Consider the following 236,551-nt stretch of genomic DNA (forward strand, 5'->3'; position numbering starts at 1 on the left):
CCTTCAAGGGATATTTGAAGTTATTGGTGAATTCACATGCAATCTATAGACACTGGCATGTACATGCACATACAAAAGACACATGTCGCAGGCACACCTATAATACACGCACTCACATACAAAGGCACATCAACACACCAATACACATGTACACAGGTGCCACAAAATGTGCCTACAAACACACACACATCGACAATACACATGTATACACACATTTGAAAACACAAATAAATGGGGAAACCCTCCAGCTGACATGTAACATATGTGTTATATGTGAATAATAAAAACCTTTTCTCCCTTCTGGTGACTGAAATTCCTACTTAGAACTTCATTCCTTTTGCTGGAAGCTCTGGGCCCTAAGGAAATGCAAATGACTCTTAGAGGGGTCACCCTGAAACTGTTTTGTGTCACTGACATCCTTCCTCAAATGGAACGAGAACAAGCTTGGCCAGATCCCAGGATCAGAGAAAATTGGAAAGGACTTTAGAGTCACCCAATCTGACCTTCTCATTTTACAAAAGTGGAAACTGAAGCCTCAAGGGGCTTAGTTAGGGTCATACAAGTAGTAAGTGGCCAGGCTGCTTTGGCAGACTCTTCAAGAAGCCAACATCACCTCTGATGGATACAAAGCAATATACACACATACATCATGATATACAGAACTCCATTCTCACACACACACACACACACACACACACACACACACACGTTTATGGCACAGGAAACAGAAGGACCTTCAGGAAGACATGAGCCCAAATCTAGTTTCAGGCATCCTCTGTGTGTGGCAATTCAAGTGGTTAATTAACCTCTCAGCCTTAGCTTTCTCATCTGTAAATTGGTATGACAATAGTACTCAGGGTTGTCATGAAGAACAAATGAGATATAAAGGGCTAGCTGTTATAATTGTTATTATACCTTTCTAGTCATACATGCAGCACACATCTGAAAGTCAAAGGTCATCAATTAAAGGACAGGGAGTCAGGATTCAATAACCCCAAACATCAGATAATCGCAAAAGCAATTCCCTTTGGCTTTGGAGTACGCAACAGGCTTATCAATACGGCACCCGGGAGGTTGCTGGGGACAGAGAGAAGAATGTCGAATTTGAACCTTCAGGACCTGGGTTCAAACTCCAGCTCTGCCCCTTTCCTAGTACAGGTTAATTAACATAGAGAAGGCACTAGTAGTAGGAGGGGACCAGGAACGGCTTTCTGTGCAGGGTTGAGATTTGAGCCAAGTCTGGAAAGAAGCCAGGAGATGAAGATCAGGAGAGAGAGAATTCTAGGGATGAGGGAAGAGCCAGTGAAAAGGCCAAGGTCAAGAGAGAGGGAGGGAGAAAGAGAGAGGGAGAGAAAGGAGATAAGGAGGGAGGGAGAGGAGGGAGGGAGAGAGAGGGAGAGAGAGAAAGGCAGAGGGGGGAGATAAAGAGGAAGGGGAAGAAAAAGGGAAAGGGAAAGAGGGAGAGAAAGAGAGGGAGGAAGAGAAAAAGAGAAGGAAGAAAGGAGGAAAAGGGAAAGGAGGGAGAAAGAGGGAAGGAGAGAGAAAGAGGGAGAAAGGGAGAGAGAGATAGGCAAAGAGAAAGAGACAGAGACAGAGACAGAGAGAAAGTGTGTCCTGTCCATGAAGCAACAAGGAGACCAGTGTGCATGGTTGCAAGATACAGAGGAGAGGCGAGTGTGAGCAGCCTGCAAAGGGAGGAAGCCTCCAGGCTGTGATGGGCGAACGAAAGTAGGTGCCACTCTCAGCTCAAGTAACTGAGGTTCTGAGAACTACAGTGACTTGCCCAGGGTCACTCAAACAAATGCCTGAAGAATCTGACCCCAAGCCCAGCTCTCTCTACTTCTGTGCTCCTCTAAGATCTGAGTTGGAGAGCAAAGATCTCAGAGGCCCAGGATCATGGACTTTCTTACACCACACACAGACAACACATACAGAGGGTCATTGTCTATGGATGATGAGAAGTTGTTGGTAATGGATGATCTCAAGATCGCTGGGGTCCTAGAAGGGCAGGGAGGCTCAGTGGAAGGGCAGCAACCCAGAGTCTGAGATCCTGGGTTCAGATCCCACATCTATCATTTATAATCTGGTTGTCTTTGGGCAAGTCCCTTCATCTACTTGGATCTGTTTCCTCACCTGGAAAATGATGAGATGGAATTGAACAAGATAATCTCGGAGCTCCCTTCTGGCTCTGGAGTCAGAAGCCCAGGAACCTAAGATGGGGCTCTCTCATTGACTTGTTCTCTCACTTCCTCATCCTCTTCCTCATCCTCCACTCCTCGGAAAAATGCTGAGAACAGAGTGTGCTCTCTCGTTCATTCTCTCTCTCTCTCTCTCTCTCTCTCTCTCTCTCTCTCTCTCTCTCTCTCTCTCTCTCTCTCTCAGACAAAGGACTCTCTGACTGCACACGAGATCCAGATGCACTCTGCGGGGCAAAGGCCTCCATAAACCCCACCTCCAAATGCCAACTGGGATCACCCCAGATGGTAGGGGAGAGTCACCAACTCCCCTGCGGGGCCAGAGCTGACAGCTCTACCTGAGAACTCGGGTTTCCCTATGCCCTCCCCCCCCCCATTAGCTGCTGAATGTACTCCCCTACACACCTGAGAAGCTCAGAGTTCTGGGACTGTAGGACCTCAGAGAAGTTACTCTACATCCCCCCTCATTGGTTCTTTTTACCCATTTTCATTGCTTCTTAATTTTATATCATCTTTATTTCCAAATATATCTCCTAGCTGCTCTCTCTAAAGACAGCAAAGAGCCATCCCTTGTAACAAAGAATAAAAAAAGAGAGGGGAAAAAACAGCTCAGTCAGCAAAATTAACCAACGCTGTCAGTACTCGGTATCCCAAAAGTCTTAGCTCAAAACTGCACTGATTTTGGGGACACCCTGCTTATGCAGTTTCACACCCATGGTTCCTACCTCTAGAGACAAGGGAGGGGAGTGCATTTTCTCTTCTCTTTATCAGGGTCAAACTTGGTCATTATAATTACACAATGTTGAGTTTAGGGGGAGTTTTATATTTTTGTAATCATTGCAGACAATCAATAAACATCTATTAAGCCCCTGCTATGTGCCAGACCCTGTGCTAGGTGCTAGAGATACAAAAAGTGGCAAAAGACAGTCCCCACCCTCAAGGAGTTTACAACATTCAAACAAACAGAGGAGGCAAATTGTACACAGAATAAATAGGAAATGATCAACAGAAAGAAGGCCCTGGAATTAAGGGGGGGTTGAGAAAAGCTTCTTTGCAGAGGTGGGATTTTATCTGGGAGGCCAGAGAGGTCCATAGGTGGAGCTGAAGAGAGAGATTTGCATATATAATGAACTCTTAGGATCACAGACTCATAGGTTTAGATTTGAAAGGGACTTTTGAGGTCATTGAGTCTAGGCCCCCTATTTTACAGAGTAGAAAACTGGCACAGAATGCTTAATTAACTTACCCAGGGTCTCCAAGCTAGTCCAATCTGAGATTGGACTTGAACCCAAGACTTTCTGACTCTAAGGCATGAAATTTGTGCCCAAGTCCACACTGGTCTCCTTAGACTCCTTCGCTCCAAGGACCCTTGCATCTCTAGGATTCAGTGTCTATATCTACTTCATCCATTGACCCAGGCCCAGTGTTGTGCCCTAACTTCTTCACTCCAAGGGCTTGCCCCTACATATGGGCTCCACATCCCCAGCCACAGGCAGGTCCATCCACCCAGCACCCAGTGGAAAGTCTGATCTGGAGCTGTGGGACAGGCCAGAGGATGTCTGAGAGAAGTAGCAAGTTCTGGTTCAGGTTTCTCTCACTTTGACCTTTGACAAGTCAGAGAGGGCTTTTATTATCTCTCCTGGGATCCCCAGCTATTGAGATGAGTGTGCTCAGAGATTTATAAACAGCACATTACCAGGCCTCAATCTTATCAATGGAACAAGTCATACCAATAAACCACTCACTGCAGAAACAAAATGGTGCCTGGGTGATAATCTGTGTTGTGTCTGTCTCCCTCTCTGTTTCTCTGTCTCTATCTCTCTTTCACCCCATGTTCTTCTCTGGATCTCTCTCTCCCTCTCTGTCTCTTTCCCCATCTCTGTCTATCTCTCTCTCTGTCTCTACCACCTCTCATCATCATGCCTGCTCCACCCTGCACCCCCCCCCATTTCTCTTTTTCCCTCTCTCCTCTACCTCCTCTAACAAAATCTGGGTAGGTGTCACAATAGGTCATCAGTTGCAGATCCCTGCAGAGGTATAAACTAGGCAGCTGGCAATTTAGGAGAGATTCTGTCTTTATCCCTACCCCAGTTCTGCTCTCCTTACCAATTTCATTCACTTGTTTGTTTATTCATTCATTCATGCCCTCCTTTCTTCATCAGATGGATTTATTCAGTTCTTCCTGAGAACTCAGTGAAGGACAGGAAGATATTCAAGATATGCCCCCACCCCCTTTCTACCTTCAATGAGTTTACAATCCTGTAGTGGCAACAGGAACTGTCTGAAAATAACTACAGTGCAAATTAGATTGTGATAAGGGAATAAGGGGACAAAGTGCTATGAGATCAGAGGAGGAAGAAATTCCATCCAGCTGGAGGCACCAGAAAGAGATCCTAGACCCATAGATTTTTTTAGATTTTTTTTTTATTCTTTTAAATTCATTAACTTTTAACATTATTTTCATTTTAAATTTTGAGTTCCAAGTTCTCTCTCCCCCCCCATTCCTCCCCCACCCACTGAAAAAACAAACAAAATATCAATTAATTATATATATGAACTTATGCAAAATATATTTCCATATTAAACATATCACAAAAATAAATGAAAAAATAAGAAAATTAGACTTCAATTAATTGAATTAGACTTCAGAGCTCATCTGTTCTCCCCCTAGAATCATGAAGAGTTAGATACAACTCAACAACAAACACGATTCTCTCTCTGTTTGAGAAATGAAACCTTTATCAGAGAAATTTGCTGTAAAAATTTTTGATACTACTTCACTGTCTATGCTCCCTTTCTGCCAAATGTAGTTTCCCTGATTCTCTCTTTCAATCAGGTCTAATTTTGTTTTGCTTTATCTGAGATTGCTACCCCTGCCTTTTTTACTTCAGCTGAAGCATAATAAACTGTCTTCTAGCCATTTATTTTAACTCTGTGTGTGTCTTTCTATTGTAAATCTGTCTCTTGTTTAAAAAACATATTATTAGATTCTGGTTTCCAATCCATTCTGTTACTGTTTTCCATTTTATGAGTGAGTTCCTCCCATTCGCAGTTATAATTACTACAAATTTCCCTTCATTCTATTTTCTTCTGTTTATCCTTCTCCCTCTTTGTATTCTGTCCCTCCTCTAAAATCTGTTTTGCATCTAAGTACTGTCTCCCTTAATCCTCCCTCGCTTTTTTATCTTATTCTCCCCTTTGATATCTCTTATTCCCTTCCCCTCTTGTGTCCCAATTGGATAAGATAAATTTCTATGCCAAACTGAGTATATATGTGTGTAGGTATGTGTTATGTGTGTGCATATGCATATGTGTGTGCCTGTATGTGTATGGGTGTGTGTTGTGTATGTATATATTGTTGACCTGAAAACTTGGTTAAGAAAAGGCAACAGGCTAAATGCATACATTTTATGATTTAATTAATTAATTAATCAATTCCCCATAAAGAAAACAGTTACATAGCGCTATGGAGTCAGAGGTGACTCTGACTATCTAGTACAGAAATCATCTGTCTTAAGTACATTTTGCCATGAGAAAGAAACTCTCCTAATTAAGCAAATCATAAATTCAGTAAGACAGGACAATTAACAAAGCAATGTTAGTCAGGCCTTGGGATTTCAGGCTGGGTAAGCATATGTCTCGGTGATAAGGAAAGAAATCCCACCACTACTAAGTGGGAGGCTTCCTGCCCTAAACAGATAACTGACGTAGGAAAGGGTAAACAATGTTCAATAGAAATTACGACCTAAGATGTCTATATTTTCTTTACCATTAATATGCCATAACATAGTATGTGTCTATAGATAATAAGATACAAAGGAAAGTCCCATTATTCAAGATAGTGTCTTAGGTTAAAGGTCTCCTTAAGGAGTGTAGAGTCGGTCTTGGCTGGCTTTTGCTGACATAGGAAGAGGCACTCTCTGAGTTTGCTTCAGAGAGAACAAAGAGACCACTCCAAAATTTTATATTAAACATTATCAATATGTATGTATTCTTCCCTCTTTGAACCAGTTCTGATGAGAGTGAGGATCAAGCACTGCTCACTCACCCCCATTTTCTCCTTCACTAAAAAAGATCTTCTTAGGAAGTCTCTTTTATGTGAGATTTCTTCCACTCCACCTCTCCCTTCCCCCTCCCCCCAGTGCATCCCTCATTCTCACCCCTTCTTTTTTTTTGAAGGAGTGGAGATCATCCTACCTGACTCACTTATAACTGATTCACCCTCATACCCTCTGTCTTAGTAGACTCTTTCTAACTGCCTTAATAATGATAAAGTTCTTAGGAATTACATATGTCACTTTCCCACATAGGAATATAAACAGTTGGACTTTATGGATTTTTTTCTTTCATGTTTACCTTCATATGCTTCCTTAGAGTCCTCTATTGGAATGTCAAATTTTCTATTCAGCTCTGGCTTTTTCATCAGGAATGCTTGAAAGTCCTCTTTTGCATTAAGTTTCCATTTTTCCTCCTGAAGGATTATACTCAGTTTTGCTGGATAGCTTGTGCTTAGTTGTAATCCTAACTCCTACTCCAAGCCCTGTACTCCTTTGCTGTGGAACCTGCTAAATCTTGGGTGATCCTGACTGTGGCTCCACAGTATTTGAACTGCTTCTTTCTGACTGCTTGAAATATTTTCTCCTTGGCCTAGGAGCTCTGGAATTTGGCTATAATATTCCTGGAAGTTTTCATTTTGAGATATCTTTAAAGGGGTCATCAGTGGATTTCATTTTCATGATTTCTTGCATCACCCTCATTTCTTTTCCCAATTTTTCCTCTGCCAGTTTAATTTCTTCCTTTAACTCTTCCAAGAATTCTTATTGAGTCTGGATTCAATTAGCATTTTTGTCTTTGAGGCTTTGCTTTTACCTCTTTTCACATTGTTATCTTCTGAGTTGGTGTCTTGGTCTTCTCTGCCATTACAGTAGCTTTTTATGGCCAAGTTCTTTTTTTGGTGTTGTTGCATACTCATTTTTCTCCCCGTTTCTTGACTTTGAATTTCTTGTTAAAGTTGGGTTCTATTCATCTGGGAGGCACTCTGTAAGCTTCAGGCTTTACCATGCTGCTATTTTCAGAGCTAGTTCTAGAGGTCTGTAAGTTTTAGGTGCTTCCAAGGTGAGTGATCTTGGGAGACATATGGTCCCTACTTTCTTTGTCTGCACTCTGGTCTGTACCCAGGAAGGGCCCCTGCTTCCCCTGTAGCCACAAACACTAGCATTCCTCTTGGCCCTAGAACTGTGACCAGGGCCTGTGCTCCCTTATGACCAATCACCAGTGCTCCTCTCTGCCCTGTAACCACAACCCAGAACAGAATATGGACAATAGATTTGCCACTTGGCACCAGCCGCACCAGTGTCAGAAATAGGTCTCCTGTAATTTCTTACTAATGAGTTGTCCAACTTTCTTACCACCTCTGGGTTGAGAGCTCCCAAAGCTGCTGTTATCACTGCTGCTGCCACCACCAATGTTGTGGTCACCTCCAAGGCCTGCCATAGGCACTGCCTCCATCTAGACTTAGCTTCCACTCTGGTGTGACAGGCCTCTCCTGCTGGCCTCTTAGTCATCTTCAACTGGAAAAATGTCTCACTCTGACCTCTTGTTGGCTCTGCCCCTCAAAAATTGGTTTGAAGTGTTATTTTAAAGTTATTTGGAGGGGATGTTGGAAAAGTTCAGCTGGGTTGCTGCTCCACCATCTTGGCTCCACCTCTGAAGACCATCTTTTAACTGAAACACCAGAGATTTAAACAATCAATTGGTCAATTAGCATTAGTGCCCACTGAAGATATAAAGAAAGGCAAAAGACAATCCCAGCTCTCCAAGAGTTCGTAGTCCCATGGATAAACAAAATGGGAAAAAAATTGTGTACATAGAAGATACAAGCAGGGGATGGGAAGATAGCTTCAGAGGGAGGGTGTTGAGGTGGGGGTAAGGAGGATGAGTGAGTGGAGTGAGATAAATAGGAAAAGTATTGTGGTCATGAGAAAGTCAAAGTAGTGCCATGGGCCAATAAGAAACAATAAATACACTAGTGTGGCTAGATTATAAAATATGTCAGGAGTAGGCAACCTGTGGCCTTAAGGTCACATGTGACCTTCTAGTTCCTTAAGTGTGGCCCTTTGACTGAATCTAAATTTTATGGAACAAATCCTTCTATTTTTTATTAATTCATTTTTGTTCATCTTTTATATTTTTATTTTTAAAACGAATTTGTTAAAATATCAAAGAATAAAAAAGGTTTCAAGGAGATAATTTTCCAGGCTGACTGGTGCAATTAGAATATTAGTAAGCCATAAGGGCTAAACTGACAGCTGTTATGTTCATGATTTAGTTCTAACTTCTCCCACTATTGGTGCCACTACAGCATGAGGCTGATTGACAAGAGTTTGAGGGGGGTCGAGTACACAAACTGTTATCAGCTTTTGACAACAGAGCACTGTTTCTCTTTGAAGTGGAATTTGTGTATAGTTGCACAGGTTGACAATATTTTTTAATTCTGTCTGCTTAATAGCCCTTCATGTCAAGAGAACGCTGAAGGAAGAAAACTGATTTTTTTAATGAGTAATGAGAATTGCAATATTATCTTGTCTCTGCTAATAATAAGATGATTTGCTTGCTTTATTATATTGCAATATCAACATTAAAGAAATTCAATGCTTATCAGCATTATAACACTCATAAGGACCACAAATATTTTAAATTAGAGGAAGAGGTGTAAAAGGTTGTATTGTAGAAATTAAAAGATGAAAAGCAAAGACAATTCTTTCAAGCAGCAATAAAACCTGGAAATAATGCCACTGAAGCAACTTATAAAGTAGCTTACATCCTCGGGGGGAAAAAAGGGAAGCCTTTCAGTGGTTTAGAAATTGCGAAAGAATGCATTATCAAAGCTGTAGGATGCTTAGACCCTGATAACATTTCAAAGTACAAACTGCCTCTTTCAAGGAGAACCGTAACTGACTGGCACCATGAATTAACCTTCAACTTAGCAGAACAACTTCATGCAATACTTCAAAAGGAAAATATATATTACTCAATCACTTTGATTGAATCAGCTGATACTACTGACTTGGTGCATGTTTTATACTTCATTTGGATGGTTACAGAAGAGTTTCTTTGTTACAGAGTTACTCACTTTGGGCACTCTTGCGAACAGAACATGGGCAATAGATATGTTAGACATCTTTCAAGACAAATGTCATGAAGTTGTACTGAACTTGGTCCATTTAGTGAGTGTATAAACTGACGGTATACCTTCCTTGGCAGGAAAACGTGAAGGGTTTATTGGACAGATTTAAGAAAGCATTAACAAATCCGGATATCTCTGTTCTTTTCATTGTGTCTTGCATCAGCAAAATCTCTGTGCTAAAGCTACCATTTTAAGTGACATTTGCAACAAGTTGTAAGTATTGTTAACTATATGCATGCAGACGCAATGCAGTATTGTCAATTTCATAACATGTTAACGTTGAATGATGAGGTATTGAGTATAGATTTCCCCTTTCATTCTAAAGTGTGTTGGCTATTGTAGAGACAAGTGTTAGGCAAAATTTTATCTATGTGAGAACAGGTGATTAAATTTTATGAAAAACAGAATCAGGAAAGTGAATTATTGAAAGAAGATTCTTTAGGAATGCTGCATTTCTGTGTGATATGTCAAATCAAAATTACTTGAATATTTCTTTGCAAGGTAAAACTAAGTCTATATATGATATATGGCAAAAAAAAATATTCAAGCATTTCAGAAAAAGCTGTCTTTTTTCAAAGCACTTCTTCAAAAGGAAATTTTGGATGAACATTTTCCCCAGTTAGCAAAGGTCATTGATGAACAGGATGATATATGTGAATCATTTGAAGAATATACAGCTATTAAAGCCTATTTATTGGAGAATACAATGAAAGTTTCACTGACTTTGAGAATCAAGTTACCATTTCAGCCTCATCTAGTTGATATCACCAAGATACCTAAAGAACTACAGATGGAATTGATTGAGCTCTCAGTAGATGACATTTTAAAGTCAGTTTGATACTAAGAAAGATCCAATTGAAATGTGGGAAAATACGGTAGAATGCCCACACCTTCAGCAACACGCCCAAAAAATGCTTTCTTGCTTTTCAGCCTCTTCTTGTTGTGAATCTACATTCTCCCACCTAACCCAAGCCAAGACACCTTTAAGGTCACAAATGACTGATACCCATCTAGAGGGTCAGCTGAAACTTTGGACCTCCGTGCTGCAACCAAACATTCAAATGCTTTCCAACAAAAAGCAGACACAACAAAGTCAATAAAAGGTCAGTTAACTTTAAAATAAACAAATAGTTTTCATTTTTTGACATTATTAAATATATATTAAGTACATGGTTAGATTTTTACAAAATAATGTACATTTTTAAGTATATCTAATTGAAGTTTCTTGAATGTAGTCTTATTTGATCACAGCTAAATATTAAGGCAGTCTTCCAACTTGAAAAGCTTCCCCACCCCCTGGAATTTATGTTGGGGAGCAAAGTATAGGAAAGGTAGGAAGAGGCCAGACTATGAAGCAGTTTGAACACTAAACAGAGGATTTGGGATTTGTTCCTGGAGGTGATAGGGAGCCACTGGAGTTTATGGAGTAAGAGAGTGACAATGGTCAGAGCTGAGCTTTAAGAAAATCTCTTTGGTAGCTGAATGGCAAATGAATTGGAGTGGGAAGAAATTTGAGGTGGGCAGACCCAACTAGCAGGCTATTGCAGTAATCCAAACATGAGGTGATGAGGGCTTGCACAAGAGAGGGAGCAATGTCAGAGGAAAGAGGGAGATGTATTCAAGAGATTCTGCATAAGTGATGTACCTTGACCTGCGGCAGATGGCCTGTGTCCCCACGTGGCTCGGTGACAGTGGTGAAAAAGAAAGACACACAGGCAGGTGGGAGAAGATAGGGCAACTCCATTTATTGATCCAAGGGTCAGGGTATTTAAAGACGGAAACTACAAGTCTACATGACAATCTACTCATCTCCCATCCTACTAATTTGGCCAGTCTTATTGTCTTAAAGAATGTTAGCCTAAAAGGCATCTATTTTATATATCCCTTGTATTCTGTAGTTCTCTTGTTTATCTCATGGAGACAGCAACATCGGCGGGGGGGGGGGGGGGGAGGGGGGGGAGGTGCCTAGAGAGCCATTCTGGATGATAATGAGCACAGTCTCAAAGAACAGGTTTCCCGAAGTTCTATCCTGAACTTGCCAACAGCACTCCATCCTAGCCCTCAACATTGACCACAGATTGGAATGAGAGGAGGGATAACTGGGAGGGTGGTGAAATTCTGTGGCAATAAGGAAATTTGGACTAGAGAAGAGATTGAAGGGGTAAGACAATATGTTCTGTTTTGGACATGTGAGTTTGAAATGCCTACAGGACATCTAGTTCCAGGTGTCTAAAAGATCATTAGTAACATATGTCTGTAGCCCAGGAGAGAGAGCTAGATCTATAGATCTGAGAATCACCGGCATAGAGATGATCATTGACCCCATGGGAGCTGATGAGATCACAAAGGGAGATCTCAAAGAGGGAAATGAGAAGAAGATCTAGGATAAAACCTATGGGGACACCAATTGTTAGGGGTCCTGACCTGAATGGAGATTCAAGAGACTGAGAAGGAGTAATCAGATATGTAGGAGGAAAACCAGGAGAGACTGGGATCCTGACAATCTAGAGAGAAGATAGTATCAAAGGCTTCAGAGAAGTCAAGAGGGATGAGGACTGGAAAAGAAGAATAAACAAGCATTTATTAAGCTTGTATAGTAAATGAGTTCAAGCATCTGTGAATAAATACTCCAAAGAAAGAGATAGAGATTCATGTCAATCCAATAAGCAGTGTCTACTATAGATTAGGCACGGTACTAGGCACAGGGGATGCAAAGACAAAAATAAAATAGCCCCTACCCTAAAGAACCTTACATTCTACTGGAAAGAAACAACATGCATACAGATAAGCAGATCGACATCTGTAAACACATCAAGTATTGAACTGAATACAGTGAAATGAAATTCAGTAGAGATAAATGTGAAGTCTTGTGCCTGAGTGCAAAAAGACAATCCACAAGCACAAGTAGAGGGGAGCCACAGTTAGACAGCAGTTGGTCAGAAAAGAATCTGGGGATTCTAGTGGACTGAAAGCTTAGCCGTCTGATAGAGCAGCCAAAAAGAAGAAGAAGAAGAACTAATGCCAATTTGGGCTACATTAATAATAGCTAACATTTCTGTAGTATTGTAAGATTCGTAAAGAGACTTTCACGTGTCACGTTATTTGATCCTCACAACAACCCTAGGAGGTAAGTGTTATTATTGTGCTCACTTTAGAGATAGGCAAACTGAGGCTGAGAGAGGTTGACTGACCAAGGATCTATATGCGTGTGTGTATACATATGTGTGTATATTTACATACACATATATACATATATATATATATATATATGCCTGGATTCGAACTCAGGGCTTCCTCTGCTCTATGTCCATTGCTCTACCCACTGCTCCACATAGCTGTCCATTAAGAGGAGCAGAGTCTAACAGTACTTGTATTTTGTCTTAAAGGTCATTGGGATCTTCTGAAGCTTTTGGGGCAGGGGAACAACAGGTTCAGACCTGCGACTTGGGGAGATTATTGTGACAGCGGTATGAAAAATGGATCTGGAGGTGGGGGGAGGGTGTAATGGAGGGAGGAGCCCAGTGAGGCTCTTGCTGTGATCCGGGTGAAAGAGGTGATTGGAGCCTGGTACATGTTTAGACGTAGAAGCAACAATAGGGCACAGGAGTGTATTCTTGGTATGAGGAACACGTAAGCAAAGCCTCAGAAGTGGGAAAACACGGCATTTCTAGGAAGACAATGTGTTGCCCAGGTTACCGGGAGCACAAAGAGTGTGAAGGAGCAGACTGAGTCAAGTCTGGGAAAGTGGGCTGGAACCAAACTATGCAGGACCTTGAAAGCCAGCCTACCTACGAAAGCTTGTGGGAAACTGACATTTCTCCTGCAGTTTCCATGCCTGCCGCACCCAGTCGGGGACCCGGTCCTGTAGCCCCCATCAGAGAATCCCAGAACCGGAAGGGACCTCAGTGGCAGATGATCCCCCAGGTTCCATCTGAGAATCTCCAGTGAGGGGTAACTCATTGCCTGCCTTGACAGTCCTTTCAATCCGGCAGAGCTCTTACTGTCAGGGAAGGGTTTCTTCACAAGCCTAAATCTGCCTCTGCAGCTTCCCTCCCATCGTTCCTCATTCTGATCTCTGAGACCAGCAGAACAAAGTTCATGTCTCTTCCATATTCAAGCCTAGGTCCCAGATCTCCTTCCCAAGCCAGGGCTTTTTCTACCCCATCTCTACTTCCATTCCACCCCATCACCCCCTCCCAAGGGGAAAAAAAGAAGCAAAACGGACAGGTTTGAATGTTACCTTCACTCTCTTTTTCGAAGGTGGAGGGGACCATGAGTGCGGAAAATTCCGTATAAATGTTGACTTTGATGAATGTTCATTAGTTTGGCTAAACTAGTTTATTTTTTTCTTTGTTTTTAATGCATTGGTATACTGAGAGGGGATAGAGAAGGGCAAAAGTGGGAAAGTAATGTGATATAAAAAATAAAGCACTCATTTTTTTAAATGGTAGCTAACCTTGATATATAACACTTTAATATCACAAAGTGTTTTACAAATGTCACCTCTTTTTATCTTCCCAACAATTCTGGAAGGTAGATACTATTATTTTCCACATTGTACAGTTGAGGAAAATGAGACACAGAGCAGTTAAATGACTTGCCCAGGGTCACACAACTAATAAGGATCTGAGGTCACATTTGAACTCAGGTCTTCATGATTCCAGGTCCAGTGCTCTATGTCCTGCACAACCTAGCTGCCTTTCATTTTTAAAAGAATGTTATCTTTAGGATTCTAAATGTTTTATTCTTGCCTTTTGTCATTTTCTGATGTCACAACACATCTGTGCACATACACACATGTGCTCGCACACATGGACATGCATTGGAGAATGGGCAGGCGGTAAAACAAGGGAGGGGCTAATTCTATCAAACCAACAATGATACTATGTAGATTACGGGATTTTGAGAAGTAACTGGCCTTAGAAACCTCCTGGTCCACCCCCTTCAGTGCCCAGAGGAGGAAAGTGAGAGAAAGGAAGCAGCATGCCTGGTCACACAGTGAGCTACGGGCAGACATGGAAATGAAACCCAGATCTCCTATATACAAACTCTGGCCCCAACTGCCAAGAGCCTAGCTCCAAACTGGCTGAGGTGGCTATGGACCAGATATCCAGGAAGGCTTCACAGAGGGGGGGCAGGCTTGAGATAGACCTTCCAAAAGGAAAGGCTGAATCCAGGCAGAGACAGTGGGGCAGTCCCTCAAGGCAAGAACAAGAGAAGAAAGGAATCTGGGATGGAACAGGGATGAAATGAGCAAGGCAGGGCAGAGAGGGAAGAGCAGACATTAAGGAAAGCAACCTGGATAAATCAGGGCTTGGCAGCTGCCAGTGGCTGCCCATAGGGAGCCCGGCACTAACACCCAGCCAGTGTTTGGAAAGAGGATTTTCTATAGTCCCAGTACCAGACCAAAGAAGTCAATGACTTTTCCAGGCTCCTACTAGCATCTCAGCCCAGTGGCCAGGATCCAAACCTTGTCAGACGTGTTCCCTGTGACTGACACATCATGTAGGCAGTGACCAGAGCCCAGACAGTGCCAGAGTACTGGGGACCTCCTGCACACCTACCCATGTGCCCCTGAAGAAAGCAAACCTGGAGAAAAAAAAAAACCTCTCGCCTGCTACTGGGGATGCCCATCCCCCTCATCCATAGTCCTCTGGTTGGCCAGGACAACTTGTTCCCTTCACAGTAGCCTCCTCCTAGGTCTACCCATTCCCTACAATGCCCTGGGCCCCAAAACTCTCCCATTCCCGCTGCTATCCTGCCCTGGGTGCCCACTCTAGCGCAGCTGTTCAGTGGGAAAGGGTCTAATAATCGAGGTCATACTTAATCAATTAATATTCCTGCTCCAAGCACTGGGCTAAGCATTGAGTCTACAAAGACCAGTGACCTCCTGAAAAGCTAACAATGGCCACCCCTATACTTCAGTGTCACAGGAGACAATTCCCATTAAAAGGCATTCTGCTCCAGTGGTTGAATTTCAAGCATTAGCCTTAGCATTTACTAAGTAGCTACTTACTATGTGCCAGGCAAAGACAAAAATGTAACATAGTCCTTGCCCTCTGGGACCTTCCATCCTACTGGGAATTAATTGTGGTTCCTGCTTTGCTCTGGAAGAAGACCAATGGCGGGCAAATTGGATTTAAGTGAGTTACAACCTATACAAGTTTATTGTTAGGGAGCATCAAGGAGGGCTTCCTATAAGGAGGTGGCAGCTGAGCTGAATCTCAAAGGTCAGGCTTTCTAGAGACCTGGGGAGGAAGGTACGGGGAATGATTTATGCAAATGTCATAGCTGGAGATGAGCTGAAGGGCGTACTGGGAAGTTAGGGGAAAGAGGTTACTAAACAAATACTTTTACGCTTTCTTCACTTGTGGTCGGACCAGTCTCATGAAGATTAGCTTGGCAGTTGTGTGGAGAATGGATTAGGGAGAGGAGAAGCTGAGTAGGAGAATTTAACTCTTAATTTAACGGCCTTCAGTCGGGGCAAGTGATGATGAGGACGTGAGCTTGGGAGGCCATGTAAGTGAAGGGAATGAGGTAGAGTCGAGCCAATACCATCCAGATGGAGATGATGAAACTTGCTCGCCGCAGACCAGAGGTGGGAAAAGTCGAGGCTGACTCAGAATCACAGATTACACACCTGGGTCATAGGATCAAGAAGGGGAAGGGACTTCAGAGGTTATCTGTAGACCAACTCCCTTGTTTTACAAAAAAGGAAACTGAGGCCATAAAAAGGTCAGTGATTCACCCAAGGTCACACAGGTAGTATCAGAAGTGGGATCTGAACCCAGATCCCAAGACACTATCTCTTGGCTCTGGGCATTTTCTCTGGCTGTCCCTCATCTCTTTTTCCTCATCTGTGCCTCTGGCTTCCCTAGCTCTCAAGTCCAAACTAAAATCCCATGTTCTAGAGGAAGCATGTTCCAACTCCCCTCGGTTCTAATGCCTTCCCTCTATTATTTTCTATTTGTCCTGCATCGATCTCATTTGTCCGTTTTTGCTTGTTGCCTCCCCCATTAGATGATGAGCTACTTGAGAGAAGGGACTGTCTTTTTTGCCTTTGTATGCCTAGAGCCCTGCACAGTGCCTGGTATATAGTAGGTGCTAAATTAGTGGTTGAGGATTGACTTTGACTGCTCAATGGCTGCATCCTGATTGTGAGACCAAGCCCAAAGAAGGAAATGTCCCCTTCTTCTCCTCCTATCTCCCTCCATTTCATTCAAGGATTGACATTTGGGATTTATCTTTCCTCCAGTTGAGTCAGGCAGCTCTCCAGAATCAGGCATTCTATGACCCATTTTCATACTCTGGGTATTGCAGAGGTGGTGCTAAGCTCCAGGGAGGAGCCACCCAGGGGTGAGAACTAGGGTCACACCTTTCTCTGATGCAGGTAGCACCCTGCCTCTTACCAGTGTTGCTATTTGCCTCTTTAGAAGTTGCTTGAGGAGAGGCAGGTGGGGGAGACCAGGTTGAGGCAGAGTCCTGAGGTCCACTCCACAGCTGGGGAAAATGAGGATCAAGGACCAAGGAACTGTGCTGAATCTGGGATTGTGCCTAGAGAATCCCCATAGAACACAGAGTAGGTGCTTAATAAATGCCTGTTGACTGAGTGACTAAGTGTCAAAGTCAGGAAGTGAACCCAGATCTCTCCTAAGCAGGTCTAGAGCTCTTTCCGTTCTGACTTCCTGAAATGCTCCAGCTGCTGAATAAACGGATAGATGGATGAATGGATGAATGATATGTTTCCAGGAAGAAGGAAGTAGAAGTGGAGTTAGAGGGGCACCAAAGGTGGAAAGAAAACCCTGCCTCCTTTCTTTTGCTACAGGACAGCAGGGTGTTAAGAAGTATCTGCTTCCTTGCAGCCTCCAGGGAGCCAGAGAGTAAAGCAGGGTGTTGGTAGACCAAGCAGGCCCTATCATGCCCAAGCTCTCTGATTGGGCTCTGAGCTCACAAAGGAGTATTTGGGCCAACGCCCCTCAGATCCATCCCTGCGTTTCAGGTTGAGAAAGCCAATGTAGAAACCAGAGCTCTCTCAATCATGAAATCTTCCCAAGGATATTAGAAATCCACGAATATGCAAAGAGGATGGGATTGCCTCAGCATGGGGAATTCCCAGCATGGGGAATCCCTTCAATGAGTCCATAACTTAGTAAAGAAGTCTTAGGGAGTGGCTGAGTCTTGGACAGGTGGATCAGCTTTCCCAAAGGCAGAGCTAAGTGTCAGATTCACCCTTTGAAACTGGGTCTCCTGAACATCAAGTCCAATGAGGCAGCATGTTGCTCGAAGCACTGAACCTGGAGTCAGAAAGACCTGAGTTTGAATCCTGTCTCAGACACTTTCTGGGCACATGACTTAACTTCTGTCTGCCTCAGTTTCTGAATCTGTAAAATGGTGGTAGCAATAGCATCTGCTTCCCAGGTTTGTTGTGAGAATTAAATGAGATAATGTTTATAAAAATAAATTAATAAGAAATTTAGAAAGCACTTTGCAAGCATTAAAGTGCTATATGAATGCTAGCTATTGTTAGGATGCTACACGCTTAACGTTGGGCAAATCAAGTCCTCTTGGAGCCTCAGTTTGCTCATCTGTATAATGAGTTCAGACTTAATGACTTCTACGTTCTCTTCCAACACTAAATAATCAACTTTTTCTTTTTTGGTCCAAACCTGTGACTTCACTAGTGTAAGTAACTCCCAGTGAGAAGACACCCTCCCTTAATGGTGCCGATCAGCAACTCACCTATCACTTAAGCACACAGACATCCATCAAGGGCATTAAGAGGTTAAGTGGTTTACTCTGGATGGACCAACCTGTAGGTCAGAAGCAACTTAAACCCGGGTCCTCCTGCTTCCAAAGCTAATTCTCCATCCACTGTGCCATGCTGTTTTTGATGGTCATTAAATCAAGAGTGGTATTTATCATTAATGTTAATAATAGTTATAAACAATAAGGTTAAAATAAATAATGCCAGCTTCTCATCTCCCTGGGGCAGCTCTAGCCCCACAAGATAGACAATGTGATGCGGTGGTATGATCCAGACTCTGATACTTAAGTCCCCTTACACTTCTTAGTTCTTCAATCTATTACCTTAATTTAGCCTCCCAACAACCTTGTGGGGTGCACAGGGCAAGTGCTTAACCTCTGTGGGCCTCAGTTTCTCTGTCTGTAAAATGATGAGATGGGACTAGAGTGCCTTTCCACTCTATAAACCTGTGACTCTGTTACTGATCCCAGTAACAGATATGATCAATGAGGTCCATAGGAGTAAAATAACACACCCAGGGTGTGACAGCCACAGAGCCATCCCTAGGAGATGGTAAGTAAGGTAACCCCCTGGGCCAAGAGCTTTACATACCATATCCTCTACCTCCAGGCTGCCGGGCAGTGCCAGAGGAAGCAGGAGGTGATTCTAACAGCTGATAGATAAGGTTCACAAACACACTATCACTTAACATGCTCACCCTCCCTGGAATAACAGACTCACAGAGTGTCCAGGGTGAGAAGCATCTTAGTCAGTCAACAAGCCTGTATTAATCATTTCACTGTGGACCAGATACTATCCTGAACTTGAGGGACACAAAGAAAGTCAAAAACATTCCCTGCTCTCAAAGAGCTCATAGGCTAAGGTGGGAAACATAGGAATAGGCACACCCAAGAGTGTAGATGGGCACTTATCTTAGAGGGGAAGGCATTAGCACTGGGGTGAGAGGGGATTGGGAATCTAAGGGATTCTAAGAGGCAGAGGTGAGGGGAAGATCATTCCAGATGTGGGACAGCCAAGATCAAGACAGAGAGAGGAAAAGGAGCATCCTGAGTGAGGAATGCCACATAAGCTAGTGTCACACTGTAGAGTCCATGGGGTGGGGGGTGTATCTGACGAGAAAAGTAGGAGGGGTCCAGGTTATGAATATCAAATGTGGGACTTTACATGTCATCCTAGTCGAGACCTGGAGGTGCTGGAATTTATTGAATGGGACGGGGCAGACCTATGCATGAGGAAAATCACCTCATTAGCTGAGTGGAGGATAGAACCAAAGTAAGGACGGGCTTGCAGTAATAGAAGGCTATTGCTACAGCCCAGGGGAGAGGCAATAAGAGCTTAAAATAAGGTGGCTGACATGTGAATGTGGAAAACAGCATGTGAATGAGATGTGTTGAGGACATACAAGTGACAAGAGTTGGCAGATGATTGGATATGAAGGATGAGGAAATAAAGCTAATAAGTATACGATTAAAGAAAATTTGCAAAGCTCTTTACAAATACTATCTCCCTTTATTCTTACAACCAACCTGGGAGCTAGATGCTATGATCAGCCCCATTTTACAGTTGAGGAAACTGAGGCAGACAGAGGTTAAGTTAATTGTCCCAGAGCACACAGTTAGTAAGTGCCTGAGGCTGGATTTGAACTCAGGTCTTCCTGACTCCAAGTCCAAGGCTCTTTTCACCTAGCTGCCTCCAGGATAATGAAAAAACAATTAAGGAGACAGCAATCAACAATATCAAACGTTGCCAACGGGTCAAGGAGAATGAGGATTGAGAAAAAGCCATTGGACTTGGCAAGTAAGAGATGAGCATAGTTGGTGGAATGGTAAGATTGGAAGCCAGATAACAAAGAGTTAAGAGAGGTAAAAAGTGGAGCTATCCGTTAAAGACAAACCTTCTCAACCCTGGGTCACACATAGTATCTGGGAGATAAGATTTTGAACTCAGATTTTCTTGACTTCAGGTCCAGCATTTGACCCATGGTGACACCTAGCTACCTGGGTGACTAGAAGGACAGTAGCATCCTCGATAGTAATAGGAACGTTGGAAGGTTGGAGTATTGGGGGGAGGAGGGAGAGAGAAGTTCTTTACTGGACGCGAGGAGTTTGAGACGCCTGGACTTTTCGGTCTAAGGACCCCTTTACGTTCTTTAAATTATTGAAAACCCCAAGTCCTTTTGTTTATGTGATAGCTATCAAATGTTTAATATTACAAGAGATAAAAATTCAAAATACTTATTCATTTTTAAATAATAATAAGCCTATTACATAGTAACATCAATAATATCTTTTATTAAAAATAATTATATTTTCCAAATCCAAAAATATTTAGTAAGAAGGATACTATTACTTAATATGTTTTTGAGATTCTTTTAAATGTTGGGTTTATTAAAAGACAGTTGCATTCTCCTGTGTTCTTCTGTATTCAGTCTGTTATGTTAATGCTGATTTGGTTGAAGGCCATGAAGAAAATCTGGCACCATAGAGATGTCGCTGAAAAAGGTGAAAGCGTTTTAGCAACCACATAGGATCTTGGTATTATCATGAAAATGGTTCCTACTTCAGGGACCCTCAGGGGTCCTCAGACACCCTCTAAGAACTGCTGGGGCCACAGATAGATGGCTGTACCTGGCATCACAAAGACAAGTTCAAGGCCTCAGTGAGCTGGGCAGTCCCCCAAGGTAACTCTCTCAGTCTCTCAGTAATTAGGCTGAAGCGTTGGAGAGCACTCATTAAACAAATGAAATTACCCTCCCCAAGAGGCTGAAGTACCAGATATTATTGGCATGTTACTACATTGCTGGTTGGTTAATACATTCTTGCTTGCAGGGGGATCCTGCATGCCTTCAGGGTACAGAGAGACACCATTACCTCCTGTTCTCTCTGGTTAGCTCCTGGGGTGGCCTGGCTTAGCCTGACATTCCATCAGCTCCTGCCACAGTCCCCTTGTCTCACACCCTGAAAGGATACCAGCCTGAGGCCAAACCCCTAGGGAAGTTAATAACCCTCCAGAGCTCATCCTCAATGATTAATGACCTCCCACCTGCCAAATCCTCCCCCTCCCAGTGATTCTGAACCCCTTAATCCCCGATTCCTTCAACCCAACCCTCCCCCCTCAATATCCCACTCTAAAGCTACCCTCCCTTTCCCTGTGCTTCCTGGAATGCTTGTTCCATAGGCAACACATTTTTTTTTTCATCTTAAATCTTTTCCTCTCTTACTCCTTCCATCTTCCAGCTCTCACTGAGACCTGGTTTCTTGCTAACGATACAGTCTTCCTGACCACACTTTCCAGTTCAAATTGCACTGGGGAAAGAAATTGAAAAGAGGGAGCCTGTTCCTAAGGCGATGTGCACACATTTGAATAGGGCAGGTTTTCTCCTACTCGTCAGATTGCTCCTTCTCAGAGTCCTTTGTTATAAGGGTCCCCAAGGCTCTGTCCCGGGCCTTCTCTTCTCTCTCCAGTCTACACTGCTTCACTTATTGATCTCATTAGCTCCCATGGATTGAATCAGGAGTGAGGAATCATCAGCCTCGAGCTACCTGTGGCCTTCTAGGTCCTCAAGTGTGACCCTTTAGGGTATGTGGCCTCGAGGCCCTGGATTAAATGATCACCTCTATGCTGAAGATTCTCAAATTTATTTGTCCAGCTCTCTGCTCCCTTGCACTCTCACATCTCCACCTATTGATCATGTCCAAAACAGAACTCATTATCTTTCCCCCAAGCCCCTCTCCTATCCAACCTTCTTATCACTCTTGAGGACAACCCATCCTCACAGTCACCCAGGCTCAGGACATAGTTGTCCTCCTCAGTTCCTCACTCTCCCTCACCTTCTAATCTGTTGCCAAATTTTGTTGGTTTCACCTTCTTAAAATCTCTCCCATATTCCTCCTTTTCTCCTCCGACATTGTCCCCAGACTGCTCTCATCACCTTGTTTCTGGACGATCACAATGGCTGGGGGGGGTGGTGGTGTCTCCCTGCCACACATCTCTCCCTACTCCAATTCATCCTCCACTCAGCTGTCAAAGGGACCTTCCTCAATCACATGTCTGACCATATCACCCCTCCTATTCCAGGATCAAATATAAAAACTTCCTTTGACTTTTAAAGCCTCTCATAATCTGCCTCCTTCCTCACCAACACCCTTCCAGTCTTTTTATATCTTACATTCCCCTCCCTATATTCTATGATCCAGTGACTTAAACCCTTTTGCTATTCCTAAAAACAAGACTCCATCTGCAGACTCCAGGCATTTGCACTGACTGTGCCCCCTGCCAGAAATGCTCTACCTCCTCATCTCTACCTCCTGGCTTCCCTAGCTACTTTCAACCCACCTAAAATCCCACCTTCTGCAGGAAGGCTTTCCCAACCCACCTTAATTCTCATACCTTCTCTCTATTGATTGTTTCCTGTTTCTCCTGTCTCTAGCTTATCTGTACATAGTGACTTACCTGTTGTCTCCCCACCTAGGCTGTGAGCTGTTTGTGGGCAGGGACCATATGTGCTGCCTTTCTTTGTACCCCAGAGCCTGGCACAGAGTAGGCACTAAATGTTTGCTGTCTGTCTAACTGGATCCCTTATTTGATCCAAACATTCTGGCTGACATTTTACATAATTGGAATTAGGTTAAAAAGTCATTAAAATTTCTATACCTTTCAATCCAGCGATCTCCAAAGAGGTAGAAGACAGAGAAAAATATCACATGTACACCAAAGTATTCAGGAAGAAGCCCTTTTTTGTAGTACCCAAAAACTAGAAACAAAGTGAGTTCCCCATCAGTTGGCAAATGACAACAAATTGTGGCATTAAAATTTAATGTAATATTATTACAGCAACATATGGAACAAAAGAAAGGAGGAATCCAGAGAAACCCACCAAGACTCCTAAGAACTGATGCATTCTCCAAGATGTCAACATGCAGAATAACTTCAATAAAGCAAATGAAAAGAATGCTGAAATGAAGTCAAAAACTAAGAAATTGCAATAACCAGTTATGGTCCCAGAGGAAGAAATAAGGAAAAATTTATGAGCTTTCAGCTAGGGAACACCAAAGGGCTTAGAGTGCTGCCCCTGGGGTCAAGAAGACCTGAGTTCAAATACAGTCTCAGACACTTATTTAGTTGTGTGACCCTGAGCAAGTCACTTCATCCCTGTCTGTCTCAGTTTCCCCATCTGTAAAATGAGGGAAATAATAGCGCCTACCTCCCAGGGTTTTCATGTGAATAAATATGTGCAATAGTGATAACAATATTTGTAATTATGTTGTGTGTTCATCCTTCGTTGCCGAAGAAGACCATGTCATCAGAGAAATAATAACATGACTTGCACTTGACTTTGTTTTGAGTGAGGGAGGGCTGCGCAGGTCACCAGCCTCACTTCTCCTCCAGAGCCATCTGAATCCAGTGACCAGATATTCATTAGGATGAATGGAGATGACCCAGGATGAGGCACTTGGGGTTAAGTGACTTGCTCAAGGTCACACAGCTAGTGAGTGTCGAGTGTCTGAGGTGAGATTTGAACTCAGGTCTTCCTGACTCCTGCACTGGTGCTCTATCCACTGCACCACCTAGCTGCCCCTTGTAATTATGTTACAAATATGTATAATAATCTTACAAATAAATCTTTGTAATAATATTTGCAAAGCATTTTATAAACCTTAATGTACTATGTATTGCTATGGTTATTAGAGAGGTGAGGAACTATGGGTGTAGTTCCTAGCAGACAAGTCACAAGTTGGGTGATTTTGCTTTGAGGAACAACTCATTTGGAGGTGAGGACCAGTGGCATTTCAAGAAATGATTGTGATGTAAAAAGAAAAGACTTGAGGAAACTGATTAATGTTATTGTTTTTCTTTAAAAAAAGAAGGAAAGTCTCCCAGGAGGATGGTCCAAGTAGTTGAATGTGGCCATTCAAGTAGTTTAGCTGGGCAGGCTTTGGGGTTTCCCCAGGAGGAGTCCTACTTCCTGGAGTGTGAGTCAAAAATGGCCTTCAGAGCTAAGAGAGTCTTGGGTTGGATCCAGGGCTGAGCTCACCTGCGTAGGACAGGTATTTGCTTTCATGACTCTAGGCAGTCCCTTCATTCCTCCCATGCAGTCACCATTAAAGAACCTCTTCAGTCACTTCAGACTTTGTCCCCCTCTAGCACACTAGCAGGCATTCACATCTTTTTTTTGGCTGTACTAAAAATAGCTTTTATTTATGAATCTTTTTTAAAATTTGTGGAATAAAATAAGCATTTCCATGACATAAGGCAATAAAAAAGATGATTGCACATGAAATTACAAAGCTGCTATGCACAACTTGCTAGTCCTTTCAAATATGTAACAAAATTAACATGTAAATTTCTCTTTTTCTTTCCTCCTCCCACCTCCCCCTTCTCCCCAGTCCTAGGGACGGCTACCATTAGAGGCATATATATATATATATTTGTAAAATTATTCTATCCATACTTCCATTTATCAGCTCTTTCTTTGGATGCAGATAGCATCTCTTCACATGTCCTTTATAGTTCATTTGGGTATTTATAATAATCAAAATTACTTATTCACTCAAAATTGATCTTAAAACAATATCGCTGTTACTGTGAACAACCTTCCCTTGATTCTGCTCATTTCACCCTTCACTATTTCATGCAAGTCTTTCCTTGTTTATCCTGATATCATCAAGCTCATCATTTTTTATAGCACAGTAATGTTCCATCACAATCACAGACCACAACTTGTTCAACCATTCCCCAATGGATGGCTATACTTGTTTTATTTGTACAAACACTTTTTAATTTAATGAAATCGAACTTATCCATTTTATACCTAACTTTGTGCTCGCTCGCTCGCTCTCCCCCCCCTTTTTTCTCTCTACCCCTCTCTTGTTTCTTCATAAATTCTTTGCCCATCCATAATCTGATAGGTAACATGTCCCATGTTCTTATTTTCTTGTAAAAAATCTCTCTTTTTATGTATCCATTTTGACTTTTCTTGGTAAATGGTGTAAGATATTGGTCCAATCCCGTTTCTGCCAGACTACTTTCCAGTTTCTCCAACAATTTTTACCAAAAAATGAATTCTTACCCCAAAATCTTAAGTTTTTACACTAGTCAAATACAAGGTTATTATGTTTATTTTATAAAATGTATGTCTACTCTGTTCCATGGATCTACCTTTCTGTTTCTCAGTCAGTAACAGATAGTTATGAGAATTACTGTCTTATAATATAGTTTAAGATCTGGCACTGCTAAACCTCCTTCCTTTACATTTTTTTTTCCATTGTTTCCTTTGATATTCTTGACTTTTTGTTTTTTCAAATGAATTTTGTTATTATTTTTTCTAATGCTGCAACAAAAATTTTGGGTAATTTAATTGGGATGGCACAGAATATATAAATTAGTTTGGGTAAAATTGTCATTTTTACTCATTCACATTTCAGTGTAAATGAGTCCACAGGTTCACAGACTGAGCTGAAAGGCCCTACAGTGCAGCTGTCTCCTTTTACAGAGAGGAAATTGAGGCCAAGGAGCTCATGGGGTCATAGATGTAGAATTGAAGGGCACCTCAGAGGCTCTCTACCCACCCCCTCCTCATTTCACAGAGGGTGAAACTGAGGCCCAGAGAGTAGAACTGTCTTACCCAAAGTCACACAGGTAGGAAGTGGCAGGATTGGAATTTGAACCCAGGACCTGCTCCATGCTTCATCTCAGATCCTTTCCTGAGAACAGGTTTGCTGAGGGGAAAGGGAAAGGATTTAAAGGACAGACAGTAGGGATTACTGTTGTTCTGCTTGGCCCCAGAGGGCAGAAGTAGGAGCCTGAGGAGGAAGTGAGACCAACTTGGGTTTGTTATAAGGGGGGGGGGGGGGGGGGAATGCCATAAGGGTTGTCTAGAAGAGAAATGGGCTTTCTTTGGAAGGAGTGAGCTCCCTGTCCAGTCAGGGGCTGGGGGATCATATGTCAGGGAAGGAAGTGGTGATTCCTTTTGGGATATGACCTGGACTTCTATGGGGCTGAATCATGGCATTGTTATCACAAAACGCTAATGTTGGGAAGATACTCAGCAGCCAACCCTTCTCCAAAAGAAAGGTCCCTTCCAGCTCTCAGATACTGCCATTCTGGGAAGTGGGGGGGGGGGGGCACTGTGTGCCTAGGAGGAGGGGGCTTCCACCAGGGAGGCAGAGAGAGAGAAGACCCCCTTAGTGGCTGACTCCAGAATTCCAGACAGGGATCCATACATGTCCTTACATCTCTCTATCCACCGTTCCCAGGAGGTCTTAGAGAAGGGTGGGGAGGAAAGAGACACCTCCAACTCCCTGTTCACCTGGTGGGGTAGGAAGAAGATGGTCACCTCTCACTGCTGGTCAGTCCCTGGGTTTTCACCCCTTTTCCACCTCCATCAAATACATGGGATTAATCCTCTCCTTCTGGTCTAGTATACCTAAAGTTCCGTCTCCCCTCCCCAAAACATTTGAGCTAAGCTGACCTTCCAAAGACTCCTCCATAGAATCCAGAGGTTCCTATGAGTTTTGGGGTCCAGGAGAATAGTTCATTTATTGGTGAAATCTTGGACCTAGCATGAGGAGGGAATTCAGAGGCCATTTCATGCAACCCCCTTCTTTTACAAATGGGGAAACTGAGGTAGGGAGAAGTAAAGGAATAGGCAGTGTCATCGGTGGGATTCGTATCCAAATCCTTTGACTCTGGAGGCAGTGCCCCTAAGAACAGGCCCAAGGTCAGCATTGGGGTGATTCAGACTCTTCTCCCCAGTTATTTATCTCCCTCCCCCTCCCCAGCCCAGTCAATTACTGGACTCAGGGCATTAATCTGTGTGCACAGGTCACTGTTAGCTGGCTGCTCACAGAGCCCTCTCCTAGAGCCTCTGGGAATCATGGTACATGAGGGGAATATCACGGCCAGTATGTCAGCAATGGGGCCTCCTCTATGGATGAAGGGGAAACCGGGAAGTCATCCTTATTGTGGTTGCTCCCTGCCCATCCCTCCATGCTACTCTGATAACCCCAGATCACCCAGAGATCTCCCGGAGGCTCCCCCAGAGAGGCAGAGACAAGAGCCTGCCTGCAGCACACCCTGCTTCCAGATAGACAGTAGGGGGAGGTCTCCTGACCCCTCTTAGTCTTTGTCACTTTAAACCAGACATCTGAGCATCTCTATTTGTATGACAAATCAGGACAGATACATGAGTGAGACCTTGTTCACCTTTGTGGGCCATGTGGGAGAGAGCAGGGAACTTGTGATTGTGTTATTTTGTGTGATTGTGTGTTTTGTGTAATTGAGTCTTGTGTGATTCTTCATCTTGTGTGGTTGTTATCTTGTGTGGTTGTATTGTGCTGTATGACTGTTCTTGTGTAATTGTGTCTTGTGTGATTGTGTGACTGTGTCTTGTGATTGTGTTTCTTGTGTGATTGTGTAGTTGTGTTGTCTTGTCTGATTGTCTCTGTATTAAGAAAGTTCGGATTCGCTCCTGTAAATGACGCTCTCGGACTCAATCAAAACGAAAGTAAAAAGCTTTAATTACACAAGGCACGGTACAGACAGTTTAGGACAGCAGAAGGAGCAGAGGGCAAATATAATGATTATTAATACAAGGGCTATAATTACAATAGATAGATAGAGGAAGAGAATACATCACCAATTCAAGGGAATCTCCAATAACTCAATCGGCTGGGAGCCCTGTCGCAGCCAGAACAACTTGAATTGTGTAAAGATGGTCCCGCGCGAAGCGTCCTCCCACGGGTGAGGCTCATCGGCTGGGAGCCCCATTGCAGCCGGAACAAATTGTGTAAAGATGGTCCCGCGCGAAGCGTCCTCCCACGGGTGAGGCTCAACGGGACTTGGTGGTCCAAGCTTTTTATAGGGTTCGCAAAAAAAGAAGGCTCTCAGCCAGGGCAGTTACATACAGAGTTTTAGCCCACTTCCCTAGCATATGCAGCTTGTGTGTCTGGGTCTAATTCTGGCTTTTTAATTGCTGACATGTTCAAAAACCTTGAAGCTCAGCACATTTTATCACTGTCAAGTGCTTATGCTCAAGGAAGGGGCCACCTTCCCTTGAACATAAGCAGTTTCAGGAGTGGCGAGTTCCTGTTTTTATTGCCAAGAACGTACAAGGTTTAAAGAATGGTCAGGTCCTGAGACTAAACGTTCAATAGCTCAGGCCTATTAAATTTGAATGATATTACAATTTTAATAAGAAAATCTAATTTCTTATTCAGTCTCCTGTGTGATTGTGTTGTCCTATGTGATTCTGTGTCTTATGTGATTGTATTGTCCTATGTGACTGCGTTCTTGTGTGATTGTGTGTCTTATATGATTGTGTTGTCTTGTGTGATTGTGTCATGCTGTGTGACTGTGTTCTTGTATTATTGTGTGTCTCATATGATTGTGTTGTCTTGTGTGATCATGTGGTTATGTTGTCCCATGTGATTGTGTTGTCTCATGTGCCTGTGTTGTCTTGTGATTGTGTTGTTTTATATGGTTGTGTTCTCTTATGTGATAGTATTGTCTTACAAGAGCATCATGGGTCACAGAACCCTAGACAGAACCAGAAGGATCCTCAGTAGCCATGTAGTCCAACTCCCTCATTTTACAGTAGAGAAAACTGAGGCCCAGAGAGATGAAGGAACTTGATCAAGGTCACATAGGCAGTTGCTACAGAGCCAAGATTTGAACCAAGGCCCTCTGTCTCCAAAGTCAACAGGCTTTCCAGGGTATCATCATATTTCCTATGTGTGGTTGTGGGTGTGTGTGTGACTGAGACTGAACTGTGCTACGTGTGACATTGTGTATATATGTGCTGCCTTGCTAGTGTTGTAAGGCACATGTATGTGAGAGCACTGTGTGCACATACATGAGTCTGTTTGCATGTGTTCATTCTGCACATGGTATTGACTCAGTGTATGTGGGGGGAGGGGTGTGCACATGTTTGGCATCATGAATACTGCTTGACTCTGTGTCGAGAAGACCTACATTCACATCTGGTCTTTGACACTCACAGATATTCCAGGATTTGGCTCCATCGGGTAGGGAAATGGAGAAGGAATAGGTAGTATTACCAGGACCTGTGACCTAATCAGTGCAGTTGATATGGGGGCAGGTGAGACTGGTAACTGTTGAAAAAGGCAGGAAGGCAGGAAGACAGGAAGGCAGGAAGGCAGGAAGGGAGGAAGGCAGGAAGGGAGGAAGGCAGGAAGGCAGGAAGGAAGGAAGGAAGGAAGGAAGGAAGGAAGGAAGGAAGGAAGGAAGGAAGGAAGGAAGGAAGGAAGGAAGGAAGGAAGGAAAAAAGAGAGAAAGAAAAGAGAGTTGGGAATAGAGGAGAGAAGCAGCCCCAAGCATGATCCAGGGCGGGTCACTGACTGGCTGGAAGGTCTCAGGAGGTCACAGGATCATAGATTCAGAACTGGAAGGAATCTTAGAGGCCATCAAGCTCAACTCACCTCATTTTACAGAAGAGAAAAGTGAGACACAGAGAGAGGAAATTACTTGCCCAGGAATATCCAGGTAGTAAATGGTAGAAGCAGAATTTGAACCCAGGTCCTTGGACAGCAGAACTAGGGCTCTTTCCGCCGCACCATGCTTTCCCCTCCCATGGGGTCATGCCACAGGAGGATCAGCTGAAATAACTGAGGAGAGTCAGATAGAGAAAAAAGAGAAAAGCCTCAGGGTAGACATTCTAGCTGCCTATTTCAAGTGTTTGAAGGCCAGTCTTATGGAAGAGATTGATTCTTTTTGGGGGGAGGGGAGAGTTGGGTGAAAGGCCATTCCTTTGAGGACCTAGAGCATAAAACTGGCATCAATGGATAGAAACAGATTCCAAATCAACTGGAAGAAAACTTCCCAACCATGGTAGCTGTAGTTCTGGCTGCTTTGAGCGAGTGAGCTCCCCATCACTGGAATTCTTCAAGCAAAGGTTGGATAGCCACTGCTATAGAAGGAGATGCCCTAGAAGGGGTACCTGCAATCCACAGGGGATTGGACAGGATAAACTCTAGGATCCCTCCAATTCTGAAATTCTGTGATTGTGTCTTAAGAACTGTTTGTCTCTTTCCCAGCTACCGGCACCAACCCTTGAACATAATAGGTATTTAATAAATGTTTGTAAATTGAATTTTACACATAAGCTTCAAAGCTTGTTGGCACCCATTGGCAGCTCCACCTGCCTGCTGATTGCCTCTCTGACTCACTGCCCATTCATTATTTATTCATCACTTCATCCTGAGGTTTCCCGAAAGCACTGAAGGATGATTGCTCCATTTACACCCTAAGGACTTATTTTTCTGTGACACCCCCTTCTCCATTTCTTCATTTTCTGGCCTCATATACTTACGATCTCAGTGACCCTGGACAAGTCACTTAACCCCATTTGCCTCAGTTTCCTCACCTGGAGAAATGAGCTGGAGAAATAAATGGCCAACTCCTCCAGTGTCCTTGCCAAGAGAACCTCAAATGGGGTCATGAAGAGTAAAGACTCAACCGCAGCACCAACCTTTCTGATCCCCTTTAATGCTAGTACCTGCTATCTCTTCCTTCTCCAGCTCATTTAGCAGACAAGGAAACTGAGGCTAGTTAAGCTTCTGAGGCTAGATTCGAGCTCAGGTCTTCCTGATTCCAGGCCCCACACTTTGTGCACTATGGTGCCACCTTGATGCCTAAACGTCAGTAGCCAAAACTGTCGATAAAACAAGGATAATAATAGCACCTCCCTCTCAGGGCTGTTGTAAGAATGAAATGAGATGATATTCGTAAAGCTCATCACAAACCTTCTATCAGGATGATAATTCAGTTACTCCTTTATTTTATGATTCTATGACTCTGATCTTATACTTCCATGATTCTAAGATTACCTATGTTCCTACTTCTTTCCAGGGTGCCAGCCTGTAGCTCTGCCCTGGGGCGTCAGTCCCTCATGGAGGGAGGGGACAGAACTTAGTTGGGGCCTTGGAACACAACTGGGTCCCTGTTCACCAGAAGTTCTCCCAGGGAGCCCTCCCAGTAGCTAAGAACTCTCCGCTGTTTGTAACCTCTGACAGAAGTGAGGTACTTCCTAAAAGAAGGGGCCAAGGAGATTAACCATTGGCCATGGGACTGGGCTGGTTCCAGGTGAAATTCAAAAATTAACCTGGACTGTCTTGTTTTTTCTATTTAATTTTTACCAGCTGTAACTCTTTCCCAGCATTGTGTTCTGCCTCTTTGAGGCTACATGAGGTTTCCCACCCGCCCTCCTTCTCTTACCTTAATAAATTTTACCTGTTCCTCAAGGACTTAGTCCAAGTCAAATACCACATCCTCCTCCAGGAAGTCTTCTCAGACCATGATGATTTTTCCCTTTTCTGAACAAAGATTTACAGATATCAGGACTGCAGGGGGTGTTGAACATGCTATACTCCTGCCCCCTCATTTGACAGATGAGGAAAGTGAGACCCATGGATAAAGCTGATTATCTAGAGAGAGGTAGAGCTAGGAACTGCTCCTATATCCTAAATATCCCTACTTCTGAGCAAAGGAAGGGAAAGAAGGAAGGAAGGAAGGAAGGAAGGAAGGAAGGAAGGAAGGAAGGAAGGAAGGAAGGAAGGAAGGAAGGAAGAGAGGGAGGATAGACTTGATCATTTTGACCCTCATCCTCAGGGGTTCCCAATCCCAAAGCATCCCTGGCCAGCCTCTGGCTGCAGCCCAGAGAGATTATATTCACATAGGTCCAGATCCAGTCCTCTTGGCTCCAGGTTCTCCCCAATCGCACCACATGACTTGGGGAGAGGCTGGAGCCCCCCCAGAGCCACAGGAGGTGTGGGTGAGTCAGCCCACACCCAGTGGAAAGAGGGAGAGCTACCAGCAGCCACTTCTTGGAATTAGGTGTTCTAACTGAGCTATCACCGTGGTCCTTGGTTTCCCCACAGGGCCATTAGCAGTACCTAAAGGTACATCTTGTTTAAGTGCTTATCTTTGTGTCTTTGCAGTGGCCTGGAGTGAGCCCCACTCCGAGCCTCAGAATCCCTGTCTTCCTTCCAGATACCAGCCAGGCATCAGCTCCTGCCTGAAACCTTTCCTGATCCCTCAATTGCTCGGGCCCTTCCCCAAATCACCTTGGGTTTATGTTGTTACTACCTGTAGTAGAGATGTACATATTGTCTCCCAGCTTAAGAAGAAATTTCTTCTTTGAGGACAGTGATTGTCTTTATTTTTCTTTGTAGCCACAGTGCCTACCAAAATATGGGCACTTAATAAATGCTAATTGAATGAAATCTGAGCACAGCTACACATGAATTCCTGGTGAAATGTAAGTTCCTTGAGGGTAAAGACAATTTCCAAGTGACTGGAACATCATAGGTGCTTAATGAAAAGTAACTAGGAAGACAGAATTCTGGGCCTGGAGTCAGGCAGATCTAAGTTCAAATCCCTCCTCAGACTCATGAGTTGTGTGACCCTGGGCAAGTCACTTCACTTCTGTCTGCCTCAGTTTCCAAGTGTAAAATGGGATTGATAATAATGCCTACCTCAAAGGATTATTGTGAAGGTCAAATGAGAGAATATTTGGGTTTGTTTTTTTTTAAACATGCTTGCCTGGCACTTAGTAGGTACTCCATGGAATGCTAGTTCCCTTTCCCTTCTCTTTCCCGTAATGATTCCCTGGTATATGCAAGCAAAACTGTGAGAGGCCATGAGCTGTATCCCAAAAAGCTTTCAGTCTGAGTCACAGAATCCAGCCCTAAGAAGGTCCTTCTGAACTTGGCTCTGCTGGTGGCCCAGCTGGAGTACTGCGTTTAGTTCTAGGTGCCACATTTTAGGAAGGCTATGGATAAACTTGGGACGATACAGAGAACAGAGGAACCTTGAAGAATTCTTATGAGACTTATGGAATAACGGCTCTAATGCCATGTAAATGGTCAGTATGTACTATTATCTTATTATCATGATGAATAACAACAGCTTGTTAATGTCCTCAAAGCACCTTTATCATGAGATCATGAGCTGGAAGTCATCTCAGAACTCATCTAAATCCAACCCCTTCATTTTGCAGATGGAGAAATTGAAGCCCAAGAAGGTGACTTGCCCAAGGTCATACTTATAGACATTTGAAACTCACAACAATCCTAAGTGATAGACACTGGACGTATTATTATCTCCATTTTACAAAGGAGGAAACTGAGATCAATGGCTTGCTCAGGGTCACATAGCTAGTGTCTGAGGGCAAATTTGAACTCAGGCAACCCCTGACTGAAACTTCAGTAGTCCATCTACTGCACCATACTACCCTTAAGGTTATGTGTATTCCTGTGCTGTGAAGGCATGTGTATCTGTGCACACAGTGTATGTGGAGGTATAAACAGATCTGCCATTCTGGAAAACATGCCAGGGACCTGATTTGTCTGTAGCCCTAAGTGGCGTGTATTGTGTGCTCCCCCACATAGGGGAGCCCAGCCAGTCCCTCCAGGAGGCCCCACCCTGAGCTGTCCCTGATGCCCAGAGTTCTCAGTGCCCTGGGGGATCCTACATCAAGGATCACTCCCTGGCAACCCTCCACTCTTACTGGGGGAGGTGGGGCTAAAGCTTCCAGAAAACAGGGCACAGAGAGTCCAGGGCCACTGAGAACCACTCTCCCTTCACATGATTTTATGGTTATGGGGTTAATATTTGGCTCTGGGCCATCCCTGCTCTAAAAACTGAACAGAAAAAAGACAGGGGAAAGAGTGGAGGGTGGGCGAGGAGACTGAAATAAAGAGCCATTTCCCCTTCAGCAAACCAGGCTAGATGGGGAAAAGGTGTCTGGGACCAGGAGCTTGAGAAAAGTCTCTCTTACTTAGAGGCTTAGAATGAAAAAAAAAATAGCTCCCTTGAGTTAAGGCATTGTCTCCTAAGGGACACTCTGTAAAACATTAAGCTAGTCACACACCCACTAATCCATTAGCACTGATTACTTTACCTGCCCATAGGGTGACTGTAGGAAGGGGGATGGGAGCTGTTCAGCAGTATGGGGAGTGGAGGGGAACAAAAGAGGGGCAGTGGGCAGAGAGGCCAAAGACCAATTTTCATGAATCCTACAATACATCTGGAAGAGGCTTGGAGATCATCTGGGCCAACCTCTGTTCCCACTTCACAGAGGAGGAAACTTGGGCCAAGAGAGGGGAAAGGTAGTGACAAAGTCAAGACTAGAATCCAGCTCTCTAGAGCCCCCACCCCAACACATCTGGCTTCAGTTCTCAAACAGACTCATCATGCAATGTCCTGGCTTCCTTCAAGTCCCAGATAAAATCCTACCTTCTACAGGAAACCTTTCCTAATCCCCATTAATTCTAATGCCTTCCCTATGTCAATTACCTCACATTTATCCTGTATATAAAGCTTATCTGAATATAGTTGTTAGACTGGGAGCTCTGTGAGAATAGGGACTGTTTTTTGCCTTTCTTTTTATCCCCAACACTTGGCATGGTGCCTGGCACATAGTAGGCATTTAATAAATGTTGATTGACTGTCTCTTCAAGGTATCCATGTTTGGGTCTTATCTCCTGCTAGCTGGTTAGTTCCATTAGCGCAGAGAGTGAGTCTTAGCTAAACATCTGAATTTTAAGTGGGAGTTTCAGAAGACATAGTACTTTAACCCAAGGAACACTTCCTTCTAAGGCAAGTGTTCTCCTCCAGGACCCAGTGGCACTCTGCCCAAATCCTGGGTGGGACCTTGGTAAGAGTCAAATACCACTTGATCTGGCTCTCTCTAACACACCGTACAGCAGGCAATATCATTTATTGTAGTTATCTGTGTTAATATAAACTACAAGGCAAGCACCACTCTTTATCTAAATTTTGATTCTCCCCCAGCACCAAGGACAGCGCTTTGCACCTATTCAAGGGTGCGGCTGCCTGACTAGTTAATTGTTATTTTTTGGAGCACACTTCCGATTTCAGTGGTGTATGGCACTTTTGGTAAGGAAACTCCCTCCATTACGGTCAATCAGCTGCTCTTCTGCAGCTGAGCTTTAGAGAAGGACCTGGGGACACGCAGTTGGGATATGTCAGAGATAGGACTGGAACCCAGGTCTTTCTGAGTCTCAGACCGGCTCTTTAGCCTCTGGGCCATAGCCTCACTCTAATGTTGTCACTGCTGCTATTACAACATTAATAATCATACCTGATGTTTGTATTTACATATTTACATTTCATCTCCAAGGTTTACAAAGTAATTTCTATTATGGAGAACCAGGAGAAAGGCAGTGGTGAAGCAGGACAGAGTGGCAGGATCAGCTCAGCCCTACACCAACTTCCCTCAAGCTCTATGTTGAGGAAAGGGCTTCTTAACCCCTTGTTGTATCATAGACCGCTCTGGCGGTCCGAAGAAGCAGATGAACTCCTCAGGATCATGTTGTTAAATACAGAACATAAAATATGGAGGATGACAAAAGAAACCTACTAGGTTAAAATACAGTTATCAAAATATTTTTAAAAACAAATTAATAGAGCCCAGGTTATAATAGAGCCTTGGCATAGAAGAAAAAGAGGTTGGATTTGGAGACAGAAGACCTGGGCTTCTGCAGCTACTAAACTATGTGGCCTGGGCAAGTTCCTCCTCCTCTCTGGACTTGATTTCCTCCTCTACAAAATGAGGGGCTGGACTCAATGACTCCAGGCTCCCATCCAGCTCTCAATCTCCACCTCCCAGGCCTCCTTTGCTGGCAGAGCCATCCCTTCCTCTCAAAGCTCCCACTTCAAACTGGAGCTGCCCATGGATCCCTGTCTAACCAGTGTGCCTAATGGCTTCTTAAACTCCCTCATTTACAGCCTCCCTCTCTTCCAAAGGGCTAAAGAAAGATAAGTTCTCTGAGCCTTGGTTTCTCCTCTGCTGGTTGGTGGTTGGTGTCCTTCGTTTCCGAAGAGGACCAAAATGACATCACTATCTTAGAGTGAAGTTACAGTGCGTCCAACTTCAGAAGGCTCTACCACAGGTGGGGCACAAATAGTTCATGTGAACCTCTGGGGTGGATTCTCTAAATTTGTGCATCTCAATTTTTTTTTGAGCTACTTCAATTAAGCTTTGCTCATAGAGCACAGCACCATTTCTGATGTAGGCACACCATGCTGAGCAGTTCTGTGCCAGGTGTTTCCCATGTCACACAATAAATTTCAAAGTTCTTCAGAGAGACCTTGAGAGTGTCCTTGTATCACTTCTTCTGACCACTATGTGATCGCCTGCCCTGTAGGAGTTCTCCATAAAATAGTCTTTTTGGCAAGTATACATTTGGCATTCAAACAATGTGGCCAACCCATTGGAGCAGTACTCTGTCCAGTAGAGTCTGAATGCTTGGCAGTTTAGTTTGAGCAAGGATCTCAGTGTCTGGTCCCTTATCCTGCCAGGTGATCTTCAGAATCTTCCTAAGACAGTTCAAATGGAAGCAATTCAGTTTCCTGACATGGCTCTAGTACACTGTCCAGGTTTCAAAGACATACAACAATGAGGTCAGCACAACAGCTCCGTAGACCTTCAGTTTGGTAGTTAGTCTAAAACCTCTTCCCTCCCTAAAACCTCTTCTTTCAGAGCTTCGCAAACACTAAGGTAGCTCTCTAGGTCCTCAAGTGTGGCCCTTTGACTGAATCCAAACTTCACAGAACAAATACTCTTAATAAAAGGATTTGTTCTGTTAAGACTTGCACTCAAGGACCTAGAAGGCCACATGGGGCCTTGAGGCCACAGGTTCCCTATCCCATGGTCCCTCAGGTCCCTCTTAGCTCTAAATCCTATATGTGATCTGATATGGAGAATACAAGGAAATTGATCATGCAATCAATGAGTATTATTAAGCACCTACTATGTGAGAGAATGAAACAGTCCCTGACCTCAAGGAGCTTACAATCTACTAAGAGACAATATGCACACATCATGGGAGAACAGGTCAAACAATAGAAAGATACAGAGTCCAAAATTAAATAGGTCCTGCCCTCAAAGACCTTACAGTCCAATAAGAGATAATATAAACACACTATCGGAGAGCAAGTCAGACAATGGAGGGAACTCTTATAGGAAGCTACAACATCCATAGAATTACAGGGGTCTAGAAGGGATTTTAGGACCCTTTCTTATTTTTAATATAATTTATTTATTTTTAGTTTTCAACATTCACTTCCATAAGATTTAGAGTTTTAAATTTTCTCCCCCTCCCTTCCCGGTTCCCTCCCCAAGACAGCATGTAATCTGATACAGGCTCTACTTATACATTCATATTAAATATTTTCACATTAATCATGAAGTAAAGAAGTATTAGAACTAATGGGAGGAACCACAAGAAAGAAGAAACAAAACAAAACAACAAAAGAAAAGAAGAGCAAATAGCATGTGTCCATTTACATTCAGGCTCCACAGGTCTTTCTCTGGATGTGGATGCACTTTCCATCATGAGTCTTTTGAAGTTGTCTTAAATCCTTGCTTTGCTGAGAAGAGCTGAGTCTATCCAAGTGAGTCATCACCCAATGTATCTGTGACTGTGTACAAAGTTCTCCTGGTTCTGCTCCTTTCACTCAGCATCAGTTCAGATAAGTCCTTCCAGGTCTCTCTGAAGTCTTCCTGTTCATCATTTCTTATAGCACAACAGTATTCCATTACATTCATATACCATAACTTGTTCATCCATTCCCCCAACTGATACATATCTCCCCCAATTTCCAATTCTTTGCCACCACAAAAAGAGCTGCTATAAATATTTTTATACATGGGAGGACCCTTTCTTTTCACAGATAAGAAACTGAGGCCCAGAGAAGGGAAACAGCTTGCTTAGAGATACACAGGTGATATAGTCAGTAAAAGTAGGATTCAGATCAGGGTTCTTTGAGTCTCAATTTCATGCTCCTCCTCCTGGAGCACTTGGTCTCCTTATTTGCGAAGGTCAGTCCTGCAGGCTACCCCACTGCTGCCCCACTGCTGACTTCCTGATATACACCCACCTCATACAGGAGCCAGTCTGCTGACCATGCCTTAGCAAGAGTCTCCTCATCCAAAATCCAGCCTGTGACCAGCCCCCAATTCTCCACAAGCAGAGCTGGAGGCCAGTCCTCCCCACTGTATCAGATCAGAGTAGCAGAACATCCCTGCTCTAGGGGGTCTGTCAACCCTTATCCACAAACCTCCAGGCTCCAGAGGATCCAAGATAAGCAGAGGAGCAACTTGGGAGAGAAAGAGGAGAGAGAGACTTGAGGAAAAGCTCAGCCACATAGTCAAGCAAGAAAAAGATCAAAACGATCCAGATAACAGAACAATAGGAAATCTGTTAGTGGTAAGAAAGAGTTCCTTCTGGAGAGTGATCCTTACAGCTTAGGGCTGAAGGTGGGGATGGACAAAAGTTCAAAGGTTCAATCCCAATCAGAAGGCTATGGAAACCAAAATGAGCTCCGATCAAATTGCACACCTTCTTGGGGAGGGAGCAGGAGAGAGAAGGGGAGAAAATTTGGAACTCAAAATCTTATGGAAGTGAATGTTGAAAACTAAAAGTAAATTAATTAATTTTTAAAAAATTTAAAAAATAAAAATGAGCTCCTGGCTAGGGACTTCGAAGGCCGTCTAGTTAACTTTTATTCTCCAAATAAAGAAACTGACTAGCCCCGGGTCACACAGGTAGCAGAACTGAGACTCCACCCATGTCCAGCATAATTTTTCTTGATGCTTCCCTCTCATGTCCATGTGTTTACCCAGCTTGCCTGATAAGGTGACTGTGAGGATCAAAGGATGGAAGGCCAGGAAAATTATGACAAGTTCTAGTATGTAAATGGAGATCTCAAAGAGACCTTTGGCATCCATTAATCACATGATCACAGTTACCCTTAGACAGGGAAAGTGATTCACCAGGCAGGGTCCTATATATGAAGTACTAGAAGGGACCTTCAAGTCCACCCAGTCATTACATAATCATCGTCATCATCATGGTCATCACTTGTTACGTTGTTGTCGCTGTCATTGTTGCTAGAATGGATTCCTCAATCTCAGCTAGACTGGAAGCACACCCTGGGTTGCAGGGTCTGAAACCAGCACCCAGCAGTATGGAAGCCTAGACTAGCTCCATTTTTCCTGCCTGATGATACTCCACTTCCAGAGTTTCACCATACTGGTGCTGGATTTAGTGCAGACACTTGACTGGCTTAGTTTCCTGCAGCTCAGAACTCCCAAACTCAAGTGATCCACCTGCCTCAGTGTCCCTAGTAGCTTGAATTCCAGATGGGCACTACCATGACCAGTCAACCTCATCATTTTACATCTTACACTTTACATTTTACATTTTACAAGAAATGAAATCACTTGCCAGCATCACATAGCTAGAAAAAGGCAGAATCGAGATTCAAACCCAGAACTTGTATATTTGATCTTGGAGATGATAAGGGGCCACTGGAATTTATTAAATAAGAGGGATGGGGTCAGGCCTGAATTTTTGAAAAACCAATTCTGCCTTCTGAAGTGATTCAACTAGGTGACGGTGTATATGTATATGTGTGAATAGATATGTATATGCAGTATAGACAGACAGACAGACAGACAGACAGACAGACAGACAGACAGACAGACAGATAGATAGATAGATAGATAGATAGATAGATAGACAGATAGATAGATAGATAGATAGACAGACAGATAGATAGATAGAAGGATGGATTGATGGACAGATGGAGAGACAGAGAGACTCCAGTGATGGCTCAGTGGATAGAAGTCAGGTCTAGAATCAGGAAGGTCTAAGTTAGAATCCTATCAGATATTTAGAAGCTTTGTAACTTTGGAAAGTCACTTAAATGTCTGTTTGCCTCAGTTTCCTCATCTGCAAAATAAGTATAATAATGTCTATCTCACAGGGTGGTTGTGAGGAGAGCCTGGTCCTAGAGTGTTGGAGATGCCAGCTGTCTCCAAGCTGGCCACAGCACTGGACTCCTTCAGATCACACATAGAAAACCTGGAGCATCTGTGACCTGAACCATGGCACATTTCCCATTGGTCACCTGAATAGCACCTGAGCTGAATCAGTGAAGGAGCAGAGCCCAGTGGGAAGGTGCCCCAGTAGCCTTGGAAGCTGGCATTAGAAGGAATAAACAAGAAAAGTAAAAGACAAGACCTGCCCACAAAGAACTTACATTCTTTTTTTCTCTGAGTTTTTTTACTCCACTTCATAGTATTTTGCTTTTTCCAATTACATGGAAAGATAGTTTTCAACATTCACTTTTATAAGACTTTGAGTTCCAATTTTTTTTCTCCCTTCCACCCTTCCCTCTCTCTTCCTCAAGATGGTGTGCAATCTGATACTGTTGTGTTTGTCCTTCATTCTCGAACAGGACCATGACATCAAGATGATGACACGACTTGCAGTTGACTTTGATTTGAGTGAGGGAGGGCTGTGCAAGGTCACCAGTCTCATTTTCTCCTCTAGAGCCATGTGAGTCCAGTGGCCTGATATTCATAAGAATGACTGGAGATGACTCAGGATGCCATGGGACATCCTGGCCCTTTCAGGCTAAGGTCTTATCACATTCTCACTTTGAGTAAGATACACCCATTCAATGAATTGACTTCTTTAAGTAATTACTCAAGGGATGACCCCCTTAATAATAAAAAAATCAAACTGGGAGGAAGGGGAAGACCCTCAGGGTTCCTCCTGGGTAAAAGAGAAACAATTATTATTTAGAAAATAAAACTATACTAGTGAGGAAGAATCAGCTTTCTCCTCTCAGAGCCAGACAAATCTAATAATAAAATACATTCAGAAAGAATTCAAGTAGATGAATAGAATCTTACAAAAGTCAGATATATAACAGACCCCTGAACATAGAAAGAAGTATACTTTTCTCTCAACTGTACACAGCACCTTCACAAAAGGTGACCATGTATCATGGCATAAAAACTTAAAAATCAAAAGCAGAAATATTAAATACATCCTTCTCAGACCATAATGCAATAAAAATTACATCTAATAAACAGCTGTAGAAACAATAAATAAAATAAATCTGATATAGTTTATACATGTACAATCATATTAAACATATTTCCACATTAGTCATGTTGTGAAGGCAGAATCAGAATAAGAGGGGAAAAAACACAAGAAAGAAAAAACAAAGCAAAAGAGAAAAATTAGTCTGCTTCAATTTGCATTCAGGCTCCATCATTGTTTCTTTGGATGTGGATAGCATTTTCCATCATGAGTCTTTTGGAATTGTCTTGGATCATCGTATAGTTGAGAAGAGCTAAGTCTATCAGGGTTGACCATCACGCATTGTTGCTGGTACCGTGTATGGTGTTCTCATGGTTCTGCACACTTCACTCTGCATCAGTTCATGTAAGTCTTTCCAAGTTTTTCTGAAGTCTGCCTAAAGAATTTACATTCTAATGAGAAAAGACACACTCAAAAGAGAAATGAAAAGGTGAGGCAAATGGGGCTGAGATAGCTAGCACAGTCATGTGGTTTTGAAGTCCAAAAGCCAGGAAGAGGACTGAGAAGGGAACGAAGACCTGCCTGGAAATTTCCACAAAATGGAGGGCCCAGAAGAAACTCACAAGAGGAAGAAGGGATCAGGTCTCCAGGAAGGATGTTCCAGGATAAGAAGGGCCCAGATGCTGAGGAAACTTCCAAAATGAGAGTGAAAGAGATGGGATTTTGAAGTCTGTAAGCCAGGAATCATCTATAAAAAATACCCCAGAGAATCTTTTGCTGCTAATTAGAGCTTAAAAAAGAATAAAAAGAAAAGTCACTTCTACTAGCTGGTGAGAAGAGCAGGACTGTGGACCAAACAAGCAGCTTTAGCTTGACCCAATACTCCAATGGCCTTACTCCAAAAATCTGTCAAAATGAAGATAAATCCATGACAAGTCTCCACAAATAGAACTCAAAGGCTGCCCCCTCCTCCTGGAGGTAGTGTCCACATCAACTACACCCAAACTCTGAGCACTGCTGCCTTAATCATCCATTTAAAGTGATAGTTTGGAGCCCCCATGAGTGTGTGTCTCTTTACACTGAGCAAAGAGAGAAGGAAGGTAGCACGAATTCAAAGCAAAGACACTGAAAAAAGTACAGTGTAAAAACTCTAAGATAAATCAGCTCTCAAAGGCAATTGGTATCTATCCCCAAACTTCTGCCTCCCCCACACAAATCCAGGGAGCCCTAGCCTTGACTCTCAGGAAATCCATTGGTCTCCCAAAACTGCCAGAGAGGGCATATTGGTCCACTCACAGAAAGAGGAATCCTAGGAAAATTCACCACACAGTAGCAGGTCTGGCTCCTCAACTGAGCAAAGAAAGAGCAGTGCAGAGATCCTAGCCTACTTCACTTAAGAGAAACAGCAGCAGCATCCTGAGGTCTTTTGGGGTGGTGTCTTAAGCAGGGAGAGCCCTCAATGCTGCAGACACTTCTGGGGTGAATCTTTCTGCATCTATGTCATCTACCCCTCAGCCTCCCTGGGGAGATGCCTCAACCTCTTAAATTGTGTGTACCAGAAGGATGAGGAAACAAGGAGAAGTATGTGCTCGGTGATGTCACCACAAAACAAAGGCCAGACCCAGGCTTCTGGTGGGTTAATGAATGAAAACTCATTTGTGAAGCACTTATTATGTGCCAAACATTGGGGATACAATGAACAAAGTGACAGCCCCTGCTCTCAAGGAGCTTCATTCTAATTGGAGGAAACAGCATACATAGAAGCGATCTGCAAAGTCAAGTCAATAAGTCTTTGTTAATTTACCATATGCAGGTGCCATGTTAAATTCTAGAAACACAAATATAAGCAGAAAGACGATCCCTGCCCTGAAGAGCTAATCAGGAGGACAACTCTTGAAAGGAGCTAGCAGGGGAGTATGGAATGGTCCAGAGCAGAGTGAGAAGACGAGTTGAGGAAGGCTTGTCTGGGCACCTCCTCAAAATGGGGGAGGAAGTCAAAGAAGGGGCCATAGGGGCTAAAGGATCTTCTGGGAAAAGGGCCAAGGTAGCCCAAAGCTAATTTCTCCAATGAGGAAGGCATACTTGGTCTCAGGCATTGTGAGAACATAGGGTCCATGTACAGATACATGTTCTCTGAAGGGAGCAAAGAATCATATGGTCTCCTGAAGGTGAAAAGGCCCTTCACTGCTATCTTCATCCCCTCACTTTACTAGTGGAGAAGCTAAGACCTGTGAGAGCCTTCATGGAAGGGAAGGTCTTTCCAGTGCCCTCAGATATTACCACCCATGCAGCTGAGTCCATCCAGCCAAGTAGACAGATTACTGGACTTGGAGTCAAGAAGATCTAGGCTCAAATACTATCTCAAATCCTTCCTAGCTGTGTGAACCCTCTGGGCCTTGGGATGTTCATCTGTGGAATGAGGGAGTTAAGACTTAATGGCTCTAAGGGTCCTTCCCAGTGTGAAGGGACACATGATCCTCCTGTATACAGAGAGCAGGCTTGCAGTTCTCTCCTGGAAGATTCTCTAGGCCTCCATCTGGAAAATGACCACCCTCAGTCATCCTCATGAGCCCCAAGTGCCATGATGTGGTGCTGTTAAGGCATACCACTAGGTGGCACTAAAGGACAGGGAACGCAGGCCAAGCTGCCCTCAACAACAGCCTGTTATTTAACATACCCATAGACATCTGTCCAAGGCATGCAAAGGTTGGATCAAGCTGCACAAAGAGCTCAGGAGACCTGGATTTGAGTGCTGGTTCTGTGATTCTGTGACCTGGGGCAAGTCTCTTCTCTCTAGGTCTCAGTTTTCTCTTTTGTAAAATGAAAGATGGGGGGTGAGGGGGAGAGAATGGAAAATGACCTCTTGAGGTCCCTTCCAGCTCTTGATCCTAGGAAGCTTGTACTAATCCCCTTACAGGGGGAAGAAACCACTTTCACTTTAACAAACATTGACTAGACACCTGCTGTGTGCTAGGGGCTTTAGGAATGGAAGCTATCACTATGGAGTACTCTAGAAATGGGAAATGTCATCCCCTGGTGAGTGAATATTGGAGACTGGGGACAGTGACTGCAAAGAGAGGGTGGAGTGACATCAAACATCGGGAGGGTCAGGTTCAGTTCTAGATGACACATTTTTCAGTTCTAGGTGACAGACTTTCCAGTTCTAGGTGACACACTTTCCAGTTCTAGGTGGCACATTTTTCAGTTCTAGGTGACACATTTTAGAAAGGATACAAGCTGGAGAGCATCCAAGGAGGACAACCCAAGATGATGAAGACCCTTGAGTTCACTCCATATGAGGATCCACGAAAGGGGCTGGTAAGGTTTAGTCAGGAGAAGACTTTGGTGCCTCTATTAAGTATTTGAAAGACTGTCAAATGGAAGAGCCATGTTATGCTGAGCCACAGAGGGCAGAACCAGCAACACTGTGGGGAACTAGAAAGGAGATAGTTCAGGTCAGATGTCAGGGAGAACTTCCTAGCCATGAGAGCTGTCAAAGTGGAATGGGTTCCCAACAGGAGTAGTAACTTCCTTGTCACTCTAGGTCTTCAAGAACCTCAGCAGACTCAGGCCTGGGTTGTAACGAGCTACCTCTCTTTCAGGTCCCCTGATTCAGTGATTATCAGCTCTCAAATGAAGGTAGGCAAGGGTCTCCACCCCCTCCCCTTCACCCTGGCTGGTTCTGAGGGGAAGGATCACAGTTCCTCTTTCTGGGCCTACAAAGACAGGAGGACTTGGGGCTACTGGATTCTAATGCCAGGTCTACCACTGGCCTTTGTGACTTTGGACATGGCACAGAGAAATTAACCAGGGCTTGGGAGTCAGAGGACCAAGGTTCACATCGTGCCTCTCTGATACTTACTCTCCATGTGACCTTGGGCAACTCACTTAATCTCCCTAGGCCTCAGTTTCCTCATCTGTAAAATGGGGGGATGGAGGTGGTTTCTGAGGTACCCTCCACCTCTAGTGCAGTCTTGGCATTAAGAGGGTCTGAATTCAAGTCCTGACTGTCCATATAATAATAACTGACATTTATTTAACATTTCAGAGAGCACTCTCTCATGTGAGTCCCACAACCACACTGTGAGGTAAGTGCTACAGGTAGTAAAATCTCCATTTTAGAGATGAGAAACTGAGGTTCAGAGAGGTCAATTCTCAGCACACTGGCTATTCTAGAACAATAAAATCCTAGATCCTGACCCCTCCACTCAAAATATGAGCGTTCTCTGAACTCTGAATCTCTCAAATCCCTTCCAGATCCGCCATCAGATTCATCTATCTCCACCTGGGGAGAGAAAACACCTTCTACTGGGGTAGCATTATAGGAACCCAAATCTCGGTCCCAACCCAGCCCTTGCCTTCTCCCCAGATTGGTATTCCCCACCCAATTCAATTCACAGAGGGAAGAGCCAAGAGCCAGCACCATAGTCTAAAGAAGGCTTAAGCAAATATACAGTGGTGTGGCCTGGGAGGGGACCTCTGAGCACAGGTACAGTCCTCTGTGCCTCAGTCTTCCTGGGAAAGGAAATTGTATTCCATGGTGTTGTTATGAGGAAACTAAAATGAAAGGTCTCAAAGACCAGACAGCGACCAGAAAGTCTCTAAGACCCCTTAGGAGAGACCTTCAAACAGACAGCAGAATATCAAAACTGGGGGGGGGAGGGCCTTAGAACAGGGGAAGTCGGGGCTGGGAGGGGCCTGAGAACAAGGGATGTCAGAACTGGTAGAGAGCTTAGAACAGGGAATGCCAGAGCTGAGAGGGACCTTAGAACAGGGAATGTCAGAGTTGGGAGGGACCTTAGAACAGGGATTGTCAGGGCTATGAGGGAGCTTAGAACACGGAATGTCAGAGCTGAGCTTAGAATAGGGAATGTCAGAGCTGAGAAGGAGCTTAGAACAGGGAATGTCAGAGCTGGGAGGGAGCTTAGAACAGGGGATGTCAGAGCTGGGAGAGACCTTAGAACAGGGGATGTCAGAGCTCAGAGGGGTCTTAGAACAGATAACACAGAATTTCAGCATTAAAACTAGAAGGGACCTTGGGCCATAGAACAGACTGCCAGGGCAAAATGGTGTGCTAGAAGGGACCTTAGCTGAAATGCCCCATTTTCCAGGGCTGGCACACCTGTGTAAGGTCACAGGGACCCTCTGGAGGCAAGCACCCCCAGTTATTGCTTCTTCTTGGAAGGCTGCCAGCTGGCTAAGCCAGGTCCCTATGTGACTGGAGGGGAAGGCAGGCCTCAGGTAGGCCCATCCCCCAGCCCTGGAACTGTCTGCACCACTGTTCGCTGTCCTGTGGCCCCTGCATTATTCTCCTTGGTTAATATTCTGCCTCCTCTCCTACAACTATTAAAGATTATGCATCCATGTGGGGCCCCTCACACTGGAGAAGTACTTTCATGTTGCCATGGTGATGATGTGACATCACTGCCCTGGGAGGTGTTGCCTTGACAACCAGTGATGTCACTTCACAGGAGCTGGTTGCCAGGGTAACCACCTCCGTGGCTGGGGGGATGGCCAAGGAGGGGAGGAGGAGTGGAGGTGGGAGTGGGAGAGACAGATGGGGAAGAAGAGAAAAGGAAAGTGTAGGGGTGGGCAAAAGAGAAGAGAAGGGGGGCTGGGAGAAGGCTGCCTCAGATTTAGCAAGGGGTTGACATTTCTGCTGCCACCTGTCCTCTCCCTGAGCCCCTGGGGGCTTCACCCCCTCTGTCTCTTCCCCACCAGAACAGAACAACTGAAGTATTGGCTCCCTGCTCCAGCAGACTGGTGATCAGGAAGAGAATTGGGGGAGGAAGGGGGCCCAGCTACCACAGAACACAGTCATGCACACCTTACCTGGAAAATCCACCCCCACACAAATCCATCTTTCCTCCATGCTCAAGGAAGCCTAAAATTTCACCATTAGCCATCGCCCACTTCACAGTCCATACTCAAAATGCAGATGCCCCTGGAAAAAGATGCACCGAGTTCCTGATACTTTGGCGTGACTCACTACCACTCTGCCAATAATTCCCTCACCCCTTGGAGGGACCATTCAGCCTTGTGTCAACAATGTCCCCACCTGTAAAATACAAAGGGGAGCACAGCTGGCCCAGACGATCCCCAGACCTTTTCTAGCTCAGACTCCACATTTTCTTATACTTCCTTCTACTTCTAGTGCATGGTTTCAGTTTTGTCTGGCTCTGGCAGCTTATGCTCCTTTCAGCCCTAACATTGGATGTCATGTCCTTTCTACCTTCTCATCATCTCTCTTATATATGGGTTCCCTTCTCTTCCCTCCCACAGCCACCATCCTTCCACTCATCACTGCTCACCCATGTTGTTTCAATAGCCTCCTAACTGCCTTCCTCACTCCAAACCATTCTCCACTCAACAGGCACAGTCTAACCATGTTATCTCCATATAACCTTCAGTAACTCTCTATTAGCTCCAGAATTAAAGAGAAAATCCTTTCTTTGGAATGTAAAACCCATCCCAACCTGGCCCCTTCTCTTACACATCCCTCCCCCCTTTACAGTACAATGACATTGACTTCCTTGCCACTTGTTGCACGTGACCCATAGCTCCTAACTCTCTAGCTTTGCACTGACTGTCCCCTAATCCTGGAATGATCTCTCTTCTGGCTTCCCTGACTGCCTCCAGGACTCTGCTCAAATCATACTTTCCTAAGAGGCTGCTCCTGGTCCCATCTGACTCTCCTTCCCTCTGAGAGCATCCTCCATTTACAATGAATATACCTAGTATGGGCAGCTATTTAATTGTCCCCCACTGGAAGGCAGACTCCTTGAGGGAAGTCAGGGACTGGTTTTGCTTTTCTTTGTATCCCAGGACTTAGCACAATACCTGGCAGAGGGAAATAGCTTTTAGAAAGTTCATAAAATAACTGGCCTCTCCCAGCTCTGAACTTCTCTAAGCTCCCTTCCAGCCCTGACATTCCATGTTCTAAAGCTATCTGCTTGATACTTGCTTTTTTAGGCTCCAGCAATTTTGCTACAGAAAGAAAGACACAAAGAAAATGTTTTGTGACCAAATGATTGAAATGTGAGGATGGACAAGGGGCTCTGTGACGAGCTGACAAATTTAGCTCAGAAGTAGGCCATGCTGACATCCCCACCCCCACTGCAGAATTATTTCTGTATTTACTGGCAATAAGGTCACCCACACATCATGGCAACACCCTTTTATTAACGTACAAAAAGAACACACACATACGCACACTCACACACACATACACACAAACCTTCACTGGTGAAAGCAGTGAGACCCTTGTGATGCAGCTTCCCCTACCCTGTACCCATTGGTCCTCTTATCTTCCCTGCCCATTAAATCATTCCATGTCTTACAATTTCATTTCTAAATTTCAGTGACATTCTGTCCATTTGATAGGAGATGAGGGGAGCTGGGCAGGAAGTCAGATGCCCTTTGTCCTGAGATTCTGGCAGGGGCACCTAGGAAGCCCAGCCTTGGCTAATGGAGCCTGGACTGCTTTGGATGTCCTGGATTCCTAGAGATCAGTCATCAGTCTTGTCCAACCGCTCTTATTCCCCCAGAGGAAGCAGGATCAGAGAGGGAGAGCTACCTGCCCAAGGTCACCCAGCCAGTCAATGGCAGAGCCTCCACTCAAACCCAAGTCTTCTGATCCTGTTCATGTACTTTCTACTAAGCTCCTGTCTTGGAAGCAGAGAAAAAAACAATATGGAGACCATGGGGGGAAATCATAAAATCTTTGAGTTGGAAGAGCCCTTAGAGCCCAACCCTCAGGGGTTGGAAAGACATAAAAAATGCTTGTTAATTGACATTCAAAAAAAAAAAGAAAGAAATAAAACCAAGAGTTGACTACAGGCTCTCTGAAGTCCCTTACTTTGCTCTTAACCTTGGATTCTAAGTCCCTCCACCTCTCTGTAACTCAGTTTCCTCCTCTGTCATCTGAAGTCTGAAGACTAGATGATCAAATGAGATACTTGTTAAAAAAAAAAAAAGCACTTAGCCCAGTGCTTGGCATGTAGTAGGTATTATATAAATGCTTATTCTCTCTAAGACTCTTAGCTGTAAACCCTACAAACCTACAATTTCTGGTTATTCCATGATGTCCCAAATGTGGTCACAAAACCAGCAAATCCCATTCCAAAAGGTGCAGCCATAACATAAATAAATGGCATGTGAGAAAAGGACATTATCTCCTGAGAATGGCCAGGATCGCTCTGGGAGACAGACCTTCAGTGACTGCATAACAATGCTTCTCCCTACCTGGAGTTCTCTGCTTGTCTATGTCTTCATCCAGGGTTCCCCACATGAGCTAACTGGGGCCTAGAGAAGTGGACTTGCTCAAGATCACACTGGCAGTATCAGAGGTTAGATTCAAACTCAGGCCCCTCTCCTGGGGGCAGTTAGGTGGTGCAGTGGATAGAGCACCAGTGCAGGAGTCAGGAGGATCTGAGTTCAAATCTCACCTCAGACACTTGACCACTCACCAGCTGTGTGACCTTGGGCAAGTTACTTAACCCGTCCTGGGTCATGTCCAGTCATCCTGAGGAATATCTGGTCACTGGATTCAGATGGCTCTGGAGGAGAAGTGAGGCTGGTGACCTGCACAGCCCTACCTCACTCAAAACAAAGTCAAGTGCAAGTCATATCATTATTTCTGTGATGGTATGGTCTTCTTCGGCAACAAAGGACAAGCACACACACTATAATCTTATGCCTCTATCTCTGCCCAAGGAGAATAAATCTAATCCCTTTCTTGGCTTTCAGACCCTGATCTTTCCCATGGTTACATTTCCTGTATGTTACCCATGCACCCCCGCAAAAAAGGACAGGAAAAAACAGAAAAGTTATTCAAAATAACTACAGGATGTATAAAGTGCTTGGGAATCTATCTACCAATACACACATGGAAACTACATGACTGTGACTATAAAAGTCTTTACAAAAATACAAACCTAAATAAATGGAGAAATGCTTATTGTTCATGGATAGGTCCTGCCAATGAAATAAAAATAACAGTACTACCTAAGTTAATGTACTGATTGAATGCCATACCAACCTCTCCCTGGCTGTCCTACTTCTTAATACTCCTTTGCCTCACCTTCCTCATCCTTTCAATCAGATGAGCCTCAAAGTTCTGCTCTCCACCCTCTTCTCTCCTCTCTCTACAGTCTCTCCCTTGGAAATCCTATTCTTTCACAGCTCAGATAATTGATGGCTCCCAGATTTCTAAGCTCCAGACCTGATCTCCACCTAAATGTCCTAGGGGCCCCTGAAATCCAACACATTCTAAATAGAAGTTAGCATCTTTCTCCCAAATCCTTCTCTTCCTTCTGGCTTCACTCCCTTCAACAGCAGCACCAAACACATCTGTAAAAAGTGAAGGCAGGGGATCTCTCAGTGTCTGACTCTCTCCTTTCCCTCACTTTCTATCAGTTAACAAATCCGATGGACTCTACCCTTACAATCTCTCAAACATCTGTATCCTTTTGTAAAAAAACTGCATTTCAATCAATTATCTATAGCTTTTGCATCATTATCATTTCCAAATGAATATCTTTTCCCCCTCCCCTACCCAGTGAGGCATCTTATGTGACAGATGATTTAAAAAGAGAAAGGGGGGGGGGGTGGAAACGGTTAAGCAAAACTAATCAACTTATCAATGCAGCTGCTAGTATTTGCAGTGTTCCCCACCCATAGTTTCCCACCTCTGCAAAAAAGGGAGGTGACTTCAGTTTGTCATTTCCGCTGTAGGGGCAAATTTGGTCCTTACCATCAGACAGTTTTCTGTTTCATTTGAGGGTTGGTGGGTTTGGGTTCCACTTGTCCCATGGGTCCTCTTACTTTGTTCTGTAAGAGTTCATAGGTGTTTTTCATGTTTTTCTGAATTCTTCGTATTTACTGTCTTAGAGGACAATAATATTCCATTTCTAACCCCTCTTTTCTGTTCCCACTGCTACTATCCTGCTATAAACCCATTACCTTCCATAAATTATTGTCACAGTCTCCTAACCTGTGTCCAAACCTTTGTTCTCTTCCCCTTCCAATCCACTCTTGACACACACTGACAGCAAACTTTCCTTATGCCTAGATCTGATGGTCACTCCCCTGTTCAAGATGTCTATTGAGGAAAGTTCAAACTCCTTGGTAAAATATTCAAGGTCCTCCAAAAGTCTTAATCAATAAACATTTACTAAATGCCTATTATGTGTTATGCACTGTGCTAAGTGTTGAAAGTATAAAAAAAAAGGGGGGGGACAAGCAAGAATAACTTTAAAAAGGCAGTCCCTGCCCTCAAAGAGCTCACAATCTAACAGGGGACACAAGAAAGAGGAAGAGGGAGAGGGAGAGGGAGAGGGAGAGGAAGAGGGAGAGGAAGAGGGAGAGAGGGAGAGGGAGAGAGAGAGGGGGGGGAGGAGAGGGAGAGAGAGAGAGAGAGAGAGAGAGAGAGAGAGAGAGAGAGAGAGAGAGAGAGAGACTGGGCTCTGTATACAAGAAAAATAGGAAATAATTAAAACAAGGAAGGACCAGAATTAAGGGGGTGTTGGGGAAGGTTTCCTATAGCTGGTGGAATTTCAGTTGGGACTTAAAGGAAGCCAGGGAGGTCAGTAAGTGGCATTGAGGAGAGAGAGGATTCCAGGCATGGGAGTCAGAGAGAATGCACAGAGCCAAGACGGAGGATGTGGTTTGTGGGACAGCCAAGAAGCTGGTGTCTCTGCATCGAAGAGTATATGTTATGGAGTAAGGTATAAGAAGACGAGGAAGACAGGAGGAAAAGGTTATAAAGGGCTCTGAATGTCTTCTGTATTTGTTCCTGGAGTTTATTAAGTACAAGGGTGATATGATTAGACCCTGGTGCTTTAGGAACTTTAGGAAAATCAATGGCCAAATGGAGGGTGGATGATAGTACAGAGACCTGAGGCAGGCAGACCCATGAGCACCTATTGAAGAAGTCTAGAGGTGAAGTAATGAGGGTCTGCACGAGGGTGGGAGCAACAGGAGAAAAGATGCTGCAAAGGTGAAATCAACAGGAACAGCTTGGATATGGGAGGTTAAGAAACAGTGAGGTGTCCAGGATGACTCCTGAGTTGTGAACTTGAGGGACTGGGAAGAGGGTGCTGTCCTGCATGGTAACAGGGAAGGTAAGAGTGGGGGAGGTTTCAGGGAAAAATAATGAGTTCCATTTTGGATATCTTAAGTTTAAGATGTCTACTGATCATCTAATTCACAATGTCTGAGAGGAGGTTAAAGATGCAAGATTGGAGGTCAGCAGAGAGACTGGGGCAGGACAGGGAGGTTTGAAAATCATCAGCATAGAGATGGTCATTAGATGCATGGCAGCTGAGGAAAGCACCAAATGATTTAGTATAGAGGTAGAAAAGAAGAGGGCCCAGTACAGAGCGCGATGGGAGGAGGATCCAGCAAAGAAGACAGGAGTGGTCAGAGAGGGCAGAGAAGAGGAGGCACGGACATCCTGAAAACTTAGAGAGAATAGAGTATCAAGCAGAGGAGACTAATGGCAGGGACAAAGGCTGCAGAGAGGTCAAGGAGAATGGGAATGGAGGGAAGGTCATTGGATTTAGCGACTAAGAGATCACTGGTAACTTTGGAGAGAGCAGTTTGGAGGAAATACACAGATCAGAAACCAAATCATCGGGATCTTCTTAGGAGAGAGTGGGAGGAGAGAAAGCGGGGGCACCAATTGCAGATGACCTTCTCAAGGAGGTAAGCTACAAAAAGGAAGAGAATAGGAAGATGGAAGGACCAAGGGAGATTTTTTTCAGTATAGGAGAGACATGGACATGTTTCCAGGGAGTAGAGAATGAGAAGAGAAAGGGAGGGAGAAATTGAAAATAAGTGAGAGTGGGGATGACAGAGAGAAGGGGCAATGTATTGGAGAAGAAGGGATAGAATGGGGTCACCTGAGCAGGTAAAGGGGTCAGCCTTGGTAAGGAGGAAGGCCACTTCATCACATGAGATGGGAAGGATGATCGGGGCAGAAGAAATCTGAGCGTTAGGTGATGAGGAGGAAAGAGGAAGCTCATGACAAATGGTTTCAATGTCTCCTGTAAAATAGGAGGTTTTCAGCTAAGGTTGGGAGGAAAATCTGGCAGTACCCTACCTTTTCACTAATATGTGATCTAACTGCCCTCCACACTGTAATAATAATTATACACCACCTACTGTGTGCTGGGCACTGCGCTAAAAACACTTTACAAATATGATCTCATTTATTCCTCACAACAACCCTGGGAGGTGGGAGGGTTATTATCCCCATTTTACAGATGAGGAAATTGAAGCAAACAGAGCTTTAAGTGGCTTGCCCAGGGTCACACAGCAAGGAAGACAGAATCTGAACTCAAGTCTTTCTATCTCCAGGCCCAGCACTCGATTCGTTGCATCACTGCAAACTTCCCATTCCCATTCCCTTTAGATGCCCCTCACTCCTCCTCTCCCTCTTCCCCTGTTGAATGTGTGCCCATCCTTCAAATGAGGTCACTTCTTCCATGAAGCCTTCCCTGATCTAACATCTGATAGTGGTCTTTTCTCATTGGATCCTAGATTTAGAGCTGGAAAGGACCTTAGAGGTCATCAAATCCACCTCCTTTTCTTCACCGATGAGGAAACTCTGAGAGATTAATTGACTCTCCCAGGGCTGCATAGAGAGTAAAGGTCCAAGACAAGATTTGAACTGAGGTCTTCCTGACTTCATTCATGTTGTATTAGTTGCGTACATAGCAAACATATACAACTTTAAACAGTAAGTTCCCTACCAGCAGGGAATAAATACATTTTCTTGAAACTTGGACCTCTCTGGGCAGCTGGGTGGGACAGCAAATACAGTCAGGCCTGGAGTCAAAAAGACGCATCTTCCTGAGTTCAAATCCAGGCTCAGACACTTGGTAGCTTGTAGGACTCTGGACAAATCATTTAACCCTGTTTGCCTCAGTTTTTTCATCTATAAAATGAGCTGAAGGAAATGGCAAAACACTCCAGTATCTTTGCCAAGAAAATCCCAAATAGGGTCACAAAGCGTCAGATACAATTGAAAAAACTGACCAAAATGGACCTCTCTAGGATGAAGCCTGGTGTCCGGGATACAGATGGGATTTGACATATGGTTAATTCTACTAGATTTGTGATTTAGTGTAGGAAACTTCTGCTGAAGCAACAACTTTCCCAGTGAGGATGATCCCTGGTTTGGCCAATCCTTGCCCAGGGTTGCAAAGTCAGTTTGGGTCAGTAACTGAACTTAACCACAGGTCCTCCTGACTCCAAGGACTGACTGCTAACTACTACACTGTACTGCCTCTTAATTTAATCACATAATTAAATTATGAGACCACATGTTGTAGCAGAGAGATTGCCTCGTCCAGGAAGGCCTATCTGGGTTTAAGTTCAGTCTCTGTCTGATACCACTGAGCTGTGTGACCCTGGGCAAGTTACCAATTCTCACTTCCCTGTCTGCAGGTTGCATTTGGGAGGGGCTGACTAAGAGGGGTTCTTAACCACATAAACCTAAGCAGATGAAGTTATAAATGTAGTTCTTATCTCTATGGAATAGACTGTACATTACCAAAATCTAAGGCAAACTGAGACCTGTTAGAGACCTTAGCTTGAAAAGGCCAAGGTCTCCCACTGCATCCGGGCCATCTCCAGTCGTCCTGTTCCGTACCTGGCCACTGGACCCAGATGGCTTTGGAAGACAAAGTGAGGCTGATGACTTTGCACAGCCCTGCCTCACTGAAATCCTTTTCATTTGCATATCTTGGCTTCACCTCCCTGATGTCACCATCCTCTTCGAAAACAAAGGACAAGCAGCAGCAGCAGCATTACCAGCAGAAAATTTAATATGAAAACTTAACTTTCTCTATTTTTCCTCCAAAATGTCCAGTTCATGTGACCAGCCTTTATGGATCCCATCAATATATTTTCAACCCAAATGTGTCCTACGAATAAATTCACTTGGGAAATGCTGGTTGAATGTGTCCTTTAAGCTCAGCTCAAATCCCAACTTCTCCAGAAAGCCTCCCCTGATTCCAGACCACACCAATCATTTCCTGTTCATTAAAATTCTAGCATCTTAATTTGGAGTTTTGAAATCACCAACCCAAACCTTCTCCTTCAAAAGATAGGTGACTTGCTCAAGAACACATAGGTAGTATAGGACAGGGATGGGGTTTGAACCCAGGCCCTCTTGACTCCAAAACCAGGGCTCTCCACACTCATTATGCCCTTGACATATAAACAAGAGTGAGCCTTCATATATATTGTTCATTTTCTAGGTTAACACTTTATATTGGTCCACTGATGAAGAACTCCTGACACCGGTGACAGACTGAATATGCAAAAGTGAGACACGTTCTTGAATATGGACAATGTGGGAATGGTTTTATTTGACTATGTACTTCATCACAATGATTCATTTATTTTTCTAGAGTGAAAGGTAAGGAGAAGAAAAGTTTAATCATTAGACTGAACACTTAACAGTGTAAAGACTGGTTTGGTTGGGGGGGGGTTGTTTTTGTATTATCAGTGCTTAGCACATAGTAGGTGCTTAATAAATGCTAATAAAAAATTAATTTAAAAAAAACCACTTTATTCAATGTGTAAGGCTGATTCCTACCAGTTGGGCTTCCGAGTTATTTCCACAGATGTTGGACTTTTCTCCCCAATTAGATTATAAGCACCTTGAAGGCAGAAGACATCTTCCTTTTATATTCCCACAACAAGCTAGCACAGTCCACAGGAAAATCATAGAGCTTTATGAGGTCATTCTAGTCCAGCTTCCCCATGGTACTTAACAGCTCCTGTGGCAAAAGGTTCCCTACTATGCTATTAATGATTCCTTTAACTGGGAAGTTCCCTCCTAAATACCTGAAGGGGTACCCTGGAATTTCCACCCATTAGCTGAGGTTCTGTGCAGCCACATAAAACAAGTCAACTTTCTCTTGAAAGAGACTGAAAGCCTATAAATCCATCTCCCTCCCTTCTCCACTTCTAAAAATCTGCTTTGCTATCAAATGAACTTCTCCCCATTCCTTCAACCCCCATGTCTTCCAAACTCACTGCCATCCTGAATGCCCTTGTCTGAAAAAGACCCTGGCTTCCCAAATTCCAACCTAAAATGTGACCAGGACTAGACACAGTGCTCCAGATGGAATGACTCAGACAATCCACTTGACTGAACACATACCAGCTTATATAAGTGAAGCTATATTTGAAACGACCAACTCATGTATCTCTTTGGTTGAATTTGGGGTGGGGGGTGGGTCCTGAGTATTTTAAAATAAAACATTGCATGGTGCAATGGAAAATGTTGAATTTCTGGCTCTGTCACTTACTTGGTGCTACCTTGAGCAAGCCACTGCAACAGCCTCAGTTTCCCCAACTGTAAAATGTACCAAACAGTGGCCCTCTAAGTTCCCTTCTTGATCTAAATCTATGATTCACAGATGTGTGTGTGGGTGGGTGCGTGGGGGGTGTAGTGCTTTGCAAGTCTTAAAGGACTACATATTAGCCATTATCTCATTCCCTTTCTATACCTTCTTACATAATAAACATGAAAACTTGAACTTCAGTGTGAAAAACAGAAACAAACACCAATCACAGAGGTGAGGTGTTTTATCACACATTTCCCGTAAAAAAAAAAAAAAAGACCTGAATTTTTGTGGGCCTGGAGTTGCAACTTATGTCAAGAGTATGATAGGGATGTGGCCCATGGGAAAATGTACTGGAGTCAGAGGATCTCGGTTCAAATTATGGTTCTACCTTACTCCATGTGACCTTGGTCAAGTAACAGTCTCCTAAGCCTCATCTATAAGTTATAATATTATGAGGATGGGTATGGTTAGCTTCTAAGAGTCCTTCCACTTCCAAATCTAAGATACCAAAGTCAGTTTGGGTTTTGGTCTGTATTAACAGTAGTTTTCAGAGGAGATAACTGTCATGGAATCTTAGAGTTTGAAGGAACTTCAAAGGCATCTAATCCAATCCATTACTGGACAAGAATTCCCATCCTAGTTGTTGTTCAGTCATGTCCTACTCCTCATGACTTTATTTGGGGTTTTCTTGGTAAAGATAATGAAGTGGTTTGCCATTTCCTCTTCCAGCTCATTTTGCAGAGGAGGAAACTGAGGTAGACAGGTTAAGTGATTTGCCTAGGGTCATACAGTTTAGTAAGTGTCTGAGGTCATATTTGAACTCTGGTCTTCTTGACTTCAGGCCCAGTGCTCTATCCACTGCCTCTTAATTGCCCCAGAATTCCCATTCCCATTGGGTCCCATTACCCAAAAATGGTCACCCAGGGAAGGGGAACATATTAACATCTCAAAGCAGCCCACTCCACTTCAAGACAGTTGCTGGGAAGGTTTCCCTCATGTCAAGACTTCCCTCAACCCCCAGTGCTGCTAGTTCTGTCCTCTGGGGCTAAGCAGAACAAGGCTCATCCCTCTTCCAATAACCTGTTGGTAGTTATTACATCCCCTTCCCCCTCTGATTTCCTCTTCAGGCATTACCTCTACAATTCTTTCAATTGATCCTCTTATGGAAAGTCCCTTCATATTCCTGTTTGACTTTTCCTACTAGACACAAAACTCCATGTATGCCCTGACTACAGCAGAGTACAAAAGTACCTGTGCCATATTGGTTCTGGACGCCAGACCTCTCTTAATGCAGTTGCATTGGCTTTGCCTAGTTTGACTTGTGTTGAGCTCAAAGTTCAATAAAACTCACTACCTTTTGCAGACAAACTACTGGTTAGTCATGCCACCCCCATCTTGTATTTGTGAAGCTCATTTTAATCCCAAGAATATGTTTACATCTATGCCTATGCAATTTCATTTTAAGTCACTGTCAAGATCTTCTTGAATTATTATCCAAGGTGCTGAATCCTCTGTAGATTTGTCAACATGCCATCAATGCCTTTATCCAAGTCACTGATTTCAAAAACAGGGAGCCAGAGATCCCTAGGACACTCTACCTGGGCCCTCTTTCCAAGGTGACATTTAGACATGAGGCCTTCAGTCTAATCAAATAATCCAACTGCAGCTTATGGTTATACCAAATCATATTCAATTCTAGGCACCATGAACTCTTGCAGAGGTATTCAAAAGTTGAATTATGTAGAGAGCCACAAGGTTGGTGAGAAGACCTGAAATAATCTTTGAGCACCATTGGGTGGTGCAATGGAAAGTGCCCATGGTAGAACATTCCAAACTTGTATTGGTCTTATAAGTCACAGACACACTGGAACTTGACTCTAGCATAGTGATGTCATTTTGGTCCTCCCTGGGAATGAAGGACAACAACCAACCAACCAGAGTTCAAATCCAGCCTCAGTCATTTACTAGCCCTGTGACCCTGGACAAGTCACTTCAACCTGTTTGCCTGTTTCCTCCTCTGTAAAATGAGGTGGAGAAGGAAATGGCAAACTACTCCAGTATCTGCCAAGAAAAACCCAAATGGGATCAGAAACAACTGAAAAATGACCAAACAATCACATTTTAGAGGGATATGAAGTTGTTCATACAGGTGACCAGGATGAGGAAGGATCTCAAGTTGAGGGCTTAGCAGGGACCTAACACAAGTATTTTAAATATTACCATAGGAAAGATGTATTCTTAGACTAGTTCCCTGGCCCCACAGGGCAGTACCAAGAGCAAGGCGGGGAAGTAGCAGAAGAAACAGATGGTCAACATCTGGGAAGACTTTGATTAGAACTGTCCAGGAGGGCATCACTGGAGGTGTCAGCAAAGGCTGGATGAGATAACCATTTGCTTGGGATGTTGAAGAGGTAACTGTGACTCAGAGGTTTAGTTTGGAGGAGTCCCCAGGACACTCCACCTGGGACCTTCTTCTAAGTTCATGAGACTTTTTGTCTAGCCAAACAATCCACAGGCACCCTATAACAAACCATATTCAGTTCTGAGTTGAAGAGAGGGGTAACATGACCACTGCCTTAACTATCTGGAAGAGGGATTAATAGATACTTCGTTGGTTAGTCATTCTTTAAAAGCTTATCCAACTTCTAAACAGATGGGCACCAATATGCATTCAGATTTTAAGTGCAAATCTTCCCTATTCTTAACATTCAATGAACACTTTGAGAATCCAAAGTATAATATCTACAGGCAGAGTTTGTTATCAAAAAGATGTAGGAGGTGGAGTGGATAATCAATGGGCAGACCATATGCTCCACTGATGATGAGTCATGAAAAACTGGGACAGAAATGACCAACCATAATTCCAGAGGATTCACAATTAAATATGCTAACCTGCCCAAGAGTTGATGGACTCATTGGACAGACAAGTGCAGACTGAGGCCCTGGGAAGAGAGTGGGGTGAGGATAGTCAATATAGGGATTTATTTTACTTGAATACATTTGGAACAGGGTTATTTTTTCTTTCTCAGTGGAGGGCAAGGTGGATTTTCAATGATATTTCTTAAAGTAATAATAAAGTAGAGCTCTCCTCCTGGGAGAACACAGGTAAGAGTCACACACGATGGGCAGCTGAGAGTGGATTAACATCCCTGGAAGGAATATCCACACTGACAAGATCAGAAGTCCTATTTAGAAGGGGCAGGATTGTGACAGCTCATTCCTTTTTGCCTTCAAGGACTATCAATGTGAGAATTTCCTCCAACACAGCACACAACTTTTGACTTGATGGTGCAACGAACTGAACCATGTAAGGGGCTTGGGAGTCAAAAATACCTGAGTTGCAATCCTGCTATATAACCCTAGGCCAGTCACTTAAGCTCTCTCCACTGGCTTCTTTATCTGCAAAATGGGTACATCACAAACACCCACTTGGGTGTTGCTATGAGACTCCAATAAGACACATAAAATGTTCTGCAAACCATAATGAACTATTTCATTTGCTATCATTATGATCAGATGGGTCTTTGAATTCATTAACCTACCCGTCAATGTGCTGATGCAGTGCTAGGATTAAATCACAAAAGATGCAACGATACATGGGGTTTCAAGGCTTAAAGTAGGTCTGAGTTTATTAAAAATTTAATGAACTTAATAATTTAATAAGCTTGTTAAAGCTGAAAGCTGCACTAAAACTTTTGGGACACCTATATAATCTCCCATCAAAGAATAAAGAAACAACATTAACCCTAATAAAAAGAAAGTTCAGACCCCCATCTCTGGGATTAGAAGTCAAAGTCGTAGTCACGTTGGCAGGGTTATTACACTTTTAGAATTTAAACAGGAATCTCTGCCTTTTATAAAAGTGAAGGCAGGATCTTTGTATAACCTCACAGAGACCCCAAAGTCTATTAAAATCAGCAGCCAAAACAGAGGGCGTGTACACTGGCTGAAGTGCAATTAAATCAGCATCAGACTTGAAGTACTAGTTGCTTCTAGGGATGTGGAAAACACCAAAGACTGTGCGTCAAGTGATTTGTAATAAGGAAGGACAACAGAGAATTTTGTTGCTACCGGGTGGAAGAGACCAGAAAGGGGAGGGGGAACAGGGTAAGGACGGGGCAGGGGCTGAAAGGTTGGTGGAGAACACCACACTGAAAGTTAGCAGTTCTGCATCTACTATGCATGGACCTTGAGCAAGTCCGTTCCCCCAGCCCGGCCTCAGTTTCCTCCTTTGTAAAAGGAGGCTGGCCATTCTAAATCCCATCATCCTGCATTCACTCATTCATTCATTCATTCATCCCAATTTCCTTCCCTTCCTTCCCCTTCCCCCAGGCTTTTAGACCCAGCAGCATGATCCCAGGAAGGTTTCCAAGACCAGGGGTAAAGTGAGCAGATCTCAGGCCAGAGGTAGCCTCAGTACTATATACTCAGGGGACAAGAGGAATAGCTGACATCTTTACTGAGTGCTTAAAGGCTTGCAAAATACTTTATATATTTTATCCCAGTGAGGTAGGTGCTGACATTACCCTCATACTATAAATGAGGAAGGAGTTCCACTGATTTGCCCAGGGTTCCACAGCTAAAACATGTCAGACTCTCTGGAGCTGGCACAAAATCCCCTCCCATGGGGTGGGGGATGAGGACAGGGGGATGGGGGGAGGAAAGAATGAGTCAAGACCACACATGTAGCGATAATATCCCCAAAGCAGCATTTATTTAATCCACTGAATTCCAAAACATTGATTTTAGAAGTCTGGTGTTTCACAATCATCCACCTTGACTGACATGGGCTGACACATGGCACTCGCTGTCAGAATACACAAGGACAACGGCCAAAGAGTTACCAAAAAATATGTAATAATAATAACAATAATAATAAATCCATGATTCCTGAACAATCGCAACCAAAAACAAAAGTTACAAGTATCAAAACTTTTAGAGGCATCGCACTGAAAACAAGGTCTGTGCACATCATTTAAAGAGGCAAACACAAGGCATTACGGAAACCTCACATTGGCGACAGTCCGTGCAAGCTGATGGACGGTGCGGCTCGTCTCCTGGCGCATCAGCTTCTTGTACCTGTTTCCTGTTGGCGGAGAGACAGTGGCGGGGGTAGGGATCAACGTATTCCGCATGCAGGTGACATACTGCTCAACAAAACACTATGAGCGCAGCTGAAATGGGACAAATTTTTAAGATCAATGTAGACTAATTCTCCTTCCAATCTCTTCCTTTCTTTCCTTCCTTCCTTCTTTCCTCCCTCCCTCCCCCTCCCTTCCTTTCACTGGGCTTCCCAGCTCAAAAGGCACACATCCATTCAAGAGCCTCCTGTGTGCACAACCCAAGAAGGGAGGAGCTCCCGTAGGCTCCAACCATCCATCAATCCAGCAACGCCCATGAAGCCATGTCTGGGACTGCTTCTTGATTTATGGGAGGGTGGGCAGCTTTGAGTCGCTGTGCGGACAATACAGATATGTTTAGCACTAGATATCGAGGGACCGTGGCAGGGGACGCGTCAATGACAACGATGGGGACGGCTTGGGGCTGGGGGAGGGCAGAGGAGCATGGGGGCTGTGGAGTTGTCGAGGGCTGCTTTCAGTTGTTGCCTTCTCCCGCCTCCTCGTCCTGTTGGTCGCTTGTCCAGAGGGTGAGGTTGTCTCGAAGCAGCTGCATGATGAGAGTGGAGTCCTTATAGGAATCCTCGTTGAGTGTATCCAGCTCGGCGATGGCGTCATCGAAGGCCTGCTTGGCCAGGAGGCAGGCCTGCTCGGGGGCGTTCTGGATCTCGTAGTAGAAGACAGAGAAATTGAGGGCCAGGCCCAGCCGAATGGGGTGGGTGGGTTGCATGTGCTCCTTGCTGATCTCGAAGGCCTCCTTGTAAGCGGCCTCAGAGGATTCCACCACGCCACTCTTCTTCTCGCCCGCAGCCACCTCAGCCAGATAGCGGTAATAATCTCCCTTCATCTTCAGGTAGAAGACCTTGCTTTCATATTGGAAGTCGTTGCAGTTCTTGATGAGGAACTTGTCGAGCAGCGCCAGCACGTCATTGCAGACAGTCTCCAGCTCCTTCTCAATCTTCTCTCGGTAGGCCTTCACCTTCTCCAGCTTCTTCTCATTGCCGTCAGCCATCGTCTTCTGCTCAATGCTGCTGATGACGCGCCAGGAAGACCGCCTTGCACCCACCACGTTCTTGTAGGCCACGGAGAGGAGGTTTCGGTCTTCATTGGAGAGCGGCTCATTGAGCTCAGTCACCTGCAAAAACCCACAAAGATTCATGTGAGTTAAGCTTGCCATGTGAAAGCTTAGTTGGGTCAGCTCATAATGCCCCACAGCCCAAAGACACTATGAGAGAACCAGAGGCTGACAAATATCTAATCCAACTCGATTTTACAGAAGGGGAAACTGAGAGATGAAGTAATTTACCCAAGCCTTCTCCCTGCCACTTCCTAATATACCAAATTGCCTTCAACAAATCAGGAATTCAGACAACCTGGACTGGATATTTTTGCCAGAGGCTTGTTCTCATGTACTGCTTTGGGATAAAACAGAATCATCCTTCATATATAAGCTTAAAGAAGATATGAAATTATACCCAATGATAATACCAGACACAAGTACTTTTCCCCTTACAAGAGACAGAAGCTTCATGAATCAGGGCCAATGAAGTTGGTTCCACTTTTGCCATACGGAAGACCACCATTCACGGCAGCCACATCAGCATGGTGCTACAGCAGCACCCCACCCACTCTCGAGATGCGAACGCAGAAGGACAGAGGTGACTCTGGAAGCACTTCCAATGGAGCAATCTGCAGGCAACCCCACACCAACAGCCGTCCCTATAGTGAGGCCTGAGCAGAGGAAGGAAGCATGGGTTCAACCCAGTAGGCTGAACTAGACTGGATAGAAAAGGACAAGCAAGAAGAGCAGAAGACAAATCTGGCAGAAAACCAACTGAAATATGTGTGGCACTTAGATTTCTAAGTGCCCCAACTAAATCTGAAGTCCTTTTTTTAGTTATGGATAAAAAATTCTGTACAAGTCCAGGATGAGGGCACATTCCTAGAAAGTAGTTCACAGAAAAAGATCTGGAGGCTTTGGTGGACTGCAAGCTCAATAGGTAACACTGTGACTTGGGCCAAGAAGTTAATGGAACGTTAAAAGACGCTTAGTGCCCATGGGCAGCCAGGTTGCTCACTGAATAGAACACCAAATACTAAGTTCAAATACTCAGATACTTACTAGCTGTGTGACCCTGGGCAAGTCACTTACCCCTGTTTATCTCAGTTTTCTCATCTCTAAAAGGAGTTAGAGAAGTAAAATGGCAAACCACTCTAGTATCTTTGTCAAGAAAAACCCAAATGGGGTCACAGAAAGTCAGACAGGGCTGAAACAACTCAACAACATAGTGCCCAAAGCAAGGGCTTTGGGTCTCCATCCTCATTAGACCCCCAGCTCAAGGACTGTGTGTTCTGTTCTGGGAACCGTATTTCTGGAAGGGCTGATATCAAGTACTGACAAATGGAGCAAGAGTCAAAAAACATGAACAGACAATTTATAAAGGAAGAAAATAAAAACTGGTAGTAACCATAAGAATATACTAAAACTCACTAACCAGATAACTACAAATCAATTTAATTCCACTCAAGTCAGAAAACTCTTCAGCAATGGACATGTCCAATAATTAGAGAATATCTGACCAAGTCAGGCCCTTTGGTGGAACAGAATACTTCTAGACTGTTGGTGGTTGAAAGTGACAATGAGGAGACATACAAAGAAACGTGAAAAAGCCTCTGTGAGTTGAAGAGGAAAGAAATGGGCTGAGTCCAAACTGTACACACACTGATTAAAGCTACACTAAGAGAAAAAGAAAAACCAAAGAAAGAAAATGAGGTTACAGGTGGAATTTCAGACATGTCTGAATGGGGCCACTGAACAAAAACATCTTCCATCCAACATGTACCTTCCTCCTTGTTAATTCTTTTCATTTTGCCTTGTTAAAGGCTAGAGTTTGGGGTTAAGGTTTGTTCACTATCTTTGCTGACAGCTGTTAAGTTTATTATTCCTTTTAATGGTTTTAAATGCTAAGGTCATGCCAGAAACTTAAGTGGTAGAACTAGCCCTGGAATGCAGCCCTCTACTAGAGCTCCCTACATGGGCAGAGCGCTAAGGATCTCCCCAAAATTCTAAGGGAGAGTGGACCTCCTCCACCTTCCCCTAAATGTCTTCTTTTTAAAATTTTTAAAAATTCTTTATGTACTTGGATTGCCAACAAATCCCAAGCCCAATACAAGGGTGCTTAATTGGAGACCAAGACTAATTTCTCTTGACCCCTACCTAGCTCCTCTGCAAAGATTCTGTTGCCTAAGGCTCAACATGTCAAAAACAGGATCTCTGGTCTCCCTTCAAAACCATCCTCCATCCCAACCTGCCATGGCTGCAGCTGGTACCAGCATTCACCTGATTATAAAGGTTCCTCCCTCAGCTCACACATCGCCACAACCCAGAGTCACCATGCTGGGTCCCAGATCCTATTACCTGGGGCTGAGCTCATTACTCCTGCCTCCCTCTGGGAGCCTAGCCTCCATTCCACCCACCAACATTCTCAAAACCCCATCTGTAGAAGATCCTTCCCTCTACAACACCCTGACCTCCATTTTGGTTACCTTCTGACCACAAGAAGTCATTACTTCCCAAAATAGCCTGCTCCACTTTTGGACAGCTGTTATCTAACAGTAATCATTACCCAATTACAATTCATTATCTAATAGTAATTTAGTTACTCCAAACAAAGATCTGCCTTTTCTGTAATGTAGTATGCCAGCTCCTATATCTGCCCTCGGGGGCCACACACAATCCCTTTTCCACAGTAGCTATCTTCAATACACCATTTTCATCATGTCACTCCCTAGTACCCACCAGATCAAGAGTTCAATGCCATTCACCTCTTCACCATCCCTCTCTCGCTCAATATATGAACAGCTCACCTTTTCAGATCTTACATTTCCTCATTCCTGGACTTTTAGGGAGGTCATTGTTGGAATTAACTTGCAGCTTCTGCACTCACGGGAAGCATCATCATATACAGTAGAAATATCACCAGGTGCAAAGTCAAATGATCTGGGTTTGAATCCCAACTCTGCCACTCACAACCCTGTGACCCATCTATAAACTGAAGGGGCTGGACTAGATGGGATGTCCCTAGGTCCTGTGCAGTTCTAAGTGTCTGCTCCCACTACTTCCCAAGGGAATCCTAGTACTCTCTCCCCACCAGCCCCCACCCCAAAGCCCTCAATCACACTGTTCCCCATCTTGGGATGAACACTCTACCACAGGTAAAAGGCACTTCTTGAGTTGAGCCTTAAAGAAACCTAGAGATGCTAAGAGACAAGGGTGAGGAGGCCTGTGCAAAGGCAGGGATGGGAGAGGGACAGTGGTTTAGGGCTTACAAGAAAGAAGGCTGGGATGTAGAATGAGGAAACAGCAACAGACTATGGAGACGGACTATGACAAGTGACCAGTTTTCAAGGCCAGATTGGCCTCTGATCCCGGAAGCCCCTTTAAAAAACAGTGATCTGGACACTGTGCAGATGACAGACTAGGGAGGAGAGAGAATTGAGAACAGGAAGATCAACTGAAAGGTTCCAAAAAGAATTCGGGAAGTCTTTCCTCATTGTGAGCCCAAACACCCCTCCCTGTAACTAAAACCAGAGGCAGATGGGCCTTCGGGTGCCACGTGCAAAGTCTGCCTCTTTTCACAGAAGAGGCCTGCCCTCTGCCCTCTGCAGTCTAGAGGAAATCAGTTCTTCTTTCCCCATAGTAGCCCTTAGGGTTTAAAAGGCTTCCAGTGCGTGTGTTTTTCCATCCCTTTCATTTCCAAAAGTATTGCCCGGCCCTCCCACCCCCCATCCCCAGCAGGTCATCCTTTGTAACAAAAAAATGAAGCTAGCAAATCTAATGGTGCATGCCACACCCAGAATCCCAGCCTGGCCAATGAAAGATCAGAGGCAAGTTTTCTTCTCTCTTCTTCCTAGCACAAGCTCCAGTGTGAAGTTCCTTGGGGGCTCGGGGGTTTCCAACATCTGCTTACTCTACAATCCATCAACTTCTATTAGCCTTCCCAACCTCCTCTTAATTCTTCATGTTTGCCATTTCTCCCAATGGAGTAATATTCCATTACAATCATGCAGAATTTGTGCGGCACCTACTTGGCTCCCCATTCTCTGGTGGTCTGGGGCCCTCTCAGAGCCCAGCAGCGGGACTTCTGTGCCAAAGGGCAAGGACCCTTAGCTGCTTTCTCAGAATAAGTGTCAACTGTTTTCTGTATGACCCAGAGCAGCTCCCAGCAACCCTGCCAGGTAGAAGAGTGGGGCTCTCTCCAGCCCTGCCCACCTGTGCCATCCTGGGCAGTTTTTTCACTTCTCTTATTAGTCAGTGGAGCCGGTGAGACTTTCAGATCCTGACCATGGCCTGTCCTGCTTCCTAACCCCATTCTCTTCCATGGGTTATAAATAACTCTCATCTCTTTCCACTTGACCTCACCTAACATTCCAGGTCTCAATGCTTTCTGATCATCTTTCAGTCTGCCAATGCCCTTCCAAAATGGAGCACCCAGAATTCATCACAATGGTCCAAATGTGCCCTGAACTGCCTTTTTTACTGCAATTTTCAATTACAGGTCTGCCAGAAGACAAATTTTCATAGTAAAGAATGAGCCTCTAATCCTCCCTAGAAACACCTAGTGCCTATTCTGTTCAGTTATCTCATCAGTTCCTGTTCAAATACTACAAATCCACTTTTTAAAAAGTGTGGGATCCAAGGACCCTTGATAAGGTCATTTATTAACAAAGAGAGAAGGACAATAGAAATGGCAATTACTAGTAATCACCACTCAATGCTTTCTTTTTTGAGGTCTGTTCATTTCCAGGGTCTACCTTAGCAGAAGAGTCCCTGTGATACTTTAAACATGTGTGCAGATCTGAGAAGTTTGGGATTCAGTCAAAGGGCCCCACTTGAGGACCTAGAGGGTCAAGTGTGCCTGGAGGTCAGGTTTCCCACCCTTGCTCATTAACCAGCCCAACCTTTGCTAACATCCCTGTGGCTGGCGAGTCTGTGCCCTAGATTCTAGTCTCAAACAAGGACACTAAGAGCCAGCCCTCTGCACTGAAATGTTCTCTTCTCTCCAAGTTGTCCTCACACTTCATTCTCCTCCTACCGAGATGACCTCCCCTTTCCCAGTATCTTCTGCTGTATCTTCCTCCAGGTCACACCAATACAGGAGGCATCCCTCAGGGGTCATCCTGGGCCCACTACGGCACTAGGCAAGTTTATCAGCAGTAACCCTCTTCTCCTACACGATTTCACTCGATGACCTCATCAGTTCTTATGGTTTCAATTATCTCTACACCAAGGATTCTCAGATTTACTCGACTCTCTATTGACGGAGCTCCAATCTTGAATCTCTGTCTACTGGATATCTCAAACTGAATGTCTCAGACACCTTAAACTCACCATCTGAACTCAATTATCTTTCCCCTCTAAATTCCCTGTCACGGTTGAGGGCATGACTACCCTCTCAGTCACCCAGCCTCAATTCCTCTCTTGAATTCACACCACACTTCCAGTCAGTCTCTACCTGCACTCTCTCACTTCCTCACACCTACATTTGGGGTTGGGGCCCTGGGGGGGACCCTTGGCTGTCTGCCTCCACTCTCTTCCCATTCAAGTCCACTCTCCATTCAGCCACCAAAGTAAGGTTCAGTTCTGACCATTTCATCCCCCTATGTAGTAAACTCCAGAGGCTCCCTATTACCACGAGGGTCTCTCAAATCCTTCACAGCCTGACCAAAATGCTCTCCCTCACCTGGCTCCAGGCTTCCTCCAAGACTCAGTTCACATTCCACCTTTTGCAGTCATCCTGTCTGACCTATCTCTGAAGGAGAATCTATCTGCCTAGCAAGCAATCATCCTAACTTTGCTTGGAGACCTCCAGGGAAGAGAAAACTCTATCTGGAAAGATGGCCCTTCCCACTGCTTTACAGCTCTAATGTTCAGAAAATGTCTTACACTGGACTGAACTCAGCTTCCCTGCAACTATCCCCAGTGCTGCCCTCCGGGACCAAAAGGAAGGAGCCCAATCCCTCCACCATGACAGCATCTCAAGTACATGCAGACCAAGGTCATAGTCTGTCCTCACTCCCCAAGGCTTCTCTTCCCCAGTTCCTTCAACCATCTCCAACAGTGTAAGTAGAAATCAATTATTATGTTTCAAATGTCCAGTGAAAGGAAAGCTAGAGAGATAGTCAAGAAGATTCCCCTGCTATCTCTCTGGGCATGGCCGCTTGACTGTGCCTCAGTTTCCTCATCCATGAAATAAGAGAGGCACAGTCCCTTCCAAGGCCAGTGTTCTAGAAGCCTCAAGTCCCTCCTCATTCTACTGTTCTGTGTTCGCCAATTTCCTTCCCAATCTAACATTCCAGGAACCCAATCACTCACTGGCTCTGATATCTGTTTTGAATTCTGATACAAGATTTGTTAAGGAGGAGTGAAGTGGCTACCGGCTAATAAGAGGTGTGGGTTTTATATCTCTATCCAATTCAACAAACATTGATTCATACAGACAGGAGGGAGTGTCCTGTGCTAAGGAGACCAATTATAGATCCCCCACAGGTCCCCTGGCCCTCAGGAGCTCAATCCAGCAGGGTGAGATATGACACGTCCATCCAACCACAGAGAACTACCAGTCTTTGCAGGCCCTTCTTTATCGTGCCTCCCATTTGCTTAGCCAAGGGTCAGCTGGATAATATTTACAATGGTGACCTCTTCAAAAGAAAAGTCAAGTTACTTAAGGAGTACTGTTTTTTTACAGAATAATCAACTGGTAGTTTGCCAGTCAGACTGAATCACAGTTCTCATCAGTGCCTAACAAAGCTGGAGGTTGGACCAGGAAGTAGTAAACTGGCTCCCCAGGAACACCAGCCCTGAGGGAATGTGGCCCCTGGCCTTAGGCTCTCAAACAATTTCAGATGTGTTGTTACTCTTTCTAAACTGGACGTTAAAGAATGCCCCATGTGACCCAGCCTTGGACAATTACAAGGATAGGGCATCCACACAGAGAGGCCCACGGTCCTTGGGACTTTCTGGGTTTAGACTCCATGAGCCAGGAAGAACTAAATTTCTAACATTAAGGATTCATCTATTTCTGAGAAGTGTCCTTCATTGCAATCCTTGATGCCCTGGGCAGCCGGCTCTCTGTAATAAGGTTCTCCCTAAAATGACAGCACCACGCTGTAATGAAAAGGCTAGGGCAGTCTGATGAAACCAAAACTAGGCCAGAAATCAGGAAAAGTGCACTGTGACACCCCCACCCCCAACTCTGCCCCAAATAACTATGTCATCTGGGGCAAATGCAGTCCCCTCTCTGCATCTACGCTTCCTCCCTCCTTGGGAAGATGGCCCAGATGGCTCCCTAGTATCCTGTGAGTGAGGTGCAGGTAAGAGTGTGATCTTGGTCAGTTAATAAAGATTTCTTAAGTACCTACTAAGTGCTAGACACTGCTAAAAACCAGACTTGCCTGCAGGTGTCACAACTCACTATGTGACTCTGAGTCAGTCACATCTCCTTGCCTCTACAACAGGAAAAATTACCCTGTTATTTCAAGGTCAGGGAATAGAAAACTGATCACCCCACAGAAACACAGCAATCATGCAGGCAATTAGCAAGAGGGCCTTTGGGTCCTAGGACACTGCTCTGTGTGTACTCAGCAACCAGCATCCTGGTCAAAGCAACTGTCCTGACTTTGCCATTGCTGGATTACTTACTGTCGACACAGAAAAGAGAAGCCGAGTCCTTCTGACTATGTTTACATAGGTGACTTCTGGTCCATCCAGTCAGTGTGGAGCTACTTGGGAGGCTAGTGATATTTCCTGGCAGGTGGCCAACCAGAACTACCCCCTACCCCCACCCCTCCCAACTGAGCTTTCATGTAGAATCAAAAGAAGTTCAAGGATCAGGGCCTCTCTGTAGACCAACCATATGCTGTCTTCCAACATTCTGGTGTCACCATCAACCCTTCAGTTACTGAGGACCTGCCCCACAAGGAACTTTTATATCAAAATCTATTGTCTTGGAAGCTCACATTATGAAGTACTGTGGACCTCGTGAACTCCCTGAAAGGGTCTCAGGGATCCCCAGAGCACCCTTTGAGAACTGCTGATAGAATGTAGAAGAGGGGGATAATTAAGGGTCCTGAGTTTGAATTCCATGTCTGCTACTTAGTACTTCGGGTAACTTTCCCTGGCTGCCGACACCAGAACAATGAAGGGAAGGTTCCAGTACTTGGGGTGACCTTGACTGATGAAGGGAAGGTTCCAGTGCTTTTGTCCTCACCAACAGATTGATAAACAGGCCTTCCACCTGGCCTACGCTGGCACATCTTTCTGACCCAGCTCACAGGTGCATGAAGTCTCGGGGATAAAGCAAGCCTGATGAGGGTAGTGAGGCCCACTGACCATTTAATCTGTCTGACAAATGAATGGACCAAGTTCCAGAAGGACTCTGTGTCACATGATGGTGGAACATAGCTCATGAAGAGGACATACAAGGGACTTGCCTGGACTTGGAATCCCTGGAGATGGAGCCATCATCTACCCCTAGAAAAGCAGCAGCCTGAAAGAATTCCTCTCTTTGGGTCTAAGCCCAAGCACACCTCTAACTGCTGGGTTTGAACTATTTAGCATGCATCTGTATTAACTCTCTGTATGTTTCCTTGTTGTCTCTCCCATTAAACATTCTGTATCCCCTGAATCCAGGGCCCACAGAAGTTACAGGATGTTTGCTGACTACTACATTGAGATGGCTACTGTCTCTGCCCAGAGTTGGTCTGAAAATGGTGGAAATTTAGTGCTTTTAACAGACCTTACAGACCTCCTGTCCCAATCATCTCATTTTAAAGATGAGAAAACAGAGGCCCAGAGAAAAGATTCAACCAAAGTCACAAGTATTTATCTCTCCCCAGTCCAATCTATCCTCCACACAGCTAACAAGTTCTTGACTCCCCTGCTAAGAAGCTTAGTGGCCCCCAACTGCTTTTACAATGCAACCTTTTCTAGCAGCAATCAGAGTCCTCTTTGCAGACTCATTTCACATGAAACCCCTCCCACATTCTAGATTCAGCCAAAGCTGCCTCTCTTCAACGCCCCCAACAAAGCCTTATATCTCACCTCCCCGACTTTGGCCAGGCTAGGCTCCATGAAGGCATGGAATTCCCAGCTCACCTCTTCCAATTAGAGGCCTTTCCTGACTCCTTGCCGCTCTCACTCACCCTCAAAAATGGCTCACTATTCCTCCTCCCACCCAGTGGAATGAAAGCTTCCTCTTGGAAGGAAATGGCCAGGCCTCAGAGACAGGTCTGAGCCCTCTACCATACCAGGTCAGGGCCAGGCTACTGCTCCTCTCACATCCCACAGAGGCAGGAAGCTCCCTTTACATGTGGTCAGCTAATAAAGCCTTCTGCCTATCTGGAGAGCTACTCTGCTCTCCACACAACCCTTCCCCAGAGCTTTCCTTTGTGACAAGACTCATATAAGGGCTAGGTGCATCCTCAGCTGCCCAGCATCACTGAACACTATTTCTCCTGGCAGCCTCAGAAGGTGCCAGTGCCCACGAAAGAAAGAGACCCAATCTGCAGCCTGGAGGAAGAGCAGGCAAAGCCCTGATAGGGGATGAATTAAGTAAGACAGAGTACCTGAACATAATGGAACATGGCCAATCTACAAGAAAAGGGGATTTGGAGAGAGAATCATGAGAAGATTTCTATTGACTGATGCAAAATGAATAAGAACTCCAATAATGTAACTGGAAGGAAGAGGAATAGTGAAAACACACTTCTCCACTCCCTGCAAGAGAAGCGGAGGGGGAAAGGCATTTGCTCCACAGATTTTCTCAACTGGCTGATCTATCAATTACTTTTGTGATCTGAGAAAGGATGAGGTAGGTGGCTGAAAAACAACGGACATCAATAAAAATTCTAAAAATAAATTTTAAAGGCCTAAAAAGATTTTTTTGAAGTAAAGAACTAAGAGGCAGATGAGGCCTGTGACTGCTTCCAGGTCCAGTCCTGTGGAATTGCTCCATTATCCTATTCTGTATCTGGCCACTGGACCCAGATGGCTCCAGAGGAGCAAGTGAGGCCAGTGACTCTGCACAGCCCTACCTCACTTAAATCCAATTCCCTTACATGTCATGGCATCCCCTCCCTGAAGTCATGGTCCTCTGTGAGACTGTGAAGGACAAAGCGCACACAATCTGTCAGGTCAGAATCGTCCAACAACAGACCAATTTCTGACCCCCTCCACACGGTAAACTAGAGCTGGTAAGTTGTGCTGCTGTGATTACATAAAGGAAACCAGGAAGAACAATTAGAAATTTAAGGCCATGCTTATACATCTATGTCAAAGGTCATCACTTCAGATAAAAGACAAAGGTAAGCAGAAGCAGTCACATTAGGGGCTTCAGGTCCTAGTAGCTGTAACGTATGACTGAGTATGGACTCCTTTGTTTAAAACTCTAGCATATATGAGACCAAGAAAGTGTTTCCAAATAGTACAAGGACATTTGACTGAATGTAGTCTTACAGTTAACAGGGACCCTGAAGCAGGGTCAACACATGTGAAGTTCAAGTGTGTACTTACCTAACAACTGATCAGCTATCAGAAAAGTATGAACGGTGTCCTACCATGTGGATATGAGGTGTGGCTTTACTTTTAATACACAAACTTAAGAGTTCCCAGGTCTAAATTTAGTGGATCCTACACACAAGGCATGAAATTCAGGCACTGGGGGTAGGACATAAATTAACCAATGTGAAACCTACCACCAAGGCTGGAGTGAAGAAGATCTGAGTTCAAATCTTGCCTCAGACACTTACTAGTTTAATGACTCAGGGCAAGTCATTTAACCCTTGTTTGTTTCCTCAGCTGCAAAAATTGTGGATAATAACAGCACTTTCTTCCCCTGGGCTCTTGTGAGGATCAAATGAGACAATATTATAAATCTTAAAGGGCTATCTAAATGCCAGTTATAATTATTATAAATCCCCAACGAAAGGGGAAAACAAGTCAGTTTTGAGTATTGTAATTGTAGGTGAGTTTCCTCAAGGGGGAACAAAAAGAATTTATATAATGGAAGGAAAAGCAGGAAGGGAGAAAGCTAAACTACTCCACTGACTGGAGGTGAAAAAGACCCCAGGGCCTGAGGTCCCATCACTCTTGCCAGGCAGGCCACTCGCTGGTGAGAGGATCGTACTTTCTCACCAGTTTTCAACTCAGGCAACTTGAGAGAGTGAAAAAAAAGAAGAGCCAGCTCAGATCTCCTAAGATACAGGACAAAGCTGCCATTATAGCCCTCCTTCTGCACTGGCCAGTAGGAAGTGGGGCTCACTCACAGCCTTTCTTCTAGAATGTTTCAGGCACATGGCTCCAGACCTTCAGGAGTCAAGGATCAAGGCTTCAGCCAGCGTGCAAAGGCCTCACTGGTGCCTTCTGCAGCTCAGCATTCCCCGCTGGCTTCTGTCCTCACTCCCCCAGTGCATACACCACTTGCTTCATCTGCTGTCACATGATCTGTCTCCAGCTGTTGGGCCAAGAGCCTCATGGCCCCAGCTGAGCCCACAAGGGTCTCTTCCTCTCTGGCTTCTTCCTCAAGTGCCTCCCATTTCTTGGTTTTAAGACCTCAAGAGATTCCAACTTCTCCAGCCTTCATACATGTGCAACCTACAACCAGTTTGAGACACAGCCTGATACACTGCCTCCGGTAAATTCTGACTGGCTTTTGTAATTTCATACAAATCTATGCCCATTTCTCAATTCTAATTTAAAATGAGCAATCTTGGGCAATGGGAATTAGCTGTCCATTAACACTTTCCATCTTGGATAATCACCCTTAACTTGATTAGAGGTCTGCTCCCTTCAGTTCCTTAAATATTAAAAACCTTCCATAACTTCCCAGTTTTATCAGAACACAACCATTGCAAATTTCCCACAGCATTTTTCAAAAGGGCACCCCCTTTTAGCTTTCAATCTGGGGGAAGGGGAGGCAGATAGAATAAGCAGATAGGATAAGATCAAATATGATCTTATCTAAGGTACCACGCCAAGTGTGAGTCAACACTTGAACCCAGGTCTCCTGACTCCCAAATCCAAGTCTCTTACCTATTCTAATTCTTTGTCAGTGGGTTAACTGCACACTCCCATCCCCAGATTTCAAACTGTAAAGGCCCTCCAAGGTCATCCAATAAAACTTCATGTTACAGATGAGAAAACTGAGGTAAAGTGGTTTTCCCAAGGTCACACAGTACTGGAACCCAGGGCCTCTGACCTTCCATCTAGCACTCTTCTCACTGAACTGAACCACTCTTGTCTTCCGTGAACAGAAAATAAGCCTGGACCTAAGTTAAGGCCACAGAGAAAGCTCAGGATTGTTCCTTCTCTAGCTACCACTATCATGGATGGAAGGAAAAGTCTGTTTTACTGAATGATCTGGACACCAATGTCTGAAATGCACCTATGCTGCTTCAAAATTTAACTAGAGGATCCCTCTGGTTGGTAATGACTCCAACCAAGGAACAAATCCAAAAACTGGAAACAAACAAGAAATCAAGGGCACCAATGTGAGGATGTTGTCCACATCCGACGCTTCCCCGAAGGTATGTATTTGTTGTTGTTCAGTTTTGTTGGGCTCTTCAGGACCCCTTTGGAGGTTTTTTTTGGCATGGATACTGGAGTGGTTTTGCCATTTCCTTTTCCAGCCCATTTTACAGAGAAGGAAACTGAGGCAAACACGGTCAAGTGGCTTGCCCAGGGTCACACAGCGACCGTCTGAGGTTGGATTTGAACTCAGGTCTCCCTAACTCCAGGCCCAGCACTCTATCCATCTGAATGCCCTAATAGTATGTATTTTATAAATAGGGGGATATGTTGTCTACTGCTCCCCAAGTTCTTTCCAATGAATATCCCCCCAGTAATTTGACTAGGAAAAAACTGAAATAACTCAGAATTCAGAAAACGGAAAAATAGGGCATCATGTTAAAGCAATGCACAGAACAGAATCATCCTGGGAAAAGTGACGTTTGAATAACTGGAATGACTTGTCCAAAAAAAAAAAAATCAATCATCTCGGAGGAAGACTATTCCCAGGACAGTGACGGGCCCATTAATCTGCAAGAAGCTAAATTAAAGCCTCCTTACAAAACTGCTGAGTAATAGGATCAGGCTTGCAGGGTGGGGTCCTCCATCTTCTTGTGAGGAGGATGTGGGGTCCCATTCTTTCTGCTTTCCAAACAGCACTCAATGTTCTAGAGCCCTCAAATGTCTGTCAGGGGCCTGGGAAATCCCAAATGCTATCCCCATTCAGTCAGTTTCTCAAAAGATTCTGGAGCCAGAGTGGCCCTGTGTTCAGGTCCTGCCTCTGTGTGACCTTGAACACAGCCCTCAACCTCTTGAGGCCTCAGACTGAAACTAAGGGCACAGGTGGGGTGGTCTTTCAGGCGTCTTCAATCTCTGCTTGGGTGATCCTGCCTTCATTTTCCTGCCCTCTTAAAATCACAATATGTTAAAGCTAAGAGAGTTGAGTATTCTAGCCCTGCCCCCTCCTCCTAACTTCCACTCTGCAGCTTTGGACACTGGGGCTCAGGGAAAGTCAGGGACCTGCCCAAGGTCACCTTGGTCACCAGCAGAGCCACACCTGAACTCCCAACCCAGCCCCTCCCTCTGGGCTCCCTTGAACAGTTTCACCCTCCTTCTGACCACTGGGCATTCTCTTCAGACCTTGTGGGATCAAGGATTCCCACAGGAAAGGGGGAAGAGCCCCTAAATCCGACACCAGAGCATCAGCCCTAGAAAGGTCCCTGTCTGCAGTGTGACATTTTATCATGTGGAAAAAAAAGATGAAATCCATACAGCCCCAAAGCCCCTCAGCAAACCGCTCACCACAGGCTGCCAGCCCACAGAGCTGGGGTGGAGAGCTCTAAGCGGCAGGCCATTCAGAGTAAGACAGCCACCAAACAATAAGAGGTGTCCGACAACGGAAAGGGCTGCCTCCATTCAGACCCACACCGGAGGCACCTACTACCATGTGTGTGCGGGGCCCCTTACCCACAAAGACACAAACTGAAACGGGGCCTGCCCTCTGACGCATCAAAGTGCCAACATCCTGATAATGAAATACAAGATAATTTGGGAAGGAAGAAGTCTGGTCTCCAAGACCAGGAGGGTTTTCAGAAGAACCAAGTCTCAAAAGAAGATGGAGGCTCTGGGCGGCTTTAGGGGGTGGGGAAAAGGGAGAGAAGAGCTGGGGGGTCTTCTAGGTGGTCAGTGAGAGGAAGCCCAGTTCTCTCACAACTACTTCAGTAAGAAGGCCAGACTGAACAATGATCAATTCCCCAATGGCGGAAGCTGATGCAGAAGGTGGGGTACAGCCAGGGACGGGGGTGCCCAGGGTAGAGCATGGGAGGCAGGTGGGAGTCGGACTGGGGGGGCTCCCAGAAGCGCCAGGGAGGCTGGAGCCAGGGTGTGTCACCACCAGCAGGGAGCCAAGGCTTGGGCACAGTCAAGGGGGATGCCAAGGTCACCAATGGGGGGCCTGGGAAGAGGGAGGGCAGGAGAACCTGGGGAAAGATGGTGATGGGGCAGACACACCCAGGGAGGAGCCCCCACCTCTGCCCCGGGCAGAGGCCAGCAGGTTAGGAGCTCCCGAGGACAGGGCCTGTCTTTCCCCTTTTTGTGCCCCCAGGGCACACAGTGGGCACTTCGTAAGTGCTTAAGGACTGAGTCTCCTCCGGCTCTAAGATGCCCCAAACCCGCGTGCCCGGGCTGGGGGCGCTGCCCCCGAGCACCTCTACAGGCCAGGCGGAGGGCCGGCACGTGAGGACAGGGAGGACTCCCAGTTCTCTGGGCCCCCCGAAGAGGCGGGTGCGGGAACCCTCTTCTGGGCACGGCTGGGCTCGCAGCACCGCGGAGAGCCGGACCAAGGGGGATGCACGCACCGCGGGGGACCCCAGGCAGGGCGTGGCCAGCTGCAGCCCCCCGCAGACACCAAGTGGCACCTCAAACCTGAGGGCCCCCGCTGGGGTACAGGGGCAGCAGCGGGGTGACAGGGCGCCAAGGCCTGCCAAAGGCGGGCTCGGCCCGGCCGGCCGCCCCTCCCCCAGCCCGGGCTCAGGGACCTCCGGGAGCGTCCCAAGGCGGGGGGCACGGAGGGGGATGCGCTGGGGGCTGAGCCTGGGCGGGAGGGGCATCGGGGGGCAGGGAGCGCGGGCTGCGGACCCGCAGCAAACGACCCCGGGCCTCCGCGGGGGGCCCAGCCCGCCCCCGCCCCCGCCCCTCCCGCGCGCTCCCGGCCGCCCCGCGCGCCCCCGCCGCCCGCGCACGCGCACTCACCGCCTTCATGGCGGAGGCCATGTCGTCGTAGCGCTCCGCCTGCTCGGCCAGCCGCGCGCGCTGCAGCAGCTGCTCCCGGTCCCCCATGCCGCCGCTCCCGCCGCCCGCTCGGGCCGCTCCGCCGCCGCCGCCCCGCGGCTCCTCGTCAGGCCCGGCCGGCCTGGGCTGGGCTCCTCGGCCACGTGCGCCCGCGCCTCGGGCGGCTCCGGCTCGGCTCGGGCGGCTCCCGGGCTGGGGCCGCGGCCCGACGGGGAGAGCGCGGGGCCGAGGCGAGGGAGCGGAGGGCGAGGAGAGGGAGGCTCGCGCCGCCGCCGCCGCCGCTGCTCTGACGGGCTGGCGCTGCTGCCGCCGCCGAAGCCAGGCTGAGGCTGCCGCGGCCGGGCGGGAGGGGCGGGGAGCAGGAGGAGGGGCCGGCTCGGGGGCAGGGCCGCGGGCGGGAGGCGGCGGGCGCGCCCTGTGCGCCTGCGCAGTGCGCACCGCCCGGCCCGCCGGCGCGGAGCCCCGCCCACGGGGAGAGGGGGAGGGCGGGCGGGCCCGCCCAGAAGGGCGACTTCTGGGTGACGTCACCCGCTAGAAATAGCGCCTCCGCGCTCTCCGCGGCCCCGCCCGGCCGGAGCCGAGCCGGACGCATGCGCCCTGTCCGTGGTGCAGTTTGGTGCGGCAAAGGTGGAGGTGGGAGCCTGGAGGGGCGGGGACTGCGGAGCGGGAGCGCTCGGCGGGGGGCCGGGAGCCGCCCTGCTCTGCTAACCTTGGCCGGAGCCCTGCCCCCACCGCAGGGCGGGCGAGAGCTACAGATGGCTGTTCTCTATCTGTGTGTAATATATGTAATAGAGGGTTATGATGATAGTTACAATGTTACAGTGAGATGTACGTGCATGTATATGTGGGTGTTAAAGGACTTCAGTAAGAACAGGCTTCTCGTGCCCCGAGAAGGGCCCATGGGCTTCACGCACTGCCCGAGGGGTCCTGGACAAGACCGAGGGAGACACTCTGCTGCCGAGCATCTCTCAGGCCCCTCCAGCCCTGACCTCCCCTGTTCTGAGCCCCCTCCAGCCCTGACACCCCCTGTTCTGAGCCCCCTCCAGCCCTGACACCCCCTGTTCTGAGCCCCCTCCCAGCCCTGACACCCCTTGTTCTGAGACCCCTCCAGCCCTGACACCCCCTGTTCTGAGCCCCCTCCCAGCCCTGACACCCCCTGTTCTGAGGCCCCTCCAGCCCTGACACCCCCTGTTCTGAGACCCCTCCAGCCCTGACACCCCCTGTTCTGAGGCCCCTCCAGCCCTGACACCCCCTGTTCTGAGACCCCTCCAGCCCTGACACCCCCTGTTCTGAGACCCCTCCAGCCCTGACACCCCCTGTTCTGAGCCCCCTCCAGCCCTGACACCCCCTGTTCTGAGGCCCCTCCCAACCCTGACACCCCCTGTTCTCAGGCCCCTCCCAGCCCTGACACCCCCTGTTCTGAGCCCCCTCCAGCCCTGACACCCCCTGTTCTGAGACCCCTCCCAGCCCTGACCTCCCCTGGCCTGAGGCCCCTCCAGCCCTGACACCCCCTGTTCTGAGGCCCCTCCAGCCCTGACACCCCCTGTTCTGAGACCCCTCCAGCCCTGACACCCCCTGTTCTGAGACCCCTCCAGCCCTGACACCCCCTGTTCTGAGACCCCTCCAGCCCTGACACCCCCTGTTCTGAGACCCCTCCAGCCCTGACACCCCCTGTTCTGAGCCCCCTCCAGCCCTGACACCCCCTGTTCTGAGGCCCCTCCCAACCCTGACACCCCCTGTTCTGAGGCCCCTCCCAACCCTGACACCCCCTGTTCTGAGCCCCCTCCAGCCCTGACACCCCCTGTTCTGAGACCCCTCCCAGCCCTGACCTCCCCTGGCCTGAGGCCCCTCCAGCCCTGACACCCCCTGTTCTGAGGCCCCTCCAGCCCTGACACCCCCTGTTCTGAGACCCCTCCAGCCCTGACACCCCCTGTTCTGAGACCCCTCCAGCCCTGACACCCCCTGTTCTGAGACCCCTCCAGCCCTGACACCCCCTGTTCTGAGACCCCTCCCAGCCCTGACACCCCCTGTTCTGAGCCCCCTCCCAGCCCTGACATCCCCTGTTCTGAGACCCCTCCAGCCCTGACACCCCCTGTTCTCAGGCCCCTCCAGCCCTGACCTCCCCTGGTATGAGGCCCCTCCAGCCCTGACCTCCCCTGGTATGAGGCCCCTCCCAGCCCTGACATCCCCTGTTCTAAGGCCCCTCCCAACCCTGACACCCCCTGGCCTGAGACCCCTCCAGCCCTGACCTCCCCTGGCCTGAGACCCCTCCAGCCCTGACCTCCCCTGTTCTGAGGCCCCTCCAGCCCTGACCTCCCCTGGCCTGAGGCCCCTCCAGCCCTGACCCCCCTGGCCTGAGGCCCCTCCAGCCCTGACCCCCCCTGGCCTGAGGCCCCTCCAGCCCTGACACCCCCTGTTCTGAGACCCCTCCCAGCCCTGACCTCCCCTGGTATGAGGCCCCTCCCAGCCCTGACATCCCCTGTTCTAAGGCCCCTCCCAACCCTGACACCCCCTGTTCTGAGACCCCTCCCAGCCCTGACACCCCCTGTTCTGAGACCCCTCCAGCCCTGACACCCCCTGTTCTGAGACCCCTCCAGCCCTGACCCCCCCTGGCCTGAGGCCCCTCCCAGCCCTGACACCCCCTGTTCTGAGGCCCCTCCAGCCCTGACACCCCCTGTTCTGAGACCCCTCCCAGCCCTGACACCCCCTGTTCTGAGGCCCCTCCAGCCCTGACCTCCCCTGGCCTGAGGCCCCTCCCAGCCCTGACACCCCCTGTTCTGAGGTCCCTCCAGCCCTGACACCCCCTGTTCTCAGGCCCCTCCAGCCCTGACACCCCCTGTTCTGAGACCCCTCCCAGCCCTGACCTCCCCTGTTCTAAGGCCCCTCCCAGCCCTGACATCCCCTATTCTGAGGCCCCTCTCAACCCTGACATTCTGTGCTAGAAACCAACAGGACCGGGTTCCAGAGTACTTGGAGGGGAGTAATAGGCAGTGGGCATGAGGCAGGTGATGTAGGACTTTGAATAGCAAACAGGATTTGATTAGATTTTATTCTGGAGGCCCTAGGGAGCCACTGGAGCTTGTTGAACAGGGGAGTGTCCAGGTCAGACTTCAGTTTAGTGGCTGAATGGAGGCTGGACTAGAGGGGGAGAGATTAGGGAGGCAGCCCTGCAGCTTGGGCCGTAGCCCAGGTGGTCAGTGTTGGGGGCCGCTGGGTGGGAGCAGGGTCAGAGAAGAGAAGGGGGCTGATTGCAGAGATGCTGACAGCCATCCAAAGTATTACCCAAAGCACACCAACACCTCCAGCAATTTTTCTCAGTTACCGAATGATTCCGTCACAGTTGCCATGGGAAGCAGTGTGGTGCCTTGGAAGAAGACAGAAATATGGACCTAGAAGACTTTGGGTTCAAATCCCAGTTTTGCTGCTTGTGGGGCCTCATGAAAGTCTCTCTGTGACCTCCCTGAGACTCATTTTCCACACCTGTAAAATGGAGACATCCAGCCAAACTGTTGCTGTGGCCCCTTCCAGCTCACCATGTCTGCTGCTGTGGTTCAGGGTGAGCAGAGGGAAGCTGCCTCCATCCAATCTCCCAGGAAAGCTGGAATGCAATAGTAATTATGATGTGGGCCTCACTTTGCAGCTTCAGTGGGGAAGGAACAGCCTGGTTTTCTAACCTCAATCCTATTTCCTTTTCTAGGCCTCACATAGGACAGGGAAGCCAAGGTAAGGTGAGTGGTGCAGGCTCCCCAGCAGCCCTTCTCTTGGGCCTGATGTCCATACTATTCTATCCTTACAGGGTCTCATTTCCCCAGGACCATATACAGAACCAACCCTAGAACCAACAGCCCCCTCCCCCTCTCTTCTTGCGATCCAACCAAGGTCCATTAATCAATACAAAGCATTTATTAATCAGCCAGAACAAGCATTTATTAAGTGCATACTTCACTAGGCTAGAAGACAGAGACAAAAATGAAAATCTCTGCCTTCAAAAAGGAGCTTACATTCTGTTGAGGGAATTAGAAGGGGACATTCTGTACCCAAAAATTAAATACCAGAAGCTTGAAGGAGGGGGTGGGGCAAAAGCAGCTGGAGGCTGGAGGGTGATTCATGTAGAAAATGGAGCTTGAGAAGGAATCCAGAAACCATCTGGTCCAATGTCCTCATTTTACAGATGAGGAAACTGAGGCACAGAGGCATTAAGTCACCTCGCTCCCTCTCACTCCTATGCATCTTTCCTCTTGAAGGGATTGAAAAGAATTCCAAGAAGAGCAGGTGAGGTGAGGAGTTAGACTGTGTAAGACTGGACGGGCCCTCTCAGTGACTAAGAGAGAAGTCTACATTTGCTTCTAGAGGTCAACCACTTCAGGGCAACCACTGGAGTTTATTGATTAAGAAATTGTCATGCTCAGACCTGGGATTTTGGAAAAATCACCTTGGCAACTCTATAAGGGTACATTGAAGACCAGAGGAACTTGATGCTGGACTTCCAGGCCTGGCTCTTCCCCTCCCTGTGCCTCAGTTTCCCCATTGTCAAGATGACTTGCCTCCATCCTGCCTTACCTGGTTTTGGAGATTTCATTTACAAAATGAAAAGTCAGGGACTGGTTTGGAGGTCAGAAAACCTGAAGTCAAGTCCTGATTGGGTCACTTCCTACCCCCACCGGGAGGTAAGCCTCTGAGGGCAGGGCTGGGTTTTCCTTTTGTATCTCTTCTCCATCCTTATCTTTCCTCCCTGCCAATAGGGCCTTGCCCAGAGCAGAGGCTTCATCTATCTTTGTTGGGTTGGATGGCAGGACCTTGGACAAACCTTGCTGTTACCTCCTCTGTGAAGGGGAGGACCGATACCCCAGTACTGTCACAGGACTGCCAGGAGGAGAAGGCTGGCCAGCCATGAGGAAGAGAGATATGTTTAAGTCACTGATGTCATAGGCCTTGGCAACTGGGAGTGATGGCCTCTCACCAGGCCGGCCTGGGGGGTTGCTCCCTGAACCCTCAGTCCCCCTCAAACTATGCTGGTCTCCTCTTCACTTCTCCCCCTCTCAGCCATTCACTGATCTTCACCCTGCAGGCTGCTCCCTTCAGCTCATCCCCACGATGAGTCTGAAGGTCTGGGCTGGGCATCAGGACCCCTAGCTCTGTCCCTGACCAGCTGTGAGACCTCAAGCTAGTGTCTTCTCTGAGCCTCGGTTTCCTTCTCTTTCCTTCTCCCCACCCCCACCCCTGCCAGCCCAGATAGTGTGTGGTCCTAGGAGGGCTGCTGCTGCTTGTCCTTCATTCTCAAGGAGGACTGACATCAGGGAGGTGATGCCATGACATACAAGTGAATTGGATTTAAGTGAGGCTGGGCTGTGCAGTCACCAGCCTCACTTTCTCCCTCAGAGCCATCTGGGGCCAGTGGCCAGATATGGGTCAGGACAACAGGAGATGGCCTCATGCAACGGGAGTCCTTGGTCTTTTGAAGCTAAGGTCTTTAATAGGTCTCAGAGTGACTGAGGCAGCCCCCATTCTGTGACTAAGGCTAGGTAAGAGGCTGAGAATGACCTCTTAAAAAATAATAAAAAATCTGGGGTGGGGAAGACTCAGGTCAAAACAACAGAAACAATTGTTATTTCCATTCATTCTGAGACAATCAGGACACAAACAGTGACCAAAAGGGCTAGCTATGGAACATGCTTCCCAGACATTATTTAAAGTGCTTTCTGAATGTGAGCTTGACAGCACTACCAGAAATAGACATCCTCCAGCCAGCGTGGACAGGACTCTGCAATCCTCCTCCAAAATCCCTGCTCAGAGTCACAACCATTTCTGTGTCTCTGCTTCAGCCCACCTAGGGAGCTGGCAGCTGGGTCAACCGATGGTCAAAGAGTTCTGGACCCAGAATCACTTTTAGATGAATTCTACCTCAAGTACTCTCACTAGCTGTATGAACCGACCTCAGTTTCCCTCATCTGTAAAATGGATCAATCATAGGACACACCTTGAATCAAATAAAATATGTAAAGTGTTTGGCAAAGCTTAGAGAGCCATATAAATGCTAGCTGTTATTATTATTAGAGAGACTGGACAGGATGGTAGAAAGATCCTTGGTTCTATAAGTCAGGAGACCTGAGTTCAAATTCCCTCTGTGCCACTTTCTGCCTGTATAGCCTTGGACTCATTCTTTTCTTCTACTGTCAGGAGCTGAGATCTTAAGTGGTCTGTGGAAAGTGCCCTAAGCTCATGGTATAAGGGGATGGACCCCAGCCTGGGAACTGGGAGCTTCAGATTCAACACTGGCTCTCCCCCATCTTATTCATGACCTTAGACAAGTCCCTACCTCTTCTGTGTGCCTCAGTTTTCTTCTGGGAATCAAGGGAGGTGGAACAGACATAGAACCACAACACAGACCACAGAAGATCGGAGCTAGGAGGACCTTTGAGATCCCCTCGTCCAACTGGAGAGGAAACTGAGGCCCAGAGAAAAGTGGGTGGACAAAGTGAATGATTAACTGATGAATTAATTAATTAATTAACCACAACTTGGGTTCCTGAGGCTCAGATCTATACATCTAAAATTGGTTTGTAATTTAATTAGCTAGGGTTTATTTGGGGAGGGGAGAGGTTCTGGGGGTACAGTCTCCACCCTGTTAGGGAAGATGATGACCTGAGCACACACAAAATAAATTCCAGGTCATAGCAACACTGGGGACCAAGAAAGGCTTCCCATAAAAAGGGTGATGTTTCTCATAATCCTCTCATGTTCACTGAGCGCTTCCAAAGGAACTAGACTCCCAGCATCTGCTTATGTGGTCATTATCCCAGGGCCCTTCCTCTCAATGGCCTCAGTTTCCTTTTCTGTAAAGTGAAAGGGGGTGAACTAGGTGGTTTCTGAGATCCTGTCTAATTCTATAATGTATGCTCTGCATACTGTGTTCACTTGCATTTGGTTTGTTTTCCTTTCTCATGGTTTTTCCCTTTGGTTCTAATTCTTTCACAACATGACTAATGTGGAAATATATTTGACATGAAGGCACATGTATAACGTATATCAGATTGCCTGCTGTCTTGAGGAGTAGGGGGAGGGAGGGAAAAAATTTGGAACTCAAAATCTTAAAAAATGAGTGTTGAAAACTATCTTAACATGTAATTAGAAAAAATAAAATACTATTGAGTGGGGAGAAATAAACCACACCATAGGAGAGTCTAAAAACATGTAGAGATTGGTTTTGCTGAAAAGAAACATAAAACATATGTTCTCACTGGTTTTTCCCACTACACCCTGTGAGTGAGCAGGAATGGACCATGTTATCCCTATTTTACAACTGGTGAAACTGAGTCTCAGAAAGTTTAGGTATCTTGCCTCAGAGTGCACAGCAAACAAGAAGGGAGATTTGAACTGAGCACTTCCCTTCCCCCTCCTTGGCTTCCAGTTGCTGCCCATGGATTCTATAACCACCAGCTTTGCAAATTCCCCCCCAAGTTAGGAAACAGCCTCAGGAATGAATCAATAAATGAAGACTCCAGTGCCCCCTCTGAAAGCCTGTTTCTTCACTCGCTAGACTTCTTAATAGGGTGGAAGCCTCAAAGCCCAATAAATCCACTCTTCTGGGTCCCCCTCCCACCCAAATGGTGGAGAATCACAGCTCACTGAGATGGGCCATTGATTTAGAGCAGGGAGGGACCTCAGAGACCCTCCGATCCAGCTCTCTATTTTGTAGAGGAGAAAAATGAGGCCCAGGTGGGTCATGTGGTTTATCCCAATTCACAAGTTGTCTAGGACAGAGGCGGTATTCAAACTCAGGGCCTGGGACTCCCAGCTCCACATCAGAAAGCTCATCAGTCAGGGAGAGGCCAAGATCAGATCCATAAATCTGGGAATGATTTTCCTGCTGGTCCGAAGTTCTGGGTTCACCTTTTGTCTCCTTCTGAGCCCAAACCCTCAGCTCATGGCCCAAGAAGGCCACTCGGGTAAGAAAGGGCGGCCCCCCCTGCTAGCCAGCCTGCCAAGCAAACATGACAAAGAATCCTCACTCATCCTCCTGGCCCAGGGCTTCAGGTTGGCATGGTTACTGCTCCAGAGACAGGACATTGCATCCTCTCTGCGCACCTATTTATAGGCGATTGACTGATGTGAAGGGAATGGGATTTTCTCTCCAGGGCAGAGGGCCTGGGTCTTAGATGTTCTCCCTCCCTCTTGCCAGGCTCTTCCTGGAGGGAGGGGCTGGATTTAAACCATTTCTTCCTTCATTTTTTGGGAAAGGGACTGGCCCAAGGTCACACAGTCTGGACCAAAGCAATCCTTCTACCCTCAGTGCCCCCAGGAAGCTGCTACTCCTGGCCTCCTCCTCTCCCACAGACCCTTTCTCTGCCCATGAAGATCCCTTCCTCCCCATGCACAGGCTCGTCGGGCTTCTCCCAGAAACAAGTTCAACATCCTTATTTTCTACAGGAGGAAATTGAGACCCAGAGGGGAGGAGAGACATTTCTTGAGCACCTTCTAGGTGCAATGAAAACAGTTCTCTCAGGGCTCCTGTCCTCAAGGAAGACAGACAGAAGTGTAGCAGGGCGGGGCATCCCCTTCTGACTCTCAGTCCTGCCTTTTTTCTGGGTCCTGATCCGGCCCTCCCGGGAAGTCTTCATTCCCTCTGCTGCCCAACCCTGGGGCATTTGCCTTGTGATCTGCCTTGGAACTTGCTCTGGCTTCTCAGAACAAAATACCCATCGAAGGAAAGATTGTATGCACTGGAGTCTGCAGCCTGCCCTGCTCCTAATGACTTAATATGCCCTAAGGAGCAGGGCTGATTAGGAGCTGGGGAGATGCTTCCCTGAGCCACAGCTCTCTGAGCTTATAAAATCATCCCCAAGGCCCTTTCCAGCCCTGACATTTGAAGTTCTCAGGCCCCTCCCAGTTCTGACATCTCCTGTTCAAAGGGCCCTCCCAGACCTGACATGTCCTGTTTGAAGGGCCTTCCCAGCCCTGACAGTTCAGTTTTTGTCCCATGTTCCTAGGTCTCTGCCAGCTCTCATTTCCATGAGGCTTTTGGCTCTCCAGCCACACGTTTCCCCTGGCCACTTGGCATGCTCTCAGGGATGTATCACGCTGCACACAGGCCCTAAATTGCTGCCACCTCCCAGATTGCTAGTCACAGGACATTTCCACACATTTTAATGCTAAAAGCTGCTGGTCTTGTGGGAGCTGTTCAGATGCCAGAGCTTGGCAAGAGGCGGGGAGGGAGGGCTGGGGACTGCGGGTGTGGCCGGCCGTCTGGGAGAGCATCCTGGTCCAGGGTACATGAGGAGGATTCTGTCTCCAAAAGAGACATTATTATTTCAGAGACTAGGAGGCAAGTGCTTATCTGTGTCTGGGGGAGGGAGAAAAGGAACCAGGAAAGGGATGGAGGACTCTCCAGACTCCCAAGCTTGGCATTCAAGGCTTCACTCTGGCGAGGAGACGGATAAGCACTGTCAGCATTCCTGGACAGGGCCATAGAAAGCCAGATCTAGGAGGCACCTTAAAAAAACAGAACACAGAATGTCTAACTGGGAACCCAGAGTTCTAGAGTCTTCCACGTAGACTGCCAAAAATGGCAGGGTTCCTCACACAGCCAATCAATCAGCCTTTATGAAGCACCTACTATGTGCCAGGCCCTGTTCTAAGTCTAGGGATATAAAAAGAGGCCAAAGACAGGCCTGCCCCTCTGGCAGCTCACAATTGAATGGGGGAGACAACAGAATCCCATCTTCCATCTCCAAGCCTTTGCATTCACCTTCCCCCATACTCTCCCTGCTCCCCTCAGACTCCCAGAAGCCCATCCTTCCTGCCTTCCTTCCAGATTCAGCTCAAGCCTTCTCCAAGATGCCGCTCTCCAAACACCTGATGAGAAGCAGCGAGGTGGAACCCAAAGCTTGCTGCCTTTGGGAGACAGTGTGGATAGAATTCTGATCTTGGAGTTGGAAAGTTGTTCCTGTTGTGGTTCAGTCAGTTCAGGCGTGTCTGACTCTCCATGGTGCCATTTTGGGGTTTCCTTGGCAAAGATACCAGAGTGGTTTGCCATTTCCAGTTCATTTTACAGATGAGGAAACTGAGGCAAACAGGGTAAAGTGACTTGTCCAGGGTCACCCAGTTTACATTGTCTTCTCCACTGGACTGTGAGCTCCTTTAGGGAAGAACTGGCTCCTTTCTGGGTTTCTATTTCCATCACAAGCACAGTGTCTGACACATAGTAGGTGCCTGTTGATTGATTGAACGTCAGGGCTAAAAGGACTGTGATCAATCCGTCAATTATCATTCATTAAATACCTACTTTGTTTGAGACATGCTGCTAAGTGCTAGACAGAAAGATTTAAAACTATCCCTGCCCAAAAGGATCTTATAGTCTATGGAAATGTCAGGGCTAGGAGGGGGCTCAGAACGGGGCATGTCAGGGCTGGAAATTCCACTGGTCATGTCGTACCATCTCCTCATCTTGCTGAGAGGGAAACTGAGGTCCAAAGGGCAGTGGAGAGAGGACTCAACAAGGGTCTGGAGATCTGGGTTCAAGTCCCCCCATAATTCATTGTATAGGTGACTTTGGACAAGTCCTCTTTCCTCTGGGGCCCAATACCCTCTTCTGTCAAGTGGGCACAACGTCCTTAGCCCTGCTACATTGTCAATAGCCTTCACTGGTATTCTTGGAAAACCATAGGGCCCTGCTCAGATGCCAGGGCTACTAATGCCCAGCTGGTAGGTGCAGTCCATGGAGACTAGAAGGATCCCAAGGGAAGAAGGAATTGCCTTCCTGCTGGGTCCCAGAGGTGAAGCCCTCCACAGCTGCCTCTTCCTGGGCACAAAAGGCCTAGCCCCAGCTCCCCCTGAGCCTCCCTGCCAGGCCCCCAGATCCCAGGGTCCCTGGGCACAGCTGACATCAGATCAGACCCTTTTGTCAGCAAGTTTATAACCTTGAAATCCAAGCACAGCTTTCCACAAGCAGCAGGAGACAGTGTGAGGCTGCCCTGGGTGGAGCCATATAATATTTCACGTTAGCTCCCTGCTGGAAAGATAAGTCTTTGAAGGGAGAACGTCAGAGCTGAGCTGTCCAGCCCAGCCCAGCCCAGCCCTCTCATCTTACAGAGAAGGAAATTGAGCCTTGCAAGAAGTGACTTGCCCAAGGTCGTGTAGCAGGTTAGTAGAAGAACTGGAACCAAAACCTGGGTCACGTATCAAAGGCAGAACTGTTAAATTATTTAGGACTAAAGGACCAAGGTTGTGCATTGAGTAGGCCTGGAGTCAGGAAGGCCTGAGTTCAAATCCAGTCTCAGATACTAGCTGTGTGACCCCAGGCAAGCTGCTTAACTTGTTTGCCTCAGTTTCCCCAACTGTAAAATGGTGATGCTAATAGCACCAAGCCCCCAGGGTTGCTGTGAGATTCAAATGTGATAACATTTGTACAACGCCTGACGCATAGTAGGCACTATATAATACCTGTCATCATCATCATCATCTTCATTACTCTAAGGTTTCTTTCAGCTTTAAAATTCCATTCCAATTCACTGACTGCAAGTGGAAAGAGTTGGCAGGAAGGAGAGCCATGATCCAGACAGGCACAGCCTGGAAACCAGACGCAGGGAGTTTGGACTCCTCTTTGCCACCAGGCTGGATGGAGGGGCAGGGGAAAGGGAAGGGGACGAGTAGGAAATGGACAGAAGGTCCATGGTGCTGAACTGGGATGGAGTGGGCCTGAAGCCAGGCTGGAGGGAAAGAGAAAGGGCCCACGCTCCCTCTGTTCCTCATCCTCTGCTGTCCAGGACACACATTTTCTGCTTTAGTCCCATGTCTCTCCCCTCCGTACAAAGAACATGCCAGGGTCATCCCCTTCTCCAGGCCTTGGTTCATGCTGTATTCCCTCATAGAGGGAACTGAACAAATGCTTGACTTCTGGGTTATTTGTGGATTTTGTTTTGGGGGGGGCCGTGGAGGCAATTGAGGTTACGTGACTTGCCCAGGGTCACACAGATAGTAAGTATCTGTGGTCATATTTGAATTCAGGTCCTCCTGACTTCAGGGCTGGTGCATTGTGCCACCTAGCAGGCCCTCAATAAATGCTTGCTGACCTGACAACTCCCTGTAATGCCCTCTCTTACCCTCACCTCCATTCCAAAATCTCCATCTTTCTCTGCCTTTCCCCGGCCGAGATATATGCTTCTCAAGAGCAGGGATTGGTCTGTTGTTGTATTTATAATCCTAGAACATAAAGGCTTTTTGAGTTAAATCCTAATGGACCCTTCAGGGCTGGGCCCATCTCAAATCCAAGAAACCTTCCCTGAAATCTTATTCCCATTCACCAGTCTCCTTCTCCTTAGAAACATGAGCACACTTAGACCCTGACCATGACATCCAACACTCATGGATCATAGAAGGAAGGGTCATAGCTGGAGAATCACTAGGTCCAGATTCATTAAATCATATTCTTAAAATTATATTATCATAGACTTGGAATCCCAGATATAGAGTCCTTGAACTAGAGAATTGAATTACTTAGAATGGGAGCATTATGGGCTCAGAATCTAAGACACTTGGACTCATGGTCTTAGAACAATAAACTCTTATAATATTAGAATTACAGAATCTCAGAATTCAGAATCATGGAATGTTAGACTTTTAGGATCAACAAATCTTAGAATCATGGGAGGTGGACTGAGTTGAGAAATCTAGGTTCTAGGACTTCTAGAATCATCATCTTTTTAATTGATCGATTTTTCCCGGCCGACAACCCCAGCACAAAATGACCAAGGGCGCAGACTTACTGGAAACTGTTCAAGAAAGCAAGACAAGAGCAGATTCTGGTGCACGACTGCTATTTATCTGCTGTGTAACCTTGGGTCAGTCCCACGCCATTCTCCTTCACATAATACAGAATTGCTTTGACACCAGGCCCCTGTTATGGGAATTTTTCATTCCTCTTTTTATTCAGAACTCAGGCCCTTCCTCCTGAACATTTTGGTTAATTCAAATACGATGCCTCGTTCAAATCCTCCTGGTCTTCTCTGAAGGCTGAATCTGTGCTTGAGAATAATCAGACCCAGGGTTTTGTCCCCGTGATTTCTGCATTGTGTTCAGCTGCCTACCACGTGAAGCCAAGGAGGAGATCTTTTTCCAGAACACCCCCAAAAGCACAGGCACCTCTCCTCATCTTGTGTGGTACCTTTATCCATCAGAATGGACAGAGACTGGTTTTCTCTTGGCTTGCACCTTTATCCCCAGGGCTGAGAACGCATAGTCAGCACTTAACAAATGCTTATTGCCTTTCCTTATTAACAAAAGTGTGGAGGCAGGAACTGCAGGAATACCCAAATTCTCACCTTCCTGGATGGTGCTAAGTACCCTGGAGAACATTTGTTATCTCTGATCTTTTTATTTCCAGACTCTTTTGGATCTCCTTCAGATCCTATCATGGGGCCTGGCACACAGTAGGCATTTAATACATGCTTAGTGATTCACTGATGGATATCTCCTCAACTCCTGGCATGGGGCCTGGCACACAGTAGGCACTTAATACATGCTTAGTGATTCACTGATGGACATCTCCTCAGCTCCTGTCATGGGGCCTGGCACACAGTAGGCACTTAATACATGCTTAGTGATTCACTGATGGACATCTCCTCAGCTCCTGGCATGGGGTCTGGCACATACTTCCTTCAAGAGCTTCTGCCTTCTTGGTGTGAATATGCCCTCCAGCTTGGTCTGAGGCCTTCTCTTCCTGTGCAGTTCTTGTCTGCATCTTCCCATGCATCCAATGAGCTGGAGGCCTTCCTCTGCTCCTTTACATCATTCACAGAAATGAGTACAAAACTTAGGAAGTCCGCTGGTCACGCTTCTCTCTCACCACTGATGGCCAACATTCTGAGCCAAGCCAGCCTTGAGGATAGATTTGACTCCATTTCTCAAATGCAAGCAGTCTGTCCTCCTTGTCCTTTGGGTCCCGTACAGGCAGCTAGAGGATAGAACCCTGAACTTTCGTCAGAAAGACCTGAGTTCTAACGCTGCTTCTGACACAGACGAGCTGTGTGAGGATGGCAAGTGATTTCACCTCTGTGGCCCTGTTTCCTCATCTCAGTCTTCCTCATTGAAATGTAAGCTTCTCATGGATAGAGATTGTTTTATTTATCATATTTTATCACCAACCCTAGCCTAGTGCTCAGCACATAGTAGGTGCTTAATAAACGTTTACTGATTGATCTATAAAATGGAAATAATAATGGCATCTATCCACAGAGACACTGTGATATTTGTAAAGTGCTTTGCTAGCTGCTATTTGTGTGATCCTGGGCAAGTCACTTAATCTCTGTCTGCCTCAGTTCCTTCACCTGTAAAATGGGGATCATTGCAGCACCTGCCTCCCAGGCTTGCAGGGAGGATCAAATGAGATAACAGATTATAACCCTTAAAGAACTGTCCAAACATTGGCAGTTACTGTTCTTATAGAAAACCGTGGTCCTTCGGAGATCTTGGTATTCACAGATTTATCGTGCACACAGAAAGGGCCTAATACGTGTTTGTTTAATGGAATGGACGTGTACAATTGGATCCCCAATCAGTTCCCTCTATCACTCTCTCACTGGTCCCCTTCTCTCCACCGTAATGACCATCACCCTAATAGTTTTATTGTTCAGTCACCTCAGTTACATCTGACATTTTGGGACTCCCTTGGCAAAGATCCTGGAGTGGTTTGCAATTTACTTCTCCAGTTCATTTTACAGAGGAGGAAACTAAGGCAAACAGGGTGAAGTGACTTGCTTAGGGTCACATAACTAGTAAGAGTCAGAGTCTAGATTTATTTGAATTCAGTTGTCCTGATTCCAGGCCCAGCTCTCTATTCATGAAAATTGCAAGACATATGTACAATCAATTCATCCATTGATAAACATTTCTTTAGCACTTACTATATGCCAGGTACTGTGCTAAGTTTGGGGATACAGAAAGAGGCTTTAGAACAGGGGATGTCAGGACTGGGAGGGGCCTTAGAATGGAAGATGTTACAACTTTGGAATGCATCTATTTCACCCCCTTCCCAGGCCCCCTAATTTTACAAAGGAAGAAACTGAGGACCAGAGAGTTTAACTTGCTCAAGGTCACACAGCTTGAGCCAGAACCCAGGTTTTCTGACTCTTTCCACCTCTCCAGAAGAGTCCAGGTTCCTGCCTGGCAGCTCACAGTCAAAACTGGGAGGGTAAGATTTGGCACATAAAAAGACAGACAGAGTATGTGCTCAGGAACCCGGGTAGCTCAGACAGCCTGGGCCCAGAGGAGTCAGGGGAGCCTGAAAGCCTGAAGGAGGATTGTGAGTCAAGGTGGGGGCGGCCACCTGCAACAGAGCCCAGGCCCATCTGGCTAGAACAGGCAGAGGGTTTGTGTGGGCAGGATCAGGGGGCAAGTCTGAGAGCCCGTACTGCATGGTGGGGCACTAATAACCAGAGGGACCACTCTCGCTTCTATTTCTTCCCTCTTGACATCACAGGAGAGCCTGATGATTGTCCATTGTATCAATGAGGAACAGAGGACCAAAAGGATGCCCCTGAGTCAGTGCAGGAGAGAAGGTCGAACCCAAGTCTAACGGCCAGTGGCCCAGGCATCAGAAGGCATCAGGAGACATTTCATCTCCCACCTCCCTGCTCTTACAATGGCTGGACCCTGTGCCTGGAGTGCTCCACCTCCTCACATTTGCCTCAGCTCCAAGACTATCTCCTTCAAGATGCTCTCCAGAGACAAGCAGACTTGTGCAGGGTGACCCATCAAGAACAGGGAAGGCAGAGATGCCGTTAGAAGCCCTGTGGAGGTCCTTCCTCCCAGCCTCCAGTCATCACTCAGGATGACTGGGGAGGGACAGAAGGAACAGCCCCCTTAGTCTCTGGCATTCCCCTTGAGGCTTCCAGGGCAAGGGCCAGCCCTCCTTAGGCAGTGAAAATTCCTGGGGAGGGGGCAGTTTTTTCTTTTCTTCTGCCTTTCCCAAAGCTAGGTGTGAGACCATCCTAGTGCCACGTGGGGCTGGGCCTCAGTCTCCCTACGTGTAAATGGGTGGGGGGGTGGACTGGCTGGCCTCTGAGGCCCCGGCCACTTCTCGGTCCAGGTCCCAGAACACCCCCCAGTCCCCACACGCGTCCCCGAGGGCCCCTGCTGCTCCCGAGCCCGAGCCAAGCAGGACACGTGCACTTGGCTCTCCCGACAAGGTGGGGCTCGGGCTGATGCCGCCGCCGTCGCTATGGAGACGGTCTCGCCTGGCTCTGTTGCTAAGGCCCGCCGGCCAATCAGAGCGCAGCCGGCCACATCCGTCCCTGTTGCCATGGCCCTGCTGGGCGCGCCAGCCAATGGGGAGGCGGGAGCCGGGCTCCGGTTGGAACAGCAGCGCTCTCCCCATCCTGCCCACTCCTCGGCGGGGGGTCTGGCTGTTCTCTTTGTTCCAAAGGGCACCGGGGGCCCCGTGCTAGGTTCAAGAGGAGCCAGAGCGGGTGGCTGGGCTCAGCTGCGGCCACACCCGCCCCTCCGCCCCTCCGCCCCTCCCTCAGCAGCCCTGCCTCCCTAAAGGCAGGCTTGAGGGGATCAGTACAGCCCCATGTTAGGGATGAGAACGCTGAGGCTCGGTGAACAAACGCCAGGCTGGGGCACGGAGAGCCTGGGCCCATGATTCCAGGCCCAGCTGTGCCACTCACTACCCATGGGGCCCTGGACAAGGTCTTCCTTGGCTGCCCCAAGGAGGGGGTTGAACCTTAGATGACGCCCGAGGTCCCTGCTAGCTCAGAAGCCAGGACCCTTTGGTGGGTGGGTTGCCTTCCAATTCCCCAGTCCTGTGATTCTGCAGTGGGCAAGCCCCGGACTCAGACTGAGTGGCCTTCCAGGCCCCCACCCTAAATCTATGATCCCACCTGTTTGGAGGGAAGCCATACCACTTGGAGCTCAGGGAAATAAGAGGCATGGACCACAGCAGGCTCCTCACCATTCTGTGTCCCGACATCTTGGGGCTGATGAAACCTAGGGCCCCTTCTCAGAACCATGTTTTTAAAAGCATAAAAAATAGAGGATTGTAAAGGATTAGGGGGCCCTAGTGGAGAGAAGGTGGCCCCTAACTGTTAACATACCCTGATTTGGGGTGAGAAGGGTCTCGTTTCAGGGCTCCTACAACCAGTGAGAGGCCGGGTCAGGATTCAAATCCTGGCCTCTAAGTCCTGACTTGTGCCCCTAATCTTTCCAGTTTAGGCAGAATGAGCCCAGAATGACACTTCAAAAAGAGCCAGGGTTCAGGGTTCGAGTCCAGGGCTAGGTGACCTTGGGTCCTCCAGTTCCCCCTTTGTGAGGTCAGGTCTAAGGTTCCTTCCAATACCTGGTACTTTCATGCCAGGCAGGAAGGGGCCCTAGAGTCCAAAAATATGAGTTTGGGTCCTGGTCAGCAATGTGTTTTAGGACAAATCCTATCACTCTCCAGAGCCTGTTTCCTCCTTTGTAAAATAGGAATAACCTTTTTAGGGCATTGAGAGGAAGGGGCTGGAGGCAGGAGGAAAAGAATTAATCCCCGACAGTCTGTGCTAGGACAGCCTGGGAGTTAGCCAGTGACAGTATTATTAAATGCACTTTACAAATGAGGAAACTGAGGCTCTGAGACTGACTTGCCCATGATTGTTGGATCACAGATTCTGAACTGGAAGGGTCACTGAGTGGACTCGATCTCAGAACCCAGATCTACTGATGCCCAAGTTCAATGATCTCTCCCCTGCAGATGAGGGAGAGGAGAAAGGAGGTGGAACAGAGAAATGTGCAGTCTCATGGGGCATCTACGCCAACTCTGGCCAGGTTGAGAAGCCCCTTCTACAATGTTCTGAGTGATCCCCCCCACCCCCACCTTGAAAGTCCAGCCATGCTCCCCACTGTCAATCACCAGCCCCAAGCATGTGCTTTCAATAACCTTTATTTGGCAAACTTACTTTATCACAAATGGAAGTCAACATACTTCCCTGCTTCCTTGCTCCCTAAACCAGGACTGTGCCAAAAGGGGACCCCTGTGGGAGTTTATCCAAGCCCGGACTCCAGGACCCAAGTGGGACCCACAGCATGGCTGGTGACTTTCCCTGAGAAGGATGGTGACAGCCAACCTTGGTATGCCAATGCTGGAGTGTGAGAGGTGTCTTGGCCCCTGGGAGTTTGGAAGGCAGACTGAAACAGAGAGGACCCTGAGCCCTGGGGGCTGGGAACAGGGTCCTCCAGCTAACCTTAGACAAGCAGGGAAAAATTAGCCAGGCCAGGTGTGGATCCAGCTCATCTATTGCAAAGCCCCATGGGAGGTGAGAGGCCTGAGCTGCTGGGAGCTGGGGGACACTCGCAGGGCCTAAAGCTGACTTTGCCCAGGGTCACCTCTGTGCAGTTCCAAAGTGGAGGAACAGGCCTACCTCTGAGGATCTGCCTGGACACAGCTTCATTGCTAACAAACTAATGAACAGGTAAAGCCAAACTCTGCTGTCTCTGGAGACAGGGCATAAGAACCAAGCTGAGGGGAGCCAAAAGGCCAGCTCCCATACTCACAATGAGAACAGAAAACTGACCCTGCAGAACCCCAAGGAGCGGGGCCAAGAGGGTGGGCTAAGCATTCCTCTCCAACACTGAGGAGAACCTGGGGGCTTGACCTGTGAATCCATGTGGCCGTCGTCTGCCAGGAGTGCCTCACACTCGGTTGCCCCCTGAGAACTCAAACAACAGCAGAGCGGCCCAGAAAGTGTCACTGGAGGTTTGCTCACTCTGGGAGTCCCTTGGAATCTGGAAGAGTAGACATAGAGTCATGACTCTCATTGGCAGATAGTACAAGCTGTGCCATCTTGGGAAAGTCAAAGAGGTGGTCAGGGCTCAAAGGTCCCCTCCAGCTTAATGGCCATAGGATGACATTTTGATGTCCTTGACCTTCGTTAACTCCCCTGTAAAATGAGGCTCCCCCAAAGTCCCTCCTGGCTCTGAAAGAGGAAAGAGTGAGTCTTGGGGATCCACAATCAGAGGGCTTGTCCTTGAGACCCCTCTGAGCCCCAATCCTACCATCCCACACATTCACCTCCAAACCGTCACTGATCACCACAGCTTGTACCTGCCAGGGAAAGCAACCCTGTGACAGAATCCTGTCAAGGTTAACCATCAGGGCTGCTGCCTAAGGCTTCATCACCGACCATTTGCTGGCACTTGGCAAAGCCCTTTCTATCAATTCTTATAATAGTCCCATTTTACAGATGATGAAACTGAGGTTCTGAGAGGGACTGTAACTGTCCCAGGGCCATGTAGTGAGGGTTAGATGCATTTATAAAAAAGCCCTCTCAATGTGCCAAGCCCTGCCTCATGCCACCACGTCACTCTGTTCTCATGACACTGGCAGGACATTCTGTTGGTGAAGTCATCTTTGAAATCCTGTCCCTCCTTAGGTCCAAGCAAGGGACACCGCTATCAATTTATTCCTTTCACATCAATTCAGTTCATTTCTTAAGTGTCTACTAGGTGCCAGATACGCCTGATAATGTTGTAAGGAGACTAATGGCACACCTTCTTCTCTGCCTAGACTTTGTGGCCTATTTCAGCGTGAGAATCTGGTCCTCCCCGATGGTCCTTTCCCCCATGGTGTGCTCGGGCTAAGCTTATTGCCCAACTGGAGGATCACCAGATCTCCCTCAAGGACACAGGGCACAGAAGGAGCCTGGCTCAGGCTGGGCTGCCCTGAATCCCCAAATCATATTCCCAGAAAGGACCGCAGAGGGCACTGAGCCTAGCCAGTGCCAAAGTTAGAGTCCTAGAGTAGCTGTGTGATGCAGCCATCAGAAGACCTGGGTTCAAACTCTGCCCTTGTCTCCAACTGCCTGTGTCATCTTGGATAAATCATTTGACATCTGTGAGATTCATTTCTCCTGGCCAGTAAAGGACCTTGAAGGTCCCTTCTGTCCTTTAAAGCCTCTGGTTCTTGGGCAGAATCTCTAATTCGAAGCCCAAACTGCTCATCTAAAGACAGGAAACTCACTACCCACAAACACCCAAGTGCATCCCACTTTTGGACAAGTCTCCCTTGCTTCCTCCTTCCATGGATCCAGATGTTTGTCCAGGAGAGAAGGCCTCCTCCACCTTTCTGTTATACAGCCAGGCAGAGGGCCAGCCTGGGACAGAGGGCCTGGACCGGGATTTCAAAGGTATTGGCAAATTGCACGGCAGGACACTCCCTCCACCAGTTCAGATTGGCATCCTCTCTACAACTCAGGGATGAATCACAGTACACAGCATTTCTTCATCTGCAAAGCACCCTACAGCTTACAGTCTCAGGGAGCTGCTTAGATCAGGGAGACCCTAAGTGACTTGGCCAGGGTCACACATCCAGTAAGAGTCAAAGGAGGAATCTGAACCCAGATCTTCCTGGTTTCTCAGGACACCTGCAGAGAAACTGGGAGATACAGCTTAGATTCAATCCAGTAAACACTTATTAAGCTCCGTCTGTATATGCCTGGTACCGTTAAGTGTGGAAGGTACAGAGACAACACTAAGTATAGTGTCTGTTTACATTCTACTGGATTCTAGTCCCTGCCCTGCCCCTCACTAGCCAGGTGACTTTAGGCCCCATTTCTTCCTCTCTCCAGGCCTCAGTGTGCCCATCTGTAAAATGAAGCTACTACCCCCTCCCAGCATGGTGCTGAGGATCTGGTAAGCTTGTGCCCTTACTGGGCTGGTTTGGGAGATGCTGCTACTGAGGTAGCCCCCACAGGCCTCCCAGGAAATCAACCTCTTTCTCCCAGACTGCATTTGCTTCCACCCCCTTTTACAAAACAAGTACCCAGGGGAACCAGTCTGGGCCCCAGATGGGCACAGGAAAGAGATCTCTTTCCTTGCCAAGCCATAGAGCAGGAGAAGGCAAAACTGCCATCTCTGGAGATGTTCAAAATGAGATAGTGCCTCTTCAGGGCCACAGCATGGGGTGGGTCCTTCTGGGAACCAGAGGGGTGGCTGAGATAAGTGTGGACGGGCCCCTGGAGAAGGATGCCCGACCTTCAAGCCACACCATGCTAGTGCTAAAGCTGGGACAGTTCTGGAGATGAGGAAACTGAATGCCTAGGGAGGGGAAGGGGCTCTCAGGAACCTACAGCTAGTGTCAGAGGTGACTTCTGAACTCAGGTCTTCCTGACTCAAGCCCAGAGCCCTACCCACCCCATCAGATATGGGAGCCCTTCCAAGCCTCTCCTTTCAGGCCTCTTCTGATCCAAGGCAGGGCTCTTGCCACTGAACCACACTGCCTCCTCTAGAGGACCAAGCGGGGAACGGCGTGTGAAATACCAGCAGGTCAAAGTCTCACTGGAAATTCAGCGGCTGAGGCCCAAAGGAAGGAAAGCACCTACCCAAAGTCACAGAGGAAGCTGAGGGCAGAACCAGGATGAGAACCTCCCAGCCTTGATATCCCCTGTTCTCAGGCCCCTCTGGACTCCTACATCCCACCCCTATCCAATCACATCATTTGATCCTCAGGGCCCCCCTCTTCCATGGGCACAGACACAAGCCCGGGGCACAGACACAAGCCCGAGCCACAGCTTCGCTCTTATGCCTCCTGAAAAAAATCTGACATTGCAGGATTGCTAGGTTTGGGGCCAGGAGAGACCTAGTTTCAGCTCCAGGTCATGTATCTAGGTCACTTTGGATCTCCGAGCCTCGGTTTCCCCATCTGCAAAACTGGGTTACTTCTACCAGTAGCTTTGCCCTTGGTCTTCCCGGGAAGAGAGGTGGATCTGACTCTGTGGAAACAAGTCTTATAAAGGGCCCCATCCACGCCAGCCACTCTTACCCTCCCCAGGAATCTTCCTGTCACTGTGCCAGGGAAGGAAAACCCAGGAGTCAGTTTTCTGTACCAATGGCAAAGCAGCCGGGGGCATGGACTGGCCAAGAAGTCAGGAGAACCTGGATTCAAACTCTACCTGAAATACTCCTAATCTGTGTGACTCTGGGAAGATTTCCTAACCTCTGCCCTCTGACCTGGTCCCTCCTCCAGGAGCCCCTAGGAGCCCAACACAGGAGCCCCCCAGAAAATCTCCACGTGTAGGCTTGGGGTCCTGGGGCAGCTCAGGGCCAGCCAGTGACAGCTGCCTCTAGAGCCAGCTGCCCTGCAGGGCTTGACAGTCAAGGTGGGGAGTCAAGAGTCCAGACTCTGTCCTGAACTGAGGAGAACCGTAAGCAGGCTGGTGTCTGTCTCTGAGGCTCAGTTTCTTTCATCTGTCAAATGGGAGGGTTAGGTCTCTGAGCCTAAATCTGTGATCCCCTAAGTTCTGGCCCTGCCTGAAGGCATCAGCCACCCTGGGTCTCAGTGTGGCAGGTGGGGCTGGCAGGTGGTAGGGGAAGGACAGGAAGGATAAGCCTGGGGCTCTGATCCCTGGTTCAGGCCTTCCCCCCCCTCTCCCCCCCCCCCCCCCCCCGATTCCTTTCTCCCCCACCCCCAACCTGGGGCTTCTGACCTCAGCCCGCTGCCCCTCTGCTCCATACAATGAGGGGATAGCAGGAGACAAACTTGATTTCTCAGTTCTCTGCCACACTAAAAAACCTTAAGTCTGTAGCAGCAGTGGGAAAGGGTTCTGGAGTCAATCAGGGGAACTGGGTTCAGATCCCAGCTCTGACATTTCCTAGCTCAGGGAACAGAGCCCTCTCAGGGTCTCAATTTCTTCCTCTGGAAAATGCAAATAATAATAACCCTTGGACTCCTAAAGTGGTTTGTAAAACTGAAAGCCTAGAATCTAAACACCCCGAGAGAAAGGACAGTTTCATTTTTGTCTTTTGTCTCTACAGAGCTCTGCTCAGTGCTGGGTATACAGTAGGTACTTGATAAATGGGGGTGTAATGGAATGTCCTGTACCCCAGTAGAATGGAAACTCTGGAGGATAAGACGGTTTTATTTTGAAAGGCTTTTTTGGATGCCTCTGTCTCCCCAGTACCTAGAACAGCACTCAGCACACAGTAGGTGCCTAACTATTGCTCATCTGATTGATGAAGCCAGACAGCTCTCCAGAAGGGCTCATGACCATGGGCTAGGGAGTGATGCCAGCTTCCTGACCTCCAGCATCTGTGTCTGGGGCTTAGAGGGAAGAGACAAATGAGATCGGGTTGGGGGAAACAGAGGCCAGACTCTCCTCTCCCCTTTTCAGAGAAACCAGGGCTAGTTCTTCTTCTGGCCAGGAAGGAAGGTATCCCACCTGCACAGGCAGGCAGAGGACACCAGCTCAGACATCTGCTCTCTAGGGACAAACAGACACGTAAGGGAAAGCCCAGCCTGATGCCATGCCAAGGTATCTGTTCCCCAAGTCCACCAAGGCCCTGACTGCCAGCCCCTCAATATCCCTATACTCATCCGTACAGGAATGGTCTCCACCTCCGCCTCCTCCACGGCTTCCAGGCCAGCCAGGGCTGCTCCAGGGTTTCCTACAGGGGCCAGGTGGTTCTACAGGGTAGAAAGAAGGCTGCATCTTGGGGCTTGCTCACAGGGAAGGACTCACACACAGGGTCAAAGAAGGGAGCAAGGCTCAGAGCCAGACAGAATGATCTTCCAGGGCCTGAAGGATGGTTACACCGGTCACTTCCATTGCATTCCCTTTACCAAGCACCTACTACATGCTGGTAACTGTGTGAGGTGCTGGGGACAACAATGAATCGGTCCCTCCCTTCCAGAAATAGAAAGCCAGAGGCAGCTTTAGACAGGACATCAGGAAAAGCTTCCTCAGCTGACCCAGAGCAGAAAGGGCTGCCTGGAGGTGGTGAGCCTCTTGCTCCTCAGAGGTATGCATGCATGGTAGGGATCCAGGCAAGAAGTGTTGGCCTGGATTGCCACCAGGATCCCTTCTATCTGAGAGTCAGAACCTCCATGTGAGGAGGGGATGGGGCCTTAGGATCCAACAGAATTCAGGGCTGAACCAGCCCTGGGAGGCTCTATCCTTGGGTTTAATAATAAGTGGGAAATGCTGGGGAATGAGGGGCTCCCAGGAAGAAGGCCTAGCTGTCCCTGGAAGGTGGGTGGGGTCAAGCAAAACTCTGAATCTCACCCGCCTCACTCAAGAATGCCTGCTGGGGAGCCTTACCTGGCTGTATTCCAGAGCTGGGGGCTCGCCCAGGACCGAAACTCGATGGGGACTCAAGGGTTTCTCCAGCATCATCTCTGAGGAACTGAAAATAACAAGAGCCACTCACATTCCACATCAAAGGCAGTCACCTCCACCCAGCCTGCCTTCCGAGCCTCAGTCGTACCCAGGTGTCCCAGAGCTCCCTCAAAGGCTGAGTGAAAGGGGCAGCTGGAAAGTCCTAGAGTGCAGCTCCAGAAATGCCTGAGAACTGACTGCTCAGTCTGGTGGGAAAGGACGGGGTCTTTCTGCCACCACCAACTGGCTACAGTCACTTAGACCTCAATATGAAGGGGCTGCCATCTGCCCCGGTGAAGGACTGATCAGCCCAACCCTAGAGAATCACAGTCCGCCAAGGGCATTCTCCATTGCTACCAGGCTCAGGACCACCATCCCCATCTCATGGGGTGAGGAGGACCGGATGGATCTTTATCTCCAGCCCCAAGGCTTGCAAGGGATCTTGTCATTGGAACTGACCCTTGGGGATGGGCTAGCTGTGTAAGCAGGTTCTCAAAACTCACTTTTCTCCTCCATACAATGGGAATGGACAAGCTAGTCCCCATCAGGGTTTATTGTGAAGAAATGCTCAAGGAAACCAAATGGATAAGACACATCCACCTGTGATTTCCCTGGTCATTCGCCAGAGGCTGCTGTGGTGGACCCATAAGAATTGACTCTGTGACCCACCCCACCAGCTCAACACCAAACATGCTTCAGATCTGCTCATGGACCCATGTGCTGGTCTCCTCATCCCAATCCCACTCACTAGAATGTAAGTTCTCTGAGGTTGGCATTTGCCTGGGTCTTATCCTGGTTTCCCCAGAATAGGAAAGAGTGAGAGACAGAGAAAGAAACTGAGGCCCCAAAATGGCCTGTTAAGGTGCTCTGTCAAGTCAAGAAGACTGGCTCAAGGGCTGCCTCAGACATTAAGCAGCTGTGCGACCCTGGTCATAATGCCAAGGCCAGACTCAGGCTCAGAACACAGACATCCAACTAGAGATTCTCCCTCTTCAAGGTCCCACCTTCCTTCCCCATTCCCAACGAGTCCTAAGGAAAAGAGTCAGATATTCAACCCTTCAGCCAAACCCCAAATATCCCCCTACAAGGGAGTAGACAGGAATCAAGGAACCTGCTGGGCCTGAATACCTCCAAGAGAGTGTCACATAGGGAGGGATCCTAGAATAGGGGATGTCAGGGCTGGGAGTTGAGTGGGAGCTTAGAACAGAGAAGAACCTTAGAACAAGGAATGTCAGGGCTGGGAAGGACCTCAGAACATGGATGATCAGTGGTGGGGTCTTAAAGATCATTTAATTCAGCTTACTCTATTTGCAGCCAAGGAAGCTGAGGCCCAGAGAAGTCTTGTACCAGGTTCCAGGCCTAGGAAGGACCAGGCCTCTTTGGATAGGAGTCAGAAGTCTCAGGTTCAAATTTCAGATCTGCCACTTATTGCCTCTGTGACTTTGCCCAGGGTCATGACCTCTCTGAGCCTCAGTTTCCACTGCTGGGTGGGGGTCTGGTGACCTCTGAGGTCTCTGTGCATGTATCTACACAAGAGGCATCATTCATGTAATTAAGAAGCTGGGGATGAAGGGGCCCTGCTGCTACCCACGCTTGGTTCTACCCAGGGAAGGTGCCCCCTGGACAGTCGGCCTCCTTCCTCTCTCCCTCCTCTCTTTCTTATGGGCTCTACCCTTATATGTCAGGGCCTGCAGGCACTGGAGGGAGCAACTGAGGTTGCAAACGTGGCTCCTTCACAATGAACAAAGGGCCAGCTCGGGCCTTTTCCTAGGCTTCAAGGCCCCAAAGCCTGAAGGACCCCACTTCTGTTACTGTACCTTTGTGGAAGGACACATTCCAGGGGTGTCAGTGGCTCTTCCCTGAACATGAAGCTGTCCACTTCCAAGCCTGGCTGTCTGCTGGCCACTTCAGGACAGGGCTCAAGGCCTGCTTGGAGAGGGCTCCTGTCTGGTGGAGTCTGGTAACCTGGGGTGGGGAAACCAGAATGAAGAACCTCTCCTATGCAGAGTCCTGAGGGCAGCAATGGTCTGTTGGGTCATCCAGTCAAGATGGTCCCCTCCAAAGAGCTTCTTCCAAGTCAGAGACTCTGCAGTTCCTGCCACCCTCACCCAGACCAGACTCTCAGTTCAGGAAACCAGGACATTTAGCTTCTCTCTGTGACTGTTCCAGCTGCCTCCTTTTATGGAAACTGAGTGTCAGGAGATGAAAGTGAGTGACCAAGCTGGGATTCAAACCCAGGTCTTCTAACTTTGTCCTTCCTCTAATTACACCAATATTCTAGGGTCCTTCCCAACCCTGACATTCCCTGTTCTAAGCTCCCTCCTGGCCCTGACATCCCCTGTTCGAAGAACCCTTCCAAAAATCAATCCATTAAGATTTATTAAGTGCCAACACTGTTCTAAGCACCATGCTAATCATCTTGACTCTGTGGATGGAGGACCAGCCTTGGAACCAGAAAGTCCTGGGTTCATGTTCCGTCTTTTCCACTTCCCACTGATGTGACCTTCGACACTCCAGACAACTGTCTAGGGCTCTGGGTGCTCAATAGCTGGCAAACTGCCCTGGTAGAGGGAGTTCCTCACACAGATGAAATCAGAGGGCCCCTCCCTCCCCACACCTGAAACCGTGCATTCCTGACAAGGAAGGGCCAGAGGTTATTAAAGACTGGCGGTAGGGGGCACCATAGCTCACAGAGCACCTGGCATGGAGTCAGGAAGATTTAAGTTCAAATCTGATCTCAGACACTTATTAGCAAGTCACCCTTTTTGCCTCAGTTTCCTCATCTGCAAAATGATCTGGAGAAGGAAATGGCAAACCAATATCTCTGCCAAGAAAACCCCAAATGGGTCACAGAGAGTCAGTCAGAATGTTTGATTTCCAGCCCTGGATCCATATGTCCTGAGGCTGAATCCTCTTCACTTTCTAAGCCTCAGTTCCCCATCTAAAAACATGAGGGTGCTCAACTACATGAGGGGCACTTAACCCGACTGAACATTGCTGACAATTGTCTTTAGAAATAACTGGTTTCTTTTGTGATCCTCTGCATCTGAAACCATATGCATTTGAAACCATAATCTGAGGAGGGGTCCAGGATTCCAACAAAGTAAAGAGCCCTTGGCCCGGAGGATCTTCACGGCCATTCCTCCTTGGGGGTTCTAGAGGCCAGAGCGAGAAACCAGAAATGGACAAGATAACCCTCATCCTTTTCCTGGGCCAGTAAGATGGGGGGGAGGCTGAGTGGGAGGGTTTCTGAGGTCCCTTCCAGCCCTAAGATACCATGACTAAGAGCTGACATGCTTCTACCACTCCCGCCAATTGTGAAATAAAAGCCCGGGGTACTGTGGTACCCAATAAATGCACAGAGGGGGCCTGAATTAGAAGAAGTGGAAACAGGCAGGGGGGACTCTGACCTGAGGGTCTGGGATCCCAGAAGGCAGAGAAGGGGCCCATGGTAGCAGGCTCCTGGGATATTGCCGAGACAGGCTTCAGGAGCTCCAGCTCTTGACCATAGACAGTTTCCTGCATCTGGCCTGGTAGCGACTCACAGGGGCCCAGGAGGAAACTCTCAGGCCAGGGAGCCAGGGCAGGAAGGATGGGAACTGGCCTGCTGACGGAGGCAGGAGGGCAGATGGCAGTGCTAGGGCCCTCTCCAGGGAAGCTGGGTCCTGATGTCAGTAGGACGGCCTCCGGGTCCTGGCCAAGCTTCTCCACCGTCATCTCGCTGCTTCTCACAAACCTGGGGGCACAGACAAAAGCAGGGGCGGGTGGTGGAGGAGGCAGCTGGGGCCACAGCATGTGAATTCTGAATGAGCTCAGACCATGGACCAGTGCTCCTGAGCAATAGCAGAACCACAGAACTTTAGAGAAGATAGTGCTAGTGTCAGACAAAGAGATGGGCTTAGGCTGTGACAAGCAGGGAAGAAAGGAGATCTTGGAAAACAACACCTGACTAAACAGAAATTAAGGAGGACATGAGGCAGCAAGAAACACTGGAACTAAATCCAAAGACTGAAAAAATAGAAATTGGAACCTGAGACTTAAAAAAAAAGTGGAAAGCAGATCAAGGAGAGATAATTTAAGAATTACTGGAGTCTCTGAAAACCAGGATTAAGAAAAAAAAATCTATTAGAACCTGAGAGCAAAGTGAAGAGGAAAAGTGTTGACTCTTGAAAAAAGTATTGTCTCTTGAAAGTATGTCACAATGAAAACCTCCAAGAGCATTAGAGTCAAAATCCAGAGCTTCAAAGAAAAACTGCGGAAATCCTCCAGAAAGAAGTGATTCAAGTACCAAGGAGCTAGAGTCAGTATCACACAAGACCTGGCAGCTTCTCCTGAGGGTCAAAGAAAGGGGGATGACTGGACAAAGCAGAATGGGAATGGCATGGAATACTGTTCCTAATTGACATTCAAGGCCCTTCCTGATCTTGCTTCGGACCTCTCCCTTTCACGGCCACTCTGCACTCCGTGAAGCCAGCTCTTGCTTTGGGTCACACCAGCCTTGACGCTTGGGTAAGGGCTCCTTTTTTTTCACCCCTGTCTTTTAGAGTCTCGTCCCTCAAGACCAGGTCAGGGACCTCCTCCTTCATGAAGCCTGCGTAAGTGAGGATTACCTCTCCCTCCACAAAATCGCTATCCTTTGTGGAACTGTCTTCTTTCCCATTTAATGGGGAGCAACTTGAGAGTTGAAACCCATCTGGACCATGTCTCCCAGACATCTGCCCCAGCGCCCAGCTAGGCCTGGCATACACGGGGAGTAGGGAGAGGCTTACCAAAGGGCTGCCCTGGCATCTTGTCCACCTTACCTGGCATCCAGCATCTTGGCCAGCCCCTCCTCGGGAGGGTGCCTCAGACCCACAATGGGTGGTTCCCATGCCAGCTCACAAGGACCTTGAGGGGCATCAGGGGGCCCTAGGTGAACATCTCCCTGGAATTCAGCTGAAAGCAGAGAAGGCAATACCTAAGGGTGATGGGTTTGAGGGGTCAGGGGCTCTTTGGCAAACTGTCCTGTCTACCTCACTCATCCCTGAGTGGAAACAGCTCTGGGACTGAGAGTGTGCTGGCACTCCTCCTCTGGCACTCATTATCTGTGTGGCCCTGGCCAAACCACACCAACCTTGCAAAGTCTCAGTTTCCCTTCTGTAAAGTGGAAATAATCCCAGTAGTCCTGAGCTCCTAGAGCTATCCTGAGGATCAAGTGAGATAACAGCCCTTTCGAGGTTTGGAAACCACCTTACAGGGACGCTACCTCATTCAAACCAGGACAGAGATGCCCTTTGTATTCTCATTTTACAGATGACAAAACTGAGTCTGAGAGAAGTGAAGGGTCACACAGCTAGCTTTTAAATGTCTGAGGCAGGATTTGAACTTGGATCTTCCTGACTTCAACAGTTTCCTTATTTGTAACATGGGGATGGTTTCTGAGGTCCCCTCATGTGGCTAAGACCTTCTCATGGAAGAGGAAAGTCCATGAACTTCCCTGTCCAGCTGGCAGCCAAGGAGAGGGGTCTATACTGCCCCTCTCCTCTCTGTACCTCCCAGCAGACAGGTTTTCCTTCCTCTTCCCCCACCAGTAGGAAGAAGAGGAGGCCTACCTTGAGGCTGGAGGCTGCAAGGTCCGGGCTCCAGCCAAGGCTGGGCTTCTGGTGCAGATTCCCCAGCTTGGGAAAGGGCCTGGGACTTCACTTGTCCCTGGTGGGATGATTTCTGCCTCCGGCGGTAATTGGCAAACCAGTTATAGATCTGCTGGGTCTGCAGACCCGTCTCCAAGGCCAGTCTCCCCTATAGTCCCCAAAGAGGCAGAGGGAAATCAGAAAATGAGATGCAATGAAGGCTACCACAAGGTGGGAGTGCAAGGGAACCCAATGCCCTATTGTTGGGAGCTGACAGAAGACCTCAGAGAATTTGGAAATGCCACAAGTGCCAAGGCTCTGCCAGCTCTGAGACCAATCCAAACACTGCCTTTGTAGTCAGGTCCCTGTCAATGGGCTAACCCTCGACCGCCCCAATGGCTTTCCTGGATTCATAGAATAAAAGATCGAGAGCAAGAAGGAACCTTATAGACCATTTAGACTAATCCTCTGGATTCTTGGCTACCCCATGACCAGCCTAACCTAGGCCTGCATGGTGGCTTAGGATGGTCCTGAGGACTGGGGGGGAATCTGCCAGGAGAAAGTTCCAGCCTAGACCCTTAGCTCCAAAGCTCTTCCTGGATACATCCCCTTTCTTGAGCTAGTTCTCAAATGGGCCCAGTTGGCCTAAGGTCTAGGGAGCCAACACACCAGCTGCTGTCACTTTCCTTGAGCTGAATGGCCAAGGGGGCATTCAAGATTGAGGTGGACAAGTCTCAAGCTGTAGGGACACAGGATTGACCTATGCTCCCTCAACTCCCCTGAATTACTCAGTGCATCATGGGGAGCTGGGCCCAGCCAGCACACCTACCCGCTGCTCCCTGCTAGGATTCATGGTCACAGCTGCAGCAAAGGCCAGGAGCTTCTGGCGCACATCTCTGGAGAAATTGCGGTTCTTCATGCCCTCAGGGCAGAGGAAAGGAGGAGGAGGGTTCCTTTGGGTGGGAGAGAAGAGGGGCCCCCGGGAGAGAAGAGGGGCCCCCGGGAGAGCAGAGCATGAGCATCACACCTTGGCCCATCCCCTGCAGGATCTGCTCCTGAGCCCACCACCCCAGAATCGAGATCAGGTAATGCTCCCTGGTACCTTTTTCTGCAACGAAACTTCTGCACAGGGGTCAGGGAGTCCACGTGGCATTTCTCCATAATCTTTCGGTAGTGAATCTCATTCCAAAGCTGGATCAGTTGCTCCCTCTCACCTGTCTCCCTGCAGTGCTATGGAGAGAGCAAGGAGGTTCTCACCTGTGGTCCAGCAGAACCTTAGGCCCAGAGACCTTGGGCAAGTCATTGCACTTTCCTGGATCTCCATTTCCTCTTCTGTAAAATGAGGGGTTGGACCAGATGGCCCAGGATCTAGGATCTTATGATTTACAGAGGAAGAAACTGGGGCCCCAAGAGGTCCATTGGTTTGCCAGGGTCAGTGTAGCATAGTGGATGGGGAGCTCGCCTTGGTGCGAAGAAGACCTCATGCTGGCTCTGATACCCTGAGCAACTCTAACACAGCCAGGCAGTCAATATTACTGTGTGCCAGGAGGCAGCAAGGTGGCTCAGCGGGTAGAGCACTGGGGCTGGAGTGAAGAAGATGAGCTGTGTGACTCTGGGCAAGTCATTTAACCTCTGCCTTAATTCCCTGGGAAAGCAAATGGAAAACCAGTCCAGTATCTCTGCCAAGAAAAATCCCATGGACAGTCTGGTCCATGGGGTCAGGCAGCGGCAGACAGGGACTGAACGACAATGTGCCAGGAGACGAGTAAAGGCAAAGACCAGGCCCTGCCCTCATCTCACAGATCATAAGCAGGTACCAGGATATACAAAACAGGTTATATAGAAGACAAGTAGGAGATGTTTAATAAGGGAAGGTGCTAGAACTAAGCAACCTTGGAGCAGGCTTCCTGCAGCAGGGGAGATTTTAGCTGGGATGTGGGGGAAGCCAGGGAGCTCAGTGGTCAGAGCAGAGCAGGGAGCGTCAAGGCCTGGGGGATGGCCGGGGACAATGCCTGGACTCTGGAGATGGAGGGCCTTCTTCCTGGAATGGCTGGGAAGTTCATGGTGCTGGATCAGAGGACGTGTTAGGGAGGGATGTGTAAGAAGCCTGGAAATATGCCAAATAAGGGATTTAGTGTTTGGTCCGGAGGCAGGAAGGGGTGGCTGGAGTCCTGGTAGGGAGAGTGACACTAGCGGACCTGAATGCTGGGAAAATCACTCTGGCAGCTGAATGCAGGGTGGTGTGCAGTGGGGAAAGACTTGAGGCAGCAGACCCCACCCCCACCCCCAGCAGCTACTTTAGTGGTCCAGGGGTGAGGAGATGAAGGTCTGTACCAGGGTAGGGCAGAGGAGGGAAGGGGGCATATTGGAGAAACGATCCTAAGGCAAAATCCACAGGCCTTGGCAGCTGATTGGATGTACAGGGTGAGAAAGAGTGAGGGTCCAGGAGGACCCCTGGCTTGAGAGCCTGAGGGACCGCTGACCTCTGAGTTTAAGATAAGGCCACTGGAGATGGGAGACTGGAGGTCAGCAGAGAGGTCAGGGGAGGGGAGAGATTTGAGAACTGTCAGTGGAGAGCTGGTAATTTAATCACCAAGGGAAGCGGTGTATAAGTATGTAAGAGTGACTGGAACCTCTGAATAAAGTGCATGGGCTTTATGACAGCTGTTTGAGTTGCAGTGAGAACCCCACGGTGCAGCTCCGCCCCAAGTGGTGGAAGCTGCTGAGCTAGTGGACTCTAGATGATGAGGCCTTCTGGTTCTAAAGGCAGGCCCTGCCCCTCATTCTGCCTCCAATCCCTTCCACGCAGCAAGCTCCTACCTCTAGAAGCCGACAGGCTGACTGGTGTTGGCCCTGACAGACAAGGACCAGGACACACGCTCGCACCACATCCATGCTGGAGAGGAAATGCCGCCAGTGGGGGCTTCCCAGCACCGCTTCCGCCAGGGGTTCCAGCATCAGAGGAGGTGTGCTCTGTACTTCTTGGCACAACTTTCCCGCAAAATGCACCAGCTCAGGTGGGGGGGCCAGAGAAGCCCTGTGCTCCTCTAGCAAGGCCAGGAAATACTTCATCTTGGCACCTAGAATCTCAGAATAGAAGAGCTGGGAGGGAGCTTAGAACAGGGAATGTCAGAGCTGAGAGGGAGTTTAGAACAGGGAATGTCAGAGCTGAGAGGGAGCTTAGAACAGGGGATGTCAGGGCTGGGAGGGAGCTTAGAACAGGAAATGTCAGAGCTGAGAGGGATCTTAGAACAGGGGATGTCAGGCTGGGAGGGAGCTTAGAACAGGAAATGTCAGAGCTGGGAGGGAGCTTAGAACAGGGAATATCAGAGCTAGAAGAATCCTCAGACATGATCTGTGGTCAAGCTCTTCATTGTACAGATGAGGAAACTGAGCTCCAACCAATGGCTGTATTCAAGTAGTGCCAAGTGGTCAGCCTGGCCCTCCTCGGGCAGCTGAAGGTATGGGGAAGGAGCTTCCTTCCTCTGGGCACCAGCTCCCACCCTGAGCATCCTCAGACAGACAGTGGGCCCTCTTTCCTCCTTGGCTACTCACCCTGCACTGGAGGGAACCCTGTGGGGGGGCCCTCAGCGGTCTCCATGGAAGTCTGCTGGAGAGGAAAGGACAGTCAAGGCAGGAAGGAGTCCAAAGCAGAGGGTTTAGAGCTAGAAGGAGCCACAGGCACAATCCAGCCCCAGCTCATCCTTTCACCAAAGTCGGAGGGGACATGACCCACACCCCAAAGTCACACAGTAAGGAAGTAAGCCAAGTCAGGCTTCTCTTCAGGCCTGTGAAATAGCAGAGCTGGGAGGGGCCCTAGAACAGGGGGAGTCAGAGGGGGGAGGGGCCCTAGAACAGGGGGAGTCATGGGGGAGGGGCCGTAGAACACAGGGTTTCAGAGGGGAAGGGGCCCTAGAACAGGGGGTGTCAGAAGGGGAGGGGCCTTAGAACACAGGGTTTCAGAGGGGAAGGGGCCTTAGAACAGGGGGAGTCATGGGGGAGGGGCCGTAGAACACAGGGTTTCAGAGGGGAAGGGGCCCTAGAACAGGGGGTGTCAGAAGGGGAGGGGCCTTAGAACAGGGGGTGTCAGAAGGGGAGGGGCCTTAGAACGGGGGGGGGGGGTCGGAGGGGGAGGGGCCTTAGAACAGGGGGTGTCAGAGGGGGAGGGGCCCTGGAACAGGGGGTGTCATAGAGGGGAGGGGCCCTGGAACAGGGGTTGTCAGAGGGGGAGGGGCCCTAGAACAGGGGGTGTCATAGAGGGGAGGGGCCCTAGAACAGGGGGTGTCATAGAGGGGAGGGGCCCTGGAACAGGGGGTGTCATAGAGGGGAGGGGCCCTAGAACAGGGGTTGTCAGAGGGGGAGGGGACCTAGAACAGGGGGTGTCATAGAGGGGAGGGGCCCTAGAACAGGGGGGGTCGGAGGGGGAGGGGCCTTAGAACACGGGGTTTCAGAGGGGGAGGGGCCTTAGAACAGGGGGTGTCATAGAGGGGAGGGGCCCTAGAACACGGGGTTTCAGAGGGGGAAGGGCCTTAGAACAGGGGGTGTCATAGAGGGGAGGGGCCCCGGAACAGGGGGTGTCATAGAGGGGAGGGGCCCTAGAACAGGGGGTGTCATAGAGGGGAGGGGCCCCGGAACAGGGGGTGTCATAGAGGGGAGGGGCCCCGGAACAGGGGGTGTCAGAGGGGGAGGGGCCCGAGAACAGGGGGTGTCAGAGGGGGAGGGGCCCCGGAGCAGGGGGTGTCGGAGGGGGAGGGGCCTTAGAACGGGGGGGGTCGGAGGGGGAGGGGCATTAGAACACGGGGTTTCAGAGGGGGAAGGGCCTTAGAACAGGGGGTGTCATAGAGGGGAGGGGCCCCGGAGCAGGGGGTCCGGCTAGGACAGAGACTCGAACCCGGAACCCGCGGCCGCCCTTAGGGGAAGGACACGCAGAGTCGGCCCCAGGCCTGGCCCCCTCTTCCTGCAGCCCTGGGGAAACTGAGGCCTCCGTGGGCGGCCCCCAAAGGTCCGAAGGGCGGGGCTGACAACTCACTGCTGGCTGCGGCTGCGGCCGGACAGACGGACGGACAGACAGACGTCGGGTCCGGCCCGGCCCGCCCGGCTGCAGAGCCTCCGCTCGGACCTCGGGCCGCCGTGGGGGGCCCGGATCCGGCGCCGTCGTCGCTGTCCCGGGATGGCGCGGGCGGGGGCGGGGCGGGGCCGCCCGAGGGGACACTATGTTGCCACTGCTGGTGACAGCCCGGCCCCCTCCCCGGGGTCAGCGCCAGGTCGGCGCCTCCGCGGGCGGGGGCCGGGAGGGAGACCCCCCCCAGGGGGCGGGCCCGGGGAGGGAGACCCCCCCCAGGGGGCGGGGGCGGGGCCCGGGGAGGGAGACCCCCCCCCCAGGGGGCGGGGCCCGGGGAGGGAGACCCCCCCCAGGGGGGGCAGGGCCCGGGGAGGGAGACCCCCCAGGGGGGCAGGGCCCGGGGAGGGAGACCCCCCCCAGGGGGCGGGCCCGGGGAGGGAGCCCCCCCCCCAGGGGGCGGGGCCGCCGATGGGCGTGTGGCCCTGGACCAGTCACTGTCCTCTGGCCCGGGGCTTCTCGGAGGCGGAAGCGCCCCTCCCAGCTGGCTGACACCCCCTGCTCCGGGGCCCCTCCCAGCCCTGACCCCCCCCTGTTCTCAGGCCCCTCCCAGACGTGACACCGAGTCTCGACCCAGGCCAGGGGTCAGGAGGCCCAAGCCCCTTTCCCTTCCCTGCCAAGGTTCCCTAGATGATCTGGACAAGGGCTCCTGGGATGCTCAGGTAGCCCATGGTTCCTTCCTGCTGTACCAGGGAAGAGGCCAGGGACACCCAGGCTGCATTAGATTTTTATTTCTCTTCTCCATATTTACACGTATGTACAACTAATGTTGACATATGATACATTATTTCACAGAATTATCTTACACCCCTTTTCAAGGGACGCCCCACAAAGCTTTTGTGCCAGCTGCCTCATGGTGCACAGTGGGACAGCCCCCAGCCTCCTTGGCAGCTCAGTGCCCATGGCACTGCCTAGATCCCCACTCCAGGCCCCTCAGGGCGCACTGGCATGCATTTTCTCCACACAGCTGGCCCAAAATGCAACCAGGCGGTTGTCACGGTTGACACAGAAGTCGGTGAAGTCCTTCAGTAGCCTGTCAGCAAACTTCTCATCTCCGGTAGCGCTGGAGCGCCATGTCTTGGTCAGCATGGTGTTGTAAGCCCAGTGGTAGCCCACACGTTCCTCGCAGAACATGTTCTGACCAGTGGAGCTGGTGGAGTTGCGTCTGCGCCGCTGCTGGCCTGAGAATTTGCGCTTGGAGTATGGCAGCTGCAGGAAGACAGTCCCTAGGGAAAGAGAGCAAGAGGACAAGAGGAAACCCATGAGCAGTCATGCCCACGGTAGCAGAGGGAAAAGGGACATGGAGAAGCCCGAGGAAGGGCCAGGCCACAGAACTTTCTTTCCCTCCCTTCCAAAAACCCTCAGTGAGTGACCATTGCATGCAGGCTGGCAGCCTCTCCAGGGGTACACTGGGGGAGGAGGACAAGGCTGGAGTTGACAGGCTCTGTGTCCCCCTGATACAAAGCCGAGCTAAGCTGCGGTCCCCTGCCCGTCAAAGAGGACAATGAGACACAAGTCCATATACATGGCATTACCCACAAAGTTCAAATTTGGGGGCACAAGGCCCCAAAAGGTTCCTGGTTTCTACTAGAAAATTTCTACCAGACTCAAGACTGTCAGAATCAGAGACCTCAGAAGGCCTGGCTGTCATTGCTGACAACAGGCCCATGACAGGGGGCATCCAGCCTCTGCCTGAAGGGCCTCCAGGTGAGAGGCGGCCCATTCTGCTCTGGGAGGTCATCCTACACCTCAAACCACAATGGGCCCCAGCTCCCAGATCTGCCCTTTGAGCCAAACAGAACAAGACGGGGCCTTCCTCCATGACCTTTCAGAGCAGGCCCCCAGCTGGAAGGTAGTGATGGTTCTAGGGGTGCACAGGGAGAAGTATTCCCAGGCTCTGCACCCCACCTCCCGGACAAGCCATTCACGAGAAGGAAAGGAAGCCGACAGCCCATCTGCACCCACTGCTGGCATCCCAGCAGCATCTCCTTGCCCATCAGGGAGATGAATATGGTCCTTTCATCCCTATGTCACCAGGGAAAAGGACATTTGGGGAAATGCTGCTCTGGAGAAGGAGATTCCCTTGGAGAGGACACAGCACCCAGCAGGAACTGAACATCAGAAAGGAGGGGACCTTAGAATAAACAACCCAGATGGGGAATCCAAGAAGGGACCATCCAGGGAGCCTGGAACAGAATGTGGGACATCAGGGGGATGTCAGAGGCCATCCCATCCAGTGTTGTCGCCTTCCTTCTGTTCAGCCCCAGGGGATGCAAACAAGAGTGGAGGGTCTGAGAGTAGGAGGAAGGGACAAAGTGTGGGGAAGAACCCTCCTGCCCAAGGGCACCATCAGCAGGGTGTGCAGCTGCCTTGGGCCTCTCAGATGCTGGGAAGATCCCTCCTTGCCCAGGCTCATAATTCAGCTAGTGGCACCAGTGGCTTGCAAAGCCAGGTATCCTGCTCGCGTGGAGCTGGATAGCTCCTGTCTCCATGGCCCAGGGCTGGCCTCACCTGACTACTGCCTCCCTCTAGACTTCCAGTGACTTGCTGAGGGTTCCCCAGCTTCTAAGGAAGGGCCCAACCCAGGCTCAGAATTTGGGCTTCCCCCAAGAGGCAGCACTCTCCTCTACACCCTCCTGGGTAAACCGAGGGTGGGGGCCCAGCCTGAGCACCTGATGGCGTCAGAGGTGCCACCCACTCTGTGGCACACCCACAGGGCCTGATTTCTGCCACACACACAGAGGAAGCCCTTAGGACCTGCTTGTTGGCTGATCCACTAACCGTAAAGAGGGCAGGGAGGACCTTGTTTGTGCCTCCAAAACAAGGAACAAGGGCCTCTGTGTTACAGGGGACAAGGGAACAGAAGCAGCCACACATGGTACCCTCCTTGTGCCCTGAGAAGCACCTCCTCTCCTACTGGCCTTGCTCAGAACACAGAGAGTGGCTCTATGTGCTGCCCAGGGGACGGGTGCTCACACACACACAGATACACTAACACACATATGTCACATACAGACACGCTCACACACATGCACAGCCATGCTCAAACACATGCTTACACAGACATGCTCACACACACACACACACACACACACACACTCACACAGAGCAGAGGCAGAACAGCACCTTTCTCCCAGAGGGTGAGCTGAGGCACAGGCTTCCCTCCCCACCGCACCACAGTCCTGTGGGCCAGCCAGACTCTGGAGGGAGAAGGATCCATTTTTAAACGGGCACTTAACCCAGTTTACAGATGACGCAACTGAGGTTTAGAGACAGGGACTCAATCGAGGTCAGACTCAAGAGAGGCTCGGTTTCCAGGCCAGGCCTCCTCCTCTTCTGGCTCAGACCAGAAGAGGACAAAGGGGGGGCCTGTGAGCTCTGGGCCTGGCTTGTCAAGGCCACCAGGGCAAGTCTCTGCCCCCCCTTTAAATAAGCAGGACATTGACCTCTGGAGCCAGATGAAAGACCCCAGAAGAGAAGGTCCCAGTGCTCCCTCCAGCTGCCTGAGAAAGCAGGCCTGGAGATTCCAGAGCAGCGCGTGGGGGGTCAGGAGCCTGGGGTCTGCGTGTGCCTCGGCCCCTCAGCCCATGGACAACAGAGGTGCCATTCCTCATGTGACCAGCACCCCTCGCTAGGACCGTACACCGTCACTCAGTGTCCCCACCACGGCTCAGGCTGAGCTGCCCATGAGAAAGGCATGTGCCCGGCTGCCACGCTTCCAAGGCCAGGAGGCTGCCCTTCCCAGTGCCTGCTCACCTGTGACATGGATGTACTGTGGCTTGTTCTCGGAAGGGAAGTTGAAGGCAGAGGCAGAATATTTGTCTTGCACAAATCCAAACCTGAGGAAATGAGGGAGCTGGAAGTGACCTAAGGAGGCCCCTCATCCAGCCTGACCACCAAGGCCCATGGCCCATCCCCTGCACCAGATCCTTTCCTTGCTCCCACCATTTGAACACACTCCCCTGGGCCTTGACTAGGGCACGGAGGAGGCTCTGGATCCAAAAAGGCTGGAGCAGCAGAGTCCTAGAGCATGTTGGGAAGTGATCAAGGCCAGATCCAGGGATGGAATGGATGGGGAGGGAAGGGAGGTTCCGTTGTCCAAGGACCGGACTAAGCCAGTCCTAAGGGGCTGGGCACCCACTGACCACCCCAGGAGGCATCTTTTTGGCCACTGCCACTCACCCAGACCCCAGGCTAAGGGGTGGGGGGTCTGGGGAAGGAAGAGGGGAGACTAGACCTGAGTCCCTGCCACTACAGTCCCTCTGGAGTTCTGAATCACAGAGCAGTGAGAAGAGGAGGGCCCTCCTTGTGCCATGAGGAACAGCCTGGGGGAGGGCATGTTCTTCAGCAAGATTCATCTGACCCCCCCATTCCCCGCAATCAACGCACCTGTGAGCGATGGCTTCCTGGAAGAGATGCATGCGATCCCAGTAAGTTTCTGGTTCAAAACCTAGGGGAAAAGTTTGGTCAACACAATGACAACCACGTGGCCAATGGGTCCATGAGCTGAGGAGTCTCATCTGGAAGCCACGAGACTGGTTCTGCTGGCCCTGAAGGGCAGAGCTGGCAAGGAGACGGCAGCAGGTCCCAGGGTGGCTCTGATGGCCTGCCCCACTAGAATGGGCTGCCATGATGGGGAGGGAAGGCTGGCTCTGGGCTTCTCTGGGCAAAGACTAGACAAGGCCTTGTTGGAATCTTGTAGGAAAAGTCCTGCTCTGGACCCAGGCTGAACTCTGAGGCCTTTGAGGGGTTTCAGTAAAGAGTCTAGGGGCAATTCTGGACACGGCTCCCTCTTCTGGTGCTTGAGTTTCCTCCTCTATAAAATGAGAGGCATGACCCAGTTCTGTGCTACAATCTTCCCTCCCCATCCTCCTTTTCTTCCTTCTCCACTTCCATCTAAGCAATGACTGGGAAATCCAAAGACCCAGGTTCAAATCCCAGCCCCAATTATATGGCCCCTTCTCTGCATCTCCCTCGGGAACACTGAAGAGCAAAGGCAGTATGGACAACCCCAGGCACGCATGGCCAAGCTCAGTCCCCAAGGGGCCAGAGGAGGCGGCGGCTCCCTCCCTCCACCTTCTTCGTAGAGGCAGATCTCTGTAGCAATGGCAGCCTCTGGCCAAGGGCTGGGTAATTTTGATGAACTGATTTTTGGTGGTTGTTTTTCATTCTTTTTTTTGCTCTTCCTAATAAGGAATGGTTTTCTGGAAGGGGGAGTGAGGACAGATAGGTGATGGGATTAAAAGGTGCCAGAGTCATGGATGACATCAGCGTCCATTACGCCAGCCCTGGGCAGAAACGTGAGGAGCGCCTGTGGCCCCTCAGTGTTTGTCATCTATTCAGAGCAACCAGAGGTTAAAAAAACCCAACCATCTATTGAGCTTTCACATAAAAAAAAATCTAGAGCACGTTCACATCACACAGGTGGCCGTCAGGGAGGGACAGAAGCAGGGACAGAGGCCTCCAGCTGGTGGTCCTTAATCACTTAAACCAGGGCATCTTTCCTTAATGGTAACCATAGCAACTGAGAGAGGATGCTGACTGCCGAGCTCCATTAGGGCAGAAAGAAGCTGAGTCACTTAGCAATGTCTACACAAGCGGCACAGGCTGCATCCCATCCTAGATCAAGCAGCAGCAGCCAAGCAAACAAGGCCAAACCCACACTCCGCCCTGCCCAAGTCACCCAGAAGTGGGCGCCTCTCTAGAAGAGGCAGGGGGAGACCTAGGTTTGGGGGTGGGGATTCTGGAATCATCTTGCTGGTAAAGTGGGTGTCTGCCCTACACCCGCCCCTTCTGCACTGCCCAGGGCACCCCTGAGCTCCAATACTGAGGTTCCCAAGGGCTTTCCTCACACAAATCCATGGGGTCAGCGTCAGCATCGCCCATCATGCAGTGAGGAGATAATGACCTGGCCTTGCTCAGGCTCTCCACAGCTAGTAAGGGTTGGCGCTCAGGGCTCTGAATGCGACCACTGCCCTTAGCCCCGATGCCAGACTTCACTCCTGCCAGCAGCAGCTTGGCCTAGGTGCCTTCTCCCTGCTGTCTCTGCCAGCCTTTGCAGCACAGTCCCCTCCTTGGTCTTTCTGGCAAGGCAGTACACGTGGGGTTTTTTAGGACAGAAATCAGGAGGGACTGAGGAGGCACCATTTTTGGATGACACGTCCCATGGGGTGTATGTCAGAATTGGAAGCCACCCCATTCTCAATGGCTGAACTCCTGAAACTAGAACCAGGAGTTGAGAAGGCAAAGATGTCCTACTCGGAAGAAGCTTAGGGAGAATAATGGGGGCCCCCTGAGGTGCCCTGGGAGGGCATGTGGTGTGGAGGAATGAGGGCCAGATGCTCCTCAGGAGATCTGGATTCTGACACTGGGCCAGCCAGAGCCCTCAGGACTGCCCTGGACAAGTCCTTAGAGAAGACCACTTCTCCCCAGCCCCTTCCAGGGTATAAGATCCATGCTCTCTGCCCCCTGGGGGCGCAAAGACTTACTATCGAATAGATGCTCGCTGCCCTCTTTCACCAAGCAGCTGATGTTGAGCGGGATAAACAGCTGGGCTCGCAGTGGATCTCCGTACAGGTAACTGGGCAGGGCAAATGGGCCTTCCAGAACTGGGACCAGCAAGAAGCCGCAGGAAGTGGCCTTCCGGTGCCAACCCTGCACCTGGGAGAAAAGCACACCTGAACTGTTTCCATGCATGCTGGGCAGGCCTCTTAGTCATGCACCAAAGTGCTGACAGCAGCAATGCAGAGGCCTCGGCCCTGGTGGCTCAGGGAACGCACCACAGTGGACAGAGCCTGAGATGGGAGGGCCAAAGGTGCAGGGCACCCTCTCTCTGGGGGACAATGGCCTGGCCCTGGGTGGTGGGGGTGACAGGCCATGGAGGCCCCAGAAGAGGCAAGGCAAAGAAAAAGGAGACTTCCTGAAAGCAGGATTGGCTGAGGCCAATGGGCCAATTGGCACCTCTCAAATGAGGGTGCTGGATTCACAGGGGCTGTTTTCTGCTCTTTGGGGAGTCAAGAGAAAATGAACCTCCCTCTGAAAGCTTATTTTTAACCTGGGAAGTTGAGAAAGGTCACAGGGGCCTGCTCTGGACAAGTGACATCCTATGTGACCAACGGGAGAGAAAGCTTTGGGATGGAGCAGCCAAGTGAGCCCTAGGCCTGTGTCTGAGCCTGACTATCCTGCTGAGGACACATCAGCCCTGATCTGGTGGCTGGGCTGTGGCTAAAAACAGGAAGTTAAACAATTCTGAGCAACAAAAAAGGCTAGACTTGGCCCAAGTCAGGCCTCATTGACTGAAAATCCCAGAAGCTGGAGGGACCTTAGGCAAGTCCATTCCCTTCCCTGAGCTTGGTGACACTGTTAGTTGCACGGCCAGCCTCCCAGGGCTGCTATGAAGAAAAGTCTGGGTCAACCAGCAAGTGCTTTGTGACCCCAGGGCAGTCCCTCCAGAGCTGAGGTTATTGCTTAGAGGAAGCCAGCGATTGCTGGGGGCTGGAGATGTCCAAGCACTGATGAGTCAAAAACCACAGGCTTTGTTAGGACCATCCTATCATGGGCCCGCCTCAGACACATGAACATACCACGAGAGTGGTTAGCTATAGTGGGACCTTGGCCACAAGGCTGGCAATGAAGCCCAATGGGAAGCACTAGAAAAGGTTGAGGCCTGGGGGGTCAGCTTGGTCACCAAATTGTGGTGACCTTGAGCCTCTCACTTCTCTCTCTCCATAAAATGAAGTGGTGACTCCTTAGTATCCCTCCAGTGTGAACTTCCAGGATCCTACTAGGGCTGAGGGGGCCTCCCAATCAACAGGTACACCAGGTTCTGGTGACTGGCTGTCTGCTCATGCCCTAACCACTCACCCCCTGGCCGAGGCCACCTGCCTACCCGCCCCTCAGCCGCTCACCCGCCTGCCTGCCCCTCAGCCGCTCACCCGCCTGCCTGCCCATGCCCCAGTCGTTCACCCGCTGGCCAAGGCCACTCACCCACCCACCTGTGTGTGCCAGACCACTCACCATCTCAAAGAGCACCGCTGCTGTCACTGCCATCCAGTGCAGCTTGATTTCAAAGGCTGCGTTCAGAGAGAAATTGCCATGGTAGTAACAGCTGCACCACTCGAGTCGGTCAGTGCGGTTGTTCACATCTACATCCAGGGTCACTGTCCTCTGCTCGGGCACTGTGGCCGCTGTATGGAGACAAGAGGAGTCAGCAGGGGCAGCAGGAAGCCTGGACCCTGCCTCACCACCAGGTTTGTGCCCTCCAAGACCAGTCCCTCTGCCTGGTGCACCATCTCTGCCCCCTATCCCACCCTTCCTTTAGAATAAACATCCTTTCTGCTCCTTTGCTCGCGTGGCTTGCATGTTGTCCTGACATGGGGTAGATCATGGCCAGCCTCCTCCTTGACTCAAGGTCAGTCCTGAGCTCGGCTGCCTGCTCTATGGATCCCGGGGGCGGGCATGGGGCTCTGCATCCCAGCGACACACCACAAATGTCTGCCAATCACTGCATGCCAAGAGGTGCACTTTCCTTCATCTTAGAACAAGAAACTGAGGCCCAGACGAGTTGCTGCTACATTCACGTGGACAGGGAGGCCAGGCCTTCTTGCTCCCACGACTCCAAGCCAAGACCCGGGTCATGAGAAACAGCAAGAAATTGTCCAAGAGACTGACAGAAACAAAAAGAGGCCCAGTTCTCCAAAAACCGGCTGCTTAGGACATAGCAAGGCAGGAAGTCGAGGAGAACCAGTTTCCTTTTCTGTTTTAATCATCTGGGCAAATAGCCAGAAACCTGGAGCCCAGCAGGCCCAGGGAGTCCCTGGTCCTGGAGCCCAGCAGGCCCAGGGGGTCCCTGGCCCTGGAGGGTCCCTGGAGCCCCCAAGGGGTCTGTCTGCAGTGAGCTGCCTGGCAGGGGCTCTCCCACCCATCCTGGCAGCAGAGCAAAGGCAAGCCAGCTGCCATGACAAGGAAGGGGACAGAGGGAGAAGACAGCAGGCCACAGTCCCTTGTGCTGCTGTCAGCCTGCCCCAAAGCCCAGTACAGCCGGAGCCCTCCAGGAAGAAGAGAGAAGTTAGGAGGGCCTGGCAGCCAGGCCAGGATTTCCTCCAGGGGACTCACCTGCCTAGTGGCCTGAGTGCTGACCCAAAGCACTGGGATGGGTTGAGCAGACAACCCAGGAATCAGATTGCAGAGCAAGCCAATCCTCTGATTCTACAGAGGAGGAAACTGAGGCCCTGAGGGTCCCACACCTAGGAAGTAGGCCTCTGCCTCCTGGGCGGGTGCAAAGAGCTAGGATGTAGAAGGAAGAGGCTAATGGAAGGCAAAAGGCCCCCTACTCTGCAGCCCTGGGGCCAAGGGGAGGAGAAGGCTGGATTCAAACCCAGGGCTTGGGACCGCCCATCCCCTGCTTTTTTCCAAGCAGGATTTTTGGTGGGAAAAGACAAGGATTTGGGAGATTACAGGCACAAGAGAAGAATTTTGGAAGGGAAGGTACTAGAATCATAGACTTGAAGCCAGAAGGGGCCCAGAGGTCGATGGCTCAGCCCCTTCACTTTACACTTGAGGGAACTGACCCCCTCCAGGGCGAGGGAGAGACTTTCACCCAGGAAGTGAGCAGCAGGGGCAGAATCTGAACCCAAACTCGTCTCTACCACACTTATTTCCTCCTCCCTGTGAAGAAACCAAGCCCAGGGAGGGGCAAACAGTCCTAAACTTTTAGAAGGTGTTTCTGTTTGCCCACCAGTTGGACCACAAAGACCAGAGTGAGGCCAGCCCTGCCTTGCCCTGCCCTCAGATGGCTTCCATTCTATCGGGGGCACTGCCTACAAAAGAAGTGGTCTCTGGACTAACTGTGCCCATTTAACAAGAGGAAACTGAGGTTCAGAGTAGACAGCCCACCTGGCAACAGTCACAGCTACTAAGCTGACAGAGCCAGAAACCAGCAGCCCCATTTTGCAGATGAGAAAACTGAGTCCAAGCCTGGGCTTGCTTGTCTCCTTATACTACTCTCTGAGTGCCCCTCATGGCCCAGCTGCTGCAGTACTTTAAAGGCACCTCCTTGAACCCTCTGAACCTGCCCAGCAGCTACCCTGCCTTTATTTGGGGCACAAGGAGCTGACTACTTCCCACTCCCCTTGGAGGCGGTGATCTCTCTGCTTCTCTGCCATGTCTGTGGACAGCTCCTAGCTCTGGCCTAGAAGCACAGGCCCTTATTGCCTCGGGTTCAGCTAGTACAGCCCTGCCCCCCAGGATGGTCACCATCCAACCACTACAGCCCCCTCTGGCCTGATGGTACCTAGGAGCGCAGCAGCCTGACTCCTCCCACCGAAGCTGCGGCTAAAGGAGCTGTGCCGGCTGGCGTAGGATGCAGGGCGGCTGGGTAACCAGGGTAGCAGGAAGGCAGGGATCTCTGAGTGTAGCAGCTCCTCCACCACGAAGGCCACTTCAAACCATTTTCGCTGGAAGGCTGTGAAGTCATCCATGGCCGCTGTGTGCCACGTGGAGGGCTGCTGTAGGCCCACTGAGGAGACACGGAGGGGAGGGTGATGGGCCACAGTGTGTGGGCCAGCACCAGCCCTCAGACATGCCCTTGGGGAGAGTAAGAAGGGACTCCTATTTCTCCAGCACTTGAAGGGTGGCAAGGTCCTTTCCTTACAACAAACCCATTTTCCAGATGAGGGAAGTACACAGCTAAGACTGAGTCAAGGAAAGAAGAGAAACGCAAGTTCTTTAGATAAAACACAACCGCAAGGACTATGTCACACAGTCAGGCGTCGGCTAGAGAGCATTTATCAGTTGACTGCCTACTATGTGCTAGGTACTGCGCAGGTCTGTAGGATCACAGAGCTGTGGACATCAAGTCTAACTTCCCAGTTTGAAAATGAGAAAACTGAGGCTCAAGGAGGCGAAGGGATCTGCCCAGAGGCACTGAACTAGCAAGTATCAGAGATAGGATCTGAACCCAGGTCTCCATGACCGCAAGGTCAGTGCTTCATCCCCTTGCCAGCAGAAGGCAAAGCCTCGGTGGTGCCCAGAGGCCCAAACAGGATGAAACAACAGAGACACAGGAAGTGAGAGCTGGGGACAGATGCCTCCAGATGCTGGGTCAATGGGCTGGTGCGGACAGCACCCTCGGACCTAATGGCCTCGCCCTCCATGGTTTAGGGATGGCGGGGGCCATGGGTTCACATCCCTCACTGACAGATAAGGGACAGTACTCCACCAAGGCCCCAGAACTCCCACCACAAGACTCCCAGCCCTCACCACAAGAACCCTTGGAATGAGGCCACCACAGGGCACTGGGAGGTGGCAGACCCCTGGCCACACAATCCACAGTCACCTCCCTGGCCAGGAGTAGGGGCCAGAGAAATGCCGGGGTGGAAGGCCTGGAGAAATTCTGGGGGGGTGGGGTCAGACAAGCACTTCGGTGCCTCCTCCTCTCTGACCTCGGTCCGGCTCCCTGTCCCCCACGATCTTGTAGAAGTAGAAGCCGTAGATGAAAGTTCGCAAGGCTTCCCCCGACGCATGAGTGATGAGTTGCTCCTCTAGCATTTTCTAGAAGAGATGGGGTCAGGGTCAGATCTGAAAAGCAGCCATTCTACACTGGGAGCCCCAGGGCTGCCAAAAGCTCAGAGTAGGCCACTCCTCCTCCTCCCTCCTTCTCAAGATGGGAAACTGAGGCAACCTAGGAAGGGGGCCGATTGGCATGCCAAGGAGGGAGAGGTCATCCATACCAACAAGGACTGGAATAAGACTCCCCCACCCCAACATCTCCAGTGAGTGGGCATCTGACCAATGCTTGGAGACTCCAGGCCAGGCCACCTCCACTGAGCCAGCCCCCAGGCATCTCTGTGGTTCTCTCAGATGCCTCTGGCTCAGCCCTCAGGCTATCAGTCAGTGGAGGAAGGAGGGCTTTCTGTGTCCCCTGAGGGCACCAGAAGCAATGGGGAGGTTGCAAAGAAGCCACCTGAGACCAAATGTCCCTGAGTGAAAGGAATTGCCTGACAGGTAGTGAGCTCCCCATCCCTGGAGGTTTTCAAGTAAAGGCTGACTAAGCACTTGTCATTGGGCACATTCTATTACCACAGGGATTCCTTTCTCTTAAGTGCTGGACTGGATGGTGGCCAAACTAAAATTCCCAGAAGGACATGAACATGGGTCTCACATGTCCCCCCCCAAGCCTGATCATCTCCAGTTCCTTCAACCAGTCCTAGAGCAGACACTGCAGGTCCTGCCCCCTCCTCCTTCAGCTTTAGGGATGGCTGGTGGGAGGTGCTGCTGGAGGTGGGGGCTGGGGTAGCCAGGCAGCCAGAGTGGGGAGGAGGGAGTAGTAGGGGCCTCATCGATGCCCAATCGGAGAGGCCAAAAGAGCACGCTCTCTGTGCTGGCCTGGCGTCCATCTGGAGACAGCACCCAGCGCATGCATTGGAGAGCAGGTCTGAGGCTCCAGTGGACTGTCAAACATCAGAGATGCAGGTGAAAACTTGCACTGACCAGCATGTTCTCTGAGGCTTGGCTTCTGCCTCCTCTGGGGCCAACAGGGCCCAGGAAAAGTATATGGGTTGTGGAGTCCCTGGACCGCCCGTGTATCAAAGGCAGTACCCCAGGAGGGGCCGAGCAAGGACACATTCCCAGTTCCTGAGTGCAAGGGTGGACATTTCCACTCACGCCCCCTCTCCCAGCTTCCACTTCAGGAAGTGTTCCAGGGAATCTGCTCTCCTGGCCCCAGGATATCTCAGCCCAAGAAAAGATGGTGAGACTCACGGGCCAAAAGCAGGCCCTGCACAGCCAGAGACTCTGTTGCCCTCAGGAAAAAACCAGCCCCATCCTTGCCCACCCACCTGGCTCAACCCCGCTCTGCCCTGTCCACCGACCCTGCCCCTGCAGGCAGCCAGTCAGATGGCAGTGTGGCCCAACATGCCCGGCCAGCCTCGGTACCTGGCTCAGGACTCACCTGCATGATGTCACTGGCCATGGCTTGGGTCTGGACACCCTCCACACTGCTCACCAGCCAGTGCACGACCTCCGCACTGATGAAACAGGATGCAGAGAGACCCTTCTGCTCCGAGAGCAACTGGATGCCTGTTCTGGAGCCCACCCAGCAAGGGGCAGGAAAAGGGATGGTCACAATTAGCTACGAAAGCATGACTAAAGGGTGGGGGGAGCAGTGACCCCCAAGGAGAGGGGGCAACAAGAGCTGGCAGGGCCTCTCAAGGGACCACCTGGCCCCACTGCCTCCTTCCACAGATAAGGAAATCGAGGCCCAGAGAAGATCACACAGCAAGTGTCAGCAGCATGGAGGTGCTGCTTCCTCCCCCTCTGCTCCTCTACTGCCTCCAGGAAGCATTGGGGAAAGGAGGAGAAACTGAGACAGAGAGAGACAGAGAGACAGACAGACCCAGAGAGCGCAAACAAGTGTGCGTGCTCTGAAAGGGCTAAGGGAAGGGATGTTGAACCTGAGCAAAGGGAGCTGGGAGACCCCTGCTCCAGCCTCATCATTCCCCAGAGGTCCCTGAGGCCTGAGGTTAAACCTGGAGCCTGGCCCAGCACCTTCCAAGGCTCCTGGGTCCTGGCCCATGCTCTGACACAGAGCGTCTGCCTTCCTCCCCTGGTGGTCCCAGGGAGCCCTGGGCAAGGGTCCTCCTGCCACTTACGAAGGGTGCTTCATGGCCTCTAGGATCTCCAGCAGGGTGGAGGCGGTTGTCAGCGAGCTGGCCGGCTGAGAGCTGGGACGGGGTAGAACAGTGGATGAGTCTGGCGCCCATCAGCAGAGCTCCGGTGCCTCCACAGCAGGGCCTGCGGGGATGGCAGGATCCCACTTCTGCCAGTACCTCCTTCCCCAGAGGCCTCGTCTTTCCCTTGGCTCAGGGGGCCAGCGCCCCCAGGAAGCCCTCCCACAGGCATGTGTGCGGGCCTGGACAAACACTTCTGTATCCATGAAAGCCTGGACCCTTCCCTACCAAAGGACAAAAGGGGGATCGGAAGCCCCCAGCCCAGGGGCCCCCTTGGCAGGAAGAGGCCAGTCAGAGCTGGCCAGGTTCCCCAGCAGATGCTGGGCCCAATTTGCCCTCAGGTCCAGGTGATGCCTTGGCTCACCTGTTATCACTAGCATTTGCTGGTGGGTAGCCTTGGTCCCCAGCAGTCTGTGTGTTGCCCCTGTCTGCGGACTGGCCCACAGTGATGCCCAGGCTGGTGCCATCTAAGGCTGGAGTGGCACTCTGATCCACTGAGACCTGCGAGGATGTGGAAAACAGAATCAATTTTATAGTGATCCCTGTAGGCCCCAAGTTCCCATTTCTCCTCCAGAGCAGCTTGAGGAAATGAGAGGCACTGAAGCAGCTGGGGGTGACCTGGGGAATGAGGAAGAGGCAGCTCCAAAAAGCCTCTCTGACCCCAAGAGGACAGAGCTGGCGCCTTGAGCCTTCCACATGTGGATGGGGTATAACTCTGGGCCATGCCCACCAAGGGAGCACGGGCCTGACGCCTCCCTCTTGCTGCTGACTTGGAGGGAGATGCATTAGGCAAGTCCCTTCACCTGAAGGACTTCAGACTCCTCTACATCTACAAGATCCCTAGCACCCCACTCTAAAGTCACAGAACCACAGAACGTAAGAGTTACTGAGACCTCAGTACCATCAAACTGTGAAACAGCAGTAACTAAACCAACACCACAGCATCCCCTTGGCTATCAGGGAAAGGGAAATAAGATCAGCTGGGGGACTAGTTCTTGGTGAAGCTGGGCTGGCGTGGGCTATTGCTACCTCCCTTTCTAAATGACCACCAGCTATCCCTTTAATGATGCATCTAGAATCGTTCCAGGAGTCGGAGCCAAGCTCACAGGCCTGGAGTCTCGAGTCTGCTCTCTTCCCTTTTCTGACATTTGGGGTGGCGTCTGCCATTCCCCAATCCTGCTCCCTATAAGTCAGGTGCATGTTCTAGTTCCACACCAGTTAGGTGCTGGGTCTGTTCCAGGCCTCACCTCTGGTGACCCTGGTGAGGAAGGAACAGAGGCTGGTCCTGGAGTGATCAGGATGGGAGTGGGGAAAGCACAGATGCAGAGACTTGGGTACTCAAAGCAGAATTCCCCAGAAAGACCTTTCTTTCCCATCCTGGAAGCTGTCTGGGAATGCAGAGGAAAGCTCCTGGCCCCCATTCCTTCTTCTCCTGCCAAAAGGAGCACAGTAGGGCTGCTGGGAACTGTGGTTTCTCAAAGGTTGTGTTCCCAGGCCTCAAACTGACCAGTCCAGAACATGGAAGAGGGCCAGGCCTCCGAGGGCGTGCAGGCCTTCCAGTGTGATGAAGTTCTTCACTGTTCCCCTACCTCCTCACACCTGGAGTCTCACATCTCACACCATTAAGTGGCCTCCAATACAGGACAGGGGAGACACCTGGATTCAGACTTTGGGGAACTGGGTTCAAATCTCAACTCTGTCCCTTACAAAGGCTGTAATGTTAGCCAAGCCCCTTTCCCTCTCATGGGCTCAGGTTCCTCATCAATTAAAATGCTGGCTAAATTGTACACACTCCTCCAATGCTGGTCAACTGCTCCTTACTGACCCCTTTACCAAACTGAACATGGGAGATATGCAGACCCCCTGAGCCCTGGCTAGCCATCTTAGGACAGAGTTGGAGCTGCGAGCAGCCATCACCACCCGTGGCTGACCCCCAGTGGTCAGAGGCCTGCCAGCTCCCCTGGGCTCTAAAGCTGAAGCAGAGCAGGGACACCCAAAATGCAGGGAGGAGTAAAACCAAGAGATGGAGACAGATCGGAAGCCTAGACAGGATGCAGTGGGGACCTTGTCCTTTTAAGGAAGGATTGTTGCTAGGAAGGGGGTCTAACCTTTCTCCACGTCGGCCTTCCCTAGGCCCAGGCTGGCTGGCTTGACTGCTCTGCCCACTTGGTTAAAATGGGAGTCACCTATTCTATCCCTTCCAACAAGGAGGAGGATCAGCAGGCCTCCCCACCAGCCCTCAATGGACAACCCCATGCAGAAGAGGGATGGCCACTTGCCAAGGATACTGGACAGGAGGTGGTCCTTTTTTTTTATTTTTTTAAAATAAATCTGCCTTGCTATCTTTCTGGATGACTTCTGGACAACCTTTCAATTGTCAGAGTCCGCCATTAAAGGATTTCAAGCAGGAGGGGCCTGCAGAGGTCATTTGGTTGTCCCACCCCTCATTCTGAGATCGCATTAGCTGAATTGGGCCAAGTACCCCTGCTATCAGGTGGCCCCAAGTATAGGTCAGAGCCCAGGGTCTTCTCTTCCTAAAACCAGGGCTCTTTCCCCCAAGCCCTGCTGATTCGCCCACTCAAGGCAGCTGGCAGGACCCAGCCCAATTCCAGGTCTTCCCTGGTTTTGCTGCCAGCCTTGTTCTGTCTGCAGAGCCACCCCCCAAGGCTGGCTGGCATTTCAATGGGCTGAAAAACAAAAATCTGTTGGGCTGCTGCCCTGTTCTAACTTACTCAGCTGTTGTCAAATCCCAGCGTGAGCCCACAGTGTTCCCAGAAGAGGCAGCAAGAGGACTTGGACAGGGGTCCCAGGGAGTTCTCAGCTCAGTTCTGCCACGACTTTGGTGCCCTGGCCTTGGGATCAAAAGACTGCCTCTGCTACCACTACCTGTGTGACCACAGACAGTGACAATAACCAATAATAATAACGTGGTATTTTGAGATTTACAAAGCACTTTATAAAGATGATCTCACTTGATCTCACAACAAGCCTATGAGGTAGGTGCTATTATCACCATTTTACAGATGAGGAAATTGAGGCACACTCCTCCAGGGTCACAAAGCTACTCAGGGTGCAGCGACCCACTAGGCTATACTAAGTCCCTCTGCATCTTTGGGACTCAGTTTCCTCATCTGCAAAATGAGGTGTTGGCTTTGCGGCTTCAGAGGTGTCCTCTCATCACATCTGTGGTCCCCTGATCCCTTCTCTCGGGTCCTCCCAGCCTCTCCCGGCCATTCCAGCTGCTACATCTGACGTCCTAGAGAAGCAGAAAGCAGCCCAGCCCTGTTGTGGCCTTGGTCCCCAGAAGGCCCCCCTTCTGTACTTCCTGCTCTCCTGAATTCCTAAGCATCCTTCCATCTGAGGCCCAGTGGGGACCCTCCCTCTCCAGAAGCCTTCCTGCTGCCCTGCCTAGCCTCAATGACTGCTCAGACTACTCTGTGGTTAGCCTGCAATGTGCTCCTGGAGGGGCAGGGACCCAGGCTCTGGATAAAAGTAGCACTATACAAATGTGTATATACATGGTCCCTCAGTCTCTCTCCATCTCAGGAAATGTCTGCTGAGACAGTGACCTCCAGGCACCAGACAACCTGGATCTTAGTAAGAACTCAGTCATATGGTGCTATTTCTTCATAGGTACCTTGGGAGGTAAGCAGGGCACATATCACTATATCCACTGGGCAGAGGAAGAAATGGGCCCTGAGACAGGGAGTGGAGCACCAAGGCCCAGAGCTGGGATATGAACCCTGGTGGGAGCTATGGACACATTAGCCAGGAGAAGGATGGAATTGTCCATGGTACTACACTTCCTCTGCCAGGAACTGAACTAGAACTCTCATCTAGGAAGGAATTTGGGGCAGAGAATTTTGGCACTTTCTTCTTCATCATTGGTGCACTTATTAACCACCTACTTTGTGCCAGGCACAATACCTCACAACAACCCTGGGAGGCCAGTGCTATTAGGATCCCCATTTTAATGTGGGAAAACTGAGGCAGATAGATGAAGCCTAGCATCACAGTTAAGAAGTATCTGAGGCTGGATTTGAACTCAGGCCCTCCTGACTCTAAAAATGATGACTTGAATCCCAAAGGGCACATGCCGGTTCTGCCTCATCTGCCCAGCTGTGGCAAGGAGGAAAGTAAAGAGCAGGATGAGACAAAGTCTGCTGTGAAAAGTGCGGCAAGGGCAAATGAGATAATGCTAGTAAAGGGCTTCGCACAAGGCCCAGCACACAGTAGGTGCTTAACCAATGCTCATTTTCTCCCCCTCCCCTTCCATCCCTAAGCACTGTGGGAGTCTCGAGCCCAGGGCCCATTGGACCCAAAGTGAAGCTCCCATTCTAAGTCAGGCACTAGGAGAGAGAGAACACACATTGGAAGGAAGGGAGGGAGGGAAAGAGGAAGGGAGGGAGCAAGGAATGCCATCACATTTCTAAGAGGCCACAAAGGTACTGTGAGTTCCTGCCTTTTGGCCTTTTCCACTGTACTTAGCACTGGCCCACTTGGACAAGAGCAGGCTCCAGAGCAGTGGGTAGGGCACTGGCTCTGGAGCCAGATGACCAAGAGGGGTGGAGGCCCGGCAGTACTACCTGCTGCCTGTGTGGTCCTGGGCAAGACCTTCTATCTCTGTGGGCCTTTGGAGGTCCCCGCCAGGCCAAAGTTCAGGGAGTATGATCCCAGTGCCACTCCCACCCACATCACCACCATGTTCGTGCACGTGCGCGTGTGCACACGTGTGCGCACACACACACACATGCACATACCCACCCCTAACAAACAATGCCACACCCTCCCACACACAGAGGACTCTGTCAGTCCTTGAACCCTGTAATGTGCTTGATCCAGGTAAGAGTCTCGAGCCAAGTGACGCTTCCCAAGTAAAGATGCTGGTGCTGGGCACCAACCCAGCCACAGCCTAAAGAAGGACAAAGAGGCCATCCTGAGAAGGAGGGAGCACTGTGGGGGTCATCTGATCAGATGATCCCGGCTTCTTGGGGATATCCATCCTCCTTTCTGGCTCTCTGTGGAGGACACCCAGCCTGAGAGCCATCCTGAGTCCATGGCCACCTCTCCACTGGTCGGTGTGGGTAGCGGAGGTGTGGCAAGGGGTTCAACTGACCTGGGGATAGAAGGTGGATGGTGCCATACGTGGGCTGCGGACAGACTCCGTAAAGAAGGCCCCCTCCTGAAGGCAGCAGAGGAAGAGGTAGCAACCAGGTCGAGATGGTGAAGGAACAGAAACGGGCACCAGCAGGCAATCACCAGGGGCAGTGGGCAAGGCAGAGGAGAAAAAAAATGGAGGGGAGAACAAAAGGACAGGAAATGAAAAAACCAAAGACTTCTTTGCAGGGGGCATGGGGGAGAGGATGCCAAAGGGCATGGGAACTGGGAATGACACCCAGTCCCCCGGGGCCTTCCCAGTGCTCAGAGCTGGAGGACGTTCTCCAGCTCTACAGTCGCGAGGGTCCCAGAAGTCCTGGATCCCTGGGTACGGAGAGGGCACAGCACCAAGCTCAAGCTGGGCATGCCTCTGTAACATCGTCATGTCAGGCAGGCAGCAAGCATTAATGAAGCACCTACTCAGAGCCAGGCACTGTGCTAAGCACTGGAGATGCCAAGGAAGACTCGAGAGACAAAGAGAAAAGAAAGAATTCAGGGCAGGGAGCTTGTCCCACCATGCCCTAAAGGAGCAGCCTGGGGAACAGACCCTGAGAACCAGAAACCATTTACTACAATTTAGAGAAGGGGAAACTGAGGCTCAGTGAGTGGACGTTATCTGCCCAAGGTTGCACGAGTGGGAAGTGACAAAGCAGATTTGCACTCAGGCCTCTAAGCCGCTCCTCCTTCTCCACTAAGCCTGAGAGTGAGGGGCTCAGACACGCCCCATGTCTGAGGGCACAGCATCCTTGAGGGCTTCCTGGGATCTCCTTTGGTTGGTCTGTTTCTCTCATTCCAGGATAGTCCTTTCCTTCGTTTGTTTTTTAAACATAGCTGTCATTTCCCAGAAGTCTCCTTCCTCTCTCCACAGAGAACCCCAGGATCCTTTCACAGAGCCCAGAGAACGCTGAGTCCAACCCCTTCATTTTACAAAAGTAGAAATGAGGCTCAGGGAGAGGAAAAGATTCATCCACGGTCCTGCGGGTGGATTCAAATCCATGTCCTCTGACTGCACGCCCAGCATTCCTTGACCATCCTGCCTTCCTCAGGACAGTCACCACACTAGCTGGGTCATCTCTCCTCTTTAGGGAGCCTGCTCTGGGATCAGCATGCAGTGGAGGCAGAGAGGCCAGAGGGTTTCCTTGGAGGCTTCCCCTCCATTGGCCTTTGTGAATAACTCCTTTGGCATTCTTTGAACTCACCTCCCTTGTTCTCTCTGCCCCTCATCAGCCAGGTCACTAGCCCTCTTCTGGTGTCCTGGTAAAACTAGGGGTTGTGGGAGACGGCCTCTCCAAGGTCCCTCCTGCCTCTGTCCAGCCCTGGTTTCCCTGCAGGGCTCCAGGTCCCTTTCACCAATCACACGCTGCCCACCTTGAACTAGACACCCCCAGGGCTGCTTCACCTCAATGTGCCCAGAACAGAGCTTCCTGCCCTCACTTCTCTGTCCATCTCCTTCTAGAGCTTAACAGGCACTAAGACTTTGGGGACACCCTGTATGTACTTACTGATTCTCCCAGTAAAATGGGAAGGAGGGCAATTAGGTGGTACAGTGGAAAGAGCACCAGGTCTGGAGTCAGGCCCTGAGTTCAAATCTGGCCTCAGACATGTACTAGCTGGATGACCCTGGGCAAGTCACTTCACCCTGTTTGCCTCAGTTTCCTCATCTGTAAAATGAGCTGTAGAAGAAAATGGCAAACCACTCCAAGATCTTTGCTAAGAGGCCGTCAAATGATGGTCACTGAGGAAAAGAGCCCTCCAAAGGCACCCATGCCCAGCCCTTGGCCTAAAGCAGGCCTCTCCTCTGTAGTATTCTGAGCACTGGCAAGAGCCTCACTCCCTGCTCTGGCATCTCTTTCCACTCATAGAGGGTTAAGAAATCCTGCCTGATACCAAGCCAAGTTTGGGATCCCTGGGTCAGTTCTAGTTTTGTCCAAGTAGACAATTCCAGGCCCCCTCCTCTAAACACAGGAAGGCAGCTATCATGTCCCCAAACAACACTGGGGCCAAGAACCACAGAATCCTAAGGCTGGAAGGGACCACAGCAGCTACCAGCTCCAAGCCATACACTCCACATAACAGACCCAGCAGGGGCATCTGTCTCCAAGGACAGGGAGCGCATCACCAATGACAGCTCTCCTAAATGACCTATTTGCAATTTCTTCCCAACATCCCTGGTTCTGGCCTCTAAGGTCAAACAAAAACCCTCCAATCTCTCTTAGCATGACAGCCCTTCAGATATATGAAGATGGCTGCTCCATATCCCAGGGATCCTCCTATGATGTGTTTTTGAGGCCCTTTGGTATCCTGGCACTTCCTCTGAGCAGTCCAGCTTATGAATCGACTCCCACCTGAGCCAAGACACCCAGCGCAGCCCTACCAAGGTGGTCTGAGGAGGCCAAGATCACGCTCAGGGCTTTGGCTGCGGCATCATGCTGCTGACTCACACCGAGCCCTCAGAGCCTCTCCAGGAACCCTGCTGTCTAACAACACCTCCCTCCTCCCATGCTGGTGGCGAGATCATTGTAGACCCTGACTGTCCTCTAGCGGATTGATTCTCCCTCCAAGCTTAGTGTCATCTGAGCATCTGGTATGTACACCACCGGTAAACATGTTTGCCCATAGGTTGAGCACCCAATCCTGGGAATGATCACGGGAAGCCTCTCACTTATCAAACACTGAACCACTAATGAGAGACTGACCACTCCTTGACTCCCACTGTCTAAGTCTGCACCCAACGCCCCGTGTTACCTCCTAGTCCCCATCTCTCCATCTTCGCCCAGAGAATGGTATGAGACACTTTACCAAAGGCCGCTCATATCAAGGTAAGTTCTAACTACAGTATTTCTTTCATCGGCCAGTTTAGTAACCCTGCCAGAAAAGGAAATAAAGTGGGTCTGGCAGGACCATGATGGCTCTGGGTAATCAATGTTTCCCTTCCTACACGTTCACAGACCTTCTCTTTAATGATCTGTTGTACAATTTTCTCATACAATTTTTATAGGAGCTAGGGTATAGTGCACACAGAGTGCTAGCGTGAAGCCAGAAGCCTCAACTTCATGAGTTCAAATCCAGCCTCAGACACTCATTAACTATGTGACCCTGGGCAGGTCACTGTACCCTGTTGGTCTCAGCTTCCTCTTCTGAAGAAGGAAATGGCAAACCAATCGAGCATCTCTGCCAAGAAAACCCCAAATGGGGCCATGAAGAGTCTTCACAACTGAGAAATGATTGGATGACAAAACAACTTTCTCAAAGCCAAGCTCTGGCCCACAGTGTGCAGATAGTGTTCTCATTCTTTTTTTTTTTTTAAATCAGTACTGGCATTCCCAAGCCCTACAGAATCTTGCCCATTCTCCAGGGTCTTTCAAGTACACCCACCAGTTTTTCTGAATACCTAAGGATGTAGTTTTATTCCTCTGGGGAAAGTGACTCAAATTTATTCTAAGGTAACTAGTTCCTTAGTTATTTTGAACATCAACTCCCCATTGGTCATTAACCAGCCTGAAGATGGCATGTTTCCCAGTCCCCTAGCCATCCTCATAACCCTCCTCTGAGTTAACTCCACTTTGTCAGTGTTTCTTACGCAACATGGACCCCAAGCTGGCTACAGTCCTGTGGCTCGAGAGGACACAGGCAGAAGAACCCACCCAACCATTAATGCAGCCAGAGGTAGAGATGGCTTGTTGGCTGCCACGTTTGTCTCTGCTGACTTGGGCAGAGCATGGGAATCCATTCTGACTCTGACATCTCGTCTTTCTCTTATCCTCTGGTACCTCACTACATAACCCCACACTTCCTTATTTATATTCCTCCTTTGCAAGTCTCATTGACCAGATCTGGCCCATCGTACTGGTGTGCCAAGGTTTGGGGAGCTGCAGTACATTAGCCATACCCAATCCCCGTTGGACAAAAGAACCAGGCTTTGGAATAGCTTGGCCCAGATATCCTCTCAGTCTCTGCTAAGCTGTGATTCTCCAACGTGGAGATGGGTCCAAGGTGAAGGAGTGAGTAAGTGGCAGGGCTGGGCCTTGAGGTCAAGTAGTCTCCCAAACCTCTGAATCTGACCTCCAAGGCAGCCGCACCACACCAAGCTGTGTACAGAGGTTTGGAAGAAGAGATGTAGCAGTGGCACTCCCCCATCTGAGAACAGACACACTCTTGCTCCTTCTGATCGCACCCTTTCTGCCTTCTAGATGCCTCTTCTAATGCCCAGGCAGCTGCTTGCCAGGTGAGCTGCTTGTACTCCTAAGATAACTCCTGAACCTCCTCAGTCCAGGCTGCTGACGAGCCTAAGGAGGACTAAACCCTGTGGGTGCCCAGACAAGGCACACTGGTGCTGCCTCGTGATTCGGGGCCTGCCTGCAGCCACCCACTATCAGCACACACATGCCTCTGTGCCTTAGGCGAGGCTCACCACTGCACAAATGGGAAATGTTCTTTGGAAAGCTAGCAGTTCAGTCTGATAAGCCCACCAGCTTCTTACCCCCCATCCTAGTAGGTGAACCTCAGGCACAGGAATTTCTCAATGAGACACCAGTAAAGGCAAGGATGACCCAAAGGCTCCCACATGGTGTCTGTGAAGGGATACCAGAATGGTGTTTGAATGTGATGTGGACAAGGGTCACACAGGATGGGCCGACAAGATAGGGTTCAAGCTGCAGGGTTGGAGGGAACCCCCGCACCGATGAGGTCACAGATCTAGGGGCGTATCTCAACAGTAGCTGACCATGGCCCCCCATAAATGTCTGACTCACTAGATTCCCCTTCCTCCCTTGGCCCTCCCACTAAATTCTTCCCCTTCTCAGCTGAGAAGAGACTGAATCTCTAGAGAATCTCATTAGAACAAAGGCCCAATGACCAAGTCTACTGACAAAGGCTGGGGTGTGCCCAAGCACACTGAGATCTCCAGAATAATCTGGTGTCTCACATCTTATTTTCAGAAGTCTGTCTTTTAAAATAACATTTGTTAATTCTCAAAACTTAAGTTATCAAAGTCTATGTTTCTTTCATGATGAATAAAAATAACGTACTCGAAGACTGAAGGATCACTAAATGCTCCTATTTTAAAAAGGAAAAAAAATGAAAAATAAAAATAAATAAATGAATGAAATAAACTCTCCTGGGTGACGCCTACCCTGATGAAGTGTGCCAGGCACATCTAAAGGGCACTAATGACACACTTGGGAAAGTCACACAACCCTGCGATAACATCCATGCTTGACAGCAATGATTATCTGTGCATCTGCTACATCTAACAGCTGTGGCCAAAGCAAGACACACAGACCAGGGAGCACGAGCCTGTTCCAGGAGCTCATCGTTTTCCCAAGCCTTGGGCCGGATGGTCCCAACAGCAGAGAATGGCCCATCTACCTCATCCAGAAAAATCAGGGCTATAACCAAAGGAAAGTCTGCAGGGCCCTTGGGTGCCGGTTAGGACCGCCTGGACATTCAGCAGCTGAAATTACAGTGGAGGCTGGCCAGAGACCGCCCAGAGCAGGGAATTCATCCAGTTAGTGGGAGAGTAATTAGTGAAGCATTCTGGAAGGAAAGGATTCATCGGCTCGCTCCCAAGGCCCAGAGGAGGCAGAGGCAGCAACAGCCACTGCCTTCTGGGGACCGTCCCTGCTCACCTTTCGAGGACTGTCCAGGTAAGTTGGTGTGAGAGCCGCGCTGCTGTTCTCTGCTGGATGAACGGGGCCCTTACTGGCATGCTGCTCTCCCGAGCACCTAAAAGAAGGGTGAAGAACAATCCCTGAGAGCTGATTCTGGAATCTCCATGACAACTTAATAAGCCGCTGCTGGAGCAGACACCATAGCCCTGACTGCCTCTTCCAGGCCTGTGCTCACTCATGCTTTCACTTGGAGGCAGGAGGAACTGGGGACCCAACCTGACACTGGCTGGCCAGGAGGCTAGGAACAAGAGGCGAGCCTCCAAACCTTGTTTTGAAACAGTATTTAACTCACAGGGCTGCTAGAAGGGAGACTGTTTTGCAAACCTTCACTCTAAAAGTTACCTGGTCCTAGGCCTGGAGTCTCCTAAGGGGGCAGTACCGTTCATCTTTGTATATCCCTCCCCTGCACTGTATCCACTAGGAGTCTAATAAAAGTTTGTCAAATGATGTCGCGTGTTGAAAGGCCTTTCCTAAAATGAAAGACCTTGCTTTAGGTCACTTCTCATCCCTGGGCCTCTGCTCTCTCATCATCAATGGATGGTGTTGGACAAAGTGATCTCCTAAGTGCCCTCCAGGGCTAACAATCGTTCTTTCACTGCCCTGATGTGGGGGTTCCTCTAAGAACGTGGCTAGATAGTGACTTTAGCTACAGAGGTCCCAAAATAAATGATTCCCCAGAAGGATGGAGTCTGTTTCTACCGCCCACTGTGGGAGGGAGCTCCAGGTCACATCAGCAGGCATTACCTTGAGGAGCCAGAGCCAGAAAAGGGCATCACGTGGAAAGGAACCAGGAAGCTGATTTCCAGCTCTTTCTTGCCCCTTCCCTGCCCCCAGCCCTTCTGCCAAGGGTCTGGCTAACAAGCTAACATTTCAAGTTGGAGAATGCCTTCTCCTGGTCCACCAACCATCACCCACTTGAGAAGTCTGCAGCTGGTGAGGATGCTTCTCCACAAAGCAATTGGAGGGGGTAAACAGGGCAGCCCAGGACCTTCAGCAGTCATGTGATCCAGCTAAAACAGGCAGCGACTCCTTCAATGTCACCCTGAGGTTGCTGACATCATAGGTGAGTCAGTTGGCAGAGGAACATGGTCCCCAAAAAGGCAGCTTGGCACTGGCAGGACTGTAGATGGGCAGAGATGGCATGTGGCCAGCCTGAAAAGGGGCTGGGGCCAAACTGCAAAGGGCCAGTCTGCATTTCATCCTGGGAGCTATCGAGGGGATTGTCATTTCTCAAGTAGTAGGAAGGACACAGCAGCTAAGGTCTGTGCTTCCAGAAGAGTCCATGCACTTAACACACCCCCCCAACCCTGTGCCCCTGACTTCCTCCCCCAAAGAGTGCAGGAGGCTCACCAAGAACCCCATTTCTGGAGCCCATCCAGGAGGATAAAGTACTTTCCCACCTCACCCTGGGAGGCACGTGGCCCAAGTATCCCTTCTCTGGGAGATTGTCCACACAGCCAAGGCCCCCAGCTGGGCATGGAAACCCAGGCTTCCTGATTCCTCCAGGAGGCCAATCTGCTGCTAACGGTGGCCCCCACTTTTTCCAGGTGGAGACAAAGGCTCCCCACCTCTGGGGCAGAAAGATGAGGCTCCCCCTACCCCCATCTCCTCCATCACTTCTACGGGGCGGCCAACAACTTAACATTTTCAAACACCTTCTCAATTGCCACTTCCAGATTTTTCAGGCAGAGGCTTCTTGGAATAGTCTAAGGTCTGACTCATTATAAAATAAAAATAAATCTCCTCCCCACCCCCAGGAGCTTCACACCCCTTCTATCTCCACATGTTTCCTATTCTTTTTTCCAGTGGAACAAGGGCCACATTCAGCGACATGGGGAGCCCACAAAGCAGAGGGCCAGCTGGGGTCTTTCCATGGCACAAGGGCCATAACAGAGAACCAGCTCCCCTGATAATGGTAGCCAGGTGGGACAATGGATGGAGCCCTAGACCTGGAGTCAGGAAGACCTGAGTTCAAACCCAGCCTTAGACATTTCCTAGTTGTGTGATCACAGCAAGTCACTCTTCCTTTGTCTGCCTCAGTTTCCTCACCTGTAAACTGGGGATAGTAATAGCACCTACCAGTATCTACCAGCACCTTTGTAAGGATCAAAATAGATATTTTTAAAGTACCTTGCAAAACTAAGACTGAAATATTATCTAAATGCTAGCAGCTAGCATCCTCCTCCTCATCATCATCCTCATCATCCCCAAAGCTGGATCATCTTCCTCTCAATCCACATTTAACAGTTACTGCATGAGATGAGACTTGTTCTGTTGGCCTCTAAGGGCAGAAAGAACAAGCAGTCATGGGGAGGGCCCTCTGGTGGCCAAGAGAAGGCTGCCTGACACTGGGGCTGGGGGCTCAACCACAGGCTCTTTCCATGGGGGGCCCTCTGCAAGCACAGCCAGGGTCAGAAGGCTCCATTCTGGGCTTTGGGGCATGTGAGTGAGTCTTCCAGGGGAATGATTCCTGCCAGGCCTTGCACATCTCACTTCGGGACCATTGGAATCTCCCAACTGGCTTTGCCTCAGGCTCTCTCACATGTGGGTCACACTTGCCTTCCTAAAGGACAGCCTTGGCCTTGACCATGCCCAGCAACATGCAATGATTTGTTTGCTCCCAATGCCTACAGGACAAGGCTCCCCAGAGCAGGGGTTTGAGAGAACATGAGAGTTAATGGAATCTGACCTTCTTAGTTTCTGGGGTGTGAGATCATAGAATTAGGGCTTTAGGAACGTAGGAAGGACCTTAGAACTCGCTTGCTACAGCTGCCCAACCAGAGATGACACAACCCTGTCACACAGAGGCCAAGGCTGAGGCCTCTCACTCCAAATCCAGTGGTCTTCCCACAGCACTGTGTGACCATAGTCCAAGGTTCTCACAATCTGGTCCACTCTGAGCTTCGACCCGGGTCAACCTTTCCACACCTGAACTCCTACCCTGGGTCTCTGCTCCTGCTGAGGACTGCCTCACACTGCCTCCCCCATCTAGACTGGCTTTAGTCACACTCCTCTTTGGCCCTGGTCGGCTTGTGGCCCTTCCTCCCTCCTCCCCTTCCAGCTCTGGATCCATAATCCAATCAACTTGGTCCAACCCAGGGTGCTCCAGACTGCCTGTCTCTCCTCCATCACATGGAGCTGCCACTTCCTGGCCCACTGAACATTCCCATTATTTCTAAGTCAGCTCTTCCTCATTACTACCTCAGTCTTTCAGAAGATGAGATTACCATTAATAATCACTGTGGGTGGACCCTCCAAAGGCACAGACTATGAGCCACCCGTGCCTCCCCATTCTGGAGGACCCCTGCCCTTGTGATCCCCACAGGGAGGCCACCTAACCTGCTCGTGGTCTTCTCCTAGGTCGTGCCACCAGTGGTTCTTAAAAGTATGGCCCTCAGACCCCCAGGAGTCCCTGAGACACTCTCCGGAGGCTATCAAGGACCAAACCATTTTCATAATAATAGTGTGATGCTATGTGTCTATCCAAATACTCCTCCCTTCACCAACCGCACATGGGTGCAAGGCCAGACTTTCTTGAAACATTTCAACCAAAACAACATTATCACAACAGACTGGAAACAGAAGCCGTGGGAGAATCCAGCTGTCTTCTATTAAGTCAGACATTAAAGAAGCTGGCAAAAAATGCCATGTCAGACAAGGCCACTTTTCATGACATTTTCTGAGTTGGAAAATAGTTATTTTTCATAGGAAATGTTATGTTAACATGTAATGGGCTTACTATTATTTTAAAAAGATTTAAAGTACTTAGCGATTTATCAGGGCTCATCTCCAAGAAGGTAAATATTGATAGCTGTAATCCGAACGAACAAAAGCTCTGCAGCCATTTTTAAGAGCGTGGAGTCCTGAGGCCTACGTGTGAGCACCCCTGGCCGAGCTACCATAGCATGCTCCCAAGGGAGGCTGTTCCAGCCTAGAGCTCACCCTTGGATGCCCAGCCTCTCTCTGATGGCATTCCCTAGGATGGCATTCTTGGCCAAATCAACCCAGTCACTCTCCTTCAGTGACAGCGTCTACCTTGACCCCCACCAAGGAATCACACTGAGGTCAAAAGGACTGGCCTTCAGTCACCACCTCCCAAATGCCCCCCTATGCTTCCTCCTCTCCCCTTCATTTCCTAGGCCCAGCTGAATGGGACTGTCCCTGGGCTTGTGTCAGGTGCAAGTCCTAATGGAGCAGTTCTGTAGGCCAGCTATCACCTGCAGACCAGCCGCCAAACTCTCTTGAGTAGTTATGGATTTCACATAGAAGACTCTGCCATGATCTAGGGTGTGATGTGCAAAGTCACCTGCAAGTTGGGGTGCCTGGAGGATGCCCCATCGTTTCTAGGGAGCAAGGTGGACATCCTCCGATGTCTTTGATGAGCACGCACCTCCCAGCTTCAGCACTCGTTTGACATCTTGAATCTGAGGGTCATCACACAAGGCTCTCAGTTGTTAAAACCTTCAGAGAATCTTGTGAGATTTTAAAGCATGCATGGGAGATGCCAAGTCAGAAGGGAGCTTTACGTGTTGCACCCTGCTCTCGTAGGTGACCTGAGAGCAGTTTTAGAGCACCAACAAGCAGGAAGAAGAAAGGGATCGCGCCTCCTCCGCCCCATCGGTCAATCACGTGGCTCTAAGGACACAGTCTGCTGCAGAACGTGGTCAGTGCTGCCTGCTGCCAGGAGGCCTGTGGTCGGAATGCTCCTCACAGGTGAGAGGGCTCCTGCGTGGGCTGCTACTGGACAGTTTCTCAATCACCTTTTGGGGGAGAGGTGAGAGGAATAATGATGATGGCGATAGTGACAGTAAGGGCCACGATTTCTTCTAAGAATCAGTACCCAGTCCCTTTTCAGACCCTTCTTCCCTCAGTCATATCCCCTGCAGCTCTGCCTCCTCCGCATGTCCACAGTCCAGCTGCTCTGCCCGTCTGGGGTTGTGATGGAATTGACAGAAGTTTCTGACATCCTGATAGATCTTTGCCCCTTTTCCTTGATTGTTGCCATCCTTCCAGTTCCATCCCAAAGGCTCCATGGATGACACAGTCTAACTGGAGTCTTGCCAAGGACTCAGTGAGCCTGGTGCCCTCCCCTGCCCCTGTTGCTTTTCTCTCCTCTATGCAGTGACTTCACCCATCAGGTGCTCATCCACGAGCTGACATTGTAAGCTAGGGCTGCCCTCGACTGCTGTATCTTTGTTCTGGGCCGAAAGCAGCAACTGTTTATCCATGAAGGAGGTTTCCAGGTTTTTTGGGGCACCTCGTTGTGGCAATGGATTGGCCCAGGGTTCACTTCCTCAGGGAATCGTGACTTTCTGGGTGGTGATGTATTATTTTATTCGCTAAGCACTCTTCAGGGCTAAGCATCTGTTCAATTTGCCTCAACTGTACCCAATGGCATCTGCTTTTTATGCTTTCTTTTAATTTGGTGCAGGCTGTGACTGATGGTGGAAAACTTCCACATTGGCACTAGGCATTTCCTGACTACCAGAATATAAGCAATGCCATTTTTTGTGAGACCACATCAGAACCTGGGTTTTCCTGACTCCAGGCTTGACACTGGCCACCATGATACATAAGTCAATAATGCAATAATATAGTGCATGTTGATTTAGCTGGAAGGTGACAACACATCTCTGTTCTCTCTCTAATTCTCTGCAGCAGAAGCGGCAGAGAGACAGGGGACCCTCACCCCGAGCCCTCACCACTCCCCAGCTGGCCAACCGGACTCAAGCAGAACTGGGAGATGTTCAACAAAATAAATCAAGCTCCAAGGAGCCTAGAGAATGCCCTAGGGCCAGTGGCAGGGACCTCTTTCAGTCTCAGTTTGACCCCCGGTATCCTTCTCAGAAGCAGGTGCTGGCTACAATGACTTTCACAGGAATCTTTTGGCAAATGCTCATCACCAGCAGATTACAAGATGAACAAACATCCCGTTGCCCGGGGCTACACGATGAAGACAATCCTGTGATCTGGCTCTCCCAGCACACTCTGTCCACCCAAGTGGGCACAGCTCTCCCTTGTCTCAAGCCAGTCTTGCTGATGTCACAGGACCAAAGATTCAGAGCTGGAAGGCACAGCGGAGATCATCAAGTTCACCAGGATTTTACAGAGGATTTAGAAACTGAGACCCAGAGGGGGGAAGGGACTTTCCCAAGGTCATACAAGTCCTAAGTGGCAGCGGCAGGATTGGAACCCAGTTCCTCTGGTTCCACTGGTAGTCAAGTCCACTTCAGGCATCCAAGGACAAGGCCCTGCACTGGGCACAGTAAGCCCAGAGAAGAGTGGACTGAGGAGGGGCATGAGCGCTGTCTCTGCAGCATGTGAAAGGCTGACTCAGGGAGGAAGGACAGGGCTGGTTCTGCTTGGCCCAGAGGTTTGACATCAGGAAATCATCCTGACGACGGGAGCTATCCAAACATGGCCTGAGTTATTGGATGAGGTGGCAGGTCCCCCTGCCAGGGGTCTCTGAGCACAGGAGGGCTTTGCTCTCATGGGGTTTCTGTGATGGATTTGTTGGACAGGATGGCTGCGATAGCTGCTAAGGTCCCTGCAGCTCTGTGACCCAGGGAGTATCTCCAGATGTTCTATGACAGGAGTGACTTCCAGTCCCCTCGGCTTCCTGCTCTTCTGCTGTCATGGGAAACCCCACAACTGGGGCCACTTTGTTTTGTCATTTCATGAGCTGTTGTGGCCATTGACCTCGTCCTCACAGGACACTGAGCCCCTCCAGCCTTAACTAAGTTGGTCCTGAGGAAGCCAGTCCAGCCTGTGGCCTGGCCTCTGCCTGAAGCCTTCCCAGCAGGGAGGAAACCACCATGGACCCCAAGGGGCCCCCCAGGAGGGGCCAGGCTGAGCCCTCCACATAAGCAGACTGCACCACTCACCAGTTCCAGCCTCTCATCCCTCCCCTGGAAGCCCCCCGACTCCCAGCTCCCTCCACTCACTCTGTCCCTGCTTCCCAGCCTTGCTCAGCCCTGGTCTCCCTGATGACTCTCTGCCTCCTATGTATATAGAGCAGCCTCTACTAAAGAAAGCAGCTTACTCTCAGGCTCAACCTTTAAGGCAGACAGGGGAGGAGCTTCAGTGTCTCCAGTCACAGGCCAACCTGAGGCTCAGGCACAGGAAGGAGCCTGGCTCCCCCTACAGACACAACAGATGTTGGCTGACCCATCTCAAGCATCCTCTACCAGGCTGTCCTTCCAGGGAGGCTACATTGGAGGCTGGTGGTGGCAGCACACACCTGACACTCAGGATAAACCTGGCCCGTGTTGTTCACTCCATTTCTGATGGCCTGTACCCCATTTTCCACCTTGATCCTAAACTCCTCGACTACTTTGACGCACCCCCCACACTGCCATACCCAGAGGAGAGCCTGAGGGAAGCTCACAGGAGCTGAGGCAGGAGCCTCGAGTTAGAATCTCAGCTCACTGGCTATATGGCCATGGGCTAGTCACCTAACCAACTGAAAGGTACCTTCTTCATCCGTAAAATGGGGGTCTGCCCCAGGCACCCTGGTGTGAAGGGGCCACATATTCAGTAAGGCATCATCTAAGAGTGAGTGATTATTGTAAGGGGTTAAGTCCCTTCTGTTATATGGACATTTGAAAGGGCAGAAAAGGAAGCTGGAGACAATTCTGAGGCCCTGAGGTAAGACTGTCCAGAGAAATGACCTGAGAGAGTGCCTTCCTACAGCTGGAAGAGATTCTAAAGGTCATCTGCTCAACCCTTCTAGGAGAGGGGAAGCCCCTCCCCCAAGGCCCCATGCCCCTCAGAACCCCAGCACTCACTTCTGGCTGGCCTCCATCTCCAGCAAAGCTGAGAGGGCAGACGTCCCCTTCTTTCCAACTGGGGGTCCTGCAGGCTCCAGGGAATGGGCAGGGAGAGGGCCAGCCATTTGCAAGCCTTTCATGGCAGCCCCTTTCTAAGGAGAGAGGAGGGGGAAAGGACTTTAGCAGAGAGGGGTCCCGTGGCATCTGCCACCCCTAGACTCTCTTGATAGAGCAATGCCAATTCTGCCTTGTGAGCATGGTTTTATCCAAAGACTAATCACACAGGTACTCCACCCTCCTAGTGGGGAAATTCATGGCCCCTGAAGGCCTAGGGTGCCTCTTTCTGTCTCAGACTCTCCTTATCTGTTTCCCTCCCTCCCTCCTCTTTCCCTCTCTCTTTTTTCTCTCCCCCTCTCTCTCTTTCCCTCCCTTCCCCCTCTTTCCCTCCCTCTCCCTCCTCCTTTTCCTCTCTCTTCTCTCCCTCTCTTCTTCTATCTCATAAACTTGAACCATCCATCACCATCTCCTTGGCAGTGGGAGACACTCCCAATTCTAACATCTGAAGCAGAGAAGGGAGGGCCCTTTATGGATCCCTCCCTTCAGGGGTCTCCAGCCCATCGTTTAAAGGAGAACATCCTGGGAAGGAACAATGATGGCCAGGGACTGAGGCAGGAAGGCCTAGCTCACCCGTATCATGCGATCTGAGCGATGGCGCCGCCGGATGCGGTTCAAGCCCTCCATGAAGCGGATGAAGCCATCCAGGAGTTGCCACTCCTCCTCGTCCGAGCGTGGCTTGTCCCCGTAGATGTCACAGTGTGCCTCGCCTTCGGTGATGCGCTTGGTGGCTGTGACGCACGCAGGGAGCAGCAGGAAACGCGTCCTCCAGAATTTCAGTGACTCAATTAAACTAGAGGGCCAAGAGGCCCAGAAAGGGAATCAGCATCAGTATCGTGGCCCCAAACGAGCTCCCACTGACTTACCAGAAGTTTCCCTGGCACAAAGTGTCCAGTCCCTAGAAATCCTAGGGCCAGAGGGGACAATACCAATCTAGTTCAAGTAGTCTCATTTTACAAGGGAAGAAACTGAGTCCCAGAGAAGGGAGATGGCTTCTCCCAGACCTGTCACACAAATAGCAAGTAAAATATATTCAATCAGTCCACCAGATGCCTCAGCAGAAAATGTGGCACACAAACCCAGGAACCTAGGGATGCATCAAACATTAAACACAAGGGAGAAATCACAAGGGATAACAAGCCTGGGGGGTGCTCAAGACACAGAGTTAGATGCCATCTTGGGACATCCCGACCAGGGGACTGGTCTGCACATGTGTTATGAGGTTTGGATTTCTTTTTTCAATTTGGCAGGGCGATGGGGAGGCAGGGAGAAAACAGAAATGCTTGCTACTTTTTTAAAGTTCAAAACAGAGACTTGCCTGGGATCCCACAGCCAATAAGGCAGAGATGGGATTTTATCCCACATATTCCTGGATCCACGACCTGCTCTCTACCCGCTACATCATTCTGCTTCTCAGTAATCAAGAATAATAATTTAAAAAACAGTTCAGCAAAACCAGCCACTGTAAGAGGCCAGTCTGACATCAAATACAATGCTCCACCTCTGCAGACTGGATTGGCAGGCAGGCCTGCTCTGGAAGCCCCAGCTCTGCAGGCCACAAGCTCCCCATGTGTAGCAGTGGACAGCAACACTGTGCCCACAAGCACAGAACAGCCTACAGCTAACCTGAAGTCTTCAGAGCCCGCTGAGCAGATGTACTGGTCCAGGTAATTCCACTTGTACTCCTCCAGGCGCTCATGGGAGAACTCCACCCAGCAGGAAACAAACTCTGAGTCCGAGTGGGAGGGGCACAGGCTATAGGTGTAGTTGATCTGGGCAGACTCGTAGGGATACCTGAAGACCAAGGCAGCACCACTTCAGCATGGCCTGAACCATCAATCGCCCCCAGCCTGAAATCCTGCCTGCACTTTCTACTCCCTTGGTGGACAGGACCCTGAGCCACTCACTTGGGCAGGTATCGGGTGACTGTGATGATTTTGTCCTTCAGAGTCACTTTGTGGAAAGTGCGGCCCATGCTGAGCCAGTACTGGTCTTCTTCCTCAGGGCGGTTTCGGGACACGAGACCTATGAGGAGAAAAGAAGGCTGAAGCGTTTCCTCTGCCTCTTGTCCAGGGGGATGGACTCAGTCTTGACATTGAAGGGACTGGGAAACCATCCCACGAAAATGTTACCAAATTCAGAGAAAATTAGATGATGCAGACACACAAGCAGAATCAGGAGAATGATTTCTACAATAACAAGAAGGCTATAAAAACAAAGTGCTTGGGAAGGCTTGAGAGCTCTGATTAAGACCATGACCATCACTCCAGAGGGTGGAGGATGAAACCCACTACCCCGCTGACCCAGAGGGGAGAGACTCAGGACGCCACAGGAGAGGGCAGCTATGTGGCTACGTTCCATTCATCCAGTTCTAGTTATTTGTTAGAAAGATGGAGTGTTTAGTTTTTCATTGGCTGCGGCTGCATAGGTGGAACAGTCCCCCAAAGATGCCAAAGAGGATCACTGAAACATTTTAAAAACTGGACAGAAAAAACAGAAGTTCAGAGGGAGCCACAGACCAGCAGGACAGCTTGGAAAGTTACATGCTGAATTTATTCTAGGCCTTTTGAAAAAGCAAGCTCTACATGACAGTTTTAATTCCACATATAATACTCTTTTTCTGTCCTACTTTGTATGTGGAACTCTTTGTTTCTTTTTGGGGGACTATCTGTCAAGTCCAAAATTTTTAAAAATCTTACCCAAAAGAGTTATTTCCTGGGAAAACTGAATGACTATGTCTAAGGTAAGCAGAAAATCTTAGAGCCTTAGACTGAAAATAGTAACAACGAACATAATACCAGACCATGAAAGAGATGAAAGGAGCTTTAGTCTACATGGGCCTCCCCGGGGATGGTCCGCCCCCGCCCAGCCATGCCCAGCCAGACAAACCATCGTCATTCCTCTCTGGCCTGGCTCTGACTCGCCAGATTTCTCCGTCATGGGGACTTTCTCTCCTCCTCTTCTGCCTGCCAAGCCTTCCCCCTTTCAGGCCATGGTATGGAAGCTCCTTGCAGGCAAGGACTGTCCTTCTTTTTGATTATTTGTGTTCCCAGTATGCCTAACACAGCGCCTGGCATGAGGTTAGGTCATGCTTAATAAATCCTTATTGACCTGAACTTAAATGCACCTCTTGTCCTTCATGACCCCATTGGGGGTTTTCTTGGCAGATTCTGGCATGGTTTGCCATTTCCTTCTCCAACTTGTTTTACAAAGGAGGATATTGAGGCAAAAAGAGTAAAGTGACTTGCCCAGGGTCACCCAGCTAGAAGTGTCTAAGGCCAGATGTAAACTCAGGCACTCCTGATTCCAGGCCTAAGGCTCTATCCACTGCACTACCTGGCTGCCCCCTGTACAATGTCCTTAAAGAAGGTATTGTTCTGCTTCTATCGAAACACATCTAGTGACACAAAACAAGGGTGATCCTTCAGAACAAAATGACGCCTCGGTGCACTCTGTGGTCCAGCCACACGGGCCTAGCTCCATCTCCCAGCCCACCCCTTTTCCCGACTGTTCCTAACACCTGGGGCTCACTGCCTCCCTCTTCTGCCCCCTGGACTCCTTGCTTCCTTTTCTTCCAGGTGCAGTAAGAGCCCTTTACTGACCCTTCTCCTCATCAGGCACTATCCCATGTCCCACATTTACTTTGTACAGATCTGTATTAACACATCCCATCCATGACTCCCCCCAGCAAAATAGAAGCGCCCAGAGGACAAGGACAACAGTCTTGGGCTTTTCTATCAGCATAGATCACAGGGCCTGATGCAGCTTTAAAAGGGATCAAGGTGAAGCCTCACATTGAGCTGTAAGATGGGAGACATGACTAAAGAACAGACTGTCTGAAAAATGAACAGAGGGCCTAGGGCTGGGTCAGCTACCGTTCAACAAGTCAGCCAAGACTCCATCAGAAGTCCAAGGCTCCTTTAATTGGCATCAAGGCCTAAGACAGTGGTGGGGAACCTGCAGCCTCCTGGACTAAGAGAAGCTCACTGGGCCTCTCTCTGATCTCTCTGATCAGGGCTGAGTTTAGCTCTGGACACCACTCTAAAAGAAGGCCAGGCAGTGGGAATACGTTGGATAGCATGCAGGAGAGGTAGCCAGGATGGGGGTGGGGGGGAGCCATGGATCAGCAGGGAGACCTAGAGAGTTCAGCTTGAAGAAGGTAAGATTTAGGGGAGACAAGAGAACTGTCATCAAGTCTCTGAACTGGGGGCTGTGAGCTTTGGTCTGCTGGGCCCAGAGGGCAGCCCCAAGGGAACGGGCAGAGCAGCTACACAGAAGGTAAGGGAGGCCTCCTTCATGTAAGAAGCTTCTGTTCATGGTCCAAACTAGAGTGAGCCACTCAGGCTGCAGGGGCAGGGTAGGGGAATCACACCCCCAGGAAGGGCTGTCAGTCACCATGCTCTTTGGGAGACAAAAGCCAGACAGGCCCTGACTTCAGCAAGCCTATGTTTGAGGCGGGGAGGGTTGGGGGATTCCCCTGACTCTTCACCTTTGGTCAATGAACAAGGCTATGACAAGTAGTAGGGTGCATGGTGATGAGGGCAAGATGGTGCAGGAGAGCGAGATGGGGATTCTCATGGGCCAGATGGAGGGACATGGGTAGTTACCATCCATGTAGGAGGCCCCAAGAAAAGGTGATCAGATCAGGTGCTGGGAGGACTCCAAGGGAGCAGTGTCCAGCCAAGTGCCCCAAGGCCTCCTCCTGGCCCTGTGCTGTTGGGCCCATGACCCAGAGTCAGGAGGCCTGGCTAGCACAAGGGAAGTCAAGACCCCCAAAGATCCTAAAAGATGTCAAATGGCTCAGTAGGATTTTCCACCCCACTGGTTGGAAGGGGCTGGAAGTTCAGGGAGGCCAGAAGGGAGCCTGCAGCCTAGGAGATGAGGAGGATGGGGCCAGTCACTGCCTCTTATCTCAGGCATGAACATACAACCTACCAAGTTGGTTCATTTTAGAATGGCCCTTCAAAGCCTTGGCCCTGCTCACACTGAGTCACCATCCCACCTCCCTAGTACCAGGTGAATCTGCTGTCCCTTGAAACCACCAGGCCTCAGCAGTTACCTTTCACTCACTCATTCAAACTCTGAGTGTCTGCTTGGCTCTAGGGGACACTCTGGACTCACATGAGGCTCAGGCCTTGCCCTCAGAGGGCTTACAATCCAAGAGATGGCCAAGAAATGCGCACAGAGGACTCTAACACCCTAGTTTATGTCATTGTGCTATGTGCAAGGGGGAGCAAGGAGGCCCAAATTTGGAAGCAGAAACACATTGGAGCCCTGACTCTGCCACTGACTTGCTATGGGACTTGCTATGTGCTAGGCACATTCATCTTGTCTCAGCCTCAATTTCTTTGGCTGTAGAAGGGGACTGATAACCTCATCACTGTTTCCACCCTGGGCCTTGAAAGCAGAGCATCACACAAAGGGAAAGAAGGAGCCAGGACTGTTCCGATCAGATGGAGCTGAGGAAGCCAATGCAGCTTGCTTGCCTCGGAGCAGAAAGTGGCTCTGACCAACAGGGAGGAATCACTGATGCTGGCTTTGGGAATGTCCAGGTCAAGTGCCAAGGTTCAGAGCGTGGCCTCCCATCCACCACTGACCAACACTGCCAAGGCTTCTCTGTACCTGAAGACTCAAAGAGCCTTTCCTCACAACACACTACCAAGTAGGTGGGCAGGGGAGGCTTCCGCAGAGAGGGTGGAATGTTAATGGAATGGGAAGATCTTTCCCTCCCATGAAGTGGCCTATGGGACCTGCTTTGAGCTCAGGCCCAGCTGACTGCTATGATGGAGCCTGAGTCTAGAGGCTGACGCACAAGGAGCCCACGGTGGGAGGTGTTTGCCAAATGGGTACAGCAGGAAGTGAGAGGGAGGCAGAGCTGAGGCAGAGCAGTTGGAGCAAGTGAGAAAGGGAGGAATTTTGCCCAAGGGAGCTTGTTTGTGGGGAGGCCTAAGAGAGGGAAGGCTTCAGGCTGTCAGGACCGGTGGTGTGTATAAACTTCTTTGTTACCAGTGGGATTGGCTTTCTGGTAAATGAATAAATGTTTTGGTTTTGCCTTTGAGGAAGAGAGTTATTTATATTTTGCGAATTTATCCTGGAAATATGCATGCATATTCATAGCGACAGCTATGAGCTATTGCATTGGCCTTACAGAGAGGAAGGCTCTGGGCCAGAGACACAACGTCCCTGCCCTCAGGGAGCTTCCAAATGCTGAAGCACTTGGTGCTCAGAGTTCTCTGGACAATCTAGTTCCCATAACGAAGGGGGCAGTGAGAACAGATAAAATGGCCAAGAGAGACACACATAGAGAGAGGCAGAGATAGAGGCAGAACTAGAGACAGAGAGACACAGAGGCAGAGATATAGAGAGACAGAGAGACATAGAGAGAGGCAGAGAGACCAAGAGAGAGGAGGAAGAGAGAGAAAGGGACAGTGGACGGAGGCAGAGACAAAGACTGGGTGCTACTCACCACGGCTGTAGAGCGGGCTGCTGCTCAGGGGAGGGGCCACAGCTGGGTTGGTTTTCTGTGGCTTGGGCTGCACTATGATCTGGTAACCCTGCATGAGACGCTGGCAAATGAACTCCTCAAACACCTGCTGGGCAGTCATCTGCATGCCCTCCTCATCCCTCCTGCAAAGACATAGTCATTCTATCAGAGCAGTAGCAGCTCTTTTGCCAGGGCAGTGGCAGTCAGGATTGAGGTCCTCCGACACTGGGGCACTGGGGCAGTGTGAGGGCAGGGCATCAACACCCTCCCAGGGCCACTGCCCTCTCCCTCCATCCCATCTTAGAGAGCCCAACCTGGACCAGAAACCCCAGGCATGCTCTCCCCCTAGGCCCTCTCTGTCCTGAGCAGTTACTCTTCATTTCAGTGACCAACAGAGAACTAGATTATGCCAAGGCAAGAAATGGAGGCACATATGTGCACTACAAGGCTTGTAAAAGGTGGGAATTAAATTTAACTATTTAATAGGAGATACATTAAATTAATTTAGATGGTGACCAATACTCAGTTTCTATGGAAAACTCATTTTTTCTTTAAAAATAAAAAGAGTACACGATGAATAGATGCACTTAGATAGCTTCCCAAAGTGTGTCCCGAAGGCGCTCCCTGCGAAGGGCACCAGGGCACTTTACAAATCTCATCTCAGTGGATCATCCCAACCACCCAGGAAGGTGAGTGCTCTTATGATTCCTATTTTACAGCTAAGAAAACTGAGGCACACAGTGGTTCATAACTGGACCAAGGTCACCCAGCTAGTAAGTGCCTGAGGTCAGATGTGAACTCAGGTCTTCCTGACTCCAGGCCCAGCACTCCATGTGCTGGGCCACCAACTGCCTCTCTCTAGACAAGAAAAAAAATAACTAAAAAGGACTGAGCTGGGAATTCTGCTGCTCTTCTGGAGAACTGTGAAATCCAATTTTTGTTCATTAAGATAACGTCTTAAAGACCTTAATACGCTTTAATACGTAATATGCTTTACCTGCCTTAACATGCATACTGTTCCTTCCATTTCTAAGGACACTCAGAAAAAGAAAAGCCAGGACATTTTAAATACTTGTCGATTTCTCATTATCTGGTAAAATGTTACGTTTACAGGAACTGTGATCAAGCAGATGAGGAGGAGGATTTAGAAGTCTTTGGAGGCAGGCTAGACCTCAGGTGGGAAATATTAATTAAAGGGAGGTAAATTTAGAGAGAGCATCTGGATGCAGATTTATGGATTCAAATTACAAGACGTACAAAGCGTGGCCTCATACCACCTTGGGTTGGTTGAAACTTAAGAAGGCACAATTACAGAAATTTATCTGATACCCATTAGTGTGTCATAGAAACCTATCTATTAAGTATTGAAAACAAGATGAGAGAAAATTCTAAACTTTGTGACTTCCTTTAAAAATTACTTATATTTTAAATGCACATTCTATGCACTGAGACTATGATCCAAGGCATTCATCACTCAGACATGTCCTTTCTGTGAGACAAAACTGCCCTAAAAAGTTTAATTTGGAGATCGAGCCTGGCTGCATAAATCGCAGTGATTTCTGACAAGGAATTTCTGATTTAGATACCCAGAAATCTACTACTGCTTCATATAGATGGTGTTTGTTTGGTCCTATATACGATTCTAAATGTTTTAGTCTTACTGTTGTAATGTGTAATTACTCCAAATCCCTCCAGAAATAGGTGAAATGGAAATAATAAAATACTTGCTTCAATAAAAAAATTAAAAATTTTGCATGATTCCTTAGCTTGCCTGAAAAAGACATACGCAAATTTCCTTTTGTTTTTCCAACTGGCTTGTTGGTAGATGCACAGAAGGGGTAAGCTTACCCTTTTCTATGAGCCGGGCACCATGCTAACGTGCTAAGCTCTGGGAATACTAAAGAAGGCAGAGAGATTCTAACATTCTAACAGGGAAGACAGCACCCAAGCAGGGCCAGGAGACAAGTAAGTGTGACTGGCCTGTGAGGCTCAGGGAGGGCTTGGAACCAGGTCCCCGATGCTGGACCTGCCCAAGATGGGCCCCTCAGATCATCACGGGAGCCGTCACCTCGACATCCCTGTTTGGTGTAACTCCAATGTACAAGTGTCTGTACCAGGAAGCTTCCTGCAGGCTGCATCATCTCTCTGTGGAGCTCTAGGTACAGTGTGTGCCTACCCAGCTTCTGGAGGGAGGCCTTCACACCCTGTATGCCTTATCAGAGGCACATGCCTTTCTTACTGCTCAGGAATTCTGACCTTACCCACACACAAGCAATGAGCAAGGTCCTGGGATACCCCAGAGTGGCAGCAAAACTAAGCGACACGTCAGCCAAGCCCGGTGGCCTCTGTGTGACCGTGACCACTCAGTTTGCAAGGGGAGACTGGAACCGGATCATACACTACAGCTTTCTTTTGAGTTCTTTATATTTAGATCATTGCTCTTACTGGGAGAAGGCAGCATTTAGCCCCCCAGGGGCACTGCCTGGTTCCCCATCCTTGATGCCACTCTCTGCACAGCCAGTGGGTGTGGAACTCTCCCATCACTGGCTCTCTTAGAGATGTGCCTCCCAGCATCACCTCCAGCTCAAAGGGGGAGGACAATTCAGTCACCTCTAAGCCGTGCAGATGGATTGTTGAGGACTCATGTCCACAAGCAAAAGTGAACAGATCTTACATCATGACATTTTCTGAAAACAAAAAAACTGCTTGATCCCAAAAAGCAATGGACACAAGGAAAGGACATAAAGGGAAACCCTGTGGGAAGATGTCCAATGCCTGATCCATACCATGGTTCACAGTGACATGTCAGGCAATGCTGGTGAGGGGAAGCCTGCCTCCCTCATTGATTGGAGAGGTGGTGGACTACTGGGGTAGAATGGGGCATAGTAGCTGTCAGCCATGGTGGGTTCAGTTACATACGAAGAGGGATCCGAGTAAGGATGTGGGAGGGGAAGGGTATCAGTATGGAGAGACTACGCAGAGCTGGAGAAGAGCTGGGTCTCCAGCAGGCAGGTGTGAACAAGTGTGAGCCCACTTGGCATCAGCTGGCCGTAGAGCTCCATACACTCACCTGTCCACGTCTGCCTCGGGGAGTAGGTCATAGCAGCCTTCCGTGTAGTCATTCTGGAGGCCCTGGCGGTCTGGGAAGTAGTCAGTGGTGAGGGGCAGGCAGGCTGGAGTAGTGAGAGACTTCCAGTCCACTCCGACTGTGCAACAGAAGCCTGGTACTACAGGGGGAGCAGACAGCGTCAGAACTGCCGCGGGGCCCGAAGTCGCGGGCGTTCCCCCACGAGGAACGTTTGGGGTGTGGGGAGAGGAGGAACAGAGCGAGAAGGGGTTGGGGCGCCAAGAGGGGGAGGAACAAGGGGGGAGAGAGAGAGAGACAGAGCTTGTTAACCAGGGTAGCGCACATGCGTAACTGATCCCATCATGCAACGGGGCACTCAGCTAACCCTCATGGTCATCGGTCAGTTACAAGCTGCAGAGATGCGAGGCTGGTGGGTTACATGGCAGGGCAGGCACCGCTGCCCCAGAAGCCAAGAGCAGAGGCTGCCAGGCCCGCCTGTGCAGGGTGGGAGGAGAGCAGCGGACAGGGCATAAACAGGAGGGATTGCAGAGGTGGCCACCCAAGCAACAGACTCAAGAGGGAAAGGGGATGGGAGATGAGCGGAAAAGCTCCTGCCTCTGGACATCAGGGCACTCTACCAGCAGCTAAAGAGGAGAAGGAGCCCTGCATCCCCAAAAGAGGGGGACCAAGAAAGGTGATTTCTATGCTTGGGAGTCCAGAAAAAGTCCACATTCAGGCATGTTGTGGGCGGCCTTCAGGGAACATCAGTCTGAGCAGCTTTGTGACCAGAGTGCACAATGCCCTGAGACGTACATCAGGGAAACCCACTTCTGACACTTAAAAACCCTTACTGACTCTGGGAAAGTCTCCTTGCTTCTGTAAGGCTGTTTTCTCATCTGTAAAATGAGGAAACATCTCACATACCTTCCTAACAGCTGCTGGAAGGTTCAAATGAACACGTGGACATCTATGTGCCTTGAACTTTTTACAAAGCACAAAAAAGCCAGGCATTGTCATTAATATCCAAGGAACTTTCTAAGCACATTCTGGTATTAATTAATTCTCTCAACGGGAGTGCGACTGCTTCCCTCTGAGAGATGGCAGGAGTCAGGTAAAAAAGCATGGGTGTGGCCACCAAAGGCCTGGACTGAAATCCTGCTGGCCTCACGTAAAAGCCTCATTTTCCCTCTCTGTAAAACAAGGGGGATGTACTAGGTAGCCTGTGAAGGCCCCAGCAGTCACATATTGAGACAGGCCCAGATAGACGGTGAGGAGGTTTTCTGAGGACTAGAGTCACCATCACATTCGGGGAAGGTAGACATGGCTAGACTGTTGTAGGCCCGAGGGCCCAGTGACCAGGGCCTTCCCAGGAACCAGACCTCCAAGAGCCTTTCTTCTGTCCCTCTCAGCTACACTTAAGCTCAAAGATCCAGATTGGAAGCTCCCTGAGGGCAGATCTTGTTTTGCTCAGCTCTGCATCTCTGCACACAGTCAAGCTGTGCCAGCCTCTTCCGAGCATTCAGAAGAGCTAAAATGCTCTGACAACGTTTTCTGCTGGACAAACATCAAGGCTCAGAGGGCAGGTGCTCCATCCAAAGTCCCCTTATAAGAAAGACGCAAAGATCTTGAATCCTAACACAAAGCTATCCTGGGTCTAACCCTAGTTCATGACAGCGATGTGAAGAGAGGCCTTGTCGCTGACAAATGCACAGATTCTAACTCATTTCTGTTTTTCCAGTGAGGCCATTCTAACTCTCCCCTTCCCCCCAAGGCCAGGGCTTGGGTTGCTGGGGCAGGGCGGAGACCTGACTGGAGGAAGGTGGGCCTGCATGGATGCCCCTCCTCTACCTTAAGCACACCACCCCTTGGACAGCAGGTGGGCCACCATCTGCTGGACTCCTGTCAGCTCCCTTCGAACCAAGGAGGTCTCAGCAATGGGGCTAATGCACGTCAATCGCCTTCCTCAAGACTCAGCTCACCAGATGTCTCCTCTGCTAAGCCGGTCCTGATGCCTCGAACTGAAAGCTAGCCCCTCCCCAGAGTTCTCTCCTTCACCTGTCACCTCCAATTAGCCAGGGACAGAGCTAACCTCTTCCCATCCTCCTCCTCCTCCCAACAGAACAGAAGCTGTCCCGGCCAAGTTTAAACTCTCCCTTATTGTTCTCTCTCGACCGTATAGCCACAGAGTGATGGTCCCGCCCCACCACACCCTTTTCTGACTGGCTGCCCCTCTCCCCCCTTACTTGGATCTGAAGAGGCAGATACACTGTCTTCTAGAGAGTCCTTGTTCGGGGCCCTGGATCCTAGAAAGATGGAGAAACACTTGGCGAAAGCAAGTCGCCCCCCCCCGCCCCCTACCCTCATGCTGCAACACATGAAGGGTCTTGCTGTGACGCCCCAACTTCGTGGTCATAAAGGAGACACGAGAACCTTGGCTGTGTACTGTCTTCCCTGTTAGAGTATAAGCTCCCTGAGTTCTTTGAACTTATGCTTGTAGTCCTGCTCCTGGCACCCAGTGAGCACACACTAGGTGTTTTCTGTCTTGCTGTGCCTAAGAAGGAAATGGCACAGCAGAAAGAGAAATGAACTCAAGTGAGGAAGACCTGGGTTCGAATCCACCCTCGGACACTTCCTGGCTGTGTGACCCTGGGCAAGTCAATCTCAAACCACTCCCTAAGACTTATCTACGGAGTGATAGGGAAGCTGAGACTGATGCTGGGGGAGGGAATTCTCACACCAGGAACCCCCATGATCCTCCAAGTCCCCACAGAGGAGCCAAATACTGTGTCTTGAGTTAAATGCTTCCAGTCATTTGGTGGAGCCCACTCCAGTGAGGAAAAGGGATGTCAAGGGTAGGGAAGATGCAGCATGTTTTGAACCACCCCCTTTTTCACATTCATCACCTGGCTGCCTCAGCTAAGCAACCTGGGACACTGAGACCACAAAGCAATGTGACTGGTGTTTTATCAGCCAAGCCACCTCCTCTACCTGCAAGTACAGTCAAGGTTCAGAGGCCAGGGGCTTTATCCCAGGTCTCCCAGAGGAGAGAAGAAGCAAAGTTCTCAAGTCATGATACAAAACTGGCTCCTGGGTCACACGACTACTGACCTAAGCCTAGCCCAGGACAGCGATATGAAAAAAGGCCTGGTCACTGTCAAACCCATGGACCCACTTCCATCTTCCTGAAGACAATCTCAAGTGATAGCTCTGTGCCTTCCACTGATGGGCTGCTCCAGGAGCTGGAGGACCCATGGAGGGGCGATGCTGAGACCATAGAGGCTACCCTGCATTCTACAGAGGCCCAGAGGGCTGAGCAACTTGTCTCAGGGGACACAGAGCTGGATCCTCACACTGAACCTGCGTTAACCATATCGCAAGCATCTCTTCTGGGGTGGCTTTTGATACCTGATGCTGCCAAACTCCCACTTTACCCTGACCAAAGCCCCCACTGGGAGGGAGCTCACAGCCGCCCAAAGCAAGTCCAAATGTGCCTCCTCACAACGTCCACACCCTAGCTCCTGGAAGCAAACACAGCATGTCCTTTCACAGGATGACTGGAGGCTATCAGCTTCTCCTCTGCAGGCTCAACAAGCCCAGCTCCTTCCACTCATCTTCCACCATCCTGGCTGCTGCCCCTGGAACTCCAGTAGTCCTCCATAAGTGGGCTTCCCCGGGCAGAGGAGGTAGAAGCCACCCTGACCTTGGTGCTGGCCCCAGGATTGCCAGCCTTGCCACCTGCCCCATCGTACTAGGGACACATACAAGCCACTGACCACACACCTCCTTTTCGCAGACACATTTCTCTGAGTTTTCCCTGTCTTGTATTATTAGAAAGGTCAGTTTTTCAGACCCAATGTTTACACCAAACAATGAATTTATTGTACTGGGGCCAGAGCTGGGGTGGGCTGAGACCTCTTTGGACCTGACAGAGTGAGGTCTCCTGACTTTGTGTCATTGAGAACTTTGAGAAGCTCGCCCTCTATTGGCAGCCAGATGGCAGAGCGGGTGAGAGCTGATGGTCATCATCCTGAGAGCCAGTATTTCTGCGGCACTGACTTCAGGGCCCTGTGCTAAGGGCTTTCCAAGGATTGACTCATTTGGTTCTCCCAACAATCCTGGAAGGTAGGTTCTGTTCTTATCTTCATTTTAGAGCTGAGTAAAGTGAGGCAGACAGGGATTAAGTGACCTGCCCTAGCTAGTAAGTATCGGACGTGGATTTGAACTCAGAGCTTCTAACCACTGCACAGCCCAGCTAGAAAAAGCATTAGAGTCAGGAAGACCTGAGTTCAAATCCTACTTCAGATCCCAGCAGGCTCCTAGGAGGTTATTTCTCCTCTCTGAGCTCCAATTTTCTCATCTGTAAAAATGGGGCTAACAGCATCTCCCTAAGGGTTGTTGTAAGAACAAGGTGAAACAACAACGAAGGGCTTGGCAAACCCCAAAGAGTTATAAAAATGCTAGATACTGTTATCCAGGCCTATATCCAAATAAAAATCTATCCTTAAATAAAACCCTAAGCCACAGCCAGGCACACAGCCCCGGGGCATTCCACGGAGACCCCCTGCCACGGTAACACGGAGCCAAGCAGTCCCAGCTCTGAGTGCTACCCATTACAGAAGGACTGGGTTAGGACAGGAGGAGGAGGTGGGGGAGGGGGCTCATTTCCATGTGTTGGCCCGAAGTGACCAGGCATGACGGCCTCGTGGCAAAGGGCTGGGCTTCCTCGATGGCAGAGTGCCTGTGGATGGGCTGGCCAGGCCCGAGGCCCTTGGCACTGAGTCTGCAGGCTGGCACCAGGAAGCCAGGAGGATCATCGGGTCAGTTTTGTTGGACATCTGTTCTTGGAGAGCAGGCAACAAGGGGCCCTTAGTCTACACTCACTAAGGGGAAATGGGAAACTTCTCCAAAGCTCCCAGGAGACCACGGCCAAAGAACCCAAGCACACAGTACTAGGTACATAAGCCAAGCGCTAATGAAGAAAAGAAACGCAGTCTTCCTTTTGCCTGTGTCCCCCTTTTTTGCCCCCAATCAAAGAGTCTCCATCAATGTTCACTTAAAGACAGAGATGTTGTGTCTCTGCTGCCATCTGGTGCCCAGTGATAAAACTGGTTAATTGTACTCTCTTCTCCGGTGGTTGGTCAGTCAGGAAGGGCCAGGTGGGAGCCTCAAATGAGTCTAGATTCCTTGATGGGAGACGGGGCTGAGCGGTGCCTGAGCATTTCCAGACTGTAGGGGCCAGCCGGTTACAGGGGAGGCTAATCCTAGGGTACAAGTCGAGATTTCCCAGCAACCACCACACCACATAGGCAATACATAGCCTACAATCTGTCCTCCCCACCCCACATACACCCTGACTCTAATATCTGGCCCCCAAAGTGGGCCTGGATTGACCAAGTGGCAAGCAAGAGAAACTCTCTAGGTCAAGGCTCTTAACCTGGGGGCTTTGGGGGCCAATTGCAATTGAGCATCTCCTCTGATCGTTTAAAGATACAGCTCTCAGAAGACAATGGTGTAGGGCCAACGACACAGACACCATCCTTGGCCCTACTGGGAACATTACCCATGCATGCCCGACAGTGCAATCCTCTTGAGAAACACAAGCCAAACTGAAAGGCTAACGGGGTCCCTTCCCACTATGAAAGTCTGTGATTTAGATAGACATGATTGTCACAGCGGCAGCTGGCAGCACAGGACACAGCGCTGGATCCAGCCGTCACAAAAGCCCAGGCTCCAATCCAGCCTCAGACACTTAGCTGTGTGGCCCTGGGTAAGTCACGTAAGCTGTGCCTGCCTCCGTTTCTCCATGTGTAAAAAGGGAATCATAAGCCCACCTCCCAGGGATGTCACGAGGATCAAACCACGTAATATTTGAGAGGCGCTTTGTAAACCTGTCTGTGATACTGATGACGCCATGCTTGTCAGACTGGTGGATGCCACGAGGCTAGCAGGGATGGCTGGCACACCGGATAACCAAGTCAACCTCTCAAGAGGCAGCCTAGACTGCTGAACTGGCAGGAGTGAGAGGAACCCAACCTTTGGCTGTCCCCTGTGCCCCTTGGCTTTCAGTAAATGCTCCTTTGCCCCCAGTTCAGTAAGAAAGGAAATGAATTTTTAAAATTCACTGTTTGATACTACACGAATGCCTTCCCCAGTGAACACTTTGAAATTTTCAGACCAACTCAAAGAAAGACGCCTCTTCTAAAAAGTCTTCCTGACTCTCCCCGCACCCTCACTCCCTCTGGCGGCTCAGACCACCCTTCGGTGGCACCTGTTCTGCACTGCTGCAGGCAAGGGCATCCAGGTGTTAGAATGGGCACCATGCCTCATGCCAGGCACTACACTCAGTGCACAGGCCACATGATGGTGTAACAAACACTTGAGGAATGATTTACTTGGCTTGGAATAAAGGAGATTCCGAACTTCCAAGAAATTCAAAGAGCAGCTTAAGTTGTACTGGTGGCCTTTCAGTACCCAGATCCAAGCTTCCACTCAGACACTTTCTTTCCCATTCAAAATGAGGAAAGTAGGAAAGCTGGGAGGGGCCAACACCAGCTTCCTCTTTGCTGAGAGACAGAAGGTTCAGAGACTCCCAGGATCCCCAGTGCAGCTGGAGAACAGATGAGGCTCCAACCATGGCTGTGTGTGGTCTGCGTTTGGGGGGCTTTCTTCTTTAGTACAAGGATGATTTACTATGGAGGTAGCTGCAAGCTGTGAGGACGAGGGGCCAGCTGCCTGGTCAGGGCCCTGTCCAAAGCTGCTCCCCAGCAGGCAATCCTCCCCCTGGACCCAAACAAAGCCTGCTGGCCAGGCCTCAAGCTGGGGCCTCTCCTGGGCCTGCAGAGCCACATTCACACTCCGTCAGGATGGGCCCTTCCAGCATGTGGCAGGCGGCCCCTTCTCTTCATCTGGCAGAGCAGAGCTCCAACACCCACTTTTCCTCGTGCCCAGGCAAAGGATGTGGCTTTCTGGCTATCTCTCTGTGGCCTGCTCTGTGATTTCCTCAGGGTAGGATCCTCCTAGAGGGGAACAAACTCTCTGCCAGTGCAGATCACCGACCTCCCTGCCAGCTGCAGCCTTGGTGAGATGTGGGCTCCCACAGACCACGTGTGGCCGAGGCCAGGCCAGGCACCTGAGGGCTTCGTGTCCAAACTCCTCATTCCAGGGAAGAGCCTGAAGGGATGTGAACTCAGGTTTCCCTGAATGCACACCCAGCGCCCTCACACCATCCCCACAACTCTTATCCACTCAGTGGTCTGGGAACCTCAGCCCTTACTGGACTAGCATCTCCGAGAGGGCCAGGCTGTATCTGTATCTCACCCAATGGCCAGCTCAGGGATCCAAACACCTGAGAAACTAAGAAACCAAGCCTCTATTCCAGGCAGGCTACTCATGCTCCTCCCCTCTGGTGGGAAGCCCTCCCACTTACTTCTCTCCATTCCATCTCGAGTCCTCCTTCCCTGGTGTCAACATCCACCCTGACCCTTCCCTAACCATCCGTTCAATACCGTCTCATTTAAGGCATCCCCTCCTTCCTCTGACCCTGCCCCCAGCCTGATACCTCCTGGGCTCCTGCCACAGCTGCTGGGGGAGGGAGGGCTCTGCCTTCCACACCTCTTCCAGCTCCAATCCAGCCTCTGCTCAGCTGCCAAAGGGATCTTTCCACAATGCAGTAGGTCCACACACCCGTGGGCCCCAAGTCCATTAAACTGCCCCCAGTTCATTAAATCAACCCCATCAACTCCCTATCAATCACCTCCAGGATCAAACATAGGATCCTGTCTGTTGGGTAAAGTGCCCCAACATCTTCCCATACCAGACTTCCCCTCCCCTCACCACCCAGCCTTCATCAATGCAGTGCCTCCTGGCAACTCATCTCCAGACTCCTGGCATTTGCACTGGCTGTCCCTCATGCCTGGTGCTCTCTCCCTTCTCCTCTGGCTATCTTCAAGTCCCAGCTAAAGCTCCCCCAGGGAGCCTTTTTCCGCCCCTGTAATTCTGGCGCCTTCCCTCTGGGGGTCTTCTCCAATCTGTCCCGCCCACAGCCATCTATCCATGGCTGGTTCTATGATGTCTCCCCCTTTAGGAGGACAGGGGCCATCATTTGCCTCTCTTTACATCCCCAGGCTTTAGCCCTGTGCCTGGCACACAGTAAGTGCTTACTAAACTTGCTGACCCACCTCCCAACCTGCCTGTAAGTTCTTGGTGGCCAAGAATATGCCATGGCCTCCTCTGGCACCAGCAACGTGTTGGCTGCAGGTGGCCTGACCAGGGTTGCTGAATGACAGCTGAGCCCACCCTCAGCACCAAATGATCACCCCAAAAGCTGATCTCATGGCCCACTTACAAGCCCCATGAATTATACAGGGCTGCTGCTAACTGGGTTACCCCCCAGCATGGCACACAGAGTCTAAAGATAGTCACAGATGGCACCGAGTCCTGGTTCTCTCATCCTGTGCCTGCTCCCACCTAGTGGACCAATTACCTGAGCCATTGTTGCTGAGGAGGCGGGCAGAAAACTCGTTTGTTCCACTGAAATTCAGGAAGGACACGCAGTCCCCAGGCTGGCGGGAAGGAAGGTGCCTGCAGAGAGCAAAGGGCTAGCTGTTGATCTGGGCAGAGGGGACAGCCCCTTCTGCCCCACTCACCATTCAAATGGTAACTGAATAAAAAGCTTCCCTGGGAGCCAGCCAGCCCAACAGGTTCAGTGACCCCAAAGAAGGGCAGTTGTCCCAAGTCCCAGCAAATGGGGCCAAAGTCTGGAGTTTTCATGCCTGCTTCCATGTGCCCCATGACACACCACCTTCTCCCACCAATCTCAGCAGTGAGAAGGCATGGAGCACCATCACAGACAAGAATCGCTTGAGGGAAGCTCCCTGAAATTTGTCCCTGTGCCTCTGCACACAGTAGGTGCTCTAAAACTAGCCACGGTCCAACATCCATATCACTGACAGAAAGGCCTGGGTCCTGCCCGACTCTCCTGGGATGTGATAATAAGCTCCAATCAGGCTTCTTCAGCTCATTCATCAGGACACACAGTTCATAAAGGTGGGGGGCAGGTGCACAAAGGGCCCTTCAGGCCCCCCGCCTTTTTTAGACCAATACTCCTGATGGGGTTACAAAACTCAGGCAAGAAACGTGCAGGATGAATGGAGCAGAGAGCATGGGCCACGTGTGCTGGAGACAGCACCGATCTGGAAAGAACTAAGGGAAAGCTCCAGGCAAAGACATTCTCCAAGAGAGGAGAAACCAGCTGGTCATGCAGGGAGAGCGAGGGCCAGCCCAGGGGCTCCAACCTCTGGAGAAATCAAGGAAAGCCTCTGTAACATGGAGTGTACAGACCTCACAGGGCACCAAAGGCTGGAGTGAGCAGGAGAGCAGTGCAGTCAGCACTGCTGGAGACAGTATCCACTCCCCACGCACCCTGGGCATCTCAAGAGCTGGTTTTCCTAGTGTGGGACACTCCCTTCCACAGTGCCAAGGGTAGCCCCCTCAGGGTCTCACAAAAGAGCATGTGCTGGTGGCCATCCTGCTGGAGAGGAGCCCCTGCCCACCTAATCAGGCTTCACAGTTGGTGAGATGTGCCAGACCTTGTCCTGATGGGCACAGACTTCAGCACCAAGATGAGTCACCTCCGTGGAAGCCTCACTGAGGCCCATTGGAGGGTGGATCGGCTTTCTGATTCACAAATGAGAAGACTGAAGCTCAGATGGGTAGAAGGACAGCTGGGGGGATCCCAAGGTCAGAGCAGCCTCCTCTTTCCTGGTCTCAGCACTCCCTGCCCAACCCCCAGGATGATTGGCCATTTAAGTGCTCAGTATCTGCTCTGTCCTGAGACTGAGTTTCTCAAGGGGGGCTTCTATGTCCCCCCTGGGGCTTAGCTCAGTGCCTGGCACACAGCAGGCGCTTAATTAATGCTGACTGCTTTCTCTCACAAGACTGGTGGATGAGTTTTCATGACTGAACATGTATGGTCTATGTGGATTTGCACATATATGACCCACGTGGACAGCCGGCCTTCTCAGTGAGGGAAGGAAGGGAGAGGATGCAAAACTCAAAGCTTGAAAAACGCATGTTACAGACTGTTTCTACACATAACTGAGGAAAATTAAATACTAAATAAATGCAAAAAAAGAAAAAAGGCGGCCGGTGTTTATGAAGTGTGCCCGGGTGCCGGGCCCTTCACCAGCGAGGCGTCATCTGATCCTCACAACAACCCTGAGAAGCAGGCACTGTCACTGCCTCCATTGTACAGAGGAGGGAACTGAGGCACACAGGGCACCCAGCTAGGGAGGCTAGATCTGAACTCAGGTTGTGCCAAGCTGGCCTGGTGCTCCAAACGCTGCAGCAGGTGCTGCTGCGGAATGCAGGCAGGGGCAGGGCCCTAACCCGAGCTTCTCCTTTATACAGGCCTAGCTCAGAGCCTACCGCTTGTCCAGACAGGGAAGCTGCCATCACCTGACTCGACCTTAAATGGAAATTGGGTCATGAGGACAGACAGAGAGGCAAGCTGGGGGCTCCAGGCCAGGGATGCTGAGCTCAGAGTGCCAGGCCAAGGGTGCCAGACTGGGGTGCCTCTCAGGCCCAGAGCACTGGATCTGCAGGTGCCAAGTATGGGCTTCTTCCAAAGCTACCAATGATGGAGAAACTGAGGCCCAGACAGAAGCAGGAAACTTGCTGAGGGTCCCTCAGGAAGAGCAGCCCAGATCCCAGTACAAAAGCCCAGGCAGAGCTGCCTCCTGATGGAGAGAGCACAGGGCTGGTGGGCGGTGCTGGTGGGTGCCCTTTACTACCTCCTATGGAGACGCAGCATCCCCTGGGGAAGGAGGAATGTCAGTTACTGAAATCCTTCCATCTTTAGAACCTGGATGGTCTTTGCTCGCTAACATGGATTTGACCTGATTCCAGGGGATTGGTAATGAAGCCCACTGGCCAGGGGGTGGGGGCCACTAGCCATGCTTGTTCCAAGGGTGCCCTTGTTCCTTTAAATAGGGGGAAGGAGAAGAAAGAGATGGGGGTGGGGGAGAGAGAGGAAGAAAGGGGGGGGCAGGAAGGAGAGTGACGGAGGAAGGAAAAGGGAGAGAGGGAGGGGGAAGAGAAGGAAAGGAGAGGAGAGGAAGTTGTTGGGGGTAAGGAAGAGACAAAGAGAAACAGTGAGGGAACGAGTGTTCATTGAAAAAGCAAATACGATGAACAAACAGATAAATGAGGTTTGAGGTAAAGAGCCTCGTCTCCCCACAAAGGCTCTGGGAGGGGGCGGGCCCCACATGTTCCATGCATCCCCTGCAACATGGTTTCTGGCCACATCACTCAACTCCAACTACTCCAATGACCAAGCAACTGCTAAACCAAAGAGTGGGCAGCTTCTGGTGCGGTGGACAGAGCTCCACGCCTGGGGCCTAGAGAACCTGAGTTCAAATCCAGTCTCAGACACGTGCTAGCTAGGTGACGCTGGGCAAGTTACTTCACCTTGTTTGTCTCATTTTCCTCTTCTGTAAATGAGGTGGAGAAGAAAATGACAGACCCCTCCAGTAACTCCACCAAGAAAGCCAAATGGGATCATGGAGAGCTGGGCATGACTGAACAAAAGGGACTGGGGAAAGGCTTCCAGGAGCCCAGCAGCTGGAGGCTCCAGAAGCCTGCCCTGCATCCTCTGAGGGAAAGGCTTGTGGCAAAACCTTGGCCTCCCTGTGACTCTCTGCTGTGTCTGGGCCCCAGGAACTGATCCAGTACAAGTCCATCTCTCACACAAGGGTCCGGTGCCCACATAATACTGCCCATGCTCCTGGCCCCAAGGCACTCTTCCTGGGACCCTCACCTTCCTGCAGCTTCATGATATGCCAGCTCCAGCAGCTCTGCAGACGAGTGGGTGAGATCCCGCTGTCCCCGGCCCTGGAGCTCTGCCATGTTCTGCCGGGTCTGGTGATGGATCTGGATGGCTTCTCCAGATGGACCTACCGGACCAAGAGCCAATGGTCAGCGAGCTCTTAGATTCCCCCTCCTTACCCTGGCAGCCCACTCACTTCTCAGCCCAAGTCCCCTCTGGCTCCAAACTCTACTGAAACTGCTCTGAGGTACCCAGACCTTCTATGTAGCCATTCAGGCCTTTCTTAGTCCTTATCCACTGTATCCCCCTCTCCCCCCACCCAAGACTTGGTCCTTGGTGATCCTGTCCCCTCCAGGGAACACCCTCTTAGCACATTCTGCCATTTAAGTCACACCTTCTTGGTGTAGTCCTGGGCCTGCTTTGTTGGTTCACCCTGCCCTTCCCCTGTTTTGTGGGCAGGTCCTCCTCCCCATCCTGGGCCCACTGGGCATGTACCCTGCCTCCACCCCCACCCTGGGGCTCCGTTCTGGGCCCTCTACTTTGGCCTTCCAATCTCCTGGTGACTATATCCACTCAGCTGCCAAAAGGCTCAAATCTCTTCTCTTCCCACATGATTCTAACTACTATCAAATTCAGGGCCCATCTCTTCCCTGCTTTCCTTGACCCCATTCCCAATGCACCCTGCCCACTGGTTATGTGCCCTGGCATGTCTCAAATGCATCTCAACTTAGCCATTTTCTCCCCTAAGGTTGCCTGCCTGTCCTCCCAACATCCTCATTTTTGAGTATGCTGTCATCCTCCAAATTTCTCAGGTTGGGAGCCTTGGTGTCACCTTTAACCACCCCCCATCCAATCAGCTGTGAAGGCCTGTCAGTTTTCCTTCCCTGTCTCTCACCTAGGCCCCTCCTCATCTCCAGAGCCTCCTGCTCTGCTCTGGGCCCTGCTGAACTGGGCCCAGGGTGCCTCTCATCTGGTCATCTGGACCACCCTCCTAACTGGCCTTCAGCCTCTCCCATCTCTGGCTGATTCTCCAGGTGTGACTCAGGCACTCTCCACCCCCCAAAAAAACTTCTAAAGCAACCTATCAATGAGTGCAAATTGTCCCAGTACAAGCAAAGTTGTCTTTGTCCTTCATTCTCAGAGGACCATGACATCAAGGAATGATGACATGACTTACAGTTGACTTGGATTTGAGTGAGGGAGGGCTGTGCAAGGTCACCAGCCTCACTTTCTCCTCCTGAGCCATCTGGATCCAGTGACCAGATATTCATCAGGATGACCAGCGATGGCCCAGGATGCAGTGGGAAACCCTGGCCCTTTTAAAAAGGCTAAGGTCATTTCAGGTTCTTGCTTTGACGGAGGTAATGAAAAGAAAGGACAAACACAAGCTGACTAGTCCAAGCTTCCTCAATGGGGACCCAGCCAGCTGGGTAACTCAGCTTATCCTCTCCCTCTCCTCTTCAAGGGAAGGTGAATTTTGATGGTCAGAAGCTGCCCCAGTTAACTTGGGGTTTACTGGGTAGATTCTTTCTGGCTAGATTCTCTCTTTCTTTCCTCCCTCTCTCCCTCCCTTCTTTTCTCTTAGACCAGACCTTAAATCCACTTCACTCCAGAGGTCACAGATTGGACCACACTAGGTCCCTGCCCAAGCTCCACTTAACGACTGGTTTTGGGGTCCTTCTCTTTTGGTCAGCAAAACCCTGAAGGTCTTACCCTCTCAGCTGGATTTTTTTTTTTAATTAAAGGGGCCATCACTTGACTCACTTTTTAGAGGGGCCTCCTATTCACTGAATGTTACTTCAGTGACATGTGTTACTTCACACGTCAAGTGCCTACATGTGAAAGGATGAGGAAGCAGAAGACAAAAACCAAATGGGCAAGGTCTAAGAGGAAAGGGTCCCAGGAACAAAGGGCAAGCTGGCCCCCTTGAGAGGTGACGGACAAGGCCTGGCCTTTCTCAGACTGACCAAGGCAATGTCAATCCAGGGATTAAAGCTTAAAAAGGCCAAGGCCCCCCCAACGCATCCTGGACCATCTCCAATTATCCAGATCTCTATCTGGCCACTGGACCCACATGGCTCCGGAGGACAAAGTGAGGCTGGCAACTTCACACAGCCCTGTCTCACTTAAATCTAATTCACCTGCATGTCACGGCTTCACCTTCCTGATGTCGTGGTCCTCTCAGAGAACAAAGGACAGAGAACAACAAACAGAGGATGAGGCCTGGCAAGGGCAGCTGGGGGTCATCTAAGGTGAAGAACCTCAGGGCTCCGTGAGGGTGGTGGAGGAAGAGATAATGGGACAGGCAGAGGCCTGGCAGAAAAACCAGGGGGTCTGAGGAAGGGGAAGGACCAGAGCAGCCCTCATGGCGGGCCCACAGGAGGCCAGGGCCCAGAGGAGGCCGGGGCCCACAGGAGGCCAGGGCCCAGAGGAGGCCGGGGCCCAGAGGAGGCTGGGGCCCAAAGGAGGCCGGGGCCTGGGGGGCAATCCCAACAGACAGAAGCTGCTCCTGCCCTGGAGACAGAAGGATGGAGGGGAGGAGCAGAGGAGGGCCAGCCCAGTCCAACCCAATGCTCCCCAAACTCACTGACCCACAGCACAAAGCCTGCAACAAGATCCAAGATTCAAGGAGGGGAGAACAGACCTGCCCAGAGGGCTCCAGGGAAGGCCTTGGGTCTGCAGCTCCATCACCCTCAGCCCCCCATTCTGTGAGCCCAGGTCAAAGGTAGGATGTGAGGACAAGGAATAGGGTGGGGGGAGACAAACTATCCAAGCTTGGGGGAATCAGAGACAAGGGGGTGACAATTCCCACATTCTCCACTTGAGTTTGGGAGCGTGTCCCCTTCCCATGCCCTCCTCTGTCGCATTCAGAAGACACTCCCTGAGTGCTAGGACAGAGGCCTCCACTGCAGGCTGTGGCCTCACCCCCAGGGACATGTGACCAACAACATAGGGGTGGGAAGATGGATCACACCCTGGTCTCCCTGCCACCTGCCTCAGTGTCTCTGACACAGCAACATCTACACCTGTCCCCAACAAACAGTCCCTGCTCTGCCTCCTGGCGAGCCAAGTTTCAGCCCCTAAATTCACTACCACATGGGCATCCATAGAAAGAGACCCTGGGAAAGTTGGACCCTGCATACCTCCCTTCCCCTAGTCACAGCGTAGCAAAGGCTACCAGATGCTTCCCTCCCAATGAGGTGGCCAGGCAAGGACTACCCTCAATGTCCAGGCTCACCATAAACAAAGGTGTCTGTTTGAGCTGACACATGTCAGATGAGAAAGAGGCCATGCCCTCAAAAAACTTACATTGTAGTGACTTTCCAGCATTCTGCTCTGACTGGACCTCTCCATGCATCTGTCCTATCTCCCCTATGACACTGTGAACTTCCTGATGGCAAGGATCATTCCCATCTCCTTATTTCCCACAGTCTAGCACAGCACTGTAGACAGAGCAGGCTCTAGAGAAATGTTTCTTGAAGCTAGAACCAGGTGAGCTGAGGGATCCAGTAACCCAAGATGGTAGGTTCTAAGGAGACAGAGCTATGGGATGAGGAAGGGACCAGGGTCCTGGCGGAAGGGGAGGAGGTGGCAGCACCAAGACTTACCCACAGGAAAGGTATGCATCCACCTCCTTCTGTTGGATGTCAGTTTCATGGGCATGCGAGATGGCGCAAAGGGGTTAATCAACGCTCGCTGCGGCGTGTAGCCACCTGGACGGATGTGCAACATGGACTCGGCGCTGCCCACATGGAATCTCCCTGGAGCACTGGAGTCCCGCTGCTGGTTCTCCATCATGTTCTCCAAGACATCTGTGGGTTACCATGGACAAGCACGAGGCAGAGATGAGAGTGAGATACACAGACATCTGAGAAAACTGATCAACTCCTGACAAACGGAGAGAAAGAAAGACATGGAATTCCAAAACTAAGGCCCTAGAGGAGCAAGCTCGTACTTTCTACCAAAGTTAACTCAGAAATGCACAAAAGATCATGGCGATGGAACAAGCCACAAATCAAGGCCAAAGGAGTCAGGAAGACCTGAATTCAAATCCTGCCTGACACAAGCCAGCTGGGAGGCATCAGGGACTTCCCTATATTCGACTCTCAGGGGCGCAGGGAGCTTCCTATGACTCCACACTGCAAGAGAGAGGGAGACTCCTCGTCCAAAGTTTCTTAGGATTGGTGCTCCCGACTGACCTCGCGTGCTGGTGTAACCAAGGGAGCTGCTGACATCATACTGGTGCAGGTGCGCGTGAGGAATCAGCAGGATGTGGGAGCCCTTGCCCAGAGAGCTGTCGTCTGAGGCCTGGCTCCTCACCTCCTCTGGGGGCAGGGTGCGACTCTGCACTGACGGGCTTGAGGACACATCAAAGGAGCTAGAGCTCTTCCGGGCCTGGCTCTCTCGCTCCCTCACGGACCTGGCAGCCCGAGGAGAAGAAAAAAGGAAATGGTTTTTGCAGTTACAAAGGTAGAACTGAACTGAGATAGGTGGTACAAGTGTCATTACCCCCATTTTACTGATGGAAAAAGTGAGGCCTCAAGAATTAAAATGACCTGCCAACTGCGCCACCACTAGTCAGTGGCACACTGGGATTAATTACATGACCTCTCAACCCCATGAGTCTCTTGACCTGGGTCTTCAAGACTCGGCAGGCATAGAGCCCACAGGTTCCCAGAGAACTCAGCCATCCATCCTCTGGGTCAGAAGGATTAAAACTAGCTTCTTGGAGAATCTGAAAGATTCTGAGATTCTAAAGTGAGAAAGAAGACATGTCTGCCCCAAGCTGATTCTGGGGGATCTGGAATCACCAAATACCCACGACAGCAGATCAGAATTTAAAAAGGGCATTGTCAACAGGCTAGGGTCATGGAGAGACATGTAAATATCTTATAAAGTGCAAAATCTCTCCAAATCATTGAAATCAGAGTAAAAATCTAAGTGTTCAGTAGCTAAGAGTACATGAACACATCCCAAACTTCTGATTCTGTACCCAGGGGCCTCTCAACGCACACACGCACATGCATGACCATGCACACACACATCCTCTATAACTGAAATGGTTGGCTGAGGATCCAAGATGAGTGACCCGTTCATGGTCCCACAGTTGATGTCAGAGGAAGGACCTGAAGGAGGTCCCCCAATGCCAGCAATCTCTGCTCCACCACCATCTGCCCTTGAGAATGTGTCCCCCCAACTCGTCCCCTTCCCCAAGCTGGTTCAAGGTCATGTTCTCGGCTCCCAAGCAGCCTCCCTGAGCATCTCAAGCCACCAAATGGCTCATTCAAATGGATGCCAGGCAAGCTCAGGGCAGAGAATCCTACCCTCCACACCCACATCCTGAGCTCTTTCCCCACTACGTGCCCACTGCAAACATATAAAAGGACCTGAAGGTGGTGAGGCGCTGAGCACGGGCCGGGCCAGGCAGCCTGAACACTTGGGCGTCATATGCATCGTAGTCTACCTGGATGGGTAAGGCATTCTCTGATTCCTTTGGGGTCCCAATTGCTGAAATCCACAACAAAGGAGAGATGAGGAACCACCGAAAACAAGGCTTTTCTCCTGCTGGGGTCCCAAGGGCAGAACAGGAGAGAGGGAACAGCTGTTCATACAGCAGGCCTATGGGCTTGGACTAGATTGAGCACAGCTTCCCAAAAGAAGTGGAGTGCCTGGGGTGAGGCTGGGGTCCCCATCCAAGGCGGTCTTCAAATCAGCCACAAAACCACTATGATGTTGAGAGCAAACTGGGCAACCTCAGGGCTCCCATCCAAAGTGTGGAGTCCACAACTCTGTGCTTCCTTTCCTCTCCTGTGGCATAGTGCCTGGCATACACTAGGCACTTAATAACTGTTTACTGACTCTTTCATCCAAAACTGCAATTCTTGACTGGACTCTAACCAGTAAAGTACAACGCATCCTGGGAAGAGGGCTAAGAGATGCTTCAGCGTACAGCGCAGATGGAGGCTGATGAGGAAGGGCCCTGATCCCAGGCAGCAGCAGAGTGCTTAAAAACAATGAATTGAAGATGGATAAAAGGCAAAGGTAAAAAGATGAAAGAAGCCACTAGAGGGTACTATGGTACACAGCACTGGGCCTATAGTCCAGGAGACTCATCTTCCTGCATTCAAATGTGGCCTCAGACATTTGCTGGCTGTGTGACCCTAGGCAAGTCCTTCACCCTGTCAGCCTCAGTTTCCTCATCTGTAAAATGAGCTGCAGAAGGGAATGGCAAACATTCTAGGATCTGTGCCCAGAAAACCCCAGATGAAGTCAGGAAGAGTCAGACACAACTGGATGACTAAGGAGTAACAAGAGGCAAAGGAGAAGTCTATGCAGGAAACACCATGGCCCATTCCACCCACCAGGAGAAAAGGACCCCCTCCCCCCATCCAGGGCCTGTGCACCGGGAGCCCCCTGGGGGCCCAGTCCTGCCCTCACTCCCCTCCAGTCTGACCCCTCCTTACTCCTTCTCTGGGAGCATCCCCCCACCTCTGCCTTCCTTAAAAGTGCCACACAAGCCCTGCCTTTGCTGGTCTTCTCCATTATCCTGTGTGTGCCCGGTCACATAGGCCTCATCACCCCCAACAGAACTGCAGCCATGAGAGCCAAGGCTGTGTTTCTGCCCTTCTTTCTGTCCCTGGCACTGAGCACAGGCCCTGGCATACAGTGTGTGCTTTAAAATGCTTGCTGAAGCCTCAGCATGGGATGGAGAGGCCCAGGCCCCAGAGAACCAGCTTCGGGGGATCCTGGCCCAAGTCAGAGGAGCTTTGAGAATAGGGATGGCTGGTGGTGTTGGGGCTGTCCACGCAGTTTAACCCACGCTGGAGGTGGCAAATGTGCAACATGCCTCAGGGGGCCCAGACCAAGTTAAAATAGGATTAGGAAATAGTTAACAAAATAAGTGAAAATCCAACAGAAGGTGTGGTCTAAGTCAGGGTTTCCCTGTATGGTTCAGTTGTTCCATCTCTATACGAGTGGGATGCCATGGGTCTAAACTAAAGACGGGTGGCAATCTGGGACCACAGAGGGAGAGTCCATGATGGGACAGCCTGGGGCAATACATCCCCTATCCTGGTCCATGACAGTGAGGATGTCTCCTATAAAAGCAGGAATCCCGAGTCAGAAGGGACCTGAGAGACCAATGAGTCAAACCACCTTCATTTTCCCAGGAGGGAGAGCTGCGGCCTCTCTGTCTGGGAAAGGGCAGAGACGCCCAGTCCTTCCAGGCCTCCTTCTGTGCCACACTCCTCAGGCCCGGGAACATCCCCAGGTCCTCCCACAGCTACACTTTTTGCTCCAAGGGGAATGGGGAACCCAGAGCCCGGGCAAGTCAGCTTCATTCAGTGTCCTCATCTATAAATGGGAGGAACAGTGGCATTCGCTCCCCCGACTTTCCAGGAGACACAGAGCACTGCCTAAACTCTCAAACACCCTATTGAGGTTAGTTACCCTCCTTGTGGAACAGGCTACCAGCTTGCCCAACCCCATGGCATGGCCCAGAGGCACCCCAGGAACCCCTCTGCTGCTCCCAGGCTGGGGGCTCAAGTGTTTTCAAAGGTCACAAAAGAATCAGGTCCAAGAAACACTTACAGGTATCGCGGCCGTTTTTTGTCTTTTCGGTTGCAGGCTGGAAAAAAATTAAACAGATGATGTGAGAAGAAAGGACAAAGATGAAAGCGAGGCACTGCACTTGACCACGTTTGTCTTTTCCAAAGTCATGCCTAGGCTCCCCACATTAGCTAATCCTCAGTCTTTCTGCCTAAGACGGCTCATTTCAAAGAGGCCCTCAAAGACCACAGGCCAACTAGAACCTGGAACTTCCAACAGAGAAGGACAGATGCCCATGCAAGGCCTCAGATCTTAGCAAGGCCTGTGCTCGGATGAACCGCTCTCGATAAATCAACACAGGACAGGGACATGAGAAGGAACAGGCCAATGTTCAGCCTCCACGAGCTCTGAGAGTTCTTCCAATTCAGACAGGAAACTTTACTAGAATTCTAATTAACCCCTAAAGCATCTGCTGAGACTATTGGTGTTGGCATCCAGTTCTGGAAATTATAATTCTTTTTTAAAATTCTTTTTAAGTTTCAGTTTTCAGCACTGATTTTTAGAAGATTTTGAGCTCTACATTTTTCCCTCTCCCCAAGATGGCAAGTGATCTGATACAGGCTATACAGGTACAATCATATTACACACATGGAAACTATAAGTCTAAAAAAATGATTTCAACTCAAATCCCCTTGTGGGTATAAAGAGGGGGCTTCATCAGGGTAGGACAGCAAGTCTCAAAATTCTGGGTCTCAGGACCCCCCAAAAAGTTCTTAGTTATGAGGGTTCTATCTATAAATATTTACCATATTGGAAATTAAAACTGATAAAATTTAAAAATATCCATCAATTCATTTAAGAACACTAAACACATTAACATTTATGTTAACATAAAGAACAAATTTTAATGAAAAATAATTATACTTTCTAAAACGAAAAACATTTCATGGGAAGAACGGCGCTGTTTGTACATATTTTTGCAAATCTCCTTAGTGTCTGGCTTGCCGGAATACAGCCAGTTTCTTCTATCAGCTTCTGCATTCAGTTCATGTGCTCTGTCATTTCAATTGTAGCAAATGCAGATATACTTCTGCTACTTCAAGGAGTGGTTAGAAAAGGGAGGAGGATTTTAACAGATAAATAACACCTTGTTTACTAGGAAAGTAAGTTTGAGTTCAGGGACCCCCGGGGATGAGCAGAGCACACTGGGAGAACAGTGGCTGCTGGGAACTCCCAAAAGACAACTCTGTGTCCCAAAGTCAGCACACCCACCCTGAAACTCACCACCTTCGGGAGCTGCCAGGGGCACTGAACAGTTCCAGGAACCCCAGCCAGTACGTCTTCCTAACTATCCAGTTATTCAAGGCAAGGCCAGGGAAGGGAGGAGAGGGCTGCAGAGGAGGGCCAGAGGCCCCAAGGAGAGGCTGGTGAAACCTACCTTTCTTCCCGCCAGCTTGATTCGTGGGGTGAAGCTGTTACAGAGATGCTGACTCTTGGAGGTATAGAAACTGCAAAGAGCAGAGAGAGGCCCATTAAGCTGATCCCATTATCCCTTTGGAATATGGCAAAGTGAGGCTGGAGCCAGGAGGGGGTCTGGGGCTGCCCCCCCTCACACTCTGGATCAGTCATTTCTGTCCCCAGGGCACCTTCTCCAGCTCCCTGAGGCTGTGCTAACCACTCCCTCCCCCTCCTCCTCCTCCTATCACCCTCCAGTCCCATAGAGGTAACACATCTTGGTCGGGGGGAAGAGACCCTCTACTCCAAGTGAGCCTCGTCTTCCCAGGCCGAGGAGGGTAAGGGTCCTGTCTTTGATTCTGATGCCCATGGCTCTTAGCTCAGGCCAGGCCCATGGCAGCTGCCTAATGAATATAGGCTAATCTGCTAAGTAAAGGTTTGCACTTAGAGACCCCTCGAGATAACAGAAGCTACAGGACTAAGCCCTCCCCCAATCCAGAAGTGAAATGTTGCTTCAGATACAGGGAATTCCCAGGCAAGGAAAGACTCTCCACCAAAGCAGGTCAGCACCTGCCCTGAAACCTGGGGTCTTTGAGAGCTGCAGGGAGCAGAGGGTCAGCAACAGGCCTGGGGACAGGTCAGGGCTCTGAACCCAAATCTCGCCGACTCCAGAGCTGCCTGGGCTCCACTCAGGAGAGTTGCAGGAGCTGCTGACCGGGCAGACCACAAGCTGGGATCCAGAGGGACCCTACAGAGCCACAGCCCCTCTTAAGATGCAGGCCCAGGCATCCTCCACACGCTGACTTTAATCATTTTGATCTCTTTATATTTTCAATCCCCCATCGACCTGGGCATGTTAAGAAGTGGGGTAGCAGAAGGAGGCTGAACATGGATGCAAGAGATTGGGATGATTTCCAAACTCTGGACTGACTCAATGGGTGACTGCAGAGACCACGTTCCCCTTTCGGGGCCTACATTTCAACAAGATAAAGGGGAGGGGTTGGACAATCTCTAACATTTCCTGTTCTAGGCTCCCTTCTAGATAATCCCTGTCCTAGGGCCCCTCCCAGTTCTGACATTCCCTGTTCTAAGGGCCCTCCCAGCCCTACCATTCCACAGTAAATTTATTACATAATCTATGTTCACAGTCACTTGATTCAGATAACACATAATTTTTGTCTCTAGAAAAAAAAGGCTTTCAGTTTTTAAGAACAATGCTGAGACCACTCATCGGACTAGGCCCTTCCAGCCACCCATTTTTCCATCACAAATGGATGAACAGGAAGGAATCCCACATCACAATCATCATCAAGGTGAGGAACCAGGCCGGGCTGATCTGCTGGATTCCCTGTGTCTGAGGAAAAGCTCATCGAATCCACAAGGGTTAACGATTCCTGTCTGGGCCTCTGCCTCATGGGCCTGTCTACAGGGCCCTTTGGCCACAAAGGGTGCCAGCGTGGCTCACCACCTAAGGCTGCACAAGTGTTAAGAGGGCCATTTGACAGATTTAACAACTACGTCACATGGCTCAGAACTGATGGATGTGACCCTGGACTCTGACTCTGCACCCTAGCATTTTCCCTCTGCCTGTGGCCTGTCCTAATCATTTTCATTCCTGCCCTCACTTTGCCCAGTGGATCATTAACACCCAGGCTCGCTATCCTTACAGTCCTCGGGCTCTGAGGGGGCCAATTTCCCCAGCCATCCATGCCTGTAGAAGGGCAGAGATACCCCAGGCCAGGCAGCCAGCACCAGAATCAGGGACCCTGGAAAGTTAGGTCCTCCCCATGTGCCTTGCTTTCCTCATCTGTAAAAGGACGAAAGGACGACCTGCTGGGGGTCCCTCTTAGCACCACAATCTGCAGCTCTAGATTCTAGAGAGAAATTCCTGAGCCATGAGTGACCACGGGGGTCGGGGAGGCCCCCACCCAACATTCTCTCGAGGACAAAGCTCTTGGAAAGCCAAGAGCGTCTCAACTCCGTCCTTGCATCCCCAGCCTGGGCCCAGGATGCTGGAAGGGGCTTCGTGAAGGCATGCCAGCTGATGAGTGGGTCAGCCTGGCAGAGTCCAGGCCTCTCTGCTGACCCTCTTGGGGCTGGAGCATGAGTCCTGGGGCTTTCTGCAGGTCTCTCCAGGCCCAGTGGCTGCCACCTGAGGGACCCTCCAAAGGCTGCAAGCACAGTCTTTTAGACCCTCGCTCCTCCCAGGATCTCCAGGGCAAAACTACCTGTGGTTTATCCAGTGAGGGATATTGTAGTCATCTCCAAGACGAGAATCCCGAGGACCACTTCGATTATGCAGCTGAGAGGAGAGAAGGAATTACAGTGTGGAACAACCTCCACCCCACAGCATAAACTCCTTTAGAGGATTCTTGGTCCCTAATATAAAACCCAAACTCCTGCGCTTGGCATTCAGGACTCTAGGCCTGTCCAGCCTCCTCTCCTGCTGCTGCCCCTTGAGGACAACACTGTGGCCTCCCTCAAAGACACCCTCAGCTTTCCCATCTCCAGGCCTTTGATCATGGCATTCTTCAGGACGAGAATGCTGGCCTCCTGGGAACTTCAACATCCCCCAAGGCCCCAGTTGCTCCCACCACAGAGTACTGGGGATTTGCCTCTGAGTCCCTGTTTCCCACGGTTCCTGACCTCTAAAGTGACAGGCACTCTCACTGTCACCTCTGTCCTTCCTGACTTTCCCACTTAATCCCCTTAATGACAGAATGCCTTCTGTGGATTATCCCCAGTTTATCCCACCTGGAGCTTTTCTGTCCAGAGTTGTTAGCATCTTGCCTCCCCCTCCTTAGACAGGGAGCTCCCTGAGGGCAGGGTCTGCCTTTGGCCTTTCTTTGTGACCCTGAGGCTTAGCACCATGCCTGGCACCCAGCAGGTGCTTAATTAACGCCTGTTCACTCGAAGATAAAAGACAGTTTCCCAGCCTCCTTACCTTAAACAGTGGCACAGCATGCAGTGGCTGCTCCCCCATACACACCAAATCCACACCGATCCCTAGGAGAAAGAACAGGACCCTTTCTGTCTGTCGCCAAAGAAGCTAACAAGCAAAGAGTCTGGCACTGGCTCAGAAAGGTGGGGATGCTTTCCTTCTGCTCACTCCCCACCCTGGCCCATGCTGGCCTGCCATGGTCTGGAACAGTCTGGCCTCCTGAGCTTCTTGGGGGATGGAGGGCCAGGCCTCATCCCCGGAACTCTGGGCTCTGTGCAGAAAGGATGGAGCCTCACAGACTGGGGCCTCTCCCCTCACCGCAGGACCCTGTCTAGCTCCCTCCCAACACGGTCTGTGTTTATTTTGTGCTGCTTTGGAACGTACTAATCTAGGTGCGTGGGGTTGCCCTTAAGGTAACAGAAAAAACTCATAGTTCTGTGGCCCATAGGCACAGTGGGCACTGAACAAGTGCTCCGTCCCAGAGCCAGCTCAGGGGATGGCCTCAAGGTACAGAGTGGTGAAGGACAGTCAAGAGGCCAAGCCCTGGGATGTTACCATTATCAATCATGCGCTGCTTGGTCAGGATCATGAGGAGCCGGTCCACTTCAAACACGCCCACCCCAGGGGTGATGACCACCGACATCTGCCCCGTCCGGTCAAAATTGCGGTTGATATAGTGCTTGTCAAACACTGAAAAACAGCAAGTATGTACAGGACCCACGACTTAGGATGGAGCCCCTGACATCCTCTGGACTGGCAGAACTTTCAGGGCTCCAGCAGCCAGGGAGGAGCTCATTCACAGGGCATGGGGACCCTGACTTCCTGTCCCTGAAACAAGCCTCGGGAAAACACCCCCAGTGAGTGCAAGGGCTCTCTGTGGACTCCTGAGGGACCCTGGGATCTCAAAGGCCACATCCACAGGGACAACTTCCAGCTGGGCCAGTGTGCCTCAGCAGAGACACAGGAGCAACTCAGGTCAGAACACATAAGTTCAAGTCTTCCCACTGAAGCCTACACCACCTTTGGGACCTTAGACAAGTCTCATCCCCTCACTGGGCCTCAGTTTCCCTCCCCTGAAAAACAAAGGGGTTCAGAGGTCCATGCCAGCTCCAGGACTAGGATCTTAGGAAGCTTTCAAATGAGGAAGGCAGCAGGAGGCCTGGAAGGGCCTACATATCTGTTGCCTGACAAAGGCCCAGGCTGGAAGGAAATGGTGAACAATATAGGAAAGGCAGTGGTAGCAGCAGCTCAGGGAGAGAAGAGAGGGATCACATGGGCAGAGGGAGAAGCACGCAGACAAAGCCCCAGCCCTTTTAGCATAGATGGCCATGCTGGAGGCCTCTGATCTGCTGGAATCAGAACTTTCATTTCCAATTCAAAGATCTACTGTTCGTACTTTGAAAAAGTAGCAACCAGCCCACAGGACAGGGGTTCCTTCATGACAGCAGTACCCTGGCCCCCCTCCTGCAGACCCCCAGCTTCCAGCAACAAGCACACACGTACACATGCACTCACACATGCATGAATGTTCCCACCCAGGACACATGGGTCAAAGCTTGCGCCTTCACCACCACTAATTCCAGAAGGGCAGAGGGAAGCCCAGCACGTGATGTGGGCGGGGGGAATTTGCAGCAGGCACACAGGAGGCTACACTGCTCGAAGGCTGGCAGCTCTGGCTGCCTGGGGCAGGGGAGCATTGCCAGCTCTACAAAGGGTGGCCAGGGAGGGTTTCCACATGCTGGAGAGGTCTTGTCCAAGCAGCCCAGGCTGTGGCCACGAAGCAGGCCCCAGAAGGATGGCCACGTCCAATCCCAGCACAAGGATCTCATCTAAGCATCACCCTTATGGCCCAGAGCTTGTGCTCTAAGGCCGTGCCCACTGCTCACTGCCCAGGCATGAGGCTCAGGATCTCTGGGGCATCCAGGAGGCACCCAGGCTCCACACTCACCATTGAATGACAGATTAATAGCCTCCAAGTAGTTTCCTTGGGCTGAGGTAGAATTGTCACCTTGAGGAAAGCCCTCTGTGCAAAGAGATAAAAGACAAAGTCAGCCCCCACATGACTCGACCACCAGTTACCAACTGACCTTCAGGAAGGGAGAAAAGGTGTCATCCTCCTCTTCACCCCCATTTCACAGAAGATTGAGGCTCCATGACCCAGTGGAATCAGTTGCCCAGCCAACAGTGACGGCCTCTCAGGTCATCCCCTCTACCCCAACACGCCTCCAATGAGGGTCTCACGACGAGCTGGGGCAGCATGAAGTTATGGAGGAGGAGGAATCTGCTCCTAAGTCTGTCCAAGGGCCGAGTGGAACAAAACTCAGCCCCTCATCAAACAAGTTACAGAGAAGAGAGGAGGACAGGGCCGTGAACCCACGGCTAACACAGCTTCCATGTCCAGCTTCCACATCCAGCCTCCACATTAGGAGATCCTGTCAGCAGAGGTCCTCCCCTCCACTGACTAGGCCAATGACCCACGCACAGTCACAAGGACGCAAGGGCCAAACCAGTCACTGCTCACACTGCTGACGTGGTGACACACACCATGCACACCGGGTGTGGCTAGCCTCATGATTCATCACCAGGACTCAACATGAGGCTCTTCCAAGTGGGGACCCAGCTATCAGAACCCTCAAGTGCCCAATAACTGCCACACCCCAACAGGGTACCCAAGAAGGGTCTGCATCACGGGGCTACCTCTCCCTCACCACTCACAACGCCCCCTATAAACCATACTCCTGAAGGCAGAAGGCACAGAGACAGTGCCAGGCAAGGGCAGGGCACACACAAGGCTCACAGGAATGAGCTACCCAAGAAATAAATGAGCTGACCCACCGCCAACCTGATGTTGGCCAAAAGTAGAAGCAAGAGCACTGACAAAGACAGCGACAAAAGCTACTGGGGAGTGACAGGTGGTACCTGCTTGCTCCAGTCGCACCAGCACCGGGTACTGGACAAAGAGCTTCTTAATGGTCACTAAGAGCGATGTCCACTCTTCTCGTCTCTCGTTCTGAACCACCACCCTGCAGGAAACACAAAGGGGGCAAAAAATAGGCACTAGCCCCTGGCCCCAGAGAAGAGATGGGCTCCAAGCCTTGTGGGGCACTGCGGGGCAGGGCTCAGACCCATAAGACTTCCCTGCAAGGACTTCACTGCTTTCCTCATCTAAAAAACAGGCCTGGATCTATTCCATGAGCCTTCACAGCCTCTCCAGCCCTGAGCCTTGAAAGCCAAGATCCAAAGGAGAAGCTGGAATCCCTACCATCATGGAAAAGTCAGAGCTGGAGCACCGAGGTGCCCCGCCCCCGCCCTAGGCCTCGGCTCAGTCTAAAATACCCCATTGACCACATGGCTTTCAGAAGTGCTTCCTAGGGCCAGACCAAGACAACAATCTTTTGCCTCCAGAGGCTCAGCAGCCGCAACTAAAGCCAGAGCCTTCACATGAAGGCAAGCCTGAAGCCAGGGGGCTCAGGCACGTTCTCTGCCAGCCTCTGAAGGACTATCACAGAGATGGTCTTGCAGCACAGAAAAGTACAGAAAGGCAGATGCTCACACCATGCAAGCAAACACTTCTGGCCAAAGCTGCCTGAGAATGAACCTACAGAGAGGCCCAAGGCCTGAGGGGAATGAGCTCCCCATCCCTGGGGTGGCATCCAAGCATAGTCTACCAGACATGTCAGGGGCCCTGGCAAGGGAGATCTCCAGCACTTCTGGGAGCCCAAGGCTTTGACCTTCAGAAGCAGGAAGAAGGTTCTTAGGGAAAACAATCTGTTCATAAAGAAAACTGAGACAAAGAAGTGCCAGCCGCAAGCTGAAAGCAGCGCCCTTCTCCAAGATTACTACTACCAACTTTCTTTTAAAGGAAAATCTATTTGGGGCAGAAGCAGATGATCTGATCTCACAAATGACTGAAAAAATATGCAAAGGGAAAGCAGGCTTTTTAAATAAAACCAAAGTGGGATGTGCCGGCCATTGAAAACACAAATTAAATGAAGCGGCCCAATGGATACCACGCTGTACCTCAGGAGGACTTGAGTTCAAACCTAGCCTCAGGCCTTGCCTTCCTGGGTGACACTGGGCAAGTCAATTCACTCCTGCCTGCCTCAGTTTCCTCATCTGTAAAATGGGGTAAGTCAAAGCACTTACCCCCTCCCCAGGCTGAAGTGAGGGTCAAACGAGACGATATTTGTGAAGCGCTCTTTATGCCATCAGTGCAAACATCATAAGAAAGCTGAAGGAAGGGGTGTGAAGAGCACTGGGGCCATCCACCCTGGCTTCTTGTGTCCCTACTGCTCTGGGACACACAGGAGACCTCCAGAAATCCAACCGAGTCAGTTTTGGGCCTCCCCACTCACCCCCACCCCAGACAGCTACAGGATGCCACTGTACACACAGCGCTGGGCCTGGAGCTGAAATACCTGAATTAAAATCCAGCACCAGACACTCACTAGCTGGGTGACCCTGTGCGAGTCACCTAGTCTCTGTTTGCCTCAGTTTCCTCACCTATAAAATGGGAACCATAAAAGCAGCTACCTCCCAGAGATGTTGAGAAACAAAGGAGATGGTACCATTTGAAAAGCACTCAGCCCAGTGCCTGGCACACAGGAGGTGCTTAATAAAGGTCTGTTTTCTTCCTTCTCATATAGCCATCCTGCCTCCTGCAGAAACATTCCTGCTCTCCTCTCCCCATTCTGAGCCTAGGAATCAAATTCAGAGGCACCTCCTTGACCTGCTCTGGGACTAACTCACCATCCTTTGCTTACCTCCGGGACCACCTCTCCCCTTCATGGACGTCTACCAGAAGGGAAGATGCCCGAGGGTAGGGGCATGTTCTGTATCTGTGTGGCGGCCAGCACGTGCCATCTGGTTTGGCCCATGAGAAGCCCTGAATAGCCACCCTTTATTTCCGTCTTTCTTCCCTCCCTTCTTTCCTTCCTTCCTCTCTCCCTCCATCCTTCTTTCCTTCCTTCCTCTCTCCCTCCATCCTTCTTTCCTTCCTTCCTCTCTCCCTCCCTCCCTCATTTCCTTCCTTCATTCCTCCCTCCCTCTTTCCTTTTTTTCTCTCTTCTTTCCCCCTTCCTCTCTCTCTCCCTCCATCTTTCCTTCATCCTCCATACCACAAGCCCAACAAGGGCAGGAAAAGGCCTTGGCTGCCCCTTGTTTCTCCATGCCTCCCCCTCCCATTCCAGCTCTGTGCTCCACACACACCAAAGGCACAAACAGAGGGGCTTTTAGAGTCATTTTGTGTCAGGAAAGCTTCTAGTGCTCTCATTCTCAGCTCTTTGTTCCCAGAATCCTGGAATCTAAGCCTCAGGAGGGGCTTTCTGCACCACTGCATGAATCCCTGAGCCATGATCTGTGACAACTGGTCTTCCAGCCTCTCCCTAACACCTCAGGGAATGTGGGAGAACCCAGAAACATCATGAGCATCTCAGAAAACGGCAGCACCACCAGCTGGCCAAAACCTACTTGTAAAAATCTTCATAGAATCTGCCTTCATGATCCTGTCGAATTGAGGCTCGGTGTGTCTCAGGAAACTCATCTGAAGTGGAGAGAGCAGAGGGAGATACTCCATTAGGAAGGGCAGAGGGGCCCTCTCCCTGCCCCCTCCTGTCCTGAGGGCCAGTCCACAGCAGAGTAAACTGGCTAGAAGGGACCCACCCATGGCCCTAATTGCACATTAATATGCCTCTTAAGATGAGCTCCAATTAGGGGAATCCCCAGGTCACTAGTCACGGATCCAGAGATGGCACCATCAAACACATACCCCAAAGAGACCGAAAGAAAGGCCTTCTGCCACCCACCACGATGGCCAAAGCAGTGCCCACTGCACCATCCATGTCAGTAAAAACCAGAAATAGAATGGGTGCCCATATACCAGAATATCATGGAATCTGACTGTGACCAAAGTCATATAAGGACTTGAGGAATTAAGAGAAACCCAGAAGACACATGTGACCTGAGGCAGAGCCAAGGAAGCAGAATCAGGACCAGACACACACGGATGGCAAGAACATAAATGAGAAGGTCGTGTGCTGAGGAGCTGAAAGGACCATGCTCAGGACCTCTCCCCTCTTCATAGCAAAGTGAAGGCCTATGGGGGCAGGATGCTACATCCACCATCAGACCCAGTGCAGAGTTGGCTTAAATGATTCTCTCTCCACAAAGGGAGGCCAGTGGTGGAGGAGGGAGAGCCTGCAATATGTTTGGGAAAGACTATAATCTAAAAACAAAAGGTATCAATTAAAACGATTTTTAAAAATTAAAACTTCACCACAGCCAAAAGTAAAACTTAAATTTTAAAAAATAAAATAAAAGCACTTCAGATGCTCCCCTGTGTACACTGAGAAGGAGAAAACCATTTGTGCACCTCGTTCACTTTCCCCAAACTCTCCTTTCTGGTCTGGCTCTCACAGCTGGGGGCCATGAGCGAGTCCAGGCAGGGCCTCAGGCCTGGTCCTCTGACCCAGGAAAGCATCCTGGGCCCCTCCGAGCCTCCCTTCTCTATCCTGTGACCCATCTGCTCTCTGACACCAGACCACAAGCTCCATAAAGGCAGGGCTGGTGTCTCGGGTTCCAATCTTGGCCTCAATTGAGCAGTGGGCAAGCATTTAGTATTAGAGTCAGAGATATTCAGGATGACCTGTGTGTCCTTGCCCTAAGAGCACCCATTGCATTCCAAATACTAATGGGCCTGGGAGGCAGACAGAGGTCCTGGCCTTGAAGAGGCTGCCATCCAGCCAGAAGCCAGTGAGAACCCGAAGCCTGCAGAGATGGGCCAAAGGACACCAGCAAGGGAGGCTGGAGACAGACTCACCAATCGATTTTGCATCATAGAAAGTCCTAGAAAACAGGACCACAGTCACTTCATGGCTACAATTCTTTTCCTGCACAAGAAAGAGAAGAGTGAGGAGCAGCTGATTCCATAGGGTCCCTGAATGGAGCACTTTGTGAGTCCTGGGGAAGCCTCTTCCAGGGAGAAGAAGGGTCTGCTCTCCCAGGCCACACCACAAAAATGGGGGGCAGGGTCAGTCAGTGTGAGATGCTGGAGGCAGGGACAGAGGGGGAAAAAGCTGTGGAGGACAGTGGCTTTGCGGTTCTGCCACAAGACTCACTATTTGGGCCATTTTCCTCATCCCCAGCAGAGCTGGCAGAAATACAGGGATTTGGTCAGGATTGCCACTGGTCTTTGGGGCTCCCAACCCACTGCTCGTGGAGGTTCCTGCTTAGCCAGACTGCCAAGAAGTGAGAAGATGTCTGGGAGGGACTGGCTGGGCAAATAAGAACCCCGGGGTAATACAGTGGGTCCCTGGCCAGGTTACCCCCCGGCACAGGAGCATTTCCAGCAAGCTCTGAGATTTGGACCCAGGCCTCTTGCCACCAGGACATGTGCCCAGCTCTCTTTCCCCCTGTGTGATCTGGGTTAATGTTCCCCTTTCTTCCTCTGTGAAAACGTGCGCCCTCTGGCCAGCCCAGGCTGGTGCCTCCCTCCCCCCACTTCCACTTGGCCAACAACGGGCCTTGAGAGGCCCAGCCAAGCACTACCTCTCGCCCCATCTCCTGCATCCCTCACCCCCTCGCTGCTCCTCTCCCTCCCCTTGGCTCTCCTTAGGCACAAAGCCTCTCAACCACAGCCTAGAGCTGCTCAGTAACCAGCTCAGTAACCACCAGCTCTATCCAGATTGAGAATTCAATCCCATAACAGTAACGAGAGTAATGTTCATAAAGCACCTAATGTGCTCGAGGCACTATGCTAAAAGCTTTATAGTCATTATCCTCACACAACCCTGGGAGGTAGCTGCTATTAGACCCATTTTACAGATCAGCAAACTGAGGAAGACAGAGGTGAAGGGACTTGCCCAGGGTCACACCGTTAGCGAATGTCTGAGGCTGGAGTAGAACTCAAATCTTCCTGACTCCATCCATGTCCCATTGGAAAAGAAAATAAATACTCAGACATTTTTAAAGTAAAAGCCTATCCACTAGGTTTTTAATCCATAAGAGCTCTGACTGAAAGCAAAGGCAAATACCTCAGGGTCTATGATCTCAGGAATGCTGAGAACTCCTTTTCTGGAATATTCCTCCAGGCCACTGTGTGACAGAGGTTAAGTGACCAGCCCAGAGTCACACCCACTATTCAGTGTCAGAGGTGAGATTTGAACTCAGGTCTTTCTGACGTCAAGCTCATCTACCACATTAACGGCTGTAATGCACAATGACGCTTCACCTACTGCACAAGATTCCAAACGAGAAAGTTTAAGCGTACCTTCCACTTGGTAAAGAGGTCAGCAAGGAAACCATTCACAGCTTTTTCAAAATACAAATCTCCTGCAAAGGAAGGAGTAGAGCAGAGTTTATGGGATGCAGATGTTTCTCCCTCTGAATCCCACAGATGGCAGCAAAGCTAATCTGAGAAAAAGCCAGGGTCCCATCAGACCAGGTAAGCAGGATATGGCATCTGGGGTTCACTTCATGGGGAACCTTTTACTTGTCTCCTGAAACCCAATCTGGCCTTTGGCACCATCAATAAAAAAGGAAAATGGCAGCCTTATCCTGAGGGCCTGGGGAATGAGAAAAATGGAACCCATTCCTAGAGCCAAGGAGAGCTGATCCCCAAACACCATCCTGCCATCTGATGGGAGAAAGGCCTTCCAGTCTGTACCCTGACTGCCACAAAAGACTTTTTAATCCCAGTATCCTCTTTGAGATGTAAATTGGCTAAAGATCCACAAGTCCCCAGGCTCTCTGAAGAATCACAATGTCAGATGACCCAAAGGGCAAGAAGACACAAAGGAGACAGAAGTGGGTAGCACCAGTTCTAGTGAAGTGATATAAGGGCCTTCATAAGAGGGTAGAGACAGAGCAGTGGGAACAAGGAATGAACCAGCGAGAACATGGGGCCAAGGGGACCTCATCATACTGGGACCAGGGAATGAGCTGAGTCATGACTGGAATATGGCTTTGGAAACAGGACAGGAAACAATGGGTAGACAGGAATGGCATTACGCATTAATACTCAGGGAAGGAAACCTAGGAGATGACAGGGGTGGGGTGGGGGGATGGTGGAGCCCATCAGTCAGGGTCAAGATCACCAGAGGCAGCAAAGAAGCAATAGGATCATCCGCCTGCTCCAGACCACCAGGAGGGAAAGAAGAACTAGATCGGCAGTCCACTGAAGCACAATGTAGTGACCCAGACACCTGGGGAAGCCCTCTTTGTTCCAAAAGAAGAACAATTCATAATATTCTGATTTACCTTAATGACAAATCTCAACCTTCAGAAGGTGAGGAAGCCAACAAGAGAGAATTCTCTTCTGGTCTGATTCTCATTATTGGAGAGGCTCTGAGTTTATGGGGCAGAAACAATGGGAACCCAGGCAAGGAATGATGAAGGCCATCTTGGAGCTTAGGTCAGGAAGTGGAGGAAAGCTGGGAAAGTCTGGCACATGGGAATGACAGATCCAGCTATGCCCATGTGGCACAGAGAGTTGACTTCACACAGCTTAGAAGAAGATAGGGAAGAAGATTCCATGGGCTCAATGTCTACAGGGGAAACTGGTAAAGAATAATGGGATGTTCTCAAGAATGGAATTCTGCAAATACAAAGGGAGGATGATCCATCTGAAGAGGCCACTGTGGACACATGGGTGACATGTGATTTTAAAAGAGCGTGTAGAGAAGCAAGAAACAAGGGGAGGGACCAGAGAATACATACGAAGCAAAGACAAGGGCATGTAAGACCAGTGTCAGGGGTGCTGAATGTCAGAAGGAGCCAAGGCCGCAGAAGACCACTGAGGACCACAAAAGGGATGCCAGCTGCATGGGAGAAGAGGTGAGCTGAGGAATGGAGATGATTACCACCGGCCAAGCAAGCCTAGCTGAAGCAGCAAAGCACCAAGGGAAGAAACAGGAGGTGCCATGTGCCAAAAGGGTCAAACTCACAACCTCCCTTCATGTCCCAGTGGATATAGGCAAGAACACTTCACCCAAGAATCACAGGAAAAGCATCTCTCTCTCTCTCTTTCTCACAGACACACACACACAGACACAGACACACAGACACAGAGACACACACACACACACACACCTGGCAACTGGCAATGCTTCCAGCCTGGCATCCTAAATCATCATCCAGAGGGAATGAAAAAGGGCCCATTACCAATACCAAATGCCACTCAGAGGCGAGTAAGGCCAAGAATGCCAGGAAAAGCAGTGCTCCCAGACCACCTCAGACCTGCCCCCTCCCCACTCCTTGGCACTCACAGTTACGCAAGACCCAGAAAGTGCTCCCCACCAATGACCATGGCACTGCCAAGTGATTCCACCTAGAAACAGATGTGAACTGATTCATGAAGATGATACTTAAAGAAAGGGCACTGCCATCTGCCTTGCCACTGCGCCCTATGGACCACGGGACCTTTCCATCCAACTCACAACTGAAACCTCCTAAGGTTCTGCCCTGTTCTGCCCTTCCTGGAACGTGAGCTCCTTGGGAGCAGGGCCTCTGGCCTTTCTGTTCATGCTCTCTCTGTACACAATAAGTGGTAAATAAATGCTTTTTCAATCTTTCATTCATCCATGAGACAATGACAGCAGAAAGAAAACAAAGCCGCTTTTGTCTTTTCTTTTCACGGCCAAGGAGAATCAAGTCAGGATGGCAAGACAAACCTGACAAACGGGAACTGAGAACCACAGTAAGAGTGAGGAAGCCCAGCGACCCTTGGCCCAATGATCTCTGCCATAGGACCCTGAAATAACGAGTCAGCGTGGTAACTGAGCTACTCCTGATCACCCCGTCAAGACTGTGGAGAACGGGGGAGTAATGCAGTGTGGGAGAAGGGCGCTTTTCAAAAAGGGAAGAATACCAAGTTTGCAAACTCTAGGCCCATGAGCTTGACTTCAATTCCTGGCAAAATTCTAGAACATTCTATTAAAGGAAGTTCGAGCATCTCTAGAATAGGAAGCAGTAATCACAAAGTGCCAGTCTGGCCTCACTATAGACCTCTTTAGCCAGTGGGACACCACTACTGGGGGTAGTGAATGAGAGAAAGTGAAAAACAGGAAACAAAATGGGATCGTGTCCGCTGTGAAACGCGTGAACAAACTGGAACAGGCCACAAGACACGACCAGTAAAAGTGTCCAGAGAAACACTGTCAGACTTGTATAAACTGAGGCAGAATGAGAAGAAGTGGACGGAAGCCAAAGAAAAGGCAGGTGTGCTCTGTGATGACACGCTCCAAACTGGGATGGAACGTGCTCCCTTCCCCAGCCCCTTCAGCAGATGGGGGAGGGGGGACGATGGATGTGGCATGTGGCACCGACTGCCAAACATGCCAGCTTTAATTCAATGTTTATTTGTTACAAGAAGAGTTCGACTGAGCAAGGGGGAGGAAACACAATTTAAGGGAAATGACTTTGTAACAAAAGGTAGTGATAGATGTTCTAAAAAACAACACTAACCTTGGTTCCTTTTGCTGGATAGTAACCTGACAGATCAACGGTTGTAAACATTGTTTATCTAGACTAAAGCGTTTGATCCTCCCTCCCTCCCTCCCTCTCTCCCTCTCTCTCTCTCTCTCTCCCTCTCTCTCTCTCCCCTCTCTCTCTCTTTCTCCCCCCCCCTCTCCCTCCCTCTCTCTCTCTCTCTCCCTCTCTTTCTCCCTCCCTCCCTCTCTCTCCCTCTCTCTCTCTCTCCCTCCCTCCCTCCCTCTCTCTCTCTCTCTCTCTCTCAACGCAAACTAGACAAGGGTTCCTTAAACTTTTTCCACTCATCCCCTTCAGTGCTTCTTAAAACGAGAGTCAAAACCCCATACAGGGATCGCTGAGCTAGAAAACGGTATAATTAGACTGATTCAGAAGGGGTCAAATGGTTGGACCCAAAGAGTAGTCTCCAATTTGGAAGGTCTCCAGTAGAGTACCTCAGAGAGCTCAGCTTGGTCCTGTGTTACTGAACATTTCTATCAGTGACTTGGATGAAGGTAGGGACATGCTTATCAGATCTGCAGATGCCACAAAGCTGAGAGGGAAGGGAAGTGCTCAAATCTACATTCCAAAAATCTAGACAGGTCAAACCACTGGGATAACTCAAATACAATCAAATGGAACTCGGATAAACATCAAGTCTTACACTGGGTTCAGGCACTGTAGCTTCCCATGTACAAACTGGGGCAGAGGAAAGCTCTGTGGATTACAATGGACTGCAAGGTCGACATGCAGCCACAGGGTGACATGACAGCAAAGAAGCCTAACACGATGTCAGTGCAGAGCAGTGGGAACGGCACCCAGGAATGAGAAGATGACAGTGGTCAAACAGCAGCTGGCGAATGTGCTCAATTCTGGGCACCACCTTCTAGGAAGGTCAATGATAAACTGGAGGGTGTCCACACAAGAGCAAAGGGCCACAGGGAAGTCAGCTGAAAGAACTGGGGGTGTTTAGCTTGGAGAGGACTTGGGGGGAAGGGAGAGAAAGCAGGGAATAAGAAGGCTCTATTCAAACATCAGAAGATGTTTCTCCTAGGAGAGGGATACACTTCTATCTGGCCCTGTAAAACAGGCCTGGGACCCTCCCAGGCTGGAAGGTGCAAGAAGACAAATCGAGGGCTGATGGTAAGAAAACCTTACCCACAGAGAGGGGACTAGCCTGTCTTTAGAAGTGGTGGGTTCTCCCTAAATAGAGACTTTCAAGCAGAAGGCATGGAACACAGACTAGATAGTCACTGAGACTCCATGAGAGCTCAAGTGATGGCCAAGGATAGGAGAAATGTGCATCAAACACAAGGCAATCAAAGGATGAGGATTAAAGGATTACACAGCTAAAGCTGAAAAGGACTGCCCCTTCATCTCATTCTACAGATGAGGAAACTGAGGCCCTGAGAGCAAATGACTTGCCCAAGATCCCACAGCTAGCAAAGAGCCAATTCTGGCTTTGGTATTCCCAACAGAGCACAGGAACTAGGTGGCCCAGCGGACAGAGCACTGAGCCTGGAGTCAGGAATTCTAATCCAGCCTCAGACATTTCCTAGCTGTGTGACCCTGGGCAAGTCACTTCACTTCTGTCTGCCTCAGTGTCGTCATCTGTAAAATGGGGGTGATAATACCACCTATCTCCCAGGGTCACTGTGAGGATCAAATGAGATAATACTTGTAAAGCACCATATAAAGGCCTCTTTGTAGAACTGGTAGTTGGACACTGGGAGGAAGGAAAGGGAATAAGCATTTACACAGTACCTACTACGTGCCAAGCACGGTGGTACAACAATCACCTAAGATGACAAGAGTTACAGAGGATCAGAAGGTAGGGATGGGCTTCGGTCTGTGCTAACAGACAGGAAGGACCCACAGTGAGGAGCCCGGAGATCTCTCCAAGCCCAGAGCCAGGAGCACTGATGCACCAGCTGTTGGACGGTGAGATCTCAGCACTGCAGCAGGGCGACCTTTCAAGAGCCCCAGTTCTGCACATCCACATCTAGCAGCAACATTACCATAAATATCAAAATCCCACATTTCACAGCTCATCTGAATAAATATATAAACCATAGCTGAAGTCGAACGGAACACCACCTGAAAGAAAACAGACACAGTCACATTTTCTTCAAGGGCTAAGGCCCAAGAGCGCTCACATAGCACAATAATAAAAGCAGCATTTCATTGGCTTTACAAATAGTGCTTCCCTCTCCCCACTGCCTGGCCCCGCCCCGCCCCCACTAGCTTCATGTGGACACAGATACCAATGTCTATTAGAGAAAGGTAAGGGGGCAAGGATGAGGAGCCCCTCTCGGAGGCATGATGTCCATGGCCGTGCATACCTCTGCAAATATCCCTACACACAGAGGCCGAGATCCCTGTGGAATGGAGAGCTGACAAAGGGGAGGGATGAACCCACGTAAGTGAGCAAAGAGATTTTTTCTTCTTTTTAATTTACAAACCATAGAAGGGAACTGATTTAAACCCTTCCCAAATCTACACTGGGATATAACAAAACACCCCACCATTGTATGTAGGACCATATGCCTTTAAACTTCCATAAGACAAAGCCATGACACATGACTTCCCCTTTCCTTGGGGATTTATCTACATGAACATTATTAACTGGCCTCCCTAGGCTATACCACAATCACACCCTCTCCCAGGCCAATGAAGTTTAGAGTTTAGTGAGTTTAGTGGACCACAGGTAATAATAGTTGGGAGGGAATTTGGCTCCCCTGGTGGGCTTAGGCTCTCTTCACAGAATGTCCTCCACGTTACTTTCCACCGATCCAAATCCTACCTATCTCTTCACTAAAGCCTCCCTTTATTCCAGGCTCCAGGATGGGAAAGGAAGGAACAGGAAGTCATCTGGGAGGAATGAAAAGCCCCAGGTTTGAGGTCCTGTGATTCATTATAAGAACCAGGGCAAACCACTTCTCTGATCTCAGGCTGTTTCCTCCTCTGTAAAAGAGGTATGATACTTGCACCAGCCATCCTACAAGGGTGTTGGGAGCAGGTACTTTGTAACCCTAAGAGCAGTAATGGTGGTCACTTTCACAGCAGCTGCCAAAGGCCCCAGGCCCCTTGTCTGTCCACCTCTGTGAAATCTCTTCTCCCACTGCGCTAAACGAATGAGCATGAATTAAGCACTTACAACAACAGATTACCTAAATCTCATGCTTCTCTCTTACTGCTCGTGATTTATAGCTCACCACCCCAACTGACAGGGAGGCTCCTTCAGGCTACACACAGACCGTGCCTTGACGACTTGAAGTCTCAATCCCAACTCCATCGTTAGATAAGCCAGACTCAGTCTTCTCTTCCCCAAAGAAAACCACCCTCAACCACATCACACCTATCAGGTTGGCTAACATGACAGAACAGGAAGATGATAAATGCTGGAGAAGATGTGGGAGAGTTGGAACACTAATTCATTGTTGGTGTGGCTGTGAGCTGATCCAACCATTCCAGAGAGCAATTTGGAACTATGTTCAAAGGGCTACAAAAATGTGCATACTTTTTGACCCAGCAATATCGCTCCTGGGACTCTATCCCAAAGAGATCACAGAAATGGGAAAGAGTCCCACATGTACAAAAATATTTCTAGCAGCTCTCTTTGTGGTGACCAAGAACTGGAAACCAAGGGAATGCCCATCAATGGGGGAATGGCTGAACAAGGTGTGGTATATGAATGTAATGGAATACTGTTGTGCTATAAGAAATGATGAACAGGAAGACTTCAGAGAGGCCTGGAAAGACTTATATAGACTGATGCTGAGTGAAAGGAGCAGAACCAGGAAAACTTTGCACACAGCAACAACCACAGTGTGTGAGGAATTTTTCTGGTAGAAAATGAAATTCATTGAAATGCATTGACTTAAAAAAGTTCCAGTGGTCTCTTAAGGCAAAATGCCTTCCACATCCAGAGAAAGAACTATGGAATTGGATCACAGAATGAAGCAGATCATTTTCTTTTGTATTATGTTTTGTTTTGTTTTATGGTTTCTCCCATTCACCTTAATTCTTCTATGCAACATGCATTTAATAGGAACGTACATGTAGAAACTATATAAGATTGCACACCATTTCAGGGAGGAAGTGGGGAAGGAGGGGGGAATGAAGGGGAGGGAGTGAAAAAAAATCTAAGACATATGGAAGTGATTGTTGAACACTGAAAACAAATAAAATAATTCAATAAAAAAAAAAAAAACCACCTTCAAAAGGAGCTGACCAGCACTGCCAGGCTGAAGACATGCAAAGGCAGACGGATGGGCAGCACAGACTGTGGTGTGTGTCTATCCAGGAGCATGAGCCCCGCTTTTTCAGAAGGGAACCGCCTGGGATGGGCATGGCATGGCTGGGAGCTGCAGGGGCTGCTGCTGAGAATTTGGGAAGGGCTCTTACCCGTGTGTCTTCACTGATGTATCCACACATGACCTTCTCACTCTTCACCCACAGCTCACCTGCCTGGGCCCTGAAACCAAGAGACCACAAAAGGTATTTCAAAGGAGTTGTCCACATAAGAGGCAGTGTGTACAGAAGAAAATCAGAGCAAGATTTAGGTTTAAAATAAGACCAAAAAAAATCTCCAAATGAGAGCTGTTCAAACGTGAGGCAGGAGGGGAACCTTGGGAGGTCCCAGCCTGCCTCTCCCAGAGATCCTATCATAACCTGAGTTCACATTTATATCAAGCTTTAAGGCTTGGGAAACACTTTATACCATGTCCTCTCATTGGTATTTACAGCTCTAGGCAGTAGGTGCGATCATTAGCCCCATTTTACCAAAAGGAAACTGAGGCACAGCAAGGTGAAATAGCTTGCCCTTGGTCACAAGGCAGGTAGGTGGCAGAGGTGAAACTTGAACTCGTCCTCAGATGCCAAACCCACTGTTCTTTCCATGTCAGGCGCTGCTTCTCTTAGTCCCAAGCATCTGGTATTCTGTTCTACTGCTGCTGTTATTTTTATTACAACTGCTTCCTTTTGAGGTAAGTAAAAGCTGGCATCTCCTGAGAAGCCCCCATCTGTGATGGTCTATGGAGCTGCTAAAGTCCAGTTAATCACAAAAGGCAAAGATGGAGCGAGACTCACCGGATACCTGCCAGTTCTACCTTTTGGGTGATGTAGGCACATGTGCTGACCTAGAAGACAAGAAGAGAGGAAGACAGGCGGACTCAGCACACTGAGGCTGCAGAAGGAGCAAGGCCTAAAGCAAAGCCTCCAAGCTGCCCAAAAGTCTAATTAACACATGAGTAGAAGTTTCATACGAAACATCACCACGGCAGGGTCAGGGTTGGTGAAGGATGGTGAAGCTTATAAATGGCTAAGAAAGCAAAGTCAGAGGAGATGCTGACGATGAAGAGCCTGCTTCACATACACACACACACACACATGTGTCTATGTTACAAAGCGGTGATAAGGTGGTGGACAGTGGAAAAGATCAGATACAATACACAGTAGTATATTCCCATAGCAATTTGGCGTTTGATAAATGCAAAGATCTACATTTTGGGGATCAGAACTCACCCCCCAAAAATGTGAAAAAAATGGCTGGGAAAACTGGGAAGTGGTTTGGCAGAAACAAAGCACAAAACAACATCTCACATCACATACCAAGATAAACTCAAAATGAGTATATGACTTAGATGTAAAGGGTGATATCCTAAGCAAAGGGAAGCACAGAATATCTTACCTATCAGATCTATAGATAAGGGAAGATTTAGGAACAAACAGGAAATAAAGAGCATTATAAGAGAGAGTTTTGATTCCATGAAATTAAAAAGGGTTTGCACAAACAAAACCAATGGAGTCAAAATTAGAAGGAGAGTAGGAAGCTGAGAGAGGGGGAGAAATTATAGTCTCTCTGATAAAGGCATCATTTTAAAAATATTTAGGGAACTGAGACAAGCTGATAAAAAATAAGAGCCATTCCCCAATCGATAAATAGCCAAAGGATATAAACAGGCAGTTTTCAGAAGAAAGCAGTGCTATCAATAGTCACGTGGGAAAACACTCTACATCACTACTGATCAGAGAAATGTAAATTAAAACAACTGTGATGTACCTCACATCTCTCAGATTGGCTGAGGTAACAAAAGGAAATGCTTACGGGGATGTGGGAGAACAGGGACTCTATTCCACTGTGGGTGGAACTGTGAACTGATCCAACCATTGTGGAGAACAATTTGGAACTATGGCCAAAGGGCCACATAATTGTGCACACTCTTACCCAGCAAGACCACTTCTAGGTCTGTATCCCAAAGAATTCAAAAGAAAAAGGGAAAGGACCCATTTATACAAAAATATTTAAAGCAGCTTTTTTTATGGTGGCAAAGAATTAGAAACTGAGAGGCTGCCCATCAACTGGGGAATGGCTGAACAAATTGTGGTAAATGATGGTGATGAAATATTATTATGATGTAAGAAATGATGATGTTTTCAGAAAAACCATGGAAGACTTGTATGAACCGATCAAAGTCAAGTGAGAGAAACAGGATCTCCTGGTTTTTGTGTACATAATGTGCAAAGTAAAAGCAATATTGTAGGGTTTATCAACCATGGAAGACTTAGCTATTCTGATCAAGACAATAATCCAAGACAATTCCAAAGGACCAATATTGAAAAATACTATCACTCAGAGAGAGCTCATGAACTATGAATGCAGACTGTTTGAAGCAAATTTATTCTTTTACTGTTTCTTGCTTTTTATTATTTTTCTGGGGGGAGGGAAGTATCACTAATATGGAACTATGTTTTGCATGACTTGAGTTTTTATTTTTAATTTATGGAATAAAACAAGCATTTCCATAACATTGTACATGAAACGCATGACTTGCTATTCCTTCCAAACCTACAACAAAATTCTAGTGTAAATTTTTTTTCTTTTCTCCTTCCTCCTCCCCCACCCTAGAGATGGCTACCTTTAAGATACAAATAGGTCTATAGACATGTAAAACTATTCTACACACATTTCTATTTATAATTCTTTCTCGAGATGCAGATAATGTCTTTCTTCATATGTCCTTTATACTTAATTTGAGTATTTATTTGCTAAAAGTCGTTCTTTGCTGTTACTGTATACAGCGTTCCATTGGGTCTACTCATTTCACCCTTCATTATTTCATACAAATCTTTCCATGTTTTTCTAAAATCACTGAGCTCATCATTTCTTACAGCACAGTTGTACTCTATCACAATCACATACCATAACTTGTTCAGCCATCCCCCAATAGACAAGCATCCTTGCAGTTTCCAGTTCTTTGCCACCGCAAAAAGAGCTGCTATATTTTAGAACATACAGTTTCTTTTCCTTTTTCCCTAATCATTATCTTTGGAAATAGACCAAGCAGTGCTATTGCTAGGTCAAAGGGTAGAGGTAACTTAATAACTCTTTGGGCAAAATTCCAGATTGCTCTCCAAAAGGGTTGGATCAGTTCACAATTCCACCAACAATGAATTAGTGTCCCAATTTTTCCACATCCTCTCCAACATTTGTCAGTTTCCCCTTCTATCATTTTAGCCAATCTAATGGTGTAAAGTGATATCTGAAGGCTGTTTTAATCTGCACTTTTCTAATTAATAATGATTTATAGCATTTTTTCACAACTATAAATTATTTTGATTTCTTCATTGGAAAATTGCCTGTTCATATCCTTTGATCATTTATCAACTGGGAAATGACTCATATTCTTATAGATCTGACAAAGTTCTCTATACGCTTTGGAGATGAGACCTTTATCTGATAAACTAATTATAAAAATTTTTCCCAGTTTTCTGCTTTCCTTCTAATCTTAACTATATTTGTTTTATTCATACAAAACCTTTTAATTTAATATAATTGAAATTAGCCATTTTATACTTGACTTTTCTCTCTTGTTTATTCATAAATCATTTATCTACCCATAAAGTCTGACAAGTAATGTGCTCCATGTTCTTCTAATTTTCTTGAAAAATCTCTCTTTCTATCTAGGTCATATTGACCTTATCTCCTGCTGATCTGTCTCCCACCACTGGACCCAGATGGCTCAGGAGGACAAAGTGAGGCTGGCGATTGCACAGCCCTCCCTCACTTCAATCCAATTTATTTGCATGTCATGGCATCACCTCCCTGATGTCAAGGTCCTCCTCAAGAATGAAGGAGAAACAACAACAATTCTGGCAAATGGCGCGAGATGTTGGTCTATGGTCAGTTTCTGTCATACTGCTTTCCAATTTTCCCAATAATTTTTTACCAAATAGTGAGTTCTTATCCCAAAATCTTAAGTATTTACACTTGTCAAATACAAGGTTATAATGTTTATTTGATGACATAAATTGCATGTCTACTCTATTCCATTGATCTACCTCTTTCCATTTCTCAGCTAGTACCAGATAGTTTGGATAATTACTGCCTTATAATACAGTTCACAATCTGGCACTGCTAACTCTCCCTCCTTTACACTTTTTTTCATTAAATCCTTTGATATTCTTGACTTTCAGTTTTTCCAAATGAGTTTTATTATTTTTTCTAATTCAGTAAAAAAAATTTTTGGTAATTTAATTGGGATGGCATTGAATATATAAATTAGTTTTGGTAGCAATTGTCATTGTTATTATATTGGCCCTATATTATATTGGCCTATGCACGAACAATTAATATCTCCAATTATTCAAATCTGATTTTATCTGTATAAAAGTTTTTTCTAATATTTTATATTTTATTTAGTGTTTATATAGCTCCTAGGTGTGTTTTGGCAGGTGTAATCCCAAGTATTTTATACTATCTAGAGTTATTTTAAATGGAGTCTTTTTTACCATCTCTTCTTGTAGAGATTTGTCTGTGATACATAGGAACGTTGATGATTTGCGAAGATTTACTACATATCCTGCTACTTTGCTAAAAGTTGAGTCTTTGGGATTTTCTAAGAATACCATCATGTTGTCTGGAAAGAGACAGTTTTATCACCTCATGTCCTATTCTGATTCTTTCAATTTCTGTTTCTTCTCTTATTACTATTGCTAGGATTTCCAATAAAATACTGAATAATATTGGTGACCCTGGGTATCCTTGTTTAACACCTAATCTAACTAGGAAAGCCTCCAGTTTATCCCCATTACAAATAATGCTTGCTGATGATTTTAGATAATTTTTTTTATCAATTTAAGGAAAAATCCATTTATAGCAATATTTTCAAGTGTTTTAATAAAAATGATGGTTGAACTTTATCAAAAGCTTTTTTTTTTGCATCTACTGATATAATCACATGGTTTTTCACATTTCTATTACTGATGTAATCAATTATGCTAACAGTTTCCTAACATTAAACCATCCCTGCAGTCCTGGTATAAATCCCACTTGATCATAATGTACAATCTTGGTAATATATTGCTGTAACTTTTTGCAAGTATTTTATTTAGGATTCTTGCATCCATATTCAACCTGACAATAATAAGCTGCTATAAATAAAATAAGACAAAATAAAAATAAGTAAGCAAAGGAAAAAGAACCCAACCATAGAAAGCTACTTTGGTGTTAAAGAAGATCTGGGTTCATATTCAGAGAAAGATAGTGAGGTAAAAAAAGTCACTCTTACTCCAAAGAATAACATCAAACAGTCATAAGCCCAAAAAGAAATATCAGAAGAACTTAAAAAGGAATTCAAAAATCAGTTGAGAAAATGAGGAAAAATTAGAAAATAAAACCAAACCAATCCAAAAAAATTATTAAAAGAAAGTTAACCAATTAGAAAAAGAGATATAAAACCTTAAGGGAGAAAATAACTCCTTGAAAATCAGATTTTGGCAAGTGGAATCAAATAACGTTATAAGATACCAAGAATAAAATAGTAGAATCTGAAACATGTCATCAGAAAAATAACTGATCTGAAGAACAAATTAAGGAGAGACAACATAAGAATTGTCAGACTACCTGAAAATTATGAAAAAAAATGTTACAAGAAATTATTAAGGAAAATTGCTCTGAAGTTCTTCAAGAAGGTAAAGGATAAACAGAAAGAATTCACCAATTATCACCTGAAAGAGATCCCAGGAAGAAAATTTACAGGAATGTCATAGTCAAGTTTCAAAATTCCCAGGTTAAAGAGAAAATATTGCCAACAACAAGAAAAAAAATTTAAATACTGCGGAAAAACAATAGGGATTTCACAAGACCTAGAAACTTCTACACTAAAAGACCACAGGTCTTAGAATACTATATGTTGAAGAGCAAAGGAGCTGGCATTGACTGCATCCAAAAATAACTTAGCCAACAAAGTTGAATATAATCCTGAATAAAAAAAAAAAAAATACGTATTTGATGAACTGAAAGACTTCCATGTATTTGTAACAAAAAGACCAGAACTCAGTGAAAAATTTGATATAAAAGATCCAGAAGAAATATAAGGAAATATTAAAGACTAATTATAAGGCACTGATTAAGGTCAAACTGTTTATGATATATGAAAATATTAGTAATATTAGTAATTATTAATAGTAATAGATTCTCAAAATTATAATTACTAACGTAGTTTGAAAGAAAGATTGGTTCTGATGAGGTATATGGGTCTGATATGATGAGGTGATTCTAAAAAACAAAACTGGGTAGAAAATGGTCAAAAGGAGAAATTATCTCATAAAAATGGGTTATGAAAGGAAGAACTAATAAATACGGAGGAAACATGTGGAGGTGGAGAGCCTTCTTATCTGGGCAGAAGAGAAAACAATACTTGAATACATATGTATACATCTGAAGAGATTTAGAAGTTTTCTAAACTTCTAGAGAAATGAGAAAACTGGGAGATACAATGGGGGGAAAACTTTTAGAAAGGTATATAGATTAAAATTAGGAGAGGGAAATAGATGAGAGAGTAGCTGGTAAAATAAGGAATAAGACTGTAAGGTGAGAAGATAAGGTAATTGAGATAGGGTAAAAAAAGAAGCTGAGAAGGAAAATAATAAATAAAAATAAGATGGGAAATTCACAAATAGCAATTATAACTTTGAATGTGAATAGAATAAAATGGAAACAGATAGAAGAATGGATTAAAAATCAGAATCCAGCAACATGTTGTTTACAAGAAACACAATTAAAAATGAGAGATAGGGAGCCAAGATGGCAGACAGAAGGCAGAGACTCACCTGAGCTCTGCCCTAAACCCCTCCAAAGACCTTTAAATAATGCCCTAAAACAAATTCTGGAGCAGCAGAACCCACAAAAAAATGGGGTAAAACAATTTTCCAACTCGACAACTTAAAAGTTTGGCATGAAAGGTCTGTCATACCTGAGTGTGAGTGGAGGGGAACACAGTCCAGCATAGGCTGCACCAATGCAGACCAGACCCCAGGAAACCAGGAGCAGGCCTTAGGAGCCACTGAAGTAGCAGTGGCAGCAGCTGCTTCCAAAACTCTCAGCTCATAGACAATAAGGGGGTTGAACAACTAGTTAGGAGGAGATTACAGGGGTCTCTTTGCAAACACTGAAGCAGGACTCTTGTTTTTTATACTTAGATCCCAGTCACAGTCCTGGGTGGCAGTGTCAGGGTGAGGAGGAGCACTTGAACTCCAGAGTTTGTGGCTGGAGTAGAGCAGGGACCCTCCTCACAGTTCCAGGGCAGAAAAGAGTGCTGGTGGTCACACACAGACCAGAAGAGTAGTAAACACACCTCTCCTTACATCATACCTTGGAAAAACTGAAAACTTACAGGTCCCTAGAAGTAGCTGTGAAGACAGCTGCAGAAAACCCTGAAGCTTGGGATAGTGCACCCTCCAATCCGGAAGCAGAGCTCCACTTCAGCAAAGGGTTTAAAGTCAAGTAGTAAGATGGGAAAATGAGCAAACAGAAAAAAATTCTGACCATGGAAAGTTACAATGGTGACAAGGAAGATCAAAACACACACTCAGAAGACAACAATGTCAAAATTCCTCCATCCAAAGCCTCCAAGAAAAATATAAATTGATTTCAGGCCATGCAAGAGCTCAAAAAGGATTTTAAAAATCAAGTAATGAGGTAGAAGAAAAATTGGGAAGAGAAATGAGAATGATGCAAGAAAATCATGGAAAAAAGAGTCAATAGCTTGGTAAAGAAGGTACAAAAAATACTGAAAAAAATAACACCTTAAAAAAAAGAGTAGGGCAAATGGTAAAAGATGTACAAAAATCCAATAAGGAGAAGAATACCTTGAAAAGCAGAATTGGTCAAATGGAAAAAGAGGCACAAAAATTCACTAAAGAAAAGAACTCATCAATAAATAGAATTGGAAAAGGAAGTAGAAAACCTCACTGAAGAAAATAATTCTTTAAAAATTAGAATTGAGTAAGTGGAAGCTAATGACTCTATGAGACATCAAGAAACAAAATAAAACCAAAAGAATGAAAAAATAGAAGACAATGTGAAGTATCTTATTAGGAAAAAAAAACTGACCTGGAAAAAAGATCCAGGAGATATAATTTTAAAATTATTGGACTTTCTGAAGACCATGATCAAAAAAAAAAAAAAAAAGAGCCTAGACATCATGTAGGAAAGTATCAAAGAGGTACCAAGGAAAACTGCCCTGATAGTCTAGAACCAGAGGGTAAAACAGAAATTGAAAGAATCCACCAATCACCTCCTGAAAGAGATCCCAAAATGAAAACTCCCAGGAATATTATAGCCAAATTCCAGAGTTCCCAGTCAAGGAGAAAATACTGCAAGGAGCCAGAAAAAAACAATTCAAGAATCACGGAGGCACAGTCAGTACAACACAAGATTTAGCAGCTTTTACATTAAAGGATCAGAGGACTTAAGAATATGATATTCTGAAGGGCAAAGGAGCTACAATTACAACCAACAATCATCTACCCAGCAAAACTTAACATAATCCTTCAGGGGGAAAAAATGGACATTCAATGAGATAGAAAAATTTCAAGCATTCCTGATGAAAATACCAGAGTTGAGTAGGAAATCTGACTTCCAAATTCAAGATTAAAGAGAATCATAAAAAGGTAAACAGGAAAGGGAAATCATAAGGGACTTAATAAGGTTAAACTGTTTACATTCTTACAAGGGAAGATGATACTTTTAACTCATAAGTACTTTCTCAGTATTAGGGAAGTATATTTAGACAGAGTTAAATGTGTGAGTTGAAGATGATGGAATGATATCTAAAAAAAATTAAGGGGTGAGAAAGAGGAATGCACTGGGAAAAAGTGAAAGAGAGAGGTGGAATGGGGTAAATTATCTCACATAAAAGACAAGAAAGAGCTATTACAGTGGAGGGGAAGATGGGGGAGGTGGCAGAGAATGCTGGTACCTTATTCTCATTGGAATTGGCTCAAAGAGGGAATAACATACACACTCAATTGGGTATAGAAATCTATCTTACCCTACAGGAAAGGGGGGTGGTGCTCATAGAAGAAAGGGTGGCAACAGTCAGAAGCAAACACTTTTGAGGAGGGACCAGGTGAAAGGAGAGAGAAAACAGAACAAACAAGGGAAATAGGATGGAGGGAAACACAACTAGCAGTCACAACTGTCAAAAAATTTTTGAAGCAAGTTTCTCTGAAAAAGGCTTCATCTCTCAAATATAAGAGGAATGAATCAATTTTAGAAAAATAAGAGCCATTCTCCAATTGACAAATAATCAAAAAATATGAACAGTTTTCAGATGAAATAATCAAAGCTATCTATAACCATAAGAAAAAATGTTCAAATAAGCACTTTTTAAAAGGTGGGTTCTGACCCAATGTGGGGTCACAATCCACAGTGTAAGAAGTATTGAAGGGGCTTCCAGTGGAAAAAGTTTAAGAAACCCTGCTCTAAATTACTATTGACTGGAGAAGTGCAAATTAAAACAATACTGAAGTACTACCTCACACCTATTAGATTGGCTAATAGGACAGAAAAGGAGAATGATAAAGGTTGGAGGGGATGTAGGAAAATTGACACACTAATGCACCACTGGTGGAATTGTGAATTGATTCAACCATTATGGAGAGCAACTTGGAACTATGCCCAAATATTCATTGCAACTCTTTTCTAGTGGCAAAGGCTTGAAAATTGAGGGGATGCCCATGAACTGGCGAATGGCTGAATAACTTGTGGTATATGATTATGATGGAATACTACTGTAATATAAGAAATGATGAGCTAGATGCTCTCAGAAAAACCTGGAGAAACTTACATGAACTTATGCAAAGCGAAATAAGTAGAATCAGGAAAATATTGTGCACATGCGACTGACTTAGCGATGCTAAGCAATACAGTGATCCAAGACAATTCTGAGAACTTATGAAAAATGCTATCCATTCCCAGAGAAAGAATTGATGAAAATACAACATGACTAATATGGAAATAGGTTTTATATTACTATACATGTATAACCTACACCAAATTGCCTGCCTTCTCAATGAGGAGGGTGAGGAGGGAAGGAGAGAATTTGGAACTCAATTTTTAAAATGAATGATGAAAATTGTTTTTGCATGTAATTGGGGAAAAATAAAATATTAAACTGAAAAAAGTTATGTAGCAATTTGAAGTCCTGAATTTGGTTTGCATTTTCCAAATTTGAATCAAACACAAATAAATAAAAAAATTTTTAAAAATAATAAAAATGAGAGATACACAGTTAACATGAAGGACTGGAATAGAATTTATTATGCTGCAACTGATGCAAAAAAAGTAGGGGTAACATTTATGATCTCAGACAAAGTTATAGATAAAAGAAATTTAACCTCATTAAAAGAGATTGAACAGATTGATAAAAGGTAACATCAACAATGAAGTAGTATCAATAGCGAACCTATATGTACCAAACACTATAATATCTAAATTTTTAAAAGTTAAATGAATTACGAGTAGAGACAGATAGTAGTACTATAATAGTAGGGGACCTTCATCTTCTCTCAGAACCAGATAAATAAATAAATAAGAAAGAAGTTAAGGAAGTGAATAGGAGTTTAGACAAACTAGGTATGATAAATATCTAGAAAGAATTGAATGGAAACAGAAAGGAATACACCTTTTTCTAAGCAGCTTATGGTATCTTTACAAAGACTGACCATATGCTGGTACATAAAAATGCTACAGTTAAAAGCAGATATATTAAAAGTATCCTTTTAAAATCATAATGCAATTAAAATATATTTAATAAGAGATCAAGGAAACAGATTAAAAGCTAAATGGAGATTAAAAAACCTAATCTTAAAGAATGAGTGAGCTAAAGAACAAATCAAAGAAAGAATTAATAATTTCATTAAAGAGGATGATAATGAGACAATACATCAAAACTTATGGGATACAGCAAAAGCAGTGATAAGAGGAAAATTTCTCTCACTAAATGCTTACATCAATAAAATAGAGAAAGAGCAGGTTAATGAATTGGGTATGCAATTTTTTTTAAAACTAGAAAAAGAACAAATTAAAAATTCCCAATTAAACATTAAATTGGAAATCCTAAAAATTAAAGGTGAGATTAATAACACTGAGAGTAAAAAAATCACTGAATTAGTAAATAAAACTAGGAGTCAGTTTTATGAAAAAAACAAATAAAATAGACAATCGGTTAATTTGATTTTTAAAAAGAGAAAAGAAAACCAAATCACAAGTATTAAAAATGAAAACGGTGAATATATCACCAAAGAAGATGAAATTAAAGCAATGATAAGAAGTAATTTTTCCCAACTATATGTCAATAAAAAGTAACAATTTAAGTGAAATGGAAAAATATTTACAAAAATATAAATTGCCTATATTAGGAAAAGAGGAAATAGAATATCTAAATTGATCTGTTTTAGAAAAAGAAATTGAACAGGCCATAAATGAACTTCCTAAGAGCAAAGCACCAGGACCAGAAGGATTTACAAGTGAATTCCAGCAAACATTTAGAGATCAACTAATTCCATATTTAATAAGTTATTTGGAATAAGATGTAAAAAGACTCTACTAGACTCCTTTTATGAAACAATTATGATACTGATGCCTAAACCAGGAAGAGTAAAAACAGAAAAAGAAAATTATAGACCAATATTGTTAATAAATTTGCATGACTTTATATGTACAGTTGACAGTATATTGCTTGCCTTCTCAGCAGGGAGGAGAAGTTAAGAGGGAGGGAGAAAATTTGCAACTCACAAAGTTAAAAAAAATATGTTAAAAGAATTGACAGTGAAAACAGGAAAACACTTTTCAAAAACAGAGCTCAGTTCTGGTACGCCATTTTAAAAACAGTTCGTAAAAACAGTAGAGTGAAGGCAATTTGCCTATTGAATCTTCAAAGAATTGGACAAAGATCAGTGACAATGCACAGGCATTATTTCCTCTGGCAATATGTATTAGGTGTTGGGGCCTAAATGGGAAGGCTTTTCTTTTCCTAAACCAAGAAAAGTCATATAAGGACAGGCATGAGGGCAGTGCCTTTATGAGTAGAAAAATGGATGGAAATGTTAAACTGATACAAAACCAGGATAACTACAATAACATAAAATAGATTCACTGCCATGCTCAACTTTGGTTCAGGACAAGAACAGATACAAGGGGCTTCTCTTGTCATGGCAGAGGCAGAGGGCTACAGGTCCTGAATGCTGCATACGGTGCCAGGCACTTTTGATAATCAAGGGGAGAGGGAGACACTGGGAAATTCCCATGTTATAAAAAAGCACCAACAAAGCTTTACAAGACCAAGCGTGCTAAGCATACCCTCTGCCACCACATCTTACCAAGCTTTTTTTCAGCCTCCACATATCCCCACGCCCAATGTACTGGTCCTTAAAAGTGAGTTCCACCAGGTCAAGAGTCACCTCCTGAAAAAGACAGAGATGCTTCAGTCTCATTCCCATCCCAATGCTCAGCTCCTGATCCTGGGCCCACAAAACACTCTTTCACCAATCCAAAGGGCTTCTCCATTCTTTCATTCAGACTTTCACAAAGCACATGTCACTCACAGGGCACCATGCTCAATGGTCAGTCACTAAGATGAAGCTCTGCCCTCCAGGACCTTCCCATCTCCAGCAGTCCTTGGGATGCTACAGAAGGAACTGGGACAACTGGCTGCTCAGACCTGGTGCTTTTAGAGTTGCTGAAAGAAGGCAAACACCCAAGCCCAGTGGAATTAAGAGGAGCAAGAATAAACTGACCTAGAATCCTCCCAAGAAGTCGCTCTCCTCTCCACCTTTTGCCTCGATGCTGCCTTGGGTGAAAGGTCAACTTTGGAGGTACAACAGGATGGAAAAAGAAGGGATGAGCCCAAAGGTGCTTGGCAGCACCAAGGCCTATATTTCAGAAAGAATGAGAGACACAATGAAACTGGGAAAGCACAGAGAGAGCCAGGGTGAAGAGGGGGAGCTGGTCTAAGGACAACTGCAATGACCAGGAGCGGAGGATGTCTCCTGTAAGAACATGTGTTGGCAGTGCTCATCCTCAGACTGGACAGAGGCTGGTAGGAGGCCCAGGCACCTACAAAGGGCTGGAAGCTGCTGTGGGGGACATGTGGAGAAGAAGAGGGACAGGGCAGTGCAGCATGGAGGGAAGGCTGAACCACACAATGTATACCCAGCATCTGGCTTTCTCTGCCAGGGACAATAATCTTGAGAATGAAGAGAACAGAATAAAAATGACAAATAGGACATGGGAGAAAACACAAAAGAGGAGCAGGGCAGGACACCAGCAGATCAGATAGAGGCATTCTAATCACTACCTTGGTAAGTTCATACAGTTACAGAAGCTTGGTTTCTTATAGACAGCTGGGTCCCAGTAGGGTGAAAGATGACTCCCCCAAAGTGGTCACAGCATTATTGGGATTCACACTGAGTTTCTGTTGGGCTGGCAGCAATTTTACACAATCACTTTACATAGTTATAACTTCAAGCAGTGAGAATTCAAATACACGCAGCCACTTGGGGCAGGCGGGGGGGGGGGGGGGGGGGATGTCATTCTTTATACTAATGCGATCCAGATGTGCTTTTTGCTTCTCTGTATATTGAAATGTTTGTGTTTGTTGACATTTCTTAAGTTCAGAACAAAAAATAAATTTACCAAACAAATCAGAAGCAAAAACGAACAGCAGGCAGGTGGAATCCAAGAGAAGCTGAGAAATAAGAACAAAGTTCATGGCTGCCCTTGGCCAGCTAGGGCCATGTGTGACACGCCAGGCAGCTGGACAGTTGAGGGACTCCCGGTGATGTTGGAAAGAACAGAGAGAGCAGAGGGATGGAGGAGAAGGCTGCCCTGGCCCAAGCTTAGGAGCTGCTCCTTAAGAGGTGCTGGCCACCCTCAAGGGGCATGAGGCCATCGCAGGAGACCAGGTCACTGTGACCAGCCAATTTTAGGTAAGGACAGTGTACTTGCTACAAAGGCACGTCAGAGAGCCCAGGGTGGGCAAAGCTTTGGATGACAACCCCTGCAGGCTGCCTGGACAAAAGGGAGCCATACAGGCTAAAGAGGAGGCCACACACTGGGCTAGGTTTTGCCCTGGCTGAACAGCTAGATGCAAAGGGTATTATGAACTCCACATGGTAACTAGGCAGGAGGGGGCCCCCAGTACTGAGTGCTCAGGAGGTGCCCAGCACAGCACTAAGCAAACATTCCAGGAACTGTCCTTGATCCTGGCTAGTTAATGTTTCTGCCAGAGGTAAAGGGTATCCTTATCAAATGTGTAGATGACACAAAGGTGTGAAATGCAGCTAACATGCTGCAGCAGGGTCAGTATTCAACAACTTAGAACTTTAGGCCAGACTTAACAAGGTGAAATCAATGAGTATAAAAGTCAGATCTTACACTGGCATTTAAAAAGTGGGGCAGACAAGAGAGCTGCCTTCCAGCGTGGGAGAGAGATAGCAGTGCCCTGCCTGGGACGCTTGGCCCCAGAGGGCAGAGCTCAGTCGTGGGTGGAATCGGCAGAGGCGGGTTCTGGCTTGACCTAAGAACAACGTCCTCATAAAGCCACCCCAAGATGAAGCAGAAGACTCCAAGGCTGTGTGCACCCCCAACTTGGGTGTCCTCACCAAAGGCTGAGTGGTACTGGCTGAGAGGCAGCAGGGACTGCGCAGGAAAGCCCCCTGGGGGCAAATAACCTCCTCTCTGAGATGCTAGGATGGAGACCCCAGGCATCACTGCCATCTGGGGGGCAGAACCAAGGATCTGCTCCAGTCTAACAGTGGCATGAGAATGGACGACAGGCTCTATTTCTGTATTTAAAATTTTAAAGGGCATAGCAGTAAAATGTTCAGAAAAGAATGATTACGTACATACAAAGTGCTTGGAAAGTAACATGTGTAGTGGCAGAGATGCTGAACAATGAAGAGGGAGGCACCAGTCCCAGGGCCCATCCTGGCTCTGATATCTCTGCTGCCCAAGCATAGTACATCCACTCTCAGGCCTTGGCTGCCACCTCCGTAACGATGGGGCAAAAGATACTTGTAGTGCCCATTTCTCTAAGCTGTCATGGGGAAAAGGCTTTATATGGCTCAAACTCATGCCTGAGAACAAGTTATCAGGATGTATACACATACACACACACACGCACACACACACACGCACACTCAGCCTCACAGTTGCCCTCCTCAGGGCTATAATGTTAATGCTGGGAGTGGGGGAGGCAAGAGGGGCTTCAAAACTTTCTTCAATGGCCCAAATCCAAACCAAGATGTACCTTGGGGTCGACGACATTCACATAGACGTCCTGGTAAGGTCTCAGCCGGAACACCTGGGTCACAGTCTGGTCCACACTGATTGTTTCTGGGAGAAGGAAGCCATGTCAGAGACTGAGGTCATTGGGATTAATCTGTTCAGATGTTAAATACTTAATTGCTCTCATGGCTAGACTTATAAATACCAAGAACAAATTTCTCAACAGACCCAAGTTTTTGCAAATAAGGAACAACTGGGGAAAGGAGGAGGGGGATTTTTTTTTTCCAACTTATTTTTAGTTTTCAGCATTCACTTCCATAAAGTTTTAAATTTTCTCTCCCTCCCTCCCCAAGAAAGCATGCAATCAAATATGGGCTCTACACATATATTCCTATTAAACACATTTTCATGTTGCATAGAAGAATTATAAAGAATGGGAGAAACCATGAGAAAGAAAATAAAAAAGGAAACAGTCTGCTCCATTCTGCATTCTGACTCTACAATTCTTTCTCTGGATGTGGATGGCATATTGCATCATGAATCCTTTGGAATTGTTTTAGGTCCTTGCATTGCTGTGAAAGACTAAGCCTATCAAAATCAGTCCTTGCACACTGTGGCTGTTTCTGTGTACAAAGTTCTCCTGGTTCTGCTCCTTTCACTCAGCATCGGTTCATATAAGTCCTTCCAGGCCTCTCTGTAGTCTGCCTCCTTCTCATTTCTTATAGAACAACAGTATTCCATTACATTCATATACCACATCTTGTTTAGCCATTCCCCGATGGATGGCCATCCCCTCGATTTCCAGTTCTTGGCCACCACAAAGAGAGCTGCTGTAAATATTTTGTACATGTGGGACCCTTTCCCATTTCTGCGATCTCTTTGGGATAGAGTCCCAGGAGCGATATTGCTGGGTCAAAGGGCGTGCACATTTTTGCAGCCTTTTGGGCATTGTTCCAAACTGCTCTCCAGAATGGTTGGATCAGCTCACAGCTCCACCAACAATGAATTAGTGTTCCACCCTTCCCACCACTTCTCCAACATTGATCATTGTAGGAGGGAGATTTCTGTGTGTAGTTTAAAATCTTCCCAGAAAATATATGTAACATGGTCATACACGTGTAACCTACATCAGACTGCATGATGTCTTTGGGGAGGGGGAGGAGGGGAACATGTGGAGCTCAAAATCTACAAGTGAATGTTGAAAACTACAAAAAAATAAATAATCTTCCCAGAACGGAAATAAGGGGACTTTCTGAGCATGAGAGAATATTCCTGAGAAGAAACTATGAACAGGAAGAATTCCGAGAAACACAAAAGACAAGCATGAATGACACCTGAACAGCAGAGCTGAGCCAGGAGATAAATGGCCAGGAGGATGGCAGAGGTTACGCACCTGCAGCATTCTGGGAACTGCCCTGGAAACGCAAAGACTAAAACAACCCTTCCCCACCTTCCAGAAGCCAGAATTTCACGACTTCCTTGTAGCACCCTCCTTTCTCTTCCCATTTTTCCTCCCTCGCTCGATTTTCAGAACCCTTTCTGAGCTCTTCCATGGCCTGAGACCAATTCATATTTTTCTTAGAGGCTTGGGATGGAGGAGCTTCGAGTTTGTTGTCTTCTCTTTCTATGTTTTGACCTTCCTTGTCACCAGAATAACTTTCTGTAGTCAGTTTTTTCTGTTGTTTGCTCATTTTCCCAGCCTATTTCTTGACTTTTAACTCTTTGTTAACAAGGTAGGGCTCCATTTCCAGGGTGGAGGCACTGTTCCAAGATTTTAGGTAGCTGTTTTCAGAGATACTTCTAGGGGTCTGTAAGTTTTCAATTCTTCTAAGGTGGTATGATCTAAGGAGAGGTGTGTTTACTACTCTCCTGGTCTGTGCTCTGGTCTGTGAGTGACCACAAGCACTCTTTTCTGCCTTGGAACTTTGAAGAGGGTCCCTGCTCCACTGCAACCACAAGCTTTGGTGTGCTGGTGCTTTTTTTCACCCTGGAACTGCCACCTAGGGCTGCGATCCGGATCCAAGTATGGACAAAGCAACTGAGTCCTGCCTCAGAGCCTGCAAAGGGATACCCATAATCTCCTTCTGATCAGTTGTTCGACTCCCTTACCATCAATGGACTGAGAGTTCCAAAAGCAGCTGCTACTGCTGCTGATTCAGTCACTCCCAAGGCCTGCTCCTGGTTTGCTGGGGCTGTGTTGGTGCAGCCTGCGCTGAACTGTGTTCCATTCTCACCCAGGTGTGACAGACCATTCCTGCCAACCTTCTGAATTGTCTTTAGTTGGAAAATTATTTCATCCCTTCCTTTTGTGGGTTCTGCTGCTCCAGGAATTATTTTACGGCATTATTTAAAGGTGTTTGGAAGGGATATGGGAAGAGTTCAGGCAAGTGCCTGCCTTTTCTCCACCATCTTGGCTCTGCTTGCATTTTACAAAGGGGAAATGACAGTTGTACTAATTAACTGTTAACATTTATGTAGCACATGACAGTTTGCTAAACTTTACAGATAGGATCTCATTTGATCCCTACAACCACCCCTGGGAAACAGAAGTGTCATTATCCCCATTTTACAGATTAGGAAACTGAGGCAGGCAGAGGGTAAGTGACTTGCCCAAGGTCCCACAGCCAGTACAAGGCAGAGACTAGATGTGAACTCAGGTCTTTCTGACTCCAGGCACAGAGCTCTATGCTCAGCACACAGATAAGCAAACACAAGGCATAATCAAAGTAATTTCAGAAGGAGAGGAAAGCGCATAATAAATGGTGGGGAAAGAGAGATAATAGGAGGGGAGAGCAGACAAATGGGGACGGGGCCTGGAAGAGCTTTAAATACCACACACTGCCCTCCCTGCTCTACCTCATGCCCTGTGAGCGACCTCTCCATTTTATGTGTGAGGACACTAAGGAGCACCACCGGGCACAGCTTCCCTAGAATCTGGGAAACCTGGGCAAGTCACTTCATCTCAGCCTGCCTCAGTCTCCTCATCTGTAAAACGAGGATAACAATAGCACTTCCTTCCCCAAGTGTTGTAAGGAAAATGAGAACCTATTTATAAAACGCTTAGCAGCAGCTTGACACAGGGGGCACTTAGTAAATACCTCTTTCCTTATTAAACTGTCCTTTCTCTGCCATTTCAGTCTCTGGAACTTCAGAGGATCCAGGACCATCTCCAGCAGTCCTGATCTATATCTGGTCACTGGCCCCAGACGGCTCCAGGAGACAGTGAGGCTGGTGACCTTGCACAGCCCTGTCTCACTGGAACCCAATTCACCTGCATATCAAGGCATCACCTCCCTGAGGTCACAGCCCTCTTCCAGAGCAAAAGGCCAGCAACAATAATGCTTTTCTAACTTTCCAGCCGCATAATATGTAATCACCTCGAGGTAGGCTATGATCTGGCTATGCTGACCTTTCACTCCTGACAGTCCATCTCCCATCACCAAGCCTTTGCCCTGGCTGTCCCTCATGCCTGCAATGCTCTCCCTCCTCAACTCAGCCTCCTGGTTTCTCTGGTCTCCTTCAAGATTCAGTTTAAATCCCGCTTTCTGCAGGAGGCCTCCCCTGCACCCCACCATTAGCACCTTCCTCTAAGATATAACATATATATATGAAGTGCTTTTAAACTACATCTTGAATGCATGCAGTTGTTCACATAGTGTCTCCCTCATCAGAAAAAGAAATGAGAATGAAGGTGGCCTAGAAGTTCCACATTAAAAACTATTAAAAAGAGGAGATCATGAAAATAATCTGCTCCTGGCTAAGAAACAGAGCGGTGGATCAGTGGAATGGATTTGGCATACAATATACAGTGGTACTGTATACAGCACATATCCATAGTGTTAAACATGTTAATAGTGTTAAATCCAAAGACCTAAGCTTTTGGGACAAGAGCTCCCTATCTGACAAAAACTGCTGGGAAAACTAGAAAGTAGTCTGGCAGAAAAACGGTACAGATCAACATCTTACACCACATATCAAGGTAAGGTCAAAATGGATATATCATTTAGACATAAAGGGTGACATCACAAGAAAAGTAGGGAAGCAAGGAAAAATGTATCTGTGGGATGTATGGATAAGGGAAGAGTTTATAACAAAAAAGAGACAGAAGGGATTGCAGATGTGAAATAGATCATTTTTATTACATAAAATGAAAAAGGGTTTGTACAAACGAAACTAGTGAAGCCAAAATTAGAAGAAAATCAGGAAAATGGGAGAAAAAAAATTTAACAAGTTTCTCTGAAAAATGCTTCATTTCTCAAAATTTTTTTAATTTCTCAAATATTTAGGGAACTGAGCCAACTTTATGAAAATAAGAGCCATTACCAGTTGATAAATAGTCCAAGGACGTGAACAGGCAGTTTTCAGAAGAAATTGAATCTATCGACAGCGAAATGAAGAAGGATATCTCCAGCTGAAGGCCCCACCTGAGTCTCAAAGTCAATGTATTCAAAGCAAAGCCCTTGATTCTTCCCAAGCTCATCCTTTCTCTGACATTCCTCATGTCTGCTGCTGATACCACACCATCTGTCCAGTCACCTAAGATCACAACCTTGGAGTCATTCCTGCCTCTTCCTTTTCTTTGACTACCATCCTAACTCAGTTGTCCCACTCTGTGAAGCCTCTCTCCACAACATCCCTCACATCCTCTCCACTCCCACAGTCTCTACCCTCCATTTAGGCCCACATCACCTCTCACCTGCATTCCTGCAACAGCCTCCTAAAGGATTCCCTTCCATCTCCCCACCCCAGGCCTCTTCTTTCTCCAATCAATCGTCCAGACTCACAATATTTAGGTTTGGAAAAGACCGCACTGTCCACCTAGTCAAAGCCTGAGCTTTAAAAGAATTCCCATTAAAGCCTTTCTGATAAGTAGCCATCTGACCTTGGCTGGAAGACCTCCAATGACAGAGGATACCTCCCAGGGTATCCACTGTTCTTTGGGACAGCTCTCATTGTGAAGAGCTGTCCTGCCATAAAGGCTGAACCCACCACTTTGCAGTGTCTATCCAATGCTCCGAGTTCCAGCCTCTGGGAACCAACAGGATAAGTCATCTGTGTGATAATGATGGTTTCACCACAAAGTCTTGTCTCCTCTGAGCTAAGTATACCCTGCTCAATCAATCCACCAACAACTATTTACTAAGAATGTACTATGTGCCAGTCACCATTCTGAGCACAGAGACGTGAAGAAGAAGCCTGGTGTGCCTGCCTCAAAGGGCTTCCATCTCACTAGGGAAGACAACATCTACATAAATAGATTATTTCCAAGATGCATCTGGAGCAGGGTGGAAGGTAACGTCAGGGGAGGGCACAAGCAGTCAGGGGGACCTGGGAAGGCCCTCTGAGCTGAGCCTGTAAAGAAGACAGGCTAGGAGACAGAGGCATGTTCCTTCGCAGACGCTCACACTGCAGAACACTGTGCTCCAGATGCCTTCCTGCTTCTCAGTGTGGTTCCCAGAACTAAGCCCAATACTTCAGACGGGGTCTGATGAGGGCAGAGCACAGCAGGACTGGCACCTCCTGACACCTGGAGGTGGGGCCTCTCTTAATGCAGCCTGAGAACAAATCAGCTCCCGTGACAGTCCCATTGCACTAGTGAAATATTAAGCCTAATGCTCCCTAAAAACCCAGCCTGTGTTGAATCTTATAGGAAGTCAGTCTACAAGTAAAGAGAGAGGAGGGAGAGCATCTTGAGCAAGGGGGTTGGCCAAGGCAAGAACTCAGGAATAGAAGAGAGATGAATGAATAAGTATTTATTAAGTGTTTACTGTATGCCAAGCACAGAGGATACAAATAGGTAAGTCAGGGGGCATAGCACAGCTAGAATGTTTCAGCTCCAAGTAGGATGACTCTTTTTCCATGTCATTTCCACGGATAAAATCCTATGAGTTTCTGATGGTGAACATTTTCCAGAGCCAGGGACATAGGTGCTGAGAACTGTCTTTTCTGGGTCTTCAGGAGCTGTGACTGCTGAGGCTGGGGCTGTAGTCCCAGCAGAAGCATTTGTGAGGTCCCATCTTCATGCAGAAAGGAGAGCCAGTGCTCTGGGGAGCACTGGTATCCTGGGGACTCCTTGGAGCAGCTGGTCAGTGATCGAGGTTGGTTGTGGAGAGGATACTGACCCTTGTTCCACAGGGATTATTCTTCTCAATGCCACGTGGGCAGTCTAGGCTGGGAGCAGGTCCGTGGTCTGCAAGGCTCTCTATTCCCTCTATGAGCAGTCTACATAGGGAGCTTTGGGGAGGGAGTGGTCAGGATGGTTGTGACCTGCCTGGCACACACTACCTAGCCCCATCTATCTCATGGCTTTACAGTTTCAGCTAAGCTGGCTGGCCTGCATCACAGGTGTCCATTAGCGGCAGTGGTCCTTTCTCTACAGGGGCTGCTTCCCTAAATGATAGAGCATCCTATGTGAAGAAGGAGGAGGCCAACATGACTCAGTTACAGAGCTGGAGGAACAGAGTAATGTATGAGAATGGAAAGACAGCAGCTGGCCAAGTTATAACGCGCTCTAACTGGCAGTGGAGGAGTTCATGCTGGCGTCCAGAGACAAAAGGAAGTTCTGGAATTTACTGAACGGCAGGCAACCTGCTCAGGCCTGTCCTGCGGCAGTGGCCTAATGTGAGAAGGCCAGGGATGATCACAATGGAGGTCACGAGGGTCTGAACGCAGGCAGCTGCTGTGGGAGTGCTGAGACAGTGTGGCAATGTGGGATGGACATAAAGATCAAGAAAAGCAAACAGAGGAGTGAGTGGTCAGACAGCAAGGAGAATCAAGAGAGGACACCAGACCTAGTGAGGAGAAGCTGGATGCTGCAGCAACATTAGAGGATGAGACCACTAACACTACTGTGCTCTAAGAAAGAGACAGCTTCAGAGAAACCTGGGAAGATTTATGTGAACTGATGCAGAGTGAAGTGAGCAGCTACGTGGTGCAGTGGCTAGAGGCCTGGGCCCGAGTTCAAATCTGGCCTCAGACACTTCTTAACTGTGTGCCCTGGGCAAGTTACTTAATGTCTGCCTGCCTCCATTTCCTCACCTGCAAAATGGAGACAATCATAGCCCCTGCTTCCCAGGGTTGTTATGAGGACTAAATGAGATAATACTTGTAAAGAGATTTGCAAGTCTTAAAGCACTATGTGAGTGCTAGCCATTACTATTAAGAACTTACGCTGCACCAACACTGTAAAAATGACAGAGATTCTACAAGACTAAGACTGAGGGAAACGTAAATGACAACGGCTCTAGATTGTTACATCAAACCATGAGAACTGGCCAAGACGACGGAAAATGGGAATAATCAGTGGTGAAGGGTCTGGATGAACACAAGAATGCACATGCTGTTGGTGGATCTGTGAACTAGTCCAACCACTCTGGAGAACAGCTTGGGATGATGCAAGAAGGACAATCAAACTGTCTGTTCACTCTGACTCAGCACCCACCCTTTTCCAACTCCCCTTAGTGTGTGGCCCACCCTCACTAGCATGAAAGCTCCCTGGGAAAGGGTCTTTCTCTGCACAACTGAGGCTTAGCACTTAGAATAAGCACTTCATGGACAGTCTAATTATTTATTACAAATGGCTCCCATTTTTTAGAATTTCTCCTGAACCCCTGCCCAGCCCTGGACACTTCTTCATGAGTACATATACTTTTATAGATCCCAAATAACTCCTCCTCCATGCCAACAACACTTTCTTCAGGACTGTGGAGATGGTAACATCCTCACCACCAAGAGCAGCAGTAGGCACAGCTGTGGTTTGTCTCAACTCCCAGCTAAACTGGACCCTCCACCCCTTTCTGGAACATCAAACCCTCCCTCTGAGCCCAAAGGCATTGCTGTCAAACCTGTCCGAACATATGGGCCTCCACAGAAAGTGCAGAGGAAATCTTACCTTTCTGTAGGTCTTCCTTAAGTGACTTCACCTGCAAAAGCAGAGGGCTAGAAAGGAAAGGGACAGAGGAGGTTAGACACACCAAGCCAGCCCGGGCCCCCTGGGCTTGAGGGCATACACAGACAGAATCCCCCGGCACCTCACTGGGAGCTGACCAAGCAAAGGCTGGTGGGGCACAGAGGTCCAGGGGGCATGGAGGCCCAGGGGGCACAGAGGCCCACTCACAGATTACTATTAATGTACAGTGGACCAAGAGCAGGCCTTGGGGGCAGGAGGATCTGGGTTCAAGGCCAGCATCTGTTCCCCACTGGCTGCACAGCCCTAGGCCAGTCACTTCATTCCTGGGGGTAGGGTGGGAGGAGGGGTTGCAAGGCAACTAGATGCTGGGCAGCAGGAGTCAATCGGCTTTGGGAGAGGGAGTTTCATCCCCAGGAGTGCCCTACAGGAATGAAATCACAGACAGGTTCCAAAGGAGACAAAGCCTGGGGCCTGGCCAGCACCAGCTGGGGAGCAGCTCCGGGGCACCCTGTGTACGCGCAGAATGGGAATCAAAGAGAAGCGGGCCAAAATCTGCACACACTCAGTACACCCGGGAAAATCACAGGGTCCCCGATTCTTAACAGAGTCTCTCATGTATGATGTACAAAGCCAGTCTCACAAAACGAGCCTTGATTTTATCAGTGTGGGGCACTCTCCAGGTGGGCATTCACTCCCACAACCATGCGCCTCCCCCCCCTTCCCAAGATTGCAGCTCATGTGTGACTCAGAGGACACATTCCAGGGAGCTGGAGATGAGGTGATTTGCCCAGGGTCACTCAGCCAGTAAATAGCAGAGACAAGACCTTAACTGAGGGCTGTTGCCTCCAAGGCCAGTCTCCTTCTCACCATGCCTTGTCACTGTCTTTGTTATTAAGCGTCTTCCTGGGACCCTACAGCGCCATCAGCCCTCCCTGGTGCTCTAGCCCTTGCACCCTCAGGCTCACTGACTCACGTTCCCACCTCCCCTACATCTTCAACCACCCCTCCTACCCCCAGAACAATAATAGAACGGGTACAATCACAGCCCTGCAAAGGCCACACGACCACCCTGCTGCCAGGCTCCTTACCTGTACTCGTCATTGGGATGTGCAATCTCCACAATGTCCCCGAGCTTGATCTGGGGGAACACTTTTGGATTCACCATGAGCTCATCATCTGCAAGGCAAAGATAGCCCAATGAAACCACAAATCCCAACTGGAAGAGCAGGAGGCTTCTCAAAGGGCTCCCCTCTCCCAGCTCTGGGAGGGGCGTATGCAAACGCCACCTCCTCTTACAGGTGAGGAAACCAAGGCTCGAAGATGTCAGTCGCTCAAGCAAGGTCACAGAGCCAATAAGTACGAGCCTCAACCTGCAAGTTCTGATCTCCTGACTCCAACCACTTCCCACGGGGACCCCCAGTGCACCACACGCAGTCAATCCCACGTGGCACTTTGTGGGGTCCAAGGGCCTCTTTCTCTATCAACGAATAAAGTGATGCAGAGAGATGTCAAGGGTTAATGGCAGAGCTGGGGACCCCATGGGGTTTTCTTCTAAAGCACTCTACCTGAGGAGCACAACACAGAGGCAGGGGGAAAGCACCCGGGGCTGAGCCAAACAGTCTGGGCCCTGAGTCCCAGTGCCAGGGCACAGTCAAGCATCAGAAAAGATCTGAGGAGCCCCTTTGTGGGGCTTACAGTCTCCCCATGGGGATTCCCACAAAAGACAAAGCCAACAGAATCGGAGCTAACTGAGACCCAGACAAGGGAGGGAGAAGGACCTTAGCGTGGCATCCCATCAGCCTGACAGGACCACAGACAAAACTGGCAGAGGCAGGGTAGCCTCGAAGGGAGTCAAGGCACACAGGCTGTGGCTCAGCTCTGTACCTTGGTCTGATCACCTGTCAAACGGAGATAATAAGCCCTGCCCAACCTCCTGCCAGGGCCAGCAGTCACGTGATAGAGCAGCCAGCAGTAAGGTGGGCAGGGCCTGGCACAGGGGCAAGCCCACGCTTCCTTTCCATCCTGGCAGCTCCGGTGCCTAGCACTGACAGACAGGTGAGGATTTAGTTGGCCTATGTCTCCTGCCTCCACTCACTCTTGGTGTGACTGGGGGGAGGGGGCTTCAAACCCCTGGGCAGTTTCTTCATTTCCTTGATGAGTTGACTGGATTGTAACTGCTAAGACCCCAAAAATGCTAACTTTCTCTAGAAACTTCTTCTGGTTCTTCAACATCAACCTTCAGCTCAAAAGACCATGCGGAAAACTTGGTCAATATCTGGATTTTGACTGTGGTGAATATTTGGCTGCATATTTAGCCTCCCAAAAACAGATTTCTCATGCTTTATCATTGCTGGATCTATCCTTATGTGTTCACCCCTCTCTGGGAGAATCAAACAAAAATGCTGGGGGCAGGAGGTGGAACTGGGGCAGCTAGGTGGTGCCGCAGTGGACAGAGCACTGGGCATCCTCTTCTTGAGTTGAAATCCAGCCTCAGACACTTCCTAGCTGGGTGATCCTGGGCAAGTCACTTCACCCCTGTTGTCCTCAGCTTCCTCATCTGTAAAATGAGCTGGAGAAGGAAACGGCAAACCCCTCCAGTATCTCTGCCAAGAAAATCCCAAAAGGGGTCGAGAAGAGTCAGAAACAACTTAAAAATGACTAACCAGCAACAACAAAGCGGGTGAAACTGTGAGGCAGAGCTCAACATAACGGCTGATGCCAGAAGGGACCTCAAAAGGGATCTAGCCCAGCTCCCTCTTCTCAAACCTCAGAGAGGTTCAGTCATTTGCCCAAGGTCACAGAGCTACCATCTGGATCGCAGCCAAGTCCTGGGGCTGACACCACAAGTCACACTCTTGCCAACGTTCCATGATGCCCCATCTCTTCTCCAAACCCCAAGAACAAGCTACAAAGGACTCGACTGTCCCACAGCCTCAGAGAGTCACAGAGCTCGCTGGGTCCAGGCAAGCAGAGAGACAAGCTCAGGGTCACTCAGGCTGAGGGGCCGAGCCCTTCCCAGTCCAGCCCTTGGCTTCCTCTTGCCCCCAAATCAGCCAGATTCAATCCAGTTCAACAGCTTTATTAGACAGCTATTGTGAACAAGGCACCTTGTCAGGTGCTGGGGCAGTCAGCAAGCACTGAGCACCTACTATGTGTCAGGCAATGGGGCTACAGAGAAAGGCCAAGGGCAGCCCAGGAGCTCACAGTCTAGAGGGGGAGGAAACATGTAAGGACAACCAAGATCTAGACTAAGGATGAACCAAGAGTGTGAGACAGAAGGCCTGGGAAAGGCTTCCTGAGGCTTCTAGGAAGTTTGAGCCAGAGACAAGGAGGGAGAGCATTCTAGGCCTGAAGACAGCCAGAGAAAACTCCCAGAGCCAGAAAGCCAGAGTCCTTGGGCTTGCTGGGAAAGGTGGGTTACCAGGGGCTTTAAAAGTCAAAGAAAAGGTTCCATATTTGATCCTCGAGGTAACAGGGAGCCAAGCACTGAAGGAAACAAAGAAGAGGAGGGACATACTTAGACCTGAGCTCTGCCAGCTGAGTGAGGACAGACTAGAGGCAGGAGGGTCAGCCAGGAGGCCGCTGCAATACTCCAGGCATAAAAAAAAAAGTGAAGAGTCCTGATCATGTAAAGGAAAGGTAAAGTCAAGGAAGGCTGAGGCTTGGTTCCACCTGGATTAGCCCCGCGTACAAACAACAAGAGGCCCAAAGCCTCCTTCAAGATCAAATGAAAACCTACTACTACGCGCTCTCCCAGGAACTGCCCAGACTTGAAATCAGGAGGCCCCAAAGCACTTATTAGCAATCAACTTAACCTCCCTAGGCCCCAATTTTCCCATCTGTGAAATGGGAATCCTAAAAGCACCTACCTCACAGAGTGATAAAAGGTCCACATGAGGTGATGGATGGGAAGTTCTTGTGAATTCAACAGTTCGATGTGGAAGGAAGTTATTATTATCGTATCATCAAGTTGGGCTGAGCCTGAACATTTCAATGCAATCAGGAAAACTCCAACCCTTTACAGCTGCCCACTCACTAGCCACTGGGGATGTTAGCCAATTCACAGAATGACCTCAAAAATCTCAACCAAGTAGGGCCCTCTGCTGAAGTCCAGGTCACTGCTCCAAAGCCTTTCCCAATGCTCTAGAGTCAGCAGATGCTGGCCCCAGAGGCTGCCCTTCCCCCACCCCAATCCCCAAGCGCCAGTTCATGCTCACCACTGCCCCCAAAGCCCTTCTTGTGGATGACCAGCTTGTAGACTTTGTTGGTTTTCATCTTGGCCTGGTGCTTGCTTCAACCGCTCCAAGCGGGGTGCAGAGAAGTCATTGTGCCACCCTGCCATCAAAAACAAAGAGGTATATATAGCCAGCTCTTTCCAAAGCAGCTGGTCTACAGGGAATGAGCTCAGGGACAGGGCTAGCATCTGACTCACCCTAACCTAACAGAGCAAAGATGCTTAATCCGGCAAACTCATCCCTGGCAACTGGATGCTTTATCAATTTACATAGAGGTTGTATGTCAGGGAGGAGGACCACAAGGGAATGGCTAAACACACTGTGGTATGTGAACATAATGGAATGCTTCTGCGCAATAAGAAATGATGTATGTGATAAATACAGAGAAGCATAGAAAGACTTCCATAAACTGATGCTGAGCAAAGTCCGCAGAGCCAAGAAAACTACATACACAGTGACAACCGTGTAAATGGAAAGACAACACACTGAAAAATCAGACATGAATGTAACAAAATTATAAAGGTCAGGCAGGAGAGAAATGAGAGGAGGGATGAGAGGTTACCCCCAACCCACCCTTTGTGGAGGTGAGAGATCCAGAAGGATTGGGCATTGTGGAGATTTTCTGACTCTTCTGACTAACTGATTAGTTATAATGATTTTTCATCTTTTTCAGTCCCTAAAAATTCATTATTTGTTCTATAGGATGGCTCTAGGCGGCAAGAGGGTGAAGGAGAATGAGGAAGATCACAACGATGTTAAAAAAATATCAACAAAGATGTATTTAAAATAAACAAGCCTTTCAGCTGGAGTTAGTGGGTGTGAAGTCCCAACTCTAATACACTGGAGGTGTGACTGGCAGACAGCGAGTCATTTCACTACCCACAAACTCAGTGTCCCCCCTTGTAAAATGGAGGTGACAATAATTATGCAACCTTGCTTGGTGAGCTATTGTGAGGAAGAGACTGTAAGCAAGGAAAGTATCGGGAAAACCACAAAGAGTTATGTCAACAGAATTTAGAATGAGTATTCTATGGAGAGGCTGCCCATCTGTGCTCTGTGACAGAGTGATGGGCTCAGGGTTAGAAGGCCCTGGGTTCATATCCGGGCTCTAGACCAGCTTCTGTGTGCCACTGATGGGTACTTGACCTTTCTGTGTGGCCAGAGCACCAGGATGCTAAGTCCTAGGGAAGCTGCAAACTTGCCTTGGTAAAGGGGATTCTGGACTCTTACAAAATTACATGTCCACAACAAAAAGCTTTAAGAAAAAAAAAAACTTGAGGAAATCTTAATTAGCAGGTCCTCTCTGCCAGTGCTGTGAAATGCAGGCAGAGAGTGACTGGCTTCACTGAACAGCGTCACCAGTAGGTGTCACAGAGTAGGGGGGCTTCAACCCGAGTCGCATAGACTCCCTTTCCCCATGCTGGACCTCAAGAAATAGACATACAGATTTTCTAGGTGTGTTATCACTGTCACAAGTCATATATTTAAAGAATCAGAGGAAGGCCTGCAGTGTAATGGAAAAAAACTGGGAAAAATTCACAGGAAGAGAAAGCCAGTTAGGGTGAATATCAGCACCAGGGAAGGAATTGTTCCCACTGACAAACTCATTAATCCTGGAGGGATCAGAGAAGGCACATCAGAGTTCACAGAGTACAAATGAGTCAACTGAGACCCAGCAGGGTCACATGGCCACTGAACAGCCTAGGCAGCCTTTGAACTCAGGTCCTGGCTCCAAATCCAGGGTTTTTCCAAGTCTATACTTCTGAATGTTTTCTTTGAGACCAACACAAGTGTTAACCATTGGCTAACTCAGTCAGAGCTGAACCAAACCAGAGACATCATCAGGTTCAGGAGGTCTTAGCCAGGGTCTAATATTTTATTCAATGTTTTCACAACTGCATTTCAACAGAACTTGTTTCCTTGATAATTCTACATATCTGACCTGAGTCCTCGGCCTCACCAGACTGCCCAAAGGTTCCATGACACTAACAAGATTAAGAAGCCTTCACCTAGGGTAGGGCAGCTAGGCAGCACAGGGCATAAAGGGCTGGGCCTGGAGTCAGGAAAACTTAACTTTCCTGAATTCAAATCCAGACACTGACACTTACTGTGTGACCCTGGGCAAGTCACCTAATCCTGTCTGCCTCAGTTTTCACATCTCTAAAATGAGCTACAGAAGGAATTGGCAAACCACTGCAGTATTTCTGTCAAGAAAACCCCAAATGGGGTCATGAAGAGTTAGACATGACCAAAACGACACACCTAGGGTAACCTCTTGTTTTACAGAAATGAGACCGAGGCCTAGAAAGAAGTAACTTGCCCATGATTATAGTCACAGAATGGAGCAGCCAGCATTGAAACCCAGGAGCTCTGATGCCAAAGGCTCTTCTCAGTGGTATCTCGTCTCTCCTCAGATCAAATCTAACGGTAGCTGGGTATCTTTCTGCAGGATCCCACAACACAGATGTAGGCAGGGCCCTGGAGGCCAATCCCCTCACCTTGTAGAGGGGGGTAGCGGCGGCTCCAGGGCATACAAAGCTCGAGTTCAAGCCTAGGACCTTCTCCCAGCTCCAGGAAGGGCTCTTTCCTCCAGCTCTGCCTTTCCCCATCCCCTCTCCCCTAGTTTGTCACTTTGTATCACAGAAATCTGCCCACTTCTATACAATAGATACAAAGTGCCTCCACTGTAGCAGACATCTGTCTATTGTCAGAGCTAGAGGGGGCTTTGGAGATGATTCTGTCTGGGAACACAAGAGGCCATCCATGCCAGCCTGTACCTCCACAGGGATGCCTTCTGCTACACCCTCCACCATTGAGGCAGGGGGAACCTGCAATCTTGGAGGGGGTAGCCCACGGCCTTCTGGGATAGCAAGGCTTGCGGACATCCAGTCCAAATGTGCTTCTGCCTTGGGTCAAAGCTGACAAGTCTGATCCTAACCCGGCTTCCTTCAAGGCCCAGCCTTTCCTGATCCCCCTTGGTAGTGCCTTATTTCCCTCTGCAATCACCCCCGAGTTATCCCTGCTGTATCTCAATGGGCCATGGCTGTGTACAGGTTGTCTCCCTCCTTAGACTGGGAGCTCCTGGAGAGCAGGGCCCCTCTCTTGTCTTTCTTTGTATCCCCAGCACTTAGCACATAGTATGTGCTTAATGAGTGTTTACTGGCACCTTCCCCCTAAGATGATCTCCAACTGACCCTGTATATGTCATTTGACCATAAATGCTTGCAGATCTTTACTCCTTGGCAGGGAGCCCCCTGAGGGCCTTTCTTGGTACCCCAGAGCCTAGCACATAGTAGGTGCTCAACCTCTTGGCCTGGCTTCTTTTTGATCTGAATTAGGGGAGGGGGAGAAGCAGAAGGGCTAGGGGGGGATGGAGAGGACACAGACACCCCCCCCCCCACTCACTGCCCCTGCCACCCTGACCCGCCCCTGCCTCGGACCTCACTTCCAGGAAGCCCGGGGAGCCCCTCCAAATCGAGGGCCCCGTGTCCCTCTCCTCCAGGCAAGTCAACAAGCCCCGATAGAGCACCCACTGTGTGCGCTCCTCCTGCCCCCTCCGATTCCCCGGGTGCTGGGTTCAAGTCCCACCTCCACCGCTTGTGAGGTCACGTGGCCTCACTGGGCCTCAGTTTGCTCCTCTGTAAAGTGGGGGCTCTCTGGGGCCCACCGAGCCCCCCCTGCCCGGGCTGGGCCGAGGGGGAAACTGAGGCCGCGGGAGAAAGCGAGGGGGTAGGGATTGGGGGCCGCGCCTCAGTTTCCCCCGGGAGCTCGGTACGGGGGGAGGGCCGGAGGGGCTCGCAGCCTGCACTCACCCGCTGGTCCGTCCGTCCGTCCGCACCCGGCCTGGACGCGCTCGCCCGGACCCAGGACTCGGGCTCTCGGAGCCGGCACTGGGGGCAAGGGCCGCGCTCGTGCCCGCGCCTGCGCTCGCGCACGCGCCCAGACCCCGCCCCCTCGGCGCGGCCCCGCCCCCGCCCGAGCCGCCGGGACTAGGCGGCAGCCTCACTTCCTCATCCGGGGCTCGCCGCCGGGAGGGCAAGGGGGCGGGACGAGGTGCCCGGACGTGGCCCCGCCTGTGCTTCCCGCCAAGCTGGCTATTGGCGGAGGCTGAGCATGCGCACTGGGGACTCCCCTCCCACCGCACCTTTCCTCCCCTCCTCTCCTTCCATCCTCCTCCCTATCCCTCCCAGCTGGACCCTGGGATTTGGACTAGGCCCCAGCCCTTGTTGTTGTTCAATCGTGTCCGACTCCTCACCTCCCCATCTAGGGTTTTCTTGGCAGAGATCCTGCAGTGGTGTGCCATTTCCTTCTCCGGCTCATTTTACAGATGAGTAAACTAAGGCAGGCAGGATGAAGTGACTCGCCCAGGGTCACCCAGCTAACACGGGTCCTCCGGACTCACTCTGCGTCCTAGGGCGGCCCAGGGCCACTCCCTCCGGCCCGGGGTGGAGTGAGGGTTACCAGGAATCCCCGGCCTCGCCTAGGGAAGATCTAATCAGGGGAGCCACCCAAAAGGGCTGGGCAGGAGGGAGACCTGCAGAGCTTCCCAGGACAGCTCGGGGGTCCGCACCCCCCGGGGTCTGGGCCAAAGGGGAGGCCGAGCCGGGGCTGACCCCGAGAACTGGCCGGACAAAAGCATAGCTGGAAACAGGGAGGAGCCGTAGCGAAGGAGAAGATCCGGGGGTCCAGGCAGAGACGGGGCCTGGGGAGTGGGGGGAGAAATGAGTGGTGTTTGTCATCGGACTGTCCTGGGACCCTGGAGACCACCTGGCAGAAAGGAGCCAGGGAGGAGAGTTTGGGAGGCGGAGCCCGAGCCTGGGCGTGGAGCCAGCGCGTCAGTTTCATCTGTCGTGTTTCTCAGTGTCTGTGTCTCTGGGTCTCCCTTCTCTCACTCCATATATCTGTTACTGTGTCTCTTTCTGTATCTTTCCCCTCTCCATATGTCTCTCTGCCTCTCTCAGTATCTCTCTGTGTCTCACTTCTCTCACTCATAGGTCTCTCTAAATAACTGTCTCTCTCCATATCTCTCTGTCTCTTTGCCAAAAGCAGATGTGTTTTAATGGTGATTCTTGCTCCTTTCGTGGAGGAACCAACCAAGGCTAGCTCTATTTTGGATCTGCTTGTCCCTAATAGGGAGGGGCTGGTGGTTGGGGTGGAAATGATGAGAAGATTGGAGATGAGGGATTAATTACTCTGTCCTAGGGCTTGTGTGAGAGGAGTGGAAATCCAGGTGGAGTCTTCCATACTCCCTAGATTTTAGGAGGGCAGATTTCAAAAGATTCAGAGGAAAAATAAGTAGCATCCTGTGGATGAAATTTCCCTTGGAGAAATCATTCATGAGATTGCATGAATAAGTGAATGAAGCATTTATTAAGTGCCTACTATGTGCAAAGCATACAAGCAATACAAATAGAATCGTAAGAATGTCTTCTCTCCAGGAACTCACATTCTAAAGGGAGAGATAGGCAGACCTGAGTTCAGATCCAGCCTCAGACACTAGCCAGACAAGTCGCTTAACTTCTGTGTCTCAGTTCCTCGTCTGTAAAATGAGTTGTGAGGTTCAAATGAGATAATAATTATAAAAGCTTAGCATAGTACCTGGCACATAGTAAGCACTATATAAATATTAGTATTATGTCCACTGATAAATCATATTGATTCCTGGTGTTGAACCACTGACAATGCCAAGGACTTTGGTGACAAGTATTTTCTGTCCTGGGTCTTCAGTAGTTAAGACTGCAGCCCCTGCAGCAGCAGGTCCAGGCCACATCTCCCCACAGGTGTCTTCCCAGGACGGTGGCTGAGGGCACTGGGCTGGAAGCATGGCTATTTCCAAGGCTGTGGGGCACAGGTTCCCAGGCTGCTTCTATCAGGGTATGAGGGAACATGGTAATCAAGGTTGGTGAGGGGGTTTTGACCTGCCTGACAAAAACTGCCTCCTGTTTGTCCTTCTATGTACCTTTATTATTTCAACTAGGCTGGCATGGCTGCTCTATGAATGGCAGCTGGTGGGGGTGGCTGGCTCCTCCTCAGGAAACGCTTCCTGGGATGATGGGATGATATGATGGGATGTTATGGAAGAAACTAAACAATGAAATTCTAAAGACACAAATGGAAACAATTCCAAAGAGGAGGAAAAATGGAATTTATCAGAAGAGACCAATGTGAATATCAACCAGCTTAAATTTTTAATATGTATATAAATATATACAGACCAGATGGAAATAAGGGCTGATAAGAGAGGATAAGGGCAGCTAGGTGGCACCATAGTGGATAGAGTACCAGACCTGGAGTCAGGAAATCTCATCTTTCTGAGTTCAAATGTGGCTTCATTACTAACCATGTGACTCTAGGCAAGTCACTTCACCTTGTTTGCCTCAGTTTCTTCATCTGTAAAATGAGCTCTTAATATCTTTGCCAGGAGAATCCCTAAAAGAGTCACAAAGAATCAGATACAACTGAAAAATGACTAAACAATTAAAAAAATAGAAGATAAATGCAAAAAACTTGCATGGTCAGGAAGGAAAATAAGACCATTTTGATTATGTAAAATTGAAAATGTTTTGCACAAGCAAATTTTGAGTTAAAATTAGAATTGGGAGGGGGCAAGTCTTTGCAGTAAGTTTCTCTGATAATAGTCTCATTTCTAAGATATATAAGGAACTGATTCAAATTTACATGAGGAAGAGGAACTATACCTCAGTAGGGAAACCGTTCCAAGACATGAACAGGCAGTTGGAAAAGTAAAAAAGGCAAGCTATCAATAACCACAAGAAAAAAAATGGTCCAAATCATTTATAATTAGAGAAATGCAAATGAAAGCAACTCTGAGGTTTCAACTCTCCCTATCAGATGGGTAAAGAGGACATGGCAGATGTTGGAGGAACTTCAGGAAAATAATCAAATTAATGCGTTGTTGGTGGAACTATGGATCTGTCCAGCCATTCTGGAAAAACCATTAGAAACTACACCCCCAGTGTTTGTGAATTGTGACGTATCATTTGACCCAACTGTTTTGATACTGGGACTATCACCCCAAAAGTTCAAAGGAAAAGGATGCTTGTGTACAAAATTATTTATAGCAGCTCTTTCCACAGTAGACAAAAAACCAATAACAACTGGAAACTAAAGGAGCATGAACCTATTGGAAAATGGTGAAACAGATTATAGTATGTGAGTTTAATACAATAATATTACGCCTAAAGCAATAAAGAAATTGGAAAGAGCTCCAGGATCCAATGCAGTTTACACAATGACAAAAACGTTATCAAAAAAAACAACTCGGAAAGACTTTATAACTCTGACTAATGCCAGGATAAACCCCAAGTCAGGAGGTCTGAACGTGAATCATGCCACCTACCTCCTGCCAAAGAGATAATAGACTGAAAATCCAGAATTATACATGCATATTTGAGCATGGCCAATGTAGGAATTTGTTTTGCTGGATTATACATAGTTGTCTTCAGAGTTTTGATTTTTTAATTATTTAATGGCTGTGGGGCAGCAGGAGGGAGAAATTTTTTTAAACTATAAGGCACTAAACCAATATAGGGATAGTTGGGTGGTGGAGTCAATAGAGGGCTGGACCTGGAGTCAGGAAGACTCCTCTTCCTAAGATCAAATCTGGCCTCAGACACTTACAAACTGGATGACCCTAGGCAAGTCACCCTGTTTGTGTCAGTTTCCTCATCCGTAAAATGATCTGGAGAAGGAAATGGCAAGCCACTCCAGTATCTCTGCCAAGAAATGGGATCATGGAAAACCAGACCCAACTGAAAATGACTGGACATATCAACGTAAGGCAGTAGAAGAAGGTCGCATGAGATCAATATGTTGAGTACTTTTAAAAAAGCGAATAGAAAGGAATGGACAAACATCAAAACAAATACATGAATCTATGGATAGAAACTTGGAAGAAATAATTGTTATTTTGTTATGAAATACATTTTTTTAAAGAGGAGTATTAGGACAATTCATTATTTATAATAGTTGGATTGGCCAGTTATGGTGTTAGAGAAAATGACTTCATAGGAAGCTAGAATTTGGGAGTTGGACATCAGCAGGATCTAGACCAAAGGTGGGGAGCCTGTGGCCTCGAGGCCACGTGCGACCTTCTAGTTCCTGAGTGCAGCCATTTGACTGAGTCCAAGTGTTCCAAAACAAATCCTTTTATGAAGGGGATTTGTTCTGTGAAGTGTAGATTCAGTCCAAGGGACGCACTTGAGGATCTAGAGGGCCACACGTGGCCTCGAGGCTGTAAGTTCCTCACCCCTGCTCAGAGTTACCCCTAGAACACTTACAGTTAACTTCTCTCTGAGGACCCAAACTAATAGTCCAGTGAGAGTTGGGAGGGTAAATTCAGAAGCAGTACAACAAATAAGGAAAACTTTCAAAAACGTTGTCAAGAACCCAAACACTTAGAATAGAGAGCTAAGGATAACCAAATGGACTGTTTGGGCACATTTTTAAGCTATATTGGAAGAAAGACAGAGACTAAAGAAGATAGGGAGTCACTGCTTGCTGGGATCATGGGGGGCAGTGGAGGAGGGGAATAAAAGACAAGGAAAAGAAGGCAGAACTGCTCATGGTTTTTGCTCTGATTTTCTCTATCAAGGAGAATGATCATTGTATGGAAAAGAACAGAGGTGGCTACCAGGCTGCTGATACCCAAGATAAGTAACAAAAATAAGAGAGTTCTTGATGAATTCAAGACACTCAGCCCAGACAAACTATACCCTCAGATACTGAAAAAATGGCCACGATTTGGAACTGTATGCTGCAAGTCACTAAACCATGTATGTCCTTTAAGCCATTCCAAAGAAATCAAAGAAAGAGGGGAAAGATGCTTGTGTACAAAAATATCATAGCATCACTTTCTGTTGTAGCAAAGACATCAAAAGGATGCCTATTCGTTTGGGAATGACTGAAGGAATTATTAATTATGAATTAATATGATGAATTAATAATGAATTAATTAATTAATAATGAGTTAATAATATGCTATGGTGCTATAAGAATTTATGAAATGGATTTAGAGAAACTTGAGAAGACTTGTATGAACCGAGACAGAGTGAAGTGAGCCAAACCAGGAGAACTATTGTTACAATGACCACAACACCATAAAAAAAAAAAAAGCAAATTTGGAAGGCAACTCTATTCAATGACCAATCATTACTCTAAAAAATCCACGAGGAAATTTGCTACTTCTACCCCCTCCCAAGAAGGGTCATAGGCTAGAGCTGTAGAATGAGACCTATATTTTCAGACATGACTGAGAGGTGGGTTTGTTTTGCTTCCACATGCAAAGAGGGTTTCAAATTTTTTTGGTTGGGGGAGAATTGGTTGAGAAGAAGGGATGAGTGATAGCAATGCTCAAGAAAAGGAAAAGAAAAGAACGTTGTCAAAGAAACAGTTAAAAGAATTTGTGGAAGAAAGCAGAAACTTCAGCAGGATAGAGACAAGGCACACAGCTTTGAAACTAACTTTAAAATCAACTACATACTTTTAAAAAGGAATAAGCAGGATATAGCTTCCTGATTTCAAAAATCTTTTTTTTTCCACTCTTCATTGTATATGTAAATGTTCATATTTGTGGTGTTGATCAAGTTCAGACAATGTGATGGCTGAACGGGTGACAGGGATGTCTGAAAGATGATGGAAAATGGGAGAGGCCCTGTGGGACTGAAGAAGAGCCAGTGGCAGCTTTTCTGGGGCTGCTTTCCTCCCTCTGCAGAACTAGAGGATGGGGTAACAGAATTCCAGCTGAAAGCAGCCTCAGAGACCATCTATCTGGTCCCATCTGCTTGTTTTACAGATGGGGAAACTGATGGCTAGAGAGATTGAGCAACATGTCCAGAACCCCAAGGCTGAGGGCAGAGTCAGGAAGAACTCTCAGAACCCTTCTAATCCAATCTCCTTGTTTTTAGGAGAAACTTCAGGAGCAGGTTGTTGTGTTTGTCCTTCATTCTCAGAGGACCATGACACTAGTTGATGACATGACTTGCAGTTGACTTTGATTTGAATGAGGGAGGGCTGTGCAAGGTCACCAACCTCACTTTCTCCTTCTGAGCCATCTGGGTTCAGTGGTCAGATACTCATCAGGACGAATGAAGATGGCCCAGGATGCAGTGGGAGACCCTGGCCATTTTAGGCTAAGGTCTTAGACTCTCACTTTGAGTGAGATACACCCATTCTATGAATAGGCAGTTACTCAAGGGATGGCCGGTGGAGGGGGAGACCCTCAGAGTTCCTGGGTAAAAGAGAAACAGTTACAATTTAGTATAGTAACTAATATAGTATAATATAGTAACTTTAGGCACAGTCACACAGGTAGCAAGCTAGACAAGATTTGAGTCACTGGGTGGCGCCAGAGTGCACAGAGCGCCAGACCTGGAGGGAGAAAGACTTAATCTGGTCTCAGACACTTCCTAGCTGGGTGACCCTGGGCAAGTCACTTCACTATGTTTGCCTCAGTTTCCTCATCTGCAAAATGAGATGGAGAAGGAAATGACAAACCAGTATCTTTGCCAAGAAAACTCTTAGTGGGGTCACAGAGAGTTGGACACAATTAACAACATCCCTTGACTTCAAATCCTGAACTACACTGTACTACACTGCCTGCCTCCAAAACTCTAAGTTCTGATAATAGTCTATGACATGAGAAGCAACCGAGACAAAGTCCTGTTAGAGAATGGAAGAAGGAGAACTCACTCCCAGCTCTGGGCATCAGAGCAGACAGCCCCTGAGGTAGTTCTGAAAGAGAAAGAAGGATTTCAGCAGAAGAGTGTTCTAGGCTTTTTGGAGACTGCAGAAAGACACAAAGACAGAAGAGGGCAGGATGAGAGGCAGGAAAGACAAAGCATCCTGTGTGACTGGAGCCCAGAGTGGGAGGAGTCCTCACAGCTCCGGGGTACCTGGCTTTAAGAAGCCCCGAAATGAGAGAGACAAGGTTTTGACATCAGCAGTGTGGGGCATGAGAAAAGGTCCTTGGAAGGTAGAAATGGGTGATTTCATTGGTGTGAAGCCTTCCTCTTCTGATGTAGATCATGCCCCCTCCACCCCAGAAACAATTCAGGGAATTTCTGTGGCCAAAAAAATTCCTCCCTGGTGATGAGCCCATCTGCTTCTAAGCAGGCTGTTACTTGGACAATAACCAATCTACATGGCCCTTTACATGTAACTGCCTTGGGGACAGGGACAGTTTTTGCTTTTGTACCCCAAAGACCTAGCTCCTAGCTCATTACAGATACTTAATCAGTGTTTGTTTGTGTAACGGACCGAAGGTCACCCCATATGGTGTCTCCTACTGAACCTTCTGTAACAAGAGACATGATGAAATGTAATGGAAACACCCAGGAGATCTGAGCATGCGTAGACTTTCTCTAACTGGTCCTGGCCTGCTCCCCTCATGGTAAGGAGGAGCCGTTTGGAGGGCCTGGCTGTCTAAAACTGAGTGTGTCAGAAAGCATCAGGGACCAGAGCCACGGACGTGTTCTCCTTTTCCCTTCAACTGTTACTCTTGACTCCCTTGATAACATTGCTTAGTGAGACAGTAGGGAGACAGACTTCAGTTTTCCCCACAGAGGTCAGCAGGCCAGGTTCTTGGCCTATTTCTGTTTTGTTCTGGAGTTTTAGGTGAAGGGGTAGGGGACTTAGAGAATTTCAAAAAGTCAGAAGACTAAGTCATTCAAATCAAGGAGTTGGATACCACACCAGGCTTGGTAAACAGCTCAGTATTTATGCCCTAAGGAGCAAGGAGGGACCTGGGAGACCCATCCTAAAGGTAGCTAAGGTGGAGACTCATCAGGCAGTCAGGAATTAGGTGGGACCAACTCGATGCAGAAACCCTTGAAAGAGTGAACCTACTGTCCTCCCCAGAGACCAAGATGACAGAGGGGAGTGGGCCCTGGACATGTTAGGGTCAAATGTTTGTTTTTCTTCCTCTGATATTTTCAAAGCAAATATTCTTTTCTAGAGATGAATTGATGTTAAATGGTAAGAGAGAACTGGGCTACTAACAACTGAACTTTGACGGGGGGGGGGGGGGAGGGGGGGACGGGACACGTAGCCAGTGGGGTCAGAACAATGGCAGGAGGGAAGGAACATCCCTGAATCCTCAGGGTACTTACCCCTCATTCCTTGAGGATTATAGAGCCTGCCTGGCCTTGGGAGATCATACTCAGTACACTTACTGCAGAGTGTCTGGCACATAGAAAGCTCTTAGCAGAGTCAACAAGAATTTATTAAGTGCCTACTATGTGCCAGACACTCCGCTAAGCACCGGGCATAGAAAGAATGGCCAAGATTGTCCCTTCTTTTGAGCAGCTCACAGACTATCTAGGGAGACAAACAATGGAGCTGAAAACAGCTGACACGGGAGGTAACCTCAAGAGGAAGGCACCAGCTGTAAGGGGATAGGGAAAGATTTCCTGTAGAAGTGGGATTTTAGCTGGGACTTGAAGGAAGCAAGGAGATAAGGAGCATGAGCATTCCAGGCACTGGAGCCACAGCCAGAAAAAATGCCTGGAGTAGGAAGAGCCTTATGGCAGGCAGACTCACTAGCAGTTGGTACAAGAGTCCAGGTATGAGGCCATGAGGTCCTGGGCCACGATGGAGGCAGGGTCAGAGGAAAGAAGTATATGCAGGAGGTGCTAGCAACAGATAGGATGGGGGGAGTGAGAGAGAGGGAGGAGTACAGGATGACACCAAGGTGGAGAGCCCGGATAACTGGGAGGATAGTGGTGCCCTTGACAGAAATAGGGAAGTTAGGAAGAGATGAGGGTTTGGGGGAGAAAGATAATGAGTCCAGCTTTGCATATACTGAATCTGAGTCTGTGGGACCGGGCATCAAGAAATTAGGGCTAGATAAATAGATCTGAGAATCATCTCCATAGGTAGGCAGGCAATAGGCATTTAATAAGCACCTACTCTGTGCACTGTGCTGAGAGTATGGACACAAGCAAAAAGAAAGACAGGCCTTGTCCTCAAGGAGCTTACAGTCTTGTGATGGCATCCAAGGAGAGTATGGCTATGATATTAGAGAAGATAGGTGGGATGGGATCACGCTTAGGCCTTGCTAAGGAGTAAGGTCACAAGTTCATGTGGGAGGTGGGGTCCCAGTGACCTGAGAAGGGAGGAGAGAGAGTCCACAGGAATGGGCTCTATTCTTTTTTTTAGTGAAATAGGGCAAAATTCTCAGCTGAGAGGGTAGGAGAGAGGGAAGAGGGAGCCTGGAGAGGTTTGAAAAGGGTCAAGAAGTTTAGAAAAATAGTGCCTGATAAGATAGAGAATGGGAAGTGTGGCTGACCCACTTTGGTCTTTGGACACGGCTGGGGGGGGGGGGAGGGGAAGAGGGGCCAGCCCGTAGTAGGTGCTTCATAAATTGTCAAGACATCACTGATCTCATCTGTAAGGATGGATCCCACTGATTAGTCCACCCACTTAAAAGGCATTTTTTTTTTGTTCCTAAGAACACTTTTTGATTAACTCAATAAACAGAATTCCTTTTATATCTGTAATAAGCCCACTGGGGTGGGGGTGGGGCAGGAAGACCTGAATTCAAATCCTGTCTCAGATAGTTATTAACTGTGGGACCCTAGGCAAATCACTTAATCTGTCTATGCCTCAGTTTTCTCCTGTTAAATGAGAAGATGGCAGCCTTGGCCTCCAAGGGCCCTTCCCACTCCAGAGCTAGAATTCTATGTGAAAATATTTGAAACAAGTCATTGACAGAATTTAACTTATTTTTGTCCCAAGGAGAAAAAAAAGAGTATTTTAACCTCCATAGGAAAAGGTCATGATCTCCAGAACTGTACTTGAGTTTTTAGGCCCCAAAGCATCAAAATTGTCTGTTTTCATAGTCTCAGGCCTCTGAAAAAAGCCCTGGGGGGAAATAGATAGGCTGGGCAGGTCCAGTTATCTCTGCCTTACAGACACCCAACCCTAGACTTAGAGAGGGAAGGAGACCCGCCCAAGGCCCCAAGGCCCCAAGGGAAGGAAGGGGGAGGAAGAGGGCAGGTGGCCTTACAGTCTGGGCATTAGGAGAGTCCTCAGATCTTCAGGGGACTAAAGACCAGGATAAATGTTGAGTTCAGAAGGGCAAATCCCAAGGAAAGGGATGAAATTCAGACCCAGACCGTCCCTCTCTTTTTTCCACCTTGGCCTCTTACCATCCTATTTCTTCAAGGCTTGGTCAACTGCTCCCCAGATCTCCCTACTCCAAATTGTTAATGTTCTTCAAGTTATCTTGTACAGAGTACCAGTATGGCAGCCTGGTCAATAGATACTGGCTGTGTGCATAAGGAACCTGTCTCTCAGAGCTCTAATGAGTGGCAGAGAAGGTGCCATCCTGCACTGGTGAAGGGAGTTTCCTCACCTGAGACTTCTCTATCCCAGTGAAATCACAGGGCCAGTCCTCATCCTTAATTCTAGCTATATCTATATCCATCTTTCTCCATGTTGTGACCTGGAACGGCACTTATTAGGCACCCACAGTGCGCCAGCATCGCGCAGCACTGGAGAGAGGAAGGGAACGGCACTTATTAGGCACCCACTGTGCGCCAGCATCGCGCAGCACTGGAGAGAGGAAGGGAACGGCACTTATTAGGCACCCACTGTGCGCCAGCATCGCGCAGCACTGGAGAGAGGAAGGGAACGGCACTTATTAGGCACCCACTGTGCGCCAGCATCGCGCAGCACTGGAGAGAGCAAGGGAACGGCACTTATTAGGCACCCACTGTGCGCCAGCATCGCGCAGCACTGGAGAGAGGAAGGGAACGGCACTTATTAGGCACCCACTGTGCGCCAGCATCGCGCAGCACTGGAGAGAGGAAGGGAACGGCACTTATTAGGCACCCACTGTGCGCCAGCATCGCGCAGCACTGGAGAGAGCAAGGGAACGGCACTT

The 236,551-nt window shown here is 48.6% G+C and overlaps 3 protein-coding genes and 1 long non-coding RNA gene across 11 annotated transcripts; 1 reads left to right on the top strand and 3 right to left on the bottom strand.

Moving 5' to 3' along the window:
• Window positions 1–61,076: 61,076 nt before the first annotated feature.
• Window positions 61,077–78,202, bottom strand: YWHAH (tyrosine 3-monooxygenase/tryptophan 5-monooxygenase activation protein eta). Its single transcript, XM_072599848.1, has 2 exons — window positions 77,823–78,202; window positions 61,077–62,642 (listed from the first exon to the last, which is right to left on the bottom strand). Exons 1-2 carry the CDS (start codon window positions 77,907–77,909, stop codon window positions 61,986–61,988), a joined length of 744 nt encoding a protein of 247 aa, XP_072455949.1. The 5' UTR covers window positions 77,910–78,202; the 3' UTR covers window positions 61,077–61,985.
• A 2,305-nt stretch (window positions 78,203–80,507) lies between these two features.
• Window positions 80,508–84,867, top strand: LOC140498993 (uncharacterized). Its single transcript, XR_011965235.1, has 3 exons — window positions 80,508–81,417; window positions 81,559–81,589; window positions 82,106–84,867. It is a non-coding gene; the product is annotated as an uncharacterized lncRNA (long non-coding RNA).
• A 10,887-nt stretch (window positions 84,868–95,754) lies between these two features.
• On the bottom strand, window positions 95,755–111,967 carry ANHX (anomalous homeobox). The gene is made up of 11 exons (XM_072599850.1): window positions 111,145–111,967; window positions 110,410–110,669; window positions 108,692–108,819; window positions 108,419–108,542; window positions 107,572–107,758; window positions 106,783–106,915; window positions 105,391–105,716; window positions 103,798–103,945; window positions 101,924–102,008; window positions 101,206–101,289; window positions 95,755–96,614 (listed from the first exon to the last, which is right to left on the bottom strand). Exons 1-11 carry the CDS (start codon window positions 111,188–111,190, stop codon window positions 96,522–96,524), a joined length of 1,614 nt encoding a protein of 537 aa, XP_072455951.1. The 5' UTR covers window positions 111,191–111,967; the 3' UTR covers window positions 95,755–96,521.
• A 1,456-nt stretch (window positions 111,968–113,423) lies between these two features.
• Window positions 113,424–225,590, bottom strand: DEPDC5 (DEP domain containing 5, GATOR1 subcomplex subunit). 8 transcript variants are annotated; one of them, XM_072599851.1, is made up of 43 exons: window positions 225,459–225,582; window positions 221,629–221,746; window positions 218,500–218,587; window positions 217,394–217,440; window positions 209,525–209,610; window positions 206,595–206,678; window positions 195,018–195,067; window positions 194,334–194,403; window positions 191,945–192,023; window positions 186,730–186,791; window positions 185,281–185,350; window positions 183,933–184,005; window positions 181,383–181,486; window positions 180,412–180,486; window positions 179,019–179,153; window positions 178,467–178,528; window positions 177,751–177,824; window positions 175,506–175,575; window positions 174,110–174,146; window positions 171,907–172,027; window positions 170,719–170,939; window positions 170,128–170,331; window positions 166,511–166,646; window positions 163,178–163,275; window positions 156,939–156,998; window positions 154,699–154,882; window positions 151,611–151,771; window positions 147,052–147,169; window positions 146,771–146,938; window positions 145,718–145,937; window positions 145,049–145,182; window positions 137,220–137,316; window positions 131,552–131,617; window positions 126,800–126,936; window positions 126,358–126,429; window positions 125,658–125,790; window positions 124,150–124,258; window positions 123,000–123,224; window positions 120,725–120,894; window positions 119,197–119,368; window positions 117,098–117,158; window positions 116,465–116,547; window positions 113,424–113,934 (listed from the first exon to the last, which is right to left on the bottom strand). In XM_072599851.1, exons 2-43 carry the CDS (start codon window positions 221,684–221,686, stop codon window positions 113,642–113,644), a joined length of 4,767 nt encoding a protein of 1,588 aa, XP_072455952.1. In that variant the 5' UTR covers window positions 221,687–221,746; window positions 225,459–225,582; the 3' UTR covers window positions 113,424–113,641. The 8 variants fall into 8 exon arrangements, 7 of the variants coding, with proteins under 7 accessions (XP_072455952.1, XP_072455953.1, XP_072455955.1 ...); XM_072599852.1 differs by having other exon boundaries at window positions 154,699–154,855; window positions 225,459–225,581; XM_072599854.1 differs by lacking the exon at window positions 131,552–131,617 and having other exon boundaries at window positions 154,699–154,855; window positions 225,459–225,581.
• Window positions 225,591–236,551: the final 10,961 nt, after the last annotated feature.

This window comes from Notamacropus eugenii, chromosome 4 (assembly GCF_028372415.1).
Source record: "Notamacropus eugenii isolate mMacEug1 chromosome 4, mMacEug1.pri_v2, whole genome shotgun sequence".
In the NCBI taxonomy this organism is placed as follows: domain Eukaryota; kingdom Metazoa; phylum Chordata; class Mammalia; order Diprotodontia; family Macropodidae; genus Notamacropus; species Notamacropus eugenii.

Coding starts and splice junctions, on each gene's coding strand:
- YWHAH (XM_072599848.1), bottom strand. CDS start 77,909: ATGGGGGACCGGGAGCAGCTGCTGCAGCGCGCGCGGCTGGCCGAGCAG. Junction 62,643..77,822: donor TGGCCTCCGCCATGAAGGCG/GTGAGTGCGCGT, acceptor GGGTTTTTGCAG/GTGACTGAGCTCAATGAGCC.
- ANHX (XM_072599850.1), bottom strand. CDS start 111,190: ATGGAGACCGCTGAGGGCCCCCCCACAGGGTTCCCTCCAGTGCAGG. Junction 103,946..105,390: donor CTGGGATCCCAGACCCTCAG/GTCAGAGTCCCC, acceptor TCCCCACCCCAG/GTTACCAGACTCCACCAGAC. Junction 102,009..103,797: donor GAATGTGTCCTTCCACAAAG/GTACAGTAACAG, acceptor TGTTATTTTCAG/TTCCTCAGAGATGATGCTGG.
- DEPDC5 (XM_072599851.1), bottom strand. CDS start 221,686: ATGAAAACCAACAAAGTCTACAAGCTGGTCATCCACAAGAAGGGCTTT. Junction 172,028..174,109: donor AAAAAACGGCCGCGATACCT/GTAAGTGTTTCT, acceptor TGTGGATTTCAG/CAATTGGGACCCCAAAGGAA. Junction 146,939..147,051: donor GTCACCCGATACCTGCCCAA/GTGAGTGGCTCA, acceptor CTTGGTCTTCAG/GTATCCCTACGAGTCTGCCC.